The sequence below is a fragment of the Myxine glutinosa genome, chromosome 12 (assembly GCF_964187855.1).
Source record: "Myxine glutinosa chromosome 12, kmMyxGlut1.1, whole genome shotgun sequence".
Lineage (NCBI taxonomy): Eukaryota > Metazoa > Chordata > Myxini > Myxiniformes > Myxinidae > Myxine > Myxine glutinosa.
This window is the reverse complement of record NC_136272.1, coordinates 39,646,731-39,935,088: the sequence shown is the minus strand read 5'-3', so window position 1 is coordinate 39,935,088 and position 288,358 is coordinate 39,646,731. Positions and strand designations below refer to the sequence as shown.

Here is a 288,358-nt window from a genome sequence, read left to right as displayed (position 1 = left end):
TCCCCATTCATATCATATAATTTGTAAGTCCAAGGGACTGTATCCATTACATCAATGATTTTAAATAATTCACGAGTCCATTTTTGTGTATAACCTTTCTCAAAATGGCTTTTCCATCTGTATATTCTTACAATATCACCAACTTTAAACTTGGGCTTTCTCAAATTAATCTCCTTTTCATATTCTAATTTTGTAAATGTTTCTGATGGTTTTGATTTTGTTGATGAATGAACTGTATTATTGTAATTATCTACAATATCCTGAATTAAATAGACCCATTTTTGAGAACCGAGTTGTGTGAATTTTTTATATAATTTCTATTTTAAAGTACGATTAAAACGCTCAATAACAACTGCTTTTCCTTCATTAAAGGTGCTGTATAATTTAATACCCTTCCCCTTAAGAAATTTCATGAATATTTTGTTGGAGAACTCTGTTCCCTCATCGGTCCACAGTTTCTTTGGTTTTCTTTTATCCCTATCAAATATTAGCTTAAAGGCTAACATTAAAGTATCACCCCTTTTATTTTTTAAAGGGACAACCCAGGCAAATCTACTCCTCAAATCAATAACGGTTAAAGCATACCTATATCCCTTATCATTATTTAGTTCGATTAAATCAGCGGACCATATGTGGTCAGTGTATTTAGAATAAACTTTCCTTCTTTTAAACTTTGTGATTATAGGTTTATGTAATTCATTAGCCAAAAGCTCCTCAGTCTTGATAACATCATTGGAGTTTAATAGTTTTTTGGGAAATAACCAAGACCAAGTTTCAATTTAACACTTATCATTTTTTTTACAATAAACCTATCAACTTTCTCTCTCAATGTCGGATTTCGTATCAAAGACAAATTATACAACATTTCTCTGTCTGATTCATGTTTTTCATCCAATGTGGTGGTATCCCCATAAGCAATATCGTGCTTCATACACACTTCATCAACCCTATTTTTTGGTCTGGACCAAGGTTTAGGATTGTCAGTCTCATCTAATCTTTTATCCAAGTTTGTTCCTGGACCACAGAAAGAATACCCTGGAAGGTGTAGTTCCCCAGGAATTCCAGTTGTTGTAAATTTACTTCCTGACAAAAACTTTTGTATATCCCCTCCACTTTTAGGTGAGATGCATTGACACTTTTTAGAACCACACACTTGACATATTCCTTTTTGATAAACTCTATTATTTTTAGCTTTAACATACAATACACTTTTAGATTTAGTTTTCTTTTTACATTTGAGACAATAACTCATATTTATTTATCAGAAAAATTCCGACAGAGTATCAAAACCTTTTTGGTTTTCAACATATACATTTCAATCTTTATTTTTAAAACATAAAGAATCCTTAGAAATGTCTTCACTTTCTCCTCCATTTATTTACAAATAAAACTAACTAAAGTCAATACCACTTTCTCGTTTAGATCTCCTCCCTGAAATTGAACTCATCTCATCCGTTTTTAAAACCAATTTCTTCACAAGAGTAATTCTTTCTTTATTTTCCTCTTCGGTGCGTTGAGATTGATTTATTTGTTGTAATACATTTAATCTTTTACGAATCTCACTGATTTCCATCTCCCTCTCCTCCCTCTCCTCCTCCTCCTTCTCTTCTTCAATTCCTTTCTCAGCCCTTACAACCCTTGAGCTTGAGTCCCAAATAATATTATACATATACTCATCTGGATTTTGAGATATTCTTGTATCTATAATTATTTTTCTCATAATAGGATACCAATAAGATTTGTTGACGATTTCTAAAAGAGTTTTATATTTCATAACTTTGAGAAGTTCATTTTTATATAATACTTTAAACAAGTCTCTATTTGTTGGTTTAACAATATCAGTATAAGGCCAGTTTTTAATGACAAAATTTCCATGTGTATGTTCCAATTCGTACGGTATGTAAAACCGAGCACCATTTTCTTGTAGGTATCCTTGAATACAAAAATTATAATTCTCTTGTAGTCTTCTTCCTGCCATTTATGTATCAGAAATATATGTGAGATTAATATTATGACAGGTAATACCACCCCATCTTCCCACTACCAAATCGGTTTGTATTCCTCGGCTTTCTATCCTTATCTCATTACCTTCCTTCTTTGTCATGCGAATCATCGCTATACTATCATATATTTTTATTTTCTTAAAATCACGTATTTGTTGTTTACTAATTGTACTTCCACATAAATCCTTATCTTCACCAAGTGGATAATATTCTTCTTTACGAGACTGATTTAAATCATGTAGGTCTTCTAAGTTTATTGAAAAAGACCAATTATACCCTAAATCAGGCATATCATACCCCCATTTATTAATTCGCATATTAACTAAATGTCCTTCTTTATAAAATTCAATTGTAAGCAGGTAGTTAAATTCAATGAGGAAAGGTGTATGGTCAGTATAACCAGGTGTTGTGGTTGTAAATTTTACTTGTTTCACAAAACGTGCTGTTTTATTTAACAAGTGTGATAAATCACTGAATCTAATTAAGTCATTCGCATCTGTAGGGTTTGGATAATTGATTAATTTATAAGTATTCTTCATATTAATATTTTTACTTATACTATATTTTTGTCGTTCAGCCTGTGCCTTTGTATAATAATTTGATAAATCAATATCCTGGGAGGATTTTCCAAAGATAGAACCATCTTTTCCAACATAAGTCATTTGTATTAGATTAAAAATGATATCATAAAAATTTTCATTATTGTTGAGTTGAAATAATACATATAAACATAATTGACCACAACATTTAGAATTAATTTCTTGAACTTGAAATGTTTGATAAACACCATTCTGTAAGAATTGTATTACTTCAACAGGTGGTGGCATACCATAACTATCAAAATAATATTTATCCTGACTATTATGAATACAAACCCAATGAGAACCATTCTGTGTGTCTAAATTCATAATAATATTCTTTGTATTCTTATTTATATGTATTAATTCATCTCTCATACAGATTACCACATTATCAATTTTTAGTGTTTTACAATACTTAGCTAGTTCTATATTTGACGTTGTATTCTTTCCAAATTGTTTAAACCATTTATCCATTTATTTATGAGAAAGATACAATCCATTACCCCGTTTAGTTAGTTTAACACCCGCTTGAGCGATAGAGGAAAGCATATCTCCAACCAACAATCTAGCTTTATCAGGCAGTGGGTGAGCAAAATCTACAATTTGTTTCTCCAACTCCTTGTTATGTCTTTCCAATTCTTTTTGAGCTTTTAGTTGTGCCTTCCTTTCGTTAGCAGTTTTTACCGCTGCTGAAATACCACCAGTCAATGCTCCCGCCGCACTTAAACCAGCAAATAAAGGAATTAGAAACGGGAGAAATCCTCCTCTTGACTCGTCTATTGAATATTTCTTTAACATAGGTTTCGTCATTTTAATTTTAAGTGATCCAACATCATTTAGTGTTTTTGCTTGTGTGTGAGTGAGTAAAACATCAATTCTTACAGCTCCTTTTCTTTGAATTGTATTAACATTAATAATACAAGGCTTTTGATTTTGAATACAAGATGTTAATTTATTAAGATTGATTTGATTAACATATACCCCTACCATTTATTTATGAGAAAAAACCTATGTGATATTAATCATAACACCATTATCTGTATTAATCTGTAATTCTGTTTCCTCCAAAAGCAAACAATAAGCATCAACTTCTTCATTCTCCCCTCTTTCAATGTATAGAGAAGTATCCACTCGATTAGACTTTATAGTTTCCTTTTGAGAACTCAGGTCAATTGCGTAGATTGTATATAAACCTTTAAATGCAACCATATCCAAAATAGGATCATTATTACCATTACTTTCACACACCTTTTGGTAGGACTTGTAGGCTTCCGCATAATCATTTTTTTCCCAATCAATTTCCAATCTATCTCGTGGATAAAATGTGCCATCAAGAGAAACCCGAAGTTGTTTCACCTTAGCATTATCACTCAGCGCATTATTCTTATTAGTACCCTCCTCTCCATCTGGTTTTTTAAAAATGAGCCAGAGGTATCGTGGCTTTCCTTGAAGAACACCCAAATTCCAAGTGTAGGTAGTGTGTTCCAGTTTAACGTGTTGACATCTTCTTTTAAGGTATGATACATTTAGCGGTTTCTTTGAGTTAAGTCTTCTATTTAACATCTCTTCCGTTTTAAGATTAGGAGTATATTCACTGATATACCAACACAAATCATTAATAACAAATTTATTGTTGTCTCCAAAAGCATTTTCATCCCCAAAAAGCAACCTATTTACATTATCATTCCTTTGTAGTTGAAATCTAATTTTAAGACCATACAAAACTTTATCATAATCGCAAAATCCAAATATACCTTTAAGAGGTACTGCTACGGTAAAACTATTCACTGCTTTTGTTTCATCATTATACATTGACTTCCTTTGACTATAACCAGGGTCTGTGTTTGTTCCCGTTGACATATCAGGAATAAAGCCTTCAACAGCTCCCTTACCCATTCTATCACCAAACGAATATAGTGTAAATTTCATCATTTCAGATGTAGCAGAGACATAATCAACCGCTTCAACCTCTTGTGTTCCAATATACAGGCGAACACTGTCAAACATTTTCCAGAAGAAATCATTTACGAGTGTAGCATTAGTATTATTCGCAGCCTTAGTGAATTTAAATTTACACAGCAAGAAACTATCAGCTATATTCAAGTAAGTTTGTTGATTATTTATTTCAAAACTTTTTGTTCCGTTTGAATTCCAGTCGGTTCCTGTAATAGCATTTACCTTAAAATAGTCTTCCTTTTTAGTAGAGTTTGAAATGATAATCGTATCATCCAAATCATAGATACTATCAATCGCTTCCATACTTGTATTTATATAGTATTAAAATTGTTGAAACCCTGACCCAAGTATTTTAATGATTTTTTGTCGTTCTTGTGAAGATAGTTGAGTTTTACCTTTTTTAATTTCTTTGATTGCTTGTAATTTATGGGACTCCTTTTGAGCATCTTTTATACTCTTTACAACACCCGCTACATTTCCCATGAGAGAAGCAGTTGAACCAATTAGGTCTTTATGTTTAAGAATGGTTGAACCAATACCCATTAGAGTATCAATTATCCCATCTCCTTTATTTCGAAATTGATGACCCACACCCCGTTGTCTCTTAGGTTTATAGTATCCTTTACCCACATACCTTGTATAGTCTGGTGAAAGGAACATGCCCTCCCCTGTAATTATTTTATATTTTCCCAACTCGTGTTTTCTCACAATAACCATTATTTATTTATTGAAAAACTTCACGTAGGTGAATTCTGATGGATATAATTTCATCATTAAAGGATATCATACGATTATCTTGGTCGGTTATCCTAAAATTTACTCTGTATATGGTTTTTCCTGACACAGGTAAATAGACAAGATTTTTGGGTTCCATATTAAATTTATAACCAATCGGGGTTGAGTATGCACTGAATGAAAATATTGTATTTGTTCTTATTCCATCGTTATAAGCACCATCAATCAAATCACAATGAATTAATACTGAATTTATACCGGAGGATATTTGGATAACATTATCATTGTAAAACGTCCCGTTATTTTCAATCTTTTTTGAAGAGAAACCCAATAGCTCTCTAAACGAATTTTCAATCGTGAAATCAACTTTATAATTATTTTTAAGTTTAATAGTTGATTTTGAAGTGTGTGTTTGAATATCTATTACAATATTTTTTGGTTCATCACCTTTTTCTTTCATAAGGCGAGAGACTTCTGAAGATATTTGAGAAATCTCGTAAGCTCCAGGTGAAACGGTTAAAGTTTTGTAGGCAGTGCCTGGATTATAACTAAACTTGTTGTTTTTCTCTGTGATATTAAAAAGGGTATTGTAAGTTTCCATTGACAACAAAGATGCCTCATATGAGGTAAGGGGGTCAAGTTGTAGTGGGTAAGGGAATGAAGCTGTGTAATCGCTCGTTGTGAAATTAAAACTAAGAATTGTGCTTCTCATCTTATTTAATATCTAATAAAATATCTTTGTATTGACATTTATTAATTATTTTCATATTCATCAACTGATCTAAAATGGCTGAGGATTCATTAAAACAATTGTTGTTTCCAGCCTTCTTACTACCTAATAACAATAATAGCCTATTAACTAATTGTGATGGGTCATTTGGAAGAAAACTAACACCCGAACCAAGCTTACTTAAAGCATCAATAATATGTTTCTCCTTCTCGTTCTTCTTACTTTTACCAGCAACAGAAACTCCATAATCAAGTGTATTTAACAACTCAATATATACCCTATCTTCCTCTCTTTCCATATGAAGTGGTTCCTCAAAATATTTTGAACCGCTGAATCCGGGTTTGTTTGAAGAAACATTAATCTTGGAGTTAATTTAACATTTGGTTGAGTAGAACTCAAGAACATCAATTCATCATTAAATATCAATACCTTTTCTTCCACAAGATGAAACACTGCTGGTTCTTCTGTTGGAATGAGACCTGCTCTGGTTTTTGAACCCGCCGAATATTCATTGTTTTGAAGAGCTTCCACAACATAATTAGGGGGTTGATTTACCTGCTCAAGTTTCCGAAATAATCCCTCGTCATCATATTCTAATTCACCAAGTTCTTGTTTTGTTATCTGACTAAAATCTTTGAGCATTTGAAGTTTTTTCGGAGTAAATTCTACCGTGGGAACTGTAGGGTGTTGAGTTTTCAAAAGTGGTTTAAAGAATTTCTCTTGTTTTCTTTCAAAGGCTTCTTCACCAGTTAGTTTCTGTTTCCGTTTCTTCTTTATCTCTTCCTGTTGTTTAACAACTTTTGAAACTAATTGTTGATGTTCCTTAAACTTTCTTTCTCTTTCTTCGGTATTCATTTAGTATTGAAAAATATCATTTAGTATCTCATCTTGTTTCACAACAATATATTTATATTTTCCAATCGTGTGTTTCATATAATTTTCAAATTCTTTTTTACTACATAACGTAGAGCAATTATCTCTCCAAAAATTATTTACATCTATTGAATTTAACTTAAATAAAATAAAAGTATTGGCATTGTTTCTTATTGAGCGTCGAGGGAGTTGAAAATATGATTGACTAAGATATATACAATTACAAGAAGAATGTCTCCCTCTTGTATAGTAGCTATCCATTACTGTTTGGTTTCTCTCATTAACACAATCATCAAAGATGACGAGGTTCTTTTTTGATTTATCTAAATCTTGAGGTGAAGGTATATCATCCGTATTATCACTGAGAATACAAGTTATGGGTTTCGATTTTGATTTCTGTGTATCACAAAATAATTGTATTATATCATCAATATTATAATCATTTAGTTTGTTTTGAAGTTTAAATAAACCGATAATGTCTTCCTTTTTAAGACCCGCATTAAAACCCTGTGAGAGTAGTTGATACTCGGGTTGAAAACTTGACTTTGTAAAAATTATTAAATTATCATAATCTAAAAAATTAGAACCAAGGAGCATCTTTAAAAGTAAACAGGTTTTTCCACATCCGCTTGAACCAACTATTAGACATCTCAATGAATTTGGAATGTTTTTATGGTTATTAAATTTTATCTTATTTTCCCAAACGGGTAAAAAATCATTCATTTATATATTTGGAAAACAAGTTATCCAACTTTTTTTGAGCTATTTGAGAAACTCTATATTTTATCCTGAGTTCAGGTTTAATTTCAAAATAATTCATTATTTTATTTATGTAGTATCTTGTATTAACATTTCCATTAAAATTAATTTGAATAATAAATATCATTAAACCCTTATACATTTCCTCAATACAATTAGTCTCTTCCCTTGAAAGAAATGGTGTATTATCATCACAATACTTAACATTCATCTCTCTTATTAATCTTGTAAAGTAATTCATTTTTGGTTCTAATTTAAAAGAGTTATATATTTTTTTATATTTTTTATTATCATTAATTAAAATTAAATCACAGAAAATACATTGTTTATATAAACCCTCATTATTAAGCCCTATTCTATCACAAGCCGGACAATTCTCTAATTTATCATATGGAGAGTCTGGAAATTCTAAATATCCTTCAGAACTTATCATATTTATGTGGTAAATTTTTACTTAAACTAAATGCAAGTTTATTCACTAATAGATACAATGTTTCACAACACAAAAGACCAATTTCAATCTATTACCGAAGGTTCTATTGATTGTGTCAAAGATGTAAAGTTGAACAAAGATAAATATGGTAATTTTTGGGTTTATCCCGAATTAAATGATAATATTAGTCCATCAATTATGTTTAAAGGCCGCGGATTTTCTATTCCAGCTAAAAAATCGATAAAAGTCCATTTGGATCATGTCTCCCCCCTTCTAATGGCTATTTATGAAAAGATTGGTGAAAAATTGGACGCCACTTCTTTGGAACTTAATGATAAGACCATCAACTCAAGTAAAGGAGATGTATGTATATTTTTTAATAAAACAGATATTGATGTTAATAATAAAATCATAACCGGAGAGATGACATTTAGGTCAATGATTATAATTAAAGATTATTTGAAGATAACTTTTAATGTTAAAAATATTATTATCCAAAAGGATATTGAAAGAAAAATTATTGGGCTCGATGGAAATGTAATTTAGTTTAAGTAAAGTTTTCATATATAAATGGGGCACACAATTCAAAACACAATTGATTTCTTCAGCGGAATTCTCAGAGATCCTCTTGAAAAAACTGATACGTTATTGAGCCACTCTCCTCCAAGATATTTGGAAAGAAGCTCAATTAAAAATATATCTGATTTAAAATGGTCTGTTGGAGAGATTCATTTTCAGATGTGTAATAAAAAATTTATTAGTGTTGATACAATAATTATTGATCAAATTAAAAAAGCTTTCAATTTGCTAACCCTTAAACAAAAAACATTTTATGATAAAACTATGGGAGGGTCTTTTGGATTCACATTTATGAATAAAGTTAAAGATACTTGCGGCGGTTATTATTTAAAAGATTATGTTGACCATCTTATTGGTGAGATGGTTTATTGTAATTTTGAAGGCATCATGCATCTATCAAAAATTGAAATAGATCATAAGGAAAGAAATTTTACTTTAATGTTTAATTTAGACAAATTTATACGCTTGTATTCAGATCAACCAGTTCAACCATATCCCAAAGAAGAAAAAAGACAAACGGCTTATGATGATTATCAAGATTATTTGGAAGAAGAAAACTCTAAAAGAATTTTAAAAATATATATAATTAAAAGTGGTTCGCTAGAAACATATACACGTCTTCATCCAAATTCACCTCTACCATCTGACTCTGAAGAATCAGACTATGAATTATAGCCCTATAAATATGAGTAATTACGATTTAGAAGATTTTTTAGATTCATGGAATTATTCAGATTCTGACTCTGAAGATCTCACAAGTCATGATAGTGATGGAGAAACAATTGGGGATGAAGATTCCTACGATTCTGATAGCTTATGCTCAAATGATGAATATGAGTCAAGCTTTATTGATGATGACACAACGAGTGATTTCTCGAGCTTCCTTGAATCTCAAAGTTCTGAGTCAGATTAAAAGTTGGCTTGGTGCCAAATGTGCGTGGCTTTAAGGAAAGATTCATAGTTAAATGAGTGCCAAAATCTCACGAGATTGTTCACCTATAAATATGACTTTTTGTGAAAAATGCAACGTGTCAGTTAAGTTTATTTATCAACATAATAAAACTAAAAAACATCTTGGGGTAAATAAGAATGATTTAGTTGGACAGGAAAAAATAAAGTGTGAGCCTTGTAAAAAATTTATAAATAAATCTAGTTTTAAAAGACATTTAACCACTGCTGGTCATGCAAAAAAATTAGCTCCCCCCTCATTAACCATGAGATGCAACAAGTGCCAAAAAGATATTCTAAAAGCTGGATATAAGATACACCTAAAAACTGCTTCTCATCGGAAAAAATTGTTTAGTGTTTCTAGACAAGACAACGCATTTAAGAACCACGTTAAAATTATAAGATTTTCTTTTGATGAATCAGATACAGATAATTTTAATGAAAACTTTGGGAATATTAGACCTGAACTTAGGAAATTCTTTGAAAAAACTTTTAAGGAAATGGGTCCATTTAAATATTATTTTGGAATAAACTATAAATCAACAAAAGATGGGGAGACTCATGATATTTATAAGAGGTGTGATAATAAATATATTGTAAATGCTAATGAAAATTTTGAAGATTTTGGAGAAGATTTACACCCCGGGTTAGAAAGCCATGATTATAGTGGTTGGGATGCAATGCTTGGTGTACAAAGTGGAGGGGTTATTGGTGGAACAAACTCTGTTGATGTTCATGTTGTTAGCTCTGGGCCTCTTAGTGGATCATCTTACATTGATCTTCCACAAAAAATTAGGGGGAAACAGGCTATAATCAATATAAAAAATAATGATAATAAATGTTTTATCTGGTCTATTCTTGCACATCTTCACCCAGTTGACCATGGGAAAAATCCACATAGAGCTTCAAAATATTATAAGTATGAGAATGAGTTAAAATTGGGAAATATTCAGATGCCGATGAAAGTTAAAGATGTAAAGAGATTTGAAAAGTTAAATAACATGTCTGTTAATGTTTATGGGTTAACTGATAATTTGAATGTTCAACCAATTTATTTCTCAAGAGATCTGAAGACAATAAATATTAATCTTCTTTTGATAAAGGATGGAGATAATTCACATTATGTACTTATTAAAGATTTTGCAAAGTTAGTAAGAACACAGTTAACAAAGAGAACAAACAAAATTCATGTGTGCCCAAGATGTCTAAATTGGTTTAAGACAAAGGAGCGGTTAGGAAGACATTCTAAATATTGTAGTGAACATAAATCAACGGTTGTTAAGATGCCAGACAAGGGTTCTTCAATTTATTTTAAAGACACAGAGAAAACAATTAAACACCCATTTGTTATATATGCTGATTTTGAGAGCATCCTACAAAAATGTAATGATGGTGGAAAATATCAAGAGCACATTCCTTGTGGTTTCTGTTATTATATTAAATCTGGAATTGGTGATGAATTAAATAAAGTAGTTGGATACCGGGGGCCAAAGGCTCCTGAAAAATTTGTAGAAAATCTTGAAAATGATTGTATTCGATTAACAAAAATTATCATGGAGAATAAAAAAATTAAAGAAAAACCAAAGTTTATACCTGTGTTTCTACATAATAATTCTCATTATGACACACATCTTTTTATAAGAGAGTTGGCAAAAACGACTGGAAAAATAACAGCAATTCCAAGTACAGATCAAAATTATATTTCTTACACAAAGATAATCCCATCAAGTCCATTAACCAAAATAAGATTTCTTGACTCCTTTAAATTTATGGCAAGTGGTTTGGGAAATCTTGTAAACAATCTAAAGTCATTTCCTAATCTTGAAGGAGCTTTTGAAAACACAAATTTATTAACTCAAAAGGGAATTTATCCATATGACTACATGGATTCGTTTGAAAGGTTCAACGATACACAGTTGCCAAGCAAAGATGATTTTTGGAATGAACTCAACAATATTGGGATAACGGATAAAGAATATGAACACGCTCAAAATGTTTGGAAAGAACATGGGATTAAAAACATGGGGGGTTATCATGATTTGTATTTGAAAACGGATGTCCTTCTTTTGGCTGACGTTTTTGAATCATTCCGTGATATTTGTTTAAAGGGATATGAACTAGACCCAGCACATTATTTTACATCTCCAGGATTAGCATGGAGCGCAATGTTAAAGATGACGAAACAAGAAATTGATTTAATTACAGATGTTGATATGCTCCTAATGATTGAGAAGGCAAAACGTGGAGGAATTTCCCAGGTTTGTAAAAAGAGATATGCGAAAGCAAACAACAAGTATCTTCAAGATTATGATTCCAAGAAAAAGAGCTCTTTCTTGATGTATTATGATGCGAATAACTTGTATGGTTGGGCAATGTCCCAAGCTGTTCCATATGGTGGGTTAGAATGGGTTCCAAAGAAAGATGAACAAGAAGTTTTTAATGAGCTATTAAATAACACGCAAGAGGATCTTGATGATTGGAAGGTTGGGTATTATTTTGAAGTCGACTTAAAATACCCAAAAGAACTCCATTCAAAACATCAGGATCTTCCATTTGCTTGTTCAAAGGGTACGCCTCAAAAAGAATGGTTGAGTGATTATCAAAAGTCATTTAATGTTAAGACAACAACAGAGAAACTTTTAACAACATTATTTGATAAAAAGAATTATGTTCTCCACCAGAGAAATCTTCTTCAGTGTATCAATAACGGATTAGTTGTGGAAAAAATTCATAGAATAATAAAATTTAAGCAGAGTCATTGGTTGGCAAAATATATTGACTACAACACTCAGATGAGAACAAAGGGAACAACTCCATTTGAGAAAGATTTTTATAAGTTAATGAATAATTCAGTGTTTGGTAAGACGATGGAAAATGTTAGAAATAGGAGGGATATCAGATTAACAACAACATGGAAACAGGCCTCTAGGTTAATCAACAAGCCAAACTTTGCTAGTATAACAATTTTTGATGAAAACTTTTGTGGGATCAATATGCTAAGGGAAGAAATTAAAATGGATAAGCCGATCTACATTGGGACTACAGTTCTTGATTTATCAAAGTCCTTGATGTATGATTTTTATTATAAGAATCTGAAACCAAAATATAATGAAAAAGTTGAGCTGATGTATATGGACACAGACAGCTTTATATTGGATATCAAAACTGATGATGTTTTTAAAGACATGATAAATAATTCTGAAGTATATGACACGAGTAATTACCTTGGGTTTAAAGATGGGAGGAAAGAGGCCTTCTCAAAAGCCAATGAAAAAGTTATTGGAAAATTTAAAGATGAACTTGGAGGAAAAATTATGAGTGAATTTATTGGCCTTAGAGCAAAGTCATATGCGTATAGATATTTTGATGGGGATAAACTTGAAACTGGTAAAAAGCTAAAGGGAATAAAGAAGGGGGTTATAAAACAAACTCTCGGATTTGATGATTATAAAAACACGATGGATACAAAGGAGGTTGTGTACAGAAATATTAAAGGAATAAGAAGTTATAAACATAAAATATATTCCGAGAAAGTTCTTAAGAAGGCACTTGGTGCATATGATGATAAACGATATTTAAATAATGATGGGAACACATCGGTTCCTTTTGGATATCATGCCTCTTGCTAAAAGGGGGATGTACAATGGAAGTATAGATAATCTACTAAATCACCTCGATACATGAGTCAATGGGTAATAAACAGAAGGATAATAAACGGGGGATCACAGGTAGGTGGATTTTAGAGCCTCGATACATGAGCAGTGGGATCATAGACAAACAGTGAACCTCGATATAGGAGGATAATAAACGGGGATCACAGGTAAGGGGGATAATAGGCGAGGGATAATAAGCGGAGGGGCAATAAACCAAAGGACCGCAAACAAACAGTGAACCCCGTATTGCCTCACCAACGGCGAGGCTAGAGAATTACTAACTTGATAACTTTTTTATATGACGCCGCTCGGCTCCGCCTTCGCTTTGTCTTTAAAAAAAGTTATATCATCATCCACAGGATTATACAAGCTGCCCGTCGAAACACGGCGCGTTTCGAGGGTGAAGCCTATCGGCATCACCACTCGAAACTAGCAGAGTGTATGGCGGAAAAACGTTCATGATTTCCCAAAAACCCACCTTAAAAAACACACGATTTGGGGCAAAATAACAACGATTTTAGGACTTTTGGGCCATTTTTCAGCGATTTTGTGCCTTTTCACCCCCTTTTCCAGTCAAAAAGCCCCATTTTGGGTGTCCCAGTGGGTTTGGTGCGGGTGTCCCAGTATCAACCTTTTTCCCCTACTCACATCACCTTTGATGTCATCATTATCATGCTTTTGTTCCCCATTGGGTGTACTTGACAATGTGCCAAGTTTCAAATTTTTCCATTCAGCGGTTTCCGAGAAATATGTTTTTAATTATTTGGTTTAGTCCAAGATGGATGCCATACCACGTGTGAAGTGACGTCACAATTATCACAAAAACATTCTGCATGGGTGTCGCTCCTACCCTGAAAGTTTCGTCTCAATTGGACATGTGGTTGCTGAGAAAAACGAGGTTTAGGACGTATGGACGGACAACCCGTAAACATAATGCCTCTGGCCACCTTGGGTGGCAGAGGCATAAAAATCTGGGTCTAAAGGGGTATACCAGCGGGCAAGGTGGTTCCAGGTTTAACCCAGGTTTAATGCCTGATATATGCATCTAATCTTACTATAATTCACCAAATATCCGTCTGTCCGTTCGAAGGTACCGCAAAAATGGCTGAACCGATCGCAACGATATTTGGGGTGGGTATTCCTGGGACCCCTAGGAGTAAAATAGGATATATTGTTTTTCCAATTTTTTCCCCAATTTTCCAATTTTCCAGTTTTTCCAAACACGATGGAATAATATTGCGATTATGGAATAATATTGGAAGCAGCCTATTTCTACTCTTCCTATATAAACATGCGGCTCTGAAGTAACATGGCAGCGTGTGCAAAGCGACTGAGAAACAGGTGCAGCGGCCGCTTCCATGTTACAGATTCGGCGCACACTCTTCACACATAAACGTGCGACTGAGAAAGACGTGTAGCGGCCGCTTCCGTTTTGCAGAATTCAATCTTTTTTCAAAATGGGCGCCATGTACTGTTTAGATTTTGATGATTTGTGTGTGATATGATTCAATGGATGTTTATATGAATCGTTTAAAATAAAAAAAAGTCTTCAATTTCTGATATTTTACCTTTTCATTTGGGCTTCCCAAATGAAGCCCCGCCCATAGGGCGGGTACCATTGCTAGTATAAACAATTTCATAATAAGAATGACCGCAATGTGGTCACAACCTGCGACAAAATCTGGTAATGGGCCGACTGGGAGAAAAGCCATTACCCATCTTAAAATATGAACAGCTCGATTGAAAAACACACATTTAATGTGTTATTAAAAGATTAACTCAACACCTCCTATCCATGTCATCCTCCCCATGGTTATATCAGAATGAGCTGATTCGTCACACGGTCACAAATTGTTTAACCCCAACATGGGGCCGTTCAAAAAAAGCCTTTCTAAGAATTTTTATTCAACATTGATTCAGGGTCTACAACTCTTATGAAAAAATTAAAGTTGCAATCCTACTTCAATTTACCCTATTAATGTCCAAATTATATGATGCCATTCATAAAAATTGATAATTTATTCTCACTGATGAAATACAAATGTTTAGTTTGTTGCAAACTGAGGCTGCATAGGCCTACACAATGGACGAATGTTACTTCAAGTCATGTGGAGGACCAACGGGCAAGCCACCGATCACTGCCGGACCAGCGATCACATCCGCAGTACGATTGGCGCAAGCAAAGCAAGGCAAGGTGGTCCACCTGTGGATCTGGAGAGGTGTTTAGAAAGTGACGACCAGGTTACCATTAGATGTCACAAGAACTCTGGTCATCGTACACTTCATAATACAGGGACTTGAAACGATTAGCTGAACCATCGGGTGAATACCCATCCTGTGAACGACCGCGGTGGGCCAAAACACCTACATTTTTACCTCCACCAACAAAGGTGGATGGAGGTTATGTTTTCACTCCTGTTTGTCTGTCCGTTTATGAAGAAAAGATCTCAGAGTTGTGGACGGATTCAGACGAAATTTGGCGTATGTGGCAAGGACAAAATGATTAGATTTTGATGAAGATCCGGATTCGGATCCGGATACTAGAATTTTTAAGTGATTCTTCACAATTGGGAGATCGGGCCAAAAACGATACATAGCAGGATATTTCAAAACGTTGTGGACGGATTTGGACGAAACTTGGTGGACAGGTTTGATGCCTGACAAGGACGATTCGATTAGATTTTGGTGAATATCTGAATATGGATTCGGATATGATAATTATTTAATTTTTTAAGTGATTCTTCACCATTGGGAGATCGGGCCAAAAACGATACATAGCAGGATATCTCAAAACGTTGTGGGACGGATTTGGACGAAACTTGTTGGACAGTTTGTGTGTGTGACAAGGAAGAATCGATTCAATTTTGGTGAAGATTCGGATCTGGATCCAGCTAGTAGAATTTTTCAAGTGATTCTTCACCATTGAGTGATATGGCCAACCAGGCGGAGGGATGCTCTCCACTGAGTGCCGTTCTAGTACTTCAAGGAACACTGTCTGTTTTGCGGGGAGCACCGGAGCAATATGTAATGGACATGGATATGAAAAAACCCAGTCGATGGAGATGTGTTACCGTCTGTCGGACTGCTGCTGACCTTTAAACAGTGTGTTATTGATGCATGCAATGCCAGACAGGATGATATTATCCAACAGGTTTTTGTTTTTTTTATTTTATTTATCTTTCAACACTCAAGACCCTCTTTCGTGAGAAGTAGGCGAACCATGAACAAATTACAAATTCCTGCCCTAATCTACTACTGAGAATAAACCATTCCTTTCACGCCTTGAGGCACATAGGAGCTGCCGAGGCAGTTTCATTGGCTCAGGAGTACAATCCTGGACGGGTCGCCACTCCGAAGCAGGATACTCGAACGTCTTATTATCCCAGTCACATGGTACTCATTTTGTCGACCTCGGAAAGATGACAGGCTGAGTCAACCCACCTGGTGTTATTTCAATGGCATGACAGGTGCCCAAACTCAAGACCCTAAGATCTTTACCAGCCACCTTAACCGTTAAACCAACACCAGGCATATCTACTGCTGGGAAGGGAATGGCAAACATCCCAGAATAACCCTTGCCAAAAAACTGCAGGAGAGTATGGTACATCAGAATCACCATAATTATGTATATGTACCACACATTAATAAACACTTTCACTCAGAAAGATAAAATTAGGAGACGCATGGATGGACAGACGCGCATAACACTGATACACAAGGAGCCACATAGGCGGTCTGTGCTTGCCCGTGTTCTTGGCCATTGGTGTTGGTTTGCGTTACATGTTTGATTCTCCTGGGGGGAAATAAGGAAATATTCATCATAGGATTGAAAGATTATTGTCTTGTATCCGTATCTGGTTTTCTTAAATTCATATGTGAATCACAATCACCCATAAGTGAATTATTATTCACATGATGCTTCCCTTAAGTCTATAAACATAGAATGTGTCACTGACAACAACATACATTTTCAGAAGTTTTCCTAAGTCACTCAGCTCTACTGAAAGCTACTCCGCAGTGGTAATTTACCTTGGAGACGCACGATGTAGGTATTGAGTGATTAGGATGGAATGTGAGGGAAAACTTTGCCTGGAGCGCAGCACAAGTGCAAACTGGATCCTCCTGTAGCCCTGTGTAGTTTCCTTTCTCTTTCCCTGAAAATAGCTCTCCCACCAACCCCCAATGTATTGTTTCTTGTCATGTTACTGCTCAACATGACAATGCTCCTACCCTACATGTTGAAAATCCCCTGTGTATTCTGTCTAAAGAGGTCCACAAATTGTTAAAATCTGTTAGAAGTAACAAATTGTGGGGGTAAACATTCATGTCCTGTCTGGTGGCATTAGTTGGTCGACGTTTTAGGTCCCACGGTGTCCTTCGCGGAGAGTCGGCAAGTCGTCGCAAGCACCATGAACGAATCGCTCATTCCTAACCTAACTATATGGTTCCAAAAACTCCTTACCCCATCAGTCTTTAGAAAAAGAACATTGGAAGGGTCTTTTTTCAACTCTTGCTTTGCATTTCGGAGCATGTTTTCCTACGAACTGCAATTTTGGCTGAATCTTGATAACGCGAGCCAACGCTGAGAGCGCGAGCGGAAAATTTGATTGGTCGAGGTGGCATAACATGCCTTAATACTTGGCCAAGTACTACTAAACTGGAGGTTTTTGGAAGGGGCAAGAAGGCGGTTCGTGTTCTACAGTGTTCATGTGCACAATTCAATTGACACAAAACAAAGATTTTAAAGGGTGTAGAAAAAAAACGTTTTTGGAAGTTTACCACTGTTGATGTTGCGTCTTATAAACCACCTTTGGGATTTTGAAATCCCAATATTTTTTGAAAATTTATAAAAAAATTTAATTGAAATATTGAGGAGAAAGAACACAAGAAGATATAGAGCAAGAACAAAGGAAAGGACCAAGGTCAGAAAAAGGAGCAAGAGTAGGGTCAGAATTTTAATTTTTTTTTTTTTTTTTTTAACCAGGGAAAGGATTCATGCCTGTTGTTTGTATCTTTTATGACATCCCTAAAAACAGTACGTTTCCTGTTGGGAATGATTTTCAATTTTGGTTCACTGCCAGACAGGCAGACAGAGCAAGACGATTGCCTTACTCCTCTTTGTGAATGCGCGCTCGGGACGAGATTCCTTACAATTTGCCAAATTTAGAACCAAGCTGCAGGATCGTGTTCCGATTCTGGTTCCGCTTCGTAGATGCAGATGGAGAATATTTGGCATGTCATGCCTGTGCTTGTATCCATGTACCCTAACAGCCATACTGACAGCATGTAATATGAAATTTTTTTTATTGATATACTTTTACCATAACTGTAAAGATTATGTTAGCCTTTTGAAACATTTCCAGCATGTGATAAAGGCCTCTCCATTTCTTCCAGTCCTTCTTATTACTGACTAGCAGAAGTACCCGGTGTTGCCGGGTAGGGGTGGGGGGGGGGGCGAGGGGGGGAAGGGGGGGGGGGGAGGGGGAGAGGGAGGGGAAGGGGAGGGGAGGGGAGAGGAGTGGAAGAGGGGGAAGGGGGTGGTAGGGGAGGGGGAGGAGGAGGGGAGGGGAGGGGGGATCGGAGGGGATGGGAGGGGTGGCAGGGGGTGAAGGGGAAGGGAGGGGGAGTCGGGAGGGGAGGGGAGGGAAGGGGGGAAGGGGAGGGGAGGGAAGGGGGGAAGGGGAGGGGGGTGGGGTGTGTATGTTTGTGTGTATGTTTGTATGAATGTATGTGTATGTATGTATGTATGTATGTACGTATATGTGTGTGTATGTATGCATGTATGTAAGTGTATGTGTGTACGTGTTTATGTATGTATGTGGGTGTGTGTATATATGTATGTGTTCGTGTGTGTGTGTGTATGTGTGTGTTTATGTAGGTATGTATGTATGTATGTATGTATGTATGTATGTATGTATGTGTGTGTGTATCTATGTGTGTGTGTATGTGTGTGTGTGTATATTTATGTATGCGTATGTATGTGTGTGTTTATGTATGTGTGTGTGTGTGTATGTGTGTGTGTGTGTGTGTGTGTGTGTGTGTGTGTGTGTATATATGTATGTGTTAGTGTGTGTGTATATGTACGTATGTGTATGTATGTGTGTGTTTATGTATGTATGTGTGTATGTGTGTGTGTGTGTGTGTATGTATGTATGTATGTATGTGTGTGTTTATGTATGTATGTATATGTGTGTATGTGTATGTATGTGTGTGTTTATGTATGTATGTATGTATGTATGTCTGTGTGTGTGTGTGTGTGTGTGTGTGTATATGCATGTGTTAGTGTGTGTATATGTATGTATGTGTATGTATGTGTGTGTGTGTGTGTGTGTGTGTGTGTGTGTGTGTGTTTGTTTGTGTGTGTGTGTTTGTGTGTGTGTGTATGTATGTGTGTGTTTATGTATGTGTGTGTGTGTGTGTGTGTTATGAAGTCGTCATAAAGAGACACACAGCCTTTTGTTACCTAACCTATGTTGTCATGTTTTGACATTGGTGTGGGATCACGTGGTATTGCTCTTTGGGCAGAATTGCCATTTGTCTTTCTCTATATACAGTTGATATAATAATAATCAACATTATTTCATTGATTATACAATTGTAGATGTCAAAAATAGTGTTATTGTTAGTAGTATTGTAATAATAAATTTGATTCTTACCATAAGGATTTTGAAATCTGCGGACAATCTCTCCAATGATCCAACAATTTCCATTAATCCCTTCGCTTTTCACCATGTTGGCCTTCCCAAGTTAAAAACATGAAAACATTTAATTTCCTATAAAATACAAACATCCGAGCAAATAAAGACATCAGCAATACGTCAGGCCACATGAATTATTAAAATATTGGAAATTATTAAAATATATTAATTATAACACTTAATAATTATTGATTTTTTTTATCATCGCCTACTTTTCAGCCTTTATTATTTTTTTACCCAATTATTGTTATTAATTTTACATTATTACATTTTTTTAAACATTATATATTTTTACATTACAATTGTATTCTTTTTAACCCTTTCCCTCATTATTCCTGCCTGTGCTTTCAACTCCATATTTAACCTATTCTCCCTCGTCCACTACCAACTTTGTTCCCACCTTTGTGTTGTAATGTTGTATGCTTGCGGAACGTCACCTGCACCAGGTAGAGCCATCGCTGGCAGCCACAACGCGAGGGGTCGGCACAGCCACATGCCACACCTCACCCTATTATTACAATTATGCTTGTTTCAAGAGCTGTTTGCGGTGAGCCCAAAACACAGATTCCATAAAGCAGCAATCTGGAGTGTTTAATGTCGGCGAAAAGAGCACTTATTAAAACTCGCACAATCAATTGGGCACACCGCAACCTCTTCCTTAGTGGCTCCTGTTATGTTGACGGCCCCGGGTCCAGCTCCGTCATTAGCACACGCAAATCGCCTTCTGCAAAGGGCAATTAGTGGGTGAGCTTGTAAATTAGCGGGACACAACTCGGATGCTGCTGACTCAGATGTGCACCTGTGCTCCAAATCTGCCAAGATGAAAGTTCCGTTCAAATTGACTACACCGGCCCTTTCAGTGGCCTTGTGGTCAAATCCCGAGACCGCAACTGCTTGCTCTTCGTTTTCTGACTTCTTCTTCATCCGCAACTGTGACCCAGGAGCCTCTTTTTCTGCAGGCTTTATGCATAAAAATAATCAACCATATACTGTATATATATATATATATATATATATATATATATATATATACTGTATATATATATATATATATATATATATATATATATATATATATATATATATATATATATATATATATATATATATATCAAGCAATTTTCAACGCTGCTCCGAAGCAAAGTCGGTGGCCACACAAACACCTGTAGACGTCGCAGGAAAAACAGCGTTCTGATAAATGAATAGCTCCGGCTAACAGGAATTACTCCCCTGTTTGTGGGATTATGGTAATGGCCATTGGCTTGGGGCTATCTATGCAAGTGCAGAATAATTACTCTGCCCCACATATTGAGAAAATCATTCTTTCACTTGGAAAAATACAATTTCCCCAAATCTAAATTTTACAACATGGACCTGCTTGCTATTTTAGCATAATTGTCTTGGTGTGAAACCTTAAGTGAGATGGAAAGCCTGTTTTACAACTACAATAAACATTCCCGGGACACGTATCCATTAGGAATCTCAGTAATTGCGGGTCGTATATTGTTTGGCTGAATACCAACTCGAGCACATACCTTCAAATCTTTCATACAAAGGTTAATAGCAAAACAAGGACAGCATTTATTAGTACACACATGACAGTAACTACACTCAAAATGATATATTTGTCTTTCCTTCCTGCCATGGTATTTTTGAAATGAAATACTATCGTTATTGAAAATGGTGGGCCACAAGATGTCGACAGTAGAGGAGACTTTTTATCATTTTGTTGGGAAATTCTGAACTATCCTACTATCATTTTTATGGGATTGCCATTAATGGCCAGTGGGATTACCTGTCTTTGAAAAACAAATATTTAAACAAATTTGACCAAATATTTAAACAAGTTTGACCAAATATTTAAATAAGTTTGACCAAATATTTAAACAAGTTTGACCAAACATTGAAACAAGTTTGACCAAATATTTAAACAAGTTTGACCAAATATTTAAACAAGTTTGACCAAATACTAAAACAAGTTTGACCAATTATTTAAACAAGTTTGACCAATCATTTAAACAAGTTTGACCAAATATTTAAACAATTTGACCAAATATTTAAACAAGTTCAACCAAATATTTAAACAAGTTTGACCAAATATTTAAACAAGTTTGACCAAATATTTAAACAAGTTTGACCAAATATTGAAAACAAGTTTGACCAATTATTTAAACAAGTTTGACCAATTGTTTTAACAGGTTTGACCAAATATTTAAACAAGTTTGACCAAATATTTAAACAAGTTTGACCAAATATTTAAACAAGTTTGACCAAATATTTAAACAATTTTGACCAAATATTGAAACAAGTTTGACCAAATATTTAAACAAGTTTGACCAAATATTTAAACAATTTTGACCAAATATTGAAACAAGTTTGACCAAATATTTAAACAAGTTTGACCAAATATTTAAACAATTTTGACCAAATATTTAAACAAGTTTGACCAAATATTTAAACAATTTTGACCAATTATTTAAACAAGTTTGACCAAATATTGAAACAAGTTTGACCAAATATTTAAACAATTTTGACCAATTATTTAAACAAGTTTGACCAATTATTTAAACAAGTTTGACCAAATACTTAAACAAGTTTGACCAATCATTTAAACAAGTTTGACCAAATATTTAAACAAATTTGACCAAATATTTAAACATGTTTGACCAATCATTTAAACAAGTTTGACCAAATATTTAAACAAGTTTGACCAATCATTTAAAAGAGTTTGACCAAATATTTAAACAAGTTTGACCAAATATTTAAACAAGTTTGACCAAATATTTAAACAAGTTTGACCAAATATTCAAACAAGTTTGACCAAATATCTAAACAAGTTTGACCAAATATTTAAACAAGTTTGACCAATCATTTAAACAAGTTTGACAAATCATTTAAACAAGTTTGACCAAATATTTAAACAAGTTTGACCAAATATTTAAACAAGTTTGACCAAATATTTAAACAAGTTTGACCAATTATTTAAACAAGTTTGACCAAATACTTAAACAAGTTTGACCAATCATTTAAACAAGTTTGACCAAATATTTAAACAAATTTGACCAAATATTTAAACAAGTTTGACCAAATATTTAAACAAGTTTGACCAAATATTTAAACAAGTTTGACCAAATATTTAAACAAGTTTGACCAAATATTTAAACAAGTTTGACCAAATATTTAAACAATTTTGACCAATTATTTAAACAAGTTTGACCAAAGATTTAAACAATTTTGACCAATTATTTAAACAATTTTGACCAATCATTTAAACAAGTTTGACCAAATACTTAAACAAGTTTGACCAATCATTTAAACAAGTTTGACCAAATATTTAAACAAATTTGACCAAATATTTAAACAAGTTTGACCAATCATTTAAACAAGTTTGACCAAATATTTAAACAAGTTTGACCAATCATTTAAACGAGTTTGACCAAATATTTAAACAAGTTTGACCAAATATTTAAACAAGTTCAACCAAATATTTAAACACGTTTGACCAAATATTTAAACAAGTTTGACCAAACATTTAAACAAGTTTGACCAAATATTTAAACAAATTTGACCAAATATTTAAACAAGTTTGACCAAATATTTAAATAAGTTTGACCAAATATTTAAACAAGTTTGACCAAACATTGAAACAAGTTTGACCAAATATTTAAACAAGTTTGACCAAATATTTAAACAAGTTTGACCAAATACTAAAACAAGTTTGACCAATTATTTAAACAAGTTTGACCAATCATTTAAACAAGTTTGACCAAATATTTAAACAATTTGACCAAATATTTAAACAAGTTCAACCAAATATTTAAACAAGTTTGACCAAATATTTAAACAAGTTTGACCAAATATTTAAACAAGTTTGACCAAATATTGAAAACAAGTTTGACCAATTATTTAAACAAGTTTGACCAATTGTTTTAACAGGTTTGACCAAATATTTAAACAAGTTTGACCAAATATTTAAACAAGTTTGACCAAATATTTAAACAAGTTTGACCAAATATTTAAACAATTTTGACCAAATATTGAAACAAGTTTGACCAAATATTTAAACAAGTTTGACCAAATATTTAAACAATTTTGACCAAATATTGAAACAAGTTTGACCAAATATTTAAACAAGTTTGACCAAATATTTAAACAATTTTGACCAAATATTTAAACAAGTTTGACCAAATATTTAAACAATTTTGACCAATTATTTAAACAAGTTTGACCAAATATTGAAACAAGTTTGACCAAATATTTAAACAATTTTGACCAATTATTTAAACAAGTTTGACCAATTATTTAAACAAGTTTGACCAAATACTTAAACAAGTTTGACCAATCATTTAAACAAGTTTGACCAAATATTTAAACAAATTTGACCAAATATTTAAACATGTTTGACCAATCATTTAAACAAGTTTGACCAAATATTTAAACAAGTTTGACCAATCATTTAAAAGAGTTTGACCAAATATTTAAACAAGTTTGACCAAATATTTAAACAAGTTTGACCAAATATTTAAACAAGTTTGACCAAATATTCAAACAAGTTTGACCAAATATCTAAACAAGTTTGACCAAATATTTAAACAAGTTTGACCAATCATTTAAACAAGTTTGACAAATCATTTAAACAAGTTTGACCAAATATTTAAACAAGTTTGACCAAATATTTAAACAAGTTTGACCAAATATTTAAACAAGTTTGACCAATTATTTAAACAAGTTTGACCAATTATTTAAACAAGTTTGACCAATTATTTAAACAAGTTTGACCAAATATTTAAACAAGTTTGACCAAATATTTAAACAAGTTTGACCAATCATTTAAACAAGTTTGACAAATCATTTAAACAAGTTTGACCAAATATTTAAACAAGTTTGACCAAATATTTAAACAAGTTTGACCAAATATTTAAACAAGTTTGACCAATTATTTAAACAAGTTTGACCAATTATTTAAACAAGTTTGACCAAATATTTAAACAAGTTTGACCAAATATTTAAACAAGTTTGACCAATCATTTAAACAAGTTTGACAAATCATTTAAACAAGTTTGACCAAATATTTAAACAAGTTTGACCAAATATTGAAACAAGTTTGACCAAATATTTAAACAAGTTTGACCAATTATTTAAACAAGTTTGACCAATTATTTAAACAAGTTTGACCAAATATTTAAACAAATTTGACCAAATATTTAAACAAGTTTGACCAAATATTTAAACAATTTTGACCAATTATTTAAACAAGTTTGACCAATTATTTAAACAAGTTTGACCAAATACATAAACAAATTTGACCAATCATTTAAACATGTTTGACCAATCATTTAAAAGAGTTTGACCAATCATTTAAACAAGTTTGACCAAATATTTAAACAAGTTTGACCAATCATTTAAAAGAGTTTGACCAAATATTAAAACAAGTTTGACCAAATATTTAAACAAGTTTGACGAAATATTTAAACAAGTTTGACCAAATATTCAAACAAGTTTGACCAAATATCGAAACAAGTTTGACCAAATATTTAAACAAATTTGACCAATCATTTAAACAAGTTTGACCACTCATTTAAACAAGTTTGACCAAATATTTAAACAAGTTTGACCAAATATTTAATCAAGTTTGACCAAATATTTAAACAAGTTTGACCAATTATTTAAACAAGTTTGACCAATTATTTAAACAAGTTTGAACAAATATCTAAACAAGTTTGACCAAATATTTAAACAAGTTTGACCAAATATTTAAACAGGTTTGAACAAATATCTAAACAAGTTTGACCAAATATTTAAACAAGTTTGACCAAATATTTAAACAATTTTGACCAATTATTTAAACAAGCTTGACCAATTATTTAAACAAGTTTGACCAAATACTTAAACAAGTTTGACCAATCATTTAAACAAGTTTTACCAAATATTTAAACAAATTTCACCAAATATTTAAACAAGTTTGACCAATCATTTAAACAAGTTTGACCAAATATTTAAACGAGTTTGACCAAATATTTAAACGAGTTTGACCAAATATTTAAACAAGTTTGACCAATTATTTAAACAAGTTTGACCAATCATTTAAACAAGTTTGACCAAATATTTAAACAAGTTTGACCAAACATTCAAACAAGTTTGACCAAATATTTAAACAAGTTTGACCAAACATTTAAACAAGTTTGACCAAATATTTAAACAAGTTTGACCAAATATTTAAACAAGTTTGACCAAATATTTAAACAATTTTGACCAATTATTTAAACAAGTTTGACCAATTATTTAAACAAGTTTGACCAAATACTAAAACAAGTTTGACCAATTATTTAAACAAGTTTTCCCAATCATTTAAACAAGTTTGACCAAATATTTAAACAAATTTGACCAAATATTTAAACAAGTTTGATCAATCATTTAAACAAGTTTGACCAAATATTTAAACAAGTTTGACCAATCATTTAAACGAGTTTGACCAAATATTTAAACAAGTTTGACCAAATATTTAAACAAGTTCAACCAAATATTTAAACACGTTTGACCAAATATTTAAACAAGTTTGACCAAACATTTAAACAAGTTTGACCAAATATTTAAACAAGTTTGACCAAATATTTAAACAAGTTTGACCAAATATTTAAACAAGTTTGACCAAATATTTAAACAAGTTTGACCAAATATTTAAACAAGTTTGACCAAATATTTAAACAAGTTTGACCAAATACTTAAACAAGTTTGACCAATCATTTAAACAAGTTTGACCAAATATTTAAACAAATTTGACCAAATATTTAAACAAGTTTGACCAAATATTTAAACAAGTTTGACCAAATATTTAAACAATTTTGACCAAATATTTAAAACAAGTTTGACCAAATATTTAAACAAGTTTGACCAAATATGTAAACAAGTTTGACCAAATATTTAAACAAGTTTGACCAAATATTTAAACAATTTTGACCAATTATTTAAACAAGTTTAACCAAATATTGAAACAAGTTTGACCAAATATTTAAACAATTTTGACCAATTATTTAAACAAGTTTGACCAATTATTTAAACAAGTTTGACCAAATACTTAAACAAGTTTGACCAATCATTTAAACAAGTTTGACCAAATATTTAAACAAATTTGACCAAATATTTAAACAAGTTTGACCAAATATTTAAACAAGTTTGACCAAATATTTAAACAAGTTTGACCAAATATTTAAACAAGTTTGACCAAATATTTAAACAAGTTTGACCAAATATTTAAACAATTTTGACCAATTATTTAAACAAGTTTGACCAAAGATTTAAACAATTTTGACCAATTATTTAAACAATTTTGACCAATCATTTAAACAAGTTTGACCAAATACTTAAACAAGTTTGACCAATCATTTAAACAAGTTTGACCAAATATTTAAACAAATTTGACCAAATATTTAAACAAGTTTGACCAATCATTTAAACAAGTTTGACCAAATATTTAAACAAGTTTGACCAATCATTTAAACGAGTTTGACCAAATATTTAAACAAGTTTGACCAAATATTTAAACAAGTTTGACCAATCATTTAAACAAGTTTGACCAAATATTTAAACAAGTTTGACCAATCATTTAAACAAGTTTTACCAAATATTTAAACAAATTTGACCAAATATTTAAACAAGTTTGACCAATCATCTAAACAAGTTTGACCAAATATTTAAACGAGTTTGACCAATCATTAAAACGAGTTTGACCAAATATTTAAACAAGTTTGACCAAATATTTAAACAAGTTTGACCAATCATTTAAACAAGTTTGACCAAATATTGAAACAAGTTTGACCAAATATTTAAACAAGTTTGACCAAATATTTAAACAAGTTTGACCAAACATTTAAACAAGTTTGACCAAATATTTAAACAAGTTTGACCAAATATTTGAACAAGTTTGACCAAATATTTAAACAATTTTGACCAATTATTTAAACAAGTTTGACCAATTATTTAAACAAGTTTGACCAAATACTAAAACAAGTTTGACCAATTATTTAAACAAGTTTTACCAATCATTTAAACAAATTTGACCAAATATTTAAACAAGTTTGACCAATCATTTAAACAAGTTTGACCAATTATTTAAACAAGTTTGACCAATTATTTAAACAAGTTTGAACAAATATCTAAACAAGTTTGACCAAATATTTAAACAAGTTTGACCAAATATTTAAACAGGTTTGAACAAATATCTAAACAAGTTTGACCAAATATTTAAACAAGTTTGACCAAATATTTAAACAATTTTGACCAATTATTTAAACAAGCTTGACCAATTATTTAAACAAGTTTGACCAAATACTTAAACAAGTTTGACCAATCATTTAAACAAGTTTTACCAAATATTTAAACAAATTTGACCAAATATTTAAACAAGTTTGACCAATCATTTAAACAAGTTTGACCAAATATTTAAACGAGTTTGACCAAATATTTAAACGAGTTTGACCAAATATTTAAACAAGTTTGACCAATTATTTAAACAAGTTTGACCAATCATTTAAACAAGTTTGACCAAATATTTAAACAAGTTTGACCAAACATTCAAACAAGTTTGACCAAATATTTAAACAAGTTTGACCAAACATTTAAACAAGTTTGACCAAATATTTAAACAAGTTTGACCAAATATTTAAACAAGTTTGACCAAATATTTAAACAATTTTGACCAATTATTTAAACAAGTTTGACCAATTATTTAAACAAGTTTGACCAAATACTAAAACAAGTTTGACCAATTATTTAAACAAGTTTTCCCAATCATTTAAACAAGTTTGACCAAATATTTAAACGAATTTGACCAAATATTTAAACAAGTTTGATCAATCATTTAAACAAGTTTGACCAAATATTTAAACAAGTTTGACCAATCATTTAAACGAGTTTGACCAAATATTTAAACAAGTTTGACCAAATATTTAAACAAGTTCAACCAAATATTTAAACACGTTTGACCAAATATTTAAACAAGTTTGACCAAACATTTAAACAAGTTTGACCAAATATTTAAACAAGTTTGACCAAATATTTAAACAAGTTTGACCAAATATTTAAACAAGTTTGACCAAATATTTAAACAAGTTTGACCAAATATTTAAACAAGTTTGACCAAATATTTAAACAATTTTGACCAAATATTTAAACAAGTTTGACCAAATATTTAAACAAGTTTGACCAAATATTTAAACAATTTTGACCAAATATTTAAAACAAGTTTGACCAAATATTTAAACAAGTTTGACCAAATATGTAAACAAGTTTGACCAAATATTTAAACAAGTTTGACCAAATATTTAAACAATTTTGACCAATTATTTAAACAAGTTTAACCAAATATTGAAACAAGTTTGACCAAATATTTAAACAATTTTGACCAATTATTTAAACAAGTTTGACCAATTATTTAAACAAGTTTGACCAAATACTTAAACAAGTTTGACCAATCATTTAAACAAGTTTGACCAAATATTTAAACAAATTTGACCAAATATTTAAACAAGTTTGACCAAATATTTAAACAAGTTTGACCAAATATTTAAACAAGTTTGACCAAATATTTAAACAAGTTTGACCAAATATTTAAACAAGTTTGACCAAATATTTAAACAATTTTGACCAATTATTTAAACAAGTTTGACCAAAGATTTAAACAATTTTGACCAATTATTTAAACAATTTTGACCAATCATTTAAACAAGTTTGACCAAATACTTAAACAAGTTTGACCAATCATTTAAACAAGTTTGACCAAATATTTAAACAAATTTGACCAAATATTTAAACAAGTTTGACCAATCATTTAAACAAGTTTGACCAAATATTTAAACAAGTTTGACCAATCATTTAAACGAGTTTGACCAAATATTTAAACAAGTTTGACCAAATATTTAAACAAGTTTGACCAATCATTTAAACAAGTTTGACCAAATATTTAAACAATTTTGACCAATTATTTAAACAAGTTTGACCAATTATTTAAACAAGTTTGACCAAATACTAAAACAAGTTTGACCAATTATTTAAACAAGTTTTACCAATCATTTAAACAAGTTTGACCAAATATTTAAACAAGTTTGACCAAATATTTAAACAAGTTTGACCAAATATCTAAACAAGTTTGACCAAATATTTAAACAAGTTTGACCAAATATTTAAACAAGTTTGACCAAATTGTATTTATGCGGATGGACGCTAAACTTGACTGCAGGCATTAGTTGGTGGACGTTAGGATCCCACGGTGTCCTTGATCGTGAAGAATAGGCGAGCTATCGCCGGCACCATGAACAAATTGCAGATTCCTGCCCTAACCAGCAGAGGGCACTCCATCAGCGGAGCAGCCGTGCCCTCCGCCAATGATGCTACCCCGCAGCCTTTTGCTGCATACGGAAAAAGAAGGTTATCATTACAAATAAGGATACGTACTTCTTCTACACGTCAATATTAATTGTTCACTGTCATTAAAGTAGAATTATAAATAATCTACTATAGAGTAATAATAATAAAATAAATAAATAAAAATAATAATGCATTATAAAAAAGTATTAATAATAAATAAATAGCATTAAAAGTAGCATTTGCAAAAAGAAAGAAAAAAATTCACTTTCCCTCGCTGACCTTTTGGATTGCAAGGCTAAGATATATCACATTACATCAACCAACCATTAGTGAGAGTGCAGTTCTGCCATTCAAAAATTCATATACGAAGTCAGGAATTTTGAAATTGGCCGGAGCACCGGTACACAATGGCATACTATTTTTGAAATTTGTCACACAATCTTTGGCGTTCCTACGTGATTGCTATCAGATAAGACAGCCAGCTTAACCTCCCATGTGAATGACGGCACACTCAGTACTGCAGCATGCTGCCTGTAAAGCACCAGGATGACAGTAAGTGGTTGGCTCAGAAAACAAACCATGTCTAGACAGCTCAGAGATGAGTGTGATACATGTGAATTGTGAGCATCACCTCAAGCATTGCTGCTACAAAAACAATTAAAAAATAAAATCATAACAAGGAAAAACTTGAGCAAAATGACGAGATTTATAATAAAGCAGAATGTTGAACATGTGAGGTTACAATTACAAAGTAGGCGAAGGAAGAAACTCCAACAATAATAACTCGGCACATAGTGAATAAAATCAACAAATGTTGGGATAATATGCAACTCTTCATCAAACTAAAAAGTTTGTGAGATGGTGTTATTGTCCCAATGCGTCCATTATGGGTTATATGGGAAAACTGAATGCTAACCACAATGGTGGGTATCTGATGGAGCCTCCTTTGATGCACTAACAGCTCAAACATTTGACCTAGCAGTAGTTTTTTTAAATGTTTCTGAGAAAGAGCCAGAAGAACTTATTCATCAACTGAACGACAGTTTCCGCCTCTATATAAAACAGTCAAATTATTTCACAACATCCAAGCATTGTATATCCCACTTCCCTCATCCCAAGGATGAATTCCTACATGCAGGGCCAACAGATCCTGGTAACAGATTCTGCGTTATAACGTTAATAACGTTAACAAGCATTCTGAGTATTGCGCTGCAATACATGTCCCCTACCGGCAGTCTGTCGTATGGAAAACTGTTGGGGAAATTACCAAGGGTTATTCACCCACAGGTTCTGAATCGTTCCCAATCGCTAATTACCTCAGCACAGGCTCACCTGTGATTGGCACTGGGGACTTCGATTTATACACCTTGCAGACAGGTCAGCAGAAGCACGAGAAAATAAGTTGCTGATAAAGAACCTTTCGAGTCGCTAAATATCAGTAATTTATTATATTTTCCGGTTCAGATCACTGATCGATATGTATATAAATGTTGCTCGGCTTGGCTCTGCCCCTCCCGAAAGATGGCGCTGTGTCGCGCTTTTAACGTTCGCAGACGAGGATGAGGGCACGCGGTGCGGCTTGAGGAGAATAAACAAGATATCCATAAATAAAAAAAAAATTCGTTTAATTAACGATCTCTGTCAAACCACGTGCCCTATCGCAAATTCCAAAAGGACATTTTAGTAGACTGACATGCTGAACAGATTTGTGAAGTTTCCCCTCGATTGTATCAAAAATGAGGGAGGGGCTCGGTTTTAAAGGTTCATGCTTAAAAACGTCATAACTCTGAAACCATGTGATGCATGACGTCATGCTCGCTGACTTTTTTGTTCGTCATGGGTATGCGATTCTGCCTGCAAAGTTTGGCCTCGATCTGTTCAGCCGTTGCAGAGAAAAAGGGGTTTTCGTGTTTTCACGAAAAATAATATGGCGGCCGAACCACGTGACCTGTGACGTCATAATTACCATTAAAATATTCTACAGACCGAATCCCCCCTACGGTGAAAATGTGATCTCAATCGGTCCTATTATTGCAGAGAAAATCTTTTTTAAAGGAAATTAAAACTTAAAATGGCACTGAGTTAAGGATCATCAGAATGATCAGAATTCCCAAAGTTCAAAGTGCCATAACTTTGTCAAAAATGATCGAAACGTCGTGAAGTTCGAACATGATCTGTAACTTATCATGAGGAAACCATGTACCAAGTTTGAAATCATTAGCATTAAGCGTTTAGAAAAAAAGTCCGCAAAACTGTTCTTTGCATGACGGACAGACAGACTGACGGACTGACAGACGGAGGGACGGCGTGCAAACCTATAGTTCCCTCTGGTGTACACCGGTAGGGGACTAATAAATAAGCAGACAATGCACAACAGGCTGTCAAATTCAATATAAACTATACATAGTTCATAGAATACCTTATTCCGAGCAGTCTTGTGAAAAAATACATGGGAAGGGTCTTTGAAACTCTTGTTTTGCATTTCTGAGCACGATCTATACAGGGTGTTCATGAGGTCCCTATCTATTTAGTCACCCGTTATTTCTCTGAAATAGATAGAGACTTTATAAACACCCTATATTTCATACTTGCTGCCATTTTGTCTGATTCTCGATATTCCCCAAAGCTGAGAAAGTGAGCGGAAAATCTGATTGGTCGAGATGGCATAAAATGGCGTAATACTTTGGCCCCGAGTACTGCTAAACTGGAGGTTTTTGGAAGTGTCAACAAGGTGATTTGTGTTCTCCAGTATTCAAGTATATAATTAAATTGAAACAATATAAAGGTTTTAGACGTTGTAGAAAAAAAGGTTTCTTTGGAAGTTTACCGCCATTGATGCCCCCACCGTCTTTTCAAATCTGATACACAAACACAACACATTTCCCTGTCTGGTGATACGACAGAAGAGGTAATAAACCGACACAAAATACAGACTTGGCATTTAATATGGAATATATTTTTTTCTTGACTTGGGTTTACTTTCTGAACTCAGTATATCAATCTGGTGAGTTTCTTTTACCCTTCGGTGATGTCTTTGTTGAAAGAACCATGTCACTGATTGTCTTTCGCAGCAAGAAGTCAATAACAGGATTATATCACAGGTGGCGTGACAAAATGTAAGGACAGGTACATTTGACGATTGGCTTCACAATCAGGTATATAAGGGTTGTTGCATTCTGTATTAGTGGAAAACAACTGCTGCACGTCTACAAAAGTTATTGCCGCTTCCTCTGGAGATGGTCCGTCAACTTGACAATGCTGTTTGTCATGGAGTGGTGGCTTTACGAAATTCTGGCATGAAACAGCATGCTATTGCTCGGCAGTATGGCATCACTCAAGGTCAGGTGTCAAAGATCCTGAAACAAAATGCTCAGAGGGGTGTCCCTACTCCAATACCGAGGCCAGGACGTCCACGCAGAACCACAAGGAGAGATGATCGCCAGATGCACCGGTTAGTCTGCAATGGCCCTACCAAGTCAGCTAATCGGCTTAGGGCTGAGTGGCAGCAACTGACAAATGTGCCTGTATCCAGAAGGCTAGTCAACCAACGACTGGTTCAAGCAGGCTATCGTGCCAGGCGTCCCCTGAGAAAGCCACGCCTGACCAGACAACACAGTCAGCGTCGATTGCAGTAGGCCAGAGAGCACCGTCAATGGCAGCCAGGACACTGGAATCACGTGACCTTCAGTGACGAGTCTCGATTTCTGGTCTATCGTCAAGATGGCTGCGCCCGAGTGCGCAGACAAGTGCAAGAAGCCCACAACGAAGATTGTATAGTGCCAAGAGTCCAAGCTGGAGGTGGTGGGGTGACGGTTTGGGCTGCTTTTCATGCAGGGGGCAAAACTGACCTGGTTGTTCTGAATGGAAACCTGAACCAGTTCAAGTACAGGGTCATTCTGGAAGAAACATTGCTTCCATTTGCTCGTGCAGCCTTTCGAGGAAACTTTGTCTTCCAAGATGACAATGCACGGCCTCATCGTGCTCGCATGATCCAACACTTTCTTGCTGACCGTGGTGTAGAGCATATGGAGTGGCCTGCCATGTCCCCGGATGTGAATCCGATAGAGAACTTGTGGGCAGAATTAACGCGTCAAATCGACAACTTGGACCAGCAGCCTACATCTGTGCGTGAATTGCAGCAGACTATTGTCACTGCATGGCAAGCGATTCCTGTCCAAACCTTGGCAAATCTCGTGAACAGCATGCCTCGACGTGTACGTGCTCTCCTGAATGCTCGTGGGGGTTACACGAAGTACTGAACTGTAATTTTAATGTCCGTAATCCCAGTCATAATTTAGCTTTTGTTTTTGTTGAAATTTTTTTTGGCTAATGTGCAAAATAAAGAGATACTTCTGGAAAACGTACAGAAGTTTAACACAGTACTGTCCGTGAATTGAGTTCGATATCAGTTCACATCACTTTCAAGGATCAATTTATTTCCTTCGAAATGTCAAATGTGGTTTTTGTTTCTTTTAAAGGTCACATTAACAAAATCTAGAATAATTTCAACATAATTCCAATGAACTTTTGGTTCTAAGTCATCTTGAAAAGTAAGTTCACCCCCACAAAAAAAATATTCCATATTAAATGCATTACAGATATATCCTTAACTCCAGGATTCCTTTATGTGTTGGAACATGACTTCCCGGGACCTTCCAAAACCACAACAATATATATATATATATATATATATATATATATATATATATATATATATATATATATATATATATATAACTGTGTATAATTTTTTTGACGATTAGCAGATGTTCAACTCATTCAATCCACCTCAACTCAATCAACTCATTCAGCGTAATTTCTTTTTTTCATCCCATTTACATCCTTTTTTTTTTTTTCATAAACATCCCTTTTACCTTTATACATGTCATTAACAAATGTAAGCAGTGTATTTATATACAGACTTGGCATTTAATATGGAATATTTTTTTTTCTTGACTTGGGTTTACTTTCTTAACTCAGTATATCAATCTGGTGAGTTTCTTTTACACTTTGGTGATTTATTTGTTAAAAGAACCATGTCACTGATTGTCTGTCACAGCAAGAAGTCAACAACAGGATTATATCACAGGTGGCATGGCAAAATGTACGGACAAGTGCATTTGATGATTGGCTTCACAGTCGGGTATACAAGGGTTGTTGCGTTCTGTATTAGTGGAAAACAACTGCTGCACATCTCCATAAGTTATTGCCGCTTCCTCTGGAGATGGTCCGTCAACTCGACAATGCTGTTTGTCATGGAGTGGTGGCTTTACGAAATTACGGCATGAAACAGCGTGCTATTGCTCGGCAGTATGGCATCACTCAAGGTCAGGTGTCAAAGATCCTGAAACGAAATGCTCAGAGGGGTGTCCCTACTCCAATACCGAGGCCAGGACGTCCCTGCAGAACCACAAGGAGGGATGATCGCCAGCTGCACCGGTTAGTCCGCAATGGCCGTACCAAGTCAGCTAATCGGCTTAGGGCTGAGTGGCAGCAACTGACAAATGTGCCTGTATCCAGAAGGCTAGTCAACCAAAGACTGGTTCAAGCAGGCTATCGTGCCAGGCGTCCCGTGAGAAAGCCACACCTGACCAGACAACACCGCCAGCGCCGATTGCAGTGGGCCAGAGAGCACCGTCAATGGCAGCCAGGACACTGGAATCACGTGATCTTCAGTGATGAGTCTAGATTTCTGGTCTATCGTCAAGATGGCCACGTCCGAGTGTGCAGACAAGTGCATGAAGCCTACCACAAAGATTGTATAGTGCCAAGGGTCCAAGCTGGAGGTGGTGGGGTGACTGTTTGGGCTGCTTTTCATGCAGGGGGCAAAACTGATCTGGTTGTTCTGAATGGAAACCTGAACCAGTTCAAGTACAGGGCCATTCTGGAAGAAACATTGCTTCCATTTGCTCATGCAGCCTTTCAAGGAAACTTTGTCTTCCAAGATGACGATGCACGGCCTCATCGTGCTCGCATGATCCAACACTTTCTTGCTGACCGTGGTGTAGAGCATATGGAGTGGCCTGCCATGTCCCCGGATATGAATCCGATAGAGAACTTGTGGGCAGAATTAATGCGTCAAATCGACCACTTGGACCAGCAGCCGACCTCTGTGCATGAATTGCAGCAGGCTATTGTCACTGCATGGCAAGTGATTCCTGTCCAAACCTTGGCAAATCTCATGAACAGCATGCCTCAACGTGTATGTGCTCTTCTGAATGCTCGTGGTGGTTATACGAAGAACTGAACTGTAATTTTACTGTCCGTAATCCCAGTCGTAATTTAACTTTTGTTTTTGTTTAAAAATTTTTTGGCTAATGTGCAAAATAAAGAGATACTTCTGGAAAACGTACAGAAGTTTAACACAGTACTGTCCATGAATTGAGTTCGATATCAGTTTACATCACTTTCAAGGATCAATTTATTTGTTTCGAAATGTCAAATGTGGTTTTTGTTTCTTTTAAAGATCATATTAACAAAATCTAGAATAATTTCAACATAATTCCAATGAACTTTTGGTTCTAAGACATCTTGAAAAGTAAGTTCACCCCCACAAAAAAATATTCCATATTAAATGCCAAGTCTGTAAATGTAAACAGTATATAAATATGTGCTTGTATGTGTTTATATATGTGCGTATGTACAGTACTAGCCAACTGTAACATAAGCTCACTTTCGTTTAAATCGAGGAAGGTGGGTGTAGTGAAACTGAAGAAGAATAAGAAGAAGAGGGGTGTGGTGATCTAATGTGTGCTGGATATATATATATATATATACATATATATATATATATATATATATATATATATATAAAATGCATTACATTTAATATATATATATATATATATATATATATATATATATATATATATATATATATATATAAATATAAAATGCATTACATTTAATATATATATATATATATATATATATATATATATATATATATATATATATATATATATATATATATATATATATATATCTATCTATCTATAATTCCATTAATCTCTGTGTGTATGTGTGTATGTGTGTATGTGTGTATGTGTGTATGTGTGTATGTGTGTATGTTTGTCTGTGACCGCTGTTTCTCGACAACCACGGGTCCGATATACTTTAAACTTGCCAGGTATATTGCTGGGGACCCGAGGATGTGCCTTTTCAAGGTTTGAAATTAATCGGACAAATACTTACCGAGCTATGGCGATTTAGCCGTTCGCCGTTCGCTTTGGCGTTGCGAATGGACCAAACCATTGCATGTAAATAGAGGGGGGGGTTCTGTGGTCGTTGCGAATGGACCAAACCATTCATGTAAATAGAGGGGGGGGGGGGGTTCTGTGGTCGTTACTGCCACGTGGTTTCAAAGTTTTTTTTTGTTGTTGTTGTTTGCACGCATGTTTTTTTGCACCCACGTACGGGCACGCCCTAGGATGTTTACACACACACACCCCTACACAAATTTTTTTTTTTTTTTTTTTTTGGCAAGGAACGGGCACCCACGTACGGGCACGTCCTAGCTTATATATAGTACGGGCATGCCCTAGTATATATAAAATGCATTACATTTAATATATATATATATATATATATATATATATATATATATATATATATATATATATATATATATATATACGAGCGCTCTTTATGTGTGTAGAGAGAATTACGCGTTCTGAACGCACCATGTTCTGGTTTGCGGTGCATTCATCTTGGTAAGACCAGATCGATGGCTTGGTCTTTATACTATGCTTGAGTAAACTTTATACTTATACTTTATACAATTCAATAGCTAATACATTAATTGCTTGTATGCCTGGGACTTGTGTGAATCGATTTCAATAAAGCCTCACTTCTGTGAACGAGGTCTTGGATAAATTCCATTACAATTTATTGAAATTGAATCTGTAACGCGCTGAAACAATGGACAAGCTCATCAAACTGGAGCGATTCAGAGGTGATCCCAACGCTGGAGATGCATCCAGTCAGTGGACCCACTGGCTCCATTCCCTGGGGCTCTACCTGGGATTGGTGCCGGAAATCACAGACGCGCAGAAATTGAATGTACTTTCTTGCAACGTGACACATTTTGTCTACGAATACTTCTCCCACTGCACAACCAATGAGAATGCTGTGGATACCTTGACGACTTTTTATATCAAACCTCGGAGCACCATTTACGCCTGGCACCTTCTCGAGATGCGCCGACAAGAACCATCGGAGTCTTTGGAGCAATACACGCAAATTTTCTCCAAAGTCAGGACTGCGCAGTCTTAGACAGCGCTGCTGTGGAGGGCACTGATGACCTAATACGTGACGCTTCCATAGCCAGGCTCCAGGCTCCCGCAATCCGCCAGCGACTCCTCAAAACGACACACTGGACTTCAAGACGGCCTTCGACCAAGCTCGGGTACTTCAGTCGTCACAAGCGAGATCTGAGGTGCATGGCCGTCCGTACATAACTGCGAGCACTTCGGCCAACGCTGAAGATCGCATGGAGTCAGAATCTGCTGCCACGTGAGCACCCGCACGGGCTCTCGCATGCCGGGATTCCCGCAGAGAGGAATCGGACGACGAGGTGAACGAACCGCGGCCGCGGCGACCTGCGCTGGGCCCACGGCTAAATGTTTATTTTGCGGAAAACGCCGTCACCCTCGCCGCAATGTCTGGCTCGGGAGATGGCGTGTCATAATTGTGGGAAGAGAGGCCACTTCGCCAAGGTCTGCCGATCGACCAAAAGCTGAAGGACGACTCTAGCAGGCGCGCGCGCCTCTGGGATCTCGAGAAGAACTCCGAGCGGCTTAGTGAGGGCTGTTGTCCCGGTGGAAATCAATGGCCAATCGCTAGAAGCGCTCATCGATACTGGCAGTGACAAGAGTTACATCAGCCAGCGACCAGTCGAACGACACGGTTGGCCTACTGTTGCGGTGACGCAACGTGTGTACAATGCTTCCGGGTCTTTGTGGCAGCGATCCCGAGGAACTTGTATAGTTAAGCTAGTGGCTAATGATGTTGCGTACTCGGATGTGGAGCTAATGTTGTTTCAGAATCTGTGCTCTGACGTACTTCTCGGACATGACTACTTGAATCGGCATCGACACCTATAAATGCAGTTTAGCGGGGCTCACACCTTCTCTGTAGGCAACCGGAAACTCGCTGCACCAAGCCTGGTATGCGGCCTAGCGGAGATGGCTATTGAACTCCCGCCGCTATTTCGGAGTTTAACCCCAAATTGCCACCCGGGCACCCTGAAATCTTGGCGGTATTCTCAGCCTGATTTCCAATTTATCGTGGACGAAACTAAACGACTTCTACTCGAAGGAGTTATCGAACCCAGTTGTTCCCCGTGGCAGCCTCAAGTGCTGGTAGTCAATAGCCCTAATCATCGCAAACACATGGTCGTTGATTGCTCTCAAATGATCAATCGCTTTACCCAACTCGACGCCTACCCGTTACCTTGCATGGAGGACATGGTCAGAGCTGTATCTAACTACCGAGTTTACAGTATGCTGGATCTTCGTAGTGCCTATCATCAAATTCCAATATGAGAAGCTGACCGCCCCTACATGGCCTTCGAGTCTGGCCAGTGGCTGTACCAGTTTCGTAGAATTCCCTTCGGCGTTACAAACGGGATTCATGCTTTCAACGGGCGATAGACGGTATCCTAACAAAGGAGCAATTGAAAGATGTATTTGTCTACGTGGATAATGTTACGCCTGTTACGGTGTGCGGTTGGAACCAGAGAGATCACGATGCGAATTTGCGCTGGTTCTTGGAAGTGGCCCATAAGTACCACCTGACTTTCAATGAAGCCAAATGTAGTTACTCCGTGAGATCTATCGACCTCTTGGGCTACACGGTTTCTGGAGGGGAGATGCGGCCGGATTAGGCATGCCTGAAGCCCCTACTCTATCTAGCCCCTCCCGTCGACCGGGGAATATCCAAGAGAGCGATTATTTGCGCACTACGCTCAGTGGGTCCCATGGTTCTCAGAGAAAATACATCCTCTAGTTGAGTGCAAAACATTTCCGCTGACCTTGTCGGCCCAGAAGGCCTTTCAACAATTGAAGGATGACATAGCTGGTGCCGTCGTGACCTCCATTGACGAGTCGGTCCCCTTTGTAGTGGAAACAGATGCATCTGACTGTGCAATCGCGGCGACATTGAACCAGGGAGGGGGGCGACCGGTGGCGTTTTTCTCTTGCACGTTATCAGACAGCAAGAGATGACACTCCTCAATTGATAAAGAGGCTTACACTATAGTGGAATCGGTCCGTAGGTGGTGTCATTTCCTCTTAGGAAAACATTTTCACCTCATTACAGACCAACAATCTGTAGCCTTTTTGTACGACGGAAAGCATTCACAAAAGATGAAGAACAAAAAGATTGCACGCTGGCGCATAGAATTAGCTGACTACAGCTTCGATGTTGTATACCAGCCCGGAAAAGAGAACCAAGCAGCCGATGCTCTGTCTCGGCCTGCCCGTTCCAGCATGACGGTCGATGAGCTATGCACTATACACAAATCTCTTTGTCATCCGGGCATCGCTCGCATGGCACATTTTGTTCGGAGCCGGAAGTTGCCTTTTTCCATAGATGAGATATGCCATTTATGCAAATTGTGCCCGGTTTGCACTGAACTCAAGCCGAACTTCTACAAGCCTCCCATGGGAACGTTAATTCATACTGGACGGCTGTGGGAGCGGCTGAATCTCGACTTCATAGGCCCCCTTCCTGGCGGAGACGTGCATTGCTACCTACTCACGATCGTGGACGAGTATTCACGATTTCCTTTTGCATTTCTGTGCGCTGACATGTCGTCCACTACGGTAATTAGATGTCTCCAGCAGTTGTTCCTTATGTTCGGATATCCCGCGTTCGTCCACAGTAACCGCGGGGCGGCCTTCCTATCCTGGGAAATTAAGCAATTTCTCCTGGAGCGGGGAATTGCTTCTAGCCACACTACAGCTTGTAATCCTCAAGGAAACGGATTAATCGAACGTTACAATGGGATTATATGGCGGTCGCGAAGTCGCGTTGGTCGCTTATTGGTCGCGGAGGAGTTGAGGCTTCCCGTGAAAGGGATGGTTTGCGACATCGTCATATATTGCGAGTGCAATTAAACATGCGTCTCAGGTTTTATCACCAAGTGTGAATCATCGTTGGAGAAATGAAGCGCCTCCATTACAGGCCTATACGCCATTTTGTCCTTGAAGAAGCAGAGGCTGTTCTCTTGGTGCATCTTGTTTTGCCGTTATGATTTCCGTATTGACCTCATCGTGTTGATTGCCATTGGTTTACCTATCGGCTCAATTCCCATATCGACCTCTCACCTCGTAACTCCTCATCCATCGTCGCGCCAATACCTGCCTATTGATTTGCCGTTCTGCATGACCTCGATCTTCAACCAGTGTGGAGATCCGTGCACAGACTTTGAGAAATGTTACATCGCACTCACGTTTGGCATATTGTGAGTTTATTGCTTTGAAAGCATTGGGGAATGATGGTACCATCATATGTATTGTTCATTTGATGCAAGTGACATTTTCATTGTACTTTCTGTAATAGTGTTATTATTGTGCATGTGTTGTGTAAACAATTACTTGTTTTGTTCTACAATTGCATTGGTGTGGTTTTACCATGGTTTATTAGAAAACGCAAAATAACAAATCTTTCTGCCGTGTTCCCGCTCCAGACTCTGAGGTGCAATGTAACCGGGGTTTGGGGAGGTAATACACAACAATACCAATGACTTGTATGCGTGCCTGAAATTCTTGTGGACTAATAAGAAGGCCTGTGTTGGCCGAAAGCTTGTCTGAAAATTAAAGATCGATTGTCTTGAAGCTACAGTCACGTGAAAAAGTAAGTACACCCCATGTAAAGTTTTGACGTTTTTCAACATATTTCAACATACAGCTATTTTATCTTCATTTCAACAATATTGATAGATAAAGGTGATATAATATAAAAAATATCATGAAACATTTACATTTTGTAGTCCATTGTATAATTTAGATAAACATAAATGCAAATTTCGCATGTGGAAAAAGTAAGTACACCCCTACATTTATCACTACTTCAAATACCTAAAATTAGAATCAGGTGTACCAGCTCAGGTGCAAATGATTAGAACATCGTTAGAGAGGATCTTGGAGGAACCTGTCTCATTTAAACCTCAGACATTCAGTTTGGTTTGCTCTTTGTTGTTGACGTGTGCGGCGTCACCATGCCTAGATTAAAAGAGCTCTCTGAGGCCTTCAGAAAGAAGGTTATAGATGCCTATGAGTCTGGGAAGGGATTTAAAAAGATCCCCAAACAATTTGAAATCAATCATTCAACTGTCCGGAAGATCATCTGCAAGTGGAGAATATTCCAAACAACTGCCAACTTGTTCAGGCCAGGCCACCACAGCAAGTTCAGCCTGAGAGCAAACCGCAAGATGCTGAAAGAAGTCTCTAAGAACCCCAGAATGTCATCACGGGACCTAGGGTAGCTCTTGCCACTGTTGATGTCAAAGTGCACGAGTCTACCATTAGAAAGAGGCTGCACAAATTTGATCTACATGGGAGGTGTTCCAGGAGGAAACCTTTGCTGGTCCAGAAAGAACATCAGGGCAACACTGAAGTTTGCCAATGAACACCTAGGCAAGACCAGCACTTCTGGAACAATGTGCTCTGGACAGATGAGTCAAAGGTAGAGCTATTTGGCCACAGTACCAGAAGACATTTTTGGCGAAAACCAAAGACAGCATTTGACCACAAGAACCTGATACCAACTGTAAAGCATGGTGGTGGAAATTTTATGGTTTGGGACAGCTTTGCTGCATCAGGGCCTGAGCAGCTCACCATCATATAATCCACTATGAATTCTTCATTGTACCAGAGGGTGCTTGAGGATAATGTGAGGCCATCTGTCGGAAAGTTGAAGCTCAACCGAAGGTGGACCTTGCAACATGACAATGACCCAAAACATACCAGTAAATCCACCAAGGAATGGCTGAAGAGAAAGAAATGGAGGGTTCTGGAATGGCAAAGTCAAAGCCCGGATCTGAATCCCATCGAGATGTTGTGGGGGATTTTAAACGAGCTGTGCATGCAAGAAACCCCGCAAACATCGCACAGCTGAAATAATTCTGCATGGCGGAGTGGGCAAAAATTTCTCCCAGTCGATGTCAGAGACTGGTAGACAGTTATAAGAAACGCCTACTTGAGGTTGTTTCTGCCAAAGTGGGGCAATACCACTTATGAGAGCCAAGGGTGTACTAACTTTTTCCACATGCTAAATTTGCATTTATGTTTATTTAAATTATACAATGGACTACAAAATGTAAATGTTTCATGATATTTGTTATATTATATCACCTTTATCTATCAATATTGTTGAAATGAAGATCAAATAGCTGTATGTTGAAATATGTTGAAAAAGTCAAAACTTTACATGGGGTGTACTTAGTTTTTCACGTGTCTGTACGTCCGTCTGCTCCTTGTTTAATTTCTTCCGGATATATATATATATATATATATATACAGTATATATATATATATATATATATATATATATATATATATATACACACATATTTATATATACTAGGGCATGCCCGTACTATATATATATCTAAAATTATATCCCCCCCCCTCTATTTACATGAAATGGTTTGGTCCAAAGCGAACGGCTTGCGAGTACGGTGACAATCCCCCCCCTGTATTTACATGAAATGGTTTGGTCCAAAGCGAACGGCTTGCGAGTCCGGTGACAATCCCCCCCCCTCTATTTACATGAAATGGTTTGGTCCAAAGCGAACGGCTTGCGGAGTTTGGTAAAGAAATCGCCATAGCGTGCACAAACGCGCAGGAAAGCGAAAGAATCGCAAATTAGTTTTAATTAGTTTTAAAACATAGTTTAACGCCAACATAGTTTGCCAACGTGAAATAAATGAATACGCTCTCAAATGTGCCGTCCAAGGCAGAGTCTGTTCGGCACGTTCGGCACACGTGATAGCTCGCTGCTCTCTGATTGGTTGAATCGTTTTTTGGACATAGCTCGGTAACTACTTGTCCGATTAATATGAAACCTTGAAAAGGCACATCCTCGGGTCCCCAGCAATATACCTGGCAAGTTTCAAGTATATCGGACCCGTGGTTGTCGAGAAACAGCGGTCACAGACAAACAAACAAACACACACACAGACACACAGACACACACACAGAGATTACTGGAATTATATATACTAGGGCATTGCCCGTACGTGGGTGCCCGTTCCTTGCCAAAAAAAAAAAAAAACGCTACCCGTACGCTCTACCCCGCCCGTACGCCCGTAAACAAAAAAAACAACGCTCTTCGCTTCCGCCCTTCGCTCTGACTGAATTGGGAGAAATAATGCGCATAAGAAATCGAATTACGTACCGTAATGGCGGTCAGCTCGTAACGCGCTCAGCTCCGCTCGTCTCACATCGGCCACGCCTACGCAACAAAGCGTTCTGTGATTGGCTGCCGGAAGTGAAGTCGTCACTGTCCGGAAGTTCGCAAATCGCAGTTACGATGAATCGTTTTAATTTAATCGCAGTTTGAATTCGTTTTAAAACATAGTTTAACGGCAACATAGTTTTCCAACGTGAAATAAATGAATACGCTGTCAAATGTGCCGTCCGAGGCAGAGTCTGATCGCCACGTTCGGCACACGTGATAGCTCGCTGCTCTCTGATTGGTTGAAGCGTTTTTTGGACATAGCTCGGTAAGTACTTGTCCGATTAATTTCAAACCTTGAAAAGGCACATCCTCGGGTCCCCAGCAATATACCTGGCAAGTTTCAAGTATATCGGACCCGTGGTTGTCGAGAAACAGCGGTCACAGACACACAGACACACAGACACACAGACACACAGACACACAGAGATTGCTGGAATTATAGATATATATATATATATATATATATATATATATATATATAATTATATATATATATATAATTATATATATATATATATATATATATATATATATATATATATATACATACATACATGTCCCTCAAAAACAAAATGGATGACCACTCCATTTTGCATCCCACTCTCCATTATCCCCATCACCTCTCACCACCCTCCCCCCCTTATTGTGTGTCTTTGTTCTGATTTGCCTGCCACTCATTTTGACCCACAGGCTCAAAATTGCCATGAATGCTGTTCACTCCCCCAGGTTGGCTTTGCACTATAAAGTTCTACTCGACTCCCCCCCCCCCCCCCCCGCATTCGCCGTACCTATCCACCCCTCCCCCCGATTTATACTGTTCTTTTTGTGTTGTTACATCCTGATCTGTTCCATGTTATACCTCCTCCACGAGCCTAAACCGTGTATAAACAAGACCGATAGTCTAGCAACGGCCGGGATTGGATCTGCTGAGTGGAGAATTTGCTGTCCCCCTGTCATATGACCAGATTCTCAGCTCTGATTGGTGGATGGATGGACAGACAAACGCTGTTCCAGACGGCGTTGCCCTACGGGCTATGCTGTTAAAAGCCTTCCATATACTATAGGCCTAGGGAGAGGTTTAATGATCATATTCAGTGGTATTGTGTTTTGAACATCTTTTCTGTATCTTGGAGGTCAATTTTTTGATTCTGACCCTGGTCAAGTCATACCAAATACTTTATAAATGGTACATGCTGGCTTAATAATCCAATGGCTTGATCTCTGATCATCAATTTGGTTTCAGACCAGGTCACTCTATTCTGGACATGCTGCTTCTGCTGTCTCAACAATGGATGGAGGTCCTCAATGCCAAACAGGAAATTAGAGCTGTCTCCCTCGACATATCACGTGCCTTCGATACGGTCTGGCACCCCGCTCTGCTCACCAAACTCTCCTCCTTTGGTATCCATGGACATCTCCACGCATGGCTGGCGGACTTCCTCTCTCGTCGTAGTCAACGTGTGGCCCTGAATGGGTTTCTCTCATCTCCTCTTCCTGTTCAGGCTGGAGTTCCCCAAGGCAGTGTTCTGGGCCCTGTACTTTTTCTGGTCTTCATCAATGATCTCTCTGACTCTCTGGAAAATCCTCTCTATCTCTTTGCTGATGACTCCACTCTCTGCCGCTCCATTCCTCATCCCTCAGATCGGCAGTCTGCAGCCTCCTCACTCTCTGCAGACCTGGACAAAATCACAGACTGGGCAAACAAGTGGAACATGTCTTTCAATCCTGACAAATCTCACACTCTTACGATGTCTCTCCGAAAAGACCGACTGGACAACCCTCCCATCTACTTTCTGAATAATCCTCTCCAAGAAGTTCTGTCACTCAAGCTTTTGGGTCTCACTGTCTGCCATGATATTTCCTGGGAAAACCACATTTCCAAGCTGGCCTCCAAAGTCAGTCGCCGACTGGGTATCCTCCGTCGTGCGAAGTCCTTCCTTGGCACACCTGAGCTCCTCACCACATACAAGGCTTTCATCCGCAGCTCAATGGAATACTGCTCTCCCCTCTGGGCTGGTGCTCCTGCCTCACACCTAGCTCGTCTTCACGCTGTTGAAGCCAAAGCGTTCAGAATCATTGGAATCTCCCGCGATGACGCTATCTCCGAGGGCCTTTCACTTACTCACCGCAGGCAGGTTGGTGGTCTTTCCGTCCTCTACCGACTCCTCTCCGGCCTTGCTCCCCCAGCTCTCTCTGGGCTCTGTCCCCCAAATATTCCTGCAGGTCACACAAGATCTGCCTGCAACCCTCTTATGGTTAAACTGCCAATATCAAGATTCGCTGCTCACCTTCACTCCTTCATTCCTCTTTTCTCCCGCCTCTGGAACAAACTCCCTCACTCTCTTCAATCCCACTCCTCCCTCCAGGTCTTTAAAACGGCTGTTCACCACCATCTCTTATCTTCCCCAATCCAAAACCTTGATATTTTCTACCCCCGCTAATTTCACCCCAAATCCACTTTTTTGAGGTGACTTTTGCCTTCTTTCCTGGAAGTCCTTGGTGTCCTTGCGTTTTATACCTATCCTGCCTCCCCCCATGCCCTCTCCCTCCCACACATCTCCCGATGTCCCTGCTCTCAAATGTTGTTTGTGTGCTTCCTCCCCTTCTCTCCCCATCTTGTCGACCGCTCCCCTTTTTATATACTTTGTTTGTGTCGTGAAAATCAAGCGCAGACACGACTTTACCTCTGGGTAGGCTTTAATATCATTTAGATCGGTGATACATCCTGTAACAATACATGCAGCAATAGGCATTAAATCAGAGCATTTCAAGAACAGCAATGGAAGTTCCATATAACAATGGTTAGCGCAGCGCATCATCAGCGCAGCATTTGGGGGCGTACATACCGTTCAACTACTGGATAATGTCACAGTGAGTCCCGCCGAAGTGTCCGCATGCCCCGGTTGTCCCCGGGTCTTATAGACGGCCCCTTCCGTGGCGAGCTCCCCTGGGTTCACCTTGGTATAATTTCACTACATTCTCCCCGTCGTTAAAACTATACTACCGCTCGGCAGTTTGCAAGCAAGCATCAGCAATAAACCAAAGGGTTACGTCAATCCACGTCAGTCGGTCCACCCGTAGCGGTCGGGGCGGCGAACCTCCCGGCCAGTTCGTGTTCGGAAACTACCGGGCACGGCATCCCCTAGCCCGGAGTCCCCCGCGTCGGAATAGCCGCCGGAGGTCGGAGTCGGAGGGGGCGCCCCTGCGCCTTCGGGCACGGGGGCGGGGGACGACGGGAGTGACAGCGGTAGTTCCATAGGGGAAGCTTCGATAGAGTCCATAGACTCGTAGACGGGTTCGTCGATATCCCTGTCGTCGTCCCCACAAGGGGCGAGATGGCGTACGGAGACAGTAGACTCGCGGCCATCCGCCGTTAACACGCGGGCATGCTCGGGATTAGCCTGGAGGACCTGCACCTTGTCAACAAGGGGGTCGTACTTGCTAGTGCGAACCGCTCGTTTGAGATAGGCGGGCCCCAGTTCAGCGAGCCAGCTGGGTAAAGACTGGATACTGCCGGAGCTTCTAGGGTGGTGGAACAGTCGTTCGTGAGGAGTCTGGTTGGTGGCAGTACATAGGAGAGCCCGGATCGAGTTCAGTGCGGCAGGCAGCGACCACGCCCATTTATCGAGGCCTCGGCCGAGGGTCCGAAGGCTTAGCATGACGGCCCGCCATATAATCCCATTAAAGCGTTCGATCTGTCCATTAGCTTGGGGCCGGTACGGGGTGGTGTAGCTCGAAGCGACATTATGTTGGAGCAAGTAGCCCCTCACTTCCTGGGACAGGAACACCGCACCCCGATCGGTATGCACGTAGGCTGGACACCCGAACATAGAAAACAAATTCCGCAGGCACCGAATTACCGTGGCAGCCGACATATCCCCGCACGTGTAAGCAAAGGGGAATCGGGAATACTCATCGACGATAGTGAGCAAATAGCGAGAGTTGCTCGACAATGGCAGCGGCCCTTTGAAGTCCATCGCCAAGCGCTCCCACGGTCTAGTAGCCCTAACGAGAGTCCCCAGAGGGCGGCTATAAAAACGCGGTTTGAGTTCCGCACAGATCGCGCAATCACGGCAGATGCGGCGGATGTCCTCCATCGAGTACGGCAGATTGCCCGCGCACACAAAATGCGCGAAGCGCGTTACCCCGGGATGACACATAGTGCAGTGCAAAGTGCGCAGCCCCTCCAAAGATATGACCCCCGCGCAAGTGGCCGGCCTCGATAAGGCGTCAGCGACCAGGTTATCCTTCCCCGGGCGGTATTTGATGGTGTAGCAGAAGTCGGCGAGTTCGATACGCCAACGGGTGATTTTCTCATTCTTAATGCGCTGGGCATGTAAGGTGTCGTACATAAACGCAACACTCTGTTGGTCCGTGATGATTTGGAAACTCCGCCCAAGCAGATACGAACGCCATCGCCGAATTGATTCGACGATCGCGTACGCTTCCTTTTCGACAGACGAATGCCTCCGCTCGGCGGAGGTGAGAGTCCGCGAGAAGAAAGCCACAGGGCGGCCTCCTTGGGAGAGAGTCGCCGCTATCGCATGATCCGAGGCATCACTCTCCAAAACGAAAGAGGCACTCTCGTCAATCGTTGCGACAGCGGCGCCAGCAATGTCGACTTTAAGGCCCTCGAAGGCCGCCAGGGCGGCCGGGCCCATGGGGAAAGTGTCGCAGGCCACGAGGGGGCGGAGCTTAGCGGAGAAATTTTGCACCCACTTTGAGTAGTGGGCGAACAGCCCTAGAGCGCGTTTCAGCGAAGCCCGATCGCTAGGCGGAGCCATATCGAGCAAAGGGCGCAGACGCTCCTTATCCGGAGAGACGGAGCCATGGGTCACGGTGTACCCCAAAAGGTCTACCGTGCGTAGAGAGTATTGACACTTCGCCTCATTCATGGTTAAGCGATATTTCCGCGCGACCTCGAGGAAGCGTTTTAGATTAGCGTCGTGATGCGCCTGGTCATACCCACAAACCGTAAGATTGTCCAGATAGACAAAGACATCCGTCAAATGCTCCTTCGCAACGAGGTCATCCATAGCTCTCTGAAAACAAGCGACGCCGTTCGTTACCCCAAAGGGAAGTCTCGTGAACTGGTACAACCGCTGACCCGATTCAAAGGCTGTAAAGACGCGATCAGCCCTAGAGATGGGGACTTGATGATACGCACTACGTAGATCGAGAGTGCTATAAACGGAATACAGGGCCACCTGGCGTACCAGGGCGTCCATCCCCGGTAATGGGTAGGCATCCAGCTGTGTAAAACGATTAATCGTTTGCGAATAGTCGATTACCATTCGCCTGCGGTGGGCCTCACTCCGCACCACTAAGACTTGGGCCCTCCACGGTGACCTACTGTGTTCTATGATACCGTCCTTCAAGAGAAGGGCCGTTTCTTCCGCAATGAATTGTGCGTCCGCGCGAGAGTAGCGCCGCGATTTGATGGCTACAGGGGTACAATCAGTGGTCAGGTTGGGGAACAGTGAGAGTGGCTCCATGTCCATTTGAGCGAGGGCACACACAGCGAGCGTGTCCGGCCCTCCGAAGTCTATTTCCAAACGACCATGCCGCTTAAGGAAATCAAGTCCTAACAGAACGTCAGCGCATAAGGCCGGTAATACCATGAGATACACGTCCGGGAACGTGCGTCCATTTATCACAAGTTTCAATCGACACGCCCCTTTTGTGCTCAACCGAAGTCCCTGAGACGCCATGAAGATCCGGCGGGTTGTCCCGAGAACCGGCCACCCATGTTGATGCACGAGTCGCTGATCAATAAAACTATCCGTGGATCCCGTATCAATCAAAGCTTGCGCAAAAACGCCCGCGACTGTGAGCGGAATGAAGGCCTGCGCTAGGCCAGCAGACCCGGCAGGTATAGTTCCGGCCGGGCGAGAAGATCGCGCCTCGCGGGTGGATCCCACGCCGGCTGCAATCCTTCGGGCCTCAGCAGGAGCATTGAAGTCAGTTGGCTCTTCGGTAGTTTCATTTGCCAGAGTGGGTGTGGGGTGGTCGTGAGAGCAGCCGCCAGATGGCGCTCGAGCCACGGGAGAAAGATCTCTGCCATCTGCAGAGTCATATGCCAAAGCATGTAATTCGCAAAAGCTACCGTCAGATGGCGCTCGAGCCACGTGAGAAAGATTTCTGCCATCTGCAGATTGACATGCCAGAGGGGGAGCATGTAATTCGCAAAAGCTGTCATCAGATGGCGCTCGAGTCACGTGCTGCGTTTGCCGCACTTCGAGAGGCATTTCCAAAGTAGGTGCATGTCGCTTGTTTGAAGTAGGCGTTTGGAAGCCAGTCAAGGTTGGATGCTCTGTGACCGGTCGCGTTCGCGCCATTTGTTTCGGCGGCCCGACGTATCTCACCAAGGTCGGGCGAGAAGCCAGAGGCCCGCGAGGAGGAGAGCGGCTCATCAAAGCTGTGCAAGGCGCCCCGTCCGGTGCTCGATCCGTTGGCTCAGCGATGAGCCCATTCAAGGTCGCTCGGGAATGCGTGCCCCGAGCGGCCTTTCTGCAGACTTTTGCAAAATGGCCTTTGGTGGAGCAGAGGTGACATGTCGCCTCTCGGGCCGGGCATTCAGAGCGGGGATGCTGCCGATTGCCACAAAAATAACATTTTGCATACCGGGCAGGCCGTGGCCTGGCAGCGGCGGCCGCAGTGAGGCCGGATGCGGAGTCCGCTTCCGGAGCACCCAGGGACTCGGCCGTCGTGGGGGTCGGGTCCTCCTCCGTATCCTCGGCGGTGGCCCTCTCGGGTCGCGCGAGTTGCGAGGTCCCCGCCACGACTCGTGGGTGATCATATGCGGTCAATTGTTCTCGAGCATCTGTGTATACGCGTGCCAGCCGTAGTGCTTCTGTAAATGTCAGCTCCGCGACCTCCAGGAGACGGAGCCGCAGGACTCCAGAACTAATGCCGGATATGAATGCATCTCGGAGCAAATCGTCCTGCACTTGCTCGTGAGTCCGGACGTCCTGCACGCAATCTGCCAATAAGTAGCGCAGCTCCTGCGCGAAGCGATCGATCGATTCAGACGGTTGTTGCCGTCGCTGAGAGAGTTGATGCCGGCCGTGCACAGCGCTCCGTTTCTTTACGTAGAGGCGCGTCAGCTCGGCTAGGGCCGTATCATACGTCTCAAATCGAGAAATGGTCTTGTAAACAGTGTGATGGACCTTGGACTGTAACACGGACAGCTGTATCGCAGCGGTTGGCTCTGTCTCGTGAGCAGCGAAGTAATTCTGCAGCGTGTTGAGCCAGTGAGCAAACTCCGATGCAGATCCTTCAGCTTGAGGGTCGGCTCCGAGAATCGGAACCACGATCATCTTGTGGTCAGCCATTCGGCGAACTAAATGATATTAAATGTCGTGAAAATCAAGCGCAGACACGACTTTACCTCTGGGTAGGCTTTAATATCATTTAGATCGGTGATACATCCTGTAACAATACATGCAGCAATAGGCATTAAATCAGAGCATTTCAAGAACAGCAATGGAAGTTCCATATAACAATGGTTAGCGCAGCGCATCATCAGCGCAGCATTTGGGGGCGTACATACCGTTCAACTACTGGATAATGTCACAGTGAGTCCCGCCGAAGTGTCCGCACGCCCCGGTTGTCCCCGGGTCTTATAGACGGCCCCTTCCGTGGCGAGCTCCCCTGGGTTCACCTTGGTATAATTTCACTACAGTTTGCTTGTTTGTTTGATTTGTTTGTTTGATAAATGTTAGCTCTTTCACGAGCCTCGACTCTGTATACAAAAAAAAATAAAAAATAAAAATAGAAATGCTGCTTTGTGGCTTGACACTCAGCATTTAGAGGATAGAGCATGGATAAACCCTGTGGGTTGGCATCCCATTTCCATGAGGAGGGAGAGGATATTTGCTTAACTTTTCTCACTGACTGCAGAGAATAGTTACGTCATAAGATGGAATGGCCGGCACCCAGAGTGCACCGAGTCGCTTCTTGACCCCAAGATCATTGGCTGTTTGTCTGAAGTCAATTCCGGCATTATCGAATGTCTCTGTCTGTATGTACCAGCTGCTCCATTAACCTTAGCACCTATAAGAAACATGTATTGGGATGGTGGATAAAGTTATAGTTTTTGAGGTTCCTGATAAGATTTTGTTGCAGAAACATTTTGTCCAGCTTGACCCGATACTCATTGATGACTATTCGGTAGAAGGTTTCCTCCTCATGGTGAAACTGCTGCAAAGCATTGGTAGCAGTTTCTTTGGTCCAAAATGTAGTTTTCCAGCTTTACCCGGAGCCGCAGAAACACGTTCCATTGAAAATTCGACTCCGAATGCCAGCATTCATTGATTGCGATAAAATGTTTGTTTCCTGCAACACTGCAATTTTATAAAATCCGCACACGAATGGTGATTTTTCAGCGGTGAAGCCACTTCAATATTTGGCAATGTCCTTCCTTCCATTCGTCAAAAATGAAGAAGAACCTTTCTAACCCACCGTGTTTAATTCTAAAGGGTAATTGGAGAGCGTTTTAAAGGGGTATTCTCGAGGGTAATTCTAAAGGGTTATAAATGGTTCTAGAGGGTGATTATAAAAGGATTATAAAGGGTTCTAAAGGGCAATTGGAGAGGGTAATTCTAAAGGGTAATTCTAAAGGGTAATTCTAAAGGGTAATTCTAAAGGGTAATTCTAAAGGGTAATTCTAAAGAGTAATTGGAGAGGGTTCTAAAGTGTAATTCTAAAGGGTAATTGGAGAGGGTTCTAAAGTGTACTTCTAAAGGTTAATTCTAAAGTTTAATTATAAAGGTTAATTCCAAAGGGTAATTCTAAACCGTAGTGTAAAGGGTAATTCTAAAGGTTAATTCTAAAAGGTTAATTCCAAAGGGTAATTCTAAACCGTAGTGTAAAGGGTAATTCTAAAGGTTAATTCTAAAAGGTTAATTCTAAAAGGTTAATTCTAAAGGGTAATTCTAAACCATAATGTAAAGGGTAATTCTAAAGGGTAATTATAAACCATAATGTAAAGGGTAATTCTAAAGGGTAATTCTAAACCATAATGTAAAGGGTAATTCTAAAGGGTAATGTAAAGGGTAATTCTAAACCATAATGTAAAGGGTAATTCTAAAGGGTAATTCTAAAGGGTAATGTAAATGGTTATTCTAAACCATAATGTAAAGGGTAATTCTAAAGGGTAATTCTAAACCATAATGTAAAGGGTAATTCTAAAGGGTAATTCTAAACCTTAATGTAAAGGGTAATTCTGCAGTGTAATTCTGAACCATGATGTAAAGGGTAATTCTAAAGTGTAATGTAAATGGTAATTCTCAAGTGTAATGTAAAGGGTAATTCTAAAGTGTAATGTAAAGGGTAATTCTAAAGGGTAATGTAAAGGGTAATTCTAAAGTGTAATGTAAAGGGTAATTCTAAAGTGTAATGTAAAGGGTAATTCTAAAGTGTAATGTAAAGGGTAATTCTAAACCGTAATGTAAAGAGTAATTCTAAACCGTAATGTAAAGGGTAATTCGAAAGTGTAATGTAAAGGGTAATTCTAAACCGTAATGCAAAGGGTAATTCTAAATGGTAATTCCAAAGGGTAATTCCAAAGGATAATTCTAAAATGTTAATTCTGCAGGGTAATTCTAAACCATAATGTAAAGTGTAATTCTGCAGGGTAATTCTGAACCGTGATGTAAAGGGTAATTCTAAAGTGTAATGTAAATGGTAATTCTCAAGTGTAATGTAAAGGGTAATTCTAAAGTGTAATGTAAACGGTAATTCTAAAGGGTAATGTGAAGGGTAATTCGAAACCAGAATGTAAAGGGTAATGTGAAGGGTAAATCTGAAGTGTAATGTAAAGGGTAATTCTAAAGTGTAATGTAAAGGGTAATTCTAAAGTGTAATGTAAAGGGTAATTCTAAAGTGTAATGTAAAGGGTAATTCTAAAGTGTAATGTAAAGGGTAATTCTAAAGTGTAATGTAAAGGGTAATTCTAAAGTGTAATGTAAAGGGTAATTCTAAAGTGTAATGTAAAGGGTATTTCTAAAGTGTAATGTAAAGGGTAATTCTAAAGTGTAATGTAAAGGGTAATTCTAAAGTGTAATGTAAAGGGTAATTCTAAACCGTAATGTGAAGGGTAATTCTAAACCGTAATGTAAAGGGTAATTCTAAAGTGTAATGTAAAGGGTAATTCTAAACCGTAATGTAAAGGGTAATTCTAAAGTGTAATGTAAAGGGTAATTCTAAAGTGTAATGTAAAGGGTAATTCTAAAGTGTAATGTAAAGGGTAATTCTAAAGTGTAATGTAAAGGGTAATTCTAAAGTGTAATGTAAAGGGTAATTCTAAAGTGTAATGTAAAGGGTAATTCTAAAGTGTAATGTAAAGGGTAATTCTAAACCGTAATGTAAAGGGTAATTCTAAAGTGTAATGTAAAGGGTAATTCTAAACTGTAATGTAAAGGGTAATTCTAAACCGTAATGTAAAGGATAATTCTAAACTGTAATGTAAAGGGTAAATCTAAAGTGTAATGTAAAGGGTAATTCTAAACCGTAATGTAAAGGGTAATTATAAAGTGTAATGAAAAGGGTAATTCTAAACCGTAATGTGAAGGGTAATTCTAAACCGTAATGTAAAGGGTAATTCTAAAGTGTAATGTAAAGGGTCATTCTAAACCATAATGTAAAGGGTAATTCTAAAGTGTAATGTAAAGGGTAATTCTAAAGTGTAATGTAAAGGGTAATTCTAAAGTGTAATGTAAAGGGTAATTCTAAAGTGTAATGTAAAGGGTAATTCTAAACCGTAATGTAAAGGGTAATTCTAAAGTGTAATGTAAAGGGTAATTCTAAACCGTAATGTAAAGGGTAATTCTAAACCGTAATGTAAAGGGTAATTCTAAAGTGTAATGTAAAGGGTAATTCTAAAGTGTAATGTAAAGGGTAATTCTAAAGTGTAATGTAAAGGGTAATTCTAAAGTGTAATGTAAAGGGTAATTCTAAACCGTAATGTAAAGGGTAATTCTAAAGTGTAATGTAAAGGGTAATTCTAAAGTGTAATGTAAAGGGTAATTCTAAACCGTAATGTGAAGGGTAATTCTAAAGTGTAATGTAAAGGGTAATTCTAAACCGTAATGTAAAGGGTAATTCTAAAGTGTAATGTAAAGGGTAATTCTAAAGTGTAATGTAAAGGGTAATTCTAAAGTGTAATGTAAAGGGTAATTCTAAAGTGTAATGTAAAGGGTAATTCTAAACCGTAATGTAAAGGGTAATTCTCGAGGGTAATGTGAAGGGTAATTCTAAAGGGTAATGTGAAGAGTAATTCTAAAGTGTAATGTAAAGAGTAATTCTAAACCGTAATGTAAAGGGTAATTCTAAACCGTAATGTGAAGGGTAATTCTAAAGTGTAATGTAAAGGGTAATTCTAAAGGGTAATGTGAAGAGTAATTCTAAACCGTAATGTAAAGGGTAATTCTAAACCGTAATGTGAAGGGTAATTCTAAAGTGTAATGTAAAGGGTAATTCTAAACCGTAATGTAAAGGGTACTTCTAAAGGGTAATGTAAAGGGTAATTCTCGAGGGTAATGTAAAGGGTAATTCTAAACCGTAATGTAAAGGGTAATTATTAAGTGTAATGTAAAGGGTAATTCTAAACCGTAATGTAAAGAGTAATTATAAAGTGTAATGTAAAGGGTAATTCTAAACCGTAATGTGAAGGGTAATTCTTGAGGGTAACATGAAGGGTAATTCTAAAGGGTAATGTGAAGGGTAATTCTAAACCGTAATGTAAAGGGTAATTCTAAAGTGTAATGTAAAGGGTAATTCTAAAGTGTAATGTAAAGGGTAATTCTAAAGTGTAATGTAAAGGGTAATTCTAAAGTGTAATGTAAAGGGTAATTCTAAAGTGTAATGTAAAGGGTAATTCTAAACCATAATGTAAAGGGTAATTCTAAAGGGTAATGTGAGGGGTAATTCTCGAGGGTAATGTGAGGGGTAATTCTAAAGGGTAATGTAAAGGGTAATTCTAAAGGGTAATGTAAAGGGTAATTCTAAAGTGTAATGTAAAGGGTAATTCTAAAGTGTAATGTAAAGGGTAATTCTAAAGTGTAATGTAAAGGGTAATTCTAAAGTGTAATGTAAAGGGTAATTCTAAAGGGTAATGTAAAGGGTAATTCTAAAGTGTAATGTAAAGGGTAATTCTAAAGTGTAATGTAAAGGGTAATTCTAAAGGGTAATGTAAAGGGTAATTCTAAAGTGTAATGTAAAGGGTAATTCTAAACCATAATGTAAAGGGTAATTCTAAACCGTAATGTAAAGGGTAATTCTAAAGGGTAATGTGAGGGGTAATTCTCGAGGGTAATGTGAGGGGTAATTCTAAAGTGTAATGTAAAGGGTAATTCTAAAGGGTAATGTAAAGGGTAATTCTAAAGTGTAATGTAAAGGGTAATTCTAAAGTGTAATGTAAAGGGTAATTCTAAAGGGTAATGTAAAGGGTAATTCTAAAGTGTAATGTAAAGGGTAATTCTAAAGTGTAATGTAAAGGGTAATTCTAAACCATAATGTAAAGGGTAATTCTAAACCGTAATGTAAAGGGTAATTCTAAAGGGTAATGTGAGGGGTAATTCTCGAGGGTAATGTGAGGGGTAATTCTAAAGGGTAATGTAAAGGGTAATTCTAAAGGGTAATGTAAAGGGTAATTCTAAAGTGTAATGTAAAGGGTAATTCTAAAGTGTAATGTAAAGGGTAATTCTAAAGTGTAATGTAAAGGGTAATTCTCAAGTGTAATGTAAAGGGTAATTCTAAAGTGTAATGTAAAGGGTAATTATCGAGGGTAATGTGAAGGGTAATTCTAAAGGGTAATGTGAAGGGTAATTCTAAAGTTTAATGTAAAGGGTAATTCCAAAGGGTAATGTGAGGGGTAATTCTATAGGGTAATGTGAAGGGTAATTCTAAAGGGTAATGCAAAGGGTAATTCTAAAGGGTAATGTAAAGGGTAATGCTAAAGTGTAATGTAAAGGGTAATTCTAAAGTGTAATGTAAAGGGTAATTCTAAAGTGTAATGTAAAGGGTAATTCTAAAGGGTAATGTAAAGGGTAATTCTAAAGTGTAATGTAAAGGGTAATGTGAAGGGTAATTCTAAAGTGTAATGTAAAGGGTAATTCTAAAGTGTAATGTAAAGGGTAATTCTAAAGGGTAATGTAAAGGGTAATGCTAAAGTGTAATGTAAAGGGTAATTCTAAAGTGTAATGTGAAGGGTAATTCTCGAGGGTAATGTGAAGGGTAATTCTAAAGGGTAATGTAAAGGGTAATTCTAAAGTGTAATGTAAAGGGTAATTCTAAAGTGTAATGTAAAGGGTAATTCTAAAGTGTAATGTAAAGGGTAATTCTAAAGGGTAATGTAAAGGGTAATTCTAAAGTGTAATGTAAAGGGTAATTCTAAAGTGTAATGTAAAGGGTAATTCTAAAGGGTAATGTAAAGGGTAATTCTAAAGTGTAATGTAAAGGGTAATTCTAAAGTGTAATGTAAAGGGTAATTCTAAAGTGTAATGTAAAGGGTAATTCTAAAGTGTAACGTAAAGGGTAATTCTAAAGGGTAATGTGAAGGGTAATTCTAAAGTGTAATGTAAAGGGTAATTCTAAAGGGTAATGTGAAGGGTAATTCTAAAGTGTAACGTAAAGGGTAATTCTAAAGGGTAATGTGAAGGGTAATTCTAAAGTGTAATGTAAAGGGTAATTCTAAAGTGTAATGTAAAGGGTAATTCTAAAGTGTAATGTAAAGGGTAATTCTAAAGGGTAATGTAAAGGGTAATTCTAAAGTGTAATGTAAAGGGTAATTCTAAAGTGTAATGTAAAGGGTAATTCTAAAGTGTAATGTAAAGGGTAATTCTAAAGGGTAATGTGAAGGGTAATTCTAAAGTGTAATGTAAAGGGTAATTCTAAAGGGTAATGTGAAGGGTAATTCTAAAGTGTAATGTGAAGGGTAATTCTAAAGTGTAATGTAAAGGGTAATTCTAAAGTGTAATGTAAAGGGTAATTCTAAAGGGTAATGTGAAGGGTAATTCTAAAGGGTAATGTAAAGGGTAATTCTAAAGTGTAATGTAAAGGGTAATTCTAAAGGGTAATGTGAAGGGTAATTCTAAAGTGTAATGTAAAGGGTAATTCTAAAGGGTAATGTGAAGGGTAATTCTAAAGTGTAATGTAAAGGGTAATTCTAAAGTGTAATGTAAAGGGTAATGTGAAGGGTAATTCTAAAGTGTAATGTAAAGGGTAATTCTAAAGGGTAATGTGAAGGGTAATTCTAAAGTGTAATGTAAAGGGTAATTCTAAAGTGTAATGTAAAGGGTAATGTGAAGGGTAATTCTAAAGGGTAATGTAAAGGGTAATTCTAAAGTGTAATGTAAAGGGTAATTCTAAAGTGTAATGTAAAGGGTAATGTAAAGGGTAATTCTAAAGTGTAATGTAAAGGGTAATGTGAAGGGTAATGTAAAGGGTAATTCTAAAGTGTAATGTAAAGGGTAATTCTAAAGGGTAATGTAAAGGGTAATTCTAAAGTGTAATGTAAAGTGTAATGTAAAGGGTAATGTAAAGGGTAATTCTAAAGTGTAATGTAAAGGGTAATTCTAAAGGGTAATGTAAAGGGTAATTCTAAAGTGTAATGTAAAGGGTAATGTGAAGGGTAATTCTAAAGTGTAATGTAAAGGGTAATTCTAAAGTGTAATGTAAAGGGTAATTCTAAAGTGTAATGTAAAGGGTAATTCTAAAGTGTAATGTAAAGGGTAATGTAAAGGGTAATTCTAAAGTGTAATGTAAAGGGTAATTCTAAAGTGTAATGTAAAGGGTAATTCTAAAGTGTAATGTAAAGGGTAATGTGAAGGGTAATGTAAAGGGTAATTCTAAAGTGTAATGTAAAGGGTAATTCTAAAGTGTAATGTAAAGGGTAATTCTAAAGTGTAATGTAAAGGGTAATGTGAAGGGTAATTCTAAAGTGTAATGTAAAGGGTAATTCTAAAGTGTAATGTAAAGGGTAATTCTAAAGTGTAATGTAAAGGGTAATTCTAAAGTGTAATGTAAAGGGTAATGTGAAGGGTAATTCTAAAGTGTAATGTAAAGGGTAATTCTAAAGTGTAATGTAAAGGGTAATGTAAAGGGTAATTCTAAAGTGTAATGTGAAGGGTAATTCTAAAGGGTAATGTGAAGGGTAATGTAAAGGGTAATTCTAAAGTGTAATGTGAAGGGTAATTCTAAAGTGTAATGTAAAGGGTAATGTAAAGGGTAATTCTAAAGTGTAATGTGAAGGGTAATTCTAAAGTGTAATGTGAAGGGTAATTCTAAAGTGTAATGTGAAGGGTAATTCTCGAGGGTAATTCTAAAGGATTCTAAAAGATAATTCTAACGGGTCTCCTTCGTTTATAGGCTTTGTCTATTTTTTATTAAAAAGGTCAAACAGAAGCGCTTCCTTTGGACATGTGTGCAATTTTTTTTTTTTTAAGCAGTATAAATTTTTCGAGAGAGTAGAAATTTCTATTTTTTCCTTCCTGAAAGTTTGCTGCCGTGTCCATCTTGTCCATCCCTTTGTGTCCTCCCCTCGCCCTCATACCTCCTCACATTCCTTATTTCTCCCAAGTGAAACTGGTGTGTTTCTCCCCTCTGTATCTAATGCTTTTTTTGTCCTATTGCATCCTGATGTGTTCTAATGGTCCAGCTCCTTCATGAGCCTCGACATTGTGTACAGCAGGAACGACCATATTGCTCGCAGAGGCCGAGCGAATGCATGACCAGTCTGCAACTCCCTGCATGAAGACTGGGAAAGGCTCCACCTCCACCTGCACCTGATAAAACAAGTGTGGCAAGGTCCACATGGCATCCATGGCGGTGAGCATCTATCAGAGCTGTGGTCGTTGGTGAGGTCCACATGGCATCCATGGCGGTGAGCATCTATCAGAGCTGTGGTCGTTGGTGAGGTCCACATGGCATTCATGGCGGTGAGCATCTATCAGAGCTGTGGTCGTTGGTGAGGTCCATATGGCATCCATGGCGGTGAGCATCTATCAGAGCTGTGGTCGTTGGTGAGGTCCACGTGGCATCCATGGTGGTGAGAATCTATCAGAGCTGTGGTCGTTGGTGGGGTCCACATGGCATCCATGGCGGTGAGAATCTATCAGAGCTGTGGTCGTTGGTGAGGTCCACATGGCATCCATGGTGGTGAGCATCTATCAGAGCTGTGGTCGTTGGTGGGGTCCACATGGCATCCATGGCGGTGAGAATCTATCAGAGCTGTGGTCGTTGGTGAGGCCCACATGGCATCCATGGCGGTGAGCATCTATCAGAGCTGTGGTCGTTGGTGGGGTCCACATGGCATCCATGGCGGTGAGAATCTATCAGAGCTGTGGTCGTTGGTGAGGTCCACATGGCATCCATGGTGGTGAGCATCTATCAGAGCTGTGGTCGTTGGTGGGGTCCACATGGCATCCATGGCGGTGAGAATCTATCAGAGCTGTGGTCGTTGGTGAGGCCCACATGGCATCCATGGCGGTGAGCATCTATCAGAGCTGTGGTCGTTGGTGAGGTCCACATGGCATCCATGGCGGTGAACATCTATCAGAGCTGTGGTCGTTGGTGAGGTCCACATGGCATCCATGGCGGTGAGCATCTATCAGAGCTGTGGTCGTTGGTGAGGTCCACATGGCATTCATGGCGGTGAGCATCTATCAGAGCTGTGGTCGTTGGTGAGGTCCATATGGCATCCATGGCGGTGAGCATCTATCAGAGCTGTGGTCGTTGGTGAGGTCCACGTGGCATCCATGGCGGTGAGCATCTATCAGAGCTGTGGTCGTTGGTGAGGTCCACATGGCATCCATGGCGGTGAGCATCTACCATAGCTGTGGTCGTTGGTGAGGTCCATATGGCATCCATGGCGGTGAGCATCTACCATAGCTGTGGTCGTTGGTGAGGTCCATATGGCATCCATGGCGGTGAGCATCTACCATAGCTGTGGTCGTTGGTGAGGTCCATATGGCATCCATGGCGGTGAGCATCTACCATAGCTGTGGTCGTACACCTCATGTAGTCCGCACAATTACATTATTAAAATGTCACACGTGGTTATGGTGACACTATGCACCGCAGTCTGCCTCGTTTAATTTGCTCAGCAAACACATCCTCATGGAAACATGGAATAGGGATAGGATTGGGGTTGAGGTGCTTAATACAACAACATTAACTACACCAATGATAAGGGCATAACTACCATCGCAAGTGATTATAACAACATAATAATAGAGTTAAATTACGATTACTGTTTACATCATGAAATAATGGTGTGGTTAGGTTAGGCGTGGTTAGGTTAGGTTTGGTTAGATGTGTGAGGTTAGGTGTGGTTAGGTTAGGTTTAGGTTAGGTGTGGTTAGGTTAGGTTAGGTCTAGGATAGGTGTGCATAGGTTAGGTGTGGTTAGGTTAGGTCTAGGATAGGTGTGCATAGGTTAGGTGTGGCTAGGTTAGGTTTGGTTAGATGTGTGTGAGGTTAGGTGTGGTTAGGTTAGGTTTAGATTAGGTTACGTGCGGATAAGGTTCGGTCAAGGTTCGGGTTAGGTGTGGTTACGTTAGGTGTGTTTAGGTGTGTGTTAGGTTAGGTTTAGCTTAGGTGTAGTTAGGCTGGGTGTGGTTAGGTTGGATGTGGTTAGGTTAGGAGTCCTTTGGTGTGTGTTAGGTTAGATGTGGTTAGATTAGATTTAGTGAGGTGTGGTTAGGTTGGATGTGGTTAGGTTAGAGTTAGGTGTGGTTAGGTTTAGGTTGGGTGTGGTTAGGTTGGGTGTGGTTAGGTTAGGAGTCCTTTGGTGTGTGTTAGGTTAGATGTGGTTAGATTAGATTTAGGTGAGGTGTGGTTAGGTTAGTTGTTCTGTTAGGTGAGGTAAATCATTATGAATAACATCATAATGATTCACAATGATACAATGATAGTATCGTTAGTTATAATCCTAAGCATGATGAACAATGATATTCAAGGCCTCACATAGCTCATTGAGATAGTATTAAATAATTAATAACAATTACTATTATAACTGAAATTTTATTATTAGTATTATTGTTATTAATATCATGACCACATTTTGACGTCAACATTTACCTGTTACCCTGCACTGAAGACTGAGGAGTGTATAGCCACCTACCTGTGGATTGAAAACGAAATCCACCATTATCATTGTGCCAATTGTGGTGCAAACCACAACCATCTCACACAAATGGCTTCTTTCATTGTGTCCTGCTCTTGAACACGACAACCCATGGGGGGAAGGAACTGCATGCTGTGGAAATGGCGGTCTCTCAACACGAGTGAGTTTCATTAGCGAGACTTAGATGTACCGCCTGGGTGGTTCCAAGCCAATATGATCCTGACAACATGTGACAGATCAGCAGATGATTGGTTGATGAAAAATAAATAAATAAATAAAATACTTTTCAAATCCCATTTTACTCTTGTTGGGACATTTTTCAAGTATGGCAGCGGTAAAGCGGTTTATTAAAACCCACGGTAATAATGAGTTGATGACGGCAGGGATGACATTGTGATGAAATCCTGGAAGTAACCGCTTTTGAAAGTTGAGACACATGGCTAACTTGTATTTTCTTTGAATAAAAAAGTCAATGTTGTAGACCAAGGATTCACTGTGCGATATTGAACCAGGGAGATGACGATAAAAGTTGCTCGACAAGGTAAATTATCTCTAAGATAGACTGTAGGTGATTGGACACAGTGACAGGTAAAATCAAATGACTAACAAAATGGAACACTGGAGTATCAGTGGGAACACAAAAAGACAAAGATGGAGTCATAAGGAGGAATCTGGATAGGATTGGAGTTTCAACCTCCACGGTACTGTTCTACCCTCCAAGCCATCCAGGTAGACAGGTGAACCCTACAAAAATATTTGCAAGATTCACCCCTTCATAGACAAAAAACGATAAGGAAAGAAAGGAGAGATGGAGGAAAAATAAACAAATAAATAGACTTAACCGAACACACACCTAACCTAAACCTAGCCTAACCTAAACACACCTAAACCTAGCCTAACCGCACCTAACCTAACTAGACCTAACCTAAATACACCTAAACCTAACCAAACCACACCTAACCGAGACCAAACCAAATCACATCTAACCTAACCAAACGTAACCTAACCACACCTAACATAACACACCCCTAACCTAACACACATCTAACCTAAACCCTAACCTAACCATACCTAACCTAACACACACCTAACCTAACAACACCTAAACTAACACACACCTAACCTAAACCTAACCTAACCACACCTAACCGAGACCAACCCTAACCACATCTAACCTAACTAAACATAACCTAACCACACCTAAACTAACACACACCTAACCTAACAACATACCTAACCTAACCGCACATAACCTAACCACACCTAAACTAACACACATCTAACCTAAACTTAACCTCAACCTAACCTAACCACACCTAACCTAGACCAACCCTAACCACATCTAACCTAACTAAACATAACCTAACCACACCTCACCTATCCACACCTAACCTAGACCAACCCTAACCACATCTAACCTAACTAAACATAACCTAACCACACCTCACCTATCCACACCTAACCTAACCACACCTAAACTAACACACACCTAACCTAACCACATCTAACCTAACTAAACGTAACCTAACCATTCCTAACCTAATGACACCTAACCGTACCACACCTAAACTAAACCTAACCTAACCACACCTAACCTAACCGCACGTAACCTAACCACTGGAATAATAAAACCCGCACTTGAACGAATCTACCAGCGCCGAATCTACATCCACAAAGCGAGATACCAGTGAGGTCTCTGCACCTTGGCTGCACTTTGGAGTCATCGTGAAGCTGCTCCTCCATCGTCTGGGTGGAAATCCATCATTGAATCATTCCCAGGGTGTACAACACAACAACAACAGGCATTTTAAGGCCATTTTCCCTGCTAGAGCGGGTGTTAGCCAATCATTCCCAGGGTGTCCACAATTTCATTCCCTTCTGCATCATCATTGCGATTCCCATCACTGGGAAATATCGCATAGTCAAACTAACGAACAACACTTCCCCCTGGTGTTTGTTCTCGGTAAAACTATTATTTGTTACTAGCCGAAACCCGTGGAACATCCACGGAAGGGAGGATGTGGTGTATGGATATAGTGTACCATTATGGATGGCATAGGGGATTTGCTTGTCCGAGTAAGAGTTAGGAAGAAAGATGAGAATGAAGAGTGCGTATATGAACAACGATCGCCGACACCGGCACAAATGCATGCCCTGGATTGTCCACTCAGTGGACGGCTTGCTTTTGCCTTCGCCTGTCCAATCAGCGGACGGCTTGCTTCGCCTTCGCCCAGCAGACGCCAATACGATGGCGTCGTAAGATGGCGTCGTATCGGCAGTTAATCGGATGCTTTTGGGCCCCAACGTCGGCTAATTCAGATTTTTTGAGTATGGCTGTACGTGATAAACAAAGAGCGCGGTTCGTAGATCGTAAATCCATTAGTGCCGTGGGCATCGGGTCACTGGGTGCGGCGTAAAAGGGATAACAAAGTCGAGTCCTTACGCTATTATTATATAGATGCTTGTGGCCTCCTGATGGAGATGGAACAAGCTTTAAAAACAATGATTTAACATGAGCACATACAACAAGATATCGATGTTTAACGACTCCAATTTTACTGCAGGCTGTCGACATTTATTTATTTAATACATTTGCTGCCATGGTTGGTTAAATGTTAATGTTCTGATTCTGATCTGCCATACTGTTACAGAACATCGGTGCTGCCCATGCAGTTTCTTGTCAAAGGTTACACTGGGTGGTTTGACATTGCCTTCCCAGCAGTAGTTCGGGCAGAAATTTGGCCACGTTGCCGGCGATAGCTTGCCCACTCTTCATGAAGGACACCGAGGGATGGGATGCCCAGGTTAACGTCCATCCGAGGGATGGCACACACATTGATACGAATCACATTGCCTGTGAAACTCCAGGATGATGGTTTATGGTCAGGAATCAGACCCAGGCTGGACAGCTCAAAGGTAAGTGTGCGTACCTCTAGGCATCCCTGTTAATATTCACCAGAATGCTTTTTGATGGAACCATCTAATTAATTTTGATTCATATCAGTAAAATTAGACCATATTCAATAAGCGCCATACCTTGTTAGGGTTAGTATTGCTCGTCCAGCCATTACGTTTGTCATTACGCTTGTTAGGGTTAGGGTTAGGGTTAGGATTAGGGTTAGGGTTAGTATTGCTCGTCCAGCCATTACGTTTGTCATTACGCTTGTTAGGGTTAGGGTTAGGATTAGGGTTAGGGTTAGTATTGCTCGTCCAGCCATTACGTTTGTTAGGGTTAGGGTTAGGGTTAGGGTTAGGATTAGGGTTAGGGTTAGTATTGCTCGTCCAGCCATTACGTTTGTTAGGGTTAGGGTTAGGGTTAGGGTTAGGATTAGGGTTAGGGTTAGTATTGCTCGTCCAGCCATTACGTTTGTCATTACGCTTGTTAGGGTTAGGGTTAGGATTAGGGTTAGGGTTAGTATTGCTCGTCCAGCCATTACGTTTGTAATTACGCTTGGCGTAGTAAGTTCTGTTATTACGTCCGCCACTGAAAGTGGTTGGACGTTATGTTTTCATCCCTGTCTGTTTGTCTCTCTGTCTGTGAGCAGGATATATCAAAAAGTTATGGACGAATTTGGACGAAACTTGGTTGAGAGGTTGGGTGTGTGACATGGATGAAAGCATTGGCTTTTGGTGAAGATTTGGATCTAGATCTGGATTTTAAAATCTTTAATTTTTGGGGTTTAATTTTTTTTTTGTTTAGTGATTCTTCATAATTGAGGAGATGGGGCCAAAAACGACATTTGAAGAAGTTGTGGACGAGTTATGACAAAAATTGGTGGATGGGTTGGTTAAGTGACAAGAACACGCTGCATAGATTTTGGTTATGGAGCGGATACAGATCCGGCCTATTTGTGGATTACAAAACGTAAACCGTTCAGCCTGGTGGAGTTATGCGCTCTACCGAGTGCACTTATAGCTCGCTGTGTTTTAATGATTTTCACTTGTTGGTTGATGTCATGGTTGAAAAACAAAAAGCTGAAATGTATTGCGTCAATAAGTATTCAACCCCTTTGCTATGACACTCCAAATTGAGCTCAGAATTCAAAAATAACCGGGTTCAGCATACACAAAAATATAAACCTGATCCACTTTTTGAAAATAAACCTGCTCCCTAACATCTTGTTCCATCATGGTGCTTGATACATTGTGGTATTGACAAGTGCACAAAGACCTGCACTGGTAGTTTTACTCGAAATCTATGGTGTTAATGTTCATGGAGGAGCATTCTCAAATGGTAAATTTACAATGCCTTCAGCAAGTATTCACACCCCTTGACTTTTTTACATTTTGTTGTGTTTCAGCTTGAATTTAAAATGAATTAAATTGAAAATTTTTGACTGACCTACACATAATACCCCATAATATCAAATCAAAGTGGAATTGTTTTTTTTAGAAATTGTTACAACATAATTAAAAATGAAAAGCTGAAGTGTATTGAGTCAATAAGTATTCAACCCCTTTGCTATGACGCTCCAAATTGAGCTCAGGTGCATCCAGTTTCCTTTGATCATTTTTGGGATGTCTCCACAATTTGATTGAAGTCTACCTGTGGCCAATTCAATTGATTGGACATGATTTATAAAGAAACACACCTCTCTATATAAGGTCCCACAGTTGACCGTGCATGTCAGAGCAGAAACTCTACCATGAAGTTCAAGGAACTGTCCGTAGAATTCCGAAATAGAATTGTGAGGTTTTGATCTGGAGAAGGTTATAAATCAATTTATATTATGTTGAAAGTTCCCAAGAGCCTCATCATTAGGAAATGGAAAGAATATGGAACTAGCCAGACCTTTCCTTGGTCGTCTGACCAAACTGAGCAAATGAGAAAGAAGGACCTTGGTCAGGGAGGTGACTGATAACCCAATGACCACTCTGATAAAACTACAGAGTTCCTTGGCTGAGATGGGAGAACCTGCCATAAGGACAACAGTCTCTGCAGCACTTCACAAATCTAAGCTTTTTGGAAGAGTGGCCAGACGGAGGCCACTCCTGAGAAAAAGACACATGACAGCACACCTGGAGTTTGTGAAAAGACACGTGCACGACTGAGAGCATGAGGTAAAATATTCTGTTGTCTGATGAGATTAAAATTTAACTCTTTGGCCTGAATGTAAAGCGCTATGTCTGGCAAAACTGAGCACAGCTCATCACCCATGTGACACCATCCCTACTGTGAAGCATGGTGGTGGCAGCATGATGCGATGGGGGTGATTTTCAGTGGCAGGGAATGGGAGACTTGTAAGGATAGAGGGAACAATGACTGGAGCCAAATACAGGCAAATCCTTGAGGAGAAACTGCTTCAGAGTGCAAATTGTCCATTCATCTGTGGTGGACGCCATAAGCATAGAATGCCTCAAGGATGTCGGGATTCTTCCAAATTTCTTTCAGTTTATTGTTAAACAGCAGTAGTGACTGTTAAAAAAGGTAATCATATGTGACAATCTGAAGCAACTGATGTACTCTGCTGTGCACATATGTGCACTGGGACGAGACGCCGTACAAATTGCCAAATTCATAGTCATAGCACTGCTAAGCTGCAGCTGATTTGTACTCTCGTGTCTGATACCTGTTCTACAGTGTTGAAAATATGAAATTCAATTGAATTTATTTAAGTAGTTCCTCTATCAGACTGACACACACGCACAGATTGAGTGAACCATTTGCTTCCCCCAATTTGCGTTTTGCGTGTTGGGTAGAAATATCTTATACTCATGACAAAATGAAAATTGAATTGAAATGGTTGCAAAGTTTGTTTTTTCTATCTCCAAAGTAAAAACAACAGATTAAATAAATTCTTCATAATGAATATAATATCTGTTACACCAAATTTTTTTTATTAAAAATCATACGTCACCAGTACGTTTTCATCATCCAATTGAACTGCTTTTTTGCATTCTGTTGGAATAAATGTGAGATTTTACTCTTTCAACAACTATTGAATTTTTTTTTTACAAGATTAGGTTCATAATGAACTAAAATTGATCATCCAATATTAGCAATAAACATTATTTTGGAAGAGGGGAAAGAGGAGAGGGTGGGTGGGATAATCATGATGTGTCATCAGTGATCCAGGCAATAACCAATCTCCTAATACTTCATACAGGAAGGGAAAGCATCCTCATTAACAAGAGGATATTGGTTGCACTTTATAACCAACCAACAAGTGTAATTCACAAGTTAAATCACAATTGAGTGCCACAAGTCATAATCATTGAACCTATAATTTATACTGCATGCAATGATCATTCAGATTACTCAAGCTTTCTGATTTCTGATGTAGTGATGAGAGGCAAGTTCGGATTTGGAGGAAATGTGTTCTCGGTCCATTTTATATTAAACAAATATTACTATGCACAAAGGAATAATAGCGATTATTGATTTAATGAATAGCTTCTGCGCCTATAATAAAGTGCAACCGATCCTGAAGACAAAGAAAATCTGCATTAATATTACTATTATTATTAATATCATTATTATTATTTTAAAAAAAGGCATAATGCATAGACCTTGTGCTTCCACCTCGTCACTAATGTACAGTGTAATGCATAAGTTACGATGAGATAATTCCTTATAAAAGAACAGAATCGACATGATGTATTAAGGCAATATCTTTGCTGTCATAATTTAAAACATCAGCACCTTGCGTAAAACGCCGAAGAAAAAGCTCTCCTTACACTGAATACCTGCCCTGCCTCAAGATTCCAGGAAAGGTTGTCATAATTCTTCGACTTAATCGACAAAGTAAGCGGTGCTACCGAACGGGCTGGCGGTGACGATGACGTGGAGGTGTGCCGCAAAGGTGGTGATGGAGCCATGCCGAAAGAGCTTCATCTGGAGTTTGACGAGAAAGTCACGTGGTTCGCTTGGGGCCCGTCTCAGGACCAGAACACCGGTGTGACCATTGAGTTTGCGGGCAGCAAAATAGTGTTCGGGATCGCCTGACGTGATGGACAGTAGGATGTTGTCCCCGGGGTAAGGAGGTGATGGGCCGATACGGAATATAGTAGCAGGGACGCGGAGGCGCATGGGGAAGGAAATCTGGTAGTATGTGATGCGGACTGGTATGTCCTGGCAAGCCATATAATCATGGCAGGCTGTTCTCTCACATCGCCTGAAAAAAAGAAAATCGTCAATTACTCAATTACTCAATTACTCAGTTACTCAACTCAGGCAAAAAAAACATTCTTAATTTATGTAAACAACATTCAAAACAAATAAACTAATCATATTTTGTTTTGCAGATATTAAATCTATAATCGATTCTTTCAAAACAGTCAGCCATTGCTTTGATGGAAAATTTAAAAATAACTCATCAATTTCCTTTTAGGTCAATCATTAGGTTGACCATTCTTCCTCAAGGGAACCCTTTCTAGTTTCTAACTGCTCGGGGATATTAACGTATCAGATCCATAATGGCTTCCAAGCTGAGCTTTCATGTGTTCAAACACATATGTTGAAAACAATTGAATACACCAGGTAAATCATCACAATGATGCACACCTTCAAGATTTTGTTCCCTTTAATCCCATTTGTTGAACCGCCAATCCTCCACTTCCCTCCACGCCTTCAAGCAGGCGGTGCACCACGATCTCGTGTCATCATGCATCCCAAACCGCAACTTGTTCTACCCCCATTAACCCAAGCTAACTCAAAGCACGCTGCCATTTCTATAACGTTCTAAGCGTTGTTCTCGCGAACAAGACCACGGCATGGAGACAGCCGATCGATCTCCCAGGAGCGACCCATAGATCCCCCACATGCAGGATGGTGTACCCCCGCCTTCAGGAAGTCAGGGCCACAACAGAATGAGAGAGAGAGAGAGAGAGAGAGAGAGAGAGAGAGAGAGAGAGAGAGAGAGAGAGAGAGAGAGAGAGAGAGAGAGAGAGAGAGAGAGAGAGAGAGAGAGAGAGACGAGAGAGACGAGAGAGACGAGAGAGACGAGAGAGACGAGAGAGACGAGAGAGACGAGAGACGGTCCATGGGAACCGGTCAGCACTCTGACCATGACCGTGCTGCCCTTACGAATCTGGGCAGCAGGGAAGATTTGGCTTCCGACTTGCATTGGGGGGTACAGCCACCGTGAAGAGGCATCCCCGATACTTGTCCTATGTGTAGTACCCATAGGTGTCATTGTCCATAAGATCATTGACGCATCAACCATTGAGCAGTGGTTCATTGAGCAGTCATCTCAGGAGCAGTGGTTCGGTCTAAATCCGGTGATGCGGCGCCATCTTTGGTTCACCTCCCTGGAATGTGGTTGTCATTGCAACTGGGACCAGGTGTGGTATTTCCCATTTTAGACCATTTTCCTGTTTGAACCATCTTTCCAAAACTCTGTCCATCTGGCCCACTTTCCTCATATACAGAACCATGCTTTAGCACTAAATTGCACATTTATATGTTCTTAAGCTTGTACGATTAAACAGAACAATTCAAATCTACCACAGCAGTAGAGAAATTACCACATTATAAAACCAATTTATTCTTCTTAACGCAACAAACAAAACACGAAAATAACCAAACACAAAGTCGTTTTTCATCACGATATGATTGTAAAAAGATAATATGAGAAGAAGGAAATAAATTGCTAGTGAAAGGCACAATGGATGCTATCAGGTCTACATTTAGAGGGCACTCTATGCATTGGTTACAACTAGATGTCTGAAGCAGATTGTTCTCCACATTGTGTGAGTGGAGAGGAAAGACTGCAAATGTGCTTAATAGGCTTTGAGGGTTACAATTGTCGAAACAAGATTCAAACAAGAAATATGTCGTGCATAGCATGATACTTGCGAAATCCCGAAAATAAGTTGTTGACCTTTGGCCTATGTTGACCTCAAAAATAATTGGTGGTTGAATCCAGTGACCAAATTTGCAAATCCTCTTCAAATTTCAAGTCAATTTGAATGAAAATTGAGGATTTTACAAATTTGATAAAGTTGTTGACTTTTGGCCTATAATGACCTTTTGACCTTTTAAGCTCAAAATCAATACGCTTCTTCCTTATGATCAACTCTACCGTTTGTTGAAGTTTTGTGAAATTGGTTTAAAATTGTGACGTTTAGGCGATTGACATATGAACAGACAAACACACAAACAGATAGACAGACAGACAGATAGACAGAATAACACACAAGACAAACAAATATACTTGAAAAATCTTTGATTTTTGCAAGTAATAACTCTTTTTTTTCGGATTAATTTGGCTGCATTGAAACCACTTTATAGTGTGAATGGCCTGGTGTTGACTTAACGGTTAAAGGTGGCCAGCTTGAGATCTTCGGGTCTTGAATTTGAGCCCCTGTCATGCCGTTGAATGAACACGAGGTGGGTGGACTCAGCCTGTCATCCTTCCGAGGTCGGCAAATTGAGTAACAGGAGGGCATTGCATCAGCGGCACAGCTGCTCTTCCAAAATAAATGATGCAACCAACATCTAAAGACTACATACAAAGCAATATCGTGAGAATGGCTTGAAAGCTGTTCTGATTCCTATTGCATTACCTGAAAAGGGTCTGAGGAGTCGATGGTGGTAACCACCAGGACGGTCAGCGGTGTTTGGCATTTGGTCAGCAGTGTCGGCATGCAATTGGACCAATAGCAAGCTAAGCTATGAGCGGCTACCTGGGCTCGATGGTGTGGCTTCCTTGTTTGAGGTATCATTTCCTTCCGTTGTCGTACTTACATGAGTGATGCTCTCTTATAATGAGGAGGGCAGTCGTAGGTGAGGCATCGGAAACTTCCCTGGATGTTGAAACAGCTCTCGGTGGATGAACAGTTGTTACTTCCTAAGGCACATTCATCTATGTCTGCAGAAAAGCACAGAGTCAGAAAAACAAAAGCAAAACGCACGTCACCTCATGCTTATAAATGTCATTTAAACTTTTGAAATGGGATGGCTGCTTTGCACGACACCAAGTTACAAAACACCACTGAGTACACCTGCAGCTGCCTTGCATTCCTCTACACACCCTGTTCTCTTAAAGGATGACTTTTGTCCATTTTTTCACCAAGTCAAGCTCTGCTGCCAACCACAGGCAGGTGTTTTATGTGCTCACTGTAAGCCTCACTCATCAAAGTGGACAGTCGGTAGATATTATCTTTTACAAGGAAGTTACATTCTCACTTCTGATCAGTCACAAAACTAAATACAAACGCACTCCATAGCGGCTGTTTCTTCACCACATATACAGCAAAACAACCACAAGTGTCACCACTATATGCAGTGACTAGTCGATGTGGATCTGGATCTGAGAATTTTTTAAAGTGATTCATCACCATTGAGTAAATAGGGCTAAACTAAAGCCTATATATATATACAGTCACGTGAAAAAGTAAGTACACCCCATGTAAAGTTTTGTCTTTTTCAACATATTTCAACACACAGCGGTTTGATCTTCATTTCAACAATATTGATAGATAAAGGTGATATAATATAACAAATATCATGAAACATTTACATTTTGTCGTCCATTGTATAATTTAAATAAACATAAATGCAAATTTCGCATGTGGAAAAAGTAAGTACACCCCTACATTTATCACTACTTCAAATACCTAAAATTAGAATCAGGTGCACCAGCTCAGGTGCAAATGATTAGAACATCGTGAGAGACGATCTTGGAGGAACTTGTCTTATTTAAACCTCAGACATTTCGTTTGGTTTGCTCTTTGTTGTTTAAGTGTGCGGCGTCACCATGCCTAGATCAAAAGAGCTCTATGAGGCCTTCAGAAAGAAGGTTATAGATGCCGACAAGTCTGGGAAGGGATTTAAAAAGATCTCCAAACAATTTGAAATCAATCATTCGACTGTCCTGAAGACCATCTACAAGTGGAGAAGATTCCAAACAACTGCCAACTTGTTCAGGCCAGGCCGCCTCAGCAAGTTCAGCCCAAGAGCAGACCGCAAGATGCTGAAAGAAGTCTCTAAGAACCCCAGAATGTCATCACGGGATCTACAGGTAGCTCTTGCCACTGTTGATGGCAAAGTGCATGAGTCTACCATTAGAAAGAGGCTGCACAAATTTGATCTACATGGGAGGTGTGCCAGGAGGAAACCTTTGCTGTCCAGAAAGAACATCAGGGCAAGACTAAAGTTTGCCAATGAACACCTCGGCAAAGTCTAGCACTTCTCGAACAATGTGCTCTGGACAGATGAGTCAAAGGTAGAGTTATTTGGCCACAGTACCAGAAGACATGTTTGGCGAAAACCAAAGACAGCATTTGACAACAAGCACCTGATACCAACTGTAAAGCATGGTGCTGGAAATATTATGGTTTGGGGCAGCTTTGCTGCATCAGGGCCTGGGCAGCTCACCATCATAGAATCCACTATTAATTCTTCATTGTACCAGAGGGTGCTTGAGGATAATGTGAGGCCATCTGTCAGAAAGTTAAAGCTCAACCAAAGGTGGACCTTGCAACATGACAATGACCCTAAACATACCAGTAAATCCACCAAGGAATGGCTGAAAAGAAAGAAATGGAGGGTTCTGGAATGGCCAAGTCAAAGCCCGGATCTAAATCCCATCGAGATGTTGTTGGGGGATTTGAAACGAGCTGTGTATGCAAGAAATCCCTCAAACATCGCACAGCTGAAAGAATTCTGCATGGAGGAGTGGGCAAAAATTTCTCCCAGTCGATGTCAGAGACTGGAAGACAGTTATAAGAAACGCCGACTTGAGGTTGTTTCTGCCAAAGGGGGCAATACCTCCTATGGGAGCCAAGGGTGTACTTACTTTTTCCACATGCGAAGTTTGCATTTATGTTTAATTAAATTGTACAATGGACAACAAAATGTAAATGTTTCATGATATTTGTTATATTATATCACCTTTATCTATCAATGTTGTTGAAATGAAGATCAAATAGCTGTATGTTGAAATATGTTGAAAAAGTTAAAACTTTACATGGGGTGTACTTACTTTTTCACGTGACTGTATATATATATATATATGTGTCTGTTTTATTCAAGAGTATAAAATAAAAAATGAACTGAGAACACATACACACACACACACACACACACACACACACACACACACACACACACACACACACACACACACACACACACACACACACACACACAACACACACACACACACACACACACACACACACACACACACACACACATACACACACACACACACACACACACACACACACGATTGATTCCAGCTGTGTCATATTCTGGAACTTGAATGAAATATATACATGAGAAGGTGAAGGTTGTGAACATTGCGTGATGGCAAATATTGTAAATTGGTTGATGGCATCATCGCTTACAGAAGAAAGATTTGGAAAAGTACCAAAAACAAAGATTCATTTTACTGGATAAAGGGATGAGCAGCTCGAGGATGTTATATTCATGTCAATTAATTATGATAAAGGTATCAGAAGGTTGGCAGATTTCAAATATAGAACCAAATATAAAAGAAACTATCTGGGAAAGCTGTGTGGAATTACTTACCAGAAAGTTTAACTTAAACCATAGGGAAGGTAATAAAAGCGATATTTGGGGACTTGATGAGGCAGCATTAAGAAAGTATACATATGATTAATGCAAGTCAATACTGGTCCATCAAAGGTAGAAATTTTTCAACAAGCATACGGTACTTGAATTTTATTTTTTTGATGAGATAACTATACCTTAGAGCTGGATAATGGTACTGCAGTAGACTTGGTTTATATACATCTTGAGAATGCTTTGGATACCGTTCCAGATAAAAGGTTGTCAGCTCAGGTAGATGCAATGGGTATAGGTGTCTGGATTGAAGATTTGTCAGAATAAGACACAGAGTTGTAATTAATGGGCTACGTGAAGAGGGAAGACTCTCGTGTTCAGGCCGTTGGTGCTCCTATGGTTGGCAGCGAGTTACCCAGAAGCATTGACGGAAAGAGAGTGGCAATTCTATGCGTGGGAAAATTGCATGCTTGGTCAGGGTCGCCCAGATAGCTCAGATGGCAGAGCACTGGAGCACTGGATCAGAGGACCTGGATTCGATTCCTGGTCTGGGCGCGTAATTTTCCCACATATATAAATTTCATGGAAGACAATAACTGGTAGAGCATCACAATGGTCAGCTCTGGTTCCATTGGTGTTTGTAATTTAGAAATTAACTGATAGCAGATAACTCGCAACCACCGGGCTGTTGCAAGGGAATTTGTTCCCAATAGAATGTGGAATATTTAGGGAGTTGGCTAGGAATATTCTTCGACGGCACAATAATCACTAATTGTTAAGAATTTCTCGGTGAAGCAAATTGACAAAAAGACAATAATACATGGGATGTAATTTACTGAATAGTTTGTGGTTATATTTGTTTTCCTTCCCGTAGGTGTGCGAACAAGCGACTCTGAACCTATACACCACCTGTGTGCACAACATCGGCACAAAAATGCACAACTCGAAATTGCCTGAATATTGTTATTTGTAAACCTCCACATGCACTGTCTGGACACAAGAGCTCTTCAATGAAGTATCATCCATTACCTGGTTCAAACACAAACATACAACTTGCATTTATATAGGTATACAATATTTATATATATAGATGATTTTTGATTAAGGCAAGTCAATACAAGTAAACTGGGATGAGATTGATGTAGTCAGGTTCACTATGTTTTTTCGTTCAAAATCATGGTAGATTAGCAAACCTATACATTTTTGGAAACGTTATTACATGGAAAATCTGAAAATCAATGTTTACATTTGCCAATTCCGACCAATTCGATTCAACCAATTGACCAATTCGACCAATTCGACCAATCGACCAATTCCATTCGACCAATTCGACCATTCGACCAATCGTTTCGATCGACCATTCGACCAATTCGATTTGCCAATCAGTTCGACCGACCTTTGCTTGTGTGGAACGGACTGTGAAAACGATGCGGACTATATTGTCGGATACGACACACAGGACAGTGATGACGAACTCTAAATGGCATATTCTGTAATCGTGTATGTTTGATGCCATTGACTGCCTGTGTATATTTTGTCATTGACTGCCTGTGTAGATGTGAAGTTATACTGACTGCATGTGTATATATGATTTTGCTGACTGCCTGTGTATGTTTGGTGATATGAATTATTGTGACACATTTTGATGTTATTAACTGCCTGTGCAAAATGATAACATGTATTTGATTATGCAACTTATCGCGAATATAAAGACAGCATTTTGCCATTCAAAACCTTTGATTCGTGTCTTACCATTCCCCATAGCACTAATTTGATACTTTCATTGGATTCCTTGTCCCTGAAAATATAGGTTTAGTATATTTTTTAAAGTTTTTAGGGTAATTAGAGGCAGAAATAGAACAAAATATGTATTTTACAGTGGCCATTTTGAAAATCCAAAATGGCCGCCATACAGGTATCTCTCCAAATGTAAACATTGATTTTTATTTTCCTTATGCTATAACCTTTCCAAAAATGTATAGGTTTGCTAATCTACCATGATTTTGAACGAAATATAATTAATTTATTGACATCGTGAACCTGACTAATGTTAATGAGATGAGGGATCAGTTATTTGAATTTTAAATGAATTTGTAGATTATGCTCGGCTATAAGCTAATTGTAAATAATGTATTTGGGAAGAGCAGATGATGTTGCAGGATAGTTTAGAACTTTAGGGAATATATATATATGAGGAAATGGTAGATGGAACATTTGTAAGCTAATAGGAACAGGATGAAACAGTCATAGAATTAAAATATTAATGGGGGCATCCTGCAATAGGTATCTCAGTAAAAGTATTCAGAAATAATTATAGACAAAGCATCCAAGTAAACATTGCAGTGACAGATAGTGACAGATGTATGAAAATAATTATCGGATTAATCAAGAAGGTAATTCAATTATATTTAAACCACATCTAGGGGATTGCATTCCGTTTTGGCCAAACTATTTTAGATAGGATAAAGCTGTTTTGGAGAGTTCAGTGTCTAGTTAATCAAAAGGTTAAATGGTAATCAGGTCTTCCTTAGGAGTAAAGACTGTAAGTATCAATGTTATTTATGAGAGGAACCAGAATGGCACTCGGTAGACCACATACCTCCGCCAGGCTGAACAGTTTACGTTTTGTATCCCACTGATAGGCCGGATGTGGATCCAGACCTTAATGAAAATCAAATCGACTTGTTCTTGTTGCCTAAACAACTATTCCACCTAGTTTTGTTGTAATCAGTCAATAACTTTTTCAGATATCGTGCTATATATCGTTTGCCTTATCTCTCAATGGTGAAGTATAACTTGAAAAATCCTCGGATCCAGATTTGGATGAGGATCTTCACCAAAATCTAATCATTTCATCCTTGTCACATACTCATCCTTTCCACCAAATTGCGTCCGAATCTGTCCACAACCTTTTTGCGATATCTTGTTCACAGACCAACAGACAAACAGACAGGAGTGAAAACATAACCTCCATCCACCTTCGGTGGTGGAGGTAACAAAGATGGAAATTAGGAGAGAGAGAGAGATAGACAAAGAATAACAAAAACACAAACACATCGATAAAAACAGGTGAACAGTACCTCTGCAACTTCGTCCATTGGGTGAAATCATGTATCCAGAGTCCGGGCACGTACACTCATAGCTGCCCAATGTATTGTGGCATTCGAATGCGCAAAGTCCTTGTGAGCCAGGCTGAGTGCATTCATCCACATCTGTAATATCGATGTTATGAAACAGAGTTAAAAAGACTTGGCAGCATTGACCTTAATGAGCATCCAATGCCAGCGAGTCGCTATATGGCATTTGCCTCATATTGACTTGCAAAAGACAGGCCTGACCTTCGCACGACGTCCCGTCAAACTCGTTGAGAACGTAGCCTGGTTGGCAGTAGCATCGGTAGGAACCATAAGTGTTTGCACATTCCTGTCCACACGGGCTGTCGGTGCATTCGTCCACATCTGTCAAAAAGAACGGATCAGATAAGATCAAGCATGCAACATTGCAACATCAGCTACGTCTGAGCGATGTGAATTTTTTGTAGTAGAGAAGAAATTCCAGCATAAGACAGGAGACAAGCCAATTTGGTCTTTGGTTCAACATCTCATGTTCCTCTGCAGGTCGAGTGCGATATGTACTCACCTTCACAGCTTCGGCTGTCAACTGCAAGCTTAAAGCCAGCACTGCACGAGCAGAGGTAAGAACCTGGAGTGTTACGGCACTCGTGGGCACACAACCTCCCAGGAAAACGCCAGCACTCATTCACATCTGCATGCATAACATAAAGAACAAGAAAGAGCAATCGGAGATTGCAAACCCTCGCCAGGATGTATTGACCTCAAAAATACTTGGTCGTTGAATTCAGTGACCAGATATGCAAGTCCTCTTCAAATTTCAAGTTAATTGGATGAAAATTGAGGATTTTAGAAATTTGGCCTATGTTGACCTTTTGGCCTATGTTGACCTCAAGAATACTTGGTGGTTGAATTCAGTGACCAGATACGCAAGTCCTCTTCAAATTTCAAGTCATTTGGATGAAAATTTAGTATTTTTAAAATTCGGCCTATGTCGACCTTTTGGCCTATGTTGGCCTCAAAAATACTTGGTGGTTGAATTCAGTGACCAGATATGCAAGTTCTCTTCAAATTTCAAGTCAATCGGATGAAAAGTGAGGATTTTAGAAATTCGGCAAAGTTGGTGCCCTTTGGCCTATGTTGACCTTTTGACCCCAAAACAATAGGCTTCTTGTTTATGCCCAACTCTACCATCTGGTGAAGTTTCGTGATGATCGGTTTAGAATTGTGACCTGTAGGTCAGTGACAAACAAACAAACAGACAGACAGACAAACGGACAAACAGACAGAACCACAAACGCAACCGACCAATATACTTGAAAAATCTTCGATTTTGCAAGTAAAAAACAGACAAACAGACTCAAATGCAATACCCGCTCCTCAGGCGAGGGTAACAATGCAGTGCTTATAATCCAGCTTGGAGATGGTTATTTGGGCCAACTAATAGATGATCAATTATCAAAGACCAGCTCTGTAATCGGAATATACACCTCGCAGTTGTTTTGAGTGCACAACTCTGATGTAAAACTGGGATGATAGCATTCGAACAATGTATCATTTGAAATATTTAGTGCAGCCCAATGTGGGACCAATTACTCACCCATGCACAAGCGTGTGCGCTGGTTGTACTCGTAGCCAATTTTGCAGTCACAGCGGTGAGCACCTGGAGTGTTGCGGCAATGCTGGTCTTCCTGGCATCGGTGTAATCCTGTTTCACACTCGTCGACATCTGCAGAGGCATCGATAACAAGATGATTCCAATGAGAAATAAGTAACCGGAACAACAAATACACAAGAAATATGTCGTGCATGGCACGATACTTGTGAAATACCTAAAATAAGTTGTTGATCTTTGACCTATGTTGACCTTTTGGCCAATGTTGACCTAAAAAATAATTGGTCATTGAATTCAGTGATTTGATTTGTAAATCCTGTTCAAATTTCAAGTCAAGCACATGAAAATTTATGATTTTAGAAATTTGGCCTATGTTGGTTGACCTTTTCACCTTTAGACCTCAAAAATAACTCGTAGTTGAATTAAGTGACCGGATATGAAAATCCTTTTCAAATTTCAAGTCAATCGGATGAAAATTGAGGATTTCAGAAACTCCACCTCAGTTGTTGACCTTTGGCCTATTTTGACATTTTGGCCAAAGTTGACCTGAAAAATCATTGGTGGATAAATTTACTGATCTGATTTGCAAATACTCTTCAAATTTCAAGGCAATCGGATGAAAATTGACGATTTTAGAAATTCGACAAAGTTGTTAACCTTTGGCCTATGTTGACCTTTTGACCTCAAAATCAATAGGCTTCTCCTTTATGACAAACTCTATCATTTGGTGAAGTTTCGTCAAGATCGGTTTAAAATTGTGACCTGTAGGCGATTGACATACGAACAGACAGAACAAGACCAACCAATATACTTGCCAAATCTTCGATTTTCACAAGTAATAATTTGCCTTTCCTCCACTGCTTTCCGAGAGATATATGTGACTGTAGACCATCCGATACTTTTACATACAGCTCAGGTGATAATACTTGTCCTTAAAATCAAATCAACTATTTAATCACAAGAAGATGTCATACTGAGCACTATACTTTCAAAATCCACCCCCCACCCCGAAAAAGGTTGCCATTGATCCATCAAATTGTCCATTTCATCAAGAATAAAATTGACGATTTTGATCAAAGCTCGGGTCAATAGGATGAAAATTGATGATTTTAGAAGTTTGACCTAGAGTTGACCTTTGACCTTTTGGTCTCAAAAATAGTTGGTTTCCCAATTCAGTGAGGCACTATGCAAATGCTGTTACATTTTCAAGTCAATCAGGTGAAAATTGATGATTTTGGAAGTTTGACTGAGTTGACCTTTGACCTTAAAATAGTTGGTTCCCAATTCAGTGATGCACTATGTAATTGCTATAAAATTATCAAGTTAATAGATGAAAAGTGATGATTTTTCAGATGAAAACATATGATTTTAGAAGTTTGACCTTGAATTGACCTTTGACCTTAAAACATAGCTGGTTTCCCAATTCAGTGAGGCACTATGCAAATGTTGTTAAATTTTGAAGTCAATCAGGTGAAAATTGATGATTTTGGAAGTTTGACTTTGAGTTGACCTTTGACCTTAAAATAGTTGGTTCCCAATTCAGTGATGCACTATGTAATTGCTATAAAATTATCAAGTTAATAGATGAAAAGTGATGATTTTTCAGATGAAAACATATGATTTTAGAAGTTTGACCTTGAGTTGACCTTTGACCTTTTCACCTCACAAGTAGTTGGTTTACTAATTCAGTGATGCACTATGTAATTTCTGTTTAATTATCAAGTTAATATGATGAAAAGTGATGATTTTTCAGATGGAAATTGATGATTTTGGAAATTTGACCTTTGATCTTTTGACCTCAAAATAGTTGGTTTACCAATTTAATGACTCAATGAGTCAATATGCAAACGCTGTTCAATTTTCAAGTCAATTGGATGAAAAATGGCGATTTTAGAAATAGACCTCCAGATGGCCTTTGACCTTTGACCTCAAAATCAATAGGCTTCTCAATTGTGACGACCTCTATAACTGAGTGAAGTTTCATGACGAGATCGGTTTAGAATTGTGACCTGTAGGTGAGTGACAAACATACAGACAAACAAACAGACAAGACAGACAGACAGACAGACAGAATGAAAAATCAGTCAGACACCGAGGACTTGCCGGAATGTACTTTTTTATCGGCCATTTTGGATCAAAATAATAATACATAAGGACATGGGTTGAATCCCTGCTTGAGAGAATGCCAACCCACTCCCCGTTGGGTCGTCGGGTCGTCAGAGACGATCAGGGTTGTCTCTCCAACTCACAATCCCACGAGATATGCGGAAAGGACGACCCAAAACCAAAATCAATTGTCTTCTTTTTGATTCGTATATAAACATCATTAAAAGTAAATAATGACCTCTGCCAAAGTTCAAACCACGTGGGTTTAATCGTTACATGAGAGAATTCCACATAGCTATTTGGGCGGTGTATAAGCTAACAGATTGCTGTCTCCATCGATCTTGCCAAGGCCGTAACACCTATCGGCTCAAAATCCTTTTAACTGTTGACTTGGTAGTTTTTACAATGAAGGAAACACATATCGGGAGTACATACGACATAGCGATTGTGAATGTGACAGCTCTGAAGCGTGTTTCGCTTTGCATCGCAGTGACGGCGATGTGTAACTGCAATGTGTAACCGCCTGAGCATCCGTTGCCTAGTAACCAATGATAGTTTCCACGATTTTCACATTTTGGGTGACCTTGAGCTTGACTTGGGCCTAGAGAGTTAAAAACTTGGGCACAGTCTATTCCACGGCAAGGCAAATATGTGTGTAAAGTATGGCGATGCTATGTGCAATGATGTAGACGTAGTACTGCGCACAAACAGACAGACAGACGGACAGAAAAACCAACCAACCAACATACTTGCCGGAATTTTTTCCGGCAAGTAACAAACAAACAAACCAACCAACCAACATACTTGCCGGAATTTTTTCCGGCAAGTAACAAACAGACAAACCAACCAACCAACATACTTGCCGGAATTTTTTCCGGCAAGTAATAACAAACGCAACCAATCAATATACTTTAAAAATCTTCGAGTAAAAAGACGTGATGTCGCAACTGCACCCAATGGTCCAATTACATAAAGTACAGACATCAATACTTGTCACAAGTTTGCTTTTAATTATATGGGCAGACCTGCCGAAGACTCACCAACACATCTATCTCCTTCAGAGTTAGCATGGAACCCACGGCCACACTGAATGAGGTTTCGCTGACAGGTGTAAGAACCGACGGTGTTGATGCAATTGAATGAAGGTTGGCAAGGGCTTGACTGAGCTGCACACTCATTCACATCTGCAACAACAGTTTGATACTGTAAAATATTGATGGCAGCAAATTTGTCATTGTGGTTTGACTTGAGTTTGATATAGCTGCAGACATACAGAAAGTTTTGCTTTTTTTGTTTTTGCCATGGTCTGGAGTACTGAAATATGATCACAGTATGTCCCAAAAAATTTCAGGTGTGTCCCAGAAAACATCACTTTGTGGAAAATTATGTTTTTATGCATTTTATCGGATAAAAACATTACAGATTGGTCCAGCCAGGCCAAACATGGCGACAGTATATTCAATTTTATTTTTAAGTGTACAGTGTGTTCCAGAAGAAAGAAGAAGAACAAGAAGAAAGTTTCACTTTGTAGGAATATCACCACTTTAAATTGTCCCCCAACATTGGGGCGATGCCATAGTATTTTATATGTACTGTAATGAGAATTGCCAAACTCATCTTACTATAATTCACCAAATGTCTGTCTGTCTGTCTGTCTGTCCGTCCGTCTGTTCCATGGTACCGCAAAAACGGCTGAACCAATCGCAACAAAATTTTGGGTGGCTAATCCTGGGACCCCCTGGAGTAAAATAAGCAATATTGTTTTTCCAATTTTTTTTCCAATTTCGAATTTTTCCAATTTTCCAGTTTTTCCAAACACGATGGAATAATATTTACCAATATGACCAGTGATGTGGCTTTTATTGAAATTCTACAAATACTGTTTAGATTTTGATGATTTGCGTGTGATATGATTTAACGGATGTTTATATAAGTTTGACAAGGTGGAAAAGTTTCTGTCAACCCTCGACTCTGATTCTGCAACTGGACCTGACGGCATCAGCCCACGGGTCCTAAAATCTTGTTCTTCCGCTCTTTCACTCCCTCTCTCTGTTCTCTTCACACTCTCTTTTGCTCAAGGTCATCTGCCATCTGCTTGGAAATCTGCCAACATCACCGCTTTGCACAAAAAGGTGCAAAAACAGATCCCAGCAACTACAGACCAATCAGCCTTCTCTCAATTATCAGTAAAGTCATGGAATCCATCATTGCTTCAGATATGAAATCTTTCCTCTTCTGCAATGGCTTGATCTCTGATCATCAATTTGGTTTCAGACCAGGTCACTCTACTCTGGACATGCTGCTACTGCTTTCTCAGCAATGGATGGAGGTCCTCAATGCCAAACAGGAAATTAGAGCTGTCTCCCTTGACATATCACGTGCCTTCGATACGGTCTGGCACCCTGCTCTGCTCACCAAACTCTCCTCTGTTGGTATCCATGGAAATCTCCATGCATGGCTGGCGGACTTCCTCTCTAGTCATAGTCAACGTGTGGCCCTGAATGGGTTTCTCTCATCTCCTCTTCCTGTTCAGGCTGGAGTTCCCCAAGGCAGTGTTCTGAGCCCTGTGCTTTTTCTGGTCTTCATCAATGATCTCTCCGACTCTCTTGAAAATCCTCTCTATCTCTTTGCTGATGACTCTACTCTCTGTTGCTCCATTCTTCATCCCTCAGATCGGCAGTCTGCAGCCTCCTCACTCTCTGCAGACCTGGACAAAATCACAGACTGGGCAAACAAGTGGAACATGTCTTTCAATCCTGACAAATCTCACACTCTTACGATGTCTCTCCGAAATGACCGACTGGACAACCCTCCCATCTACTTTCTGAATAATCCTCTCCAAGAAGTTCTGTCACTCAAACTTTTGGGTCTCACTATCTGCCATGATCTTTCCTGGGAAAACCACATTTCAAATCTGGCCTCCAAAGCCAGTCGCCGACTGGGCATCCTCCGTCGTGCGAAGTCCTTCCTTGGCACACCTGAGCTCCTCACCACGTACAAGGCTTTCATCCGCAGCTCAATGGAATACTGCTCTCCCCTCTGGGCTGGTGCTCCTGCCTCACACCTAGCTCGTCTTCACGCTATTGAAAGCAAAGCATTCAGAATCATTGGAATCTCCCGCGATGAAGCTAACTCCAAGGGCCTCTCACTCACTCACCGTAGGCATGTTGGTGGTCTTTCCGTCTTCTACCGACTCCTTTCTGGCCTTGCCCCCCCAGCTCTCTCTGGGCTCTGTCCCGCAAATATTCCTACAGGTCGCACAAGATCTGCCTGCAACCCTCTTATGGTTAAACTGCCAAAATCAAGACTCTCTGCTCACCTTCACTCCTTCATTCCTCTTTTCTCTCGCCTCTGGAACAAACTCCCTCACTCTCTTCAATCCCACCCCACCCTCAAGGTCTTTAAAACAGCTGTTCACCACCATCTCTTATCTTCCCCCATCCAAAACCTTGATCTTTTCTATCCCCGATAATTTCACCCCAATTCCACTTTTTGAAATACCAACTTCTGTCCTGGAAGTCCTTGGTGTCCTTGTGTTTTATACTTCTCCCACCCCCCCCCCCCCCACCCCTTCCCACGCCTCCTCCCCCCAAGCCCTCTCCCTCCCACACATCTCCCTGCTCTTAAATGTTGTGTGCTCTCAAGTGTTTGTGTGCTTCCCATTCTCGTCTTCCACTCCCTCTTTTTATATATTTTGTTTGTCTGGTTCATTTGTTTGTGAAGTAAATGTCAGCTCTTTCACGAGCCTCGTTTCAGTATACAAAAAAAAAAAAACAACAAAAAAAAATCGTTTAAAATAAAAAAACCCTTCAATTTCTGATATTTTGCCTTTTCATTTGGGCCTCCCAATTGAAGCCTCGCCCGGAGGGCGGCGGGTACCGTTGCTAGTCAACATAAGCCAACAGAAGCTTATGTCACCATTTCCTCCCCAACAGCTGTTAATCAAGAGAAAAGGAGTTTGACTTATGGCCCTAATGCACGAAATCCCATATATATATACAGTATGTACACGAAGTCGACCACTGGACTAATTCCACTGCAACTTAGTATGTCATCATCGACTGCGTGTAATAGCCTGTACAAATACAAGTTACAAACTGCACTGTACACTGTACAAGCACTATACAAATTACAAACTCCAAACCACACACAATGCTAGAAACAAAAATGCCTCTGACATCGTAAATCTTAAAAACCCCATTAAAATCCTCCTGTCGCACAAATTGCTTGCAGTCTTACAATAATTGCCCATCGTTCATCAAATCATTAGCTCCTCGCATTGCCTTGTTGGGGAGACATTAAGAGCTACAATATGGCGCTTTGCAAAGAGAAATGCTGTAACATACCTACACAACCTCCATTAGGATACTGATCAAAACCTTCTGCACAGTGGCTTCTGGCTCGACAGTTGAAGGCACCGGGGGTGTTGTGGCACTGTGTACCAGTAGGGCAATGATTCGTGCCATCCCTGCATTCGTCGATATCTGAAGTTGACAGTAACGAGGTTTCATGATTAACAGGTAATTGTGATGGGTTGTGAAATAACTAGAAATATCAGCAATTAAGCAATTTTGTTCATTGTATCGCATCCTCAGGTTAATGTAAATGCGAACATTGCAACCTCCATACCCTACCTTACCTTGGCACTGGTTATCCCTTCCAAGCCGATATCCAACCTCACAGGCATCGTTGCGAACACACTGGAAAGAGCCATTGGTGTTGACACAGCGTTCGCCCATTGCACAGTTGTGTGTCTCAGCGAAGCATTCATTCACATCTGGGGGAGATTTGTCACGAATAGGTTGTTTTACATCTTTGATCAAATGACGGCCATTGATAAACACACTTATTGACCTCTTTATAGAGATTCAAACGAAGTAAACATTCATTTTTCGATTTCACTTTCACAATGGTGTCATCATTTGTGGTGAGAACGGTAATGTGACATTCAGCTGCCAATAAAAATTCCATCTTGGGAAGGAGCCAGACATCTGAAAGTGTGGCTCCCCGTTACTATATTGATGGTTGCCTGGATGTGATAACATTGGTTTCTGTGGACCACTGAAATATCCTGAAAGGTTTTGAACTTAATGGATCAAAATTTATTTTTCTTCAGCATTCAGCCAATGCCAGTGCAGCAGCATGATGTGTATATGTATGTATATGTGTATATATATATATATATATATATATATATATATATATACATGTATATATATATATATACACTATAAGAGAGCCGTTTGTCCATGTCTGTGTGTTTGTGTGTCACCATGTTTCTCAGAGATGGCTGAGCAGGTCTTTGTCAAACTTTCAGAGGTTCATAAGTGAGTGCCAGGGAATGTTTTAGGCCAAAAGAAAATTGAAAAAAAAGGTTTTTTTTTTAGGGGAGATTTTAAAATAATTGCTTTATAGTGCCTGAGCCTTTGTAACAACACGAAAGGTAATAATAAATTATCCCCGATTAGAGAAGGTGTGTGTGAAATATCATATTAAATATAAATTTTACCGATTGGGTATAGTAGGTCGAGGAGTGTTTTAGGCACCTACAAAAATAATAGAAAATAACAAATTGATTTCTTCAAAATGCCAACAGGATTAGAACATCACTGAGCAATGCTGGGTACTTCTCCTAATATATATATATATACATACTAGCTTGGCTCAGCTCGTTATGCTCGCCTCATCATGCATCATTACAGAGGGTGAACATAGGTTCACTTATGGTGAACATGGTGAACATAGGTTTGTAACCTACCCTCACACCTGCAAATTTTAACACTCTGCCAATCCTTTGGGACACCCCCGGCACAAAAGGCAAAACACAATGCACCATGAAACATTTCACCATGAAACAGCCACTAATGCATGTTAAGGATAAGCTTCCAAGGAATGACCAGGCAGGGGTGGTATACAAGGTTCCCTGTGTTTGTGGGGCTGAATATATTGGTGAGACAGGGAGAACATTAAGACAACGTGTCAATGAGCACCGCAAGACCTTCGAGTGCAACTATCCAAAGAGATCTGCCATTGCCAAACATGGTCTGAAGGCTCGCCACGTTCCGCTATGGGATAGTGCTAGCATTTTTGGGGCAACCCCCAGTAAACGAAGATAGAGGATTTCGGAGGCATGACATGTGGAGGAGTCTGTTGTGTCGCTCACAGAGGAGGTGTTGGACTTACCACTAGCTTTTGGCCCTCTCATGCAGAAAAGTACCAGAGAAACTGCGTCACCAAGTACGTATATAAATTATTACCAATCATGTTGTTTATTTTTCATCGATTTATTTGAATTATGCTATGTTTTGTTTGATTCAACGTGTGATTTAACGGTTGTTTTGATGTAACATCCCAAGGTGTGGTTTCGGTGATGCAACGGTTTTGATGTATGGTTTAAATTTGAATGGCACGAGTTGTTCCAGAATGGCATTAGTTGGTGCTTCGGTGTCCCCACCCCTTTTCCCCTTATATAAGGGAGGGTATAGAGTTGTTTTGCTTTACTCTTCAGAAAGGTCAGTGGATGCACGTTTGTCCGTGTTGCTGATCGAAACATCGAGTAGTTCTTTGTTTGCTCATTAAAGGTTGGAGAACTAAAAATGGATTCATTTGATTTTAATCCCAACCGCAAGTCATTACTTTATTTATATATATATATGCCAACAGGATTAGAACATCACTGAGCAATGCAATATATATATATATATATATATATATATATATATATATATATATATATATAATTTATATATATATATACTCTGGATTCTGGATAATGACGTGCAATCTCTGATACAACACCCTGTCAGTGAACCTCCAGTCTGATGGTTTATCGGTGACTTGGGAATGAAACCCAGACTTGACAGATCAATGGTGTGTTCACTACCTTGAAGCTATTCTCGTAGTTCAACAATGAATAAGAAACCATCATGTAAATAAATACTTGTTTGCTTTTTATTTATATTTTCCTAATTTATCACCAGTAGATATATTTATCCTAATTTATCACCAAATAATAAATTCCAGATTATAATTTATCACCAATAAATGTATCAATACATTTTAGATCTGTAGCATTTTTCACAGACCTTGACAATCCCCATGTATGTTCCGAATAAATCCTGGCAAACATTCGCGATCCTGGCTAAGGCAATGGAATGAGCCTTCGGTGTTCACACAGCGCTGCTCTTCCCTGCAGTTGTGACTTCCTGTGAGACATTCATCGATATCTGTGTGAGGGTTAGGGTTTGACACACCATCCATCAGTTAGTCACCATCTATTCAGGATTATTTCTTTTCCTTTAAAATATAATATGTTCTTCCCTTTACAGAACATTTAAAAGTTGATAGAAGAGGCTGATGCTCTCGGTCCCCTGCCTTTTGGGTGGTATGAGGAATATGAAAGCTAAATATTGAACTGTTTTTCAAAAATCATGTGCACAAGCCAAGTTGCTGAGATGATTGCCATGGCAACATAATTTAGCCAATCAAATCCATGATATAATCAGGATGAGCTAATGTCATGAGGAATAGATACAGTCGTGGCTAAAAATATTGGCACCCTTGCACTTTTTTCAAATAATTCACCATTTCTTCCAGAAAAGTATTGAATTAAAAATATTTTGGTATCCACATATGTATTTTTTTAGTTTGCTGTGGGGCAAATCAAAAAAAGCTGAAAAAATTACTAAATCTTAGCTTATTCCACACGGAAATCCTAAAATGGCCCGGACAATATTATCGGTACCTTTTAGAATTGTTAGAAATAATTAGATTTCAAGCAGGCGATTCTCCTTTACTTTGGGATTGAACACACCTGTGGTGAGTTGCAGGTGGCTGCAATATAAAAATCACTCATTGAACCAGTTTGCATAGAGAAAAGGAGTCGTTCTGCTGTTTTGTGTTACTGCGACCGTAATGAGCATGGAGACAAGAAAGAAAACCATAGAATTGTCTGAGGAGGTCAGACATAAGATTGTAGCCAAGCATGAACAATCTCAAGGCTAAAAGTCCATCTCCAGAGACCTAGATGTTCCTGTGTCCACCACACGCAATGTTGTCAGGTAGTTTAAGGCCCATGGCACTGTAGCCAACCTCCCTGGATGTGGCCGCAAGGGAAAACTTGATCGTAGATTGCAGCAAAGGATTGTTCAATTGGTGGCGAAAGCACCTCAATCAACTGCCAAACAGATTCAAGCTGACCTTCAGCCACAAAGTATGACAGTTTCAACTCTCACCATCCGTCGTCAACTCAATGAAAGGGGGTTCTATGGTAGGAGACCCAGGAGGACCCCACTACTGAGAGAGAGACACAAGGATATCCGACTGGAGTTTTCCAAAACACACCAGAACAAGCCAAAATCCTTCTGGGAGAATGTTCTGTGGACAGATGAGACCAAATTAAAGCTTTTTGGTAAAGCACATCATCTCTATGTTTACAGAAAACAAAATTAAGCCTTCAAAGAAAAGAACACCTTCCCTACAGTGAAATATGGGTGAGGTTCAGTGATGTTTTGGGGTTGCTGTGCTGCCTCTGGCACTGGGTGGTGTGAATGTGTGCATGGCATCATTAAATCAGGAGATTATCAAGGTATTTTGGAGCGCAATGTTCAACCCAGTGTCAAAAAGCTGCTTCTCCATCGAATGTCATGGGTCTTGCAGCAGGACAATGACCCCAAACACACTTAAAAAATCACCCAGGAATGGTTCAAGATAAAACGCTGGACTGTTCTGAAGTGGCCAGCAATGAGTCGAGATCTAAATCCGATCTAAGTCAATGCCATTTATATTTATTTTCTGATTTAAAAGGACATATTAAGTTCTGAATCAAAAACAAAGGTTCTGTAATATTAACAGTGAAATAAAGAATTGTGGAGACCAAATACTTTTGAGAACTTCAACTTATTTTTAGGGAAAATTGTGAGTTATTTGAAGAAAGTGCAAGGGTGCCAATATTTTTGGCCACGACTGTATCTGCAATATGAAAGCTAAATGTTCAACGGTTTTTTGAAATACCGAGTACACTAAAGTACATGGACGGATGATCGGTCAGTCGGAGCGCTTTTTTATGCCCCTGTCTCCAACCTCGTTGGAGGGGTGGGAGACAATAATAATGGAAATGCAGAATGCATCACATGAATATTTTGATTAAAGCTAATGCAAGAAGAGTTACCAAAACCAAACCTAAGACAACTGTGCACAAACCATCAACAAAGAAACAATCCATGCAGCAGTGGAGGATATGAAGAAGCAACTACTGTAAAGGTAACTTAGAGATGAAAGAACTCCAGGGCCAGATAATATGCATCCAAGAGTATTGAGGGAGGTGATCTGATATCTTTAACAGCTCATTGGAGTCAAGACTGGAACTAGAGGATTGGAGAGTAGAAAATGTAACAAGTCTGTTATTCAAGAAAGGTTCCAGAATAGAATTGGGGAACTATAGACCTGTTAGTTGACTGAAGTTGTGTGGAAGGTATTGGAGATGTTAATGAAATAATGGATATGGAACTTTTGACTAATTTGGTGCTAATTAAAAGTAGTCAGCACGTATTTAGGAAAGGGAAGTTATGTTTAAGTGGGGCCAAGATTTAAACCCGGGCAAGGCAGCTCAGAGGTGAGTATGTATACCTCTGGGCCATCCTGTTTAGCTCTTATTTGAGTTATATGAGGCAGTTTCTGACTGGGTGGACGAGGGAAATGCAGTTGATGTCGTATATCTCCACTTTTAATGAAAAGGCATTCCATAAGGTTCCGCATAGGAGCCTGTTGGCTGATAGAGTAGCCAACTAGATTGGAAGCTGGCATTGTGATAGGAACCAAAGTGTGGCTGCCAATGGATGTCTGCTTGGGAGGATGTAAGTTATGGGGTACCTCAAGGTTATTCATAATTTCCATTAATTATTTTGAAAGAAAGTAGAATTAAGAGTAGCCTTTCCAATTTTTCCGTTGACACTAAACTTTTCGGTAAGGTAGACAACAGAGACGGGGTGATCAGATTTAGGAAAGTCTGGATAATTTCACAGGTTGGGTAAGAGATTGGTGGATGCCATTTATTTAACACAAGGAAATACAAGGTGCTGTGGGTGGGTAAGAATAATGATAACAGGGAGTACATAATGCCAGGGACATTCGTGGAGGATGTGATACAGGAGAAGGATATGGGGTGATATATGTGTGGAACGTAGGAGGAGGAGGGGGGGGGGGTGGGATGAGCGGATGGCACTGTCCAAACCTGCCATAGTAAAGCTAATGGGTTTTAGATTTTGTATTCATCGGGGGTTAATTCCTAAATCAAGAGGTAGTCAGTGTTACCACTATAGAGGAATTTAGTGAGGCCTCATCCTATTTCATAGTACCCTTATTCTATATGTACGTATGCACTGTATGTATGTATGTACTCTATGTATGTATGTCGATCTGACAATTTCCTCTTGAACAGCTCGACCAGGGACCATAAACCTCATATCATTATAAAGGTATTACAAATCATGTTCTTCTTAGGTAAAGAACGTTTAAACAACTTAACAATATGCATTACGGTGATGTTGAAATCTGAATGAGAATAATTTTCAAAATGTTTCATTTTACTCATTTTACGCGGAGGTTCAAACCAAAACATCCAACCCCACGGTGCTTCACAGCGAAGCAGAAGTGATTTTTGCTCACGCCATATATAAGCAGCAAGGATGGTTGATGAAGGTGATGTTAGCTGACTTACAAGTAGATGGATGATGACCATCGGGAAATTATAGAGTGAAATGAGCAGAAGCTTTGTGAAATACAGCATGCTGTCTTTTGATTAAATCCGTTAGCAAAGCGACAGGTACTTTTGCTAGTTGTTAACAAATAGCAACAGGAATGTTAAGAACAAGGGGAAAGGGGGAAGAGATTGTGAATTTTACGTATATTGTTCCATTGTTTTTTGTTTTTTTTTAACTTTTAACATTGTTCTTAATGAACGGGAACAGGAACAATGCAGGCATGATGGGTATGAATGGCCTCCTCCTGCACCACCAAAGTTCCTTGTACTGTATATCCTTATGTGACTTCAAGATTGTGAATAAAAGGGGCGGGGAGAAAAGAGAGTTGGGGTTGGGGGGGGGGGCAGAGAGTTGGGAGAGTGAGGTTGAGGCATTTGAAGGGGGAGGGGGTTGAGGACTTGGGATTGAGGGAGGGTGGGGGTGTTGAGGACTTGAAGAATAAAGGTATACGGGAGGATAGAAAGTTGGGGTTGGGGGGGGGGAGCAGAAAGTTGGGAGAGTGAGGTTGAGGCATTAGGAGGGGGCGGCAGAGGGGGTAGAGGATTTGGGGTTGAGGGAGGGGTGGGGGAGGAGGACTTTGGGTTGAGGGAGTTTGAAGACTTGTAGTGGGGAGGGCATTTGAAGACAAGGTGGGAAGGGGCTTGAAGACCAAGGATTAAGAAGGGTGGGGGTCGGAGGCTTGAGGACTTGGGTTGGGGACTGTTTCTGTGACAGATCTACTTTAATACAGATTGTTCATTTTCAGATCTACTGTAGTCTAAAGATCCTGTGAAAGGTCTGCACTGTTAAATGCTGAGTCTTGGTGAACATGTTTAATTTGGGGGCATCTTTCTACTTAATATAAATTATGATGAAGGGATTTTTTTTTGCATACAGAATCGAGGCTCGTGTAAGAGCTAACACATTGAACATGAAAACATGCACAGACATATAAAACATACAATGAAGGAAGCGGGAGACAAGAGGGGGAGGGAGAGGGAAGCACATAAGCACAACAACAGTAGAGAACAGGGACGTCAGTAGATCTGTGGAAGAAGGAGGGCTGGGGAGGAGGGAGGGGTACACGGTATAAAGAAAATGAACACTACTAGGAATTTCACTACTAGGAATTTCAGGAAAGAAGTTGGGGATTGAAAGAGGCAGATTTGGGGTGTTTTAACGGGGGTAGAAAAGATCAAGGTTTTGGATGGGGGAAGATAAGATATGGTGGTGAACAGCTGTTTTAAAGACCTGGAGGGAGGAGAGGGATTGAAGACAGTGTAGGAGTTTGTTCCAGAGGTGGGAGAAAAGAGGAATGAAAGAGTGAAAGTGAACAGAGAGTCTTGATTTTGGCAGTTTCACCAGACGAGGGCTTCTGGCAGATCTTGTGCATCCTGAAGGAATATTTGGGGGACAGAGCACAGACAGAGTTGGGGGGAGCCAGGCCGGAGAGGAGTCGGTAGAAGACAGAAAGACCACGAACCTGCCTGCGGTGAGAGAGAGAAAGGCCCTCAGAATCAGCTTAATCGTGAGAGATTCCAATGATTCTGAAAGCTTTGGTTTCAACAGCGTGAAGCCGAGCTAGGTGTGAGGCAGGAGCACCAGCTCAGAGGGGAAAACAGTATTCCATTGAGCTGCGGATGAAAGCCTTGTATGTGGTGAGGAGCTCAGAAGTGCCCAGAAAGGACCGCATGACGGAGGATGCCCAGGCGGCGACTGGGTTTGGAGGCCAGCTTGGAAATGTGGTTTTAGCAGGAAACATCATGGCAGATAGTGAGACCCAAAAGCTTGAGTGACAGAACTTCTTTGAGAGGATTGTTGAGAAAGTAGATGGGAGGGTTGTCCAGACGGTCTTTTCAGAGAGACATCGTGAGAGTGTGAGATTTGTCAGGATTGAAGGACATGTTCCACTTGTTTGACCAGTTTGTGATATTGTCCAGGTTTGCAGAGAGTGAAGAGGCTGCTACCTGTCGATCTGAGGGTTGAGATATGGAGCGGCATAGAGTGGAGTCAGGAAACTTGAGAAAATTAAAATGTGGAAAAGAAATGGATTGGAGAAATGGAATACGAAAGGGGAAGGGAAAGCCAGTGGGAGGGGGTGGAGGTGTGGGTAGGGGATGGTGAGACAAGGGAATGGAGGTTGGTAAGAGATATGAGTAATTGGTGGGGACAGAGAGTCGAGGTATGGCATTTCTTCCACCATTTTGCCATACAGACCAAATTTATGCTTCCTTCAACATTTGTGAGGGAATCTCACCTCCACAGGTGTCTTGCTCTTCCAGCAGTTCATAGCCAGGGTCGCAAGTGCAATGGCCATCATCTTCCTCATTGTCACACATTTCAACGCATTCTTCTCCTTCTCCTGAAGTTACAGAAAGAATCAGTGCTGGATTAGCACTTTGTACCTTCAGAAGTATCGACCTACCACAAAGCTCTTTTGCCATATCGACGTAGATGTTTACTGAGGCAAATTTGTTGTTGGTTGATTTTACCCTGATGTCCTTGTGCAGAGCTTCGCAGACTTTCTTCTTCTTCTTCAGACTCTTTCCCTGTAGCAAATGACCACAGCAGAGGGTAATCCTCTTATTACCTTTTGAGTTTAACAGAGACCAGTTTTTTCTCTACAATTCTCCAGGCTCCTCGTAATCGAATTCCAGATGTACATCACTTGTATAAATTTGTGTCAACTCAAAAGTCAAAATTTCATGGAAGTTACACATTTCCCACTGTGATCTCTTGTTTACTCATTCTAACTTTTTTTTACTGAATCTGATAAAGATCAACCATGTGAAAAAGAATAGTTATTCAAGAATAACATTTTTACTACTCATTTTAGGCTCAACTTCTTACCAGGAGAATCACTCATTTCTACCAATCGGTCTTGGATAACAATTTAATCAAAGAAATGCAAAGTCAGTTGTAGCATCACTACTTTGATTTCCGCGGTTGTTAAATTTACTTTGCATTGCCTCTGGTATCATAACGTGACACTTCCTGACCTTGTGTGATGGTTTGTGTCTCAACCTCCTCTGGCCATTGGGAAACTTGTGCTTCATATCGTGAATCGGTTCCAGTAAAACTGTGATGATTGCGTTCCTGAGACCACCGGGAACCCAGATGATGTTCAATGGTGGTATGATGATCAGTTGATATTCCTGATCTGTGATCTTCATCTTGGAATTGTTCCTGAAGAATCTGATCATCTGACTCGTGTTCTTCATTTGCAGAAGGATCTTCAGAGGTTTGACTTGTGTATGAGTGAGGTACATTTTGTCTTCTTAGATTTCTATCAGCTTCTTCTGGTTGATGATGATCATAGGTAGGATATTCTTGAGAATCACTTACATCAGGAGGCTCCTGACGATCATAAACATCATGTGATTCCTCTGATGCCTGTGTTTCCTGGGAAATGGGAATTTCTGTTGTGGAAGATGGATCTTCTTGAATTTCACTAACATCTTGGCTCATTTCATAATGTTCGCGTGGCCCACGTGGTTCTGGAGGGTTGTGGTCCTCGGCAGATTCTTCTGAAATACTGTTTTCTGTATCTTCTGTCAATTCATCTTCCTCAGCAGAGACTGGAGTCACATAGGACTGTTGCACAACCGAAGGCCACTTTGTCTGCTCCCATTGTGATGGCTGCTCAGTGGTATAAAGTCCAGGTGCCTCGGGCTCTTTGTACACATCTCTGTGAGTTTTTTGATGATGTAGGTCTGCTTTAACACGTGTTACATCACCAGGAAGACCTCCAGACTGGCAGCAGGCATGGAAGACATGACTGCAAGGGTAACCCAGTGCAGGGATGGTGGTACAGCTGTGACCACGTTTTTGAGCATCAATACCCAAGGTGCAGCAGTCACAACAGCGCTGAAAATACAAGAAAACGGTCTTTTATCAACATCCAAATCAGAGATCCATGTATTCATGTACAAAATAGGTGAAAGAGAATGTATTTGCTTGGGCTGATAGACTGTAGAGCTCCTCATTAATTTAATGTTTTTCATGATCTGAGTCGGCCTACTCTTTGTTCCCTTGCTGATTAAACCCAGGCATGTGGCAATCCTGCTTTTAAGTCCAAGTAGTAAGAATTTTTAACAACCTCATCACTTGAATATCCTGACGTTGTAACTTGAGTAGGTTTTATTAAATTAGGCATCACATCAAGTAGCTCCACATGTTTGTAATGGTACCTTAAAATGGTCTTGTCCACAGGTATCCAGGTTCATAGCAGTGCAGGTGCCACCATTTTGAGCTGCTGATAACCCTGACTGGCAGTTTGCTTCCTGCAGGGAGGCCTGGCAGCACTGTTCCTGCGATACCCTAGATACGCAGAAAATTTTAAAAGGACACATTAAATTAGAGTTTTAAAGAACAGGACACTATTTTGAAGATAACAATTATAAAAAGGACAAATCAGGACATGAGACGAGCACAACAATCATTTGGGAATAAGCTTTTTAAATAAGTTATGTTATTTATAACGATATTAAAAAGTCACTTCAAAATGTTTTTTAAACTGTTTTTTATTTTACTTCAACTGTTTTTAATTATGCAAAAGTTGTCTGAGGCATTTTAAAATGCTTCTGACACAAACTAGAATTTGAAAGCATTTGGAAATGTAAAGCCCGTCCACATCTACTTTGTTCTCGAACTAAACTTGATAAAAAAAAGTCATTGCTTGGACAGACACACTTAAGCTCAAATAGTAAATAGATAAAGACAGAAGCGATTTAAAAATTCGGCCGTCTTGTGCTGATGCGTGGTGGACGGGCTAACAAGGCCTATTTGTACTTCATTGTGACTTTGCGCTCTGACATTTTGACCCAAATATTAATTAGTGTTCTGCATTTTCTCATAATAGGGGTGGAAAATTTGATGACAAAAGCTCAAATAGTACAAAGGTGGACGGGCGGCCTAAAGAGTCATGCCCTGGATGCACACAAATACACAAATACACACATCCTCATAAATCTGCAATTATATTTCTCTATTGTACAGTACCATCTATTCCTAAGATAAAATACTATAACTTAAAGGATTGCTGTAAATGATGTTCACATCATAACATCCTATAATCAACTTTATTAGTCCCCCTACCCAGAGGAGACTATAAGTTTGCTCTCTGTCTGTCCGTCCATCTGACACACCTGTGGTTTTCTGCACTCTTTACCATCACATTTAACATATTCAACTGAAACTGGTACATGGCTCCATTATGACAAGCGACAAAACAAGTTTGAGTTTTGGGGCGGTTCACCAACTTTTCACGGAGTTATTCCATTTTTGCTTGGAAAAGGAACATTCATTGGGACCTTAAGGGAACATGTATTGCAAGCCAGTCGGGGACATGTATTGCAAGCCAGTCGGGGACATGTATTGCAAGCCAGTCGGGGACATGTATTGCAAGCCAATAGGGGACATGCATTGCAAGTCAGGAGGGGACATGTATTGCAAGTCAGGAGGGGACATGTATTGCAAGTCAGTAGGGGACATGCATTGCAAGTCAAGAGGGGACATGTATTGCAAGCCAGTCGGGGACATGTATTGCAAGCCAATAGGGGACATGCATTGCAAGTCAGGAGGGGACATGTATTGCAAGTCAGGAGGGGACATGTATTGCAAGTCAGTAGGGGACATGCATTGCAAGTCAGGAGGGGACATGTATTGCAAGCCAGTAGGGGACTTGCATTGCAAGTCAGGAGGGGACATGTATTGCAAGCCAGTAGGGGACATGCATTGCAAGCCAGTAGGGGACATGCATTGCAAGTCAGGAAGGGACATGTATTGCAAGCCAGTCGGGGACATGTATTGCAAGCCAGTAGGGGACATGCATTGCAAGTCAGGAGGGGACATGTATTGCAAGCCAGTAGGGGACATGCATTGCAAGTCAGGAGGGGACATGTATTGCAAGCCAGTAGGGGACATGCATTGCAAGTCAGGAGGGGACATGTATTGCAAGCCAGTAGGGGACATGCATTGCAAGCCAGTAGGGGACATGCATTGCAAGTCAGGAGGGGACATGTATTGCAAGCCAGTCGGGTACATGTATTGCAAGCCAGTAGGGGACATGCATTGCAAGTCAGGAGGGGACATGTATTGCAAGCCAGTCGGGGACATGTATTGCAAGCCAGTAGGGGACATGCATTGCAAGTCAGGAGGGGACATGTATTGCAAGCCAGTAGGGGACATGCATTGCAAGTCAGGAGGGGACATGTATTGCAAGCCAGTAGGGGACATGCATTGCAAGTCAGGAGGGGACATGTATTGCAAGCCAGTAGGGGACATGCATTGCAAGCCAGTAGGGGACATGCATTGCAAGTCAGGAGGGGACATGTATTGCAAGCCAGTCGGGGACATGTATTGCAAGCCAGTAGGGGACATGCATTGCAAGTCAGGAGGGGACATGTATTGCAAGCCAGTCGGGGACATGTATTGCAAGCCAGTAGGGGACATGCATTGCAAGTCAGGAGGGGACATGTATTGCAAGCCAGTAGGGGACATGCATTGCAAGCCAGTAGGGGACATGCATTGCAAGTCAGGAGGGGACATGTATTGCAAGCCAGTAGGGGACATGCATTGCAAGCCAGTAGGGGACATGCATTGCAAGTCAGGAGGGGACATGTATTGCAAGCCAGTAGGGGACATGCATTGCAAGTCAGGAGGGGACATGTATTGCAAGCCAGTAGGGGACATGCATTGCAAGCCAGTAGGGGACATGCATTGCAAGTCAGGAGGGGACATGTATTGCAAGCCAGTCGGGGACATGTATTGCAAGCCAGTAGGGGACATGCATTGCAAGTCAGGAGGGGACATGTATTGCAAGCCAGTCGGGGACATGTATTGCAAGCCAGTAGGGGACATGCATTGCAAGTCAGGAGGGGACATGTATTGCAAGCCAGTAGGGGACATGCATTGCAAGCCAGTAAGGGACATGCATTGCAAGTCAGGAGGGGACATGTATTGCAAGCCAGTCGGGGACATGTATTGTAAGCCAGTAGAGGACATGCATTGCAAGTCAGGAGGGGACATGTATTGCAAGCCAGTAGGGGACATGCATTGCAAGTCAGGAGGGGACATGTATTGCAAGCCAGTAGGGGACATGCATTGCAAGTCAGGAGGGGACATGTATTGCAAGCCAGTAGGGGACATGTATTGCAAGTCAGTAGGGGACATGTATTGCAAGCCAGTAGGGGACATGCATTGCAAGCCAGTAGGGGACATGTATTGCAAGCCAGTAGGGGACATGTATTGCAAGCCAGTAGGGGACATGTATTGCAAGCCAGTAGGGGACATGTATTGTAAGCCAGTAGGGGACATGCATTGCAAGTCAGGAGGGGACATGTATTGCATGCCAGTAGGGGACATGTATTGCAAGCTAGTCGGGGACATGTATTGCAAGCCAGTAGGGGACATGTATTGCAAGCCAGTAGGGGACATGTATGGCAAGTCAGTAGGGGACATGTATTGCAAGCCAGTAGGGAACATGCATTACAAGCCAGTAGGGGACATGCATTGCAAGCCAGTAGGGGACATGTATTGCAAGTCAGTAGGGGACATGTATTGCAAGCCAGTAGGGGACATGTATTGCAAGCCAGTAGGGGACATGTATTGCAAGCCAGTAGGGGACATGTATTGCAAAGCAATTCTCCCTCTTCTTTTAATTGTTAACCTCAAAATATAGATCCCTTGCCTAAAAGAAGAACCTTAACCTTTAGTCAATTGGCTGTTTTCTCGACCGCACAGATAATGAGCTGGGTACCGTTCTTTCAGCCCAGAACCTTTTCAAGTGGCGGATCCACAATCTCAGTTGGTCATTGATCCACATCAGTAGTCTAGATTATCCACATCAGGAGATCCACAATTTTAGTTGTGTTCAGGCAATTCGTCAACCCATCGATGCAACATCACTATTCAAACTTTACTCTCTCGAGGATTTAGTGTATTATCATACTGTATTAATAACTCTCATCATACATTCCATTATATGATAATCCATTAAATCATGCACATCTTACCTTAAATATAATATGGCCACTACCAACAAGTTCACCACATTTACCAATGAATCAAATTGTTATTCAAATACTTAAACTGTTATTTATAATGGATTTTCTCGGTGGTAGCAAACACTGACAATGGATAGAAAAAACCCCGTTTTTAATAATGTAATTGTATATATGTTTCATGAATAATATTTTTACTATTCATATTGTATTTCACTAATAATATTTGGTGTTGTTTTATGATCTTAAAGAAAACTTGTTTTAATCTGCCTAACTGCAGCTGTCTGTGTTAACGTAGTTGAACTCGTTATTACTTGCAAAATCGAAGATTTTTCAAGTATATTGGTTTGTCTTGTGCTTTTTTCTGTCTGTTTGTCTGTTTGTTTGTCTGTCAATCAGCTACAGGTCATCATTTGAAACCGATCTTCACAAAACCCCACCAGATGGTAGAGTTGGTCATAAGGAAGAAGCCTGTTGATTTCGAGGTCAAAGGTCAAAAGTCATGTTGAGGTCCAATTTCTAAACTAAATTTTTTAAAATCTGATTGACTTGAATATTTAACAGCATTTGCATATTGAGTCACTGAATTTGGAAACCAACTATTTTTAACGTCAAAAGGTCAAAGTTCAACTCGAGGTCAAACTTCTAATATCATCAATTTTCATCTGAAAAATCATCAGTATTAATCCGATTAACCTGAGCTTTGATTAAGATCGTCAATTTTAATCATAATGAAACGGACAATTTGATGTCCATGGCGACTTTATATTTTGGGGAGGGGTGGATTTTGCAAGTATCAGTGCTGTATTAGTGAACGTCTGACTAGTTGCTGTAATATATTGATAAGTTTAGTGCTGTGTTAGCATGTGCCTAACTAGTTGTTTGAATCTATTGATGAGTTCTGTGCTGTGTTATCAAACGTCTAACTAGTTATTTTAATCTATTGATAAGTTCAGTGCTATGTTATAAAACATCTAACTAGTTGTTTTAATCTATTGATAAGTTCAGTGCTATGTTATCAAACGTCTAACTAGTTGTTTTAATCTATTGATAAGTTCAGTGCTGTGTTATCAAACGTCTAACTAGTTGTTTTAATCTATTGATAGGTTCAGTGCTGCGTTATCAAACGTCTAACTATTTGTTTTAATCTATCGATAAGTTCAGTGCTGTGTTATCAAACGTCTAACTAGTTGTTTTAATCTATTGATGAGTTCAGTGCTGTGTTATCAAACGTCTAACTAGTTATTTTAATCTATTGATGAGTTCAGTGCTGTGTTATCAAACGTCTAACTAGTTGTTTTAATCTATTGATGAGTTCAGTGCTGTGTTATCAAACGTCTAACTAGTTGTTTTAATCTATTGATGAGTTCTGTGCTGTGTTATCAAAAGTCTAACTAGTTGTTTTAATCTATTGATAGGTTCAGTGCTGTGTTATCAAACGTCTAACTATTTGTTTTAATCTATCGATAAGTTCAGTGCTGTGTTAGCATATGTCTAACTAGTTATTTAATCTATTGATGAGTTCTGTGCTGTGTTATCAAAAGTCTAACTAGTTGTTTAATCTATTGATGAGTTCTGTGCTGTGTTATCAAAAGTTTAACTAGTTGTTTTAATCTATTGATAAGTTCAGTGCTGTGTTATCAAACGTCTAACTATTTGTTTTAATCTATCGACAAGTTCAGTGCTGTGTTAGCATATGTCTAACCAGTTATTTTAATCTTTTGATAAGTTCAGTGCTGTGTTATCAAACGTCTAACTAGTTGTTTTAATCTATTGATAAGTTCAGTACTGTGTGATCAAACGTCTAACTAGTTGTTTCAATCTATTGATAAGTTCAGTGCTGTGTTATCAAACGTCTAACTAGTTGTATTAATCTATTGATGAGTTCTGTGCTGTGTTATCAAATGTCAAACTAGTTGTTTTATCTCTTGATAAGTTCAGTACTGTGTGATCAAACGTCTAACTAGTTGTTTCAATCTATTGATAAGTTCAGTACTGTGTGATCAAACGTCTAACTAGTTGTTTCAATCTATTGATAAGTTCAGTGCTGTGTTATCAAACATCTAACTAGTTGTTTCAATCTATTGATAAGTTCAGTACTGTGTGATCAAACGTCTAACTAGTTGTTTCAATCTATTGATAAGTTCAGTGCTGTGTTATCAAACGTCTAACTAGTTGTTTCAATCTATTGATAAGTTCAGTGCTATGTTATCAAACGTCTAACTAGTTGTTTTAATCTATTGATAAGTTCAGTGCTATGTTATCAAACGTCTAACTAGTTGTTTTAATCTATTGATAAGTTCAGTACTGTGTTATCAAACATGTAACTAGTTATTTTAATCTTTTGATAAGTTCAGTGCTGTGTTATCAAAAGTCTAACTAGTTGTTTTAATATATTGATAAGTTCAGTACTGTGTTATCAAACATGGAACTAGTTATTTTAATCTATTGATAAGTTCAGTGCTATGTTATCAAACGTCTAACTAGTTGTTTTAATCTATTGATAAGTTCAGTACTGTGTTATCAAACGTCTAACTAGTTGTTTTAATCTATTGATAAGTTCAGTACTGTGTTATCAAATATGTAACTAGTTATTTTAATCTTTTGATAAGTTCAGTGCTGTGTTATCAAACGTCTAACTAGTTGTTTTAATCTATTGATAAGTTCAGTACTGTGTTATCAAACATGTAACTAGTTGTTTCAATCTATTGATAAGTTCAGTGCTGTGTTATCAAACGTCTAACTATTTGTTTTAATCTATCGACAAGTTCAGTGCTGTGTTAGTATATGTCTAACTAGTTGTTTTAATCTATTTATGAGTTCAGTGCTGTGTTATCAAACGTCTAACTATTTGTTTTAATCTATCGACAAGTTCAGTGCTGTGTTATCAAACGTCTAACTAGTTGTTTTAATCTATTGATAAGTTCAGTACTGTGTTATCAAACATGTAACTAGTTGTTTTAATCTTTTGATAAGTTCAGTGCTGTGTTATCAAACGTCTAACTATTTGTTTTAATCTATCGACAAGTTCAGTGCTGTGTTAGCATATGTCTAACTATTTGTTTTAATCTATCGACAAGTTCAGTGCTGTGTTGGCATATGTCTAACCAGTTATTTTAATCTTTTGATAAGTTCAGTACTGTGTGTAGTTGCTCTCACCGTCCTAATTATAATTATTTCACCTGCAACCGTACTATTTAATTTTTTAGGAATGTTGTTGTCTAAGAAAGGCATTTGTTCAATGTGAAATGCAAAGGCGTCTCGTTTATCAAATACTTCGGTGCAAAATTTATTATTATCGATATCAATTTGTAATTCGAAAAAGGAAACTGAAGTGGAAGTTTGGTTTTCCTTTTTTAATTCAAGTTCTTTTGGACATATGTCATTATGAAGTTGATGAAATACAAATCCATCATTAATTGCATTATCATGTAAATCATCAATTAATCTAAAGAAGTTTCCACACCTTCGCACAGTTGTTAGTTTCTTCCTGCACATGTTTTGGCCACAATGAGACTCTCACATGTGCAGGAACCTTCTGCAAATACTTCATTTACCTCTCTGTCCAATCACACACACATGAGCGATTGATTGAAAAACCTTGCGTCCCGCTGCGCCGACAGGGGGGCTCATAAAATTATGGCTAAAATTGAAAATTCCATGCTTGCATTCCACTTCCGACTTTGCTTTTCAATGTCCTTACCATTTCTTTGAAACAGTAAACAACATCCTAGCAACCATGATTCTATCCATGTGGAAAAAGGCATTGTTGGCAAATAGATTCCGCCAGTGTGCTTTTTTAAAGGCCAAATACATTTCAACTTAAACACTTTCAGGATATGGCTGAGATATCGAGTTTGAAGAGAAATTGTACATAGTGGAAAGAAAATAGCACTTATGTAAGGAAGACCGACAGAGAAATCCTGACTTGTCAGGTTGCGAGAAGCCAAGTAGGTTAGATGATATTTCCAGACAGATCACTTTTGTCCATCTGCTGCACATGTGTCTCTCGAGCATTTGGAGGGTATTTGAAAGGTTCTACGATTGAAATACTCACAATTGTCTAACACATACCATCTTTTTTTCTTTTTCTGTACATAAGTGTGTATATATATATATATATTGTTGCGGATATGAGGATTGTATTTTTTTTATTGTGTTGTATTGTATTGTAAATTGTTATGAATTATTGCTTATTCTGAAGCCTCCTGCCTCCAGTGTTGTATAAAGGTCAAAGGGCGTTCCCGTAATTAGTCCATAAAGCATACACGTCAGCCAATCATAGATTTCCCCCCTGGTTGATAGATATATCTTTATTATGTGTATTAGGGTAAGGCCTTGTTTTCCATTAAGATGACACTCCATTGCACTGCATTAAATAAGAGTAGATCCCCTTTCGTCATGGCCAAGCCTCAATTTGCCAATTACATCCCCTACAAAACCACCATTGAACATGTGCTCGGGTCGGGGAAGAAAGGCGTGCCCGCCCGTCGTCATAAAGGGCGGAGCCAGAGGGTCGCGCGACCAACCATGGCCGAGGTGAGCACACCGATGGGCGTGTCCTGAAGGCCGGCGGCTTAATCGCCGGAGGCGCTATAAAGGCGCGCGCGCAAGGACGTTGTAGAGTGGAGTTGGTTGCGTGGTGGTGGTCAGTTGTTGCGTTGGTTGCGTTGGGTTGTCGATGGTGAGGAGTGGTCGGACCAAGAAAGAGAAAGAGTTGTTGGACCAAGAGAACATAGAGAACATCCAAGGAGAGGACATCCCAGAAAGCACAAAGCCTGTTGTAGTCCCGGAAAAGCACGCGACGTCCACAGCAGCAGCAGCAGCGGCGGCCACAGCAGCAACAACACTCAACAGCCGCTTGGGGCCTGGACGGCGGTTTTGAGCAGGGCCGCGAAGGAACGGCGGCTGCTAAATGCGCCGATCGTGCTGCACAATACAACTCCAAGCCATCCACCTCCGCCATTCCTATCATCATTCCCCGTGTGAGTCGTCTTCGTTTGTTCTGTCCTGGGTATTAATTAAGTCCGTTTAGATAAGCTAGCGATTTCCACTGTGTCTCTAAAATCTTCTGTATATTATTTTCTTATCTTCCTTCTTGGTTATTTTGAGCCTGTAAATAGTAAATAAATTAGATTCGTATTTCCAACCTTTTTGTCTGCTTCTTCTTCACATCCGTGTCGCCTTAGTCTTTTCCCTATTGAATATCTGTGGCACGATCTGGCCAACGTTCGGGAATCGGGTTAGTCGGGGTAACTGTACGACCGCGGGGCCATCCGCTCGGCAAACATAACATCTTATCCGCGGGCCGTAACAATTGGTAGTCAGGAGTTGGGATTCGAACCTGGGACTAAATTTATTTAGCCCAAATTTTGGGGACACCAATTGTACTATTGGCCGTAACAATTAGTGTCTGGGAGTGAGATTCGAGGCCCGAACCAAATTTTTAAAACGTCTAAAAGAAAAAAATTTGGTTAAAATTTAGAGCGGCCGAAATTTGTTTTTTAAATCCCAAATTGAGTCGTGCCATGGACAATCAAGGCGATCGGATGCCGGTGGGAGAGATAGATGGGGTAGAATCGACCCAGGACCTCGGGGAAATGTATGTGGAGGAAAGGGAGGAGGAGAACAATGGCAATGTGGTTGAGGGGGTTTCAGGCGCGCAAAATGGAGCCCTCGCGCACGTGGTTGGAGAGGTGCAAAATGGCGCCTTGTAAGAGCGCGCGGTAGCCGAGCCCGCTGTATCAGCGGGCTTTAACATGCAGCCGTTTGACATGCAGCAGTTCATGGCACGGTTCGGCGAATATATGGCGGAGTCGAAGTGCGACAACGAAAAAAGAAGCAGAGAAATGAAAGAAATGAGGGACGAAGCGAGGGCTGATAGTGAGAAAATGGAAAACAGAATGGGGGAGCGACTAGGAAATCAAATCGGGGGGTTAGACAAGAAATTTGAGGGGTTAGACAAGAAATTTGAGGGGTTAGACAAGAAATTTGAGGGGTTAGACAATGGGATAGAAGGGGTGAAAAATGGGTTAAGGGGGTTAGAAAACACAATGAACGACAAATTGCGGGAAGTAGGGGAGCAATCCGCCCGGGAAATCAAACGGATGGGGAACCAGATAGAGGAGGTGAAAATCGGGTTAGAAGGTAAATTGGATGCTCAGAGGGATGAATTGGGACAGATGAGGGTGGCATCTACAAAAGAGATGGAGGAGATGAAAGAGGAGATACGACGAGGTGTAAGTGAGGAGGTCTCGGGGGTACGCGAGGAGGTAAAGCGAGGTGAGAAGCATATGGAGAAAGAGGTGAGGAATAATACGGCTAGGTTACAGGGGGGCATAGAGGGTCTGACGAGGGGAGTAGAACAGCTGACAATGGGACAAAAAGAACTAGTGGATCAAGTAGAAAAGAATACTGCAGTAATCGGGGGGTTAAAAGCGACACAAAAGGACATTAAAAATGAATTAATAGTGACACAGAGGGAATGTCAGATGGTACGTGAGGGACTGACAACGAGGTTGGACGAGGTGACAGAAGTAATGGAGACGAAGGACCGGGAGGTGAGGACGCATATAGAGATGGTCAAGGTAGCGTTAGAGGAAGAGATAGAGGAGACGCACCGGGAAATGAAGGAGGTAAAGGAAAAATTAGAGGAAGTGGAAGAGGAGGTGAGTGAAATTAAGAAGAGACGGACAGAAACTAAGAGAAAAATACAGGAGGAGGTGATGGAATATGTGCAAGGTCGGTGCTCAACTCGTGATGATGTGCTCGCAAACCAAATAAAGAGTTTGCAGGTGGCGAAGGAGGTGCGGAGACGAGGTGCCAAGGTGAGTGGCGATATAAACGGAAATGCATATGATGTGAGGGGAGCTTCAGTCGGCTTGGGGGTTGATTTGGATCCGGGTGTTCGTGAGAGGCCGTTGGTGAAGTGTGCGACAGGTCCGGTGTGCGAAGGAGGAGGTGTGCGAGAATGTCTGACTCTGGGGTGTGTGAGGAAAAAGTGTGCGCCGAGGAGTGAGTGTGCTGTCGAGAGTGAGTTGGTCGTAGCGCGTGTGCGAGGGAGCACATGGAAGCGCGTAGTGAGGAGTGTTACAGAGGATGTAACGAGAGAGTGTACACCTGTGGTGAGTGTTACGGAGGGAGTAACGAGAGAGTGTGCGCAAGAGGATGCGCGAGAAAGGTGTGTAACGGACGGGTGCATGGGGAAAGAGTGCGCTGTCAAGAGTAAGGGAGAATGCACGCCTGTGGTGAGTGTTACAGAGGGTGTAACGGGAGAGTGTGCGCAAGAGTGTGCGCGAGAAAGGTGTGTAATGGACGGGGGCATGAGGACAGAGTGCGCGGTTAAGAGTGAGGGTGAATGCGCGACCGAGTGTGGTGGTAAAAGTAGTAAGAGTGACACGGAGCGTAAGTTGGTTGTGGCAGGTGAGAGAGGATGTACACCTGGAATGGAGGGATGCACACCTGGAATGGAGGGATGCACACCTGGAATGGTAGAGCGCGTATGGGAATGCACGCTGGAACTGGTAGTAAGGCACGTGGTTGGGTGTGTGAGTGAGAGCACACCTGTGATTGTCACAGAGGAGGTGACCGAGGAGGGGGCGCGAAGAGGTGTGTTGGTGAGGTGTGCGAACGACGAGTGTGTGCAAAGGTGTGCGGTGGTCAGGTGTGTGACCAAGTCAGTGAGCGAAAGAACGAGTACAATAACGAAGTACGCGGGGTGTACGGGCGGCGTTGGTGCACCGAGCTCGGTGAGGGTGAAAGGGGTAGCGTATGCGTGTGAGCATGCAGGTGAGGCATCGACGGTAACCGGGTTAGTGGTTAGAGCGATTTATAGCCGAATCGGGCCCTCGGTGCGCGCCGAGCAGCTTCGCGTGCCGCGAGGACCAGCGGGGATCCGAACCACGGCAGTTTCGAAAGAACCGCCGTACGCGATCCACGCCGGGCCGCGCTTTGAACGGCCGCGTCCGTGCTCCACTAGGCGGAGCGGGCAGCCCGATAGGAAGGGTCGTCATGGCGACCCCTTTTTGTTGAGGCGTTCCGGCAGGTCGAGATCGGGCCATTGGATGGCTCCGTGCCGAGGTGGTGCGTGGGATCTCGGCCCAGGTAAACCTCCTTCCCTGCACCGAATGCCGGACGTATCCAGCCGCCGGCACCAAGCAACCCGCATTCATTGCTCGGCTTTACGAAGCCGAGCTTTAGAGGTGAATTGGCGCACTGAGAGGCACTAGTGAGAAGACTGATGAGAATAGTGGTTTGGACCCAAAATTAGGAAAACAAAATTTGATGATTGGCAAAGGATTGGCAGTAATGATTGGCAGATGATGGGTAGTGATTGGCAAATTTTTGATTGGCTGAAATTTGGTGTGCAAAATTGGTAGTGGGAGATACCCGCTGTGATGGGATGGTAACTCTGCCATCTCTCACAAACGGGGGCAAAGGAGCACTAGTTTTATGGGGTTTATGGCAGTGTAAGCTCGCCGAGGGAGGGTTTGGATAATGTGTAGGGACCTAGAAGATGACCTTAGGTAACGGTAAGGTTAGGTAGTGACAACGATACCGGTAGTGGGGACGCAGGTAGATTAGTTTGGATGATAATGACGTGGTATGTGCTTAGTTTAAAGGGAAGACGGGGAGCACTAAGTTAGCAGGGCACCAGGTAGTTCAGATGATGCCGTGTGAGTGTTGGAGGTGTATTCAAATGTATTGAGCAGGGTATGAGTAAATGAGTGTGAGTTGTAGTGAGATTGCACAGGTGTGCAACTGAGCAGGTGGATGGAGCAGTGTGTGAGTGAGTGATGGTGATGTGCGTTGTGTTGACCAAATGGTCCAGGAAGGAAGGAGGGTGCAGGTGGCACCAGGTGTGATTGCACAGGTGTGCAACAACAGGTGTATGAAGAACAGGTGTATGGAATAAATGGTAGTGTGGATTATATGGAGTATTGGAATGGATGGTCGTGGAGTGAGTATGGTGGAAACTATGGAGTGGAGTGGATGGTGCAAAGGTGTGAATGGGGGAAGAGTGGACCCCCATCACGAATACCCGGGGCGGGTAGTGTAAGTGTTAGGTAGAGGGTACAGGTAAATTGTGGTTGGATATTGGCATCTGTGGTGCGGGTGAAAGAATGGTATTTGGATGGGTGCATTAGTGTTGTGGAAATGGCTGGGCGTGTAGCCTGTTAGTGTGTGTAGTTGGTTTGGGCACTCCACCACTGTGAGGATGTCGGCCAGGTGAGGCCGCAGGTGGGCTCTGGGAGCCGGTAGAGTTGTTGTGGATGGGGCCCGAGGATCCGGAGGACGGACCCGGGTAGCCCAGTGCCAGAGGGCACCAAGGGGTGACAGAGCCAGGAGGGGCCTTCCCCAGTTAGTTAGGTTAGGGTGAGGAGCTAGGTAAGCTCGGGTGGCAACTGCAGTGGTGGAGGTGTGCAGGTGGGTAGACCTGCTGCGAGAGCTACACGCCCCAGTCCTGAAATTGTGCAAGGGCACAGGGAGTTGCATCGGGGGAGTGAGACCCCAAATTGAGAAGCACCACAGTTTGGTCAATGGGAATTGGTTTTTAGAACCCATAGTGTAAGATGGCCAATGGATTAGCAGGGAAAGACCCCGGGTAGTGTAAAGTGTGTTAAAGTCATTTAGAGGATAGTTCGGATTGAAGTCTCCTCGCACCATCTGCATCCACTCACCTGAGATGACGTACCTCCACACCATGCCAGGTTGTTTTATTATTTTTATGATGCAAATGTTTGGAATGTGAGACGCATCATGACTTGGGTGTGACATTGTGCTGGTTGTTCCATCTCTTCCTCCTTATGAGGATTGATGATGAATTGGGTGATGGCAAATTTTGGATAGAGGGATTGTGGAGACGAATTTGGTATAGGGGAAATATGGGGAAGACGTGACAGTAGCGACGAATTTGTAAATGTGTAGATTGTTGTACATATGGGGTAAGGGCAAGGGTAGTGTAGGTGACAGGGGGGGTGACGTACGGTAGGGATGAGCTTTCTCACTTCGCTCTCCGTACGCACTTCACCTTGCATTGCCTTGTTTGATGTGTACCCTTGTGACCTTACCCCTCGCTCATCTGTCTCTCCCCCCCTTTGTCTCCCACATGAGGACCTGTGCGCCACTGGGCGCGGTGGGGAACGTGCGTGAGTCCGCCATTGTGCGCCCAGAACTCCCAGAACTAGCTGTCTGCATCAATGCACCACATTATGGACCACATGTCTGTGGCCGAGCACCACTTATGGACCCCATGGGTTGGGGCATGGCCCCTCTGCTGGAACCGGCCATGAAGGCCCGAAATCTTGCTGGCGGACCTTGATCACAGGGCACCGATGCCCCATAGGTGAACCACACTAGTCGGCCCTGTGGGCCATAAATAAAATAAATAGACATGGACACGTTGGGTGCATTTTAATAGTGCAAATAGGCCGCCAGCAAGGGAAGATGACAACACCAGGAAAATAATAATAGCCAGCAGAGGGAGCCGAAGAGCAAGAGACCACCTGCAGGGTTAGGGGTTGTTGTTTTTATTTTTATTGATGAACAGTGATGACTGTGCACCGATTGGTGCTTGAGGGTGTGTTGGTGCGTTTATGGGTGCTTTCATGGTGCATTGATGCAGAGCAGACTGTCTCCCCCCCAGAAAGAACAATCACAGGTCCTGGGTTGCGTTTGTAAATAAAATAGCGTCATTGTAAATAATGCTCCCCACCGTAAATGTATAGTTTGAAGACCATTCCGCAATTCGGTTAGCTGTGGGCGTGAGTCTGTTAGGTAGGGTGCAATGGAGCAGCGGGACATATTTATTTATGTTTTAAAACTGTCGCACTCAGGGTCAGGTTAAAAGTAGCGGGAACTACACCTACGTGTCACACCAAGCTAAAGTTATAGGCCCGGGACGTGCCTAAGAGGAGGAGGGTGCAGTGTTGCGGATATGAGGATTGTATTTTTTAAATTGTGTTGTATTGTATTGTAAATTGTTATGAATTATTGCTTATTCTGAAGCCTCCTGCCTCCAGTGTTGTATAAAGGTCAAAGGGCGTTCCCGTAATTAGTCCATAAAGCATACACGTCAGCCAATCATAGATTTCCCCCCTGGTTGATAGATATATCTTTATTATGTGTAATAGGGTAAGGCCTTGTTTTCCATTAAGATGACACTCCATTGCACTGCATTAAATAAGAGTAGATCCCCTTTCGTCATGGCCAAGCCTCAATTTGCCAATTACATCCCCTCCAAAACCACCATTGAACATGTGCTCGGGTCGGGGAAGAAAGGCGTGCCCGCCCGTCGTCATCAAGGGCGGAGCCAGAGGGTCGCGCGACCAACCTGGCCGAGGTGAGCACACCGATGGGCGTGTCCTGAAGGCCGGCGGCTTAATCACCGGAGGCGCTATAAAGGCGCGCGCGCAAGGACGTTGTAGAGTGGAGTTGGTTGCGTGGTGGTGGTCAGTTGTTGCGTTGGTTGCGTTGGGTTGTCGATGAAAGTTCATCTTTCAAATTCCATCAACAAACTTAGGTACATCATGGAGGATGAAGGTTGTGATTAACTGCAAAATGAAAGTTCCTTTTGTGCCATTTATTAAGACTTGAAGGGGGTATACCTCGTAAATACCTTTAAAGAAGAATTATTTTTTAAGATTATAAAATTAATAAAATCTTCATAATTTAATCTTATTAAATAATAATAATCTAATTAATAATATTTAATAATAATCAATAATGATATAATAATATTATTATAATAAGATATAATGATATACTGTATATTATTATAATAATATTAATATATAATATAATAATTATAATTATAATAAATTAATTATAATATAATAATAATATATAATATTATTACATAATAATAACAATAATAAATATGATGTTATAATATTAATATAATATTAATATTATATATTAATATTAATTAATAATAATATTAATAGATAATATAATAAATTATAAATAATTATAATATTAATAACTAATAATTAAATCATTTAATAATATAATAATAATTATTAATATATTAATCATTAATATTAATATTATAATATATTAATATAATCATAATATAATAATAAATTAATTATTAATTTAATATATTCATTATTATTAATAATAATAATAATAAATAAATAATAATAATAAATTAATTAATTATAATTAATAATAATAATCATCTTATTAAATATTAATTTCAAATTTAATTATTATTATTATTATTTATTTAGAATTTAAAGATTTTTTAGAATACCTTTGAAGAGTTTAAGGGGGCTGAAAGGGGGGCAGGGGTGGGGGAAGGACAGGTAACACTGGTTGTTGTTGAATTTTTGCTTGATGAGAAAACGATGTTACCTGCATCCTTGATCCTCTTCAGCACCTTCCAGCAGAGGTAAATCAGAACACCGACCGGTCTCTGAGGCCCAGGTTAGTCCAGCCTCGCAGCACCTTTCCACTGTGTCCTCCGCCGAGGCTATTTCAGAACCAGGGGACAAAACACGAAATTAATTTAACCAAAGATGTTTCTCAAGTTTCTTATGAGTAATTTTAGCCATCCACACATTGTTTTTAAAGGGTGTTTAGGAGTCAAAGAATCTAGGGTTGCAGTGAATTGGTACTACATTCTTTACATTTAAATATTGTACTCATAATGAGGTCGAAAAATAGGACCGTGGGTCCTGAAGCTCACCTGGATCAGGAGCAATAGCCTCTCAAATCCCCCTTTACTTAGACCCACTTAGATCCTGATATTTTTAATGCCGTGAACAAACTTTGGTACATCACGGGTGATGATTGTGGACAAGTTTCGTCGAAATTATTGTAAGTGTAGTCTCAGCGAAGAGAGGAAATACCTATTTTGGAGAGGGGGGAGGGGTCTACCTAACCCTGTTGATGTTGATTAATAATTTAACTCTGCCCCCACCGTGAACCCCCCCCCCCCCCCAGAACCCGATTTTTAAAATTCCGTCAACAAACTTAGGTACATCATGGAGGATGAAGGTTGTGATTAAGTTTCAATGAAATCAATAGTGTGTGTAGTTTCGGAGAAGAGAGCAAATACATATTTTGGGGGAGGGGGAGGGAGTTTAACTCTGCCCCCACCGTGAACCCCCAAAATGAGTGCAGATGTTGATGCAGTCAATACACCGTCCTTATGCATCAGCTATGTAGCTAATGGCCAAGTTTCATCAACATTGTGTGTTTAGTTTCAGAGAAGAGAGCAAATACCTATTTTTGGGGGAGGGGTGGAGAAGGGGGGAGGGTCAAAATCCCCCCACCTCCCATAGATCCCCAAAATGAGTGCAGATTTTGATGCAGTAAATACACCTTGCTTAGATATCAGATATGCAGCTAATGGCCAAGTTTCATCAACATCATGTGCCTAGTTTCGGAGAAGAGAGCAAATACCTAATTTGAGGAGCTCAAATTCCCCACACCCCCGTAGATCCCCTCAATGAGCGCAGAATTTGATGCGGTCAGTACAACTTCGTTAGGCAACAGCTATGTAGCTTGTGGAGAGGTTTCATCAAAATCGTGTGTGTAGTTTCGGAGAAAAGAGCAAATACCTAATTTGGAAGGGGGTCAAACACCCCCACCCTCCGTATATCCCCTTATTGAGCGCAGATTTTGATGCGGTCAGTACACCTTCGTTAGGCAACAGCTATGCAGCTTGTGGCCAAGTTTCATCAAAATTGTGTGTGTAGTGTTGGAGAAAAGAGCAAATATCTATTTTTTCAACCCCCCCCTGTAGAACCCCCAAATTAATAAAATCATAAATAGGATAATAATAATTTTGGCCAATATATAATTCGGCTTATGGTGTTGTTTTGAATTGACCAAATTAATTAACCCATAATGTTGACCCACAAGATGAGTAATTACGTCAGCATGTAAGTATGAAGCACTCAACGTTTGGTTAATCCTCTGCCAAAATCGATATCTGATTTCATGGTGACTTTCTTCAAAATCACTCATCCTTTTCGTAATAATAGGCAGAACAAGTTCAACAATAATTACATCGATTGAAAGTCTTTTTGTCCAATATTCCATTCCAATTGTCGAGGTACAATTGCGTTTTCGGACAAAGCAACAGCAATTATTGTTGTGTATCCTCCGCATCGACAATCGTGAGTAATGTTGAGAACATGAACACTCTTACAGACAACAGGGAAGAATAGTTCAGTGATACAGCTGAATGTAAATTAAATATTACCAAATTATACAGCGAAATGCAATTTAAGGATAGTGGTGGATAAACAGGATGGCTAAGTGGTGGCTAAATGCAAATTAAATATTACCAAATTATACAGCTGAATGCAATTTAAGGATAGTGGTGGCTAAACAGGATGGCTAAGTGGTGGCTAAATGCAAATTAAATATTACCAAATTATACAGCGAAATGCAATTTAAGGATAGTGGTGGCTAAACAGGATGGCTAAGTGGTGGCTAAATGCAAATTAAATATTACCAAATTATACAGCTAAATGCAACTTAAGGATAGTGGTGGATAAACAGGATGGCTAAGTGGTGGCTAAATGTAAATTAAATGTCACCAAATTATACAGCGAAATGCAATTTAAGGATAGTGGTGGCTAAACAGGATGGCTAAGTGGTGGCTAAATGTAAATTAAATATTACCAAATTATACAGCGAAATGCAATTTAAGGATAGTGGTGGATAAACAGGATGGCTAAGTGGTGGCTAAATGTAAATTAAATATTACCAAATTATACAGCTGAATGCAATTTAAGGATAGTGGTGGCTAAACAGGATGGCTAAGTGGTGGCTAAATGCAAATTAAATATTACCAAATTATACAGCTAAATGCAACTTAAGGATAGTGGTGGATAAACAGGATGGCTAAGTGGTGGCTAAATGTAAATTAAATGTCACCAAATTATACAGCGAAATGCAATTTAAGGATAGTGGTGGCTAAACAGGATGGCTAAGTGGTGGCTAAATGTAAATTAAATATTACCAAATTATACAGCGAAATGCAATTTAAGGATAGTGGTGGATAAACAGGATGGCTAAGTGGTGGCTAAATGTAAATTAAATATTACCAAATTATACAGCTGAATGCAATTTAAGGATAGTGGTGGATAAACAGGATGGCTAAGTGGTGGCTAAATGTAAATTAAATATTACCAAATTATACAGCTGAATGCAATTTAAGGATAGTGGTGGATAAACAGGATGGCTAAGTGGTGGCTAAATGTAAATTAAATGTCACCAAATTATACAGCGAAATGCAATTTAAGGATAGTGGTGGCTAAACAGGATGGCTAAGTGGTGGCTAAATGTAAATTAAATATTACCAAATTATACAGCTAAATGCAACTTAAGGATAGTGGTGGATAAACAGGATGGCTAAGTGGTGGCTAAATGTAAATTAAATGTTACCAAATTATACAGCGAAATGCAATTTAAGGATAGTGGTGGATAAACAGGATGGCTAAGTGGTGGCTAAATGCAAATTAATATTACCAAATTATACAGCTAAATGCAACTTAAGGATAGTGGTGGATAAACAGGATGGCTAAGTGGTGGCTAAATGTAAATTAAATATTACCAAATTATACAGCGAAATGCAATTTAAGGATAGTGGTGGCTAAACAGGATGGCTAAGTGGTGGCTAAATGTAAATTAAATGTTACCAAATTATACAGCGAAATGCAATTTAAGGATAGTGGTGGATAAACAGGATGGCTAAGTGGTGGCTAAATGTAAATTAAATATTACCAAATTATACAGCTGAATGCAATTTAAGGAGAGTGGTGGATAAACAGGATGGCTAAGTGGTGGCTAAATGTAAATTAAATATTACCAAATTATACAGCTAAATGCAACTTAAGGATAGTGGTGGATAAACAGGATGGCTAAGTGGTGACTAAATGTAAATTAAATGTTACCAAATTATACAGCGAAATGCAATTTAAGGATAGTGGTGGCTAAACAGGATGGCTAAGTGGTGGCTAAATGCAAATTAATATTACCAAATTATACAGCTAAATGCAACTTAAGGATATTGGTGGATAAACAGGATGGCTAAGTGGTGGCTAAATGAATGATATGAATGAATGATCATTTTTAAGGCCATTTTCCCCACTAGAGCGGGGGTTAGCTTTGCGGGCCCCATTACAATCATGGTTCCCTGTTTGAGGCAATGTTTTTATGGCCGCATGCCATTCCTGACGCCAACCCTTGGTCACCTCTGTGCAGGGATACGGTGTACCTATTCTATAATAATATAATAATAATTCATTTATTTTGTATAGCGTTTTCCAGAAGCCCAAAGGCGCTTTGACAGAGTGGAAAACATAATGCATAACAATACATGAAAACAACAATTGCAAAAAGACAAGAATCAATAGGGAAATATTTAAAGCAAAAGGAGGGAGAAGGAGAAGAGATAGTCAGGGGTTAAATGCTGTGGGTTGAATGTTGAATGCAGCGTTGAACAGGTGGGTCTTTAGTGATGTTTTGAATGTGGTGAGTGAGGAGGAGTCTCTGATGGTGTGAGGTAGTGAGTTCCAGAGGGTGGGAGCAGCGATGGAGAAGGCCCTGTCCCCCCAGGATCTGAATTTGGTCCGGATGGAGGGGGTCAGGAGGTTGGTACCAGCAGAGCGGAGGTTGCGGGTGGGAGTGTGTCTGGAGAGGAGGTCAGCCAGGTAGGATGGGGCCAGGTTATGGAGGGCTTTGTATGTCAAGAGGAGGATTTTGTACTGGATTCTCTGGGGGATGGGGAGCCAGTGAAGCTTGTAAAGGACGGGGGTGATGTGGTCACGGGTCCGGGAATGAGTGAGTAGACGGGCAGCGGAGTTCTGAATGTATTGGAGTTTATTGGTGATTTTTGAGGGTGAACCATAGAGGAGGCTATTGCAGTAGTCCAGACGGGAGGTGATGAAGGCGTGGATGAGGGTTTCTGCAGCCGTGGAGGAGAGGGATGAGCGGAGACGGGCAATGTTTTTCAGGTGAAAGAAGGCTGACTTTGTGATCTGTTTAGTGTATTTGTCGAAGGAAAGGGTTTGGTCAAAGATGACGCCAAGATTCCGGATGTGAGGGGAGGTGGATACTGGGATACCGTCGATGTTGAGGGCAAAGTTATGGGTGGATTTTGTGAGCGTTTTTGGGCCAATGATGATTATTTCAGATTTATCACAGTTAAGCTTGAGGAAGTTGATTTGAAGCCAGGATTTTATTTCAGTGATGCAGTTTGTCAGGATAGCCGGGGTACACACCGTGATCATTCATCCCAGCAAGCTGTTACTCAATTTGCCGACCTCGGAAGGATGACAGGCTGAGTCAACCCACCTGGTGTTAATTTAGCGATCGACCGGGATTCGAACCCAGGATCCTAGGATCCCAAGCCGGCACCCTAACCGCTAAGCCAACACCAGGCTCAAACTCAGAATTGGTTTGCTAAATGTTTGTTTTGCTAAATGCAAACTCAGAATTGGCCCAGTTGCAGTAAAATACAATAACCTATCAGATGAAGTTAAGTTTATGCATTCGACATAAAGATGTCCTTGTTGCTAAGTTTGTCGCTGAAAATACAGCGTTTTAATGTCTCGCTAAATACACAAGGTTGAAGAAGCACATCAAAACAAAATAAGGATACTTTGCTAAAAATTTGGATACTTATGACAGGATACTTATGACATAAGGATACTTATGGATACTTATGGCACCTGAACAATGCATTCTCTTAGCAGAATGACATCACAAGAGTAAAGGAGAAACAAAGAAAAGGAACAAAAGTATGATTGTGAAAGACTGCCGAAGGCTGTAGACTAATAAACAAAGTAATAACAATGAATATAAACAATGTTAACAAGGTGTGCGAGCTTGCTTCTAAAATACCTGTAAATAATCTGAACAATGAATCTGATTGAATTTCTGCAACTTTACTTGCGCGCATGAAAAGTGAAGGATTACCTGGAAAGTGAACGAAGCCCAAAAGGATGATCAACACGAGCCTTAAGTCATCCCTACGACCCATAATGCTGAATTCAAGAATTAGGGAAGTGGGAGAGACTGAAGAATGAAGAATTGGGAAGAGGCCAGATAGCCGAGTTCGGAGTGAACTCGCACGCACGAGGATAAGGCAAGATTGGGGGATGGGAGGTGGTCGGTTTAAAACTCACTTTGCGGAGGGTACTATGTTCCCCAACCCCTGAATTGCCATCGACCAGCCAATGGCTGGCACGCGTCGCCTCTCTTTGATGGGTCGGGGGGACCAAGGGGGGGTTGGGGTCTGGAGAGGTAGTGTTGCTCACGAACCGCTGCCCCTCACAGCTGCACAAACCTTTAACCGTTTTAAACCCAGAGGGATGGCATATCCACTGACATTATGCTTGTTTTACATCCACAGGACAGAGAGAAACGAGTTAAATAATACGTCTCCAGAGAGAGAGGGCTTTAATGGTCCATCACGGTTTGACCTCTGAAAGTTGATATCTTTCCTGGCATCTGCCTCTGGTGCCTTTGTCATCTCCCCTCACCCTATTGGTCAAGCAAAGGAAGTGATGCTAAAAGCATAGCAGAGAGTGGCAACAAAACAACACTTTCCCAGAAATGTGTTAATATCTAAAATAACCAAAAAGAACATTCTAACAACTTTCTCGAATCCTCACCATACATGAAAACAATTATGCTCATAGACCATTGTGGATGATTGGCAGCTGGAGCTCTTTTCAGTTTGTATCACATTATGTCTCTGTGTGACATTCTATCCGGTTGCAATGAATAATATTGAAAAAAAAAAAAAAAACACTTTTTGATTTTGAAAGAAATAAGACTTTGATGGCAGACATGGATGGCCCAAATGTCACAGGAAGGTCCCAAATGCAACACAGATGTGAACTCCATGCAGGCAAGGCTCCAGGTTAAAACCTGGCAGCAGATATTCAGGAAGACTGGCATCGTCAACAATATCCTAAGGAGCACCAACTACAAATTTAAATTATTTATTTAATATCTTTCTTTATTTTTTACCTGAGGATATATTTATTGCTGGTTTTACATATGATTTCCCCATTATTCAATCCCTTTTGCAATGACAGGATTCCTGTGTTGTTTCACGTGACAAAATATTTGCATTGGGATGTATTTGCCCAACAGACAAGGAGACCTTTGTCATAGTGTGTTTGGCACTCTAAAAATTGACAATTGTGAACCTTGACGGAGTGAGAGGAAGGTGATGGGAGTAGTGGGGATAGAGGAGGTGAGCTCGGGAGAGATTTTAGCAGAGACAGCAGGATGTAATAATTGGTGAAATGCATTAAAAAACAAAACTAAGACACTCGGTGGAGAGCGTGTACTCGGTGGAGAGCAAAACTACCTTCGACGAAAAGAACAAGACGGTAGGCTTCAAATCATGGAATAGCCAGCACAGTCTCCAGACTTAAACTCCATCGAGCTGGTTTGGGATGAATTGGACAGAAGGGTGAAAGCAAAGCAACCTACAAGTGCAACCCATTTGTGGGAATTTCTGCAACAGTGTTGGGAAGAACTTCCCGAACAATATTTGATTTCCATTCTTGAAAGAATGCCACGAGTGTGTTCGGCGGTTATATCTGCAAAAAGTGGCTACTTTGCCGAGTCAAAAATTTAAATTAAGTTTTGTTAAACAAAATGATTCTATGATTTCTTTTTTTATCTCCAATTGTTTATTTGCTCGATGCTTAATTTCAGAGTACATTGAGACATTAAACTGCGTAAATTTCAATAAAAAACTGGAAAAAAATGAGGTGTTTTAAAACTTTTGACCGGTAGTGTATATATCGCTTTCTGCCCGATCACTCGATGGTGAAGAATCACTTAAATCTTCAAATCCAAAATCTTCACCACATCCAGGGTCTCAATAGTGCAGTGGGCTATCGCCACAAAAGTGATGGAGGCCCTTGGTTCAGGTCCCATGTTGAGACAGAGTTTTTCACACTGAGCCCCACGCAGGAACTTAATTCCTGTATATATATATATAGTTTTCAGCCCTATCACTCGATGGTGAAGAATCACTTAAGAAAAATTAAAAAATATTCTCGTGTCCGGATCCAGATTCGGATCTTCACCAAAATTGAATCAATTCGGCCTTGTTGCACACCCAGCCAGTCCACCAAGTTTCCTTCGAATCCGTGCACAATTTTTGAGATATCGTGCTATATATCGTTTTTTTCTCTATCTCTAAATAATGAAGAATCACTTTTTAAAATTTCCGATTCAGATCCGGATCCGATCTTCACCAAAGTCTAATTATTTCGTCCTTGTCACACACCCAACTACTCCACCAAATTTCGTCCGAATCCGTCGACAATTTTTTGATATATCCTGCTCTATATTGTTTATCCTATCTCTCAATAGTGAAAAATCACAAAGTTCTCAAAACCAGATCAGTTCCCGATGTTCACCAAATAGCTAATCATGTCGTTGGATCTCCACCAAAATCGAAATCGTTTCGTCCTTGTCACATACCCAACCTCTCCAGCAAATTTCGTCCGAATCTGTCTACAACTTTTTGATATATCCTGTTCACAAACAGACAAACACACCACTATTCTCAAATAACCTCCATCAGGGCTGAAAACATAAGCTCCATCCACCTTCGGTGGCAGAGGCAATAACTGAGACTAAATCTGATTAGCTCAGGCTTCGCAGGAAATTATTTTGTGGGATTGATTTCCATCACAAAAATAATGATAAAATTATCTGATGATAAATGTGAAATATACACTTTTTATGCCTCCGCCGACGAAGTCGCGGGAGGCATTATGTTTTCAGGTTGTCCGTCCGGCTGCCCGTCCATCCGTCCGTCCGTCCGTGATAGCTTTTAGTTACCGCGATAACTTGTGAACTAGTGATGGGATTCTGACCGAATTTGGTACACTTATGTAGAATGATGTGATGATGAACTGATTAAATTTTGGGGTCAAGGGGTCAACGGTCAAAGTCTGCAATAGGTCTATAACTTGAGAACGGCTGAAGTGATCTAATTCAAACTTTGTACAGATATATATAATGTTGTAAAGATTAAGTGATTAGATTTTCGGGTCAAAGGTCAAAGGTCAAATCTGTAATAGGTCTATAGCTTGTGAACGGCTGAAGTGATCTAATTAAAACTTGGTACAGATATATATATATATAATGTTGTAAAGATTAAGTGATTAGATTTTGGGGTCAAAGGTCAAATCTGTAATATGTAAATAACTTGAGAATGGCTGAAGTGATCTAATTCGAACTTGGTACAGGTATATATAATATTGTAAAGATTAAGTGATTAGATTTTTGGATCAAAGGTCAAATCTGTAATAGTTCTATAACTTGAGAACGGCTGAAGTGATCTAATTCAAACTTGGTACAGGTTTGTATAATGTTGTAAAGATTAAATAATTAGAATTTGGGCTCAGGGGATCACAGGTTAAAGTCTGTAATAGGTCTATAACTCGAGAATGGCTGAAGTGATCTAATTAAAACTTGGTACAGGTATGTATAATGATGTAAACATTAACTGATTAGATTTTGGGTTCAAGAGGTCAAAGGTTAAAGGTCAAAATCTGTAATAGGTCTATAACTTGAGAATGGCTAAGGGGATCTAATTAAAACATGGTACAGATATGTATAATAATAATGTAAAGATTAACTGATTCGATTTTGGGGGTCCCAAGGTCAAAAGCCAAATATCAGAGGTCATGTCAGGTAAAAATGTGATAACTTGTGAACAGCTGAAGGGATTAAAATTAAAACTTGGTACAGGTATGTATAATAATGTAAACATGAACTGATTAAATTTTGGGGTCTATAGGTCAAAGTTCAGATGTCATTTCAGGTAAAAATGTGCTAAATTTGGCACAGCTGAATGAACTAAAATCAAACTTGATACAAGAATTATGATGATGTAATAATGTGGGCGGAGGTTATATCAGTCGACGGCATGACGTCGAAGAGTGCCATTCTAGTTATATTGACAATGCTCTGCTTTACCAGTCCATTTAAAGTTATGATAGCTGTAAAGGAAGGGTTACACATGAGTGGAAGCTACTAAACTCGTCGACGTGTTGAAGATCAATCGATTAACGATTTGCAACTTTTATTGAACATGGATCAGCAGCTGTTGCTAGTACCGATTATATGATTCTAAGAAATATTACATTTTGTCCTGAATAATTAGGGTTGGCAAGATTTTGATCGATAAATGTTGATAAATGACGATTTCAGTTCACACTCAGATGGACGGAAATTTTTTCCCATCATTAGTCGGTGAAATTTTTAGAAAGGAGACATAAAACAAGAAAGAGCAATCAGAGATTGCAGACCCTTGCCAGGACGTGTTTTGGTGTTTTTTAAGGCCTTTGTGTTAAAACTAATATGGCGGCCGAACCAAGTGACGGATGACGTCATCATTTTTTTTTCTCTCCATCAATTTATCCCTCGATGACGCTAAATAAATTTCATCTTGATCGGATGAAGTTTTGTACTTGCCGAATTATGACGTCATAATGGAAGCACCTATGACATTAACATATTTATTCCCCATGGAGAGTTCTTTACAATGAGCTATGTCTCAATTTTTTCTATGCAGCGCTTTCGGAGACATAAAGGTTCAAAGTTTTTCGGTTTTTCCAATATGGCGCCCTAACACGTGACCTATGACGTCATATTTACCATTAAAATATTCTACAGGAGTTGGTGTACCTCCGGTGAAAATTTCCTGTCAATCGGACCAACTGTTGCAGAGAAAAGCATAGTTAATCTGTGTGGACAAACAGACAGACAGACAAACGGACTCAAATGCAATACCCTCTCCTCTGGCAAGGGTAAAAATTATGGTTCACAAAAACTTTTGAATTACATTAACCCTCATCTTCACCCAAGGGAAATAAACCATTTAAGACCTATGGTGGATTTAAAGCTGTAATAAAATTTAAAGCCGCCAAGAGCGTGCATGTTGAGGTGTATATCCATATTATGATAGCTTATCCTGGCGTTTTTCCAAGGTCACTTCTAATATCAAAAGCAATAGCAACAACATTGATGATCTATCTATAATTCCACTAATCTCTGTGTGTATGTGTGTGTGTATGTATGCGACAACGATTTCTCGACAACTACCGGTCCGATATACTTGAAACTTGCCAGGTATATTGCTGGGGACCCGAGGATGTGCCTTTTCAAGGTTTGAAATTAATCGGACAAGTACTTACCGAGCTATGGCGATTTAGCCGTTCGCCGTTCGCTTTGGCGTTGCGAATGGACCAAACCATTCCATGTAAATAGAGGGGGGGGGGGGTTCTGTGGTCGTTGCGAATGGACGAAACCATTTCATGTAAATAGAGGGGGGGGATTGTCACTGTACTCGCAAGCCGTTCGCCGTTCGCTTTGGCGTTGCGAATGGACCAAACCATTTCATGTAAATAGAGGGGGGGGATATAATTTTAGATAGATATATAGTACGGGCATATATATAGTACGGGCATGCCCTAGTAATATTAATGCCATTACAAAACAATATTAATACCAATAATATACCCCCTCCCCAAGGGGTTTTTCCTTTTTGGGCAAACACCATGTAAATAACGTGAACAAATAGCTTATCGTGGCATTTGGTGGGGGCAAGCCTCGCAGAAGTAAAAAAAAAAAAAAAAACCACAAACACGTATGATAAGTCGTTACTACTGTTTAACACTAAACTGAAAGAAATTTGGAGGAATCCTGACATCCGTGAAGCATTCTATGCTTATCAGATCCACCACAGACCAATGGACCTGAGCGTAGATCTGCTGTAATCTATATACCGCACAGAGGTTCATAACATGACCCTTCCTGCCGCTCCTGTGGGGAGTGGGTGTACTCGTGTGTAAAATATGAAATGAGTGAAGCAGGTATTTACATCTGCGAAATCATATACTTGGGCACGCACCAGCAACAATAAACTTAATTTACTCATTGTTACCCCAAAAGAGGATTGAGGATTTGTACCGTCTCTCATCCTCGAGACCACACTGCTCATCTTTTCACGAGACTTAAAACTTAATGGTTTAAACAAATTGCACACACAGGGATATATGCATGTATAAGTAATGTGATGATGTTTAAACAATTCTTGTCTTTTGGTATTTTGTCCATTTTTGAGTTTGCCTTTGCTCGTGGACATTTTCTCATCGTCCTTGTCTGGTAGTTGATAGTTCATTATTTAAGGAATTCCACCACAAGCTTCAGCTTTTTGGAAATACACTTATACTCTGTGTCACACACATGTGAATTATTTATTTCTACTTACTCTTGTTCAGGGTATGGAAAAAAATAAACTTAACATTCATTCATCATATGACTTTACGTGCTTCGTGGGAGGTTAAACGGTGAAAACTGTATTCATTATTCATCTGCAGCCAGTGCTACCTCTAATAAATAAATACCACACTACCTGTAAGAAAAGACCCGAAGATTGATTTTTGACCTTTCTATAAAAAAAAGTTGTTCTTTTATTTTTGCCACTACCAAATGAACAGAATGATTTAAAGCCTAAGATGTGTGATTTATGAATACTAGGGCATGCCCGTACTATATATATGCCCGTACTATATATCTATCTAAAATTATATCCCCCCCCCCCCTCTATTTACATGAAATGGTTTGGTTCATTCGCAACGCCAAAGCGAACGGCGAACGGCTTGCGAGTACAGTGACAATCCCCCCCCTCTATTTACATGAATGGTTTGGTCCATTCGCAACGACCACAGAACCCCCCCCTCATGCAATGGTTTGGTCCAAAGCGAACGGCTTCCGGAGTTTGGTAAAGCAATCGCCATCGCGTGCACAAACGCGCAGGAAAGCGAATGAATCGCAAATTCGTTTTTATTAGTGATACGAATTGAATTGGGAGAAATTGGGAGATGAATGAATTGGGAGAAATAATGCGCATAAGAAATCGAATTACGTACCGTAATGGCGGTCAGCTCGTAACGCGCTCAGCTCCGCTCGTCTCACATCGGCCACGCCTACGCAACAAAGCGTTCTGTGATTGGATGCCGGAAAGCGTGCTGCCGGACAGTCGTCACTGTCCGGAAGTTCGCAAATCGCAGTTAGGATGAATCGTTTTAATTTAATCGCAGTTTGAATTCGTTTTAAAACATAGTTTAACGGCAACATAGTTTTCCAACGTGAAATAAATGAATACGCTGTCAAATGTGCCGTCCGAGGCAGAGCCTGATCGCCACGTTCGGCACACGTGATAGCTCGCTGCTCTCTGATTGGTTGAAGCGTTTTTTGGACATATCTCGGTAAGTAATTGTCCGATTAATATGAAACCTTGAAAAGGCACATCCTCGGGTCCCCAGCAATATACCTGGCAAGTTTCAAGTATATCGGACCCGTGGTTGTCGAGAAACAGCGGTCACAGACACACAGACACACAGACACACAGACACACAGACACACAGACACACAGACACACAGACAGACACACAGAGATTGCTGGAATTATAGATAGATTTACTTTATAAATAACGTTTGACATGTGATGTAGACAGTGTGTTGATACTTTTTTTTTTAATGTCTAGATTTTTGAAAGTCGTCATCAAATACACGTTCGGCCCTCCCACAACTCCCCCCTCAGAGTTTTTTTTATAATCTTGAAAATTTAAATCGATAAAAAATGAAAATAAACGCTCAAAAATAAACTGGTTTTATCTGTCGAAATCATAAATAAATTTATGAATAATGTATCCGGCTTAAAATCATATCAGTTATTTAGTCTTCCCACATTTTTACGGCACAGCCCGTGGGACCATGCCGTCTAGTACAGCGTTTGTCTGTATGTATGTATGTATGTATGTATACATATGTCCCTTCCACTGGCATTTTGTGGATTTATTCCCTTTAAAATTCGTTTTCTCTGCAACCATTGGTCCGATTGACACGAAACTTTCACCATAGGAGTGCCTCCTCCTGAAGAATTTTTAATGATAATTGTGACGTCATAGATCACGTGGTAGGGCTCTATCTTGGAAAAAACGACAAAATTGCACCTCTATATCTCCAAAACTGCTCCATGGGTAAAAAAAGAAAGAAAGGTGGCTCATTGCAAAATACTCCCCATGGGGAATAACATATGTTAATGATGACGTCATAAATCGACAAGTAGAACGATCAGTATGAAATTCCTCTGGCTACGCCGTTGTTAGGCTATCGGTCTTGTGGTCTGCATCTGCGTGCTCCAGCGTCAACAAAAAGTACTCCAGATGGGAATGCCAAGGAAAAGGTCATGAATGTTTCTTACTTGAGAATCGACATTGGACAGGTCACGATTATATTGCGAGGTGCTGCCAAAGAAGCTCTCAAATATAGCAGAAATTTAAACTGTCCGCATACCGGCATGCAATGGCCTACCCTTTTCGAAAGGCACCCTGGAGTTTTTAACAACCACAAGCGACTCTTAGCAGATAGCTTAAACCTCCACTCTGAAAGTTAGGCAGTATGATGCAAACAATGCCCTGTCTGCGAAGATGAAGAACATGGATATAAAATAAATAAACTACATCTGGTTTTTTGTCGAGCTAGAATTCAAGAGGGCCGTCAATTTATCATTCCGTCGCTTGGGATAATGGGTGAGAACAAAAGCTCGACGAATGTAAACTCGCCAACTGGGCCAACATAAGTGTGGAGCATTATCAACTCTTGGAGGCAAAAGGCCCACAGCCAAAAATTGTTTGGAGACACCATCATTGACAACATGTCTCAAAATAATCAATCGTACTTCATGCACAAAAGCAAACACCCATTGGAAACAGTTTGGGTTGTAGAGAAGGGTAACTTTGGTTGTGAGTGTGGAAATCATGAATATTTCGGCAGAGTTGGCCCCTGCTCCTTTATTAGTGGCTTTTGATGGCAATACTTAAATAATTTATTATACATGGATATGAGAAAAAGGTCCCTCAATCAAAATTGTGTGTATTTTCCAGAAGACCTTTACACGCATACTTGACATGGTGTGAAAAGGCCTCCCCTGCCAATAAAAGTGCCAAGCCAGAAGTGGGGGAATTTTGGAACAATCTTTATGCAGCCTTTGGGAATATTTCTCCAGCACAATTTCATATGTGCAAAGGAAGATTTGGCAGCAAACCCAGAGTCTGACTCTACTATAGCACTGCCATGATGCTAGAAATGCTAATATTAAACAAATCTTTTAGGTAAAAAATTTTGATGCTTTTTATTTCATGCTTATTACCTCCGCCACCAAAGGTGGATGGAGGTTATGTTTTCACCCCTGTCTGTCTGTCCGTCTGTCCGTCTGTCCGATTGTGAACAAAATATTTCAAAAGTTGTAGACGGATTCGGACGAAATTTGGCAGACATGTAGCGTATGTGACAAGGACGAAATGATTCGATTTTGGTGAAGATCCGGATTCGGATCCGGCTACTAAAATTTTAAAAGTGATTCTTCACCATTGGGAAGGACATCTTCTTCCAAAACGTATCTCAAAAAGGTCCAAAAACGATACGTATCAGGATATCTCAAAAAGTTGTGGACGGATATGGACGAAACTTGGTGGACCGGTTGGGTGTCTGACAAGGAAGAATCGATTTAATTTTGCTGAAGATCCGGATCCAGATCCAGCTAGCATAATTTTTAAAGTGATTCTTCACCATTGAGTGATTATGGCAACCAGGTGGAGGTATGCTCTCCACTGAGTGCTGTTCTAGTTGTTGTAACTTGTAATCAAGCCACTATTCTCTCTTATGCTTTCTCATACCTTATTTAATTTTGAAATACCAACTTCTTTCCTGGAAGTCCTTGGTGTCCTTGTGTTTATACTTCTCCCATCCAAAGCACATAGTCTCTATGTTTACAGAAAACAAAATGAAGCCTTCAAAGAAAAGAACACCTTCCCTACAGTCAAACATGGTGGAACTTCAGTGATGTTTTGGGGGTGCGGTGCTGCCTCTGGCACTGGGTGCCTTGAATGTGTGCATGCCATCATGAAATGAGGAGATTAGCAAGGCAATTTGGAGTGCAATGTTCAACCCAGTGTCAGAAAGCTGGGTCTACGTCGAAGCTCATGGGTTTTGCAGCAGGACAATGACCCCAAACACAATTCAAAAAGCACCCAGGAATGGTTCAAGACAAAATGCTGGACTGTTCTGAAGTGACCAGCAATGTGTCCAGATCTAAATCCCATTGATCACCTGTGGGGAGATCTGAAAACAGCAATTGGGAGAAGGCACCCTTCAAATCTGGGAGAACTGGAGCAATAGAGAGGTGTAGGAAGCTCATTCATATATGCATATACATATATAGATATATGTATATGTGTATATATATATCTATATATATACAGTCACGTGAAAAAGTAAGTACACCCCATGTAAAGTTTTGACTTTTTCAACATATTTCAACATACAGCTATTTGATCTTCATTTCAACAATATCGATAGATAAAGGTGATATAATATAACAAATATCATGAAACATTTACATTTTGTAGTCCATTGTATAATTTAAATAAACATAAATGCAAATTTCGCATGTGGAAAAAGTAAGTACACCCCAACATTTATCACTACTTCAAATACCTAAAATTAGAAACAGGTGCACCAGCTCAGGTGCAAATGATTAGAACATTGTCAGAGAGGATCTTGGAGGAACCTGTCTTATTTAAACCTCAGATTTATTTTGTTTGGTTTGCTCTTTGTTGTTGATGTGTGCAGCGTCACCATGCCTAGATCAAAAGAGCTCTCTGAGTTCTTCAGAAAGAAGGTTATAGATGCCGACGAGTCTGGGAAGGGATTTAAAAAGATCTCCAGACAATTTGAAATCAATCATTCGACTGTCCGGAAGATCATCTACAAGTGGAGAAGATTCCAAACAACTGCCAACTTGTTCAGGCCAGACCACCCCAGCAAGTTCAGCCCGAGAGCAGACCGCAAGATGCTGAAAGAAGTCTCTAAGAACCCCAGAATGTCATCACGGGACCTACAGGTAGCTCTTGCCACTGTTGATGTCAAAGTGCACGAGTCTACCATTAGAAAGAGGCTGCACAAATTTGATCTACATGGGAGGTGTGCCAGGAGGAAACCATTGCTGGTCAGAAAGAACATCAGGGCAACACTAAAGTTTGCCAATGAACACCTAGGCAAAGACCAGCACTTCTGGAACAATGTGCTCTGGACAGATGAGTGAAAGGTAGAGCTATTTGGCAACAGTACCAGAAGACATGTTTGGCGAAAACCAAAGACAGCATTTGACCACAATAACCTGACACCAACTGTAAAGCATGGTGGTGGAAATATTATGGTTTGGGGCAGCTTTGCTGCATCAGGGCCTGGGCAGCTCACCATCATAGAATCCACGATGAATTCTTCATTGTACCAGAGGGTGCTTGAGGATAATGTGAGGCCATCTGTCGGAAAGTTAAAGCTCAACCGAAGGTGGACCTTGCAACATGACAATGACCCTAAACATACCAGTAAATCCACCAAGGAATGGCTGAAAAGAAAGAAATGGAGGGTTCTGGAATGGCCAAGTCAAAGCCCAGATCTAAATCCCATCGAGATGTTGTTGGGGGATTTGAAACGAGCTGTGCATGCAAGAAATCCCTCAAACATCGCACAGCTGAAAGAATTCTGAATGGAGGAGTGGACAAAAATTTCTCCGAGTCAATGTCAGAGACTGGTAGACAGTTATAAGAAACACCTACTTGAGGTTGTTGCTGCCAAAGGGGGCAATACCACCTATTAGAGCCAAGGGTGTACTTACTTTTTCCACATGCGAAATTTGCATTTATGTTTATTTAAATTATACAATGGACTACAAAATGTAAATGTTTCATGATATTTGTTATATTATATCACCTTTATCTATCAATATTGTTGAATTGAAGATCAAATAGCTGTATGTTGAAATATGTTGAAAAAGTCAATACTTTACATGGGGTGTATTTACTTTTTCATGTGACTGTATGTGCTGAGGAGTTCTTTTTTGAATTGTTTTTTTTTTCAACTCAAATCTTCAACCTAAATTGCTTATAAAAATGTAACATCACAAACACTACAAATAAATTTGTGCAAAATAGTTTGTATTATGTTTGGTGTAAATCATGACAACATAGCAATTCAGGTACAGTCATTATCCTCAGCTAAAACAAGCCCGTTCCTCTGTAACGACAAGTGGTAGCGTAGCGAACCGAGGCAAGCTAATATATATAATATATATATATATGTATATATATATATATATATACATATGTATATATATATATGTATATATATATATATATATATATATATACATATGTATATATATATATATATACATATGTATATATATATATATATACATATGTATATATATATATATATACATATGTATATATATATATATATATACATATGTATATATATATATATAATATATATATATATATATATATATATATATATATCTATGTATATCTATATATATATATCTATGTATATATATATCTATGTATATATATATATATATATATCTATGTATATATATATATATATATATATATATATATATATATATATATATATATATATATATATATATATATATATATATATATATATATATATATATATATATATATATATATATATATATATATATATATATATATATATATATATATATATATATATATATATATATATACACATACATACAGTCACGTGAAAAAGTAAGTACACCCCATGTAAAGTTTTGACTTTTTCAACATATTTCAACATACAGCTATTTGATCTTCATTTCAACAATATTGAAAGATAAAGGTGATATAATATAACGCTCTTTCACGAGCCTCGATCTTGTATACAAAAAAAAAAAAAAAAAAAAAAAAAAAAAAAAATATCATGAAACATTTACATTTTGTAGTCCATTGTATAATTTAAATAAACATCAATGCAAATTTCGCATGTGGAAAAAGTAAGTACACCCTTGGCTCTCATAGGAGGTATTGCCCCCTTTGGCAGAAACAACCTCAAGTAGGCGTTTCTTATAACTGTCTGCCAGTCTCTGACATCGACTGGGAGAAATTTTTGCCCACTCCTCCATGCAGAATTCTTTCAGCTGTGTGATGTTTGAGGGGTTTCTTGCATGCACAGCTCGTTTCAAATCCCCCACAACATCTCACATCTCGATGGGATTTAGATCCGGGCTTTGACTTGGCCATTCCAGAACCCTCCATTTCTTTCTTTTCAGCCATTCCTTGGTGGATTTACTGGTATGTTTATGGTCATTGTCATGTTGCAAGGTCCACCTTCGGTTGAGCTTGAACTTTCCGACAGATGGCATCACATTATCCTCAAGCACCCTCTGGTACAATAAAGAATTCATAGTGGATTCTATGATGGTGAGCTGCCCAGGCCCTGATGCAGCAAAGCTGCCCCAAACCATAATATTTCCACCACCATGCTTTGCAGTTGGTATCAGGTTCTTGTGGTCAAATGCTGTCTTTGGTTTTCGCCAAACATGTCTTCTGGTACTGTGGCCAAATAGCTCTGCCTTTGAGTCATCTGTCCAGAGCACATTGTTCCAGAAGTGCTGGTCTTTGCCTAGGTGTTCATTGGCAAACTTTAGTCTTGCCCTGATGTTCTTTATGGACAGCAAAGGTCTCCTCCTGGCACACCTCCCATGTAGATCAAATTTGTGCAGCCTCTTTCTAATGGTTGACTCGTGCACTTTGACATCAACAGTGGCAAGAGCTACCTGTAGGTCCCGTGATGACATTCTGGGGTTCTTAGAGACTTCTTTCAGCATCTTGCGGTCTGCTCTCAGGCTGAACTTGATGGGGCGGCCTGGCCTGAACATGTTGGCAGTTGTTTGGAATCTTCTCCACTTGTAGATGATCTTCCGGACAGTCGAAGGATTGATTTCAAATTGTTTGGAGATCTTTCTAAATCCCTTCCCAGACTCGTGGGCATCTATTACCTCCTTTGTGAAGGCCTCAGAGAGCTCTTTTGATCTCGGCATAGTGACGCCGCACACTTCAACAACAAAGAGCAAACCAAACTAAATGTCTTAGGTTTAAATACGACAGGTTCCTCCAAGATCCTCTCTGACGATGTTCTAATCATTTGCACCTGAGCTGGTGCACCTGATTCTAATTTTAGGTATTTGAAGTAGTGATAAATGTAGGGTGTACTTACTTTTTCCACATGCGAAATTTTCATTTATGTTCATTTAAATTATACAATGGACTACAAAATGTAAATGTTTCATGATATTTGTTACATTATATTGAAGCGCGGTGCTACGTGCAACTTGTTTAGCAAGGAGGAAGCGGACAACGCGGTAAGTTCAAAGAGTCTTTATTACAAGAGCTCCACTGTAGCACTGGAGCGCTCCGGGCTGCGCGCCCGGCGTATATCCCGCGGCCACGCCTACCCCTCGGGCGTGGCGGCCGCCCACTTGGTGTGCGGAATGATGCCATCACGCCAGTGAGCTTTCGTGTCCGCCACACGCGCCCCCCCAGAATTCCCGCGCACCTGGAGGGCCAGTTTGCGGGGCAAACGGATGACCCGGCCGAAGCGCCCTCTGGCGACTGGCGGCGTCCGGGGTGCAGGGATGCCAGCTGGGATGCCTCCGGCTGCACCCGGGATGGGTGCCGGACCGGGGGGCGGCGTGCCGACGGGGCTGGGTGGTGCCAGGGGTCCGCCCGCAGGGGGGCGGCCTCGACGCGGGGGCCGAGCCACCGGCGGTGGGTGGTCCACGTCGAGGTGGGCCGGCTTGAGGCGATCCACTGAGACGCGGTCGGGAGTACCGCCGATGTCCAAGGTGAAATGTTTCACCCCGGTCTCCAGCACGCGGAAAGGCCCGTCGTACGGGGGCCGCAGTGGTGTCCGGTGGGCGTCGTGCCGGAAGAAGACGTACTCCGCGGTGCGAAGCTCCGGGGCGACATGCGTAGGTGGGTGCCTGTGGTGCGCCGTCGGCACCGGGGCGAACCTCCGGGCGGTCTCCTGAAGCGCGGAGCGCTCCTGCGCCGCGGACCATGGTGCCGTGGGGTCGGGGAGGAACTCGCCCAGCACCCGCAGTGGTTGCCCGAAGACCAACGCTGCCGCGGATGTGCGCAGGTCGTCCTTGGGCGCCGTCCGGAGGCCCAGCAGGACTCAGGGGAGCCTGTCGACCCAGCCGCCGTCGCGGAGGGTGGCCCGGAGCGTGGCCTTCAACGAGCGGTTGAACCGCTCGCACAGGCCATTGGCCTGGGGGTGGTAGGCCGTGGTTCGGTGCAGCTGGACCCCGAGCCCCCGCGCGACCGCCCCCCAGAGCTCCGAGGTGAACTGGGGGCCGCGGTCGGATGAGATGTCCGAGGGGGCGCCGAACCGGGCGACCCAGGTGGCGATGAACGCCTGCGCGACGTCTGCCACCGTCGTCGCCGCCAAAGGTACGGCCTCCGGCCACCGGGTGGTGCGGTCCACCATGGTGAGGACATGGGTGAAACCCCGCGAGGGGGGCAGAGGTCCCACCAGGTCAATGTGAACGTGGTCGAACGTACGTTCCGGCACCGTAAACGGGGCCAATGGGGCCTGGGTGTGTCGGTGCACCTTCGCACGCTGGCACGCTAGGCACGTCCTGGTCCAGCCGCGGACGGCCTTCCGGAGGCCATGCCAGACAAACTTGTCGGTGACCAACCTCTGGGAGGCCTTTGTGCCCGGGTGGGACAGGCCGTGGATGGCGTCAAAAATCTGGCGCTGCCAGCCCGCGGGCACGATGGGGCAAGGCCGCCTGAGGGAGACGTCGCACAAGACGGCCGTGCCCGTGCCGTCGAACGGCACCTCGGTGAGGCGGAGGCCTGTTACGGCGGTCTGCAAGGCCTGGACGCCGGGGTCGGCGGGCTGGTCCGCCGCCATCCGGGCATAGTTGATGCCAAGGTGGACTGCGTGGGCGACAGACCGGGAAAGGCAATCCGCCACCGGGTTGTCCTTCCCCGCGACGTGCCGGATGTCCGTCGTATATTCGGACACGGCCGAGAGGTGATGCTGCTGCCGGGCCGACCACGGCTCGGCGACCTTGCCCATCACGAAAACCAGTGGCTTGTGGTCGACGAAGGCCATGAACGCACGGCCCTCGAGCAGATGGCGGAAGTGCCTGACCGCCAGGTGAAGCCCGAGCAACTCGCGGTCGAAGGTACTATAACGGCGTTCGGGCGGGCGAAGCTGCCGGCTGAAGAACGCCAGCGGTTGCCAGGCACTACGCACCCATTGCTTGTGCACCGCGCCCACCGCGTAGTCTGAGGCGTCGGTGGTGAGGGCGATCGGTGCATCGGGCACCGGGTGCGCGAGCATGGTGGCGTTAGTCAAGGCGAGCTTCGCACCTGCGAAAGCCGCGTCCATCTGCTCGGTCCAGGTAACGTCACCTTTGCCCGGCTTCCCTCGGAGGGCCTCATGCAAGGCGCGCAGGAGCTGGGCGATGCGGGGCAGGAACCGATGGTAAAAGTTTACCATGCTCAGGAACTCCTGGAGCCCCTTGATCGTGCGGGGGCACGGAAACCCCTTCACCGCCTCCACCTTGGCCGGTAGGGGGACGGCCCTGTGCCTGGTGGTGGTGCCCCAAAAAGTCGATGTTGGCGACGCCGAACCCGCACTTGGCGGGGTTCATGATGAGGCCATGCTGGCCCAGGCGTTCGAAAAGCGTGCGGAGATGGTGAAGGTGCTCTTCGCGGTACGCGCTGGCGACGAGGATGTCGTCCAGGTAGACGTACAGAAAATCCAAGTCGCGCAAGATGCTGTCCATTAGTCGCTGGAACGCCTGAGCCGCATTCTTCAAACCGAAGGGCATCCGAAGAAATTAGAAAAGTCCGAATGGCGTGATGACCGCCGTCTTCGGGATGTCCTCCAGCCTGACGGAGACCTGATGGTAGCCGCGTATGAGGTCCACCTTTGAAAAGAAGGACATGCTCGCCAACCGGGCGGAGAAGTCCTGGATGTGGGGGACGGGGTAGCGGTTGAGGGTGGTGGCGTCGTTGAGGCGCCGGTAGTCCCCGCACGGTCGCCATCCCCCACCGGGCTTTGGCACGATGTGGAGCGGCGACGCCCAAGCACTCTCGGAGCGCCGCATGATGCCGAGCCGCTCCAGCGTAGCGAACTCCGCTTTAGCTACCGCGAGCTTCGTCGGCTCGAGGCGGCGTGCCCGGGCATAGACCGGTGGCCCGGCGGTGGGGATGTGGTGTTCAACCCCGTGCTTGACAGCCCCCGCCGAGAAGGTGGGCCGCGTAAGGGCCGGGAAGCTGGCGAGGAGGCGGGTGAATTCGTCCGCTGCCGGAAGCGTACAAACTAACCTCGCTGGGACCGAACCGCTCAGCAAGCCGCTTGGCGAGCCGCTCGGTGAGCCGCTCAGTGAGCCGCTCAACGAGCTGCTCAGCGCGCAAGCAAGCGAGCTGAACATTTCAGCCTGGACAAGGCGTATGTTCTTGACATCTACCAACAACCCGTTTGCACAGAGGAAGTCCGCACCGAGCAGTGCCATGGGGACACTAGCGGTTACAAACGTCCACGTGAAGCGTTGTCTTCCGAACCGCAGGGAGAGGCAGCGCTTCCCGAATGTGCGTATGGGTGTTCCGTTTGCGGCAAGCAACACGGGGCCCCGGCCCGCGGTTCGCTTGTCGGACGTAGAGGCAGGGATAACGCTCACCTGTGCACCCGTGTCGCTTAGGAAACGGCGCCCGGACAAGGTGTCCATTATAAAAAGAAGGCTGCCAGAATGGCCGATGCTCAGGGCCGCTACCGAGCGCCGGCTTTGTAGTTTCCCGACTTGCCGAAGGAGCACGGCGGGCAACAATTCCTCGCCTTGTGGCCAAACCTGGCATGGAAATGGCACCAGGTTTGCGGCGAAGGCGGAGGCCGCGGTTTTTGCGGTGGTGGTGGGCGTGGCGGCGGCCACGCGGTGTGCATCAGCCTCGAGATCCACGAGGTGTGGTGCATCAGCATCAGGGTCAGCCTCGGGATGCGCGACGGCCGCGCCAAAACTCGCCTGCGTGTCCAAAGCCGCGAAGAACTTGTCGGCCTCGGCAGCGAGAGCTCGGGGTTCCGTCGTCGCAGAACCAGCCAACGCGAGGCATACTCGTGCCGGCAGCTGGCGTCGAAATAACGCCTGGAATAGAGCGTTCGGGGTTTCGTCGCCCATCAGCGACAGCATATGGTCCATGCGGACCGACGGTCGCATGTCACCGAGCTCGGGGAGGTCCAGGAGGCGGTCGGCCCGTGCGTCCACCGTGAGGCCGAACGTGGCGAGGAGGAGACGCTTGATCGCCTCGTACCTGCCGTCAGCCGGTGGGTTCCTCAGAACTGACACGACGCGGGCGGCCGTGCCGGGCCCGAGGGAGGCGACCATGTGGCAGTACATGGTCTCGTCCACCGTGATGCCTCGAAGTCGGAACTGGGCTTCTGCCTGCAGGAACCAAACTTCAACTTGAGCCTCCCAGAACTCGGGGAGTTTGATTGTGACCGCGTTGGTTGCCATTGCTGTGGCGGGTTTGGGTGGTCAGCGACGGCTGACCAGAACATCGGAGGGTCACCCATGAAGCGCGGTGCTACGCGCGCTACTTGTTTAGCAAGGAGGAAGCGGCCAACACGGTAAGTTCAAAGAGTCTTTATTACAAGAGCTCCACTGTAGCACTGGAGCGCTCCAGGCTGCGTGCCCGGCGTATATCCCGCGGCCACGCCTACCCCTCGGGCGTGGCCGCCGCCCACTTGGTGTGCGGAATGATGCCATCACGCCAGTGAGCTTTCGTGTCCGCCACAATATCACCTTTATCTATCAATATTGTTGAAATGAAGATCAAATAGCTGTATGTTGAAATATGTTGAAAAAGTCAAAACTTTACATGGGGTGTACTTGCTTTTTCACGTGACTGTATATATATATATATATATATATATATATATATATATATATTTTAAGCTCAGGTTGCTCATCTGATTCAGAATCGGAGTGATCAAACGCATAACCTTTCATCTGCCTAGATTTGCTTTCCTCTGCTTCCCCCAACAGCTATGGATTAGACATCTCTCCAACAGTGTTTACATTTTCATCCACTCTGATTGATTTCTTAAATAGTGCCTGCGTCATGTTCTCAGGTTTTTTTGTATACAATGTTGATCTCATAATTGACTTCTCTCCTTACACATCCTCTGCACACGTATCCTACAACCTTGCCTCTTCCAGCGCACACACCTCATTAACTCGCACTGTTGTGGAGCATCAACTGAGTCCACAACAGTTCTTTTCAGAGCTTTTATTACATGCTACTGCATACACCACACCTCCCACCTGCCCCTCTCAATCACCCACACCTTCCACCTTGTTCAGCACACATGAGTCTCCTGGCTCACATAAGGTTGAGCCAGTGGTTGACACCATACCCCACCTACTTCGCTTTATATGTCTATCGCCATCTGTGTCTGTACATCCGTGGTAAGATAAATGACTAAAGGGCTTGCGTGTTTAAGGGTAAAGGTTCTTTATTTGTGACAGTGACACTGCTTTTGCTCTGTATGTAACTGTTTGCTTGTAAATACGTGCCTTTTGCTAAACATGACCATGCAATTCATTTCCAACCTGCCCGAATGTCCATTTCTCCATTCGTTAGACACTAAGTGTGTAAATAGAAGATGTAAATTTTGCCCCATTGTTTCGCTACATCTACGACTGATGGTTTCGCTCAACCATGCTCCATTTCTAGTAGTGGGCGTCGAGAGCACGGTTCTCTATCTGGGGGGACTAATTTGACAGGAAAGGTGACACATTAATTGGACAGAGGACCCTACCTAAATTAATCGTCCCGGACAGCATCTGTGGTTGCTTGGTAACCCATTGTGCCACAGAGCTATCTGCGGCCCGTGGACTACATGGTCAAAAGATCAGGAAGCGGGTCTTTCTAGTCCCCCGAGACCCAGCCGGCAAACCTGTAACAACATATCTAATATATAAAGCTCTTTCTAACCACTGACTTACTGATTGATATTAATTTTCGGAACCTTCCGGGAGTCATAGTAAGCTGAAATTTGGCATGCCGACGGACATCAAAGCCACTACACCGGGAAAAATCACAGAACCGCCGGAAAGCGTCCGTAAATTAAAATTTACGTTACAAAACAATAAATGTATATGTAAAAAAAAAAAAACCTTCATCGATATGTAGCATTTGAAAATTGTAATTTCTATAACTGTAAACTGTGAAATAAAAATCTCAATTAAAATTTACGTAAAAACCATAAACGTGTCTGTAAAATAAATAAATAAAACTCCTAAATTGATATCTAGCAACAGGCCGTGGATGCTTGCCTGTAATCATTAAGCTTCTATTTAGTATGTACACACACACACACACACACACACACACACACACACACACACACACACACATTAGAATCATATTTTACATCAATTACACGAACAGTAAATATTGGACAAATCAAGACTATGTTGGTGTTGAACCTTAAGTTTCACACCTTGTTTACATCTTGAACTATAAGGAGAATTGCAGAATATCTCCAACAAATGCAATGTTTATCTTCCTCCAGAAAAGTATGTATAATTAGGAAGAAAATATATTCCTTTACTAATTATATATACTCATGTATTGAAAAATAAACTTGGCCTTACTTGGACTATTCTTAACCGCCCATTCGGCGGACTTATTGAGTGCCCCGTTTCGTGCTCAGATGGGTAATCCAAACAGGCCAACTCCACTATGGACATCCAAAAAGAAGAAAAGACAAAATAAAAACATCTTCTTCAGATCATTGCACTTTGGGTTGCCTGTTTGGCATTCTTTGACTTTTCTCTTGACATTGGGACCGCAAATTCAAACCCCCAAAACAGTTCAATTATAACTATATTTTACTAATGGCGTTCCTGTATGCAGAATATTTATAAGGTCTAACATGATCAAGCCATTTTGGCTTTAATAACTTTGCTTTGCAATCCTTTTTTTGGCAATGTAATGCCAAATTTTGGCTTTGGCTTTAATAATTAATAACTTTGCAATCCGGTCTAACATGATCAAGCCATTATAGCAACAACGTTACACATTTTCTTCCATCATCAAAAGGACAACAGAGATTGCAAAGTTATTAATTTCAGCATTTTTTACATTTCCCTTTTTTTCATGAACAGAACTCAAAGTTTGTGGAATACAACTTTTCCCATTGACTAAGTCTGATGGAGAAACCTACAAGGATCACATCTATCTATAATTCCAGCAATCTCTGTGTGTCTGTGTGTCTGTGTGTCTGTGACCGCTGTTTCTCGACAACCACGGGTCCGATATACTTGAAACTTGCCAGGTATATTGCTGGGGACCCGAGGATGTGCCTTTTCAAGGTTTTAAATTAATCGGAGAAGTACTTACCGAGCTATGTCCAAAAAACGCTTCAACCAATCAGAGAGCAGCGAGCTATCACGTGTGCCGAACGTGGCGATCAGACTCTGCCTCGGACGGCACATTTGACAGCGTATTCATTTATTTCACGTTGGAAAACTATGTTGCCGTTAAACTATGTTTTAAAACGAATTCAAACTGCGATTAAATTAAAACGATTCATCCTAACTGCGATTTGCGAACTTCCAGACAGTGAAGACTTCACTTCCGGCAGCCAATCACAGAACGCTTTGTTGCGTAGGCGTGGCCGATGTGAGACGAGCGGAGCTGAGCGCGTTACGAGCTGACCGCCATTATGGTTCGTAATTCGTTTTCTTATGCGCATTATTTTTCCCAATTCAGTCAGAGCGAAGGGCGGAAGCGAAGAGCGTTGTTTTTTTTGTTTACGGGCGTACGGGCGGGGTAGAGCGTACGGGTAGCGTTTTTTTTTTTTTTTGGCAAGGAACGGGCACCCACGTACGGGCAATGCCCTAGTATAGGAAAATGGATCACATATAGGACAATGGATCACATATGGGACAATGAATCACATATAGGACAATGGATCACATATGGGACAATGAATCACATATAGGACAATAGATCACATACTGTATAGGAAAACACATTTTCAACAACTTTTCAAAAGCAATGCTTTTGTTTAAAGTTTTGAGAATTTTTATGTATAAGGAAATATAAGGAAATACTGTACTGTGTAAACACAAGGCAAAGCAATTCCTGATGCCTCGCATTCCCAGCATCCCACCATAACACCAACGTATAACACGCGCATTCATGTAATAACGACACAGGACCACTTATGAAAGAAAGCGGCAACAGCTTATAGTGTATAAAAGGATAAGTGTAAACCGAACAGCTTTTTAGGGACTAGAGAAGGGAGGTGCAGATTTTAAAGGCATGTTATTTTAAGTCAGGAGGAATAGGGGAAGGGCAAAATAAGAATTCGACGTTTGTATCCGTTTAAAATATTGAAAATACACAACAACTCAATAAGTGTTGAAATTAAACTTTTGAAAGTTAATAAAACTGTATAGGTGTATGTTTACCTCTGTAAACAAAGGTTAGGGAGGATACCACTGTTGGGAATAGGTGGGACAGAATTCCCACCACAACCCTCCTTCTCCGACAGGGGCTTGAACTCAGGATAACTAAGATCTCAAGCCAGCCACCTTAACCGTTAAGCCAACACAAGGCTAATCCTCTGTCCTGGTTCCATGTTAAGATCAGTATTCTGAACATCCACATGGGAGAGGAATTCTATCATGCTGTGGAGAACAATTTCACATTATGAAACTGTTCAGTTTACTGCACAAAGGACCGAGGAGCTGGATGAGTATACAAGATCAGGGAGGGGTGTGGGCATCTTGGTCCATAAGTATGGTCGACCACTCTTGGTCCACCACTCCCGACAAGAGCATCTTGAGTCACCCAGCTTTACATTGGACAAACCACTGTTTGTGGTTTGTAAGCATGTTGTGCCCTTGAAAAAGTGTTCGCAGTGTGGTGAAGTTAATGTGGCCAATTTAGTGGGTGTAGTAAAAAAAAAAAAAAGAAGAAGAGGGCTTTCTCTATTTTGACTCAAAGTGAACAGGGTTCCCATTGAAAGGTTTGAAGGTGTACTTTCCGGTGGATCACCTGCATAACTGGCAGATGTTGAAAGGGTGAGCCTATGTGAACGAGAAAAAAAAGTTAATTACATCTGTTGCAATGTTTTTATTTTATTTCCTTTACATGAGCAGCCAATTCTAGGCAAAGATTCGAGTGCAGATACACTTTGTGCCTTTGACACAGCAATGCTTTGGAGGCGTCTCGGGTTTGGCTTCGGGAGTCACCTCCATGAATGCTCCTAAAGAGCAGAAAAGGCAACATTTCCTCACTCGTGATTCATTCTGTTTAGAAACATTGAAACAAACACCTTCAGTGCACCATGTTTATGGCTTGTAACAGCTTAACTTACCAAATGTCTCTCGCGTTTACCTTTTTCTTCATAATGGCCACCCTCCCCAGCTTCCAAGACCTGCAGACACCTCACTAGGGCTATGTTTGACATGTATTCGTCCTCTTCTTAAAACGAACAAATGACATACAGAGAAAATGACAAGGTGGAGTGCATAAACTCCATCTTTGTTCTAAATACTCAGGATCTCATCCTAACACTCCAGGTCTTCAAGACAGCTGTTCACCATCATCTCAGATCGTCCCAATCAAAAATCTAGATCTTGTCTATCCTCGTTCTATCCCAGAAGTCGTCTTCCATCCTAAATTACCGTTTTCCCTCCTTGGAGATTCCTTCTGTATCCATCTTCTTCACCCAATTATTAGCTCTGCCACCGAGGTTATATTTTCACCCTGGTCTGTCTGTCTGTTTGTTGGAACAGGATATCTCAAAAAGTTATGGACGGATTCAGACGAAACTTTGTGGATGAGTTGGGTAGGTGTCAAGAACAGGCCAATTCGATTTTGGTTCAGGTCTGGATGCAGATGTGACCTATCAGTGGATACACAACGTAAACTGTTCAACCTGGTGGAGGTATGCGCTCTACCGAGTGTCATTCTTCATCTTGTCCACTCCATGCATGTCTCCTGTCCCCCCATTCCTCCCCACATTCTTTGTTTGTCCAAGTCTCCCTCTATCTAGACCCGATACTCTACTGTTCCTTTGCGTCCTGTTATGTCCTGATCCATTCATTGTACTCGCTCTTCCATGAGGCTCGACTATGTAGAGTACACAAACCTCCCCAAATAACCCGAACTACCTGCTTCCAAATGAGTATTAGTTCACCTGGAATGGAATTCTGGGGAGCTTATGGGATGGAGCATCGTACGTCTGGTCCGTCCGTCCGTCAGTCCGCAAACACTAGCAACTTCTTCTCCGAAACTACTGATGGGATTGTGACCAAACTTGGTGCAAATGATATTTGGTATGTTGGAACTCAAGTTTGTTCATCGCATTGAAAATCGTGGTCCAAGTGGGTCTACTGGGGGTCAAAGTGGGTCCAGGTTTGACCCCCCCAAAACAGGTATTTACTTTCTTAGAAATTACACAAGCAATTCCAATGAAACTTGACCACAACCTTCATCACCCGTGATTTACCAAAGTTTGTTAACGTCCGTCCGTCCGAAAACCCAGCTTAACGTCCATCCAAGGGACGATAAACTTGGTGACTAATGCCAGCCGGACGGATAAACTCAGCTTAACGACCATCCAAGGGACGGTGCACTTGGTGACTAATGCCAGCCGGATGGATAACCCCATCTTAATGTCCGTCTGAGGGACGGTGCACTTGGCGATCAAATTGGACTGTCTGTAGTTTACAGTCTGGTCGGGAATCAAATCCAGAATAATCAACTCAGAAGTACAGGTAAGTGTGCTACTTCTGCACCACCTTGTCACACACTGTTTTTGCAAAACCTCCAATAATTTGAACCATAAATGAAAATGAGGGACAGTGGTTCTTCATACAAGTATTTCTAAACTCCTTAGTCACAAAGTACTTTTGATTTAACACTGATCACTCATTTCTCTGGACTAGCACTTTTTATGTCACAGCAAGCAATATCAGTAAAAAAGAAGAAAAAAAAAGGCAGTTTAAAATATAAAAAAAGTCAGGTAAAAAAAAAAAATGTCAGTTTAAAATACAAAATGTCAGTTTAAAATGAAAAATAAATGTCAGTTTAAAATAGAAAAATGTCAGTTCAAAAAAAAAAAAATGTCAGTTAAAAAAAAAAGTCAGTTTAAAATAAAAAGTCAGTTTAAAATAAAAAAGTCCGTTTAAAAAAATTAGTTTAAAATAAAAAAAATCTGTTTAAAATAAAAAGTCAGTTATAAAATAAAAAAGTCAGTTTAAAATAAAAAATGTCAGTTTAAAATAAAAAATGTCAGTTTAAAATAAAAATCATTTTAAAATAAAAAAAGTCAGTTTAAAAAAAAAAAGTCAGTTTAAAATAAAAACCATTTTAAAATAAAAAGTCAGTTTAAAATAAAAAAAGTCCGTAAAAAAAAAAAAAGTCAGTTTAAATAAAGCAATAAGGAGAAGAAGGAGAAGAAGAAGAAGAAGATGTTGAATTAAACTACTAGTATACAGCAAGAATACATATTATGTTTGTATTAAACAATATAAACATGTCAGTAAACTCCCGGCTGACAACGAATACTCAATTCCTGGAATTTGTACTGTCAGTCTTGAAGCCATCTGGTGGGGACGTTCGTAATGATCAACCTACTAACAATCCCACGTGAACTCCAGCCCCACTTTTTATTGTGTTGCTTGTAGCTCTTTTCTGTTTTATTGTAAAAATAGGGAAACTGTAAATAATTATTTCATTGATGTACCACTGATTTTGGCGATGGAAGCACCACCTGAAAAATCACTAAAAAAGTATTTTGGTGATTTAATAATTGTTTACATTTATGAAATGCTAAATAGGTATGTAGTTTGTGTTTGCCAAGGCATACTCATTTACATTTTTTATTTTAAATACTACTTTGATATTTGTGAGAGGTGTAAAGGTGTGGTCATTGGGGTGCAGTGCAAAAATGAAAAAAATAGAAATCACATCGAGGGAAATTGTGCCGGTGGATCTTTAAAAATGGACACTTCAATTACATCTGAAAAGACCCTTTTATCTAAATACCTCTAGGTAGACAACCTTTGTTGTTTGTCTACCATATTGAATCAGGGCTTGAACCCCTGATTCCTAACTCTAAGAAATTGTACATCAAAACGCAACATAAAATTGGCGATGAGTACAATTGTGCTGTGGAGGATACAACCCTATTCACTCTACGAATTGACCTCGTACCTGGTTGATGGTCAAACAATAGACAAGTCTTCCTGGAAATTGCAAGCCTGGTGTTTGCTTAATGGTTAAGATGGCTGGCTCAAGATCTTAGGGTCTTGAGTTTGAGCCCCTGTCGTGCTGTTAAAAGAACACCAGGTGGGTTGACTCAGCCGGTCATCCTTCCGAGGTCGGCAAAATGAGTACTAGATTACTGGGAACAGGGAGTTATTGCACTCACATCTATCTTTGTCAAACTTTACCAGAGGATTCCGAAGGACAAAAGTGAGGCTGTCAATATTATTTGACTATATATATATATATATATATATATATATATATATATATATATATATATATATATATATATATATATATATATATATGTTAATTAACTGAATTGATTAATTACCTAATTATTATCGATTTATTAATTCCTTATTTATTCCCTTTCTCATCTGGACAATATCTCAGGCACCTTTTGAGCTTGGATGCTGATATTTGGACACGACAGTGACCAAGTGATGCGGCTACAAAGGGCATTTTTTGATTTATTGATTAATTAATTAATTGATTAATTATCTAATTTTTCGATTAATTACCTAATTTTCAAAAAGTTACACATTCGGATGAAACAGTGGTAGTTTAGGTATACTATTAGCCAATTGATTAAGAAATTAATTATTTTACGATTATGATTTATTTATTTTAATTACACGATTAATCAATTAATCAATAAATTATTCATTCTGTCGATTTTAGTCATACCCGTCCGGCTACCGCCTGACGCCTTCTTGTTTTAATTATCTGTAGATCTTACCCTCAGTAATAACATGTAATAACAAGCAATCTCTGGATCAGTTTGTTATGTACAGATGTGTGTGTGCATGTGTGTGTATGTGTGTGTGTGTGTGTGTGTGTGTGCTTGCATGCGTTCGTGTGTGTGCTTGTGTGTGTGTAGGGGGGGGGGGCAATGAGGGACGTGGGGGAAGGGGGAGGATATCACTAACAATGCGACTAAATGCCCCTTGAGAAACGTTATTTGTAATCGTTTCTTGTTACTATGTGTGAAAATTATCGTTCATCAACCTTGACCAGGTATGTAACCTGGTTTCATGATCATTCATTAAATTATATAAACTGACCTTTAGTGGTGAATCCTGTCGAAATAGTTGGCCCACCCAAATACTTTTCATGCTTTGATGTCCTTGAAAGGTGATCCACATCTTGTTCTTCAGCTACAGCACCCTGCTGGACATGTTCAGCATCTCTTCCTTCTTCCAGGATATGAGTCCCTTCTAATTCTTTTCTTGAATCGTGTACTGATTCTTCAAACTCATTTCCTGGTGGCCTATTTGGGACGACACCTTCCCAGTGATCTGTAACCCCGTATGAGGTTCCATCCATGATGCGCCCAGTTTTTTCCTCTTCACTTTTGGTGCTTTCGGCATGATGATCCTCTCCTCCATGGTGCTTCTCTGCATACTCAAGATGTCCCTCGGGTGTCATATCGTGCTCTGGTGATACATGATAATATGGTTCGATATGGTCACCCCTCTGAGGTTGCTCCGGTGATGCTGCATTTTCGTGTTCAAGATGATGCTCTACTGTGACATGGTAGTCATTCTGGGTACGATCCGAAGGAATCCCAAAATCCGATTCCCTGTGATTTCCCACTTTTGTTTCTCCATGTGATTCCTCGTAGGCATCTGTCCTCGGCTCTAAAGTGGGACCATAAACTGGTGCGATTCCACCTGTATTCTTTCCTTTATCATCTGTTGTCATGTGATCTTCTTGGAGGATGTAATCCTTGTCTGGTGTAGCCGAGTAATCTAGTGAAATTTCCTCTTGTGAAATGATTGAACCATCAGAAACATTTTGGTCTCCTAAATCAGTAATGTCTGGAGTCTCATCTTCCACTCCTTTGACAACACCTTGGCTCAACTCATGGTCTGCCAGAACCTGTTCATCTGATACAATCTCATCAGCAAATGCACCCTCATCCTCGTGTGCAAACGGTCTATCGTCTGGTGAAATATCACCATGGAATAATTCATCATGAGACCAGGTATGTGTAGTAGTAGTATGGTCATTTGGTGAAGTGACCTGATGATCCTGCATTTTTATACCTGCTTTAGTTTCATAACCTGGTTCCATTTTATTATGTGTCGCGTCTTTATGTGACGAAGTGTAATCATCTGCTGTGACGTAATAATCAGTAGTGGTATCCTTATGTGATGCAATCTCGTGCAATACCTCGGAGGCACGTGTTGGTGCGGTCTGATCGGTCGTGATGCCATGGTTCGATTCTGTTTCAGTGGAAAGATGTCCTTTTTCATCCGATAAAGCATCTTCTTGTAAAATGTGATCAGTAACCATGGTATCCTCAGTGGGTGCTGCAAGAGAATCTATCTCAGTCTGATAATCAGGTTCAAAATAATCTGAGTCGAGTGTGTATTCTGAATCAGGAACACCTTTTGGGATTTTAGCATCTGATGTGAAATGCTTATCTGTAGTCATGGCAACATCTTCTTGTAAAATGTGATCAGTATCCATGGTATCCTCGGTGGGTGCTGCAAGATAATCTATCTCGGTCTGATAATCAGGTTCTAAATAATCTGAGTCGAGCGTGTATTCCGATTCGGGAACATCTTTTGGGATTTTAGCATCTGATGTGAAATGCTTATCTGTAGTCATGGCAACATCTTCTTGTACCAGATCATCTGTCGTGGTGTGATCAGAAAAAATGTCATGCTCCGATTCTGCTTCAGCGAGTGGCGGGGCATCGTAAGATGGTCTATCTGGAAATGTTGATGGAGTCATGTTTGATTCGACCCATTCCTGTGCATATTGATCTGAATCTACCTCAGTAGGTGATGCAACATGATCGACTGTGGCAGTGTCATAATCTGTTCTCATGTCTTTGTCTGCTGCGATCTGCTGACCTGCATTCACTCCATACTCAGATTCTACTGGTTCCGCAGCAGCGTAATGTTCTTCTGCATTGTGGTCCTGCTCTACTCTAGAATCAATACGTGGTATTGCATAACCATCTGTTTCAACTTGTTCATCAATTGTAACTTCTCTATAAGGTACGACATGTTGATCTGATTCCATCCATTCAGCCATATCTCGGTGAGCCATAGCACTGGTTCCTTTGGTTTCATCTCCTAATGCCATGTAATCTTCTGAACCCGTTGGATGGTATGCTGGAGCTTGTTCTTCAGAAGGATTATCAAACTCTCCAGATGGATGATGATCAATGGTGGTAGGACTATCATAAGTCCCTGGTTCTTCTGGTGTCGTCTGGTAGTGGGGTTTAGCATACTCATCTGAGGTTGATAGTTCAACCTGTTGTGCATATGATTGCTCTTCATTGGTTGTTGTGATGGGATCTGATACTGACTGTTTATCTGGAACAGGAAGATACGATGATGTCCTTGGATCTTCTGTTATGGCTGAAGCATCGGAAGCCTGCTCAAGGTGAGTTGAATCATAATGATCATGTGGTGTCATATAATCTTCTCTTGTATCATCCTCTGATTCTAGTTGGTGCTCTGATGCATGTTGGACATCAGACTCACTATCATAATCTGAAGGTCCACCATGAGATGTGATGTAACTTCCAGGGGTGGTTTGGGAAAGTGCCTCTGCCTGGCCATCTGATGTGATGCGATTGTCCGAAAACACATAATAGTCTGATGAGACCCTTTCATGAAATCTGATATCATCATCTGGTTGTGCTTGGTAATTGAGTGTGTCTGGTGCTTCTGGATTGAATTCAGATTGGCTGTCCAAATGACCATAAGATACATTATCTTCCAAAGTAAAGTGGTGATCTGAGGGAGTATGGTCTGCATGAGCTCCGTATTGTTCTGATGGAATGATACCTGGCACTTGGCCTTCAGTATGTGATGTCATATAATCTTGAGATACCGTGTAATCTTCTGGTGGAATGTGGCCATCAGGCATAGTCGGAACCTCTGATGGTATCTCGGCATGGAAAATTGGTTGTTCGTCATCTATATTTGTCCAAGAGTCCACTTGAGGTTTCTGATTCCAGTTGGAGGTTTCAAGCTCATTTTGTGCGTAGGCGTTTACGGAACCATCTGATCTGGTTTCAAGCGCACTGTCATCTTGTTCAACCCTGTCCTCCGATGAACTTGTCACGTAGTTAGCAATGTGCTGTGACTGCCTTCTTGGTGGTGAAGTTGCCCTTTCGTGTGCAATAACTGGGGATGGTTGAGTTTGAGGTGATTGTAGGTAAGAGATTTCATCACCCTGGACCGGGCTTTGCTCGGTTTCACTGTCCCATCCCGCTGGATGCATCCTTTCTGAACTGGGTGTGTGTTCTGGAGAACAAAAACAAAAATGAACATGATAAATTTGTGTTTGGCGCTTTCTTTACATGCAAAAATGTGAATGCGGTGAAACAGACCTCGAAGACTTACCGGATTCACTGACATCTTCATAGTAACTATATGCTTCACTGCTGTCTGAAGTATCTCCACGAGGACCATAGGAGGCCTCCTGGCTTTCAAAAGTTTCATAATTCGTGCTGGGATCGCAGCCAGGCATTGGATAACACAACAGCTGAAGACCATTCACCGGACAGTGGCACACCTGAAAAAAGAAGTATGTTTCAGTAAGCGTAATGGAAAGCATTGGACAAGATACAACCAGGAATTATGAAGGATCTCAAGGTCCACTATATAAGCAGATAGCGGAGTACCCACCCCATTGGTGGGTCGAGTTTGTGCATTACTTGCTGAAAAAGTAATCTTTGTTTTGCAAGAAGACTATAGATGTTTGTGTGGTGTGTGCATAAAAAGTTATATATGGTCTAAAGGTCTAAACTCTAAAGGGTACATTCCAATAGTAGTTCGTGTCGAATGGGGTCGAAAGGGTCTAATCTCTCAAGTATGTAAAAATAGTCTAAAAAGGTCCAAGTGGTCTAAAACAATAAATGGTCAAGGGTCCAAGCTGTCTAATCTGTCTGGCTGAAGGTTGTAAGGGGTATAGACGGTGTTAAGGTCTAAGGGGTATAAAAGGGACTTAAGGGGTGTAAAGGTCTAAAGGTTCCAGGGGTCCAAAGGGTATAAAAGGCCTAAAGGGTGAAGAGATCTAAAGGTGTCTAAATTGTCAAAAAGGACTTAAAGGTAAAAGGGGTCTTAAGGAACTTGAGGGTCTTCAAGAGTCTTTGACAAAAAGGGTCTTAAAGGGTCTTTTGGGTCTTAAAGGTCTTTGGGGTCTAAAGGATCTTAGATGTTTTAAGGGCCTTTGGGGTATAATAGGTTTCAATAGAGTACTTAGGTATGATGTGCATTAAGTAGGCATGAAAATCTGAGTCGATTTAGCTGAACTTAATTTTTTCTTTGTTTTTGAAACTTTAATTTCTAAGTGTTCACTTTAAGTAGCTAAGGGTCTTCGGGATTTCAAGGGGTCTTTGAGGTCTTAAAGGGTCTTATGGGGTCTAAACGGTCTTTGGGTGCTTAAGGTTCTTAGAGTTATTATGGGCCTAAAGGATCTCCGAGGTCTTAAAGGGTCTTTGGGGACTTAAGGGTTTGGGGACCTTAAGGGACTTAGAGGTTTTTAGGGATGTTGGAGGTGGTGGTTTTTGGGGGGGGGGGGGGGGGGGGTTTGGTATACAAGATCGAGGCTCGTGTAAGAGCTTGATCACAAAAATTATTTGATCAGAAATCAGAAAAGATCAGATCAGAAAAATCTTGATCATAAAGAAAGATCACAATAAATTAAATTAATCACAAAAAGGCAAACTGACACATAAAACATAAGACAAAGGGAGTGGGAGACAAGATGGGGAGAGAGATGGAGGCACACAAGCACAACAGTAGAGAACAGGGACATCGGGAGATCTGTGGGAGGGAGAGGGCTTGGGGGGAGGAGGCACGGGAAGGGGGGGGGGGGGGAGGTGTTAAGGGTCTTTATGGATCTTAAAGGGTCTTCAGAGGTCTAAGGGGTCTCAGCAGTCAAAACGGTCAAAAGGTTTAAAAGGCACATTCCAATAGTACGTAATTAATAGACGTATGTGCAGTCATTATGCATCTGACATTCAAACAGTATGTACTTAATAGACATAGTCAGACGGCTTCATGGACGGACAGACGTTTTTAGTTTTTTTCGATATACATGGGCGGTGCTTGTGACGCTGGGGAAGAGGTGGAAGGTGTGGCCTGTAGAATGGGTGGAGCTTGTGGCACAGACACGAGCTGAGCTATATATATATATATATACAGCATATATATTAGACAAACCAATGATAATAGGAAATATTACTAGAAGCGTAGTATGCATTGTATACAGATCGATTTAGAATGGCAACATGAAGCACCACAAAGTGAAAAGTCAACAATGATATAAGTTAAAGAAACAAAGTAAAGGCAGGTAGGTGAGAAATCTTCAGAAGGTATTACCACGGACAGACCACCACTAAAAAGGGGCAGTGTCAAATGGTCCATTAGTCTTAGACAGCACTGTTTCAAATTTCATAATAACAACAGCAAGACAAAAATGGTAGATCCAAACCTCATGCTTTGGAAATATTTTCACAAAATATGTCTGGTTATTGTGGTATATAGGGGAGGGGAGTGGGCTCGCAGGATCGCCTAGACCCTAGAGCCCAGCTAACTCGCCCAGGTAGCACAAAAGTAATCCAAGTAAACTTTAGTTGAGGGCTCACTTCTCAGGGAGAGTTATGTTTTCTTATACTAAATTTATACAAAGATAAGAGGTTGTCGATGAGTAGACCGGGGTTTGACCAGACTCGGTGGTGTAATGATTGCAGCATCTGCTCCGAGTCTTGGAGGTCGGCGGCTCAAATCCTGGCCGACTCATACCAAAGAATTTCAAAATGGTACATGCTGCTTCCTTGTTTGACGATCAGCATTTAAAAAGATAAGAGCATGGGTAATCTCCATAGGTTGGCATCCATGGGGTGGAGGAAATTCCCGGTTGAATGCGGTGAGAAAGGCGGCGCCATTGTTGTGGTGTCGCTGATACCCAGAGTACCTTGGGAAGTGACGATACTTCCCCCAAGCCCAGCAGCTGCTTTTTCTCGCATAACAGTCCTGTGTTGTATCTTTGTGACGCTGGGGAAGAGGTAGAAGGCGTGGCCTGTAGAAGGCCATGTGTGTTTGTCTGTGTTTGTCTGTGTGTGTGTGTGTGTGTGTCTATGTGTGTGTCTATGTGTGTGTCCATGTGTGTGTGTGTCTATGTGTGTGTCTATGTGTGTGTCTATGTGTGTGTCTCTCTGTTTGTGTCTCTCTGTGTGTGTCTCTCTGTGTGTGTCTCTCTGTGTGTGTGTCTGTGTGTGTGTGTGTGTGTGTGTGTGTGTCTGTGTATGTGTCTGTGTGTGTGTGTGTGTGTCTCTTTGTGTGTGTCTCTCTGTGTGTGTGTCTCTCTGTGTGTGTCTCTTTGTGTGTGTCTCTCTGTGTGTGTCTCTCTGTGTGTGTCTCTCTGTGTGTGTCTCTCTGTGTGTGTCTCTCTGTGTGTGTCTCTCTGTGTGTGTCTCTGTGTGTGTCTCTGTGTGTGTCTCTCTGTGTGTGTCTCTCTGTGTGTGTCTCTGTGTGTGTCTCTGTGTGTGTCTCTCTGTGTATGTCTCTCTGTGTGTGTCTCTCTGTGTGTGTCTCTGTGTGTGTGTCTCTGTGTGTGTGTCTCTCTGTGTGTGTCTCTCTGTGTGTGTCTCTGTGTGTGTGTCTCTGTGTGTGTGTCTCTGTGTGTGTCTCTGTGTGTGTGTCTCTTTGTGTGTGTCTCTCTGTGTGTGTCTCTCTGTGTGTGTCTCTCTGTGTGTGTGTCTCTGTGTGTGTCTCTGTGTGTGTCTCTCTGTGTGTGTCTCTCTGTGTGTGTCTCTCTGTGTGTGTTTCTCTGTGTGTGTCTCTGTGTGTGTGTGTGTCTGTGCGTGTGTGTTTCACTGCATATTTTTATTTGACAAATAAACCAACAAGCAGTAAAGTAAAAGTAACCAGAGGGAATTTCTGTGGAGTTATCTATGTCTCAAATTATGTATCCAACATCAGCGGTGAAACGTCACATGATGATGTGTTCATGGGTTTTCAACAGTTGGATTGGTATAATAGGTAAAGAAAGAAGGATGCTTGTGAGTAATTGCCTCCTGACATGCTTCTGTTATCAGGGAGAGGATGAGAGGAATGTGTGGATAAATGGCTGAAGAAAGAACATAATGCAAGGGGCACTGGAGATGGATTTGGGGGTAAGCAGACACCACAGTGTCAGGCAGCTATGTAGGTGTTTAGCTCGAAGGGGTTCAGGCTGCATTTACAGGGGGTAAATAATTATATATCAAAAGAGATAGTGTTAAAATTGTACTTGAGGCCACACATTAAGCACTTTTAATCGCCATATCTGAGGAAAGCTATAGATATGCAATTATCTGATCCGGATTCGCATCTTCACCAAAATTAAATCAATTCTTCCTTGTCACACACTCAACCTGTCCACCAAGTTTAGTCGGAATCCATCCACAGCTTTGTGAGATATCGTGCCATGTATTGTTTTTGGTCATCTATCTATAATTCCAGTAATCTCTGTGTGTGTGTCTGTGTGTTTGTTTGTCTGTGACCGCTGTTTCTCGACAACCACGGGTCCGATATACTTGAAACTTGCCAGGTATATTGCTGGGGACCTGAGGATGTGCCTTTTCAAGGTTTCATATTAATCGGAGAAGTAGTTACCGAGCTATGGCGATTTATTTACCAACCGTTCGCTTTGGCTTTGCGAATGGACCAAACCATTTCATGTAAATAGAGGGGGGGGTTCTACCGTACTCGCAAGCCGTTCGCTTTGGCTTTGCGAATGGACCAAACCATTTCATGTAAATAGAGGGGGGGGGTTCTGTGGTCGTTACTGCCACGTGGTTTCAAAGTTTTTTTTTGTTGTTGTTGTTTGCACGCATGTTTTTTTGCACCCACGTACGGGCACGCCCTAGTATCTAATAATGGTCAAGAATCACTTAAAACATTATAGAATCCGGATCTAGATCTTTACCAAAATCGAATTATTTAGTCTTTGTCGCATACCCAACATCTCCACAAATTTTCATCCGAATCATTCCACAACCTTTTGAGATATCCTATTCACAAACAAACATACAGACAGACAGACAGGGGTGAAAACAATCTCCATCCACCATCGGTGGTAATTACACAAAAGTAATTTTAAAAAGCTAAACTAATTTATGAGGATTGAAGAGTGGCTGAAGGACACAGGACTTAATTTTTTATTTTTTTTCTTTTTTTTTCTTGTATACTGAATCGAGGCTCGTGAAAGAGCTAACATTTATTTCACAAACAAACAAACAAAACAAACCAGACAAACAAAATATACAAAAAGAGGGAGTGGAAGACAAGATGGGGAGAGAAGGGGAAGCACACAACCACAACATTTGAGAGCAGGGAGAAGTGTGGGAGGGAGAGGGCTTGGGGGCAGGAGGCGTGGGAGGGTGAGGGGGGGGGGGGGGGGGGGGAAGAGGTATAAAACACAAGGGGACCGAAATTAGCGGGGGCAGAAAAGATCAAGGTTTTGGATGGGGGAGGATAAGAGATGGTGGTGAAGGAGGTGGTTACAAAGAAGTCACGGAGAGAGGTTTAAAAAAAGGAAAGGTATGTACAAAATTAGTGCAGATGAGTTGTTCAGCAGAATGTTCAGTGACAAAACCCTGGTCCGCAGCCTGAGACTAAATAAGAGGGAAGTTAGAACTTTATTTAAAGCAGGGGTCTTTCACTCAGAGATTAATTGATGCATGGAGTAGTCTCCCTGAAACGGTAGTGGTAGCAGAAACAGTTGATGAATTTGAAATGGAATTAAACAGGTACCCAGAACCATTGTGGATAGGGGGTTATATGGACATTGGCCGGACTAGTAGTAGGTACGTACAGCTTAGGTGGTTGTACCATTTTACACATATACCATAACAGCGTAGTAAATTTACACATTTACATGTGTAAATTAGGCCATCCATCACGCGCATCGCAATCACGTTTTTCACCCGTAATTGGAGGGCCGATTTTTACAATATTATTATTATTTTATTTTTTTAATTATCCATTATTTAATTATTTAATTATTATTAAAACCTAACTATGTTTTTTCACCATTCAACTCAGGTTAGTATAATTTAATTACCTCTCGTCCCTCTTAGTCAGAGAAGGATGCATAAAGCAACCAAAAAAGCTAAGTCAAGGAAAGCCCTTTTCTTTTCAAACTCCATCCGAGATCCTCCACAGCTGCAGGTATTTACATGTAGCATGTGCATGCATGAGAACCCCAGCGCTACACATTCCTATCAATCATCGTACTGGTTTCAATGCGTATTGGCGGAATGTCAGTGACAGCATAGATGTAAGCACGCACCACCTCTTCACTCTTCTCTTTTCTTCTGTTGCAACGGATCTTCCATAACCTTTCCAAGAGATCAAAACTGATGGGGCCGTTACGGACGTGAACGAACCAATTTTTATATAAAAAGGCCTCCCTCATAAGGAGTGTCAAGGGGACCTAATCCTATTGAAAAGTGGTCCAACTGTACGAGCATGGATTCTGGCCCTTCGGGGTTCGGACGTGTGGGTTAGATCGACCATGTGCTTCAGCTCATCTGTAGGCTCACGGGACAGTCTTGTTGGACTGTGTAGTCTTGCCACGGTGCCAAGGTGCACGTCCCTCCCTAGCTGAGCTACTATTTTAAATTTTTCTCCTTTTTATATAAATACACTCAAAAGAGGGACTGTTGGTGGTACCCAAGGTCATTGTATGACTGTATGAGCGTTCCTTCTAGCCCTGTAGACTGGGAGTTATATGTTTGTTTGACCATGTGCTTCGGCTTTTGAGCCGCAGTGCATGCGCAGACTAGCTTGACAAACTGTTTGACTGTGTAGTACCCACAGGCAGCACAAGTAAGCACAAATAGATAGGACAAGGGAACCAATTGAGCTGAGTACACAAGGACCATACAAGCTGATGGAAAAATCTGAAAAACAGTATAAATGTGAAAAAGTGAAGGTTAACAGGAGAGCGAGTGAGAAAATAAAATATCGGGAATAACATGAGGTGGCGATGACTTACTATTTTGATGGGGTAAAAAAAAACATCTTTGAACAGACTCATAGATGCAATTGGGCACCTTTGGGTTACCGGTTACAATTGGGCAGGTTTGGGTTACAATTGGGCAGGTTACTACCCAAGTTAATGCGGCCCTGTCTGACTCTTGGGGCCAAATAGCTGAGAGGCCAGGTAGGGCGAGTCCAGAAATGATGCAATAGAAAGTTGCTAGGCCACCAATTTGTCTGCGGTGGGAATTAAAGAGGCCTTCAGCCTCTGTTGAGTCGATCCATTGATTATCCTCTGGGCCTTAGATTTCACCACTTCCAGAGTGCAAGGTGAAATATGGTAGTACCATCCCACAGTAGGCCGCACTAAGTGGCATAATGGTTACAACATCTTCTATGAGTCTAGGAGATGAAACAATTAGAACCCAACCCCAGTCTAGTCATCCCAAAGACTTTTGAAATGGTACTTCCTGCTTCCTTGAGCCTTGATTGACGATCAGCATTTTAGAGGTGTAGTGCGTGGACAAACAACCATTGCACAGACTTGATGGGCCTAATAGGCCTCCATTTGTAGTGAAGTTCCTTGTATTGTTGTTATTAATAATGCATAGCATAGCATTTTTTTTTTTTTTTTTTGGTCTACAAGATCGAGGCTCGTGAAAGAGCTAACATTAATCACACAAAAAGTCAAACCGACACACACAACACAAAATAAGGGGAGCGGTAGACAAGATGGGGAGAGAGGGGGAAGGACACAAACACAACATTTGAGAGCAAGGACATCGACAGAACTGTGGGAGGGAGAGGGCTTGGGGGAAGGTGGGAGAGGTATAAAACATATGGACACTGCAAGGACTTCCAGGAAAGAAGTTGGAATTTCAAAAAAGGTGTATCTGGGGTAAAAAATTAGCGGGGGTAGAAAAGATCAACGTTTTAGATGGGGGAAGATAAGAGATGGTGGTGAACAGCTGTTTTAAAGACCTGGAGGGAGGAGTGTGATTGAAGTGAGTGGGGGAGTTTGTTCCAGAGGCGGGAGAAAAGAGGAATGAAGGAGTGAAGGTGAGCAGAGAGCCGAGATTTCGGCAGTTTAACCATCAGAGGGTTGCTGGCAGATCTTGTGCGACCTGTAGGAATATTTGGGGGACAGAGCCCAGAGAGAGAGCTGGGGGAGCAAGGCCGGAGAGGAGTCGGTAGAAGACAGAAAGACCACCAACCTGCCTGCGGTGAGTGAGTGAAAGGCCCTCGGAGGTAGCTTCATCGCGGGAGATTCCAATGATTCTGAAAGCTTTGGTTTCAACAGCGTGAAGCCGAGCTAGGTGTGTGGCAGGAGCACCAGCCCAGAGGGGGGAACAGTATTCCATTGAGCTGCGGATGAAAGCCTTGTATGTGGTGAGGAGCTCAGGTGTGCCAAGGAAGGACTTCGCATGACGGAGGATACCCAGTCGGCGACTGGCTTTGGAGGTCAGCTTGGAAATGTGGTTTTTCCAAGAAAGATCATGGCGGATAGTGAGACCCAAAGCATTGTGGACCATGGCTATGTTAGGAACTGAGAGTAGCCGAGGAATGACATTTCTGTGGAGGATTGTCTGCATGGTCAGCCCAGAAAGAAAATAATGGCTGATTATTCCTCCAAGTAGCTCCAATTGCTGCATCTCTACCAGACGTTGGTTGCAGATGTAAACTGGGGTGGGTTAGCCCTACAGTCTTTATGTAGAGAGAGTAAGTATGTGGGACTTGAAAGCATTGATTGACACATTCCAAGTGATTGACCGGATTTGCATTTTCTCAAAATTGGGGGACAATGGGGCAGCTTGCTCAACATTGGTGGGAGACATTCTGACAGAGGGTCCTCTTCAAAGTGATAATCAGGGTTTTCCAAAGTGTCTGAGAAGTCTTTTTCTTCTTCCATTCTTCTTTTCCCATGTCGTATGGAACACATGGTTGCTGCTTTGCATCACCGATAACGAGCATGACTGTGCAGCTGAAATTGATGAACTGATATTGATGAACAAGTGTTTGAAAAGACATCAGCCTCGATATTTATCTTAATGTGAAGTAGCAACGCATATAAAAGTCAACACAGTTTACAATAATGATACTTGCCCAAAACAGGATGGTACCACTTCACTGTGTCTGGTGGGAGCTTTGGAAATGGGCAGACATAGGACAGAAAGACAAATTTGTATGTGAACAAGGGAATTGCTCGCACATCATATGACCAATCTAGCTTGGTGGAGAAAGCACGAACACATCCCGGAAATGTCCAAAAGTGTTTACTGGATCCTTACTGACATTCTTGGACTGTCATTCCATTAACATTTCATCCCCACAGCTTACGACTCACTCGCCACAAGAGAAAATGAGGAGAATATGCAATGTCCTGGGTCTGCCAAAAATATGTTGAAGCAAAAATGAATCCTGATAAGGTCTATTTATATATTCCACCTTGAAAGACACTCGGTGGAGAGCATGTACCTCTGCCAGCTGAACAGTTTACGTTTTGTATCCCACCGATAGGTCAGATCTGGATCCGGACCTGAACGAAAATCGAATTGGCTTGTTCTTGTCACCTACCCAACTCATCCACCAAATTTTGTCATAAGTCGTCCACAACTTTTTGAAATATCATCCTATATATCGATTTTGGTCCAGTCTATCACTCAATGAAGAAGAATCAATGAAAAATCTGTCCACCGAGTTTCGGCCGAATCCATTCATAACTTTTTTGAGATATCCTGTTCACAAACAGACAAACAGACAGGGTCGAAAACACAATGTCCGCCCATCTTCGGTTGTGTGTGGTGGAGGTAATAAATGAAAATGCGGTGGTATTTATCACCAACCATTCCCTTCATATGCAATCTTACATCCTCCATCTTCACGCCTCTAAAACATTTTTCCCTCTTTGTCCTCTTTCTTCCCACCCTCCCATACTCTATTGCACATCCTCCACTTCCTTTTCCAAATTGTATTTTTCTCAGTATCCATCCCTGCCCCCTCAACACCTACCCACTACTCTTTCCCGATGCATGTGTAATATGTGGCTCAAAAAAGTCTCGAGTGGCAGAAAAAAAAGAAAAAAAGAACCACCTTTAGAGGCCAAGGGTGTACTTACTTTTTCCACATGCGAAATTTGCATTTATGTTTATTTAAATTATACAATGGACTACAAAATGTAAAAGGTTCATGATATTTGTTATATTATATCACCTTTATCTATCAATATTGTTGAAATGAAGATCAAATAGCTGTATGTTGAAATATGTTGAAAAAGTCAAAACTTTACATTGGGTGTACTTACTTTTTCACGTGACTGTATATGGCTCCATTAATTGTTCCCTCCATCCTTATAAGTCTCCCAGTCCCTACCACTGAAAAGCATCCCCATAGCATGATGTTGCCATCACCATGCTTCACAGTAGGGATGGTGATACATGGGTGATGAGCTCATATGGGAGCGTACACTGGATCAGCACATCGCTGCATCCTTGGACGCTTCCTCAGCGCCATCCCGACACACACCACTGTGTGTGCTGCATAATGAGGTGTTTTTTTAATGCAGCCAGAGTGCAAATCCTGCCATCAACCTCCTTGGGGGAGGATCTAGTACCCTGGTACTCATTTCGCCAATTTCGAAGGATGACAGGCTGAGTCAACCCTATCTGGTATTAATTCAACAGCTGAACGGGATTCGAACTCAGGACCTTAGGATCCCAAGCCCGCTGCCCGAACCATTAGGCAGTCCACTGAAGATGTTCCATAAAAGTTATTGAGAATTTTTTTTTTAACCCAGAAGATGATTTTGAGATGACGTCATTCCACATATGTTTGGAATTTTATCTCAAACATTTTAATCCAATTATGTAATCGTTTTAAGTATAAAGCTGTTTGACTAAAAGCTTCTTGCAGGCCATTGGACCATCCTGAAAATTCAAAAATCAGGATAATTTGCCTTGCTTGGTGTGTCGGTGGTTTGAGCACTGAGCAAAAATGTCAATGGACTGTAAAACAAAACTCCTTTCTCCCATCAGGGAACATTCTCAGTTTGGTCATTTGTGATCTCTGCACTTGAGAAAGAGAGCAGCTTGCAGCGATTACAAACACAAATGGAAACTAAACCGAATTATCTTGGGCCAGATCTACTGAAGCAAAGCCAGATGTCTGGGAAACCTTACAGATGTGGTCTTGCGGGGTGGGTGGAGGGCTGGTCATTCGGTGCGTGTAACTCAGAATAAAGCAAATATGCTTCATACAATGAATGGATTCTCAGGTTTAAATAAACTCTACATGAGAATGGGATTATGAGTGACTCGTTCATAAATGTATATTGTACAATCACTCCAAGGAAACTTACAGATTCTCTGAGTAAAGAAAGCCACCATCTTCTTGAGATACGTTCCTGATGTTCTAAATCGTAGCACAACCAACTCAAAAGAGTTAGGCGTACACATATAATTGATTAAATTAAATTCATTTAATTGATTAAATTAATTGATTAAATTGATGAAATTAAATTCATTTAATTGATTAAATTCATTGATTAAATTGATGAAATTAAATTCATTTAATCGATTAAATTAATTGATTAAATTGATGAAATTAAATTCATTTAATTGATTAAATTAATTGATTAAATTGATGAAATTAAATTCATTTAATTGATTAAATTCATTGATTAAATTGATTAAATTAAATTCATTAATTGATTAAATTGATTAAATTAAATTCATTTAATTGATTAAATTGATTAAATTAAATTCATTTAATTGATTAAATTGATTAAATTAAATTCATTTAATTGATTAAATTCATTGATTTAATTGATTAAACAATAAATCTCAGGTAGAATTAAGACTGCCAATTATATGGATCAAGAAAAAAATCCTTATTGTGACAAGTGGAAAGTAGTTAAATAGACGAAGATTGTCTATTTTATAAGACAGATTTCCTCCAGTGACCATCTTGTACCTAGTTATCCCAAGGTGAAAACCCAAACACCTTGTCGCCCTTATGTTAGTCTTTTTAGCACTCAAAAAGTATATGGTGACATACTACTCAAAGTTGTGTGTAAGGTTACCATTTATTCCGAGCTATAATCGAGAGATAAATGTAAATATAAGATAGAATAGACTAAAGATAAATAAACTAAAGATAAATAAATAAATAACTAGAACGGCACTCAGTAGAGAGCATACCTCAACCAGGTGAACAGTTTACGTTTTGTATCCAAGAGTAGACCAGAAAATCACAATACAGAATCACATTTAATCAAAATCATCCGTCCATAACTTTTTGTGATATCCTGCTATATATCGTTTTTGTCCCTATCTCCCAATGGTGAAGAATCACTTAAAAATTCGACTAGCCGGGTCCAGATCAGAATCTTCACCAAAACTGAATCGCTTTTTCCTTGTCACACACTCAACCTGTCCACCAAGTCTCGTCGAAATCCGTCCACAACCTTTTGAGATATCTTGTTCACAAACAAACAGACAGACAGACAGGGGTGAAAACAACTTCCATCCACCTTTGGTGGCAGAGGTAAAGATAAATAAACAATACTAGTCTACACTGATCCACCATGCAAGTTATACATAGAGGCTCGGAGTAAGGTATAGGCCCAACCTGGCAGTCAGGCATGCGGAAAGTGAAGCCAGAGTCGTATTTCTGTCCATGATGGTCCAGGCAGCCAGTGCGAACACATTCCGGGCACCCATCTGGCGGCTGCCGTTGCTCGATGCAGTTTGTGGGCAGTTCGGGACAAGGCATGAATCGGCAGGTGATGGATCCTCCACCATCCGGACACTTGCACTCGGTGCTGCCATCGTCCACGTAGTACACAGCACCTTCTGGCACCTGCAAGGTAGTTCAGTGGCAATGTTTAATACCGATTGTGCCAGTTCTGTCCAGTTCTGTTTCTCTGTCTCTGTCTCTGTCTCTGTCTCTGTCTCTGTCTCTGTCTCTCTCTCTCTCTCTCTCTCTCTCTCTCTCTCTCTCTCTCTCTCTCTCTCTCTCTCTCTCTCTCTCTCTCTCTCTCTCTCATTACCCCACACAAGCAAAGTGAAAGTGGGGTTAAGCAGTAGGTTCACTTTTGTCTGTCTGCTCGTCTGGCAGTCAGACAAAATTGAATATCATTCCAAACAGAAAACTTGCTGTTTTTATGGATGTCATAAAGGATACAAACAACAGGCATGAATAACTAATATAACGTGATAAATAAGGTGGTGTAATCGACACTGCATCAATGGCAGAAAACTTCCAGAATTCATTTTTTATATGACATTTAAAATCTTTATATCATTTTAATTGAATTATATACTAAAACATTGTAGAACACAAATGGCTTCCTTGCCGCTCCCCAAAAAAAAAAACAGTTTTGCAATACTTGGACATGTTAAAAAAAGGTGGTGTATAAGACACTGCATAAATGGCGGTAAACTTCGTGAATTTTTTTAAATATGACATTTATAATCCGGCCGGCTTGGGATCCGAGGATCCTGGGTTCGAATCCCGGTCGATCGCTAAATGAACACCAGGGGGGTTGACTCAGCCTGTCATCCTTCCGAGGTCGGCTAATTGAGTACCAGCTTGCTGGGATGAATGATCCCGGTGTGTACCCCGATTTAGAATAGGTACACCGTATCCCTGCGCATCGTAAGAGGCGACCAAGGGTTGGCGTCAGGAAGGGCATCCGGCCATAAAAACATTGCCTCAAACAGGGAACCATGATTGTCATGGGGCCCGCAAGGCTAACCCCCGCTGTAGCGGGGAAATGGCCTTAAAACGATCATTCATTTTTCATTCATATTCTTTTTCGAAAGATACTACGTGCCACTTTTAACTACATAATTTAACTTCCTCCTACAAAGAGTGGTGGTCTGCAGCACCAAGGCCTAGTCTCAGAACCCAGTGCCTCCTCCAAGTACTTTAAGTTAAGCCTGACTCTGTCAGGGATCTAAAATCAACCAGGCAGCTTAATTCTGAACACGCTACCAAATGAGCTAAGGAGTCTTCCGGCCCGAAATACAGATATTGTGTAGAGACCATACAAAATTCATAGAGACAAAACATGGCTGAAAAAGACAAGACTTATCAAATAATGTCTTGTGTTCTTCGGAGCATGGCCTGGTCTGACCTTGCCCGAGTTGACTCACTGCAGTATTATGAAAAAAAATCATGATCTCACTGCGTTTGAATGACTTCCAGTAAAGTCTTGCGTTGACGTAGGATATTTGAATATGCATGATGCTGTACTGCCCACAATGCATAATTCAGCAAGGCTCTAGATTTTTATTACATTACCAGCATATGTGATGAGGTTTCATAACTTTTTTTAGTAACAATTGTAACATTTTTATCTAATGGCAATGCTACAAACACGTGTTTCATTTTTCTTTCTTTCTCTCTCTCTCTCTCTCTCGCTCTCTCATCTCTCATCATCTTCAATGCATAGCATGCGACCTATTGCTGTCACCGTGGTCGAATTCCAAACCACCGTCCGAACTTTTGTTGAATGTCAGGCTTGGCCAACCCCACAATAATTTGGAAATAATTGTGACCGTTAAAGAATAATAAAATCATCTTCCATTCTAGAAACTTCTGAAGCAATGACATGTTCATCCTCAAGATCAAACACTTTGGTGTCAACATTGAAAAACCTTCGGAAAAGTTTATCTCATGCCAGGCAAAAAGACAAAGGAAAAACAAAACTATAAAGAGCAATCAGAGATTGCAGACCCTCACCAAGACGTGTTTTCATGGTGTATTTTGTGTGGTGTTTATTAGCTGCTGTGTTTGTGCAGTTTCGTAGATTTATGTTCAATCCAATATGGCTGCCGAACCACGTGACAGATGATGTCATCAATTAAATTCTCGCATACAGTTTTTGCATAGATCATGTTCAAGAAATTTCAATACGATCAGATCAAGCGTTATACTTCTCTAATTATGACATCATCATGAGTATATGTTGTTCCCCATGGGGAGTAATTTACAATTATTAATTATTATGAATTCGAATTCATAGTATTAATCGGTTATTGGTTCGAATCCGGTAGTGGACTGAATCGGTAACGCCCTGAGAAACATAACGGCAGCAACAACAACAACAACAACAACAACAACAAGCACGACAACAACAACAACTCTCACAACCAGCTCCTCATTCAAACCTTTAACCGATTCAAAACTTTACCAGATTCAAACCTTTGCCAGATTCAAACCTTTACCAGATTCAAACTTTTACCCGATTCAAACGTTTACCGGATTCGAATCATTAACCGATTCAAACGTTTACCGGATTCGAATCATTAACCGATTCAAACGTTTACCGGATTCGAATCATTAACCGATTCAAACGTTTACCGGATTCGAACCATTAACCGATTCAAACGTTTACCGGATTCGAACCATTAACTGGCTCAAACGTTTACCGGATTCGAACCATTAACCGATTCAAACGTTTACCAGATTCGAACCATTAACCGATTCAAACGTTTACCGGATTCGAACCATTAACCGATTCAAACGTTCACCGGATTCGAACCATTAACCGATTCAAACGTTTACCAGATTCGAACCATTAACCGATTCAAACGTTCACCGGATTCGAACCATTAACCGATTCAAACGTTTCCCGGATTCGAACCATTAACCGATTCAAACGTTTACTGGATTCGAACCATTAACCGATTCAAACGTTTACCGGATTCGAACCATTAACCGATTCAAACGTTTACTGGATTCGAACCATTAACCGATTCAAACGTTTACCGGATTCGAACCATTAACCGATTCAAACGTTTACTGGATTCGAACCATTAACCGATTCAAACGTTTACCAGATTCGAAAAAATTTACCGATTCAAACGTTTACCGGATTCGAACCATTAACCGATTCAAACGTTTACCGGATTCGAACCATTAACCGATTCAAACGTTTACCGGATTCGAACCATTAACCGATTCAAACGTTTACCGGATTCGAACCATTAACCGGTTCAAACGTTTACCGGATTCGAACCATTAACCGGTTCAAACGTTTACCGGATTCGAACCATTAACCGATTCAAACGTTTACCGGATTCGAACCATTAACCGATTCAAACGTTTACCGGATTCGAACCATTAACCGATTCAAACGTTTACCGGATTCGAACCATTAACCGGTTCAAACGTTTACCGGATTCGAACCATTAACCGGTTCAAACGTTTACCGGATTCGAACCATTAACCGATTCAAACGTTTACCGGATTCGAACCATTAACTGATTCAAACGTTTACCGGATTCGAACCATTAACCGATTCAAACGTTTACCGGATTCGAACCATTAACCGATTCAAACGTTTACTGGATTCGAACCATTAACCGATTCAAACGTTTTCCGGATTCGAACCATTAACCGATTCAAACGTTTTCCGGATTCGAACCATTAACCGATTCAAACGTTTTCCGGATTCGAACCATTAACCGATTCAAACGTTTACCGGATTCGAACCATTAACCGATTCAAACGTTTACCGGATTCGAACCATTAACCGATTCAAACGTTTACCGGATTCGAACCATTAACCGATTCAAACGTTTACCGGATTCGAACCATTAACCGATTCAAACGTTTACCGGATTCGAACCATTAACCGATTCAAACGTTTACCGGATTCGAACCATTAACCGATTCAAACGTTTACCGGATTCGAACCATTAACCGATTCAAACGTTTACCGGATTCGAACCATTAACCGATTCAAACGTTTACCGGATTCGAACCATTAACCGATTCAAACGTTTACCGGATTCGAACCATTAACCGATTCAAACGTTTACCGGATTCGAACCATTAACCGATTCAAACGTTTACCGGATTCGAACAATTAACCGATTCAAACGTTTACCGGATTCGAACCATTAACCGATTCAAACGTTTACCGGATTCGAACAATTAACCGATTCAAACGTTTACCGGATTCGAACAATTAACCGATTCAAACGTTTACCGGATTCGAACCATTAACCGATTCAAACGTTTTCCGGATTCGAACCATTCAACGGATTCGAACCATTAACCGATTCAAACGTTTACCGGATTCGAACCATTAACCGATTCAAACGTTTACCGGATTCGAACCATTAACCGATTCAAACGTTTACCGGATTCGAACCATTAACCGATTCAAACGTTTACCGGATTCGAACCATTAACCGATTCAAACGTTTACCGGATTCGAACCATTAACCGATTCAAACGTTTACCGGATTCGAACCATTAACCGATTCAAACGTTCACCGGATTCGAACCATTAACCAATTCAAACGTTCACCGGATTCAAACGTTCACCGATTCGAACCATTAACCAATTCAAACGTTCACCGGATTCGAACCATTAACCGATTCAAACGTTTACCGGATTCGAACCATTAACCGATTCAAACGTTTACCGGATTCGAACAATTAACCGATTCAAACATTTACCGGATTCGAACCATGAACCGATTCAAACGTTTTCCGGATTTGAACCATTAACCGATTCAAACGTTTACCGGATTCGAACCATTAACCGATTCGAACAATTAACCGATTCAAACATTTACCGGATTCGAACCATGAACCGATTCAAACGTTTTCCGGATTTGAACCATTAACCGATTCAAACGTTTACCGGATTCGAACCATTAACCTATTCAAACGTTTACCGGATTCGAACCATTAACCGGTTCAAACGTTTACCAGATTCGAACCATTAACCGATTCAAACGTTCACCGGATTCGAACCATTAACCGATTCAAACGTTTACCGGATTCGAACCATTAACCGATTTAAACGTTTCCCGGATTCGAACCATTAACCGATTTAAACGTTTACCGGATTCGAACCATTAACCGATTCAAACGTTTACCGGATTCGAACCATTAACCGATTCAAACGTTTACCGGATTCAATTTTAATTTACCCGATTCAGTCCATTACTGGATTCGAACCATTATCGGATTACCATCGTCCATAATTTATCCTATTTACGCATTCGCATTCGCCTTTTGCACAAAGAAACGCACAACACCCCCTATTTTTGTAATGGTACAAACCTAATTTTGAATTGGGTAAAGGGTAAAGGGTAAAGGGTAAGGGGTAAAGGGTAAAGGGTAAAGTGTAAAGGGTAAAGTGTAAAGGGTGCTAACTTCACGGACATCTGTGCAGAGATGATAGAAATAGGAATTAGGAAAAAAGTGAATCCGGATATAAAGGAGTTTGTAAACATCAACCTGGCACATTGACACGTAGCACGGAGTTTAAACTGTAAAATGTGGTTCTGAAAGTTGCTTCTCGTGATCTCACGAGTTCGTTGCACTATAATTTATATACAATTAGCAGAAGTACCCGGCATCGCCGGGCGGGGGAGGGGAGGAGAGGGGAACGGGGGGGGAGGGGAGGAGAGGGGAACGGGAGGGGAGGAGAGGAGAACGGGGGGGGGGGGAGAGGAGAACGGGGGGGGGGGGGGAGGGGAGGGGAGGGGAACGGGGGGGGGGAGGGGAGGGGAACGGGGGGGGGGAGGGGAGAAGAGTGGGAGGGGGAGGGGGAGAGGGGAGAAGAGGGGGGGATGGGGAGGGTGAGGGATGTGAGAGGGTGGGAGGGGGGAGGAGAGGAGGGGAGGGGGGAGGGGGGGAGGGGAGGAGGGGAGGGGAGGAGGGGAGGGGGGAGGGGAGGAGGGGAGGGGGGAGGGGAGGAGGGGAGGGGAGGAGGGGAGGGGGGAGGGGAGGAGGGGAGGGGGGAGGGGAGGGGGAGGGGAGGAGGGGAGGAGGGGAGGGGGAGGGGAGGAGGGGAGGAGGGGAGGGGGAGGGGAGGAGGGGAGGGGGGAGGGGAGGAGGGGAGGGGAGGAGGGGAGGGGGGGAGGGGAGGAGGGGAGGGGGGGAGGGGAGGAGGGGAGGGGGGGAGGGGAGGAGGGGAGGGGAGGGGGAGGGGAGGAGGGGAGGAGGGGAGGAGGGGAGGGGGGGAGGGGAGGAGGGGAGGAGGGGAGGGGGGGAGGGGAGGAGGGGAGGGGGGGAGGGGAGGAGGGGAGGAGGGGAGGGGGGGAGGGGAGGAGGGGAGGAGGGGAGGGGGGGGAGGGGAGGGGGGGAGGGGGGAGGGGGGAGGGGAGGAGGGGAGGGGGGAGGGGGGAGGGGAGGAGGGGGGAAGGGGGAGGGGAGGAGGGGGGAGGGGGAGGGAGGGGAGGGGGGAGGGGGGGAGGGGAGGGGGGATGGGGGGAGGGGAGGAGGGGAGGGGGGAGGGGAGGAGGGGAGGAGGGGAGGGGGGAGGGGAGGAGGGGAGGGGGGAGGGGAGGGGGGAGGGGAGGAGGGGAGGAGGGGAGGGGGGAGGGGAGGGGGGAGGGGAGGAGGGGAGGAGGGGAGGGGGGAGGGGAGGAGAGGAGGGGAGGGGAGGAGGGGAGGGGGGGGGAGGGGAGGAGGGGAGGGGGGGGGGAGGGGAGGAGGGGAGGGGGGAGGAGGGGAGGGGAGGAGGGGGGGGGAGGGGAGGAGGGGAGGGGGGAGGAGGGGAGGGGAGGAGGGGAGGGGGGTAGGGGAGGGGGGGAGGGGGGAGGGGAGGAGGGGAGGGGAGGGGAGGGGAGGGGAGGAGGGGAGGGGAGGGGAGGGGAGGGGAGGAGGGGAGGGGTAGGGGAGGAGGGGAGGGGGGAGGGGGGAGGGGAGGAGGGGAGGGGAGGGGGGCGGAGGGGGGAGGGGGGGGAGGGGAGGGGGGAGGGGGGGAGGGGGGGAGGGGTGAGGAGGGGAGGGGGGAGGGGGGAGGGGAGGGGGGGGAGGGGGAGGGGAGGGGGGGAGGGGGGGAGGAGGGGAGGGGGGAGGGGGGAGGGGAGGGGAGGGTGGGGAGGGGAGGGGAGGGGGGAGGGGAGGGGAGGGGGGAGGGGAGGAGGGGAGGATGAGGGATGGGAGGAGGAAGGGGGAGGGGGAGGGGGGAGGGGAAGGGGGGATGGGAGGAGGGAGGGGGAGGGGGAGGGTTGGGAGGGGAAGGGGGAGGGGGAGGGGAAGGGAGGAGGGGGGAGGGGGAAGGGAGGAGGGGGGAGGGGGGAGGGGGGAAGGGAGGAGGGGGGAGGGGGGAGGGGGGAGGGGAGAAGAGGGGGGGGAGGGGAGAAGGGTGGGGGAGGGGAGGGGGAAAAGGGAGGGGGAGGGGAGGGGGAAAAGGGAGGGGGAGGGGAGGGGGAAAAGGGAGGGGGAGGGGAGGGGAAAATGGAGGGGGAGGGGAGAAGGGGAGGGGGTGGGGAGGGGAGAAGGGGAGGGGGTAGGGTGGAGGGGGAAGGGAGGGGGGAAGGGGGAGGGGGGAGGGGGAATAGGGAGGGGGAAAGGGGAGAGGGAAAAGGGTGGGGGAGGGGGAGGGGGGAAAGGGAGGGGGAGTGGGAGGGGGAAAGGGAGGGGGAGGGGGGAAAGGGAGGGGGAGGGGGGAGGGGGAAAGGGAGGGGAGGGGGGAGGGGGAAAAGGGAGGGGGAGGGGGAGGGAGGGGGAAAAGGGAGGGGGAGGGGGAGGGAGGGGGAAAAGGGAGGGGGAGGGGGAGGGAGGAGGGGGAGGGGGAGGGGTAGGGGGGAGGGAGGATGGGGAGGGGGAAGGGGAAAAGGGAGAGGGAGGGGGAAAATGGAGGGGGAGGGGAGGGGAGAAGGGGAGGGGGTAGGGTGGAGGGGGTAGGGGGAAAATGGAGGGGGAGGGGGGAGGGGAGAAGGGGAGGGGGTAGGGTGGAGGGGGTAGGGTGGAGGGGGAAGGGAAGGGGTGACGGAGGGGGGAGGGGGAATGGGGAGGGAAGGGGATGGCCAGTCAACAATGACGTTGCAGTTCTCATGGTCGGAGAGCAGCACAACAATCGGACATAGTCCAACATATTCGCAACAGCACGAAGCGGCTTTTGGAGACTCACCGATCCTGCGACGTCCTCCAGTACCGGCGTTGCCGGGCGGGGGAAGGGAGACCCGTACATTCCCAACCCGTACATTCCCAACCCGTACATTCGCCCTCTCGACTCAAGCTCACTCGGACAAAAGCCTCGCACAAATTACACCGTGAAGGCCCAATGGTCATGTCTATGCCACAAATCACGGGCGCACTGAATTGAAAATATATAGAACACTCATACTCCGTGAAAAGTGAAGCCGCCGTGTCACCATCTTGGTCAGCACGACTCGACCAACTCGCTTCGCGGATCTCGTTTTGTGCGGCAATAAACTGCTCCAATCGGTTACGGAAGGGTTGTGGAAAGACGTTTCACAGCTGTTTCAAAGACATTTAATTCATATCGCACAAAATCGATACAAAACACGATCGCATAAAACGTGAAAAAACGTGTGACGTGTGACGGGATGGAACATCACGTGATCGCTCTGAGCGAAACGGCTCGACCAACTCGCTTTGCGGATCTCGTTTTGTGCGGCAATAAACTGCTCCAATCGGTTACGGAGGGGTTGTGGAAAGACGTTTCACAGCTGTTTCAAAGACATTTAATTCATATCGCACAAAATCGATACAAAACACGATCGCATAAAAGGTGAAAAAACGTGTGACGTGTGACGGGATGGAACATCACGTGATCGCTCTGAGCGAATCAGTCTGGCAGCGGTAATGGAACATCACGTGATTGCTCTGAGCGAATCAGCGAGCTGCTCTGGAACCGGCTGAGATTAGCGGGTACTTCACTGAAATGCGCTGAGGTAAATATGAATAAAAAATATGGATCGTCAAATATTTTGAGTTCGGCCATGTTCGTCCCAGGCTCAATGGCCATGTCTATGTCAAATATCAAGCACGTAAGCCTCTCCGTTTAGGAGTCTATCGGTAACATTACACACACACACACACACACACACACACACACACACACACACACACACACACACACACACAAACTGTGTTATATATATATAGATACAATCAAATGGAGAATGAAAACGGTTTTTTGAGGGTGTAATTTGGCGCACCATCCACACATCCGAAAAAAAATCGGATGAAAATTGATGGTTTTTCAGATGAAAAGTGATGATTTTGGAAGTTTGACCTTGAGTTGACCTTTGACCTTTTGACCTCAAAAATAGTTAGTTTTCCTATTTAGTGACACAATGTACAAATGCTGTTCAATTTTCAGGCCAATCGGATGAAAATTGATGGTTTTTCAGATGAAAAGTGATGATTTTGGAAGTTTGACCTTGAGTTGACCTTTGACCTTTTGACCTCAAAAATAGTATGTTTCCCAATTTAGTGACTCGATATGCAAATGCTGTTCAATTTTCAAGTCAACCGGTTGAGAATTGACGGCTTTTTAGATGAAAATGGATGATTTTTAAAAATTTGACCTTGCGTGGACCTTTGACCTCAAAAATAGTATGTTTCCCAATTTAGTGACTCAATATACAAATGCTATTCAATTTTCAAGTCAATCGGATTTAAAATGGCGATTTTAGAAATTTGACCTCCAGATGACCTTTGACCTTCAACCTCAAAATCAATAGGCTTCTCAATTGGGACGACCTATACAACTTGGTGAAGTTTCGTGACGATCAGTTTAGAATTGTGACCGGTGACCTTTTTTAGGCCGGTGACAGACAAATGAAAAATCACTCATGGAGTGACACTTGGCAAAACAGAACAAAGTAGCATGGCACTCAGTGGAGCATCCTTTTGACCTCAAAAATAATTAGTGGTTGAATTCAGTGACCTGATATGCAAACCGTCTTCAAAGTTTAAGTTAATCGGATGAAAATTGACAATTTTAGAAATTCGGCCTATGTTGACCTTTTGGCTTATGTTGGCCTCAAAAATTGTTGGTGGTTGCCTCCAGTAAGGCGATATGAAAATCCTTTTCAAATTTCACGCCAATCGGATGAAAATTGAGGATTTTAGGAATTTGAAAAAAGTGGTTGACCTTTGGCCATGGTTGACCTTATGACCGATGTTGATCTTAAAAATAGTTAGTGGTTGAATTCAGTTTGCTGACATGTATATCCCATTCAAATTTCAAGTCAATCGGATGAAAATTGAGGATTTTAGTAATTTGAAAAAAGTGGTTGACCTTTGGCCTATGTTGACCTTTTGGCCTATGTTGATCTCAAAACTAGTTGGTGGTTGAATTCAGTTCGCCGATATGTAAATCCTATTCAAATTTCAAGTCAACCTGATGAAAATTGAGGATTTTAGAAATTTTAAATGGTTGTTGACCTTTGGCCTATGTTGACCTTTTGGCCTATGGTGATCTCAAAAATAGTTGGTGGTTGAATTCAGTTTGCCGATATATATAGCCTATTCAAATTTCAAGTGAATCGGATGAAAATTGAGGATTTTAGAAATTTGAAAAAAGTGGTTGACCTTTGGCCTTGTTGACCGTTTGACCTTTTGACCCCAAAAATATATAGGACTTTGTCGGACCACGAACTCTACCATTTGGGAAAGTTTCGTGAAGATCGGTTTAAAATTGTGACCTGTAGGCAAGTATAAGTGAGCGGACAGACAAACAAACACACAAACCGGAGTGATCAACATACTTGCAAATTTTTTTTTTTTTTTGCCAAGTTACAAACAAACAGACAGACAGACAGAACCACAAACGCAATCGACCAATATCCTTGAAAAATCTTCGATTTTGCACATAATAAATGATCCACGTGAGATTGACGCAGGCCTGAGATGAACATACTGCGATGAATGCTGCTACAAAACCCACAAGTGTGGGGAAGGGAGGAGGGAAATCCATCTGCGCCGCAATCCTTCAAGGCCTCCTAAGTAAAAGCGTTTGATAGGAAACAAACACCAGAACAAATTCACAAATTGCGGGCGAACCGCCTTGGCCTCGATCCACAGACCCCGTTGAACTCTGTAAGTGGCGTCTTCATCAGACCAGTCTGTTCCAGACTTCTTGGTGAAAATCCAGGATATGATTACTGGGCCGAACGTTCTGGGCCAAAGCCAACGGGGAATGAGCTCGCTCCAACTCGGTGGGTTCTGGGAGTCTGTTCCGAGAGGGGGCTTCCTGCGCTAGTTCTCCCTAATCTTCGTTCACCTGTGAACCTTTTAGAAGACAGACATGGAAAAATTAAGAAAGAATCATACACGAGTTCATCATTGGGTCTACACCTCCTCAGTTGTGCTTATCTGCTCCAACTGCCTGTCCAATCAGATCCATTGGAAGTATTATTACCTTCGCAAAAGCGGAAGGTTATGTTTTGATCGCTGTGTATTTATTTGTATGTCTGTGTGTGTGTGTATGTTATTCGCATAACTCAAAAAGTATTCAACCGAATTGCATGAAATTTGGTGGGATGATTGGTTATTATACGGGACACATTTGATTAGATTTTGGGAGCAATCGGGTCAAAGGTCAAGGTCAAGGTCACGAAAAGGTCAAAATCGTATTTTTGTTGTTCTGTTCCCTACACTCCCATGCCAAGTACAGAACAGTAGCTGCGGCGAAGGTATGCGCTCTACCGAGTGCCCGTTCTAGTTTGGAGTTGCTTAGTCGGGAAATGCAGGCCACCGGTTTGTGCCGGAGAAGTCTGATCATGAGTTATCCCCCGAAAGCCTGAAAAGAGGCGTTGAAAATGAATGACACGATTTAACATTGGCAAGACAAGTGTAGGGTGAAGAGGTGAAGAGGAACCTAAAGAGAACAAGAGGAAGAATTGCTTTGCAATACATGTCCCCTACCGATGGGATACCTTCAAAGTCCAAAAAGGGCATAACTCTGTGAAAAATTGATGAAACGCACTGAAACTCAAACTTGTTCTGTAACTTATCATAATGAAGCCTTGTACCAAGTTTCAGTTGAATATGTTGAAGGGTACAGGAAAAAAGTCTGAAAAACCAAAAGGTGGGACGGACGGACAGACAGACTGAGAGCAAACCATAGTCCCCTCTGGTGAAATCAGTAGGATACTAATTTTAAAAACGCATTAAAGAAATCCAGAAAAGTTCACAAGAAGTGGTGGAGCAAAAGGATAATGGATACCAAGAATGGATAAACTGCTTTATTCAAAAGAGAAATCAAGATGTGCCTATGAATCTACGGCACTATTGGCATGAGGGATGAAAATCCTGCAGGAATAACTCATTGTATGGCTTTTGTAGAAGCAGGAGTGATCACTTCTGCTTCTGCTTCTTTCTTTAACGGGGCCACAATTATTCCCACGTTCTTGGGGGTTGGCCGGGTGAAGTTTTTGGCACGAGTCTTTCACGAACCGGCTGGCCAGGCCTGACGTTCGACACGTAATTTGGGCAGGAATTTTGAATTTGTTCAGGGTGCCGGCGATAGCTGGCCTACTCTTTGCCAAAGGCACCGTGGGATCTTCAACGTCCACCGAGTAATAATGGCAGACGGAACGCCAAGTTTAATATCCATCCGAGGGACGGCGCACCCATCGATGAATCACATTACCAGTGAAACACCAGGATGAACCCACGTTAGACCGCTTCAGAGGTGATAATCACTGCTTATTGAAATTTTAATTTTGAGATTTCAATTTCTGTTTCTTAAAAAAAACAACTGTGCAATGTCCAATTCACTATTCCGTTTTCCATGAATCCCCATGCGCTTCCCACAGCTGTGCATGGTGCATTCCATCTTGCATCCATGCGTGAGCCGAGGCAGCTTCACCTCTCATGAAACCACATGCTGGGAGGGTACACAACACAATTATTACAAACGATACCTGACCAATCTACGTGATCGGGGAAGGATGGAGGGTGGAAGATACCCTGAAGGATGGAGGATGGAGGATACCCTGAATGATGGAGGATGGAGGGTGGAGGATACCCTGAATGATGGAGGGTGGAGGATACCCTGGAGGGTAGCGGATACCCTGAATGATGGAGGATGGAGGATACCCTGAATGATGGAGGGTGGAGGATACCCTGGAGGGTAGCGGATACCCTGAATGATGGAGGATGGAGGATACCCTGAATGATGGAGGATGGAGGATACCCTGAATGAGGGAGGGTGGAGGATACCCTGAATGATGGAGGGTGGAGGACACCCTGAATGATGGAGGGTGGAGGATACCCTGGAGGGTGGCGGATACCCTGAATGATGGAGGATGGAGGATACCCTGAATGATGGAGGGTGGAGGATACCCTGAATGATGGAGGGTGGAGGATACCCTGAATGATGGAGGGTGGAGGATACCCTGAATGATGGAGGGTGGAGGATATCCTGAATGATGGAGGGTGGAGGATACCCTGAATGATGGAGGGTGGAGGATACCCTGAAGGATGGAGGGTGGAGGATACCCTGAATGATGGAGGGTGGAGGATACCCTGAAGGATGGAGGGTGGAGGATACCCTGAAGGATGGAGGGTGGAGGATACCCTGAATGATGGAGGGTGGAGGATACCCCGAATGATGGAGGGTGGAGGATACCCTGAATGATGGAGGATAGAGGATACCCTGAATGATGGAGGATGGAGCATACCCTGAATGATGGAGGATGGAGGATACCCTGAATGATGGAGGGTGGAGGATACCCTGAATGATGGAGGGTGGAGGATACCCTGAATGATGGAGGTTGGAGGATATCCTGAATGATGGAGGGTGGAGGATATCCTGAATGATGGAGGGTGGAGGACACCCTGAATGATGGAGGGTGGAGGATACCCTGAATGATGGAGGGTGGAGGATACCCTGAACGATGGAGGGTGGAGGATACCCTGAATGATGGAGGGTGGAGGATACCCTGGAGGGTGGAGGATACCCTGGAGGGTGGAGGATACCCTGAATGATGGAGGGTGGAGGATACCCTGAATGATGGAGGGTGGAGGATACCCTGAATGATGGAGGGTGGAGGATACCCTGAATGGTGGAGGATGGAGGATACCCTGAATGATGGATGGTGGAGGATACCCTGAATGATGGACGGTGGAGGATACCCTGAATGATGGAGGGTGGAGGATACCCTGAATGATGGAGGGTGGAGGATTCCCTGAATGATGGAGGATAGAGGATACCCTGAATGATGGATGGTAGAGGATACCCTGAATGATGGAGGGTGGAGGATACCCTGAATGATGGAGGATAGAGGATACCCTGAATGATGGAGGGTGGAGGATACCCTGAATGATGGAGGGTGGATGATACCCTGAATTATGGAGGGTGGAGGATACCCTGAATGATGGAGGGTGGAGGATACCCTGAATGATGGAGGATGGAGGATACCCTGAATGATGGAGGATAGAGGATACCCTGAATGATGGAGGATGGAGGATGGAGGATACCATGAATGATGGAGGGTGGAGGATACCCTGAATGATGGAGGATGGAGGATACCCTGAATGATAGATGGTGGAGGATACCCTGAATGATGGAGGGTGGAGGATTCCCTGAATGATGGAGGATAGAGGATACCCTGAATGATGGAGGGTTGAGGTTACCCTGAAGGATGGAGGGTGGAGGATACCCTGAATCATGGAGGGTGGAGGATACCCTGAAGGATGGAGGGTGGAGGATACCCTGAATTATGGAGGGTGGAGGATACCCTGAATCATGGAGGGTGGAGGATACCCTGAAGGATGGAGGGTGGAGGATACCCTGAATGATGGAGGGTGGAGGATACCCTGAATGATGGAGGGTGGAGGATACCCTGAATGATGGAGGGTGGAGGGTACCCTGAATGATGGAGAGTGGAGGGTACCCTGAAGGATGGAGAATGGAGGATACCCTGAAGGATGGAGGGTGTAGGATATGCTGGATGATGGAGGGTGGAGGATACCCTGAATGATGGAGGGTGGAGGATACCCTGAATGATGGAGGGTGGAGGCTACCCTGAATGATGGAGAGTGGAGGATACCCTGAAGGATGGAGAATGGAGGATACCCTGAATGAGGGAGGGTGGAGTATACCCTAAATGGGGGAGGGTGGAGGATACCCTGAATGAGGGAGGGTGGAGGATACCCTGAATGGTGGAGGGTGGAGGATACCCTGAATGATGGACGGTGGAGGATACCCTGAAGGATGGAGGGTGGAGGATACTCTGAAGGATGGAGAATGGAGGATACCCTGAATGATGGAGGGTGGAGGATACCCTGAATGATGGAGGGTGGAGGATACCCTGAATGATGGAGGGTGGAGGATACCCTGAAGGATGGAGGGTGGAGGATACTCTGAAGGATGGAGAATGGAGGATACCCTGAATGATGGAGGGTGGAGGATACCCTGAATGATGGAGGGTGGAGGATACCCTGAATGATGGAGGGTGGAGGATACCCTGAAGGATGGAGGCAAGGTGTGGTTTTCCTTGTCCAAGTTCTGAAGTACCTACACCCAAAATTTGGGGCCTCTGAGTTCTACACTCGGCCATGAAAGAATAATGCACAAACAAATAAACAACCAAACATTTAAAATATGTATATCGAAAGAATAATGCACAAACAAATAAACAACCAAACATTTAAAATATGTATATCGATTGGAAGCAAACTTCTTTTTCGCAAAAAATTGCTCATAGTCATTTGAAAAGTTAAAACTGTACCGACACCATCCTTTATTGGAGAATCTATATGATTGCTCCATATAATGTTGTAAGTTGTATGTGTATTTATTGCAGAAGCAATGATGAAAGAATTTTTGATCTTCCTTACCACAACCCACCACTCACCTGCTTCCCATCCCCACCTGAGTATGCTCCTTTTTTACTTTTTCCAAACCACTCCCACACACACTCCTCAGCGACACATATACAGAGGAAGTTCCTCCTCTTCTCCAAATACTGATGTCTTGAGGATCTGACGCGATTACTCAAGTTACTTGTTTTGGTACTTTAATTAATATTAATTTCATGAACCATACAAAGGTTTTCGGACAATCCCAACTACACCAGGTGCCATTATTTGAAGTGTGCTTTTTCAAATTTGTTGAGTGCTGAGGGGAGGGAAATCAAACCCAAGGAACATTCCTATATTATTTGTATATTTGTACTCTCCACCCTTACTTATACCTGTTTACCTGACTGAAACTGAACACTCACATCCATTGCCTAACCGCTCTATTATCTTGTCTGTGGAACAGAATCCATGTCTCGTGCATCCACCTCCAGTATTTCAAGAGGCTGATTCCCAAGGACGGTTACGCTCCCACCTGTGGTAAGGTAGTGACCGCTCTCTTTTATGTAAGCTTACCTCCAACCTTGCTCCTCCTGCCCTCTCGTACATCTGCCTCTCCCAAGCCACCCCATATTGCCCATGTTCCTCAAGACACCCGTACCTCCTCATCCTCGCAAAGGTCCAAATTGGGTGCCCACTTGTATTCATTGTTTCCATTATTCTCCAGATTGTGGAATCTTTTTCCTTTGACCGTTGTCTCATCCTGCTTTCTTCAGTCTGGCTGCTGCCCACCACTACCTCATGTGCTCACACATGCACATCCTCGCTCTCTGGGTCAATATTACTTGTTTTGTGTTATTCCTGCTTTAATCCTTGTCTATGTTGACTCCCTCCCTCCCCACACCTTTTGGCACCCAGTAAACCTGCTGCCTTTTATTGTTTCGTTCCTCCATGAGCCTAGACCCTTTCGTGTGTGTGTGTGTGTGTGTGTGTGTGTGTGTGTGTGTGTGTGTGTGTATGTGTATAATTATACATGTATATATATATATATATATCCGGAAGAAATTAAAGGAGTGACAGACTTATTCGTGATGAGCTTTTGGCCAAATAGGCCTTTTTCTTGGTCTTCCTCAACGAGGGTGAGTGTACCTCTTTTGGGGTCTTGGTGGTCTTAAGGGTCTTGGGGGACTTAAAGGGTCTTTAAAGTTCTAAGGGATCTCAGCAGTCTCAAGGGTCGAAAGGTATATCTATCTATAATTCCAGTAATCTCTGTACGTTTGTACGTTTGTACGTCTGTACGTCTGTACGTTTGTCTGTGACCGCTGTTTCTCGACAACTACCGGTCCGATATACTTGAAACTTGCCAGGTATATTGCTGGGGACCCGAGGATGTGCCTTTTCAAGGTTTGAAATTAATCGGACAAGTACTTACCGAGCTATGGCGATTTAGCCGTTCGCCGTTCGCTTTGCCGTTGCGAATGGACCAAACCATTCATGTAAATAGAGGGGGGGGGGGGGGGGGGGTTCTGTGGTCGTTCGCTTTGGCTTTGCGAATGGACCAAACCATTCATGTAAATAGAGGGGGGGGTTCTGTGGTCGTTCGCTTTGGCTTTGCGAATGGACCAAACCATTCATGTAAATAGAGGGGGGGGGGGGGGGTTCTGTGGTCGTTGCGAATGGACCAAACCATTGTTTTTTTTTTGCAGTTTTTTTTTTTTTTGCAGTTTTTTTTTTTTTTGCAGTTTTTTTTTTTTTGCAAGGAACGGGCACCCACGTACGGGCACGTCCTAGCTTATATATAGTACGGGCATGCCCTAGTTCAAACAATACGTAATGAATAGACGTACAGAATTAATAGACAGGATGCATCCGGCGTTCAAACAGTACATAATTAATAGACACATAATCACAGCTTCACGGCTTTACTGGGGTCTTCGGAGTATTTGTGTCTTTGGGGTCTTCCAGTTATTTTGCATCCTTTGGGTCATTTGAGTTTTAAAGGGTCTTTTGGGTTTTCAGGGTCTTTTGGGTCTTCTCGGTCTTTCAGGGTCTTGGTGGTCTAAGGGATCTCAGTAGTCGAAAGGGTCGAAAGATGTATTCCAACAATCCGTAATTAATAGACGTACATAATTAATAGACACGAAGCAACCTGCGTCAAATAAACAGTGCGATATTAACAGACACATAATCACAGCTTGACGACTTCCTGAACCGACGGACGGACGGACGGATGGATGGACGGACGGATGGATGGACGGACGGATGGATGGACGGACGGATGGATGGACGGACGGATGGATGGATGGATGGACGGACGGATGGATGGATGGACGGACGGACGGATGGACGGACGGACGGACGGATGGATGGACGGACGGATGGATGGACGGACGGATGGATGGACGGACGGCTTCCCGGACCGTGTTTTTCGATTTTATATGCGTATATAGATTTGTGGTTATATGTTATTTGTTGGTTATATATGTTGACGGTTCTAAACATTATTAACACCCAAATTTGTTCAGGTCTTTTCTTTTAAGAACACCCTGTATATATAATAAAAGGGTGTGTGTGTGTGTGTGTGTGTGTGTGCGTGTGTGTGTGTGTGTGTGTGTGTGTGTGTGCGTGTGCACCTTCTCCATAACTTCAAAAACATGAAACCTAGCAGCCCAAACTTTGCATCCATACTTATCAAACTCCAAGGGAGTGCAGGGATGAAAACTTGGTGTTTGGGTATGTTTAAACCCCTTCCCCCCCCCCCCCCCCATTTTAAAGATCATTTACGTGAAAATCTATGGTAAACTAGAAACAGGCTTACCTTTGCTCAGGCTGCCTTCACTCACTACTAAGCTCGTTCTGTTAATTCCACCATTTTGACCGCTAAGCTCAAGATTGCCTCGCCTCATAACAGGTCGGTTTCTGTACAATAAAGCTTCATTTCTACGAATCGTATTATCGCTGATCTTCATACCTACAAATCGCTGTATTCCTGTATATGTTGCAATGCTTATAAACGCCAGTGCTGGTGCCTTTATTTAATTTCTGCACACGTTTTACATCTAACATGCGATAAGCTCGAGAATCTCTTCACCTGCACCAAATTTTAAAATTGTAACTTTGGAATTGACCTTAGCAGCAGTTCTGACTCCTAAAAAAGAGTTCATTTGTCCAATTCAGACATTTCTGGACACTCCCGACATCTCAACCATTTCGTTGGAGGTTAGTGCTTAAGCCGCTTGGCGAGCGCTCTATAAGCAGCTTGTTAATGGAACACCCCGCTATTCACCATTCTCTTTCCTTTCATTTGCTTTATGTCTTTTGACTTTGATGATTTATACATGACTTTGGTGTTCAACTTTGAGTGTTCAACTTTGAGTATTAGGGTCCATTTCACTTTACCCGTTTCCCGATCCAAAGTGTGGATTGTGAGTCCAGAGGTCAAAGTGAGTTCAGAGGTCACGCTGGCTTCGCTTCCCCTCTCCTCTCGCATCCTTCGGTTCCCTTCTCCTCACGCTGCTTTCTCTTCTCCTCTACTCACTCTATCATCGCTTCCCCTCTCCTCTCGCTGCCTTCCCCTCTCCTTACTCTGCCTTTGCTTCCTCTCTCCTCACGCTACCTTCCCTTCTCTGCTCACACTGCCTTCCCTTCCCCTTCTCTCATGCTGCCTTCTCTTCTCCTCTACTCACTCTGGCATCGCTTCCCCTCTCCTCTCGCTGCCTTCCCCTCTCCTTACACTCTCCTCACGTAGCCTTCCCTTCTCTGCTCACGCTGCATTCCCCTCTCCTCCCCTCACGCTCTCCTGTCTCTCCAGTTCCCCTCTCTTAATATTGACATCACTATGCGACACTGCGTTGCCCAGCAACGCCAGGTACCTTTGCTAATATATATACATTTATTAGCGTTGCCTTTGCTAATACATATATACATACAGACTTGGCATTTAATATGGAATTTTTTTTTCTTTCTTGACTTGGGTTTACTTTCTGAACTTAGTATATCAATCTGGTAAGTTTATTTTACCCTTCGGTGATGTCTTTGTTGAAAGAACCATGTCACTGATTGTCATTCGCAGCAAGAAGTCAATAACAGGATTATATCACAGGTGGCGTGACAAAATGTAAGGACAGGTACATTTGACGAATGGCTTCACAATCGGGTATACAAGGGTTGTTGCGTTCTGTATTAGTGGAAAACAACTGCTGCACATCTACAAAGTCATTGCCGCTTCCTCTGGAGATGGTCCGTCAACTTGACAATGCTGTTTGTCATGGAGTGGTGGCTTTACGAAATTCTGGCATGAAACAGCGTGCTATTGCTCGGCAGTATGGCATCACTCAAGGTCAGGTGTCAAAGATCCTGAAACAAAATGCTCAGAGGGGTGTCCCTACTCCAATACCGAGGCCAGGACGTCCACGCAGAACCACAAGGAGAGATGATCGCCAGCTGCACTGGTTAGTCCGCAATGGCCGTACCAAGTCAGCTAATCGGCTTAGGGCTGAGTGGCAGCAACTGACAAATGTGCTTGTATCCAGAAGGCGAGTCAACCAACGACTGGTTCAAGCCAGGCTATCGTGCCAGGTGTCCCCTGAGAAAGCCACGCCTGACCAGACAACACCGCCAGCACCGATTGCAGTGGGCCAGAGAGCACCGTCAATGGCAGCCAGGACACTGGAATCACGTGACCTTCAGTGACGAGTCTAGATTTCTAGTCTATCGTCAAGATGGCCGTGTCCGAGAGCGCAGACAAGTGCATGAAGCCCACAACGAAGATTGTATAGTGCCAAGAGTCCAAGCTGGAGGTGGTGGGGTGACCGTTTGGGCTGCTTTTCATGCAGGGGGCAAAACTGACCTGGTTGTTCTGAATGGAAACCTGAACCAGTTCAAGTACAGGGCCATTCTGGAAGAAACATTGCTTCCATTTGCTCGTGCAGCCTTTCGAGGAAACTTTGTCTTCCAAGATGACAATGCACGGCCTCATCGTGCTCGCATGATCCAACACTTTCTTGCTGACCGTGGTGTAGAGCATACGGAGTGGCCTGCCATGTCCCCTGATATGAATCCGATAGAGAACTTGTGGGCAGAATTAACGCGTCAAATCGACAACTTGGACCAGCAGCCTGCCTCTGTGCGTGAATTGCAGCAGGCTATTGTCACTGCATGGCAAGCGATTCCTGTCCAAACCTTGGCAAATCTCGTGAACAGCATGCCTCGACGTGTACGTGCTCTCCTGAATGCTCGTGGGGGTTACACGAAGTACTGAACTGTAATTTTACTGTCCGTAATCCCAGTCATAATTTAGCTTTTGTTTTTGTTGAATTTTTTTTTGGCTAATGTGCAAAATAAAGAGATACTTCTGTAAAACGTACAGAAGTTTAACACAGTACTGTCCGTGAATTGAGTTCAATATCAGTTTACATCACTTTCAAGGATCAATTTATTTGCTTCGAAATGTCAAATGTGGTTTTTGTTTCTTTTAAACGTCACATTAACAAAATCTAGAATAATTTCAACATAATTCCAATGAACTTTTGCTTCTAAGACATCTTGAAAAGTAAGTTCACCCCCACAAAAAAAATTCCATATTAAATGCCAAGTCTGTATATATATATACTAGGGCGTGCCCGCACGTACGTGCTTGCCCGTACGTGCTTGCCCGTACGTGCGTGCAAAAAAACATGCGTGCAAACAACAACAACAAAAAAAAACGTTGAAACCACGTGGCAGTAACGACCACAGAACCCCCCCCTCTATTTACATGAAATGGTTTGGTCCATTCGCAAAGCCAAAGCGAACGGCTTGCGAGTACGGTGACCATACCTTGGGAACCACTTGTCCGATTAATTTCAAACCTTGAAAAGGCACATCCTCGGGTCCCCAGCAATATACCTGGCAAGTTTCAAGTATATCGGACCGGTAGTTGTCGAGAAACAGCGGTCACAGACAAACACACACACACACACACACAGACACACACACATACACACAGAGATTACTGGAATTATAGATAGACTAGGACGTGCCCGTACGTGGGTGCCCGTTCCTTGCCAAAAAAAAAAAAAAAAATGTCTTCACCCGACACCCATGCATGCATGGGCGTGCCCATGGGCCCATGGGCGTGCCCGTAAGTGCGTGATGTGACCGTACAATGAATGTATCGTCCCGACGCCGCAGCTCGGATGGCGCTGCAGTTAATCGGGCCTGTATCGGCAGAGTTATTATAAACGTGTACTACAATCGATCGTACCTTACAGCGTCTGCTCGCCACGTTCAGCATCAGTACGTCGTCACTATGACTATCCGTAAGTCCGGAAGTGACGTCCTCATTTGACTGTCCGGAAGGTCGCATATCGCAGTTACGATGAATCGCAAATTAGTTTTAATTAGTTTTAAAACATAGTTAAACGCCAACATAGCGCCAACATAGTTTGCCAACGTGAAATAAATGAATACGCTCTCAAATGTGCCGTCCGAGGCAGAGTCTGTTCGCCACGTTTGGCACACGTGATAGCGCGCTGCTCTCTGATTGGTTGAATCGTTTTTTGGACATAGCTCGGTAACTACTTCTCCGATTAATATGAAACCTTGAAAAGGCACATCCTCAGGTCCCCAGCAATATACCTGGCAAGTTTCAAGTATATCGGACCCGTGGTTGTCGAGAAACAGCGGTCACAGACACACATACACACACACAGACACACACACAGACACACACACAGAGATTACTGGAATTATAGATAGATAAAAGAAAATTTAAATAATGCCAATTCCCAAATATTAAAAGAGGTTAAAATTGTAACCAATTGTGTTGTTTGCTTTCCAAGTATTTCAATGTCTGATTTATGACGTTTCATGTGCATAAGAACGTGCGTTGACCCGATGAGGGTTTTAAGTGTAAAATGTGGAGCAGATGATTCAGGGCACGCTGGACGCGGTTCGCTGGTATGGAAATACAAGTAATATCAAACGGGAATCATTTTGGCTGCTCCAAGGGGAATTGCAAGTGCTTCCCTAAATTAACAAAATAAATAAATACCCCCCCCCCCCCCATGACATTCGATCAGTGATCATTATTCATTATCACAATCAGTCATTGATCGTTACAGTCGACAGGATGGTGAAGAGGTATTGAAGTTAACTTTGAGCTATCTCGTCTGGGTTTCATTCCCAACCCGACTATGGTCTGTCAGATTGGTGATTCACAGGTATGGCGTTGCATCACAAAGTGCATCCACCTTCGTATGTATGTTAAGGCAATGGCAAACCACCCATTATAACTCTTGCTCAGGAAGCTGCTTCGGCAGCAGAGAAGCTCAGTAACGAGTATGGTTCATCAGATAATCAGATAAAATTAACAACTGAATGGTGAAAACGATAAAAAAAACTGAAAAGGAAATTAAAGCCTTTTAAAAAGGATAGACACGGATATATAGAGAGGGGAGAGGGGAGTATGGGAATGAGGAGGGAGGGAGAGGGAAGTAGGGGAGTGTGTGAGTAGGGGGGAGGGAGAGGGAAGTAGGGGCGTGTGGGAGACAAATCGAGAGAGGGAACTGGGTGAGGGAACGGGGAGTGGTGGGTAGGGACAGGGAAGTATGGGAGTGGGGGAGACAGTGGAGGGAGAGGGAAGTGGGCGAGGGAGAGGGAAGTGGGTGAGGTAACGTGGAGAGGGAATTGGGTGAGGGAGAGGGAAGTGGGCGAGGGAGAGGGGAGTGGGGGGGCAAGGAGAGGGAACTGGGCGAGGGAACGGGGAGTGGTGGGTAGGGATAGGGAAGTATGGGAGTGGGGGAGACAGTGGAGGGAGAGGGAAGTGGGCGAGGGAGAGGGAAGTGGGTGAGGTAACGTGGAGAGGGAATTGGGTGAGGGAGAGGGAAGTGGGTGAGGGACAGGGTAGTGGGGGGCAAGGAGAGGGAAATTTGGGCGAGGAAGAGGGAAGTGTGTGAGGGAGAGGGAAGTGGGTGAGGGAGAGGGAAGTGGGCGAGGGAGAAGGAAGTGGGCGAGGGAGAGGGAAGTGGGCGAGGGAGAGGGAAGTGGGTGAGGGAGGGGGACATAGGTGAGGTGTGGGTGAGGGACAGGGGAGACAGGGGAGGGAGATGGAGGTATGGGAGTGGTGGATACAGGGGAGGGAGAGGGAAGTATGGGAGTGGGGGAGACAGGGGAGGGAGAGGGAGTTGTGGGAGTGGGGGAGATAGGGGAGGGAGAGGGAGGTATGGGAGTGGGAGAGACAGGGGGAGGGAGAGGGAGGTATGGGAGTGGGGGAGACAGGGCAGGGAGAGGGAGGTATTGGGAGTGGGGGAGACAGCACAGGGAGAGGGAGGTATGGGAGTGGGGGAGACAGGGGAGGGAGAGTGAGGTATGGGAGTGGGGGAGATAGGGGATGGAGAGGGAAGCATGGGAGTGGGGGAGACAGGGGACGGAGAGGGAGGTATGGGAGTGGGGGAGATAGGGGATGGAGAGGGAAGCATGGGAGTGGGGGAGACAGGGGAGGGAGAGGGAGGTATGGGAGTGGGGGAGACAGGGGAGGGAGAGGGAAGCATGGGAGTGGGGGAGACAGGGGAGGGAGAGGGAGGTATGGGAGTGGGGGAGATAGGGGATGGAGAGGGAAGCATGGGAGTGGGGGAGACAGGGGAGGGAGAGGGAGGTATGGGAGTGTGGGAGACAGGGGAGGGAGAGGGAAGTATGGGAGTGGGGGAGACAGGGGAGGGAGAGGGAAGTATGGGAGTGGGGAAGACAGGGGAGGGAGAGGGAGGTATGGGAGTGGGGGATACAAGGGAGGGAGAGGGGAGTGGGTGAGGGAGAGAGGGTAGAAGTAGGGGAGTGGGGGAGACAGGGGAGGGAGAGGAGAGTGAGGGAGGTGTTGAGGATGGAGAGAGGGATGGGAGTGAGAGAGATGGATGGGGGTGGAGAGGGGAGTGGGGGAGAGAGAGGAGGGGGATTATTTTGCTATGGAGGAGGCGATACTTTCCTGAAACACTGAGGGCCAAAAACATTCCTCAGTCGACCCCACAATAAAGGTGGGAATATTTGGGCCATTAAAGAGGTAGTTTATGGATAATAATCAGCAACAATCTGCCAGCACATGGAATTTTATTCCATAAACGTTTGTAATTGGTCCTGAGATTTCAAGAAACGAAGTTAATCAGATTTGAATAGCAAACGAGGTGATTTATTTCCTCGTTTTTGCTTTTACTCTTAAACAAGTTTACTTGAAACGTCAGAAGTTTCAAGTGAAAGAGAGCGCCGCACCGGTTTGTACGAATGTGCGGACATTGGACACCTCTTGTTCAGTCTCCGCGGCTGTTCTTTATGGCTTATCTCAGTGAGCTTCACCGCTCGGGTCACGCTCAGGTTATTTGGACAAGAACACAGGGAACCGTGCACTTTATGACCCAGTTTGGGGATATTTAACACAAAAGTAAACTTTCATTCCTTTTGACTTTTTCACGTCTTTAAAATGCGGGTCAGTTGGACGTTTATTATTTGTCTGCGATTACATTGGATTCTCGAACTTGTTTATTTTATATGTAACTAGCAGGAGTACTCGGCATTGTCCGGCACTCGGCACTGTTTAATCTCGTTGGCATTTTGGAAAAATCAATTTATTTTCGTGGGTGCCCAAAACACTTCCCTGCACCTACAAAGGAATGGGTTGGGCATCATTTAGTATTACCTTTCAGGTAGCTACAAAGGTTTACGCACTATACAGAGCGATTTTTGTTTTAATCCCCCAAAAATATATCTAACTTTTTTTTCAAAATATGCATTAAATTTTTTTTCGCTTAAAACACGCCCAGACACTAAATGATGAACCTCTGAAAGTTTGACGAAGAACCGTTCAGCCATATCTGAGAAAAAATGGCGACATGCACACACAGACAGACAGACAGACAGACACACAGACAGACACACACAGAGACACACATAGACACACACAAACATGCACACACAGACAGATACACACACAGACACACACACATACACACAGAGACACACACATACACACAGAGACAGACACACAGACAGACAGACACACGCACACAGACAGACACACAGACAGACACACACACATACACACAGAGACACACACATACACACAGACACAGACACACACACAGACACACACACATACACACAGAGACACACACATACACACAGAGACAGACACACGCAGACACACACATACACACAGAGACAAACACATACACACAGAGACAAACACATACACACAGAGACACACACACACACACAGACAGACACACACACACACACAGACAGACACACACACACACACACACAGACACACACATAGATCCACACAGACATGCACACGCAAACACACACACACACGCAAACACACACACACACACACACACACACACACACACACACACACACACACACACACAGAGACACACAGACAGACAGACACACACACACCGACAGACAGACACACACACACACACACACACACACAGACACACACACACACACAGACACACACATACAGACACACACACACACACACACACACACACACACACACACACACACACACACACACACACAGACAAACAGCTCTGTTATAGTTTAGATTCTAAAAGACGTGCTCCTCAACAGATTCAATGCAATTATGAATTGTGTCTTGTGGTCGCTTTATGTTTTTGTGTGGGGTGGACAATCCGGACATCCGGACTGGTCTGAGATAGACTGTTCACTAAGATGGGAATATTAGACCTATTTCGGCTACGATACCTGGGCCAAATCGCTTACTATTTTTCAAGGATATCATGGGATTTTGAAGGTCCACAAACGAATGCAAACTCTGCGGACAGCCGACTTAACATCCCCTCTGAAGGACAGCCTACTTGTCGACACAAACGTTCCACCTGCGAATCTACGTGGTTACCCTAAACCAGACTAGACAGCTCAAAGGTGAGTACAAGACCTCTGATTCTAAGGTATCTCGTTAGGCCAAAAAGCTGTTCTCCACCACCCACTCCCACCTTTCCATTGAGAAATCCAGCGAGTAGACAGTCATAGTACTGGTAGCCTTGGCAGGTACAGCCCCTCTGCACACAGGTGGGGCAGCACGAGTCCTGCTCGAGGCGCTCCTCCGCACATCCCTGGTCCAGCGGACACGCCACTCCCGTGCAGTCCAAGGGTCTCGCCACAGTTCGCGCCCAGGTGAGCTCGAGTCCGAGCAACAGCGTCAGCAGAAAGAACACCAGAGGGTTCCTCATCCGTCCTCCTGGACACCAAGTCGAACGTCGCCCATATCCATCCATGTCCCTGCAAGGTTCATATACACACCTGCATTGTTGTGATACAATGTACCTGTAAATCCCCAGCCCTACACCTGCATACAGCACCGCATGTAGACTACACATCATCTACCTTTGGGTATGCAACGCTAGTTATCTACTACAATCAACACGGGGGATCCCGACATCCATTGGTCGAGGCGTCTTTGCGTTCGCATCTCACGGGACCCAACCATGTGTGGCTAATGTCGATGGATTCCGTGGATGCTGGGGAGTGCAGCTGCACTCGAAGTGCAGTGCAGGTGTATTCGCCACGTGGGAGGGGGGGGGGGGGGGGGGGAGACTGCTGAGAAAGTCCGCGACTCTGGATTCTCACGTTCACACTGTTTCCTGCCTTGGGAGTAAAATGTGGGGAGTGCAATTCCTTCCATGCGCTCTGGTTCTCCATTTGGTTATCGGTCTACTACATTCATGGGTTACCGAGGTGGTCGTTGTACCCCGAATGTCCTTTAGATAAACCTCGTTTTTTTTACCAAGCACATGTTCTTCGTATGAGGAAGGAGTCACCATCTGGGTCACGTCAAACAAAAAATAAATAAATAATTAATAAATGGGAATAGCTGATCCTCACACATGGGAGATACAATATTGAACATCATGGAGTGGCAGAGGCGGTTATAAACTTTGAGAAATAATCATAATAATAATAACAACCGTTGTTATAACGCATAATATGAAAGAAAATTGCAAAACGTGCTTTTCCGCGACCCGCAAGAATATCTTTCATGCTTCTTGCTGCAAACATCCTTCAAAATGCAGAACTCCCGCCAAGATGCACAACTCGCGCCATAAATTGGCTCGAAGAGGTCAAGAGTATAAACGGTCTTGCATTTCATTGGTATAACGTACCCACGTATACTCACCACGTGACCTTGAGCAGCCGGTCAAATCGTCGTCCGTTGGTCGCGTGCAGCCCGTTCTGGCTTCGATGCTGAGCGACACGACCCGCGAAGGCTCAAGGGACCCGAACCGAGCCGTGACCGGGAACCTCACGCAGCTCGAGCTCCGAGGTCGCGTTCCCCGCTCTCGCGCAGACCATGTGCGTCCGCTCCGCGCTCGGTCCCTGAGACGGGAGAGGGAGGGCGGCGCAGAATGGGAATAAGCCTGGCTTTGCCAAGACCGAAATGCGGGTGGAACTCCGGCGACGGGCTCGGGGAAAGTTGTTCAAGAGCCGGGTTCATTTACACGGCGCAGCGTGCGACCGCGACCAGGAAGACCCACCCACGCGCGACCATTCATTCATTCATTCACCCGGTCGCCGACCTTGCAACCCCCCACGACGGGGTCCACCCTCCCACGCCCAATCGTCTTATAACGACCTCCGCGTCTCACACAGTCGTGCATCTGTTAGCGTTTTACTGCTACGGCCACCATGACATTAAAGGCGCAGTTCATTTCCAAAGTGCGTCCCACCCCGCGGTCTCAAGTCGGGTTTGTTCGTGGGCCTCGCCCTGCCCGTCGCCCTCCGCTGAAGCGCCGATTGAGAGGCATTAGAGCTCCTTTTCAGGGACTCCAAACCTCTCCAGCAGCTCGGTTTCTCAAAGTCGAGGATGTACGAACCCAATGCAACCGCATCTAATTATCCTTATAATAAAGTATATCAGGATGTACGTTACCCATCACATGATCAGTCCATTTTGAACCATCACGCAAAAATCACGTTCAACATATACAGTGTGCATCAAAAAAAAGGTAATCCGAATTCAAGGGGTTAATATGCAAAGGTTATTTAGTTTGACAATTTACATGTGGTTTACCAATTATGAGGAGATCCTCAGCTTTCCATTGATGCCTTTCATGCATCATTGCTGTCACACATGACCGAGTACATGTTCATTGAAAATGACAAGTTCAAATCACATTTTTACAAGTTTGGCTAATCGGTGCAAGACAGTTTTAAATGGACGCATTACTTGTCGACTGCCAAGTTGATTATGTGAAATTGTTAAGCTGGTCTGGTAATCGTCGGTTGCATCATCCTTTGTTTAAGATGGGTATTTAAGATGGGCCTACAGTGTATGGGTTTAGAGACAGTCTGAGTCATTGAAAAGATGGTGCAACTTACGACTGAACAGCGGACCTTCGTGGTTACAACCTTTCACCAAACTGGAAGTTTGCAGCGAACTCGTGATGCGTTCAGGGAACGTTTCCCAGAACGGGAGCCTCCATCAGCCAAAACCATCTGGCCGAATGTTAGAAAATATAAAGAGCATGGCACTAGCCTCAACCGCAACAAGGGGAATTCTGGTAGGAGGCGCACTGGGCGATCGGAAATGAACATTGCAGCAGTAAGGCAGCAGGTTTTGGGGCATCCGAGGGATACCAGCGCAAGACGAAATGGGACGGGATTGCCTTCGGCAACATTCAACCGATTCACAAGACTGGACCTCCACCAACATCCATATCGGATTCACATCCGGCATCAACTTACGCCAGGAGATTTTGCCAGGAGGCTGGTGCTTGCCGGATGGTTGATAGCACGTTGCGAAGCAGACGTCAATTTTCTGCGGTATCTCGTTATGAGCGACGAATCTACTTTCGCCATGGACGCAAGGTCAATACCCATAATGTTCTTGAATATGCACTGACAGGACAACCCCCGGAATTTAATTTTGACACCAACATGAATCGACAAAAGTGGACTGTTTGGTTGGGACTTTGTGGAAGTGGTCAGGTGATCGGACCGTTTTTCATTCAAAGGAATGTCAATAGTAACAGGTATCTGCAGATGATCAATGATGAACTTTTACCGCAGCTGGAGGAGAACTTTGAGCGACAGGTCCGTGGTGTCTTCAGATATATCTGGTGGGCCCAACACGGCGCCCCAGCACATCGTCTTATCACTGTCCGAGATCGACTGAGGAAACTCTTTGGAGACCGAGTCATCGCCCTCAACCATGCAGTGGAATGGCCGCCAATATCACCTGACCTCACACCATGTGATTATTTCCTTTGGGGACATTTAAAGAACAAGGTGTTCGTAACTCCTCCCCGTGATCTTGACGAATTGCAGGGCCGTATTCGACATGAAGTGGATGCTTTGCCCAATGACCCGGCTATGGTGAGACGAGCAGTTCAGGGCATGCTCCGCCGCTGTGAGCTTTGTGTTGAAAGGGGAGGTGGACATGTTGAAGGTGTGGGTGCATAAAGGCCAATCATTCCTGAGAAAAGATCACATCTGACGTTCATTTTCCTGACTTGCATCGATTAGCCAAACTTGTAAAAATGCGATTTGAACTGGTCATTTTCAATGAACATGTACTCGGTCATGTGTGACAGCAATGATGCATGGACGGTATCAATGGAAAGCTGAGGATCTCCTCTTAATTAGTAAACCACATGTAAATTGTCAAAATAAATAACCTTTGCATATTAACCCCTTGAATTCGGATTACCTTTTTTTTGATACGCACTGTATATATATATCTGTGCAGTGTCTGTGTTGTGTTGTGTTGTCTTGTCTTGTCACTGAGCTACTTTCTCAAACTTTTGTAAAATCGTACCAAACTTCTGGTATGCACATATCTCTCCCGTCAGTATGTCCTAAGCGTATTAGTTTTGAAATTTTTTCCTATTTTTTATTTTTTATTTTGGCAATTTTTTCGGGAATTTTATTTTTCAACTTTAATTGTTTATAAAATGTGATATCACGTATATTACAAATACATTTGTGCAAAATAATTGTTTGAATTATGATTGGTTTAAACCATGACAAAACAGCAACTCGGGTACAGTCATTTATCTATACATCTACACATTTGGGCAGTGTCTGTGTTGTCACTTAACGGCTCCCTCAAACTTTTGCTTCCGTGGTTGTGAAGTGTTTTCAATAACGTTGTGGTGGTTTTGAATCACGTGGTGGTGAGGTATTTTGAATTATGTGGTGGTGAGGTGTTTTTAAATCACATGGTGGTGAGGTGTTTTGAATTACGTGGTGGTGAGGTGTTTTGAATTACGTGGTGGTGAGGTATTTATAATTACGTGGTGGTGAGGTGTTTTTAATTATGTGGTGGTGAGGTGTTTTGAATTACTTGGTGGTGAGGTGTTTTGAATTACGTGGTGGTGAGGTGTTTTTATTACGTGTTTTATGGCTGTGAGGTGTTTTGAATTACTTGGTGGTGAGGTATTTTGAATTACGTGGTGGTGAGGTGTAATCGTCCCAAACTTCCAGTCTGCACCTACCCCTCCCCTATGTATGTGCTGAGGGGTTCTTTCTTGAAAAAAAACATTCAACCTAAATCGTCAACCGAAATTGCCTATAAAAATGTAATATCACAAACACAACAAATACATTTGTGCAAAATAATTGCTTGTATTTATAATTATGATTGGTGTAAATCATGACAACACAGCAACTCAGGTACAGTCATTATCCTCAGTTAAAATAAGTCCGTTCCTCAGTAACGACGCTTGGTGAGGCGTGCCGAGCCAAGCTATATACAGTCACGTGAAAAAGTAAGTACACCCCATGTAAAGATTTGACTTTTTCAACATATTTCAACGTACAGCTATTTGTTCTTCATTTCAACATTATTGATAGATAAAGGTGATATAATATAACAAATATCATGAAACATTTACATTTTGTAGTCCATTGTATAATTTAAATAAACATAAATGCAAATTTCGCATGTGGAAAAAGTAAGTACACCCTTGGCTCTAATAGGTGGTATTGCCCCCTTTGGCAGAAACAACCTCAAGTAGGCATTTCTTATAACTGTCTACCAGTCTCTGACATCGACTGGGAGAAATTTTTGCCCACTCCTCCATGCAGAATTCTTTCAGCTGTGCGATGTTTGAGGGGTTTTCTTGCATGCACAGCTCGTGTCAAATCCCCCCACAACATCTCGATGGGATTTAGAGCCGGTTTTGACTTGGCCATTCCAGAACCCTCCATTTCTTTCTTTTCAGCCATTCCTTGATGGATTTACTGGTATGTTTAGGGTCATTGTCATGTTGCAAGGTCCACCTTCGGTTGAGCTTCAACTCTCCAACAGATGGCCTCACATTATCCTCAAGCACTCTCTGGTACAACGAAGAATTCATTGTGGATTCTATGATGGTGAGCTGCCCAGTCCCTGATGCAGCAAAGCTGCCACAAACCATAATATTTCCACCACCATGCTTTACATTTGGTATCAGGTTCTTATCGTCAAATGCTGTCTTTGGTTTTCGCCAAACATGTCTTCGGGTACTGTGGCCAAATAGCTCTACCCTTGACTCATCTGTCCAGAGCACATTATTCCAGAAGTGCTGGTCTTTGCCTAGGTGTTCATTGGCAAACTTGAGTCTTGCTCTGATGTTCTTTCTGGACAGCAAAGTTTTCCTCCTGGCACACCTCCCATGTAGATAAAATTTGTGCAGCCTCTTTCTAATGGTAGACTCGTGCACTTTGACATCAACAGTGGCAAGAGCTACCTGTAGGTCCCATGATGACATTCTGGGGGTTCTTAGAGACTTCTTTCAGCATCTTGCGGTCTGTTCTCGGGCTGAACTTGCTGGGGCGCCTGGCCTGGCCTGAACAAGTTGGCAGTTGTTTGGAATCTTCTCCACTTGTAGATGATCTTCCGGACAGTCGAATGATTGATTTAAAATTGTTTGGAGATCTTTTTAAATCCCTTCCCAGACTCGTAGGCATCTATAACCTTCTTTCTGAAGGCCTCAGAGAGCTCTTTTGATCTAGGCATGGTGACGCCGCACACTTCAACAACAAAGAGCAAACCAAACGAAATGTCTGAGGTTTAAATGTCTCACTCTGTCAAAGCGCCTTTGGGCTTCATGAAAAGCGCTATATAAAATAAATGAATTATTATTATTATTATTATTATTAAATAAGACAGGTTCCTCCAAGATCCTCTCTAACGATGTTCTAATCATTTGCACCTGAGCTGGTGCACCTGGTTCTAATTTTAGGTATTTGAAGTAGTGATAAATGTCGGGGTGTACTTACTTTTTCCACATGCGAAATTTGCATTCATGTTCATTTAAATTATACAATGGACTACAAAATGTAAATGTTTCATGATATTTGTTATATTATATCACCTTTATCTATCAATATTGTTGAAATGAAGATCAAATAGCTGTATGTTGAAATATGTTGAAAAAGTCAAAACTTTACATGGGGTGTACTTACTTTTTCACGTGACTGTATATCTGTGCAGTGTCTGTCTTGTGTTGTCTTGTGTTGTCTTGTCTTGTCACTGAAATACTCGCTCAAACTTTTGTGAAATCGTACCAAACTTCTGGTATGCACATATCTCTCCCGTCGGTATGTCCTAAGGGTATTTTTTTGAAAAAATACCAATTTTTGTTTTTTTTTGGGGAATTTTTTTGGGATTTTTTTTTTTTCAACTTCAATTGTTTATAAAATGTGATATCACGTATATTACAAATACATTTGTGCAAAATAATTATTTGAATTATGATTGGTTTAAACCATGACAAAACGGCAACTCGGGTACAGACATTTATCTATATATCTACACATCTGGGCAGTGTCTGTGTTGTCACTTAACGACTCCCTCAAACTTTTGTTTCCGTGGTTTTGAAGTGTTTTTAATAACGTGGTGGTGGTTTTGAATCACGTGGTGGTGAGCTATTTTGAATTATGTGGTGGTGAGGTGTTTTTAAATGATGTGGTGGTGAGGTGTTTTTAAATCACATGGTGGTGAGGTGTTTTGAATTACGTGGTGGTGAGGTATTTATAATTACGTGGTGATGAGGTGTTTTGAATTATGTGGTGGTGAGGTGTTTTTATTACTTGGTGGTGAGGTGTTTATAAATGATGTGGTGGTGAGGTGTTTTTAAATCACATGGTGGTGACGTGTTTTGAATTACGTGGTGATGAGGTGTTTTGGATTATGTGGTGGTGAGGTGTTTTTATTACTTGGTGGTGAGGTGTTTTTAAATGACGTGGTGGTAAGGTGTTTTTAATTTCGTGGTGGTGAGGTGTATTTATTACGTGTTTTATGGCTGTGAGGTGTTTTTAATTTCGTGGTGGTGAGGTGTTTATATTACGTGTTTTATGGCTGTGAGGTGTTTTAAATTACTTGGTGGTGAGGTGTTTTGAATTATGTGGTGGTGAGGTGTTTTGAATTACGTGGTGGTGAGGTGTAATCGTCCCAAACTTCCAGTCTGCACCTACCCCTCCCCTATGTATGTGCTGAGGGGATCTTTCTTGAAAAAAAAACATTCAACCTGAATCTTCAACCTAAATTGCCGATAAAAATGTAATATCACAAAGTCACAAACACAACAAGTCAAGTGAATCCACTTGGATTCCGCCCAGGTTGGCACATGGAAATTATTATTCATATGGTACTTTCCATGGTGAAGTAGTTCGCAGCAGAACCGGCAGCATAATGATGTAGCATAATTATCATCTCGGGTCAAGATTTGAAATTATGCCATGGTTTTTGTAAAATTGCTACTAGTATTCACATTATGTACTTTTCACGAAATGTATTCACATTATGTACTAGCGAGCGGCCGCGTACCAGCCAAAGGGGTAGCCCATGGTTAGCCTAAATATAGATTTGATGTCATGTTTACACATCTGAGCGACAGAAACTGTTTACACATCTGAGCGACAGAAATGAGCGACAGAAACTAGCTTCACTTTTGGAGAGACAGAAATTCCCAGGCAAACGCTATAACGCACCAGGTTTACAACCTGTGCGTTAACACCAGGTTTACAACCTGTGCGTTAATAAATACATTTGTGCAAAATAATTGTTTGTATAATATGATTGGTGTAAATCATGACAACACAGCAACTCAGGTACAGTCATTATCCTCAGCTAAAATAAGCCCGTTCGTCAGTACGCGAGCACCTTTCCTATGCCATCTCCAGGCATTGCAAATCGTCATTGCCGGGCACCAAAGGGGGCTCGGCAGTGACGCACGCTGAAAAGGAGTACTCAGTTTTCACTCTGGTTGTTTGTTTGTTTTCTTTCTTTCTTTCTTTCTTGTTTGTTTGTCTGGGCGATATCTCAGCCATCCTTTGAGCTGGGAAGCTGAAATTTCGGCACAATAGTGAGCAAGTCCTTTGTCAAAAGAAGTATTTTTTGTTTTTTGATTAATCAATAAATTGAGGAGTTATTCAATTATTAGCGATTAATTAAGTACTTATTTAATTAATCAAATTTCCTTTCTCTTCTGACCATTAACTCGGGCACCTTTTGAGTTAGGAAGCTGATATTTGGACATGCCAATGACCAGGTGATTTGGCTGCAAAGGCTATTTTTGATTTATTAATGAATCAATTAATCAATGAATCGATTAATTATTTAATTATTCGATTAATTACTAAAAAAATAAAAATAATTAAGTTACAGATTCTGAAGAAATGGTGGTGGTTTATGTGTTCTATGACCGAATTGATTAATAATTTAATTTTTAATGATTATTATTTATTTATTTTCATTATTAATCATTTATTTATTTTCTTTCTCATTTGGCCAATATCTCAGGCACCTTTTGAGCTTGGAAGCTAATATTTGGACATGACAGTGACCAAGTGATGTGGCTATCAAGGATATTTTTGATGAATCATTTCATCGATTCATTATTTATTGATTAATCGATGAATTATTTATTGATTAATCAATTAATTATTTAATTTTTTATTAATGACTTATTTGATTAAATTTCTAAAAGATACATCTTCGGATGAAGCACTAGTGGTTTAGTTATGCTATTAGCCAATTGATTAAGAAAATATTTTGTGATAATCTTTTATTGATTTTAATTATACAATTAATCAATCAATTAGTGTACACCTCTCCCTCCAAATGCAGTCTCCATGAGCTGCACTGCGGTATTGCCGGGCGCCACAGGCGCCCCGGCAATGCCGCGCTGTAGGATATTTAATTATTTGGCATGGGGGCGGCGTACTTTGAATGTATGTGTACTTGTTTGTATTATGATTGGTGTAAATCATGACAACACAGCAACTCAGGTACAGTCATTATCCTCAGCTAAAATAAGCCTGTTCCTCAGTACGCGAGCCTCACAAAGCTAGTATATATATACATATATATATGTATATATATATATATATATATATATATAATTATATATATATATATATATATATATATATATATATATATATATATATATATATTGTTGCGGATCTCCAACGTTGGCCTCCCCCTTATCAACGGGGGATTAATCCCCTTGTCCTTTTACTGGCCGCCGCGATCCCGGGGCTATCACGTTCCTTCCGGTCGGTGTTAAATAGGGTTGTTGGTCGAATTAGTCCTATTACCTAAGTACTAACACTGGCCGTGAACCAAGGAAATGACCCCACCCGAACCACGGTGTTAGTGGACACACCGAGCGATTAGCGAGCCGCGATTCTGGCCGTTAACAGGCACTAAACCCGATTCGAGCGGTTGTCAATCGTGCCACGCTTACCCAATGGAGAAATCACTAAGACGGTCGAATTAAGAGGAAAACAGGAAGAACAAGGAATTTATTACACACTTTGTACAAAGAAGAGGAAGAAGAAGCAGAAATGTACAGTGAAGAGGAAGAAGCAGATACACAGGGCAGCCTTATACAGTCTTATACTTATCCCTGGACACGGGCCCATTCGCACTCAGTCACACTCTCAGACTCACTCACACGGGGTTGGAGATGGTCGGGTTGAGGGTCCACCGATGGCGTCCACAGCTCGCTCCGGTCCCCGACTTGTACCACGAAGCAGATGGTGATGGTAGACGGCAGGCAAGATCGCCCCGTGTCAGTGGCGCGGATCGGACAATTATATGGGGGGGGGGGGGGGGGGGGATCAGTAAGCTGGCGATTATACTGGCATACGTAATAGTTGTACCGGCGCCTTATATTCGCTCCCGGTATAGCTCGGTATAATGCGCCACTTCCACAAGTCCTCTGCAATGCGCCGCTCCGGCAATGGTTTCACATTGATGTCACCAAAGCGCCTTTCCCAATCGACCTGGCACAACAATGCAATGCGCTCCAACCAAGTCCAAGTCCTTTGCCACTGCCGTATGCACGCGAGTCCTTGGACAGTCCTTCAATACCACGTAAGTCCTTGGACAGTCCTTAAATACCACGTAAGTCCTTGGACAGTCCTTCAATACCACGTAAGTCCTTCTCATATATCAAGTGCCGTTCAATCCTTTAGAGGGCTTTGCGCTCGCGGTTATATAGTGCCACTTTGCGAACCCTCTCGAACCTCTAGCCACGCCCTTACCACGTCCTATCAGGCCATCTCACCCGAGCCCTGGTTGGTTGTTGGGGTCTTACCGGCTCCGCCCTTGATGGCTGCTTGAGGTGGCCACACCCCCGGCCCCACGCTCCGCCCCCTTTTCGGGCCTTAGCTTGTGGCATTTGGGCTGGTTCGAGCGAAAGCCCAAGGGCAGCAAATGCTACTGGCAAGCAAGGTGAAACAATTGCGAGCATCCTAATTCGAGGGGCAATGGGGTGCAGACTGGATGGTGTGCAATGGAGTCGATTGGAGGGAGGGCTGCAGAATGAACGGGGCCTACTCTTATTTGTTTTACACAACGCAGATGATAACTATTGGAAATGGCCTTATCTCACATATACTAAGAAATATCTAACGTTCTAAGGTGACCTACGTGTTGCATGTGGCCTAACTATGGGGTGCAAACTTTACCCTTTAATGATGTTACTTGTGTGGGTTCTCAAAACCGCAACACTGCACCCCCTCCTTTGCCAGGCTCGATCCCGAGCCGAACCACATACCAGTGAGGACGGCCGGCTTCAAGCAAGGGTCAGGACTACCTTTTAAATTAGTGTGACACTTAGGTGTAGTTACCCTCTACATTTAACCTAACACCCTGAGTGCGACAGTTTTAAACACTAGATATGTCCCACCTTCTGCGTTGTGTACTATCTAACTGACTCACGCCCACAATTAACCGAATTATGGAAAGAATCCTCAAACTACACATAAAGCTGGTGGGGAGCATGTTATTTACAAGACTACTACTTATTTACAATACTACAACCCAGGACGTGTCTTTTGTGGGAGAGAAAAGGAATTTTGAGAAGAGGAAACACAAATGCCATGCACTGCACCAATACACCATACACCCATACGCACCAGAAATAATTTTTAAAATGCACAAAAAGCAAAGCAAATGCACAAAAACATTTCAACATTAATCAATGATGCCTTGTGCTTGACTTGACTGCTGGGCCGCGATGTCTTCCTGCTTCATGTTCTTCGGTGTGCCATCGTTAAAGCTTAAAGTCTTCTTGTCCTGACACACCAAAGATTATTAAGAAAAAATGCACAAACCGTGTCCGCTTTTTATTTTGGCCGGCAGGGCCAGCTTAGGTGGTCCGACTGCATGGCATTGGGGCCACTTAAAAAAAACAGTGGTCCGCAGGGCAAGATAATGTTTGCCGCGATTGTCTGCCCAGCAAAGGTGTCAGGCCACAGAACATGTGGTCCATATGGTGTACCGGTGCAGGCAGCAGGTAGCAGGGTGCAGCGCAAGAGTGCAGCCGCACAACTCAGGGCACCTGCACACTCCCCTCAACAAAAGGTAATGGATCCATGGGTGGGGCGGAAAGACAAAGCAGAGGTTAGCGGGGGCAAGGGCGCAAGGGTACACATCATACAAGGTAATGCGACATGAGGGGCGCGGGAGAGCGAGCGGAGAAAGCTCGTCCCTAGCCGTACGTGACCCCCCATGTCAACCTACTCTACCCTTGCCCCTCCCCGTATTTACACAAGTTACAAATTCGTGTCTGCCGTCTCGTCTCCCATATCTCCCCTCTATGCCAAATTCGTTCCCAATCCCTCCCAAGAAGGAAGGGATGGAATCACACACAATGTCTCACCCACGTCATGATGCATCTTTCATCCAAATCATTTGCGAAAACCTGGTGTGGAGTCCTGTCACCTCGGTGAGTGGATGTGGATGGTGCGAAGATATTTCATCCTAGCTATCCTCTAATTGACATTAACTCACTTAAACTACCCGGGGTCTTGCCCTGCCAATCAATTGGCTTCTTTACACTATGTGGTTCTAAAAACCAATTCCCATTGACCATCCTGTGGTGCTCTTCCAATTTGGGGTCTCACTCCCCCCATTTTTCTCACTGTGCCCTCGCACAATTTCGGGGCTGGGTCGTGTGGCTCTACTAGCAGGTTTACCTACCTGCGCACCTCCGCCACTGGAGTCGCCACCCGAGCTTACCTAGCTCCTCAACTACCCTAACCTCGGGAAGGCCCTCCTGGCTCTCTCACCCCGTGATGCCCTCTCTGGCATTGGGCTACCCGGGTCCTTCTCCTCGGATCCTCAGGCCCCGCTGAACTCTATACTGAACACTACCTGGCTCCCATAGCCTACCTGTGGCCTCACCTGGCCGACAGACTACCAGTGGCGGAGTGCCCATTTAACCATACTTACCAATTAAGCCCACATGCCCAACCATCTCCACAGATGTATGCACCCCTCAAAGCAACAACTTGCTACTACTCGCACCACAGATGTCAATATCCAACCAATTTACCTACTCCCTCTACCTACTTTTAAACTACCCTCCCCGGGTATTCGTGAAGGGGTCCATCTTCCCCTATCCACTCCTTCGCACCATGCACTCCACACCACTCATTCCACACCACTCATTCCACACACCATTTACTCCACACCATTTATTCCACACAACTCAGTATTCTCACTTGCACCCCATGCAAGCCAATCACTCAATACACTTACACTTGTCCACAATACTGTACTCATACACTTTCACACACACACACATCATTCTCGACCAATGCCTCATTTGCTCACTCTCACCACAAAGACTCTCATTATCAATTCCTCATTCGCGCCTAAAGCGTATCCTCATACTCACACACAATTTCTCCACATTACTACAGTACTACACACACAGTATCATCTAACTAGCTGCTTCCCTCTAATACTAGTGCTTTCCCTGTCTTCCCTTTACACTAAGCACATCCCTCATCATTAACATCCATCTAATCTCTCTACATCCCCTCTACATGTACAAAAGTCTCTACTTAAATCTCAGTCTCCTATGGTCATCTCTCTAAATCCCTAACATTTATCCTAGCCCGCCCTGGCTAGTTCATACTGCCAAACCCCATACATCTACTGCTCCTTGGCCCCAACCCCATAAATTAAAGCTCATGTGCCCCAAATAAGGTGAATGGTAAAGCCACCATTCGCCATCATCACTGCTACCATTTGTCCACTATACTCGAGCCTCAGTGCGGAAATACACTGTCATTACAGCTCAGCTTCGCAAAGCCGAGCAATGCATACTGGTGGCCTGTCTCCTGTCGGTTGGGTCCGTCCGGCATTTTCGATTCTGTGGAGGAGGCATACTTGGACCGAGGTTCCAGGCACCATCTCGACGCGGAGCCTTTCGGTCTCCGCCACGATGACCCAACCTCCCCCGGTCGGAGCACCGCGCCCGGCAGGGGGCGAAGGTCCGAACTCTCCTACCCCTGGAATCGTGCAGTTTTCCCCTTGCGCCATGGCATGGCACTGACCATACAGGGCGGGACCCGGCCCGAATCATGCACGCCGCCACGGCAACGATCCCCGCCGGCTCCCGCAGAACACAAAGCACACCACGCCCCGAGAGCTCACGTCGGCTATCCGTCGGCCTAAACGCTGCCCCGGTCTGCGTCGATGCTTGGATCGCATTCTCACATCCACACGCGACCCTTTCTACACTCACAAAATGTGGCGCTCCAGTGCCTCCCATACATCCCACACATGTCGTTAATTCTGCCACCACACACTCCGGTGCACACCACTCAGGCACACTCACGCCGCTCGCACACTCCATTAACACACATCCTCACGCACACCCTGGCGCACACTCTCTGGTTACATCCCCTGTAACACCCACGGGGGTGCACTTCTGCACACACCCACTCAGCGCACACCTACCCATGGGTGTGCAATCTCCTGTCGCACACCCAATCACGCACTCTGGTGTGCATCCCCGCACACTCTCTCCATCCATCTCACACTCTGTGTCACACTCCTCACACATACACTCCGTTGTGCACTCACTCTCACTTTCACACTCTGTAACACACTCGTGCTCCGGCGCCGTTCGCACACGCATGCCATTCACTCTCATACAGTGCACCATGGACCTTCCACAAGCGCCCGGGTGACGTCGGGATCCCAAGCGCGCGAAAAATCCTTTCGCGCCAAACACTTTCGCGCCAAACCTTTTCGTGCCACACACAGCCCTACTTACCTTTGGGATCCTCCTCTCCTGCACCAACTGCAAACTTCCATTGGGGTTAGGAAGCACGACATCATAATGCGAATGCAGATTTGTGTACATTCCATCTCTTTCTTCAATTCATGTACTACCTCTGCCGTATCCTCAACCCCAATTTTAATTATAAATTCTTTTTCCTTATTAAGCTCGACGACTGCTGGTGCACATAAAATAAGATTTTCCAATTCAGCGGCCGTCGGCTTTTTTATACCCCGTGTCGCGATTTCTACCCCGGTCCACTTAACTGCGCTTTGCTCCACCTCACTTTTCCCGCGTTCCTCGAATCGCGTTACCTCGTCGCGTACCCCTGCGACCTTCCCGCTCGACCTGCGATCAATGTTCTCCCCCATTTCTTCTATTTCCCTCCTAGATGCCACCCTCATTTGTTCCAATTCGTTCCTTTGGGCATCCATTTTACTTTCCAGCCCGTTTTTAACCTTCTCTAATTGATCCCCCATCTGTTTTATTTCCCGGGCGGATTTATCCCCCATTTCCTTCAATTGGCCCCCCATTTTGTTTTCCAATCCCATTAACCCATCCTTCATTCCTTCCATTTGGTTCTCTTGGGTGGCCATCCTGGTTTCCAACCCCAATAACCCCTCATTCATTTCTTTCATTTGGCCACCCACGTCTTTCAATTGGCCCCCCAATTTGCTTTCTAATCCCCCCAATTTGCTTTCTAATCCCCCAATTTGATTTCCCATTTTGTTCTCCAAATTATTTAACCCGTCTTGCATCTGGCCACCCATTTCCTTCATTTGGCCCTCCATATCATTTTTCAATCCCCCAATTTGGTTTCCCAATTGCTCTCCCATTTTGTTTTCCAATTCTTTCATTCCATTACTCTGCACCGCGAAGCACGCTTTGATTTGCGCCATGAGGGTTTGTATGTCTACCCCCCCCCCCACTTGCGCAGCGGCCGCAGCCCTCGTCGCCATGTGCGCGGCGCCGCCATTTTGTTCGCCTGCCACCCCTACTGCCCTACTGCTGCACCCTCATCAGTGTCCTCTTCCATTTCTCCCAATTGTCCCAATTCTTCCCGGGGGTCCTGGGTTGACTTTAATTCCTCCTCTTCTACCCTCACCGGCATCCGACCGCCTTGGCTATCCATGGCACGATTTAATTTAGCTGCTAATAAAATTTCTGCCGCTCGTAATTTTGAGTGCGTTAGGCGCACTTCGGGTTAAATCCCACTCCCCGACACCAATTGTTGCGGATCTCCAAACGTCGGCCTTCCCCTTATCTAGGGGGGATTAATCACTTTGTCTTGTTACCGAGCCAACGTGATCCGGGGCTATCACGTTCCTTCCGGTCGGTGTTAAATAGGGTTGTAAGCCGAACTAGTCTTATTACCGAAGTACTAACACCGGCCGTGAAGCAAGGAAATAACCCCACCCGAACCACGGTTTTAGTGGACACGCCGAGCGATAGCGAGCCGCGATTCGGGCCGTTAACAGGTACTAAACCCGATTGGAGCGGTTCCTAATCGTGCCACGCTTACCCAATGGAGAAATCACTAAGACGGTCGAATTAAGAGGAAAACAGGAACAAGGAATTTATTACACATTTTGTACAAAGAAGAGGAGAAGAAGCAGAAATGTACAGTGAAGAGGAAGAAGCAGATACACAGGGCAGCCTGATACAGTCTTATACTTATCCCTGGACACGGGCCCGTTCGCATTCAGTCACACTCTCAGACTCACTCACACGGGGTTGTAGATGGTCGGGTTGAGGGTCCACTGATGGCGTCCACAGCTCACTCCGGTCCCCGACTCTTACCATAAAGCAGATGGTGATGGTAGACGGCAGGCAAGATCGCCCCGTGTCGGTGGCGCGGATTGGACAATTATATGGTAGGGGGGGGGGGGGATCGGTAAGCTGGCGATTATACTGGCGTACGAAATAGTTGTACCGGCAACCTTATATGCGCTCCCGGTATAGCTCGGAACAATGCGCCACTTCCACAAGTACTCTGCAATGCACCGCTCCGGCAATGCTTTCACACTGATGTCACCAAAGCGCCTTTCCCAATCGACCTTGCACAACAATGCAATGCGCTCCAACCAAGTCCAAGTCCTTTGCCACTGCCGTATGCACACGAGTCCTTGGACAGTCCTTCAATACCACGTAAGTCCTTGGACAGTTGTTCAATACCACGTAAGTCCTTGGACAGTCCTTCAATACCACGTAAGTCCTTCTCATATATCGAGTGCTGTTCAGTCCTGTAGATGGCTATGCGCTCACGGTTATATTGCGCCACTTTGCGAACCCTCTCGAACCTGTAGCCACACCCTTACCACGCCCTATCAGGCCATCTCACCCAAGCCCTGGTTGGTTGTTGGGGTCTTACCGGCTTCGCCCTTGATGGCTGCTTGACGTGGCCACACCCCCGGCCTCGCGCTCCGCCCCCTTTCGGGCCTTACCTCGTGGCATTTGGGCTGGTTCAAGTGAAAGCCCAAGGGCAGTGAACGCTACTGGCAAGCAAGGTGCAACAACTGCGAGCATCCTAATGCGAGGGGCAATGGGGTGCAGACTGGATGGTGTGCAATGGAGTCGATTGGAGGGAGGGCTGCAGAATGAACGGGGCCTACTCTTATTTGTTTTACACAATGCAGATGATAACTATTGGAAATGGCCTTATCTCACATATACTAAGAAATAACTAACGTTCTAAGGTGACCTACGTGTTGCATGTGGCCTAACTATGGGGTGCAACCTTTAACCTTTAATTATGTTAGCTGTGTGGGTTCTCAAAACCGCAACAATGTATATATATATATATATATATATATATATATATATATATATATATATATATATATATATATATATATATATATATATATATATATATATACAGTATATATATATATATATATATATATATATATATATATATATATATATGTATATATATATATATGTATATATATATACAGTATATATATATATATATATATATATATATATATATATATATATATATATATATATATATATATATATATATATATATATATATATATATACAGTATATATATATATATATATATATATATATATATATATATATATATATATCTATATATATATATATATATATATATATATATATATATATATATATATCTATATATATATATATATATATATATATATATATATATGTGTGTATATATATATATATATATGTATATATATATATATATATATATATATATATATATATATATATATATATATATATATTGTTACGGACGCGGTTAAGATGTTATTATGAGCCGAGCGGATGGTCCACCGCGACCGTTACAGGATCCCCGATTGGCCCGACTCCCCCAACGTTGACCAGAGCGCACCACAGATATTCAATTTGGAAACCTCTAAAGCGACCGAAAGAGAAGGAAGAGAGAAGAAGACAGAGTACGGAGGAATAACAGGATTTATTATACACACAAGCAAAAAGAAGGAGCGATCAAAGTTATTTACAAGCAATCGATGGAAGAAGCAGTCACACAGTGAATCGTTAGCTTATACTAGTCAATTTACTTAACCCCAGGACAACGATTAGGACAGACGACGTTCACACTTACACGGGGGATATTGCAGGCAGGTATGGCTTGAGGATGGATGGTTGTTTTGGGAGGCAATGGAGGGTCCAGCGTGGATTGCTGCCTGGCGCGGCCTTTTCGTGGCCTGCGGCCCCTTAGCTGCCCCCTTAGCTGCAGCGCAGCTGGTCGCACGATGGCTCGCACACACCTGCTCGTTCAGGCGTCTTCCTTCTCCCCAGCAACAACGAGCGACAGCAAGCAAGAGGACGGGGTCAGATCAAGAGAGTGGAGTGCGTCCCGCGGCGGCTTATATTGGTTTCTCACCGAACCTTCGCGCACTTTCTCGGGGGTTCCCGCTCCGCCCTCCCTTAGCCAAACCCCTTGTTCTGGGTTGGATGAGCGGGGCCGGCTTACTCCTCCCCCCTATGACGAGGGGGGCGACCCGTCTTCTCTAGCCACTCCCCTTGTTCGTAATGGCCGCAAATGGCGAAAACCGGTCAGCAGCTGCAGGTAAGGCGCCGTCACGTTGCACAGCAGTTCAGTACTGCAATAAACGGTTGCTGTGAAAGCTCAAGTGGGGGAATCCCTGGCACTTGAGCTGCCATGGATCATCGGAGGGGCCTACGCTTTATTTCGTTTGATGCAATGCAGAGTCAATCTAGTGGGAAACACATATTTAGCCTACATAGAATAAGGAAATAAACTATTTAAAAAGATATATCGTGGCCTGTGTGTAAGTTTCATGGAATTAACTAGGAGGACGGCTGCGACCATTATTTACATTACGAGGGTGTTACACACAACAAAACCATACTTTTCACATTCGTTACACTTTCTCCAAAATTGTTACACTTCTCAAAACCGTTACACTTCTCAAATTCGTTACACTGCACCCTCCTTTCTTCAGGCCCGTTGCTCGGGCCTACAAAACTTTAACTTAGTGTGACACGTAGGTGTAATTCCCTCTACAATTAACCTGACCCTGAGTGTGACAATCTTAAAACACAAATAAGTATGTCCCCCTATTGCATTGCACCCTGTCTAACAGACTCAAGCCCACAGCTAACCGAATTACGGAATTGTTCTCAAACTATACATTTACGGTGGGGAGCATTATTTACAGTGACGTTATTTCTTATTTACAACGCAACCCAGGACCTGTGTTTTTTTTTTCTTTTTAGGGAACAAGAAAAAGAAATTCCTGTTGGGAGGGAGGAGACAGCACGCATTGCATCGATGCACCAGTACCAATACCACCAAAGCACCCAAAAACACCAAAAGTACCACAAAGCACCAAAAGCACCACTCGATGCATAGTCACCACTGTTCATAATAAACACAACAAAACAACTGGTGGTGGTCTTCTCTTTCTCTGCTGGGCCGATGTTCTTCCTGACGTCTTCTGGCTTCATGCGGCCTACTTGGAAATAATAAAAAGCACAACTTGTTTTCATTTTTATTTAGGGCCGCAGGGGCCAACTAAGGGTGGTCCACCTGTTTGGCATAGGTGCCGCCTTACCGAGGTCCGCAAGCAAGATTCCCTGGCCACTATAGCCGGTCTCCAACAGAGGTGCCCTGCCCCAGAACCTGGGGTCCATCAAGTGGTACTTGGCCGCAGAACAGCGGTCCATAAAGTGGTACATCAACGCAATGCATGCTGGTTCTGAGAATCTCGTGCGCACAATGGCCATCTCACGCACGCTCCCCTCGGCGCCCCAATGGCGCACAGGTCCTCAAGTGGGAGACAAAAGGGGGGAAGACAAATGAGCGAGGGGTAAGGTCACAAGGGTACACGTCAATAAAGGCAATGCAGGGTGAAGTGCGTACGGAGAGCGAAGTGAGAAAAACTCGTCCCTACCGTACGTCACCCCCCCTGTCACCTACACTACCCTTGCCCTTACCCCATATTTACAAGAATTTACACCTTTACAAATTCGTCACTACGTCTTGTCTTCCCCATCTTTCCCTTCTACACCAAATTCGTCTCCAATCCCTCTACTTCAAAATTTGCCATCACCAATTCATCATCAATCCTCATAAGGAGGGAGAGATGGAATTACGCACAATGTCACACCCACGTCATGATGCGTCTCACAATCCAAAACATTTGCATTAATGAAAAATAATAAAACATGGCATGGTGTGGAGTTACCTCATCTCAGGTGAGTGGATGCAGATGGTGCGAGGAGACTCCAATCCTAACTATCCTCTAAATGACCTTAACACTCTTTACACTACCCGGGGTCTTTCCCTGCCAATCCATTGGCCACTTACACTATGGGTTCTAACAACCAATTCCCATTGACCAAACTGTGGTGCTTCTCAATTTGGGGTCTCACTCCCCCGATTCATCTCCCGGTGCCCTTGCACAATTTCTGGGCTGTGACGTGTAGCTCTCCCAGCAGGTCTACCCACCTGCACACCTCCACCACTGCAGTTGCCACCCGAGCTTACCTAGCTCCTCACCCTAACCTAACTAACTGGGGAAGGCCCCTCCTGGCTCTGTCACCCCTTGGTGCCCTCTGGCACTGGGCTACCCGGGTCCGTCCTCCGGATCCTCGGGCCCCATCCACAACTACCGGCTCCCAGAGCCCACCTGCGGCCTCACGTGGCCGACATCCTCACAGTGGTGGAGTGCCCAAACCAACTACACACACTAACAGGCTACACGCCCAGCCATTTCCACAACACTAATGCACCCATCCAATCACCATTCTTCCACCCGCACCACAGATGCCAATATCCAACCACAATTTACCTATACCCTCTACCTAACACTTAGACTACCCGCCCCGGGTATCCGTGATGGGGGTCCACTCTTCCCCCATTCACACCATCCACTCCACTCCATAGTTTCCATCCTACTCACTCCATGACCATCCATTCCAATACTCCATATATTCCACACTACCATTTATTCCATACACCTGTTGGTGCACACCTGTGCACTCACACCTGGTGCCACCTGCACTCTCCTCCTCTTCCTGGACCATTTGGTCAACACAACACGCAATCACCACTACTCCCTCATACACTGCTCCACACACCTGTTCAGTTGCACACCTGTGCAATCACACCTGTTCAATCCTCAAACACACGGCATCATCTCATCTAACTACTCCCCTCTGAAACTTGCGCTTCCCAGTCGCCCCTTTAAACTATTGTGCTCCCACGTCATTATCATCCACTCTACTCTACCTGCGTCCCCACTACAGGTGTCATTGTCACTAACTAATCTTAACGTTACCTAATGTCATCTTCTCGGGCCCTACACACAATATCCTAACCCACCCGGGCTAGTTTTCACTGCCATAAACCCCATAAACTAGTGCTCCTTTGCCGCCCTCTGTGAGGGATGACAGAGTTGCCATCCCACCACATCGGGGAGGTCCTACTATCAATTTGGCACACCAAATTTCAGCCAATCAAAAATTTTGCCAATCATCTGCCAATCACCGTACCAATCATCAAATTTTGCCTTTTTCTAATTTTGGGTCCAAAACACTAACCTCATCACTCGTCTACTTATTAGATCCTCTCGGTGCGCCAATTCCCTTCTAAAGCTCGGCTTCGTACAGCCGAGCAATGAATGCGGGTTGTTTTGTGCCAGCGGCTGGATACGTCCCGCATTCGGGGCAGGGGCGGGGGCTTACCCGGGCCGAGATCCCACGCACCACCTCGGCGTGGAGCCATCCAATGTCCCGATCTCGACCTGCCAGCACGTCTCAATAAAAAGTGGTCGCCATGACGACCCTTCCTATCGGGCTGCCCGCTCCGCCTAGTGGAGCCCGGACGCGGCCGTTCCAAGCGAGGCACAGCGTGGATCGCGTACGGCGGTCCTTTCGAACCCGCCGTGGCTCGGATCCCCGCTGGTTCTCGCGGCACGCGAAGCCCAGCACGCACCGAGGGCCCGATTCGGCTATAAGTCGCTCTAACCGCTAACCCGGTTACCGTCGATGCCTCACCTGCATGCTTACACGCATACGCTACCCCTTTCTTGCTCATACCTCCAGCTGTTCCCATGCTCCTCGTACCTTTCCTTACACACCTCGGTACACTCATTCCGCTCACAGACTTGGTCACACACCTGACCACCGAACACCTTGGCACACATTCGTCGCTCGCACACCTCACCAACACACCTCTTCGCGCCCCCTCCCCGGTCACCTCCTCTGTGACAATCACAGGTGTGCTCTCACTCGCACACCCAACCACGTGCCTCACGACCAACTCAAGTGTGCATTCCCACACACGCTCTACCATTCCAGGTGTGCATCCTTCCATTCCAGGTGTACATCCTCGCTCACCTGTCACAACCAACTCACGCTCCGTGTCACTCTCACTACTCTCACCTCCACTCTCGGTCGCGCACTCACCCTTACTCTCGACAGCGCACTCTTTCCTCATGCACCTGTCCGTTACACACCTTTCTCGCGCATCCTCTTGCGCACACTCTTTCGTTACTTCCTCCGTAACACTTACCACACCGCGCTTCCATGTACCCCCTCGCACACGCGCTACGACCGACTCACTCTCGACAGCACACTCACTGGTCGGCGCGCACTTTTTCCTCACACACCCCATGGTCGGACATTCTCGCACACCTCTTTTTTTGCACACCAGACCTGTCGCACACTTCACCAACGGCCTTTCACGAACACCCGGATCCAAACCAATCCCCAAGCCGACTGAAGCTTTCCTCACATCATGTACATTTCCTCGTATATCGCCACTCACCTTGGCACCTCGTCTCCGCACCTCCTCTGCCACCTGCAAACTCTTTATTTGGTTAGTGAGCAGCACATCATGAGTTGAGCACCGACCTTGTACATATTCCATTACTTCCTCCTTTATCTCCCTCTTAGTTTCTGTCCGTCTCTTCTTAATTTCACTCACCTCTTCTTCCACTTCCTCTAATTTTTGCTTCACCTCTTATTTCCCGGTGCGTCTCCTCAAGTTCGTCCTCTAAGGCTACCGTGACCATCTCTATGTGCATCCTCACCTGCCGGTTCTTTGTCTCCATTACCTCTGCCACCTCGTCCAACCTCATTGTCAGCCCCTCACGTACTATCTGACATTGCCTCTGTGTCGCTATCAAGTCATTTTTAATTTCTTTTTGTGTTGCCTTTAACCCTCCGAGTACTGCAGTGTTCCTTTGAACCTGCTCCACTAACTCCGTCTGTCCCTCCGTCAGCTGTTCCACCTCCTCCGTCAGGTTCTCTATGCCCCCTTGTAACCTCGCCGTATTATTTCTCACCTCTTTCTCCATACGCTTCTCACCTCGCTTTACCTCCTCGCGTAGCCCCGAAACCTCCTCACTTACACCTCGTCGTATCCCCTCTTTCATCTCCTCCATCTTTTTTGTAGATGCCACCCTCATCTGTCCCAATTCATCCCTCTGAGCATCCAGTTTACTTTCTAACCCGATTTGCACCTCCTCTATCTGGTTCCCCATTCGTTTGATTTCCCTGGCAGATTGTTCCCCTATTTCCCGCAATTTGTCCTCCATCCTATTTTCTAACCCCATTAACCCATTTTTCACCTCTTTTATCCCGTTGTCTAACCCCTCAAAATTATTGTCTAACTTCCCAAATTTCTTGTCTAACCCCTCAAAATTATTGTCTAACTTCCCAAATTTCTTGTCTAACCCCTTAAAATTATTGTCTAACTCCTCACCGGTACCCCTCGCTTCGTCCCTCATTACCCCCAATTGCTCACTCTGAGCATCCATCCGGTTCCCCATTTGTCCCATTTTTGCTTCTAGCCTGTCCATACTGTCGTTCTTTTTCTGTACTTCTGCCATAAAATGGGCCATGAAGGCTCGCATGTACCCTGGCATCTCTGGCTCGGCTGCCGCGACCACGGGCGCGGCTAAATTTGGTGCCGCAATAACCATGTGCGCGAGGACGCCATCTTGTGCGTCTGATACCTCGTGTGCGAGGACGCCATTTTGTGCGTCTGATACTCCCTCAACCGCCTCCTCATTGCTCTCCTCCTCCCTTTCTTCCCCTAAGTCCTGGGTTACCCCTAACCCGTCTATCTCCCCCACCGACATCCGATCGCATTGATTGTCCATGGCGCGATCTCAAAATTCGGGTTTTTGTAAAACAAAAGCAAATTTCAGTACTTTATAATTTTGACCAAATTTTTTTCTAGATGTTAAAAAAAAAAAAATTGGGTTCGGGCCTCGAATCCCACTCCTCGACACCAATTGTTACGGACGCGGTTAAGATGTTATTATGGGCCGAGCGGATGGTCCACCGCGACCGTTACAGGATCCCCGATTGGCCCGACTCCCCCAACGTTGACCAGATCGCACCACAGATATTCAATTTGGAAACCTCTAAAGCGACCGAAAGAGAAGGAAGAGAGAAGAAGACAGAGTACGGAGGAATAACAGGATTTATTATACACACAAGCAAAAAGAAGGAGCGATCAAAGTTATTTACAAGCAATGGATGGAAGAAGCAGTCACACAGTGAATCGTTAGCTTATACTAGTCAATTTACTTAACCCCAGGACAACGATTAGGACAGACGACGTTCACACTTACACGGGGGATATTGCAGGCAGGTATGGCTTGAGGATGGATGGTTGTTTTGGGAGGCAATGGAGGGTCCAGCGTGGATTGCTGCCTGGCGCGTCCTTTTCGTGGCCTGCGGCCCCTTAGCTGCCCCCTTAGCTGCAGCGCAGCTGGTCGCACGATGGCTCACACACACCTGCTCGTTCAGGCGTCTTCCTTCTCCCCAGCAACAACGAGCGACAGCAAGCAAGAGGACGGGGTCAGAGCAAGAGAGTGGAGTGCGTCCCGCGGTGGCTTATATTGGTTTCTCACCGAACCTTCGCGCACTTTCTCGGGGGTTCCCGCTCCGCCCTCCCTTAGCCAAACCCCTTGTTCTGGGTTGGATGAGCGGGGCCGACTTACCCCTCCCCCCTATGACGAGGGGGGCGACCCGTCTTCTCTAGCCACTCCCCTTGTTCATAATGGCCGCAAATGGCGAAAACCGGTCAGCAGCTGCAGGTAAGGCGCCGTCACGTTGCACAGCAGTTCAGTACTGCAATAAACGGTTGCTGTGAAAGCTCAAGTGGGGGAATCCCTGGCACTTGAGCTGCCATGGATCATCGGAGGGGCCTACGCTTTATTTCGTTTGATGCAATGCAGAGTCAATCTAGTGGGAAACACATATTTAGCCTACATAGAATAAGGAAATAAACTATTTAAAAAGATATATCGTGGCCTGTGTGTAAGTTTCATGGAATTAACTAGGAGGACGGCTGTGACCATTATTTACATTAGGAGGGTGTTACACACAACAAAACCATACTTTTCACATTCGTTACACTTTCTCCAAAATTGTTACACTTCTCAAAATCGTTACACTTCTCAAATTCGTTACAATATATATATATATATATATCCAGACTTGGCATTTAATATGGAATTTTTTTTTTTCTTGACTTGGGTTTACTTTCTTCACTCAGTAAATCAATCTGGTGAGTTTCTTTTCCACTTTGGTGATTTATTTGTTAAAATAACCATGTCACTGATTGTCTGGTGCAGCAAGAAGTCAACAACAGGATTATATCACGGGTGGCGTGGCAAAATGTACGGACAGGTGCATTTGATGATTGGCTTCACAGTCGAGTAAACCAGGGTTGTTGCGTTCTATATTAGTGGAAAACAACTGCTGCACGTCTCCAAAAGTTATTGCCGCTTCCTCTGGAGATGGTCCGTCAACTCGACAATGCTGTTTGTCATGGAGTGGTGGCTTTACGAAATTACGGCATGAAACAGCATGCTATTGCTCGGCAGTATGGCATCACTCAAGGTCAGGTGTCAAAGATCCTGAAACGAAATGCTCAGAGGGGTGTCCCTACTCCAATACCGAGGCCAGGACGTCCCCGCAGAACCACAAGGAGGGATGATCGCCAGCTGCACCGGTTATTGCGCAATGGCCATACCAAGTCAGCTAATCGGCTTAGGGTTGAGTGGCAGCAACTGACAAATGTGCCTGTATCCAGAAGGCTAGTCAACCAACGACTGGTTCAAGCAGGCTATCGTTCCAGGCATCCCCTGAGAAAGCCATGCCTGACCAGACAACACCGCCAGCGCCGATTACAGTGGGCCAGAGAGCACCGTCAATGGCAGCCAGGACACTGGAATCACGTGATCTTCAGTGATGAGTCTAGATTTCTGGTCTATCGTCAAGATGGCCGCGTCCGAGTGCACAGACAAGTGCATGAAGCCTACAACAAAGATTGTATAGTGCCAAGAGTCCAAGCTGGAGGTGGTGGGGTGACCGTTTGGGCTGCTTTTCATGCAGGGGGAAAAACTGACCTGGTTGTTCTGAATGGAAACCTGAACCAGTTCAAGTACAGGGCCATTCTGGAAGAAACATTGCTTCCATTTTCTCGTGCAGCCTTTCGAGTAAACTTTGTCTTCGAAGATGACAATGCACGGCCTCATCATGCTCGCATGATCCAACACTTTGTTGCTGACCGTGGTGTGGAGCATATGGAGTGGCCTGCCATGTCCCCGGATATGAATCCGATAGAGAACTTGTGGGCAGAATTAACGTGTCAAATCGACCACTTGGACCAGCAGCCGACCTCTGTGCGTGAATTGCAGCAGGCTATTGTCACTGCATGGCAAGCGATTCCTGTCCAAACCTTGGCAAATCTCGTGAACAGCATGCCTCAACGTGTACGTGCTATCCTCAATGCTCGTGGGGGTTACACGAAGTACTGAACTGTAATTTTACTGTCCGTAATCCCAGTCGTAATTTCACTTTTGTTTTTGTTAAAAAAAAATTTGGCTAATGTGCAAAATAAAGAGATACTTCTGGAAAACGTACAGAAGTTTAACACATTACTGTCCATGAATTGAGTTCGATATCAGTTTACATCACTTTCAAGGATCAATTTATTTGTTTTGAAATATCAAATGTGGTTTTTCTTTCTTTTAAAGGTCACATTAACAAAATCTAGAATTATTTCAACATAATTCCAATGAACTTTTGGTTCTAAGACATCTTGAAAAGTAAGTTCACCCCCACAAAAAAAATATTCCATATTAAATGCCAAGTCTGTATATATATATATATTTATACTGAAACGCAAAAGAAACTTACCACCTTTGAAACCTTTAAATATCAACAATAACACTGCGTGTAGTAAATGTGTGAACTTATTTGTGGACAATAGTGTCCTCACTGTCAGACAAAACGGTCACGGATGGTCACTTGAACCTTCAATGGTCACTTCATAGCACAGCTGTTGAACAGCCGTTTTGAGTGTCAGTGATTAGCCAAGGGGTACGGGATGATTTTAATGAGCTGCACGTGATGTCTTGATATTGGCTTTAAAAAGGCCAGTGCAAAATGGGCATTTCAATCAACATGCCACGATTGTCAAGGGATCAACGGCAGCGTGCCCTGGGCATGCTGCAAGGCGGACTGAGCTACCGTGAGGTGGCACGTCGCCTTGGCTGTTCACACCAGACGATATCGGCCCTGGTGGACAGAGCCACCCTCCACAACTCTGCAGATGACAGAGCTCGATCAGGGAGGCCAAGAGACACCACTGCAAGGCAGGACAGGCAGATGGTCATAAAATTGTAACAGTTCAAAATACAACAAACCAACAATTGCTCATTGAAACATTGGCATTTTATTGATGACTTGTCAAGTTTTTGACCAAGATACACCATCTCATCAGTTTGTTCTACAGTACAGAACAGCACAGGGTGCAATGTCAGTCCCCTTTCAATAGCGTGTGTGGCCACCATTGTTTTGGATACAGGCAGTGCATCGTCGGCGTATACTGCCTACCAGTCTTTGGATGGATTGCCGCTGGATTCTGTCCCACTCAGTCCTCAATGTCTGAAGCAGCTCTGCCCGTGTCCTGGCCCTGCCAACTACGCATCTCCCAAGCTCATCCCACAGGTGCTCTATGGGATTCAGGTCAGGGGAGAGTGCAGGCCACTGCATGGTGTTGATGTTCTCGCCTTGGATAAATGCAGTGGTAAAGTGAGCAGCATGGGGACGAGCATTGTCATGCTGAAAGGTTCTCAGTTCTGGGTGGTCTAGCAGGAATGGCAGCAGATGAGGTCGCAGGATGTTATCCACATACCGCTGGGCGTTAAGATTCCCATCCACAACCACCAGTGGCGTCCTGTACCGGCCTGATATGGCGGCCCACACCATCACACTTGGGCCACCCCACCTGTTGGCTTGACGCACGCAACAATCGGCATATCGCTCGCCAGTTCTTCTCCAGACATGCTCACGCCCATCAGGACTGTCCACACAGAACCTTGACGCATCGCTGAAAGCGAACTCGTTCCACTGCACCAAGGTCCACCGCTGATGCTGCTGGCACCATCTCTGTCGGTTGCGGCGATGGGCAGCCGTCACCACGGGGCCTCTGTATGGTCTTCTGGCAGTCAGACCATAGTCATGCATTCGTCTTCGTGCAGTATCATTGGAGATCCGTGGGTTTGCACGCCCCGGAGTTTCTGTCGCAGTGCGGGATGCTGGACGGAATCGATCCCGCAGGTGACTTCGGACCATCTGCCTGTCCTGCCTTGCAGTGGTGACTCTTGGCCTCCCTGATCGAGGTCTGTCATCTGCAGAGTTGTGGAGGGTGTCTCTGTCCACCAGGGCCGATATCGTCTGGTGTGAACAGCCAAGGCGACGTGCCACCTCACGGTAGCTCAGTCCGCCTTGCAGCATGCCCAGGGCACGCTGCCGTTGATCCCTTGACAATCGTGGCATGTTGATTGAAATGCCCATTTTGCACTGGCCTTTTTAAAGCCAATATCAAGACATCACGTGCAGCTCATTAAAATCATCCCGTACCCCATGGCTAATCACTGACAGTCAAAACGGCTGTTCAACAGCTGTGCTATGAAGTGACCATTGAAGGTTCAAGTGACCATCCGTGACCGTTTTGTCTGACAGTGAGGACACTATTGTCCACAAATACGTTCACACATTTACTACACGCAGTGTTATTGTTGATATTTAAAGGTTTCAAAGGTGGTGTCTCTTTTGCGTTTCAGTATATATATATATATATATATATATATATATATATATATATATATATATATATATATATATATATATATATATATATATACATACATATATATCTTCTATATATATATATATAAAAGAAAGTTTTTGTTTGTTTGTTTGTCTGCACGCGCTAATCTCCTGAACGGTGAAAGATAGGAGGAAACCTCGAAAACAAATAATGTCGGGATGGGCCCCGGGAAGGTTATAGGCTAGGTGGTGAGGCCGGTCAAGGCCCACCTCGGCCGGGCTGGGCCAATTTCACAATTAAAAGCTGAGCTGAATTATCGTAGTCAATCTTCTACGGCCGCGAGTAAAAGCTGAATTATCGCAGTAAATTCATTCAAAAAGAACCAAAAATGTCGGGACGGGTCCCGGGAAGGTTATAGGCTGGGTGATGAGGCCAGTCGATGCCGCCTCGGCCGGGCTGGGCCCATTTCGCAATTAAAAGCTGAGCTGAATTATAGTAGTCAATCTTTTACGGCCATCAGTAAAAGCTGAATTATAGTAGTAAATTCATTCTAAAAGAACCCTGGCAACGCTGGTTGCTTTCGGCTAGTACTATATATATATATATATATATATATATATATATATATATATATATATATATATATATATATATATATATATATATATATATATATATATATATATATATATATATATATATTGTTGCGGATCCCACGGTTCGTCGACGTACTAAGGGGGGTGGGGGGGGTTATGCCCCGTTTCCCCACGAACTCCCGGTTCCACACAGGCCGTTGACCGCGAGCGACTAAACTCGTGATTAAAGGATTGCTTAAGCAATTCCGATCGCCAATTTCCCAGTCATGCGTTGAAGAGTTTACTGGTCAATATTCCCAAATACCTTCAAGACATGTGACCGGAGAAATCGGGGATCGAACCCCCACTTTCCCACACCTTTTGGAATGCCAAGTGGTTTTGCACACGGTGTGGAAAGCGGCGTTACCTGATGTGATTTATGAACTCGATTCGAGCCAAATTCGGTTTCGGATGGTGCAAGGCCAATGGAGAAAAGACGTATCGCAACACGTTGGAAGTAAAGAACAAATGTACAGCCTTTTATTCTGAAGGCACAGAGCAAGAGACAAAGATTTACCTTAACCAATATTACCTAACTAATAAACCCCGACTCGTACCTTCACACTCTGACACACACACACACTCTCAGGGACAAAAGACACTGGTTAATGGGCTGTACCGATGTCCGTGCTGTGGTTCCTCGCTCGTGACCACGTGGTCTGGTGTTGCAGTGGCTCGATCCTCGATGTGAGATGTGCAGCCTGGATAAGGTAATATCTGACGGACATCAACGCAGGTGAGATGAGTAGAAATTGCCAACGCTCGCGGGTCAGCCAGATGGCGAAAAAGCTCGGCGCAGACGCGATGAGTGTCGGGCGCCGAACAAAGGCAAAACACGTATCGTCTACGAGGCAAAATCCAAGTCAAGAGCACAACCTCGTGTGCGCGGCGTAATCCAAGAGAAGGTCTCCTCGAGGGCGCAAAGCAAGAGAATCCGGGTGTGTCCTCCATGATGTCCCAGAACGCAAGAGAAGATCAAGAGCAGGAGGTCGTCGACGTGGCGAAAGGGCAAGAGTGCAGATGTGTCCTTGAAGCAGTCCCAACGGCAAAGAGAGTGAATTGTGATCTGCGTGGACTATTACCAAACTAGTCACGCCCTTCAAAATGTTCCATGGCCTCCCCATTGGTTGAGGTTTGCCACATCGTCGCGGCAGGTTGTCCCGCCCCCTTACTGGTCATGTGGGCCGTGTTTCTGGCCATGCCTCTCTGCACATCTTAATGGCCACGCCTCCCTGTACATCTGGTGCTATGGCTCCTCCCAGTGACACGAAAGTTTGAAGATCCTGCCTAACTTCAACGCATATTGGTTTTGATTGCTACACAATGGGAAGGGGCTAATCTGTACATTCAATAGAAAATAATTAACTAATGCAGGCTACATGTTGTCGTGCAATTTATCTATAGGGAGTTTGCCTTTATGGCAGAACTACAACAATATATATACGATATTGATATTAATTTGGGTGGAGTGATATATAGAGTCAGATAGATCTATATAGGTAGGTATTCGACTGTCGCGATAGGGAATCTACCTGTAATAAGTTATATGGTTAGCCTGGATGTCGGTATTAGCTGTATTGGTGTCCCCACCACGAGGGGGCGGGGCGTGCTAAGTAGTACAGGGATTATGGATAAGATTCCTTTGTTCGTCGTCCCCTCTGTCGCCAAACCTGTGTCCCTTATGGCAATACACACTCACATAGACACTAGATAGATCCCTTAGACTCTTAGAGTGACGTTCCGTAACCTATGGGTCGCGACCCAATGTTTGCGTCGTGAAGGATTTTCAATGGGTTGCATGATCGTTTCAGAAATCGTGGGAAAAAAACTTTATCGACGATTTACTTCTCCCGACTGAACAGAACAGAGATCAAACGAACGCCGACACAAACTTTATAGTGTGGACTCTTCTACCATGCTGTACCAATGTACCGCGATGTACCGCGCGTGCATCAGGTCAGTCAGATCATACGTTTAGTTTCCGACACGCGAATGTCCATTGCTTTTCATTCGAAAGATTGAGCTGTGAGCGTAACGTACTCGCCATGGCTAGAAGGTATCAGCCTGTGTTCCTGAACTATGGGTTCACCTTGAATATCGGTAAGCACAATGTTCATCGACCACAGTGTGTGATATGCCTTGACGTGTTGGCCAACGAGTCCCTCAGGCCCCAAAAGCTGAAACGGCACCTCGAGAAGAAACATGGAGATCATGTCAACAAGTCGCGGGAGTTTTTTCTCTGGAAAGAACACGAGATGATCAACAGCCAGTCAGTAATGAGTTCGGCTGTTTTTCCGTCGAAGGGACTGACCAAAGCCAGCTACCTGGTCGTGGAGAAGATAGCCAAAGAAAAAAAAACGTACACTATTGCGGGTAAGTTTTTTGTTTTTTTTCGTAAAAGTATTTCACTGCATTGGTGGATTGTAGGTTCATAAAGTAAATACATGGCGCTGTAAGTATAGTTAAATTTAGTTTTTAATTTCGTCTTCAGAATATTGATGTGTCGGGTTCTGCTTACTATTACTCGTGCCATGTATACGTTGGTATATCACAACTTCGTAAGTTTTATTGTTTGTTGCAATACAACCATTCTTAAACTTTGCCTCTTTTTTTTTTAAAGTACGTACAGCAATCACATCGTACATATTGAATTTTTATAATGCCTTGGAACAGCGGTTCTTAACCTGGGAGTCGTGACGTACGCGCATACGCGAACAAAATACTGTGTGTGGTATGTACCTTTGTTAGGTTCCTAAAAATGGGCTCAACAAATTGATATGTTATGACCCCTTCATGACCCCCGGAAAACCCCAAACGACCCCCAGGTTCGGAACCGCTGCCTTGGAACAAAATCAAGATTAATCATCAAGTGAAAGAAATGTTCATGTGTTATTTTATTTATCTTGTATTGCAGAGCAACGCATCCTGCCATGCGCCAAGGCGATGTGCAGAGAAGTGCTTGGAGAGACGGCGGCTTCCAAGATAAGCACCAATCCGCTTTCTGCCGACACGATTCGCCGACGGATAATAGACATGGGCGAAGACATCGAGCACCAGCTGTACGCAAACCTAGAGGCGAACAAGTTTGTAATCCAGTTGGACGAGTCAATGGACATCGCACAGAAGGCGTTGATCCTCATCTTTGTTCGTTATCGGCATGGCGATGATTTTATGGAGGATCTTCTGGCATGTGACGAGCTACAGACCAAGACCACGGCCGCATAAATATTCGCAGTCATCAACAAACACATCGCATTGCATAGCTTCAGGTGGGAAGACTGTGTTGGCGTTTGTACCGATGTTGCGGCATCGATGACAGGTCGGCGCAGCGGTGTCATTAAACTCATCCAAGATGTGGCACCAGAGGCAAGCTGGACCCACTGCTTCCTAAACCGCGAGGCATTAGCGGCGAAAGAGATGTCACCTGGACTTGCCGAATTAATGGGCATTGCAGTGAAAACAATCAACCATCTCAGGAAGAGCGCCCTAAATTCGAGGTTGTTTGCAGAGCTGTGTAAGGAGCAAGATGCAGAACACACCACGGTGCTGTATTTTGCAGCTGTTCACTGGCTCTCCAGAGGAGATGCTTTGGCGAGATTGTATGAACTTCACGACCAGGTCCTCGCATTCTTTGAGGTGGCTAGGTCAGACCTGGCAGTCTACTACAAAAACAACAAATTCATCGCAACATTGGCATACATGGCCGACATCTTCAACTTGTTGAACAATCTGAACATATCGTTCCAGGGCAAAACGAACAAGCAGGCGAAATCCGTGTTCGTAATGTATGACAAGATAGCGGCGTTCAAGTCAAAGCTGGATCGATGGAAGAGAAGAGTACAGACCAATGATGAATTTGACATGTTCGAAAACCTGGATGATCTGCGCAGCAAGAGTGTTGAGGAACGTGTGGACATGAAGGATGTCATCGTCGAACATCTGGTGAACCTGCGCAAACGATTTGACGAAGACTTTCCTGTTGATCCACGCGTGGAGAAGAAGTGGATCCGAGACCCTTATTCAGTCGACGTTCAGCAGTGCTGCAACTTGTCCAACAGATTGAAAGAGGACTTGATCGACGTCGTGTCCAACGGTACACTTGAGACACTGTTCAGGAAGGACACTTTAGTAAAGTTTTGGCTGCCAGTGTCCCATGAGTACCCAGAGATTGCACATCTCGCGGTAAAGTTCCTGATGCCATTCACGACGATGTGGATGTGTGAGGCAGGTTTCTCAATGGTGACATTATCTGAAGTCCAAGTATCGAAACAAACTGGAGACAGTGGCCCTGTGCGCCAACCTGAGACGATGTGGATGTGTGAGGCAGGTTTCTCGACGGTGACATATCTGAAGTCCAAGTAGCGAAACAAACTGGAGACAGTGGCCCTGTGCGCCAACCTGAGAATCGCATTGTCGCCGCTTCAAAGCCGAATCGATGATCTCGTAGCCAATAAGCAAAGTCAACCATCGCACTGATGTGGATAATCCACAACTGTACAATGTTGCTAACGGAACATTTGAATTAGGCTTGTAAGTTTCACTTTCGGGTTTAATCAGTGAAAGTTGTTTATTTAATGTTGTTCATGATAACGGAACATTGAACCTGGATTTAAGTTCAGATGCATATCGGGTTTTTTCGGTAAAAGTTATTCTTGTTTTGTTTATCAGTTCATGTTACATTTTAAGTTCATCATCTATTCACGATGAAGATTAAAATAAAGTTCAAACACCTTATCTTGGCGTGTCACTTTAATAATTAAAGTTTTATTCTATTTCATAAAAGATACACCGCCAATGAATGTTGTGAGATTCATCTTCATCTTCATCATCATCTTCATCTTCTTCATTAAATCTTCATCCGGATTCATCGTAGGGGCGGATTCATCTCTTCTGAAGCTGCTAACAAGGCAGGGAGTTTACGCCTGATTGGCTGACAATAATATCAAGTGGGCGGTGTCTGTAATCGAAGTCACTGCTCATTCTCAAGGGGGCGTGGTCTCTCGCTCTCTCTCTCCTCATGGTCGTGGAGATCCATACAAAATAACAACAAAATAAGGATAGTGTTTCGTATGATTGTCGTTACTTTGCTTTATTGTTCAATTACGAATTGTACTACTGTACAAAGATGATGAACCGAACCCTTACCAAGATATTAACGTCATAAGCAATCGATATTTCCGTGACGGTTTGTGGGGGGTGAGCTCCTCCCTGCGCTCCTCCCTGCATTCTTGACTGGTGGTCGATGGTTCGTTATCTTCGTGGTGCTTGGAGCGGTGCTCGGTGCTTTCAGTGCTCGGAGCTTGGAGCGGTGCTCGGTCCTCCGCGGTGCTCTCCGTGCTGTGAGCGGGCGGGACCTCGTGTGCGGTCGACGAGGAGCCCGGAGTGGGGCGGGTCGCTCGGGGCCTGGCGGAGGGCGCGAGCGAGGCGGACTGAGGGGGCTGCGTTGGACGACAGACACACCACTACGGACAGATAAGCTCGCACCACATCTTACACAAATCCACGGCGGACAGTTATTTTATTAATTCAATCCTGTGTCTCGTATTTGAAGTCTGTGTGCGGGATCCTGATCTAGGTACATTATTTATCTTCCGTCGCGTTCCATTGTTCTCGGGTTCCGTTCAATAAATCATTATTTTTGTACATTTTACCCCAGATTTTCGTTTGAGTTAATTCCCTGCAGGATCGAGAGCTACCGTTGGATTACAGGTATGCGCTTCCGCTTCTTCCGCTTCATTCTTCCTCCCCGTGCTTGTAGTCAAATCCGTATTTGGTCGTTGCCTCCATTAAAGCCGTTTGGGCATCCGCGAGACACCGGAGGGATTCACGCGACAATACATATATATATATATATATATATATATATATATATATATATATTGTTGCGAATATGGAATTTGGCCTCCATATCCGCTTGTAAATATTTCCCTATTTTCTCCAATACTCCCCAACTTTCCCCGATCCCCCATTCCCTAGTCCCATTGCATGTAAATAACAATCAGTAGAGCCGACCTTCCCCTTATTCCCCCATTAAATGTCGTGCCCAGGTCCACCGCACCACACGTAGACAACTTTCGGACATCTTCCTAGTTATTCTTAATCTATGTCAGTTAAGGCCTCGTTTCCATTAATTATGACTCTTCGTTGCACCAGAATGTGATTATATGGCATCAGTAGTGAGTTTAGGACCTTTCCCATACCTCCTCCCATCTTCTTCCCCAAACAACAACAATAACAACAACTACAACAACAATTACAACAACAACAGAGGAGATGGCGGCGGAGCGGGGGAGGATGCGTCCTCACACCGGCTCGATTAGCGCCATAGACCATGCGCTCCACGGGGTTACCACGAAGGGGCTCCTTGTCAGCTCCTCGTCAAGGGCGGAGCCTGGTAAACCCCCCCGCACGCACCCAATGAGAAGCAACGTGCCGATTCCACGAGGCGGAGCTAACGAGCCGAGGGCGTGTCACTCCCCGCCGGATATACGCGGCCCCGCGCCGGATGTGACGTCAGATGCGCCCCCAGCTTGAGACGACAAGACGCCACCTCGAGCGCTGTGAAACCTCCTGCATCTACTGGACCGTACAGTACCCTGTCCTTGAGCCAAGAGTGCACCTTGAGCCATCGATTCTGCCTTTCCTAGCCATCAATCCCCGTGTGAGTCAGCCTTGTCCCGTTTATCTGTCGTCTGTTGGGAATAATATAAGATTGTGTCTAAGTGCTTGTCTTTCTATGCTGTCCCTCTTGTAGTTGTAATCTAACCTTCCGCCTTAATATAACCTCCTCCGGAGGTCTTGAGAACTGAACCCCTGGTGTCGTATTGTGTTATTGTGATCCAGCCGGGTGTCTTCTTTTTCTTATTGAGTCAGCATCGCGCGACTTCGTCAACGTCGAGTAGAGTCGGGTAATTTGTGCGGACACGACGGCCATTCCGCTCGGCCCACTTTAACATCAAAGTCGTGTCTGTAACAATTGGTGTCGGGAGTGAGATTCGAGGCCCGACCAAATTTTGAAAAAAAAAAAAAAACGAATAGAGGAAAAAAAAAAATTTGGTCAAAATTTGGAGCGGCCGAAATTTGTTTTGTTTTACGAAACTCGAATTTTGAAAGTCGCGCTATGGCGGGTCAAGACGGCTGGGGTCCGGTAAAGGAGAGTGAGGTAGGGTCGATCCAGGACCAAAATGAGGGACAGGAGGAGAGCGAAGCAGTGAGGGCGGCAGGTTCGCAAAATAGCGCCGTCACGCACGAAGAAGCGGGCGCGCAAAATGGCGCCTCGCTGATCACCGCGCCAGCGACCGTGGCAGCGCCCCCGATGGATTGGGGCCTTTTTTTCATACAAATGAAGGCCCTTATGGCCCAGAATAGCGAGAAAATGAGGGAGGAAACGAGGGCTGATAATGAGCGGTTGGGAAACCGGATGGATGCTCAGGGTGAGCGATTGGAAAACCAAATGGGGGTAATGGGAAACCAAATGGGGGTAATGAGGGACGAAGCGAGGGGTACCGGTGAGAAGTTAGACAATAATTTTGAGGAGTTAGACAAGAAAATTGGGAAGTTAGACAATAATTTTGAGGAGTTAGACAAGAAAATTGGGAAGTTAGACAATAATTTTGAGGGGTTAGACAACGGGATAAAAGAAGTGAAAAATGGGTTAATGGGGGTAGAAAATAGAATGGCTGCCCAGGAGAATCAGATAGAGGGAGTGAAAAATGGGTTAGAGGGGTTAGAAAACAGTATGGAAGGCAAATTGAGGGACATGAGGGACCAAGCGGAAAGGGAAGTTAAACAAATGGAGCAGCAGATAGAGGGGGTCAGAATGGGGGTAGAAACCAAACTGGATGCTCACAGGGAGGAAATGGAGCAGATGAGGGTGGCATCTGGGCAGGAGATGCAAGTGATGGGAGAGGAGATCAGAAGAGGAGTGAGTGAGGAGGTCGGAGGAGTGCGCGAGGAGGTGAGGCACTGTAAGGAGCGCATGGAGAAAGAGGTGAGAAAGGGGACTGTAAAATTGCAAGGTGGTATAGAGGAGTTGACGCTGGGAGTAGAACAACTGACAGTGGGACAAAAGGAGTTGGGGGACCAGGTAAAGAAGAACACAGCGGTAATAGAGGGTTTAAAATCGACACAGAAAGAGATGAAAAAGGACGTAGGGGTAATTAAAAAAGAGTGCCAGACGGTACATGAGGACCTGACGAGGAAAATGGACAAGGTGGTAGAGGTAATGGAGGTTAAAGAGCGGGAGGTGCGGGAGCACATAGAAAAAAATAAAGTGGAGTTAGAGGAAGAACTTAAAGGGGCGCACGAAGAGATGAAGGAGATGAAGCAAAAATTAGAAGAAGTGGAAGAAGGGGTGAGCGAAATTAAGAAGCGACGGAGAGAGGATAAGAAAGAGATAAAGGAGGAAGTAAAAGAATTGGTCCAAAGTCTGTGTTCGGATCGTGATGATGTGCTCATTAACCGGATGAGGGATTCGCAGGTGATGGAGGAGAAGCGAAGAGAAAGAGGACCCGGTGTAAGTGGTGACCAATATGGTCGTGCGTATGATGCGCCAGGTGATTTAATAAGCTTGGGGGTCGAGATAGACCCGGAAGTTCGTGAGAGGCCACGAGTGAGGTGTATGGCTGGTCCGGAGGGTATGGAACGAGAGGTGCGAGGTGTGGGTGAGCAAGGTTGTGGGAGTATGGAATGGGTAGCGGGTTGCGGAGGTGTGACCCATGCATCGACACCAACAGGGGTAGTTGTTGGAGGGACCGGGGAGGCACGAGAGCCCCTTGGGGGTAATGTACTGTGGGGGCCCGGCCGGTTCGGCCCCGCGCTGACCCCGCAAGGGGCGACGCACGGGGTCCGGCCGGCGGGCAACGACTCGCATACGAGGTGGTCCCACAAGGTCCCACTCGCGCCGTATGACGGCAAGAGTGATCTACGCGCGTACCTGGCGCAGTTCGACTGTGTGTGTAAGGGTAACGGTTGGGGTGAGGACGAAGGTGGAGTACACCTGGTGGCCGCATTGCGCGGCGCGGCGGCGGAGGTGCTGACGGCATTACCAGCGGGTGCTCTCACCCTGCCAGCCCTCCGCGACGCCCTAATTAATCGATTTGGAATAGAACAGCAGAGCGAGCTTGTTAAAGCTCAGCTCGCGCTGCGAAAGCGCAAGCCCCAGGAAGCCATCGGGGAACTTGCCCACGACATTCGCCGCGCAGTGGGGATCGCACATGCTAGCATGGCAGCGGATTCCCGGGAAAGCCTGGCGCTGGACCATTTTATCCAGGCCCTCCCGGATATTGAGCTCCGGCAACAGCTCGCCATGTGGCGCCCGCAGACTCTGAGCCAGGCGGCTGACGCTGCGGCCCGTTGGGAAGCAGCGAGGCCCCTGGCCCGGGGGGGCGAGCGTCTCGCAATGGCGGTCCGCCAGATGGGACCCCCGATGGAGGGCGGACCCCTTAGGGGGCCCGCCCCCGACGTGGGTCCTGACCTGGCGGGCATGGTCCGGAGGCTGGTGGACCAGCGCCTGGCAGGACCTGGACCATGGCAGGCGGCCCCGGAGGTGGCCCGCGGTGGACCACGAGCGGGTAATCCAATTCGGACCTACAGGGGGGGGAATTTGGAATTCCGGAGGCAAGTACCTTACCAGGTGAGGTGCTATACCTGCAACCGCCTGGGTCACCTGGCGCGGCACTGTCGAAACGCGCGCCGGGATGATCCCCGGCAGTTGAGGTCCTCAACTCCGCCCAGGGGGGAGCGGGTTAGCCGACCCCAGACACCCCCCCGCCAGACCCCGGGAAACTAGAAGGTGTCGGGCACGTAGGGCGGTGTTCGGCAGCAGAGGATGGAGGAGAGCCCTCATTGACGCGACAGGTCATTTATTGTGGCCAAATTGGAACCGGTAGCCTGACAATTAGATGCAAAATTGCCGGCGTGGGGGTAGACGCCGTAGTGGACACAGGAGCTAGCGCCACGATCATCAGCCCTGTGGTCCTTGATTCGAGCGCAGGTGGCTGGGATAAGATCCAGCGCCTGCAAAATTATAGTTTGCAGCTTGCTACCGGGGTAACGGCCCCGATCATAGGGCGTGGTTCTGTGACCCTCAAGTTAGGGTCGGTAAGGAGGGAGATAGATGTTTGGGTGGCGGAGGTGTGCGACCCATGTTTAATAGGGTTGGACCTGTTGACTGCCAGCGGTTGTAAAATCGACTTGTGCCGGGGGATCCTGCAGGTGGGAGTAGAAGAGCTGCCGTTAGGGGGAGTGAGCACGGCCGAGAGAGCGGAGCTGGAGGCTTCCGAGGCCGTGACCATCCCCCCAAGGGCCGAGGCGATAGTGCCGGCCCGATGGGCAGCTCGCCCAACATGGCAGGAGTCCTGCGGCCTGGTCGAACCGGTGGCAGCGCAGTCCATACCGGGTTTAATCGTGGGCCGCACCCTTGTAAAAACGGACGGACCGGTAGTGGCCGTCCGAGTAATAAATATGAGTACAGAACCACGCACTATAGTAAGGGGCACGAGGGTAGCTGGCTGCACCCCCGTTGAGGAAGTCGCGACAGTGAGGGGCGAGAACGTCCAGCCGAGCCGACCCCGGGGGGAGCCTTCAATAACAAGTAGGAATTGGCCCGATCCCATTTGCGAGATGGTAAATCGTAGCAGCATAGAGTTGGGAGGTACCCAGAGGGAGGCCTTACACAAACTGGTTGGGTCCCATTTGGACCTCTTCTCCCTGTCCACCGAGGATATTGGACGTACGGGCCTGGTGAAACATCAGATCCACACCGGTGAGGCCCGGCCTATTCGTCAGGCCGCCCGACGGCTCCCTTGGAGCAAGACGGCGGAAGCTGACGAGCAGGTTGAAAAAATGCTCGACGCAGGTGTGATCGAGCCCTCGGGAAGTCCTTGGATGTCACCTGTTGTGCTGGTCAAAAAGAAGGATGGGACCACGCGGTTCTGCGTGGACTATCGCCAGCTAAACAACGTGACACTCAAGGACTCATATCCCCTGCCAAGGATTGATGACACCCTCGATGCCGTTGCGGGCTCAAATTGGTTCACAACTTTGGACCTCAAGAGTGGGTATTGGCAGGTGGAGATGGATAGGGCAGGGAAGGAGAAAACGGCATTTTCCACAGGTAAGGGACTGTATCAGTTTACTGTGATGCCGTTTGGTTTGTGTAACGCCCCCGCCACCTTTGAAAGATTGATGGAGCATGTACTAGGCGGCATGCCATGGCAGTCATGCCTGGTGTACCTGGATGACGTCCTGGTACATGCCCAAACGTTCCCCCAGGCAGTAGCTAATTTGGACCAGGTGTTCGGGTGCCTCAGACAGGCAGGGTTGAAGCTGAACCCGAGTAAGTGCACTTTGTTTGCAAGAGAGGTGGCCTATCTAGGTCACGTGATTGGCCGCGAGGGGGTAAAAACAGACCCAGACAAAATTAAAGCGGTAGAGGAGTGGCCCGCACCACGTACCATCAAAGAGGTGCGGGGATTTTTGGGACTCTGCTCCTACTACCGGCGCTTTGTGGCGAAATTTGCGGAGTTGGCCCGTCCCCTCCACCGGCTTACGGAGAAGGGGACGCGATTTAATTGGACACGGGAGTGCCACGAGGCCTTCCAAAAATTGAAGGGGTGTCTAACATCCGCACCCCTTCTAGCTTACCCCACTAGTGACGGGACATTTACCCTGGACACGGATGCGAGCCAGGAAGGATTGGGCGCAGTTTTGTCTCAGACACAGGAGGGCGTGGAGAGAGTGATTGGTTATTATAGTCGGGCCTTAAGTAGGCCCGAGAGAAATTATTGCGTCACTCGCAAAGAGTTATTGGCTATGCTGGCTGCCATGAACCATTTCCACCCGTACTTGTACGGGCGGAAATTTTTGGTTAGAACTGACCATTCCTCCTTGCAATGGCTCCTTCGGTTCAAGGAACCGGAGGGCCAAATTGCAAGGTGGTTGGAAAAGTTGCAGCAGTACGATTTTGATGTGGCCCATAGGGCCGGGAAGGCCCATGGTAATGCGGACGCACTCTCTCGGCGTCCTTGTCTGGGGGAAAACTGTAAATTTTGTGCGAGACACGAGGAGAGGGAGCAATTGGGCGATTCCGCCCCGATTCTCGTCGTCCGGGCAACCCGGGTGAGAGGGCCAATTTTGCCACTAACCGCGGACGAGGAATTTGGAGAGTTGGCTTGGAGCACGGCCCAGCAGGAGGATCCTGTTCTGGGGCCGGTGTTCCAATGGGTCAAATTGGGGCAAAGACCAAAGGGGGAAGAGGTCACCCCCCTCGGGGCACAAACAAAGGCATATTGGGCTCAGTGGCAGACCCTGGAATTGAAAGGCAACATCTTGTATCGCAAGTGGGTGGAGGTTCCCTCTGATCGAACTTCCTGGCTGGTGATAGTCCCTGACAAATTCAAGAACGTCATATTGCAACAGGTGCATGGTACCCGCTCCGGCGGCCATTTGGGCAGGACAAAGACAATATCTCGGGTCCGCCGGAGGTTCTATTGGGTGAATATGGGGCGCGACATACAGGACTGGTGTCGGAGATGCGACGCCTGTTCTGCCAAAAAGGGACCAGCACGGAGGATGAGGGCCCCCCTTCAATTACATCAGGTGGGGGCCCCCCTTGAGCGGGTGGCTATGGATATTCTAGGACCGCTGCCCCGCACCCGCCAAGGTAATAAGTATATCCTCGTTGTGATGGACTACTTCACCAAGTGGCCGGAGGCTTACGCCCTCCCCAACCAAGAAGCAGGGGTGGTAGCGCAGGCCTTCGTGGAAGGATTTGTGTGCCGGCATGGGATTCCACAGGAGTTGCACACCGACCAGGGACGAAATTTTGAGAGCAAATTACTAAAAGATGTGTGCAGTCGCCTGTCAATTCGAAAAACCAGGACAACGCCTTTAAGACCTCAATCTGACGGGATGGTGGAAAGATTCAACCGAACTTTAATCCAACAACTGGCACTGTTCACCACCACCCGTCAGGATGACTGGGACGAACATCTCCCTTATTTGCTCATGGCCTACCGAACCAGCCAGCACGGGGCCACCGCATGCAGTCCAGCGTTGCTTATGTATGGGCGGGAGTTACGGGCTCCCGCCGACTTGCTATGCGGTCCCGTGCCAGACACAGTGGTTAACCCGCCGAGGGAGGGGTACGCACGTCACCTAGAGGAAGGCATGGAGCTAGTCCATGCCTTCGCCCGCCGCCAACTCCATCTGGCGGGGGAAAAGATGAAGCGCAGGTACGACGACCGGAGCCAGGGGAGTCAATACGCTCCGGGGATGAAGATTTGGTTCTTTAATCCCCGGAGGCGGAAGGGAAGGTGCCCAAAACTCACCTCCCCCTGGCAAGGCCCAGGAGTCGTCCTGTCGCAAATCTGTGACGTGGTCTTTAAGATCAAAATGGGGCCACGAGCCCTCCCTCGGATCGTCCACGCCGACCGGATAAGACCTTACACCGGCGAGCAGGCGCCCCCGTGGATTGCCTCGGCTTTAGATGCCGAGGCGGGACCCAGTACCTCTGAATAAGGGGGGCTTATTAGTGCCAGAGGACTGGGGGATTGAGGAGCGATAGGCCCGGTGGGAGAGGGTGGCATCCCTGCCACCCTTCCCATGGTGGTGGGGCAAATGCGCAATAGTTTATGGGGTGTATGGCAGTGAAAACTAGCCCGGGTGGGTTAGGTTATATGTGTGTAGGGATCTAGCGAAGATTGACATTAGGTGACGTTAAGTTTAGTTAGTGACTGATACCTGTAGTGGGGACGCAGGTAGATTAGTGTGGATGATAATGACGTGGGAGCGCAATAGTTTAAAGGGACGACTGGGAAGCGCAAGTTTCAGAAGGGAGTAGTTAGCTGAGATGATGCCGTGTGTGTGAGGATTGAACAGGTGTGATTGCACAGGTGTGCAACTGGACAGGTGTGTGGAGCAGTGTGTGAGTAGTGGGTGTTGTGGATCAGCGCGAATGCGCTTGGGGAGAGAAGGGTGCAGGTGGCACCAGGTGTGAGAGAACAGGTGTGCAAGTACAGGTGTGTGGAGAGAGTTGGAGTAAGTGGTACGGAGTGGTGTGCATGGTGCGAAGGAGTGGATGGGGGAAGAGTGGACCCCTTTCACGAGTACCCGGGGCGGGTAGTGTAAGTGTTAGGTAGAGGGTGCAGGTAAATTGTGGTTGGATATTGGCATCTGTGGTGCGGTTGCAGAATGGTGTTGTGAATGGGTGCATTAGTGTTGTGGAAATGGCGGGGCGTGTAGCCTGTTAGTGTGTGTAGTTGGTTGGGCACTCCACCACTGTGAGGATGTCGGCCAGGTGAGGCCGCAGGTGGGCTCTGGGAGCCGGTAGAGTTGTGGATGGGGCCCGAGGATCCGGAGGATGGACCCGGGTAGCCCAGTGCCAGAGAGGGCACGGAGTGGGGAGAGCGCCAGAGGGCCTTCCCCAGGTAGATAGGTTAGGGTAAGGAGCAGGTAAGCTCGGAGGCAACTACAGTGGTGGAGGTGTGCAGGTGGGTAGACCCACTGGGAGAGGTACACGTCGCAGCCCAGAAATTGTACGAGGGCACCGGGAGATGAATCGGGGGAGTGAGACCCCAAATTGAAAAGCACCACAGTTTGGCCAATGGGAATTGGTTTTTAGAACCCATAGTGTAAGAGGGCCAATGGTTTGGCCGGAGAAAGACCCCGGGTAGTGTAAAGTTGTTAAAGTCACTTAGGAAATAGTTAGGATTGATGAACCTGTCGCACCATACGCAGCCACTTACCTGTGGTGATGATGATGACTCCACACCTGTGTTTTCTTTGTTTTGTGCAGGAAATGAGATTGCTGTGAGGATTTGTGAGACGCATCACGACGTGGATGAGACATTGGGGTGATTCCATCTCTCCCTCCCTAGGAGGGACTGATGATGAATTGGTAATGGCAAATTTTGATGTTGAGTTGAAAATGGCAAATTTTGATGAGAGTTGAAAATGGCAAATTTGATTGGTTAGGAGGGAGAGAAGACGAATTTGGTTTATGGGAGGAACGGGGAAGACAGTAGGGATGTTTGTTGATTTGTAAAGTAGATGTTTATGGGTAGTGTTGTGTTGTGTGGATACAGTAAGGGGTAAGGGAGGGGCCATGTAGGTTACCTGGTGGGGGGGGGGGGGGGGCGTACGATAGGAACGTACCTGTCTCACCTGGTTCCCATGTGCCCCCAGTGTGCATCACCTTACATTGCGTGCACTTTTGCGCCCTTACCACCTTACTCACTTGTTTCTTCTTTTGTCTCCCACCTCCGAGGATCTGGCTTTGGGGTAGAGAGAGAGGAGAGAGAGGTGCTGGCTGCGCAGTTGTGGGCCTGCACTTTCGCTGTTTGCTGCCGGGATCGATACACCATATGGACCGCAATGTTTGTGGCCACCCACAATGGACCGCAGTTCGTTTGCGGCCAAGCACCACCCGGGGATGGACCTATGGGTCAACGTGGCACCTATGCCATACAGGTGAACCACTTTTAGTTACCACCAAGTGCACCACAGGAAGAGCAAGAGACACCTGCAGGGTTAGGGGTTGTCGAATTTATTTTTATACCAATGAACAATGGTGACTGCACCGGATGGTGCTGACTGTGTGGTGGGGTGGTGCTTTTGATGCTGGGAAAGGGTGCTCTGCACGTTATTAAAGGCCGTCGGCCACAGAGCACTCGTGGGTTGGTGTATCGATGCTGGCAAGCGCGCTCTCTCTATGCATAACATCTGCATGTGTTCCTCCAAAAACAGGTCCTGGATCGTAGTGTAAATAGCAGCGTAGTCTTGTAAATAATGCTCCCTACCGGCTGTATGTTTAGTTTGCGAATTCTTTCCGGATTCGGTTATCCTGTGGGTGTGTTTCTGTGAGGAGAAGGGTGCAACGTCGCAGGGGGACATATTTACTCATTTGTGAATATCTGTAAAACTGTCGCACTCAGGGTAGAGTTAATAGTAGAGGGAACTACATTGCGTGCCACACTAAAGTAGGTAAAAATTTATCGGGTCGGGACGCCCCGAGGGTAGAGAAGGGTGCAATGTTGCGAATATGGAATTTGGCCTCCATATCCGCTTGTAAATATTTCCCTATTTTCTCCAATACTCCCCAACTTTCCCCGATCCCCCATTCCCTAGTCCCATTGCATGTAAATAACAATCAGTAGAGCCGACCTTCCCCTTATTCCCCCATTAAATGTCGTGCCCAGGTCCACCGCACCACACGTAGACAACTTTCGGACATCTTCCTAGTTATTCTTAATCTATGTCAGTTAAGGCCTCGTTTCCATTAATTATGACTCTTCGTTGCACCAGAATGTGATTATATGGCATCAGTAGTGAGTTTAGGACCTTTCCCATACCTCCTCCCATCTTCTTCCCCAAACAACAACAATAACAACAACTACAACAACAATTACAACAACAACAGAGGAGATGGCGGCGGAGCGGGGGAGGATGCGTCCTCACACCGGCTCGATTAGCGCCATAGACCATGCGCTCCACGGGGTTACCACGAAGGGGCTCCTTGTCAGCTCCTCGTCAAGGGCGGAGCCTGGTAAACCCCCCCGCACGCACCCAATGAGAAGCAACGTGCCGATTCCACGAGGCGGAGCTAACGAGCCGAGGGCGTGTCACTCCCCGCCGGATATACGCGGCCCCGCGCCGGATGTGACGTCAGATGCGCCCCCAGCTTGAGACGACAAGACGCCACCTCGAGCGCTGTGAAACCTCCTGCATCTACTGGACCGTACAGTACCCTGTCCTTGAGCCAAGAGTGCACCTTGAGCCATCGATTCTGCCTTTCCTAGCCATCAATCCCCGTGTGAGTCAGCCTTGTCCGTTTATCTGTCGTCTGTTGGGAATAATATAAGATTGTGTCTAAGTGCTTGTCTTTCTATGCTGTCCCTCTTGTAGTTGTAATCTAACCTTCCGCCTTAATATAACCTCCTCCGGAGGTCTTGAGAACTGAACCCCTGGTGTCGTATTGTGTTATTGTGATCCAGCCGGGTGTCTTCTTTTTCTTATTGAGTCAGCATCGCGCGACTTCGTCAACGTCGAGTAGAGTCGGGTAATTTGTGCGGACACGACGGCCATTCCGCTCGGCCCACTTTAACATCAAAGTCGTGTCTGTAACAATATATATATATATATATATATATATATATATATATATATATATATATATATATATATATATATAATATAATATATCTACACACATATATATATCAAGCAACACTATCCATCATCCAATGTGAAATATTTTCTGGAATTCCCACAATCCCTGCTAGTCATGGAAAAACATGGAGCGTAGCCTTCATAGCTGTTAAATGAGTATATGTTTAAATTACATTTAATTCCCCCTGAAAACGGTCGTCCTTTTACCAGGTGCTAATAACCACTGAAAAAGCGTTTGGGTTGCGACAGGTACAATAACGACATGCTGCAGTACAACCAGAGTCCTGTTCGCTTTGCAATTACCGGACACATGATAAATAGCCATTGGATGCCAAAGTTAGGCAATCCAGAGGTTTGAAAAACCATACAGTTCTCCTTCCCTGCAAAAGCAGCACTTTCCTTGGGTCCATGTTGAGAAGGATGAAATGTACAATGTTTCACATTGCGTGGCATGTAGTAAGGACAGACATTCCCGTGTCCTGCCTCTGTCGGCATAATGTCTGCATGAAAGGTTTGTGAGTATTCGGATACAAGCAAAGTACTTTCAAGAGAACAGAAAGCTTTACTTCTGCACCTTCTGTCCTCCTTCAGGCCTCCATGCCTGATCAGTTAGGGTTAGGGTTAGGGTTAGGGTTAGCCATTCACCCGGATCCCACCATGCTTCATGCCCTTTCTCCTCCAAGCAAAGTTCAAACTTTTCAGCAACCTTAAACAATCTATACAAAGGACCCTTTGGAGAACTGACCACCCAAACAGGACATCAAACGATTCTGGGGTGCGGTGCTGTGGAATGCTTATGGATGTATATTTAGTATGGCCTTGTAATTACTACACGTGCTTGTACCCTAGATGGCATTCCCAAACTGCAATGGAAAGAAGGTGTTGACCGTTGCCAGGAGGCTCTTTGATACAATTACAATTACTTGTGCTTTCCGTCTGGAAAACACATCTACACGGATCGACAAATTTGTTTTTCCAGGATGGGCGGATTTCACGCCTCCGTGCCATGAGCTCCTACACTTGGAGTGAAGGAGCACTCTTTGTGCAGGTGCAAGGAAAGGGAAAGTTCCAGTGGGAAAGGTCATCTGCCGATGTCAGGGCATCGGTAATTCAATTGTGAGCAATAGTCAGGTCGATAGCACGTCGGCGACACAACCAGTATGGACAACGAGGGAACTTCCGGTGTCCAGTTAGGATTTTACACTTGCACTTTAGACATATGGGGATGTTTCAACGACCTTATTGGCTCAAAATAATCTGTTGTTTTCTTCAAATGGATATACACAACCTGCCATACACACTGCCATAAATGGATATACACTAAAATAGTTGATAAAACTTAACAGAAAGCACAGCATCACCTTTTACTTGAGTGCGGAATGCAGCACATTGTGGAATGGATCCTCCAAGAGGCCACAAAAATTCCTGTGGTATTGAGAACCATTCAATTAATATTGGTCGTTTGTAGTTGATCCACAGTCAGACACCCCTGGATAGTATTTGATGTTTTATTTCAAGAGATAACACAAAATTTGACTGGGATCCATATCTGCGATTTTTGATGCCAATTTATAATGCAGTGTTCTTAAGGACTGATCTTTCACAAGAATACAACCTGCAGTCTCTCCAGACAGATCGGAACCATTGTGTGTCTATCCCACAAAGATAGAAGACCCAACTTCAGGCTCACTTGTGATCCCAGTTCTCCAGACTCCCTCCATAATCCAAAGACGATTGGTAAGAGTGGGTGGGTTGGGTTGCGGCAAAAATGGCATGAGATGTTCACTTCTGGCAGAAAGCATGAAACTTTGCATACATCTATCTATAATTCCAGTAATCTCTGTGTGTGTGTGTGTCTGTGTGTATGCGACCGCTGTTTCTCGACAACTACCGGTCCGATATACTTGAAACTTGCCAGGTATATTGCTGGGGACCCGAGGATGTGCCTTTTCAAGGTTTTAAATTAATCGGACAAGTAGTTACCGAGCTATGGCGATTTCTTTACCAAACTCCGCAAGCCGTTCGCTTTGGACCAAACCATTTCATGTAAATAGAGGGGGGGGGGGGGGGGGGATTGTCACCGTACTCGCAAGCCGTTCGCTTTGGACCAAACCATTTCATGTAAATAGAGGGGGGGGGGATTGTCACCGTACTCGCAAGCCGTTCGCTTTGGACCAAACCATTTCATGTAAATAGAGGGGGGGGGGATTGTCACCGTACTCGCAAGCCGTTCGCTTTGGACCAAACCATTTCATGTAAATAGAGGGGGGGGGGGATATAATTTTAGATATATATATAGTACGGGCATGCCCTAGTATCATTTAAATCATGTAGATATCAAAAAGGGTCGAAACAAGTCCTGAACTAGAACGGCACTCAATAGAGAGCATAACACCTGGTTAGCCATATCACTCAATGGTGAAGAATCACTTCATAAATTATACTACCTGGATCCGGATCCGGATCTTCACCGAAATCGAATCGATTCTTCCTTGTCACACACACAACCTGTCCATCAAGTTTCGTCCAAATCCATCCGTAACTTTTTGAGATATCCTGCTATGTAAATTTTTTAATAATTCTCATATCCGAATCCATATTCAGATCTTTACCAAAATCGAATCGAATCGTCCTTTTCAGACACTCAACCGGTCCACCAAGTTTCGTCCAAATCCGTCCATAACTTTTTGAGATATCCTGCTATGTTATGTATAGTTTTTGGCCCTATCTCCCAATGGTGAAGAATCACTTTAAAATTTCTAGTAGCCGGATCCGAATCCGGATCTTCACCAAATTCTAATCATTTCGTCCTTGTCACATACGCTACATCTCTGCCAAATTTCGTCCGAAGCCGTCCACAACCTTTTGAGCTATTTTGTTCACAAACGGACAGACAGACAGACAGGTAGGGGGTGAAAACATAACCTCCATCCACCTTTGGTAGCGGAGGTAAATATACCGCTGAATATACACATTTGCGTTCACTTTGTCATATTATTTGAATACATGGTTTTATAAATTTTTACGAGTACCACATCTGGTTTGCAACTACACTCACCCAACTTATTCTAGATATTGCACACTTATCTAATTTAATGTATAAATAAATGTACTCTATGTGTAATTTGTTGGATTAAATAATTACTAGTTACTGTATATGCCTCTAATTAAATCCAATCCACACATCATGCACCTTCTTAAAATGTTTTATCTCATAAATGGAAATTCAAGGTAAAATCACAAAGTCTACATTACATAATACTAGGGCATGCCCGTACGTGGGTGCCCGTTCCTTGCCAAAAAAAAAAAAAAACGCTACCCGTACGCTCTACCCCGCCCGTACGCCCGTACGCCCGTAAACAAAAAAAACAATGCTCTTCGCTTCCGCCCTTCGCTCTGACTGAATTGGGAGAAATAATGCGCATAAGAAATCGAGAAATTATTATTTTCTCCGGAAGAAATCGAATTACGAACCGTAATGGCGCACGCGCTGGGCTCGGCTCGCTCTCACATCGGCCACGCCTACGCAACAAAGCGTTCTGTGATTGGCTGCCGGAAGTGAAGTCTTCACTGTCCGGAAGGTCGCAAATCGCAGTTACGATGAATCGCAAATTAGTTTTAATTAGTTTTAAAACATAGTTTAACGGCAACATAGTTTTCCAACGTGAAATAAATGAATACGCTCTCAAATGTGCCGTCCGAGGCAGAGTCTGTTCGCCACGTTCGGCACACGTGATAGCTCGCTGCTCTCTGATTGGTTGAATCGTTTTTTGGACATAGCTCGGTAACTACTTCTCCGATTAATATGAAACCTTGAAAAGGCACATCCTCGGGTCCCCAGCAATATACCTGGCAAGTTTCAAGTATATCGGACCGGTAGTTGTCGAGAAACAGCGGTCACAGACAAACATACATACATACATACATACAAACATACAAACATACAAACATACAAACATACACACAGAGATTACTGGAATTATAGATAGATTTCTGGAATATCTAAGAATATTTTGGGGAATTTTAAAATTATATTCCATTTCATCTGACTTGTCTGTGTTACTAATCCTAACCAGAATATTTATTTGGCTACATACACGTGACAACAACAACAACAACAACAACAACAACAACGTGGCTACATACACGTGACAATAGCACAAAAATAACAGAATAGTAGTCAATGCATTCTTTGATGAGTCATTTGTTAGGAAATATCACTCACATTTTGCTCTTTTCCCAGCTAATATTGGCATTTGACGTGTTCTGAACTAAACAATGGCATAATCCTGTACCAAACTATAACGTGAAATATCGTCAACAAAATAAATTGATTATCTATCATCATGTCCTGCAGGAACATAGGTTTTGACTCTTTCAACTTGAATAGTCTGCCATTTTTGGATCTATAGGCATTGTTCGCACACAACTTGTTGGGTACTGTGATCGGAACATACAGGCTTGTGACAGCAACATACATACAGCCAAATGCTTCCTCCATCGAGTTACAACGAGCTTCATTGGTGATACCAGGTGGCTGTCTGATGATATCCTGTACACGACGTCTACCAATATTTGGGGCATTTCTTTGCCACACGGTGCCATTTCGTCCCACAAGTGCAATCTGAGCTGGATCTGGTTGATTAGCAGCATCTGGACCTGGTGCATTTGCTGGCATTTGGTATGCATTACCACGGCCGCGTCCACGTCTCACATGTCTACCTCTGCCTGGATCAGGCTGAGGGAGCACCTCCGGTCCAGCATCATCATCCTGGGCGTCCAATGAGTCGGTATCGCTATCGGCACGACCACCTCCCTGACCACGACCACGACCTCTCCCACGGCCACGACCATGACCAAGGCCACGGCCTCGCCCTCTGCCTGGATCAAGTTGAGGGGGCACGTCATGCTCATCATCCTGGGCATCAGGGGTTGGTTCAGCTGATTCGGTGTCGCTATAGTCAGATGCTTCTGATATGTGATCGCTTTCATCGTCTGATATGTCCGAATCTTCCAGATCAGACTGTTCATCTGCCTCTAATATTATTCGCAGAGCCTCTGCTGCAGTATAACGTGCTGGTCTACCTTTGTTGGCAATCATTCACTGCAAATATAGAAAGAACTATGTGTTACACATCTACAACACAATATGGAATTGCCAATTTTTGCTGGGGTCCGTTTGGACCCCAGAATAAAAATCAATCTTACAACCTAATACCCTGCCAGCATCTGAAAGTAACACATGCCCTGAAGCAGGCTAGGGTAGACCAACGAACTCCTAAAATCTAGACACCAAAGTGCAGATAATAAAAATTTGACATACAAAATATACCACCCGGGGTCCGAGCGGACCCCCGTTGGTAGGATTAAGGTTGTAGATTAAACTTATTGTTATACATTTCTAAGTGTGAGTGAATACATTGTGTGACTTCATTTCAGGGATAAGTTTTAACAGACCAGCAAAACATGTTCAATGCAACTTTTCTACTGCACAAGTTTTTGCAAAATATGTTATGGAAATAAGATTTATTATCCAGATTATTAATGTGAATATTTAATTATTAATCGGTGAAGCCGCTACAATATTTGGTGCTGTCCTTCCTTCTATCCGTCCATCCGTCCGTCCGTCAAAATGAAGAAGACGAACCTTTCCAACACACCGTGTTTAATTTTAAAGGGTTCTAAAGGGTAATTCTAGAGGGTTATGAAGGATAATTCTAAAGGGTTCGAAAGGATTAAAGGGCAATTGTAAAGGGTTCTAAAGGGTAATTGCATTTGGTTCTAAAGGGTAATTCTAAAGGGTGATTCTAAACGGTTCTAAAAGGTAATTCTAATGGGTTCTAGAAGGTTATTTTCTAAATTATGGGGGAGGGGAGGAGAGGACAGGGGGAGGGGAGGGAGAAGGAGGAGAACGGGGGTGGATGTAAGGGGAAGGGGGAAAGGGGAGAGGGTGGCGGAAGGGAAGGGAGAGAAGGGGAGGGGGAGAGACAGAGAAGGGTGGGGGAGAGACAGAGACACCACAGCTGTGCTTCCAGAAAATGAATCAGCAGCCACAGGCTGAATAACCCTGCAACATCTCTTACACAGCTGAGCTCTGAGTTCTACACCCTGTACATGTACCGAATGACCAATGGCGTTTATGGCACAGAATTACATGGGGTAAAATACCATTTCCGATTTTAAGTTAGAAACACACACACACGCACACACACACACACACACACACACACACACACACACACACACACACACACACACACACACACGCATCTCCCGCATAAGCACATCTCCCGCATAAGCGCTTCTGAGAGGATTGAGGCACCATGGCCCTATTCTAAATTTCGTTGTGATAAATCATAAACACACATAAAGTACATCAACACGACAACCGCAAAGGACCAAAGGTTTATCATGAATTTGAAACAGGCCTTTATTCGTCCATCGGTGTACTTTCTACGTTTTAAATGAAGGAAGTAAATTAAATAGACGATAGGTATTGATACCTGGTGTTGGCTTAGCGGTTAGGGTGCCGGCTTGGGATCCTAGGATCCTGGGTTCTAAATCCCGGTCAATCGCTGAATTAACGCCAGGGGGGTTGACTCAGCCTGTCATCCTTCCGAGGTCGGCAAATTGAGTACCAGTTCACTGGTAATTCCCTGTGTGTCGCAAGAGGTGACCAACAGGGTTGGTGGCAGGAAGGGCATCTGGCCATAAAACATTGCTTCAAAAAGGGGACCACGGTGCCCAAAAAAGGCCAACTCTTGCTTTGTGGGGAAAAGGGGCCTCTAAAAGGTGGTTTTATAGGCATAAAAAAATATTCCCTTCTCTGTTCTTATCCGTTGTTCGTTATTATTTGTTCGTTCGTTCTTCGACCACATTGTTCGTGATCACGTGTTCACGTCGTTAAAAAATGTTTCAACTGTCCCCTGAAGAACTGTATTCTGTCATATACTATAACACCTTTTTATTCCTCTTCTATAAAAGCATGCTTTCGACTTGCTCACCAAATCTATTCATTCCAAAAAAAATTCCTTCTCTTACAGTTACAGTGCCTCTTTCATACATTCCCTAAACTCTCCAGAACTCCACCCATCCTTCAGCATCCTCAAACGTATTTTTGACTCGAAGGTCTCAATAAACTCATTTTGCAAGAAATGTTCGTTTCCCATTAATCGTACATTTTTCAAAATCCAATCTCACCCCTCCCCTCCAAATCTTCCCCATCACCCCTTCCCTCCAAAACTTCCCCATCACCCCTTCCCTCAAAAACTTCCCCATCACCCCTCCCCTTCAAAACTTGCCCATCACCCCTCCCCTCCAAATCCACCCCCTTGCCCCTCCCCTCCAAATCTTCCCCATCACCCATCTCTTTCAAATATTCCCCCTTGCCCCTCCCCTCCAAATCTTCCCCATCACCCATCCCTTTCAAATCTTCCCCCTTGCCCCTCCCCTCCAAATCTGCCCCATCACCCATCCCTTTCAGATCTCCCCTTTTGCCCCTTCCCTCCTAAACTCCCCCCACACCCCTCCCCTCTGAGACTCTCCCTCACTCCTCCCCTCCTAGACTCCCCTCTCACCCCTCCTCCTCAAAGCGTCCTCCCCACTTCTTCCCCCTTCCAACTTTCACCTTCATCTCCCTCAACCTTCTGCCTTACTCTTCCCACTCCTCAAATAACACCTCACTGCGCCTCACCCAATCACCATCAAACCTTTTGTCCGCCACATTCTTCCCTTTCTCCAAGCTATTCTGAAATCTCTGACACACCTTCAACAGCTCTCCCTACCTCTTCCTCCTCTTCCACATCTTACCCTACCGCTCCCCCCCCCCCTGTTCTGTATCCGATGCTCCCCCTTCCTCTTCTTTAACAGTATGGACCTCAAACATCCGGGGCCTTCGCTCAAACTTGACTGATCTCTCCATACAGGTTGCTTCTGACAAACCAGACGTGATCTGCTTAACAGAAACTTTCCTCCTTCATGATGTCTCTGATTCCTTGGTATCTCTCCCAGGTTACTCCCTCCTCCGGTATGACAGACCTGAGCCTCGTCCTGGAGGGGGGGGGGGGGGGGGGGGGGTTGCTATCTTTATAAAAAACTCTCTTCCTCACTCGCCCTGCACTGCCCTCTCTCCACCTCACCCCCAGGAATACCTTTGGCTATGGCTTCCCCTTCGCTCCCACCTTTTGTTCATATGTGTGTTGTACCGTCCACCAAACAGTGATGACTCCATATACATCTCGCTGTCTGATAATATGGACCAACTTCTATCTACCCATCCCAACTCTCTCTTCCTCATATGTGGTGATTTCAATTGTCACCATGCCAGTTGTCTGGGTGTGGGTACCTCTCTCACCAGCCATGGCTCTTCAGCAAAGGACTTCTGTGACTCACTGGGACTGACACAATCTCTCAATTTCCCGACCCGGATCTCAGTCAATGGAGCATCTTCTCTTCTGGACTTGGTTATGACAAACTTCCCTGAAAATGTCTGCTGCTCTTCTTCTGCTCCAATCGGCTCATCTGATCATGTGCTTGTTAAAGTGGACATCTCTCTGACCATTCTCAGAGAGCCTCCTCAGCGTCTATGAGTCTGGCATTTCACTCAGGCCAACTGGCACGGTCTTCAAGCAGCCATCAATCATCTGGACTGGTCTCCCATCTCTACCGCCTCTGACATCAACTCATCCTGGGAATTCTTCCAAAGTAAATTGCTCTCTCTCATGCACAGATTTATCCCATCTCGTCTTCAGTTGTCATACCCTTCCTCCCGTCCATGGTACATGGAATCTTGTGGTGAGGCTATTGCCCAGAAACAACTTGCTTTCGTCTCCTGGAAAGCAAATCCAATGGAAGGAAATCTCATTTCCTTTCACAAAGCCCGAAACAAGTGTGTGTCCACCCTCAGGAGAGCCAGGAAACAATATCTCTCCATTCTCAGGACAGAACTCTCTTATCTGTCTCCCTCTTCCAAATCCTGGTGGCGTCTGGTCAAATCTGTTTCTGGTGTATGTTCCCCCTCCATCCCCTCCCTCACCTCAAATGGCCACATGGCTGACTCCGCACGTGAAAAAGCTGAATGCCTCAACTCTATGTTTGCCTCGAAATCTTGTGTCCCAAACCCATCCCTCTCTGTACCCACCGTACCCAGTCATACCCAGCTGCTCCTGGACTCTGTGTCCTTTCCTCCTGACAAGGTGGAAAAGTTTCTGTCAACCCTCGACTCTGATTCTGCAACTGGAACTGACGGCATCAGCCCACGGGTCCTAAAATCCTGTTCTTCCGCTCTTTCACTCCCTCTCTCTGTTCTCTTCACCCTCTCTTTTGCTCAAGGTCATCTGCCATCTGCTTGGAAATCTGCCAACATCACGACTTTGCACAAAAAAGGTGCATAAACAGATCCCAGCAACTACAGACCAATCAGCCTTCTCCCAATTATCAGCAAAGTCATGGAATCCATCATTGCTTCAGATATGAAATCTTTCCTCTTCTCCAATGGCTTGATCTCTGATCATCAATTTGGTTTCAGACCTGGTCACCCTACTCTGGACATGCTGCTTCTGCTTTCTCAACAATGGATGGAGGTCCTCAATGCCAAACAGGAAATTATAGCTGTCTCCCTTGACATATCACGTGCCTTCGATACGGTCTGGCACCCTGCTCTGCTCACCAAACTCTCCTCTTTTGGTATCCATGGAAATCTCCACGCATGGCTGGTGGACTTCCACTCTAGTCGTAGTCAACGTGTGGCCCTGAATGGGTTTCTCTCATCTCCTCCTCCTGTTCAGGCTGGAGTTCCCCAAGGCAGTGTTCTGGGCCCTGTGCTTTTTCTGGTCTTCATCAATGATCTCTCTGACTCTCTTGAAAATCCTCTCTATCTCTTTGCTGATGACTCTACTCTCTGTCGCTCCATTCTTCATCCCTCAGATTGGCAGTCTGCAGCCTCCTCACTCTCTACAGACCTGGACAAAATCACAGACTGGGCAAACAAGTGGAACATGTCTTTCAATCCTGACAAATCTCACACTCTTACGATGTCTCCCCGAAAAGACCGACTGGACAACCCTCCCATCCACTTTCTGAATAATCCTCTCCAAGAAGTTCTGTCACTCATGCTTTTGGGTCTCACTATCTGCCATGATCTTTCCTGGGAAAACCACATTTCAAATCTGGCCTCCAAAGCCAGTCGCCGACTGGGCATCCTCCGTCATGCGAAGTCCTTCCTTGGCACACCTGAGCTCCTCACCACATACAAGGCTTTCATCTGCAGCTCAATGGAATACTGCTCTCCCCTCTGGGCTGGTGCTCCTGCATCACACCTATCTCGTCTTCCCGCTGTTGAAACCAAAGCATTCAGAATCATTGGAATCTCCCGCGATGAAGCTAACTACAAGGGCCTCTCACTCACTCACCGTAGGCAGGTTGGTGGTCTTTCCGTCTTCTACCGACTCCTCTCTGGCCTTGCCCCCGCAGCTCTCTCTGGGCTCTGTCCCGCAAATATTCCTACAGGTCGCACAAGATCTGCCTGCAACCCTCTTATGGTTAAACTGCCAAAATCAAGACTCTCTGCTCACCTTCACTCCTTCATTCCTCTTTTCTCCCACCTCTGGAACAAACTCCCTCACTCTCTTCAATCCCACTCCACCCTCCAGGTCTTTAAAACAGCTGTTCACCACCATCTCTTATCTTCCCCCATCCAAAACCTTGATCTTTTCTATCCCCGCTAATTTCACCCCAATTCCACTTTTTTGAAATACCAACTTCTGTCCTGGAAGTCCTTGGTGTCCTTGTGTTTTATACTTCTCCCACCCATGCCTCCTCCCCCCAAGCCCTCTCCCTCCCACACATCTCCCTGCTCTTAAATGTTGTGTGCTCTCAAGTGTTTGTGTGCTTCCCCTTCTCTTGTCTTCCGCTCCCTCTTTTTATATATTTTGTTTGTCTGGTTGATTTGTTTGTGAAGTAAATGTCAGCTCTTTCACGAGCCTCGATTCAGTATACAAAAAAAAAAAAAAAAAAATAGCAGGAGGAGGGCCATGTTCTTTGAATTGGATTTTAAATTTGATATATTCTGCCTTCCTTACTCGGAGATGACCCCACGGATTATACACTATACAGATGTGACTGCGGAGGCTTTGCCGTCAATCTCCCTGATAATTATTTTCATTTTACTCAATAAAGTTACAATTAGGGCACATTCCTTCATATTTTCCTCACTCAACATAATTGTTGGAACAGTAGAAAAAGTTAAATTTTATCACCCTGCCATATTTTCGAGCCAAGGATATAGATAGCGTTAGGATAGAGATAGGATAGATAGCGTTTCCAAGCCAAGGCACGTTTCAATGGGCTGATGCAAAAGGCAGCAAAAATGGTGTTTCAACACACACAAACACCCAGTTTTCATTCATGCACTCCAATGGAGGTCGAGAAGTATGCATGCAAAGTTTGGGGCCATTAGGATTCATGGTTTTGGAGTTATAGAGGAGACGCGCACACACACACACACACACACACACACACACACACACACACACACACACACACACAGCCTTTTGTAGTCTGTCCCCTGCAGCAGGAGATGGGGTTTTGTCATCAATTCTGTGTCTGTCTGCCTTGTCTGTCTGTCTGTGTGTCTGTCCAGGACGTAACTTTTTTTTACCATTTGAACTATTGTCATCAAAATTTCACCAAAGCTTTATTATGATAATATGGAGAAGGAAAGTTAATAATTTTCTCAAAAGCTCAAGGTCAAAGGTCAGCGTCACATAAAATCATCAATTTTCATCCATTTGACCTGTAATTTAAAGAATTTACATATTGGGTCACTGAACTGGTTCAACAATCAAAAGCTAGAAGCTGATTTTTTTTTAAAATCTAAAGCTCAAAGGTCAAGGCTGCATAAAATGATCAATTTTCATTTTGTAATTTTTTAAAAACTAATTTCGTTATTTTGAGCACATGGAAGAAGAACACGACGTCTGAATACAAAACGGACACGGATGGGATTTGCATTTTCAGATGCTTTCTAGTTATTATTTTGCTTTAAAATGCCAAACTGAACCGCTTCTTTCTAACAGGGGTGCAATTTTTGGTTGTTGTTGGATCATTTGCTTCTGACCATTTTTTAAAATCAGCATACCTGAAAACGCTTAAAGAGAGAGAAGAGGGAGTGTTGTGATGCTACAGAGGAGATGAGATCAGGGTTGTGGAGGAAGTGTGTTGTGAAAGAGGATCATTTTGGCATGGTGTGTTTGTGGTAAGGGGTGGGGGCAGGGTTCATCCAGGGTATAAAATAAATGAATAAATCAAGACGTCAGGCAGAGCATGAAACTTGCAAAATCCACCCCCCCCCCCCTATTGTCCATTTCATCAAGATTAAAATTGACGATCTTGATCAAAGCTCGGGTCAATAGGATAAAAAGTGACAATTTTTCAGATGAAAATTGACGATTTTGGAATTTTGACCTTTATTTGACCTTTCACCTTTTAGAGCCTGGTGTTGGCTTAGCGGTTAGGGTGCCGGCTTGGGATCCTAGGATCCTGGGTTCGAATCCCGGTCGATCGCTAAATTAACACCAGGGGGGTTGACTCAGCCTGTCATCCTTCCGAGGTCGGCAAATTGAGTACCAGCTTGCTGGGATGAATGATCCCGGTGTGTACCCCGGTTTAGAATAGGTACACCGTATCCCTGCACATCGTAAGACGTGACTAAGGGTCTGCGCCAGGAAGGGCATCCGGCCATAAAAACATTGCCTCAAACAGGGAACCATGATTGTCATGGGGCCCGCAAGGCTAAACCCTGCTCTAGCGGGGAAAATGGCCTTAAAACGATCATTCATTCATTCATTCATTCATACCTGAAAACGCTTATATACCCATTTTCATGCTTTCTTCCATAAATGAACATGCTTTTCACATATCCACCTCACTAGAGCTCATTCTTCCCACTTAATGGAGGGAGACGTGCTGGACACTATTTGAGAAAACACAGTTTTTTTTAAACTCTGTCTTCACTCAAAAGGCAAAAGTCCAAAATCAGTCAATTCCTGTACCCACCGTTTTCACCATTACAGAATGTTTCCTACATTACAGAATGTTTCCTACATTACAGAATGTTTCCGACATTACAGAATGTTTCCTGCATTACAGAATGTTTCCTACATGACAGAATGTTTGTTTCGTACATTACAGAATGTTTGTTTCCTACATTACAGAATGTTTGTTTCCTACATTACAGAATGTTTGTTTCCTACATTACAGAATGTTTCCTACATTACAGAATGTTTCCTACATTACAGAATGTTTGCTTCCGACATTACAGAATGTTTGTTTCTGACATTACAGAATGTTTGTTTCCTACATCACAGAATGTTTGTTTCCTACATTACAGAATGTTTCCTACATAACAGAATGTTTGTTTCTGACATTACAGAATGTTTGTTTCCGACATAACAGAATGTTTGTTTCTGACATCACAGAATGTTTGTTTCTGACATTACAGAATGTTTGTTTCCTACATTACAGAATGTTTGTTTCCTACATTACAGAATGTTTGTTTCCTACATTACAGAATGTTTGTTTCCTACATTACAGAATGTTTCCTACATAACAGAATGTTTGTTTCTGACATTACAGAATGTTTGTTTCCTACATCACAGAATGTTTGTTTCCTACATTACAGAATGTTTCCTACATAACAGAATGTTTGTTTCTGACATTACAGAATGTTTGTTTCCTACATAACAGAATGTTTGTTTCTGACATTACAGAATGTTTGTTTCTGACATTACAGAATGTTTGTTTCCTACATCACAGAATGTTTGTTTCCTACATTACAGAATGTTTCCTACATTACAGAATGTTTGTTTCCTACATAACAGAATGTTTGTTTCTGACATTACAGAATGTTTGTTTCCTACATAACAGAATGTTTGTTTCTGACATCACAGAATGTTTGTTTCTGACATTACAGAATGTTTGTTTCCTACATTACAGAATGTTTGTTTCTGACATTACAGAATGTTTGTTTCCTACATTACAGAATGTTTGTTTCCTACATTACAGAATGTTTGTTTCCTACATTACAGAATGTTTGTTTCCTACATTACAGAATGTTTGTTTCTGACATTACAGAATATTTGTTTCCTACATTACAGAATGTTTGTTTCTGACATTACAGAATGTTTGTTTCCTACATCACAGAATATTTGTTTCCTACATTACAGAATGTTTGTTTCCTACATAACAGAATGTTTGTTTCTGACATTACAGAATGTTTGTTTCCTACATTACAGAATGTTTGTTTCCTACATTACAGAATGTTTGTTTCTGACATTACAGAATGTTTGTTTCCTACATTACAGAATGTTTGTTTCCTACATTACAGAATGTTTGTTTCCTACATTACAGAATGTTTGTTTCTGACATTACAGAATGTTTGTTTCTGACATTACAGAATGTTTGTTTCCTACATTACAGAATGTTTGTTTCCTACATTACAGAATGTTTGTTTCCTACATTACAGAATGTTTCCTACATAACAGAATGTTTGTTTCTGACATTACAGAATGTTTGTTTCTGACATTACAGAATGTTTGTTTCCTACATTACAGAATGTTTGTTTCCTACATTACAGAATGTTTGTTTCTGACATTACAGAATGTTTGTATCCTACATTACAGAATGTTTCCTACATAACAGAATGTTTGTTTCTGACATTACAGAATGTTTGTTTCCTACATTACAGAATGTTTGTTTCCTACATTACAGAATGTTTGTTTCCTACATTACAGAATGTTTGTTTCCTACATTACAGAATGTTTCCTACATAACAGAATGTTTGTTTCTGACATTACAGAATGTTTGTTTCTGACATTACAGAATGTTTGTTTCCTACATTACAGAATGTTTGTTTCCTACATTACAGAATGTTTGTTTCTGACATTACAGAATGTTTGTATCCTACATTACAGAATGTTTCCTACATAACAGAATGTTTGTTTCTGACATTACAGAATGTTTGTTTCCTACATTACAGAATGTTTGTTTCCTACATTACAGAATGTTTCCTACATAACAGAATGTTTGTTTCTGACATTACAGAATGTTTGTTTCCTACATCACAGAATGTTTCCTACATTACAGAATGTTTCCTACATAACAGAATGTTTGTTTCTGACATCACAGAATGTTTGTTTCCTACATTACAGAATGTTTGTTTCCTACATTACAGAATGTTTGTTTCCTACATTACAGAATGTTTGTTTCCTACATTACAGAATGTTTCCTACATAACAGAATGTTTGTTTCTGACATTACAGAATGTTTCCTACATCACAGAATGTTTCCTACATTACAGAATGTTTGTTTCCTACATCACAGAATGTTTCCTACATTACAGAATGTTTCCTACATAACAGAATGTTTGTTTCTGACATTACAGAATGTTTGTTTCCTACATTACAGAATGTTTGTTTCCTACATTACAGAATGTTTGTTTCCTACATTACAGAATGTTTGTTTCCTACATTACAGAATGTTTGTTTCCTACATTACAGAATGTTTCCTACATTACAGAATGTTTGTTTCCTACATTACAGAATATTTGTTTCCGACATTACAGAATGTTTGTTTCCTACATTACAGAATGTTTGTTTCCTACATTACAGAATGTTTGTTTCCTACATTACAGAATGTTTCCTACATTACAGAATGTTTCCTACATTACAGAATGTTTGTTTCCTACATTACAGAATGTTTGTTTCCTACATTACAGAATGTTTGTTTCCTACATTACAGAATGTTTGTTTCCTACATTACAGAATGTTTGTTTCCTACATTACAGAATGTTTGTTTCCTACATTACAGAATGTTTCCTACATTACAGAATGTTTCCTACATTACAGAATGTTTCCTGCATTACAGAATGTTTGTTTCCTACATTACAGAATGTTTGTTTCCTACATTACAGAATGTTTGTTTCCTACATTACAGAATGTTTCCTACATTACAGAATGTTTGTTTCCTACATTACAGAATATTTGTTTCCTACATTACAGAATGTTTGTTTCCTACATTACAGAATGTTTGTTTCCTACATTACAGAATGTTTGTTTCCTACATTACAGAATGTTTGTTTCCTACATTACAGAATGTTTGTTTCCTACATTACAGAATGTTTGTTTCTGACCATACAGAATGTTTGTTTCCTACATTACAGAATGTTTGTTTCCTACATTACAGAATGTTTGTTTCCTACATTACAGAATGTTTGTTTCCTACATTACAGAATGTTTGTTTCTGACCATACAGAATGTTTGTTTCCTACATCACAGAATGTTTCCTACATTACAGAATGTTTGTTTCCTACATTACAGAATGTTTGTTTCTGACCATACAGAATGTTTGTTTCCTACATCACAGAATGTATCCTACATTACAGAATGTTTCCTACATTACAGAATGTTTCCTACATTCCAGAATGTTTCCTACATTACAGAATGTTTCCTACATTACAGAATGTTTCCTACATTACAGAATGTTTGTTTCCTACATTACAGAATGATTGTTTCTGACATTACAGAATGTTTGTTTCCTACATCACAGAATGTTTCCTACATCACAGAATGTTTCCTACATTACAGAATGTTTCCTACATTACAGAATGTTTCCTACATTACAGAATGTTTGTTTCCTACATCACAGACTGTTTCCTACATTACAGAATGTTTCCTACATTACAGAATGTTTGTTTCCTACATCACAGAATGTTTCCTACATTACAGAATGTTTCCTATATTACAGAATGTTTGTTTCCTACATCAAAGAATGTTTCCTACATTACAGAATGTTTCCTACATTACAGAATGTTTCCTACATTACAGAATGCTTGTTTCCTACATTACAGAATGCTTGTTTCCTACATTACAGAATGTTTGTTTCCTACATTACAGAATGTTTGTTTCCTACATCACAGAATGTTTCCTACATTACCGAATGATTCCTACATTACAGAATGTTTCCTACATTACAGAATGTTTCCTACATTACAGAATGTTTCCTACATTACAGAATGTTTCCTACATTACAGAATGTTTCCTACATTACCGAATGTTTCCTACATTACAGAATGTTTCCTACATTACCGAATGTTTCCTACATTACAGAATGTTTGTTTCCTACATTACAGAATGTTTGTTTCCTACATTACAGAATGTTTGTTTCCTACATTACAGAATGTTTGTTTCCTACATCACAGAATGTTTCCTACATCACAGAATGTTTGTTTCCTACATTACAGAATGTTTGTTTCCGACATTACAGAATGTTTGTTTCCTACATTACAGAATGTTTGTTTCCTACATTACAGAATGTTTGTTTCCGACATTACAGAATGTTTGTTTCCTACATTACAGAATGTTTGTTTCCGACATTACAGAATGTTTGTTTCCTACATCACAGAATGTTTCCTACATTACAGAATGTTTGTTTCCTACATTACAGAATGTTTGTTTCCTACATTACAGAATGTTTGTTTCCTACATTACAGAATGTTTGTTTCCTACATTACAGAATGTTTGTTTCCTACATTACAGAATGTTTGTTTCCTACATTACAGAATGTTTGTTTCCTACATTACAGAATGTTTCCTACATTACAGAATGTTTCCTACATTACAGAATGTTTGTTTCCTACATTACAGAATGTTTGTTTCCTACATTACAGAATGTTTGTTTCCTACATTACAGAATGTTTCCTACATTACAGAATGTTTGTTTCCTACATTACAGAATATTTGTTTCCTACATTACAGAATGTTTGTTTCCTACATTACAGAATGTTTGTTTCCTACATTACAGAATGTTTGTTTCCTACATTACAGAATGTTTGTTTCCTACATTACAGAATGTTTGTTTCATACATTACAGAATGTTTGTTTCTGACATTACAGAATGTTTGTTTCCTACATTACAGAATGTTTGTTTCCTACATTACAGAATGTTTGTTTCCTACATTACAGAATGTTTGTTTCCTACATTACAGAATGTTTCCTACATTACAGAATGTTTCCTACATTACAGAATGTTTGTTTCCTACATTACAGAATGTTTGTTTCCTACATTACAGAATGTTTGTTTCCTACATTACAGAATGTTTGTTTCCTACATTACAGAATGTTTGTTTCCTACATTACAGAATGTTTGTTTCCTACATTACAGAATGTTTGTTTCCTACATTACAGAATGTTTCCTACATTACAGAATGTTTCCTACATTACAGAATGTTTGTTTCCTACATTACAGAATGTTTGTTTCCTACATTACAGAATGTTTGTTTCCTACATTACAGAATGTTTCCTACATAACAGAATGTTTGTTTCCTACATTACAGAATGTTTGTTTCCTACATTACAGAATGTTTGTTTCCTACATTACAGAATGTTTGTTTCCTACATTACAGAATGTTTGTTTCCTACATTACAGAATGTTTGTTTCCTACATTACAGAATGTTTGTTTCCTACATTACAGAATGTTTGTTTCCTACATTACAGAATGTTTCCTACATTACAGAATGTTTCCTACATTACAGAATGTTTCCTACATAACAGAATGTTTGTTTCTGACATTACAGAATGTTTGTTTCCTACATCACAGAATGTTTCCTACATTACAGAATGTTTCCTACATTACAGAAAGTTTCCTACATTACAGAATGTTTGTTTCTGACATTACAGAATGTTTGTTTCCTACATCACAGAATGTTTCCTACATTACAGAATGTTTCCTACATTACAGAATGTTTCCTACATTACAGAATGTTTCCTACATTACAGAATGTTTCCTACATTACAGAATGTTTCCTACATTACCGAATGTTTCCTACATTACAGAATGTTTCCTACATTACAGAATGTTTCCTACATTACAGAATGTTTGTTTCCTACATTACAGAATGTTTGTTTCCTACATTACAGAATGTTTGTTTCCTACATCACAGAATGTTTGTTTCCTACATTACAGAATGTTTCCTACATTACAGAATGTTTGTTTCCGACATTACAGAATGTTTGTTTCCGACATTACAGAATGTTTGTTTCCTACATTACAGAATGTTTCCTACATAACAGAATGTTTGTTTCCTACATTACAGAATGTTTGTTTCCTACATTACAGAATGTTTCCTACATTACACAATGTTTCCTACATTACAGAATGTTTGTTTCTGACATTACAGAATGTTTGTTTCCTACATTACCGAATGTTTCCTACATTACAGAATGTTTCCTACATTACAGAATGTTTCCTACATTACAGAATGTTTCCTACATTACAGAATGTTTCCTACATTACAGAATGTTTCCTACATTACCGAATGTTTCCTACATTACAGAATGTTTCCTACATTACAGAATGTTTGTTTCCTTCATTACAGAATGTTTGTTTCCTACATTACAGAATGTTTGTTTCCTACATTACAGAATGTTTGTTTCCTACATCACAGAATGTTTGTTTCCTACATTACAGAATGTTTGTTTCCTACATTACAGAATGTTTGTTTCCGACATTACAGAATGTTTGTTTCCTACATTACAGAATGTTTGTTTCCTACATTACAGAATGTTTGTTTCCTACATTACAGAATGTTTGTTTCCTACATTACAGAATATTTGTTTCCTACATTACGGAATATTTGTTTCCTACATTACACACTATTTGTTTCCTACATTACAGATTATTTGTTTCCTACATTACAGATTATTTGTTTCCTACATGACAGATTATTTGTTTCCTACATTACCGATTATTTGTTTCCTACAGTACAGAATATTTGTTTCCTACATTACAGGATATTTGTTTCCTACACTACAGAATGTTTGTTTCCTACATTGCAGAATATTTGTTTCCTACATTACAGAATGTTTGTTTCCTACATTACAGAATGTTTGTTTCCTCCATTACAGAATGTTTGTTTCCTACATTACAGAATGTTTGTTTCCTACATTACAGAATGTTTGTTTCCTACATTACAGAATGTTTGTTTCCTACATTACAGAATGTTTGTTTCCTCCATTACAGAATGTTTGTTTCCTACATTACAGAATGTTTGTTTCCTACATTACAGAATGTTTGTTTCCTACATTACAGAATGTTTGTTTCCTACATTACAGAATGTTTCCTACATTACAGAATGTTTCCTACATTACAGAATGTTTGTTTCCTACATTACAGAATGTTTGTTTCCTACATTACAGAATGTTTGTTTCCTACATTACAGAATGTTTGTTGACTACATTACAGAATGTTTGTTTCCTACATTACAGAATGTTTGTTTCCTACATTACAGAATGTTTGTTTCCTACATTACAGAATGTTTCCTACATTACAGAATGTTTCCTACATTACAGAATGTTTGTTTCCTACATTACAGAATGTTTGTTTCCTACATTACAGAATGTTTGTTTCCTACATTACAGAATGTTTCCTACATTACAAAATGTTTGTTTCCTACATTACAGAATATTTGTTTCCTACATTACAGAATGTTTGTTTCCTACATTACAGAATGTTTGTTTCCTACATTACAGAATGTTTGTTTCCTACATTACAGAATGTTTATTTCCTACATTACAGAATGTTTGTTTCCTACATTACAGAATGTTTGTTTCCTACATTACAGAATGTTTGTTTCCTACATTACAGAATGTTTGTTTCCTACATTACAGAATGTTTCCTACATTACAGAATGTTTCCTACATAACAGAATGTTTGTTTCTGACATTACAGAATGTTTGTTTCCTACATCACAGAATGTTTCCTACATTACAGAATGTTTCCTACATTACAGAATGTTTCCTACATTACAGAATGTTTGTTTCTGACATTACAGAATGTTTGTTTCCTACATCACAGAATGTTTCCTACATTACAGAATGTTTCCTACATTACAGAATGTTTCCTACATTACAGAATGTTTCCTACATTACAGAATGTTTCCGACATTACAGAATGTTTCCTACATTACAGAATGTTTCCAACATTACCGAATGTTTCCTACATTACAGAATGTTTCCTACATTACAGAATGTTTGTTTCCTACATTACAGAATGTTTGTTTCCTACATTACAGAATGTTTGTTTCCTACATCACAGAATGTTTGTTTCCTACATTACAGAATGTTTCCTACATTACAGAATGTTTGTTTCCGACATTACAGAATGTATGTTTCCGACATTACAGAATGTTTGTTTCCTACATTACAGAATGTTTCCTACATTACAGAATGTTTGTTTCCTACATTACAGAATGTTTGTTTCCTACATTACAGAATGTTTCCTACATTACACAATGTTTCCTACATTACAGAATGTTTGTTTCTGACATTACAGAATGTTTGTTTCCTACATTACCGAATGTTTCCTACATTACAGAATGTTTCCTACATTACAGAATGTTTCCTACATTACAGAATGTTTCCTACATTACAGAATGTTTCCTACATTACCGAATGTTTCCTACATTACAGAATGTTTCCTACATTACAGAATGTTTGTTTCCTACATTACAGAATGTTTGTTTCCTACATTACAGAATGTTTGTTTCCTACATTACAGAATGTTTGTTTCCTACATTACAGAATGTTTGTTTCCTACATTACAGAATGTTTGTTTCCTACATTACAGAATGTTTGTTTCCTACATTACAGAATGTTTGTTTCCTACATTACAGAATGTTTGTTTCCTACATTACAGAATGTTTGTTTCCTACATTACAGAATATTTGTTTCCTACATTACGGAATATTTGTTTCCTACATTACACACTATTTGTTTCCTACATTACAGATTATTTGTTTCCTACACTACAGAATGTTTGTTTCCTACATTACAGAATATTTGTTTCCTACATTACAGAATATTTGTTTCCTACATTACAGAATGTTTGTTTCCTACATTACAGAATGTTTGTTTCCTCCATTACAGAATGTTTGTTTCCTACATTACAGAATGTTTGTTTCCTACATTACAGAATGCTTGTTTCCTACATTACAGAATGTTTGTTTCCTACATTACAGAATGCTTGTTTCCTACATTACAGAATGTTTGTTTCCTACATCACAGAATGTTTCCTACATTAGAGAATGTTTCCTACATTACAGAATGTTTCCTACATTACAGAATGTTTGTTTCCGACATAACAGAATATTTGTTTTCTACATTACAGAATGTTTGTTTCCTACATTACAGAATGTTTGTTTCCTACATTACAGAATGTTTGTTTCCTACATTACAGAATGTTTCCTACATTACAGAATGTTTCCTACATTACAGAATGTTTGTTTCCTACATTACAGAATGTTTGTTTCCTACATTACAGAATGTTTGTTTCCTACATGACAGAATGTTTGTTTCCTACATTACAGAATGTTTGTTTCCTACATTACAGAATGTTTCCTACATTACAGAATGTTTCCTACATTACAGAATGTTTCCTACATTACAGAATGTTTGTTTCCTACATTACAGAATGTTTCCTACATTACAGAATGTTTGTTTCCTACATTACAGAATGTTTGTTTCCTACATTACAGAATATTTGTTTCCTACATTACAGAATGTTTGTTTCCTACATTACAGAATGTTTGTTTCCTACATTACAGAATGTTTGTTTCCTACATTACAGAATGTTTGTTTCCTACATTACAGAATGTTTGTTTCCTACATTACAGAATGTTTGTTTCCTACATTACAGAATGTTTGTTTCCTACATCACAGAATATTTGTTTCCTACATCACAGAATGTTTGTTTCCTACATTACAGAATGTTTGTTTCCTACATTACAGAATGTTTGTTTCCTACATTACAGAATGTTGCCTACATAACAGAATGTTTGTTTCTGACATTACAGAATGTTTGTTTCCTACATAACAGAATGTTTGTTTCTGACATTACAGAATGTTTGTTTCCTACATCACAGAATGTTTGTTTCTGACATTACAGAATGTTTGTTTCCTACATTACAGAATGTTTGTTTCCTACATTACAGAATGTTTGTTTCCTACATTACAGAATGTTTGTTTCCTACATTACAGAATGTTTATTTCCTACATTACAGAATGTTTCCTACATTACAGAATGTTTCCTACATTACAGAATGTTTCCTACATAACAGAATGTTTGTTTCTGACATTACAGAATGTTTGTTTCCTACATCACAGAATGTTTCCTACATTACAGAATGTTTCCTACATTACAGAATGTTTCCTACATTACAGAATGTTTGTTTCTGACATTACAGAATGTTTGTTTCCTACATCACAGAATGTTTCCTACATTACAGAATGTTTCCTACATTACAGAATGTTTCCTACATTACAGAATGTTTCCTACATTACAGAATGTTTCCTACATTACAGAATGTTTCCTACATTACAGAATGTTTCCTACATTACAGAATGTTTCCTACATTACAGAATGTTTGTTTCCTACATTACAGAATGTTTGTTTCCTACATTACAGAATGTTTGTTTCCTACATCACAGAATGTTTGTTTCCTACATTACAGAATGTTTCCTACATTACAGAATGTTTGTTTCCGACATTACAGAATGTTTGTTTCCTACATTACAGAATGTTTGTTTCCTACATTACAGAATGTTTGTTTCCTACATTACAGAATGTTTGTTTCCTACATTACAGAATGTTTGTTTCCTACATTACAGAATGTTTGTTTCCTACATCACAGAATGTTTGTTTCCTACATCACAGAATGTTTGTTTCCTACATTACAGAATGTTTGTTTCCTACATTACAGAATGTTTGTTTCCTACATTACAGAATGTTGCCTACATAACAGAATGTTTGTTTCTGACATTACAGAATGTTTGTTTCCTACATAACAGAATGTTTGTTTCTGACATTACAGAATGTTTGTTTCCTACATCACAGAATGTTTGTTTCTGACATTACAGAATGTTTGTTTCCTACATTACAGAATGTTTGTTTCCTACATTACAGAATGTTTGTTTCCTACATTACAGAATGTTTGTTTCCTACATTACAGAATGTTTGTTTCCTACATTACAGAATGTTTCCTACATTACAGAATGTTTCCTACATTACAGAATGTTTCCTACATAACAGAATGTTTGTTTCTGACATTACAGAATGTTTGTTTCCTACATCACAGAATGTTTCCTACATTACAGAATGTTTCCTACATTACAGAATGTTTCCTACATTACAGAATGTTTGTTTCTGACATTACAGAATGTTTGTTTCCTACATCACAGAATGTTTCCTACATTACAGAATGTTTCCTACATTACAGAATGTTTCCTACATTACAGAATGTTTCCTACATTACAGAATGTTTCCTACATTACAGAATGTTTCCTACATTACAGAATGTTTCCTACATTACAGAATGTTTCCTACATTACAGAATGTTTGTTTCCTACATTACAGAATGTTTGTTTCCTACATTACAGAATGTTTGTTTCCTACATTACAGAATGTTTGTTTCCTACATTACAGAATGTTTGTTTCCTACATCACAGAATGTTTGTTTCCTACATCACAGAATGTTTGTTTCCTACATTACAGAATGTTTGTTTCCTACATTACAGAATGTTTGTTTCCTACATTACAGAATGTTGCCTACATAACAGAATGTTTGTTTCTGACATTACAGAATGTTTGTTTCCTACATAACAGAATGTTTGTTTCTGACATTACAGAATGTTTGTTTCCTACATCACAGAATGTTTGTTTCTGACATTACAGAATGTTTGTTTCCTACATTACAGAATGTTTGTTTCCTACATTACAGAATGTTTGTTTCCTACATTACAGAATGTTTGTTTCCTACATTACAGAATGTTTGTTTCCTACATTACAGAATGTTTCCTACATTACAGAATGTTTCCTACATTACAGAATGTTTCCTACACAACAGAATGTTTGTTTCTGACATTACAGAATGTTTGTTTCCTACATCACAGAATGTTTCCTACATTACAGAATGTTTCCTACATTACAGAATGTTTCCTACATTACAGAATGTTTGTTTCTGACATTACAGAATGTTTGTTTCCTACATCACAGAATGTTTCCTACATTACAGAATGTTTCCTACATTACAGAATGTTTCCTACATTACAGAATGTTTCCTACATTACAGAATGTTTCCTACATTACAGAATGTTTCCTACATTACAGAATGTTTCCTACATTACAGAATGTTTCCTACATTACAGAATGTTTCTTTCCTACATTACAGAATGTTTGTTTCCTACATTACAGAATGTTTGTTTCCTACATCACAGAATGTTTGTTTCCTACATTACAGAATGTTTCCTACATTACAGAATGTTTGTTTCCGACATTACAGAATGTTTGTTTCCGACATTACAGAATGTTTGTTTCCTACATTACAGAATGTTTCCTACATTACAGAATGTTTGTTTCCTACATTACAGAATGTTTGTTTCCTACATTACAGAATGTTTCCTACATTACACAATGTTTCCTACATTACAGAATGTTTGTTTCTGACATTACAGAATGTTTGTTTCCTACATTACCGAATGTTTCCTACATTACAGAATGTTTCCTACATTACAGAATGTTTCCTACATTACAGAATGTTTCCTACATTACAGAATGTTTCCTACATTACAGAATGTTTCCTACATTACCGAATGTTTCCTACATTACCGAATGTTTCCTACATTACAGAATGTTTGTTTCCTTCATTACAGAATGTTTGTTTCCTACATTACAGAATGTTTGTTTCCTACATTACAGAATGTTTGTTTCCTACATCACAGAATGTTTGTTTCCTACATTACAGAATGTTTGTTTCCTACATTTCAGAATGTTTGTTTCCTACATTACAGAATGTTTGTTTCCTACATTACAGAATGTTTGTTTCCTACATTACAGAATGTTTGTTTCCTACATTACAGAATGTTTGTTTCCTACATTACAGAATATTTGTTTCCTACATTACGGAATATTTGTTTCCTACATTACACACTATTTGTTTCCTACATTACAGATTATTTGTTTCCTACATTACAGATTATTTGTTTCCTACATTACAGATTATTTGTTTCCTACATTACCGATTATTTGTTTCCTACAGTACAGAATATTTGTTTCCTACATTACAGGATATTTGTTTCCTACACTACAGAATGTTTGTTTCCTACATTGCAGAATATTTGTTTCCTACATTACAGAATGTTTGTTTCCTACATTACAGAATGTTTGTTTCCTCCATTACAGAATGTTTGTTTCCTACATTACAGAATGTTTGTTTCCTACATTACAGAATGTTTGTTTCCTACATTACAGAATGTTTGTTTCCTACATTACAGAATGTTTGTTTCCTCCATTACAGAATGTTTGTTTCCTACATTACAGAATGTTTGTTTCCTACATTACAGAATGTTTGTTTCCTACATTACAGAATGATTGTTTCCTACATTACAGAATGTTTCCTACATTACAGAATGTTTCCTACATTACAGAATGTTTGTTTCCTACATTACAGAATGTTTGTTTCCTACATTACAGAATGTTTGTTTCCTACATTACAGAATATTTGTTTACTACATTACAGAATGTTTGTTTCCTACATTACAGAATGTTTGTTTCCTACATTACAGAATGTTTGTTTCCTACATTACAGAATGTTTCCTACATTACAGAATGTTTCCTACATTACAGAATGTTTGTTTCCTACATTACAGAATGTTTGTTTCCTACATTACAGAATGTTTGTTTCCTACATTACAGAATGTTTCCTACATTACAAAATGTTTGTTTCCTACATTACAGAATATTTGTTTCCTACATTACAGAATGTTTGTTTCCTACATTACAGAATGTTTGTTTCCTACATTACAGAATGTTTGTTTCCTACATTACAGAATGTTTGTTTCCTACATTACAGAATGTTTGTTTCCTACATTACAGAATGTTTGTTTCCTACATTACAGAATGTTTGTTTCCTACATTACAGAATGTTTGTTTCCTACATTACAGAATGTTTCCTACATTACAGAATGTTTCCTACATAACAGAATGTTTGTTTCTGACATTACAGAATGTTTGTTTCCTACATCACAGAATGTTTCCTACATTACAGAATGTTTCCTACATTACAGAATGTTTCCTACATTACAGAATGTTTGTTTCTGACATTACAGAATGTTTGTTTCCTACATCACAGAATGTTTCCTACATTACAGAATGTTTCCTACATTACAGAATGTTTCCTACATTACAGAATGTTTCCTACATTACAGAATGTTTCCGACATTACAGAATGTTTCCTACATTACAGAATGTTTCCTACATTACCGAATGTTTCCTACATTACAGAATGTTTCCTACATTACAGAATGTTTGTTTCCTACATTACAGAATGTTTGTTTCCTACATTACAGAATGTTTGTTTCCTACATCACAGAATGTTTGTTTCCTACATTACAGAATGTTTCCTACATTACAGAAGGTTTGTTTCCGACATTACAGAATGTATGTTTCCGACATTACAGAATGTTTGTTTCCTACATTACAGAATGTTTCCTACATTACAGAATGTTTGTTTCCTACATTACAGAATGTTTGTTTCCTACATTACAGAATGTTTCCTACATTACACAATGTTTCCTACATTACAGAATGTTTGTTTCTGACATTACAGAATGTTTGTTTCCTACATTACCGAATGTTTCCTACATTACAGAATGTTTCCTACATTACAGAATGTTTCCTACATTACAGAATGTTTCCTACATTACAGAATGTTTCCTACATTACCGAATGTTTCCTACATTACAGAATGTTTCCTACATTACAGAATGTTTGTTTCCTACATTACAGAATGTTTGTTTCCTACATTACAGAATGTTTGTTTCCTACATTACAGAATGTTTGTTTCCTACATTACAGAATGTTTGTTTCCTACATTACAGAATGTTTGTTTCCTACATTACAGAATGTTTGTTTCCTACATTACAGAATGTTTGTTTCCTACATTACAGAATGTTTGTTTCCTACATTACAGAATATTTGTTTCCTACATTACGGAATATTTGTTTCCTACATTACACACTATTTGTTTCCTACATTACAGATTATTTGTTTCCTACACTACAGAATGTTTGTTTCCTACATTACAGAATATTTGTTTCCTACATTACAGAATATTTGTGTCCTACATTACAGAATGCTTGTTTCCTACATTACAGAATGTTTGTTTCCTCCATTACAGAATGTTTGTTTCCTACATTACAGAATGTTTGTTTCCTACATTACAGAATGCTTGTTTCCTACATTACAGAATGTTTGTTTCCTACATTACAGAATGCTTGTTTCCTACATTACAGAATGTTTGTTTCCTACATCACAGAATGTTTCCTACATTAGAGAATGTTTCCTACATTACAGAATGTTTCCTACATTACAGAATGTTTGTTTCCGACATAACAGAATATTTGTTTTCTACATTACAGAATGTTTGTTTCCTACATTACAGAATGTTTGTTTCCTACATTACAGAATGTTTGTTTCCTACATTACAGAATGTTTCCTACATTACAGAATGTTTCCTACATTACAGAATGTTTGTTTCCTACATTACAGAATGTTTGTTTCCTACATTACAGAATGTTTCCTACATTACAGAATGTTTCCTACATTACAGAATGTTTGTTTCCTACATTACAGAATGTTTCCTACATTACAGAATGTTTCCTACATTACAGAATGTTTGTTTCCTACATTACAGAATGTTTCCTACATTACAGAATGTTTGTTTCCTACATTACAGAATGTTTGTTTCCTACATTACAGAATATTTGTTTCCTACATTACAGAATGTTTGTTTCCTACATTACAGAATGTTTGTTTCCTACATTACAGAATGTTTGTTTCCTACATTACAGAATGTTTGTTTCCTACATTACAGAATGTTTGTTTCCTACATTACAGAATGTTTGTTTCCTACATCACAGAATGTTTGTTTCCTACATCACAGAATGTTTGTTTCCTACATCACAGAATGTTTGTTTCCTACATTACAGAATGTTTGTTTCCTACATTACGGAATGTTTGTTTCCTACATTACAGAATGTTGCCTACATAACAGAATGTTTGTTTCTGACATTACAGAATGTTTGTTTCCTACATAACAGAATGTTTGTTTCTGACATTACAGAATGTTTGTTTCCTACATCACAGAATGTTTGTTTCTGACATTACAGAATGTTTGTTTCCTACATTACAGAATGTTTGTTTCCTACATTACAGAATGTTTGTTTCCTACATTGCAGAATGTTTGTTTCCTACATTACAGAATGTTTGTTTCCTACATTACAGAATGTTTCCTACATAACAGAATGTTTGTTTCTGACATTACAGAAGGTTTGTTTCCTACATCACAGAATGTTTCCTACATTACAGAATGTTTCCTACATAACAGAATGTTTGTTTCTGACATTACAGAATGTTTGTTTCCTACATTACAGAATGTTTGTTTCCTACATTACAGAATGTTTGTTTCCTACATTACAGAATGTTTCCTACATAACAGAATGTTTGTTTCTGACATTACAGAATGTTTGTTTCCTACATTACAGAATGTTTGTTTCCTACATTACAGAATGTTTGTTTTCTGACATTACAGAATGTTTGTTTCCTACATTACAGAATGTTTGTTTCCTACATTACAGAATGTTTGTTTCCTACATTACAGAATGTTTGTTTCCTACATTACAGAATGTTTGTTTCTGACATTACAGAATGTTTCCTACATAACAGAATGTTTGTTTCTGACATTACAGAATGTTTGTTTCTGACATTACAGAATGTTTGTTTCCTACATCACAGAATGTTTGTTTCTGACATTACAGAATGTTTGTTTCCTACATCACAGAATGTTTGTTTCCTACATTACAGAATGTTTGTTTCTGACATTACAGAATGTTTGTTTCTGACATTACAGAATGTTTGTTTCCTACATTACAGAATGTTTGTTTCCTACATTACAGAATGTTTGTTTCCTACATTACAGAATGTTTGTTTCCTACATTACAGAATGTTTCCTACATAACAGAATGTTTGTTTCTGACATTACAGAATGTTTGTTTTCCTACATTACAGAATGTTTGTTTCCTACATCACAGAATGTTTCCTACATTAGAGAATGTTTCCTACATTACAGAATGTTTCCTACATTACAGAATGTTTGTTTCCGACATAACAGAATATTTGTTTTCTACATTACAGAATGTTTGTTTCCTACATTACAGAATGTTTGTTTCCTACATTACAGAATGTTTGTTTCCTACATTACAGAATGTTTCCTACATTACAGAATGTTTCCTACATTACAGAATGTTTGTTTCCTACATTACAGAATGTTTGTTTCCTACATTACAGAATGTTTCCTACATTACAGAATGTTTCCTACATTACAGAATGTTTGTTTCCTACATTACAGAATGTTTCCTACATTACAGAATGTTTCCTACATTACAGAATGTTTGTTTCCTACATTACAGAATGTTTCCTACATTACAGAATGTTTGTTTCCTACATTACAGAATGTTTGTTTCCTACATTACAGAATATTTGTTTCCTACATTACAGAATGTTTGTTTCCTACATTACAGAATGTTTGTTTCCTACATTACAGAATGTTTGTTTCCTACATTACAGAATGTTTGTTTCCTACATTACAGAATGTTTGTTTCCTACATTACAGAATGTTTGTTTCCTACATTACAGAATGTTTGTTTCCTACATCACAGAATGTTTGTTTCCTACATCACAGAATGTTTGTTTCCTACATTACAGAATGTTTGTTTCCTACATTACAGAATGTTTGTTTCCTACATTACAGAATGTTGCCTACATAACAGAATGTTTGTTTCTGACATTACAGAATGTTTGTTTCCTACATAACAGAATGTTTGTTTCTGACATTACAGAATGTTTGTTTCCTACATCACAGAATGTTTGTTTCTGACATTACAGAATGTTTGTTTCCTACATTACAGAATGTTTGTTTCCTACATTACAGAATGTTTGTTTCCTACATTGCAGAATGTTTGTTTCCTACATTACAGAATGTTTGTTTCCTACATTACAGAATGTTTCCTACATAACAGAATGTTTGTTTCTGACATTACAGAAGGTTTGTTTCCTACATCACAGAATGTTTCCTACATTACAGAATGTTTCCTACATAACAGAATGTTTGTTTCTGACATTACAGAATGTTTGTTTCCTACATTACAGAATGTTTGTTTCCTACATTACAGAATGTTTGTTTCCTACATTACAGAATGTTTCCTACATAACAGAATGTTTGTTTCTGACATTACAGAATGTTTGTTTCCTACATTACAGAATGTTTGTTTCCTACATTACAGAATGTTTGTTTTCTGACATTACAGAATGTTTGTTTCCTACATTACAGAATGTTTGTTTCCTACATTACAGAATGTTTGTTTCCTACATTACAGAATGTTTGTTTCCTACATTACAGAATGTTTGTTTCTGACATTACAGAATGTTTCCTACATAACAGAATGTTTGTTTCTGACATTACAGAATGTTTGTTTCTGACATTACAGAATGTTTGTTTCCTACATCACAGAATGTTTGTTTCTGACATTACAGAATGTTTGTTTCCTACATCACAGAATGTTTGTTTCCTACATTACAGAATGTTTGTTTCTGACATTACAGAATGTTTGTTTCTGACATTACAGAATGTTTGTTTCCTACATTACAGAATGTTTGTTTCCTACATTACAGAATGTTTGTTTCCTACATTACAGAATGTTTGTTTCCTACATTACAGAATGTTTCCTACATAACAGAATGTTTGTTTCTGACATTACAGAATGTTTGTTTTCCTACATTACAGAATGTTTGTTTCCTACATTACAGAATGTTTCCTACATAACAGAATGTTTGTTTCTGACATTACAGAATGTTTGTTTCCTATATCACAGAATGTTTCCTACATTACAGAATGTTTCCTACATAACAGAATGTTTGTTTCTGACATTACAGAATGTTTGTTTCCTACATTACAGAATGTTTGTTTCCTACATTACAGAATGTTTGTTTCCTACATTACAGAATGTTTCCTACATAACAGAATGTTTGTTTCTGACATTACAGAATGTTTCCTACATTACAGAATGTTTCCTACATTACAGAATGTTTGTTTCTGACATTACAGAATGTTTCCTACATTACAGAATGTTTGTTTCTGACATTACAGAATGTTTGTTTCCTACATCACAGAATGTTTCCTACATTACAGAATGTTTCCTACATTACAGAATGTTTCCTACATTACAGAATGTTTCCTACATTACAGAATGTTTCCTACATTACAGAATGTTTCCTACATTACAGAATGTTTGTTTCCTACATTACAGAATGTTTGTTTCTGACATTACAGAATGTTTGTTTCCTACATCACAGAATGTTTCCTACATCACAGAATGTTTCCTACATTACAGAATGTTTCCTACATTACAGAATGTTTGTTTCCTACATCACAGAATGTTTCCTACATTACAGAATGTTTCCTACATTACAGAATGTTTGTTTCCTACATCACAGAATGTTTCCTACATTACAGAATGTTTCCTACATTACAGAATGTTTGTTTCCTACATCAAAGAATGTTTCCTACATTACAGAATGTTTCCTACATTACAGAATGTTTCCTACATTACAGAATGCTTGTTTCCTACATTACAGAATGCTTGTTTCCTACATTACAGAATGTTTGTTTCCTACATTACAGAATGTTTGTTTCCTATATCACAGAATGTTTCCTACATTACCGAATGTTTCCTACATTACAGAATGTTTCCTACATTACAGAATGTTTCCTACATTACAGAATGTTTCCTACATTACAGAATGTTTCCTACATTACAGAATGTTTCCTACATTACCGAATGTTTCCTACATTACAGAATGTTTCCTACATTACCGAATGTTTCCTACATTACAGAATGTTTGTTTCCTACATTACAGAATGTTTGTTTCCTACATTACAGAATGTTTGTTTCCTACATTACAGAATGTTTGTTTCCTACATCACAGAATGTTTCCTACATCACAGAATGTTTGTTTCCTACATTACAGAATGTTTGTTTCCGACATTACAGAATGTTTGTTTCCTACATTACAGAATGTTTGTTTCCTACATTACAGAATGTTTGTTTCCGACATTACAGAATGTTTGTTTCCTACATTACAGAATGTTTGTTTCCGACATTACAGAATGTTTGTTTCCTACATCACAGAATGTTTCCTACATTACAGAATGTTTGTTTCCTACATTACAGAATGTTTGTTTCCTACATTACAGAATGTTTGTTTCCGACATTACAGAATGTTTGTTTCCTACATTACAGAATGTTTGTTTCCTACATTACAGAATGTTTGTTTCCGACATTACAGAATGTTTGTTTCCTACATTACAGAATGTTTGTTTCCGACATTACAGAATGTTTGTTTCCTACATCACAGAATGTTTCCTACATTACAGAATGTTTGTTTCCTACATTACAGAATGTTTGTTTCCTACATTACAGAATGTTTGTTTCCTACATTACAGAATGTTTGTTTCCTACATTACAGAATGTTTGTTTCCTACATTACAGAATGTTTGTTTCCTACATTACAGAATGTTTGTTTCCTACATTACAGAATGTTTCCTACATTACAGAATGTTTCCTACATTACAGAATGTTTGTTTCCTACATTACAGAATGTTTGTTTCCTACATTACAGAATGTTTGTTTCCTACATTACAGAATGTTTCCTACATTACAAAATGTTTGTTTCCTACATTACAGAATATTTGTTTCCTACATTACAGAATGTTTGTTTCCTACATTACAGAATGTTTGTTTCCTACATTACAGAATGTTTGTTTCCTACATTACAGAATGTTTGTTTCCTACATTACAGAATGTTTGTTTCCTACATTACAGAATGTTTGTTTCCTACATTACAGAATGTTTGTTTCCTACATTACAGAATGTTTGTTTCCTACATTACAGAATGTTTGTTTCCTACATTACAGAATGTTTCCTACATTACAGAATGTTTCCTACATAACAGAATGTTTGTTTCTGACATTACAGAATGTTTGTTTCCTACATCACAGAATGTTTCCTACATAACAGAATGTTTGTTTCTGACATTACAGAATGTTTGTTTCCTACATCACAGAATGTTTCCTACATTACAGAATGTTTCCTACATTACAGAATGTTTCCTACATTACAGAATGTTTGTTTCTGACATTACAGAATGTTTGTTTCCTACATTACAGAATGTTTCCTACATTACAGAATGTTTCCTACATTACAGAATGTTTCCTACATTACAGAATGTTTCCGACATTACAGAATGTTTCCTACATTACAGAATGTTTCCTACATTACCGAATGTTTCCTACATTACAGAATGTTTCCTACATTACAGAATGTTTGTTTCCTACATTACAGAATGTTTGTTTCCTACATTACAGAATGTTTGTTTCCTACATCACAGAATGTTTGTTTCCTACATTACAGAATGTTTCCTACATTACAGAATGTTTGTTTCTGACATTACAGAATGTATGTTTCCGACATTACAGAATGTTTGTTTCCTACATTACAGAATGTTTCCTACATTACAGAATGTTTGTTTCCTACATCACAGAATGTTTGTTTCCTACATTACAGAATGTTTGTTTCTGACATTACAGAATGTTTGTTTCTGACATTACAGAATGTTTGTTTCCTACATTACAGAATGTTTGTTTCCTACATTACAGAATGTTTGTTTCCTACATTACAGAATGTTTGTTTCCTACATTACAGAATGTTTCCTACATAACAGAATGTTTGTTTCTGACATTACAGAATGTTTGTTTTCCTACATTACAGAATGTTTGTTTCCTACATCACAGAATGTTTCCTACATTAGAGAATGTTTCCTACATTACAGAATGTTTCCTACATTACAGAATGTTTGTTTCCGACATAACAGAATATTTGTTTTCTACATTACAGAATGTTTGTTTCCTACATTACAGAATGTTTGTTTCCTACATTACAGAATGTTTGTTTCCTACATTACAGAATGTTTCCTACATTACAGAATGTTTCCTACATTACAGAATGTTTGTTTCCTACATTACAGAATGTTTGTTTCCTACATTACAGAATGTTTCCTACATTACAGAATGTTTCCTACATTACAGAATGTTTGTTTCCTACATTACAGAATGTTTCCTACATTACAGAATGTTTCCTACATTACAGAATGTTTGTTTCCTACATTACAGAATGTTTCCTACATTACAGAATGTTTGTTTCCTACATTACAGAATGTTTGTTTCCTACATTACAGAATATTTGTTTCCTACATTACAGAATGTTTGTTTCCTACATTACAGAATGTTTGTTTCCTACATTACAGAATGTTTGTTTCCTACATTACAGAATGTTTGTTTCCTACATTACAGAATGTTTGTTTCCTACATTACAGAATGTTTGTTTCCTACATTACAGAATGTTTGTTTCCTACATCACAGAATGTTTGTTTCCTACATCACAGAATGTTTGTTTCCTACATTACAGAATGTTTGTTTCCTACATTACAGAATGTTTGTTTCCTACATTACAGAATGTTGCCTACATAACAGAATGTTTGTTTCTGACATTACAGAATGTTTGTTTCCTACATAACAGAATGTTTGTTTCTGACATTACAGAATGTTTGTTTCCTACATCACAGAATGTTTGTTTCTGACATTACAGAATGTTTGTTTCCTACATTACAGAATGTTTGTTTCCTACATTACAGAATGTTTGTTTCCTACATTGCAGAATGTTTGTTTCCTACATTACAGAATGTTTGTTTCCTACATTACAGAATGTTTCCTACATAACAGAATGTTTGTTTCTGACATTACAGAAGGTTTGTTTCCTACATCACAGAATGTTTCCTACATTACAGAATGTTTCCTACATAACAGAATGTTTGTTTCTGACATTACAGAATGTTTGTTTCCTACATTACAGAATGTTTGTTTCCTACATTACAGAATGTTTGTTTCCTACATTACAGAATGTTTCCTACATAACAGAATGTTTGTTTCTGACATTACAGAATGTTTGTTTCCTACATTACAGAATGTTTGTTTCCTACATTACAGAATGTTTGTTTTCTGACATTACAGAATGTTTGTTTCCTACATTACAGAATGTTTGTTTCCTACATTACAGAATGTTTGTTTCCTACATTACAGAATGTTTGTTTCCTACATTACAGAATGTTTGTTTCTGACATTACAGAATGTTTCCTACATAACAGAATGTTTGTTTCTGACATTACAGAATGTTTGTTTCTGACATTACAGAATGTTTGTTTCCTACATCACAGAATGTTTGTTTCTGACATTACAGAATGTTTGTTTCCTACATCACAGAATGTTTGTTTCCTACATTACAGAATGTTTGTTTCTGACATTACAGAATGTTTGTTTCTGACATTACAGAATGTTTGTTTCCTACATTACAGAATGTTTGTTTCCTACATTACAGAATGTTTGTTTCCTACATTACAGAATGTTTGTTTCCTACATTACAGAATGTTTCCTACATAACAGAATGTTTGTTTCTGACATTACAGAATGTTTGTTTTCCTACATTACAGAATGTTTGTTTCCTACATTACAGAATGTTTCCTACATAACAGAATGTTTGTTTCTGACATTACAGAATGTTTGTTTCCTACATCACAGAATGTTTCCTACATTACAGAATGTTTCCTACATAACAGAATGTTTGTTTCTGACATTACAGAATGTTTGTTTCCTACATTACAGAATGTTTGTTTCCTACATTACAGAATGTTTGTTTCCTACATTACAGAATGTTTCCTACATAACAGAATGTTTGTTTCTGACATTACAGAATGTTTCCTACATTACAGAATGTTTCCTACATTACAGAATGTTTGTTTCTGACATTACAGAATGTTTCCTACATTACAGAATGTTTGTTTCTGACATTACAGAATGTTTGTTTCCTACATCACAGAATGTTTCCTACATTACAGAATGTTTCCTACATTACAGAATGTTTCCTACATTACAGAATGTTTCCTACATTACAGAATGTTTCCTACATTACAGAATGTTTCCTACATTACAGAATGTTTGTTTCCTACATTACAGAATGTTTGTTTCTGACATTACAGAATGTTTGTTTCCTACATCACAGAATGTTTCCTACATCACAGAATGTTTCCTACATTACAGAATGTTTCCTACATTACAGAATGTTTGTTTCCTACATCACAGAATGTTTCCTACATTACAGAATGTTTCCTACATTACAGAATGTTTGTTTCCTACATCACAGAATGTTTCCTACATTACAGAATGTTTCCTACATTACAGAATGTTTGTTTCCTACATCAAAGAATGTTTCCTACATTACAGAATGTTTCCTACATTACAGAATGTTTCCTACATTACAGAATGCTTGTTTCCTACATTACAGAATGCTTGTTTCCTACATTACAGAATGTTTGTTTCCTACATTACAGAATGTTTGTTTCCTATATCACAGAATGTTTCCTACATTACCGAATGTTTCCTACATTACAGAATGTTTCCTACATTACAGAATGTTTCCTACATTACAGAATGTTTCCTACATTACAGAATGTTTCCTACATTACAGAATGTTTCCTACATTACCGAATGTTTCCTACATTACCGAATGTTTCCTACATTACCGAATGTTTCCTACATTACAGAATGTTTGTTTCCTACATTACAGAATGTTTGTTTCCTACATTACAGAATGTTTGTTTCCTACATTACAGAATGTTTGTTTCCTACATCACAGAATGTTTCCTACATCACAGAATGTTTGTTTCCTACATTACAGAATGTTTGTTTCCGACATTACAGAATGTTTGTTTCCTACATTACAGAATGTTTGTTTCCTACATTACAGAATGTTTGTTTCCGACATTACAGAATGTTTGTTTCCTACATTACAGAATGTTTGTTTCCGACATTACAGAATGTTTGTTTCCTACATCACAGAATGTTTCCTACATTACAGAATGTTTGTTTCCTACATTACAGAATGTTTGTTTCCTACATTACAGAATGTTTGTTTCCGACATTACAGAATGTTTGTTTCCTACATTACAGAATGTTTGTTTCCTACATTACAGAATGTTTGTTTCCGACATTACAGAATGTTTGTTTCCTACATTACAGAATGTTTGTTTCCGACATTACAGAATGTTTGTTTCCTACATCACAGAATGTTTCCTACATTACAGAATGTTTCCGACATTACAGAATGTTTCCTACATTACAGAATGTTTCCTACATTACCGAATGTTTCCTACATTACAGAATGTTTCCTACATTACAGAATGTTTGTTTCCTACATTACAGAATGTTTGTTTCCTACATTACAGAATGTTTGTTTCCTACATCACAGAATGTTTGTTTCCTACATTACAGAATGTTTCCTACATTACAGAATGTTTGTTTCTGACATTACAGAATGTATGTTTCCGACATTACAGAATGTTTGTTTCCTACATTACAGAATGTTTCCTACATTACAGAATGTTTGTTTCCTACATCACAGAATGTTTGTTTCCTACATTACAGAATGTTTGTTTCTGACATTACAGAATGTTTGTTTCTGACATTACAGAATGTTTGTTTCCTACATTACAGAATGTTTGTTTCCTACATTACAGAATGTTTGTTTCCTACATTACAGAATGTTTGTTTCCTACATTACAGAATGTTTCCTACATAACAGAATGTTTGTTTCTGACATTACAGAATGTTTGTTTTCCTACATTACAGAATGTTTGTTTCCTACATCACAGAATGTTTCCTACATTAGAGAATGTTTCCTACATTACAGAATGTTTCCTACATTACAGAATGTTTGTTTCCGACATAACAGAATATTTGTTTTCTACATTACAGAATGTTTGTTTCCTACATTACAGAATGTTTGTTTCCTACATTACAGAATGTTTGTTTCCTACATTACAGAATGTTTCCTACATTACAGAATGTTTCCTACATTACAGAATGTTTGTTTCCTACATTACAGAATGTTTGTTTCCTACATTACAGAATGTTTCCTACATTACAGAATGTTTCCTACATTACAGAATGTTTGTTTCCTACATTACAGAATGTTTCCTACATTACAGAATGTTTCCTACATTACAGAATGTTTGTTTCCTACATTACAGAATGTTTCCTACATTACAGAATGTTTGTTTCCTACATTACAGAATGTTTGTTTCCTACATTACAGAATATTTGTTTCCTACATTACAGAATGTTTGTTTCCTACATTACAGAATGTTTGTTTCCTACATTACAGAATGTTTGTTTCCTACATTACAGAATGTTTGTTTCCTACATTACAGAATGTTTGTTTCCTACATTACAGAATGTTTGTTTCCTACATTACAGAATGTTTGTTTCCTACATCACAGAATGTTTGTTTCCTACATCACAGAATGTTTGTTTCCTACATTACAGAATGTTTGTTTCCTACATTACAGAATGTTTGTTTCCTACATTACAGAATGTTGCCTACATAACAGAATGTTTGTTTCTGACATTACAGAATGTTTGTTTCCTACATAACAGAATGTTTGTTTCTGACATTACAGAATGTTTGTTTCCTACATCACAGAATGTTTGTTTCTGACATTACAGAATGTTTGTTTCCTACATTACAGAATGTTTGTTTCCTACATTACAGAATGTTTGTTTCCTACATTGCAGAATGTTTGTTTCCTACATTACAGAATGTTTGTTTCCTACATTACAGAATGTTTCCTACATAACAGAATGTTTGTTTCTGACATTACAGAAGGTTTGTTTCCTACATCACAGAATGTTTCCTACATTACAGAATGTTTCCTACATAACAGAATGTTTGTTTCTGACATTACAGAATGTTTGTTTCCTACATTACAGAATGTTTGTTTCCTACATTACAGAATGTTTGTTTCCTACATTACAGAATGTTTCCTACATAACAGAATGTTTGTTTCTGACATTACAGAATGTTTGTTTCCTACATTACAGAATGTTTGTTTCCTACATTACAGAATGTTTGTTTTCTGACATTACAGAATGTTTGTTTCCTACATTACAGAATGTTTGTTTCCTACATTACAGAATGTTTGTTTCCTACATTACAGAATGTTTGTTTCCTACATTACAGAATGTTTGTTTCTGACATTACAGAATGTTTCCTACATAACAGAATGTTTGTTTCTGACATTACAGAATGTTTGTTTCTGACATTACAGAATGTTTGTTTCCTACATCACAGAATGTTTGTTTCTGACATTACAGAATGTTTGTTTCCTACATCACAGAATGTTTGTTTCCTACATTACAGAATGTTTGTTTCTGACATTACAGAATGTTTGTTTCTGACATTACAGAATGTTTGTTTCCTACATTACAGAATGTTTGTTTCCTACATTACAGAATGTTTGTTTCCTACATTACAGAATGTTTGTTTCCTACATTACAGAATGTTTCCTACATAACAGAATGTTTGTTTCTGACATTACAGAATGTTTGTTTTCCTACATTACAGAATGTTTGTTTCCTACATTACAGAATGTTTCCTACATAACAGAATGTTTGTTTCTGACATTACAGAATGTTTGTTTCCTACATCACAGAATGTTTCCTACATTACAGAATGTTTCCTACATAACAGAATGTTTGTTTCTGACATTACAGAATGTTTGTTTCCTACATTACAGAATGTTTGTTTCCTACATTACAGAATGTTTGTTTCCTACATTACAGAATGTTTCCTACATAACAGAATGTTTGTTTCTGACATTACAGAATGTTTCCTACATTACAGAATGTTTCCTACATTACAGAATGTTTGTTTCTGACATTACAGAATGTTTCCTACATTACAGAATGTTTGTTTCTGACATTACAGAATGTTTGTTTCCTACATCACAGAATGTTTCCTACATTACAGAATGTTTCCTACATTACAGAATGTTTCCTACATTACAGAATGTTTCCTACATTACAGAATGTTTCCTACATTACAGAATGTTTCCTACATTACAGAATGTTTGTTTCCTACATTACAGAATGTTTGTTTCTGACATTACAGAATGTTTGTTTCCTACATCACAGAATGTTTCCTACATCACAGAATGTTTCCTACATTACAGAATGTTTCCTACATTACAGAATGTTTGTTTCCTACATCACAGAATGTTTCCTACATTACAGAATGTTTCCTACATTACAGAATGTTTGTTTCCTACATCACAGAATGTTTCCTACATTACAGAATGTTTCCTACATTACAGAATGTTTGTTTCCTACATCAAAGAATGTTTCCTACATTACAGAATGTTTCCTACATTACAGAATGTTTCCTACATTACAGAATGCTTGTTTCCTACATTACAGAATGCTTGTTTCCTACATTACAGAATGTTTGTTTCCTACATTACAGAATGTTTGTTTCCTATATCACAGAATGTTTCCTACATTACCGAATGTTTCCTACATTACAGAATGTTTCCTACATTACAGAATGTTTCCTACATTACAGAATGTTTCCTACATTACAGAATGTTTCCTACATTACAGAATGTTTCCTACATTACCGAATGTTTCCTACATTACCGAATGTTTCCTACATTACCGAATGTTTCCTACATTACAGAATGTTTGTTTCCTACATTACAGAATGTTTGTTTCCTACATTACAGAATGTTTGTTTCCTACATTACAGAATGTTTGTTTCCTACATCACAGAATGTTTCCTACATCACAGAATGTTTGTTTCCTACATTACAGAATGTTTGTTTCCGACATTACAGAATGTTTGTTTCCTACATTACAGAATGTTTGTTTCCTACATTACAGAATGTTTGTTTCCGACATTACAGAATGTTTGTTTCCTACATTACAGAATGTTTGTTTCCGACATTACAGAATGTTTGTTTCCTACATCACAGAATGTTTCCTACATTACAGAATGTTTGTTTCCTACATTACAGAATGTTTGTTTCCTACATTACAGAATGTTTGTTTCCGACATTACAGAATGTTTGTTTCCTACATTACAGAATGTTTGTTTCCTACATTACAGAATGTTTGTTTCCGACATTACAGAATGTTTGTTTCCTACATTACAGAATGTTTGTTTCCGACATTACAGAATGTTTGTTTCCTACATCACAGAATGTTTCCTACATTACAGAATGTTTGTTTCCTACATTACAGAATGTTTGTTTCCTACATTACAGAATGTTTGTTTCCTACATTACAGAATGTTTGTTTCCTACATTACAGAATGTTTGTTTCCTACATTACAGAATGTTTGTTTCCTACATTACAGAATGTTTGTTTCCTACATTACAGAATGTTTCCTACATTACAGAATGTTTCCTACATTACAGAATGTTTGTTTCCTACATTACAGAATGTTTGTTTCCTACATTACAGAATGTTTGTTTCCTACATTACAGAATGTTTCCTACATTACAAAATGTTTGTTTCCTACATTACAGAATATTTGTTTCCTACATTACAGAATGTTTGTTTCCTACATTACAGAATGTTTGTTTCCTACATTACAGAATGTTTGTTTCCTACATTACAGAATGTTTGTTTCCTACATTACAGAATGTTTGTTTCCTACATTACAGAATGTTTGTTTCCTACATTACAGAATGTTTGTTTCCTACATTACAGAATGTTTGTTTCCTACATTACAGAATGTTTCCTACATTACAGAATGTTTCCTACATAACAGAATGTTTGTTTCTGACATTACAGAATGTTTGTTTCCTACATCACAGAATGTTTCCTACATAACAGAATGTTTGTTCCTGACATTACAGAATGTTTGTTTCCTACATCACAGAATGTTTCCTACATTACAGAATGTTTCCTACATTACAGAATGTTTCCTACATTACAGAATGTTTGTTTCTGACATTACAGAATGTTTGTTTCCTACATTACAGAATGTTTCCTACATTACAGAATGTTTCCTACATTACAGAATGTTTCCTACATTACAGAATGTTTCCGACATTACAGAATGTTTCCTACATTACAGAATGTTTCCGACATTACAGAATGTTTCCTACATTACAGAATGTTTCCTACATTACCGAATGTTTCCTACATTACAGAATGTTTCCTACATTACAGAATGTTTGTTTCCTACATTACAGAATGTTTGTTTCCTACATTACAGAATGTTTGTTTCCTACATCACAGAATGTTTGTTTCCTACATTACAGAATGTTTCCTACATTACAGAATGTTTGTTTCCGACATTACAGAATGTATGTTTCCGACATTACAGAATGTTTGTTTCCTACATTACAGAATGTTTCCTACATTACAGAATGTTTGTTTCCTACATTACAGAATGTTTGTTTCCTACATTACAGAATGTTTCCTACATTACACAATGTTTCCTACATTACAGAATGTTTGTTTCTGACATTACAGAATGTTTGTTTCCTACATTACCGAATGTTTCCTACATTACAGAATGTTTCCTACATTACAGAATGTTTCCTACATTACAGAATGTTTCCTACATTACAGAATGTTTCCTACATTACAGAATGTTTCCTACATTACAGAATGTTTCCTACATTACCGAATGTTTCCTACATTACAGAATGTTTGTTTCCTACATTACAGAATGTTTGTTTCCTACATTACAGAATGTTTGTTTCCTACATTACAGAATGTTTGTTTCCTACATTACAGAATGTTTGTTTCCTACATTACAGAATGTTTGTTTCCTACATTACAGAATGTTTGTTTCCTACATTACAGAATGTTTGTTTCCTACATTACAGAATGTTTGTTTCCTACATTACAGAATGTTTGTTTCCTACATTACAGAATGTTTGTTTCCTACATTACAGAATATTTGTTTCCTACATTACGGAATATTTGTTTCCTACATTACACACTATTTGTTTCCTACATTACAGATTATTTGTTTCCTACACTACAGAATGTTTGTTTCCTACATTACAGAATATTTGTTTCCTACATTACAGAATATTTGCTTCCTACATTACAGAATGTTTGTTTCCTACATTACAGAATGTTTGTTTCCTCCATTACAGAATGTTTGTTTCCTACATTACAGAATGTTTGTTTCCTACATTACAGAATGCTTGTTTCCTACATTACAGAATGTTTGTTTCCTACATTACAGAATGCTTGTTTCCTACATTAGAGAATGTTTGTTTCCTACATCACAGAATGTTTCCTACATTAGAGAATGTTTCCTACATTACAGAATGTTTCCTACATTACAGAATGTTTGTTTCCGACATAACAGAATATTTGTTTTCTACATTACAGAATGTTTGTTTCCTACATTACAGAATGTTTGTTTCCTACATTACAGAATGTTTGTTTCCTACATTACAGAATGTTTCCTACATTACAGAATGTTTCCTACATTACAGAATGTTTGTTTCCTACATTACAGAATGTTTGTTTCCTACATGACAGAATGTTTGTTTCCTACATTACAGAATGTTTGTTTCCTACATTACAGAATGTTTCCTACATTACAGAATGTTTCCTACATTACAGAATGTTTGTTTCCTACATTACAGAATGTTTCCTACATTACAGAATGTTTGTTTCCTACATTACAGAATGTTTGTTTCCTACATTACAGAATATTTGTTTCCTACATTACAGAATGTTTGTTTCCTACATTACAGAATGTTTGTTTCCTACATTACAGAATGTTTGTTTCCTACATTACAGAATGTTTGTTTCCTACATTACAGAATGTTTGTTTCCTACATTACAGAATGTTTGTTTCCTACATTACAGAATGTTTGTTTCCTACATCACAGAATGTTTGTTTCCTACATCACAGAATGTTTGTTTCCTACATTACAGAATGTTTGTTTCCTACATTACAGAATGTTTGTTTCCTACATTACAGAATGTTGCCTACATAACAGAATGTTTGTTTCTGACATTACAGAATGTTTGTTTCCTACATCACAGAATGTTTGTTTCTGACATTACAGAATGTTTGTTTCCTACATTACAGAATGTTTGTTTCCTACATTACAGAATGTTTGTTTCCTACATTGCAGAATGTTTGTTTCCTACATTACAGAATGTTTGTTTCCTACATTACAGAATGTTTCCTACATAACAGAATGTTTGTTTCTGACATTACAGAAGGTTTGTTTCCTACATCACAGAATGTTTCCTACATTACAGAATGTTTCCTACATAACAGAATGTTTGTTTCTGACATTACAGAATGTTTGTTTCCTACATTACAGAATGTTTGTTTTCTGACATTACAGAATGTTTGTTTCCTACATTACAGAATGTTTGTTTCCTACATTACAGAATGTTTGTTTCCTACATTACAGAATGTTTGTTTCCTACATTACAGAATGTTTGTTTCTGACATTACAGAATGTTTCCTACATAACAGAATGTTTGTTTCTGACATTACAGAATGTTTGTTTCTGACATTACAGAATGTTTGTTTCCTACATCACAGAATGTTTGTTTCTGACATTACAGAATGTTTGTTTCCTACATCACAGAATGTTTGTTTCCTACATTACAGAATGTTTGTTTCTGACATTACAGAATGTTTGTTTCTGACATTACAGAATGTTTGTTTCCTACATTACAGAATGTTTGTTTCCTACATTACAGAATGTTTGTTTCCTACATTACAGAATGTTTGTTTCCTACATTACAGAATGTTTCCTACATAACAGAATGTTTGTTTCTGACATTACAGAATGTTTGTTTTCCTACATTACAGAATGTTTGTTTCCTACATTACAGAATGTTTCCTACATAACAGAATGTTTGTTTCTGACATTACAGAATGTTTGTTTCCTACATCACAGAATGTTTCCTACATTACAGAATGTTTCCTACATAACAGAATGTTTGTTTCTGACATTACAGAATGTTTGTTTCCTACATTACAGAATGTTTGTTTCCTACATTACAGAATGTTTCCTACATAACAGAATGTTTGTTTCTGACATTACAGAATGTTTCCTACATTACAGAATGTTTCCTACATTACAGAATGTTTGTTTCTGACATTACAGAATGTTTCCTACATTACAGAATGTTTGTTTCTGACATTACAGAATGTTTGTTTCCTACATCACAGAATGTTTCCTACATTACAGAATGTTTCCTACATTACAGAATGTTTCCTACATTACAGAATGTTTCCTACATTACAGAATGTTTCCTACATTACAGAATGTTTCCTACATTACAGAATGTTTGTTTCCTACATTACAGAATGTTTGTTTCTGACATTACAGAATGTTTGTTTCCTACATCACAGAATGTTTCCTACATCACAGAATGTTTCCTACATTACAGAATGTTTCCTACATTACAGAATGTTTGTTTCCTACATCACAGAATGTTTCCTACATTACAGAATGTTTCCTACATTACAGAATGTTTGTTTCCTACATCACAGAATGTTTCCTACATTACAGAATGTTTCCTACATTACAGAATGTTTGTTTCCTACATCAAAGAATGTTTCCTACATTACAGAATGTTTCCTACATTACAGAATGTTTCCTACATTACAGAATGCTTGTTTCCTACATTACAGAATGCTTGTTTCCTACATTACAGAATGTTTGTTTCCTACATCACAGAATGTTTCCTACATTACCGAATGTTTCCTACATTACCGAATGTTTCCTACATTACAGAATGTTTCCTACATTACAGAATGTTTCCTACATTACAGAATGTTTCCTACATTACAGAATGTTTCCTACATTACCGAATGTTTCCTACATTACAGAATGTTTCCTACATTACCGAATGTTTCCTACATTACAGAATGTTTGTTTCCTACATTACAGAATGTTTGTTTCCTACATCACAGAATGTTTCCTACATCACAGAATGTTTGTTTCCTACATTACAGAATGTTTGTTTCCGACATTACAGAATGTTTGTTTCCTACATTACAGAATGTTTGTTTCCTACATTACAGAATGTTTGTTTCCGACATTACAGAATGTTTGTTTCCTACATTACAGAATGTTTGTTTCCGACATTACAGAATGTTTGTTTCCTACATCACAGAATGTTTCCTACATTACAGAATGTTTGTTTCCTACATTACAGAATGTTTGTTTCCTACATTACAGAATGTTTGTTTCCGACATTACAGAATGTTTGTTTCCTACATTACAGAATGTTTGTTTCCTACATTACAGAATGTTTGTTTCCGACATTACAGAATGTTTGTTTCCTACATTACAGAATGTTTGTTTCCGACATTACAGAATGTTTGTTTCCTACATCACAGAATGTTTCCTACATTACAGAATGTTTGTTTCCTACATTACAGAATGTTTGTTTCCTACATTACAGAATGTTTGTTTCCTACATTACAGAATGTTTGTTTCCTACATTACAGAATGTTTGTTTCCTACATTACAGAATGTTTGTTTCCTACATTACAGAATGTTTGTTTCTGACATTACAGAATGTTTGTTTCCTACATTACAGAATGTTTGTTTCCTACATTACAGAATGTTTGTTTCCTACATTACAGAATGTTTGTTTCCTACATTACAGAATGTTTCCTACATTACAGAATGTTTCCTACATTACAGAATGTTTGTTTCCTACATTACAGAATGTTTGTTTCCTACATTACAGAATGTTTGTTTCCTACATTACAGAATGTTTGTTTCCTACATTACAGAATGTTTGTTTCCTACATTACAGAATGTTTGTTTCCTACATTACAGAATGTTTGTTTCCTACATTACAGAATGTTTCCTACATTACAGAATGTTTCCTACATTACAGAATGTTTGTTTCCTACATTACAGAATGTTTGTTTCCTACATTACAGAATGTTTGTTTCCTACATTACAGAATGTTTCCTACATAACAGAATGTTTGTTTCCTACATTACAGAATGTTTGTTTCCTACATTACAGAATGTTTGTTTCCTACATTACAGAATGTTTGTTTCCTACATTACAGAATGTTTGTTTCCTACATTACAGAATGTTTGTTTCCTACATTACAGAATGTTTGTTTCCTACATTACAGAATGTTTGTTTCCTACATTACAGAATGTTTCCTACATTACAGAATGTTTCCTACATTACAGAATGTTTCCTACATAACAGAATGTTTGTTTCTGACATTACAGAATGTTTGTTTCCTACATCACAGAATGTTTCCTACATTACAGAATGTTTCCTACATTACAGAAAGTTTCCTACATTACAGAATGTTTGTTTCTGACATTACAGAATGTTTGTTTCCTACATCACAGAATGTTTCCTACATTACAGAATGTTTCCTACATTACAGAATGTTTCCTACATTACAGAATGTTTCCTACATTACAGAATGTTTCCTACATTACAGAATGTTTCCTACATTACCGAATGTTTCCTACATTACAGAATGTTTCCTACATTACAGAATGTTTCCTACATTACAGAATGTTTGTTTCCTACATTACAGAATGTTTGTTTCCTACATTACAGAATGTTTGTTTCCTACATCACAGAATGTTTGTTTCCTACATTACAGAATGTTTCCTACATTACAGAATGTTTGTTTCCTACATTACAGAATATTTGTTTCCTACATTACAGAATGTTTGTTTCCTACATTACAGAATGTTTGTTTCCTACATTACAGAATGTTTGTTTCCTACATTACAGAATGTTTGTTTCCTACATTACAGAATGTTTGTTTCCTACATTACAGAATGTTTGTTTCCTACATTACAGAATGTTTGTTTCCTACATCACAGAATGTTTGTTTCCTACATCACAGAATGTTTGTTTCCTACATTACAGAATGTTTGTTTCCTACATTACAGAATGTTTGTTTCCTACATTACAGAATGTTGCCTACATAACAGAATGTTTGTTTCTGACATTACAGAATGTTTGTTTCCTACATAACAGAATGTTTGTTTCTGACATTACAGAATGTTTGTTTCCTACATTACAGAATGTTTGTTTCCTACATTACAGAATGTTTGTTTCCTACATTACAGAATGTTTCCTACATTACAGAATGTTTCCTACATTACAGAATGTTTCCTACATAACAGAATGTTTGTTTCTGACATTACAGAATGTTTGTTTCCTACATCACAGAATGTTTCCTACATAACAGAATGTTTGTTTCCTACATTACAGAATGTTTGTTTCCTACATTACAGAATGTTTGTTTCCTACATTACAGAATGTTTGTTTCCTACATTACAGAATGTTTGTTTCCTACATTACAGAATGTTTGTTTCCTACATTACAGAATGTTTGTTTCCTACATTACAGAATGTTTCCTACATTACAGAATGTTTCCTACATTACAGAATGTTTCCTACATAACAGAATGTTTGTTTCTGACATTACAGAATGTTTGTTTCCTACATCACAGAATGTTTCCTACATTACAGAATGTTTCCTACATTACAGAATGTTTCCTACATTACAGAAGGTTTGTTTCTGACATTACAGAATGTTTGTTTCCTACATCACAGAATGTTTCCTACATTACAGAATGTTTCCTACATTACAGAATGTTTCCTACATTACAGAATGTTTCCTACATTACAGAATGTTTCCTACATTACAGAATGTTTCCTACATTACCGAATGTTTCCTACATTACAGAATGTTTCCTACATTACAGAATGTTTCCTACATTACAGAATGTTTGTTTCCTACATTACAGAATGTTTGTTTCCTACATTACAGAATGTTTGTTTCCTACATCACAGAATGTTTGTTTCCTACATTACAGAATGTTTCCTACATTACAGAATGTTTGTTTCCGACATTACAGAATGTTTGTTTCCGACATTACAGAATGTTTGTTTCCTACATTACAGAATGTTTCCTACATTACAGAATGTTTGTTTCCTACATTACAGAATGTTTGTTTCCTACATTACAGAATGTTTCCTACATTACACAATGTTTCCTACATTACAGAATGTTTGTTTCTGACATTACAGAATGTTTGTTTCCTACATTACCGAATGTTTCCTACATTACAGAATGTTTCCTACATTACAGAATGTTTCCTACATTACAGAATGTTTCCTACATTACAGAATGTTTCCTACATTACAGAATGTTTCCTACATTACCGAATGTTTCCTACATTACAGAATGTTTCCTACATTACAGAATGTTTGTTTCCTTCATTACAGAATGTTTGTTTCCTACATTACAGAATGTTTGTTTCCTACATTACAGAATGTTTGTTTCCTACATCACAGAATGTTTGTTTCCTACATTACAGAATGTTTGTTTCCTACATTACAGAATGTTTGTTTCCTACATTACAGAATGTTTGTTTCCTACATTACAGAATGTTTGTTTCCTACATTACAGAATGTTTGTTTCCTACATTACAGAATGTTTGTTTCCTACATTACAGAATATTTGTTTCCTACATTACGGAATATTTGTTTCCTACATTACACACTATTTGTTTCCTACATTACAGATTATTTGTTTCCTACATTACAGATTATTTGTTTCCTACATTACAGATTATTTGTTTCCTACATTACCGATTATTTGTTTCCTACAGTACAGAATATTTGTTTCCTACATTACAGGATATTTGTTTCCTACACTACAGAATGTTTGTTTCCTACATTGCAGAATATTTGTTTCCTACATTACAGAATGTTTGTTTCCTACATTACAGAATGTTTGTTTCCTCCATTACAGAATGTTTGTTTCCTACATTACAGAATGTTTGTTTCCTACATTACAGAATGTTTGTTTCCTCCATTACAGAATGTTTGTTTCCTACATTACAGAATGTTTGTTTCCTACATTACAGAATGTTTGTTTCCTACATTACAGAATGATTGTTTCCTACATTACAGAATGTTTCCTACATTACAGAATGTTTCCTACATTACAGAATGTTTGTTTCCTACATTACAGAATGTTTGTTTCCTACATTACAGAATGTTTGTTTCCTACATTACAGAATGTTTGTTTACTACATTACAGAATGTTTGTTTCCTACATTACAGAATGTTTGTTTCCTACATTACAGAATGTTTGTTTCCTACATTACAGAATGTTTCCTACATTACAGAATGTTTCCTACATTACAGAATGTTTGTTTCCTACATTACAGAATGTTTGTTTCCTACATTACAGAATGTTTGTTTCCTACATTACAGAATGTTTCCTACATTACAAAATGTTTGTTTCCTACATTACAGAATATTTGTTTCCTACATTACAGAATGTTTGTTTCCTACATTACAGAATGTTTGTTTCCTACATTACAGAATGTTTGTTTCCTACATTACAGAATGTTTGTTTCCTACATTACAGAATGTTTGTTTCCTACATTACAGAATGTTTGTTTCCTACATTACAGAATGTTTGTTTCCTACATTACAGAATGTTTGTTTCCTACATTACAGAATGTTTCCTACATTACAGAATGTTTCCTACATAACAGAATGTTTGTTTCTGACATTACAGAATGTTTGTTTCCTACATCACAGAATGTTTCCTACATTACAGAATGTTTCCTACATTACAGAATGTTTCCTACATTACAGAATGTTTGTTTCTGACATTACAGAATGTTTGTTTCCTACATCACAGAATGTTTCCTACATTACAGAATGTTTCCTACATTACAGAATGTTTCCTACATTACAGAATGTTTCCTACATTACAGAATGTTTCCGACATTACAGAATGTTTCCTACATTACAGAATGTTTCCTACATTACCGAATGTTTCCTACATTACAGAATGTTTCCTACATTACAGAATGTTTGTTTCCTACATTACAGAATGTTTGTTTCCTACATTACAGAATGTTTGTTTCCTACATCACAGAATGTTTGTTTCCTACATTACAGAATGTTTCCTACATTACAGAATGTTTGTTTCCGACATTACAGAATGTATGTTTCCGACATTACAGAATGTTTGTTTCCTACATTACAGAATGTTTCCTACATTACAGAATGTTTGTTTCCTACATTACAGAATGTTTGTTTCCTACATTACAGAATGTTTCCTACATTACACAATGTTTCCTACATTACAGAATGTTTGTTTCTGACATTACAGAATGTTTGTTTCCTACATTACCGAATGTTTCCTACATTACAGAATGTTTCCTACATTACAGAATGTTTCCTACATTACAGAATGTTTCCTACATTACAGAATGTTTCCTACATTACCGAATGTTTCCTACATTACAGAATGTTTCCTACATTACAGAATGTTTGTTTCCTACATTACAGAATGTTTGTTTCCTACATTACAGAATGTTTGTTTCCTACATTACAGAATGTTTGTTTCCTACATTACAGAATGTTTGTTTCCTACATTACAGAATGTTTGTTTCCTACATTACAGAATGTTTGTTTCCTACATTACAGAATGTTTGTTTCCTACATTACA

At 41.4% G+C, this 288,358-nt stretch overlaps 2 protein-coding genes and 1 long non-coding RNA gene across 4 annotated transcripts; all 3 read right to left on the bottom strand.

Moving 5' to 3' along the window:
• Positions 1–51,039: 51,039 nt before the first annotated feature.
• On the bottom strand, positions 51,040–51,882 carry LOC144888391 (uncharacterized; the record flags this gene model as incomplete). Its single annotated transcript, XM_078766255.1, has 1 exon — positions 51,040–51,882. A coding segment is annotated over one exon (843 nt), but the record flags the coding sequence as incomplete, so codon positions are not given.
• Positions 51,883–52,161: 279 nt separating this feature from the next.
• LOC144888515 (uncharacterized) lies at positions 52,162–52,411 on the bottom strand. Its single transcript, XR_013621085.1, has 2 exons — positions 52,329–52,411; positions 52,162–52,207 (listed from the first exon to the last, which is right to left on the bottom strand). It is a non-coding gene; the product is annotated as an uncharacterized LOC144888515 (long non-coding RNA).
• Positions 52,412–68,719: 16,308 nt separating this feature from the next.
• Positions 68,720–190,197, bottom strand: LOC137437245 (uncharacterized). 2 transcript variants are annotated; one of them, XM_078766295.1, is made up of 20 exons: positions 189,888–190,197; positions 188,707–188,992; positions 161,795–162,025; positions 149,540–149,711; positions 146,234–149,440; positions 113,266–113,383; positions 97,096–97,225; positions 95,905–96,772; positions 95,398–95,454; positions 95,163–95,267; positions 89,252–89,392; positions 86,806–86,943; positions 86,513–86,650; positions 83,207–83,350; positions 80,046–80,174; positions 79,014–79,139; positions 78,713–78,832; positions 78,455–78,586; positions 72,591–72,714; positions 68,720–70,017 (listed from the first exon to the last, which is right to left on the bottom strand). In XM_078766295.1, the coding sequence occupies exons 2-20, from the start codon at positions 188,986–188,988 to the stop codon at positions 69,636–69,638; spliced, it is 6,744 nt and encodes a 2,247-aa protein (XP_078622421.1). In that variant the 5' UTR covers positions 188,989–188,992; positions 189,888–190,197; the 3' UTR covers positions 68,720–69,635. The 2 variants fall into 2 exon arrangements, with proteins under 2 accessions (XP_078622421.1, XP_078622422.1); XM_078766296.1 differs by lacking the exons at positions 95,163–95,267; positions 95,398–95,454.
• Between the last annotated feature and the right edge of the window lie 98,161 nt (positions 190,198–288,358).

What these genes read in the sequence shown, in the direction of transcription:
- LOC137437245 (XM_078766295.1), bottom strand. Translation starts at nt 188,988, where the DNA reads ATGGATGGATATGGGCGACGTTCGACTTGGTGTCCAGGAGGACGGATG. An exon ending in GAAGAGGATCAAGGATGCAG is followed by an intron (nt 97,226 to 113,265) that starts GTAACATCGTTT and finishes CTGCGTATCTAG; the next exon opens with GGTATCGCAGGAACAGTGCT. An exon ending in AGAGCAAGACACCTGTGGAG is followed by an intron (nt 89,393 to 95,162) that starts GTGAGATTCCCT and finishes ACCCTCACACAG; the next exon opens with ATATCGATGAATGTCTCACA.